At 37.7% G+C, this 225,792-nt stretch overlaps 37 protein-coding genes and 2 long non-coding RNA genes across 45 annotated transcripts; 19 read left to right on the top strand and 20 right to left on the bottom strand.

The window, feature by feature from the left end:
• The first annotated feature begins 10,808 nt into the window (after nt 1-10,808).
• Nucleotides 10,809-13,778, top strand: LOC140797012 (uncharacterized). The gene is made up of 2 exons (XM_073150264.1): nt 10,809-11,148; nt 11,256-13,778. Exon 2 carries the CDS (start codon nt 11,400-11,402, stop codon nt 13,539-13,541), a length of 2,142 nt encoding a protein of 713 aa, XP_073006365.1. The 5' UTR covers nt 10,809-11,148; nt 11,256-11,399; the 3' UTR covers nt 13,542-13,778.
• Nucleotides 13,779-21,067: 7,289 nt separating this feature from the next.
• On the bottom strand, nt 21,068-23,027 carry LOC140796443 (protein WVD2-like 2). Its single transcript, XM_073149479.1, has 6 exons — nt 22,752-23,027; nt 22,569-22,654; nt 22,393-22,486; nt 22,239-22,310; nt 21,701-21,811; nt 21,068-21,304 (listed from the first exon to the last, which is right to left on the bottom strand). The coding sequence occupies exons 1-6, from the start codon at nt 23,025-23,027 to the stop codon at nt 21,068-21,070; spliced, it is 876 nt and encodes a 291-aa protein (XP_073005580.1).
• Nucleotides 23,028-25,243: 2,216 nt separating this feature from the next.
• LOC140795905 (ylmG homolog protein 1-2, chloroplastic-like) lies at nt 25,244-28,532 on the top strand. The gene is made up of 2 exons (XM_073148716.1): nt 25,244-25,846; nt 28,261-28,532. Exon 1 carries the CDS (start codon nt 25,314-25,316, stop codon nt 25,839-25,841), a length of 528 nt encoding a protein of 175 aa, XP_073004817.1. The 5' UTR covers nt 25,244-25,313; the 3' UTR covers nt 25,842-25,846; nt 28,261-28,532.
• A 701-nt stretch (nt 28,533-29,233) lies between these two features.
• On the bottom strand, nt 29,234-30,656 carry LOC140796373 (uncharacterized). The gene is made up of 2 exons (XM_073149376.1): nt 30,328-30,656; nt 29,234-30,237 (listed from the first exon to the last, which is right to left on the bottom strand). Exons 1-2 carry the CDS (start codon nt 30,523-30,525, stop codon nt 29,530-29,532), a joined length of 906 nt encoding a protein of 301 aa, XP_073005477.1. The 5' UTR covers nt 30,526-30,656; the 3' UTR covers nt 29,234-29,529.
• Nucleotides 30,657-35,552: 4,896 nt separating this feature from the next.
• Nucleotides 35,553-37,769, top strand: LOC140796967 (small ribosomal subunit protein uS19-like). The gene is made up of 4 exons (XM_073150192.1): nt 35,553-35,681; nt 35,775-35,920; nt 36,024-36,081; nt 37,288-37,769. The coding sequence occupies exons 1-4, from the start codon at nt 35,679-35,681 to the stop codon at nt 37,534-37,536; spliced, it is 456 nt and encodes a 151-aa protein (XP_073006293.1). The 5' UTR covers nt 35,553-35,678; the 3' UTR covers nt 37,537-37,769.
• Nucleotides 37,770-40,102: 2,333 nt separating this feature from the next.
• Nucleotides 40,103-42,685, bottom strand: LOC140795962 (probable WRKY transcription factor 21). The gene is made up of 4 exons (XM_073148792.1): nt 42,378-42,685; nt 41,223-42,059; nt 41,010-41,135; nt 40,103-40,689 (listed from the first exon to the last, which is right to left on the bottom strand). The coding sequence occupies exons 2-4, from the start codon at nt 41,999-42,001 to the stop codon at nt 40,545-40,547; spliced, it is 1,050 nt and encodes a 349-aa protein (XP_073004893.1). The 5' UTR covers nt 42,002-42,059; nt 42,378-42,685; the 3' UTR covers nt 40,103-40,544.
• Nucleotides 42,686-43,867: 1,182 nt separating this feature from the next.
• On the top strand, nt 43,868-44,985 carry LOC140796061 (PRA1 family protein E-like). Its single transcript, XM_073148907.1, has one exon. It carries the CDS (start codon nt 44,111-44,113, stop codon nt 44,735-44,737), a length of 627 nt encoding a protein of 208 aa, XP_073005008.1. The 5' UTR covers nt 43,868-44,110; the 3' UTR covers nt 44,738-44,985.
• Nucleotides 44,986-45,963: 978 nt separating this feature from the next.
• On the bottom strand, nt 45,964-50,884 carry LOC140796616 (magnesium transporter MRS2-I-like). Its single transcript, XM_073149679.1, has 12 exons — nt 50,517-50,884; nt 50,405-50,434; nt 50,085-50,226; nt 49,412-49,533; nt 49,024-49,098; nt 47,828-48,055; nt 47,705-47,749; nt 47,019-47,063; nt 46,883-46,912; nt 46,587-46,706; nt 46,397-46,492; nt 45,964-46,277 (listed from the first exon to the last, which is right to left on the bottom strand). The coding sequence occupies exons 1-11, from the start codon at nt 50,766-50,768 to the stop codon at nt 46,406-46,408; spliced, it is 1,176 nt and encodes a 391-aa protein (XP_073005780.1). The 5' UTR covers nt 50,769-50,884; the 3' UTR covers nt 45,964-46,277; nt 46,397-46,405.
• A 2,771-nt stretch (nt 50,885-53,655) lies between these two features.
• On the bottom strand, nt 53,656-55,553 carry LOC140796656 (U3 small nucleolar RNA-associated protein 18 homolog). The gene has a single exon (XM_073149728.1). The coding sequence runs from the start codon at nt 55,424-55,426 to the stop codon at nt 53,804-53,806; it is 1,623 nt and encodes a 540-aa protein (XP_073005829.1). The 5' UTR covers nt 55,427-55,553; the 3' UTR covers nt 53,656-53,803.
• Nucleotides 55,554-56,338: 785 nt separating this feature from the next.
• LOC140796147 (auxin-responsive protein IAA16-like) lies at nt 56,339-57,930 on the bottom strand. The gene is made up of 5 exons (XM_073149038.1): nt 57,478-57,930; nt 57,110-57,339; nt 56,872-57,013; nt 56,727-56,788; nt 56,339-56,641 (listed from the first exon to the last, which is right to left on the bottom strand). The coding sequence occupies exons 1-5, from the start codon at nt 57,762-57,764 to the stop codon at nt 56,604-56,606; spliced, it is 759 nt and encodes a 252-aa protein (XP_073005139.1). The 5' UTR covers nt 57,765-57,930; the 3' UTR covers nt 56,339-56,603.
• A 5,390-nt stretch (nt 57,931-63,320) lies between these two features.
• On the bottom strand, nt 63,321-78,888 carry LOC140796619 (uncharacterized). Its single transcript, XR_012110491.1, has 2 exons — nt 78,720-78,888; nt 63,321-63,564 (listed from the first exon to the last, which is right to left on the bottom strand). It is a non-coding gene; the product is annotated as an uncharacterized lncRNA (long non-coding RNA).
• A 2,355-nt stretch (nt 78,889-81,243) lies between these two features.
• Nucleotides 81,244-86,020, top strand: LOC140796324 (transcription factor UNE12). 2 transcript variants are annotated; one of them, XM_073149310.1, is made up of 7 exons: nt 81,244-81,808; nt 81,972-82,061; nt 82,666-82,785; nt 83,787-83,852; nt 84,306-84,365; nt 84,580-84,654; nt 85,280-86,020. In XM_073149310.1, exons 1-7 carry the CDS (start codon nt 81,542-81,544, stop codon nt 85,505-85,507), a joined length of 906 nt encoding a protein of 301 aa, XP_073005411.1. In that variant the 5' UTR covers nt 81,244-81,541; the 3' UTR covers nt 85,508-86,020. The 2 variants fall into 2 exon arrangements, with proteins under 2 accessions (XP_073005411.1, XP_073005410.1); XM_073149309.1 differs by having other exon boundaries at nt 84,306-84,371.
• Nucleotides 86,021-87,173: 1,153 nt separating this feature from the next.
• LOC140795964 (uncharacterized) lies at nt 87,174-90,755 on the top strand. The gene is made up of 3 exons (XM_073148796.1): nt 87,174-87,426; nt 89,746-90,002; nt 90,476-90,755. Exons 2-3 carry the CDS (start codon nt 89,753-89,755, stop codon nt 90,511-90,513), a joined length of 288 nt encoding a protein of 95 aa, XP_073004897.1. The 5' UTR covers nt 87,174-87,426; nt 89,746-89,752; the 3' UTR covers nt 90,514-90,755.
• Nucleotides 90,756-91,645: 890 nt separating this feature from the next.
• Nucleotides 91,646-95,840, top strand: LOC140796288 (uncharacterized). Its single transcript, XM_073149250.1, has 8 exons — nt 91,646-91,973; nt 92,934-93,063; nt 93,165-93,292; nt 93,605-93,743; nt 93,930-94,041; nt 94,821-94,884; nt 94,972-95,208; nt 95,592-95,840. The coding sequence occupies exons 1-8, from the start codon at nt 91,827-91,829 to the stop codon at nt 95,595-95,597; spliced, it is 963 nt and encodes a 320-aa protein (XP_073005351.1). The 5' UTR covers nt 91,646-91,826; the 3' UTR covers nt 95,598-95,840.
• A 662-nt stretch (nt 95,841-96,502) lies between these two features.
• LOC140796562 (auxin-induced protein 22D-like) lies at nt 96,503-97,949 on the bottom strand. Of its 2 annotated transcripts, none has more exons than XM_073149612.1 (3): nt 97,700-97,949; nt 97,315-97,605; nt 96,503-97,039 (listed from the first exon to the last, which is right to left on the bottom strand). In XM_073149612.1, the coding sequence occupies exons 1-3, from the start codon at nt 97,870-97,872 to the stop codon at nt 96,964-96,966; spliced, it is 540 nt and encodes a 179-aa protein (XP_073005713.1). In that variant the 5' UTR covers nt 97,873-97,949; the 3' UTR covers nt 96,503-96,963. The 2 variants fall into 2 exon arrangements, with proteins under 2 accessions (XP_073005713.1, XP_073005712.1); XM_073149611.1 differs by having other exon boundaries at nt 97,315-97,626; nt 97,700-97,934.
• A 4,041-nt stretch (nt 97,950-101,990) lies between these two features.
• Nucleotides 101,991-107,168, top strand: LOC140796364 (bZIP transcription factor RISBZ2-like). Its single transcript, XM_073149365.1, has 7 exons — nt 101,991-102,676; nt 102,953-103,049; nt 104,010-104,178; nt 104,514-104,589; nt 104,676-104,801; nt 105,975-106,391; nt 106,895-107,168. Exons 1-7 carry the CDS (start codon nt 102,152-102,154, stop codon nt 107,069-107,071), a joined length of 1,587 nt encoding a protein of 528 aa, XP_073005466.1. The 5' UTR covers nt 101,991-102,151; the 3' UTR covers nt 107,072-107,168.
• A 132-nt stretch (nt 107,169-107,300) lies between these two features.
• Nucleotides 107,301-108,994, bottom strand: LOC140796365 (CBL-interacting protein kinase 7-like). Its single transcript, XM_073149366.1, has one exon. The coding sequence runs from the start codon at nt 108,847-108,849 to the stop codon at nt 107,542-107,544; it is 1,308 nt and encodes a 435-aa protein (XP_073005467.1). The 5' UTR covers nt 108,850-108,994; the 3' UTR covers nt 107,301-107,541.
• Nucleotides 108,995-113,569: 4,575 nt separating this feature from the next.
• On the top strand, nt 113,570-114,953 carry LOC140796847 (uncharacterized). The gene is made up of 2 exons (XM_073149994.1): nt 113,570-113,771; nt 114,568-114,953. Exons 1-2 carry the CDS (start codon nt 113,574-113,576, stop codon nt 114,667-114,669), a joined length of 300 nt encoding a protein of 99 aa, XP_073006095.1. The 5' UTR covers nt 113,570-113,573; the 3' UTR covers nt 114,670-114,953.
• Nucleotides 114,954-116,267: 1,314 nt separating this feature from the next.
• Nucleotides 116,268-117,617, top strand: LOC140796691 (chitinase 2-like). Its single transcript, XM_073149773.1, has one exon. The coding sequence runs from the start codon at nt 116,498-116,500 to the stop codon at nt 117,413-117,415; it is 918 nt and encodes a 305-aa protein (XP_073005874.1). The 5' UTR covers nt 116,268-116,497; the 3' UTR covers nt 117,416-117,617.
• A 268-nt stretch (nt 117,618-117,885) lies between these two features.
• LOC140796884 (uncharacterized) lies at nt 117,886-125,854 on the bottom strand. Its single transcript, XM_073150047.1, has 17 exons — nt 125,418-125,854; nt 125,070-125,172; nt 124,010-124,079; nt 123,890-123,928; nt 123,625-123,742; nt 123,469-123,526; nt 123,276-123,340; nt 123,161-123,167; nt 123,020-123,080; nt 122,673-122,732; nt 122,554-122,573; nt 122,363-122,428; nt 121,108-121,275; nt 120,718-120,975; nt 120,008-120,220; nt 118,692-118,963; nt 117,886-118,320 (listed from the first exon to the last, which is right to left on the bottom strand). Exons 1-17 carry the CDS (start codon nt 125,513-125,515, stop codon nt 118,176-118,178), a joined length of 1,821 nt encoding a protein of 606 aa, XP_073006148.1. The 5' UTR covers nt 125,516-125,854; the 3' UTR covers nt 117,886-118,175.
• Nucleotides 125,855-130,397: 4,543 nt separating this feature from the next.
• On the bottom strand, nt 130,398-132,184 carry LOC140796171 (uncharacterized). Its single transcript, XM_073149079.1, has 3 exons — nt 131,480-132,184; nt 131,181-131,370; nt 130,398-131,107 (listed from the first exon to the last, which is right to left on the bottom strand). The coding sequence occupies exons 1-3, from the start codon at nt 131,858-131,860 to the stop codon at nt 130,620-130,622; spliced, it is 1,059 nt and encodes a 352-aa protein (XP_073005180.1). The 5' UTR covers nt 131,861-132,184; the 3' UTR covers nt 130,398-130,619.
• Nucleotides 132,185-138,280: 6,096 nt separating this feature from the next.
• On the bottom strand, nt 138,281-143,845 carry LOC140796861 (pyruvate kinase isozyme A, chloroplastic-like). The gene is made up of 6 exons (XM_073150008.1): nt 143,106-143,845; nt 142,044-142,134; nt 141,754-141,947; nt 140,620-140,741; nt 139,296-139,774; nt 138,281-138,714 (listed from the first exon to the last, which is right to left on the bottom strand). The coding sequence occupies exons 1-6, from the start codon at nt 143,616-143,618 to the stop codon at nt 138,413-138,415; spliced, it is 1,701 nt and encodes a 566-aa protein (XP_073006109.1). The 5' UTR covers nt 143,619-143,845; the 3' UTR covers nt 138,281-138,412.
• Nucleotides 143,846-145,665: 1,820 nt separating this feature from the next.
• On the top strand, nt 145,666-149,002 carry LOC140796640 (large ribosomal subunit protein uL4z-like). The gene is made up of 2 exons (XM_073149713.1): nt 145,666-146,831; nt 148,621-149,002. Exons 1-2 carry the CDS (start codon nt 145,725-145,727, stop codon nt 148,732-148,734), a joined length of 1,221 nt encoding a protein of 406 aa, XP_073005814.1. The 5' UTR covers nt 145,666-145,724; the 3' UTR covers nt 148,735-149,002.
• A 1,243-nt stretch (nt 149,003-150,245) lies between these two features.
• On the top strand, nt 150,246-153,925 carry LOC140796031 (uncharacterized). 2 transcript variants are annotated; one of them, XM_073148868.1, is made up of 3 exons: nt 150,246-150,903; nt 151,721-152,163; nt 153,024-153,925. In XM_073148868.1, exons 2-3 carry the CDS (start codon nt 151,765-151,767, stop codon nt 153,705-153,707), a joined length of 1,083 nt encoding a protein of 360 aa, XP_073004969.1. In that variant the 5' UTR covers nt 150,246-150,903; nt 151,721-151,764; the 3' UTR covers nt 153,708-153,925. The 2 variants fall into 2 exon arrangements, with proteins under 2 accessions (XP_073004969.1, XP_073004968.1); XM_073148867.1 differs by having other exon boundaries at nt 150,247-150,903; nt 151,740-152,163.
• Nucleotides 153,926-157,793: 3,868 nt separating this feature from the next.
• On the top strand, nt 157,794-160,191 carry LOC140796367 (guanine nucleotide-binding protein subunit gamma 1-like). 2 transcript variants are annotated; one of them, XM_073149369.1, is made up of 4 exons: nt 157,794-158,180; nt 159,587-159,639; nt 159,768-159,812; nt 159,923-160,191. In XM_073149369.1, exons 1-4 carry the CDS (start codon nt 158,043-158,045, stop codon nt 160,005-160,007), a joined length of 321 nt encoding a protein of 106 aa, XP_073005470.1. In that variant the 5' UTR covers nt 157,794-158,042; the 3' UTR covers nt 160,008-160,191. The 2 variants fall into 2 exon arrangements, with proteins under 2 accessions (XP_073005470.1, XP_073005469.1); XM_073149368.1 differs by having other exon boundaries at nt 157,841-158,180; nt 159,587-159,690.
• Nucleotides 160,192-160,499: 308 nt separating this feature from the next.
• Nucleotides 160,500-163,901, top strand: LOC140796366 (2-methyl-6-phytyl-1,4-hydroquinone methyltransferase 1, chloroplastic-like). The gene is made up of 4 exons (XM_073149367.1): nt 160,500-160,807; nt 160,998-161,593; nt 162,296-162,602; nt 163,430-163,901. The coding sequence occupies exons 2-4, from the start codon at nt 161,034-161,036 to the stop codon at nt 163,583-163,585; spliced, it is 1,023 nt and encodes a 340-aa protein (XP_073005468.1). The 5' UTR covers nt 160,500-160,807; nt 160,998-161,033; the 3' UTR covers nt 163,586-163,901.
• Nucleotides 163,902-166,877: 2,976 nt separating this feature from the next.
• On the top strand, nt 166,878-167,974 carry LOC140796597 (calmodulin-like). Its single transcript, XM_073149660.1, has 4 exons — nt 166,878-167,060; nt 167,155-167,312; nt 167,423-167,503; nt 167,600-167,974. Exons 1-4 carry the CDS (start codon nt 166,988-166,990, stop codon nt 167,738-167,740), a joined length of 453 nt encoding a protein of 150 aa, XP_073005761.1. The 5' UTR covers nt 166,878-166,987; the 3' UTR covers nt 167,741-167,974.
• Nucleotides 167,975-180,723: 12,749 nt separating this feature from the next.
• On the top strand, nt 180,724-183,568 carry LOC140796859 (probable aldo-keto reductase 1). Its single transcript, XM_073150006.1, has 7 exons — nt 180,724-181,054; nt 181,153-181,320; nt 181,418-181,621; nt 181,708-181,880; nt 182,228-182,324; nt 182,443-182,596; nt 183,212-183,568. The coding sequence occupies exons 1-7, from the start codon at nt 180,992-180,994 to the stop codon at nt 183,403-183,405; spliced, it is 1,053 nt and encodes a 350-aa protein (XP_073006107.1). The 5' UTR covers nt 180,724-180,991; the 3' UTR covers nt 183,406-183,568.
• A 1,123-nt stretch (nt 183,569-184,691) lies between these two features.
• On the bottom strand, nt 184,692-186,120 carry LOC140796233 (early light-induced protein 2, chloroplastic-like). 2 transcript variants are annotated; one of them, XM_073149170.1, is made up of 3 exons: nt 185,728-186,120; nt 185,524-185,607; nt 184,692-185,220 (listed from the first exon to the last, which is right to left on the bottom strand). In XM_073149170.1, the coding sequence occupies exons 1-3, from the start codon at nt 185,851-185,853 to the stop codon at nt 184,876-184,878; spliced, it is 555 nt and encodes a 184-aa protein (XP_073005271.1). In that variant the 5' UTR covers nt 185,854-186,120; the 3' UTR covers nt 184,692-184,875. The 2 variants fall into 2 exon arrangements, with proteins under 2 accessions (XP_073005271.1, XP_073005270.1); XM_073149169.1 differs by having other exon boundaries at nt 185,524-185,610; nt 185,728-185,939.
• Nucleotides 186,121-187,564: 1,444 nt separating this feature from the next.
• Nucleotides 187,565-188,990, top strand: LOC140796955 (early light-induced protein 2, chloroplastic-like). Its single transcript, XM_073150179.1, has 3 exons — nt 187,565-188,089; nt 188,198-188,263; nt 188,460-188,990. The coding sequence occupies exons 1-3, from the start codon at nt 187,961-187,963 to the stop codon at nt 188,802-188,804; spliced, it is 540 nt and encodes a 179-aa protein (XP_073006280.1). The 5' UTR covers nt 187,565-187,960; the 3' UTR covers nt 188,805-188,990.
• A 1,565-nt stretch (nt 188,991-190,555) lies between these two features.
• On the top strand, nt 190,556-191,849 carry LOC140796958 (early light-induced protein 2, chloroplastic-like). Its single transcript, XM_073150181.1, has 3 exons — nt 190,556-190,999; nt 191,108-191,173; nt 191,370-191,849. The coding sequence occupies exons 1-3, from the start codon at nt 190,871-190,873 to the stop codon at nt 191,712-191,714; spliced, it is 540 nt and encodes a 179-aa protein (XP_073006282.1). The 5' UTR covers nt 190,556-190,870; the 3' UTR covers nt 191,715-191,849.
• A 1,925-nt stretch (nt 191,850-193,774) lies between these two features.
• LOC140796588 (probable aldo-keto reductase 1) lies at nt 193,775-195,750 on the bottom strand. Its single transcript, XM_073149650.1, has 7 exons — nt 195,567-195,750; nt 195,315-195,482; nt 195,019-195,222; nt 194,760-194,932; nt 194,561-194,657; nt 194,287-194,440; nt 193,775-194,089 (listed from the first exon to the last, which is right to left on the bottom strand). Exons 1-7 carry the CDS (start codon nt 195,627-195,629, stop codon nt 193,896-193,898), a joined length of 1,053 nt encoding a protein of 350 aa, XP_073005751.1. The 5' UTR covers nt 195,630-195,750; the 3' UTR covers nt 193,775-193,895.
• A 1,873-nt stretch (nt 195,751-197,623) lies between these two features.
• LOC140796667 (early light-induced protein 1, chloroplastic-like) lies at nt 197,624-198,709 on the bottom strand. Its single transcript, XM_073149741.1, has 3 exons — nt 198,535-198,709; nt 198,366-198,431; nt 197,624-198,157 (listed from the first exon to the last, which is right to left on the bottom strand). Exons 1-3 carry the CDS (start codon nt 198,658-198,660, stop codon nt 197,813-197,815), a joined length of 537 nt encoding a protein of 178 aa, XP_073005842.1. The 5' UTR covers nt 198,661-198,709; the 3' UTR covers nt 197,624-197,812.
• A 3,527-nt stretch (nt 198,710-202,236) lies between these two features.
• On the top strand, nt 202,237-204,244 carry LOC140796584 (probable aldo-keto reductase 1). Its single transcript, XM_073149644.1, has 7 exons — nt 202,237-202,485; nt 202,571-202,738; nt 202,832-203,035; nt 203,122-203,294; nt 203,397-203,493; nt 203,614-203,767; nt 203,965-204,244. Exons 1-7 carry the CDS (start codon nt 202,423-202,425, stop codon nt 204,156-204,158), a joined length of 1,053 nt encoding a protein of 350 aa, XP_073005745.1. The 5' UTR covers nt 202,237-202,422; the 3' UTR covers nt 204,159-204,244.
• Nucleotides 204,245-206,203: 1,959 nt separating this feature from the next.
• Nucleotides 206,204-207,254, bottom strand: LOC140797028 (early light-induced protein 2, chloroplastic-like). Its single transcript, XM_073150297.1, has 3 exons — nt 207,053-207,254; nt 206,880-206,945; nt 206,204-206,683 (listed from the first exon to the last, which is right to left on the bottom strand). Exons 1-3 carry the CDS (start codon nt 207,179-207,181, stop codon nt 206,339-206,341), a joined length of 540 nt encoding a protein of 179 aa, XP_073006398.1. The 5' UTR covers nt 207,182-207,254; the 3' UTR covers nt 206,204-206,338.
• Nucleotides 207,255-209,071: 1,817 nt separating this feature from the next.
• LOC140796992 (early light-induced protein 2, chloroplastic-like) lies at nt 209,072-210,313 on the bottom strand. 2 transcript variants are annotated; one of them, XM_073150230.1, is made up of 3 exons: nt 210,107-210,313; nt 209,899-209,985; nt 209,072-209,600 (listed from the first exon to the last, which is right to left on the bottom strand). In XM_073150230.1, the coding sequence occupies exons 1-3, from the start codon at nt 210,230-210,232 to the stop codon at nt 209,256-209,258; spliced, it is 558 nt and encodes a 185-aa protein (XP_073006331.1). In that variant the 5' UTR covers nt 210,233-210,313; the 3' UTR covers nt 209,072-209,255. The 2 variants fall into 2 exon arrangements, with proteins under 2 accessions (XP_073006331.1, XP_073006333.1); XM_073150232.1 differs by having other exon boundaries at nt 209,899-209,982; nt 210,107-210,300.
• Nucleotides 210,314-211,973: 1,660 nt separating this feature from the next.
• Nucleotides 211,974-215,667, bottom strand: LOC140796266 (heat stress transcription factor A-2b-like). The gene is given in 4 exon segments (XM_073149217.1): nt 211,974-212,452; nt 212,555-213,201; nt 213,203-213,355; nt 214,935-215,667. Coding segments are annotated over 4 exon segments (1,173 nt in total). The 5' UTR covers nt 215,256-215,667; the 3' UTR covers nt 211,974-212,400.
• A 1,815-nt stretch (nt 215,668-217,482) lies between these two features.
• LOC140796265 (uncharacterized) lies at nt 217,483-222,221 on the bottom strand. Its single transcript, XM_073149216.1, has 5 exons — nt 222,083-222,221; nt 221,710-221,919; nt 220,087-220,212; nt 219,139-219,449; nt 217,483-218,327 (listed from the first exon to the last, which is right to left on the bottom strand). The coding sequence occupies exons 1-5, from the start codon at nt 222,174-222,176 to the stop codon at nt 217,716-217,718; spliced, it is 1,353 nt and encodes a 450-aa protein (XP_073005317.1). The 5' UTR covers nt 222,177-222,221; the 3' UTR covers nt 217,483-217,715.
• A 429-nt stretch (nt 222,222-222,650) lies between these two features.
• LOC140797070 (uncharacterized) lies at nt 222,651-223,585 on the bottom strand. Its single transcript, XR_012110579.1, has 3 exons — nt 223,450-223,585; nt 223,197-223,361; nt 222,651-222,720 (listed from the first exon to the last, which is right to left on the bottom strand). It is a non-coding gene; the product is annotated as an uncharacterized lncRNA (long non-coding RNA).
• Nucleotides 223,586-225,792: the final 2,207 nt, after the last annotated feature.

The following is a 225,792-nucleotide window of genomic DNA, read 5'->3' as shown; positions in this document are numbered from 1 at the left end:
ATTTCCCCTCTCCCCCCTCCCTTAGCCACGGGCTAGGGGCGGGGAGCACTACTTATTCCTTCTTTTCCTTCCTTTCTTTCTTTCTTATATTTTAAGAAGCCTCGTTCACCACTACTCTAACCATTGTTCCAACTTCCCCTCGACGCCGTCGCATGTCGTCTGACGTTGCATCTCCGCTCTTTTCTCACCTTCACGCGCTACCGCTTAACATTGCGTCGCAACCACTAAAGTTGATCTTCCTCGCCACGTCCTTGTCCCATAAACCCTTGCCGATGCCACTCCACTTCGTCGTCCCTCACCACATCCACCATCCTCCTTCTACCCCCTTCTCTCGTTGGACCTGTGCTTGGACACCGTTCTTTCGTTGGATCCAAGCTCGCTACCTCTCCCACTTGCCACTTTCCTCATCGGGCTCGGCCCACTGTCGCTTCTCTCTATTGCCCCTCACCGCATTTGCTATCCTCCTGGGCTTGGACATTGTCCCTTCACCATATCTGAGCTTGCTTGCCTCCTCCTTGCCGTTAGATCTACTACTGCTGTCGCTTCCTATTGCCGCACCTTACTGCCATTGCAGTACCTCTTCTCTTTGCCAAATCCATGCTTGCAAAGTTTGGGTGTGTTTGGTTTTTTTATTTTGTATTTTGTGTCTTAGGTGGGTAGACATGATTATCTGGCGGGCCGGGCCGGGCTTTTCAGGCCAACCGGGCTTAAGTATTTGTTTACGGCCCAACCCACCAATCACTCATGTCGGGCCAGGCTAGAATAGTCTAGCCTGTTACTTGCCCGTCGCCCGTGAGAGATCGGGCTAGTTGGTCAGACCGGGCCGGCCCGACCCACCGGCCTAACCCACATTTTAGCTATTTTTAGAACTTTTTTAACTATTAGCTTATTTAAAAAAAATATTTATGTTCCTCCATTTAAAAATAATAATAATAAATTTAAAAAATTTAAAGGTGTGCTTAAAAAATGCAAAACAGTACAGTACTAAAATTTCCATTGATTTTTACTGTAGCTAAACGGGCAAGTTACTATAGTAGAATAAGGAAATTACTATAGCAGAACGGGGGCTACTGTAGCAGAACGGATGGGCCTAGTTGCGGGCCAAACGGGCAGGCTTTCGGGCCGGATCGGGTGGGCAAAGGGCTGGCCCGTGCCGCCCATGGGTAGTTCGGGCTCGGGCCGGGCCTAAACCGATCCAAACCGAACCGGGCACAAGCGAGCTGGGCCGTTTGATCAAGTCTACAGGTGGGTGATCTTCTAATCATGCCGCCTTTGTAGATTCTCAAAACCGAGTCTTAGATAGTTGAACAAATGGAACCTGTAGTTATTAGGCTAACAATGTTGAACGCAAGACTTATTGCTCTTAAGAAATCTCTTGAGTTGTTCTTCACTTCATTATTGTGTTTGCCATCGATCTTGATTCTTTGGATAAATTGTAGTGATGTTTAGTGTAGACCAAGTGTGAAGCTTGTGTTAAAGAGTCGTCGCTCTATCTCCTCTTCTTTTTGTTTATCAAACTTTTGTAATATTTGAAAGTAAATAAATTATCTCAGCCGAGCTTTTCTTAAAAAAGAAAAGATTAAGAGAGAGATAATTAAATTAGAGGTAACTATTGTATCATTGACACATTGGATAGACATACAAGAGTAATTTTAGAGAAATGCAAGATTCCACGCTCAGAACCTCTAATATAACAAACATGAGACACTATTCTCCAAAAGAGAAATAGAATCAAATAACAAAGATAGATAGAAGTCTTATAGTCTACATGATAAATAGATTAGGGAGGAGGAGGTTTGTTTCTCTTGATGGGGCTAAACAAATCCCAGTCTCAGGATCACAAGTAATTGAATCTTTGGCCGCTGATACAAGTACTTGGGAAGAAGAGAAGAGCCAAATAGAAGCAATGTAGATGAGGAACAAGAGAAGAGTAGTCCTCCTAAATATATATATATATATATGCTTAATTAGGGCAACTAGAGAACTCGATGCGCTTATTTATATAGAGAATAGTTAAACTCAATATTTATTTTATCATGATAATTAACTCATGACCTCTTTTATTTATAAAAGTATAATTATAATGGATCGAATATAATTTGCTATATTAAGTTTACATCTAATTTATTTAAAATTAAAATAATAAATAAATTTAATTAACTAATTTGACTCGATTTGATTAACCAGACTCTTATAGTCTGAACGTAACAACTTATTCAAAGGAGAGTCTAGTTGGATAGAGCCCTAAATTTCTAGTTGGAATTTCAAACTCTTGCTTTAGAGTCCGCGAAGATTTGTTTTCTTTCGTGGAATAATAAAGATTGGGAACATTAATAAAGGGATGGAAATGGTCAAAAGTTTGAGCCAATTTCTGGGATCCAAATGGAATGAATCTCAAAGATGGAGGCCCCAGATAATGAAAAGGGTTGAAATTCCAACTAGATGCTGACCCTCTACAACCGCATGTTAACATACGGTGAGAAAGGAAAGAGTCAACCTCATGCAACACTGACCCTCTACAACCCCATATTAATTATTAGGAACTTCCTACAGTTGTCTACAACCTAATTAATTAAGCTTTTCTTTGTACAAACTTCTCTCGATCTCTTTATTTTCTCTTCTCTTCTCTTCTCTTATCAGAGCCGAGGATTCTAAGTTCAAACCCTGACGTACGCACGTACGTGTCCCTGTTGAAGGATCGATGAAAGAGAAGTATGGCTTCCTTGAAGGTTCCAAGCCTCAACTGGCGTCCAGAGTGCAAGAATTATACTTGTCGTGTAGATGGACCACCAGTCCACCACTCATGTAAGGCTGGCTTCTCCCTCCTCTAGTATGAGAATGTTAGGATAAGCCAATGTTATGGTGAACTGTTGATATATAAATTTGATTTCCTTCATTAATCCTTATTTCAAGCTTTCTTGTATGCCTTAATATAAAGAAATAGTGCAAGTACAGCACTAAAAGTCTAGCATATGTCCTGGAGGGAAGTATGGCTAATTTAGCATATAAGCTAGTTGAAAGAGACAGATGATGGTTTTGGTATACGGGAGAATTTTTAGCATGGGCCGCCTCTGTAAAATCCTGGATCGAATTATTGAAGACAATTTTGATCTTCTTTTAGCTCTAAAAATTCTTTAAATATTGCAGTCGTTCACGTCGGTCTTAATGACTTACATGACTTAATTAAATTTATATTAAAAATTTATTTTATAAATTGATTAAAAAATAAATAAATTTAATCTATTGAGTCTAATATCCCTGTGATTCTATCTGATCAACTCGAATCGTATTAGTTGATTTAAAAGGAATAGATGATCAAGGGCAGAGATGACAACAATAATAAAAACTACGAATAATGAATCGATATATATTAATAAATTGTGAAAACAAGATTCTATTTCCAGATTAATTAAAGGCTTGATTAATTTAGTCCTAAACTTAAGGTGACGAGTTCATTCAATATATTTTTAAATTAGCATATTTTATGGAAAGATAACAAGTCAGCTTACAGAGTAAAAGTAAATCTACTCTTAAAAATTGAAGAGGTGAGATCGACAGGGGCGAAGCCGAATTTCTTAATATAAATCGCTGCTAATATCTCTAATCATATAGAATTGCTTATAAAAATATCATGTGTTAATTAAAATTATTTAGGTATAAAAAGATAATATATCTAAATTAAACTATATAATGGTTGTTCATGGCTCCACCCAACCGGTATTTCTGACCAATTTTATTAAACATTGTACAAATTTCAATCGCTCGATGAAAAGAGAGAAATGATTAAATTAGAAATAATTATTGAATCATTGACACATTGAATAGATATACAAGGGCAATTTTATAGGAATACAAGGTTTCATACTCAGAAACTCTAATATAACAAACATAAAACACTATTCTCTCGAAGAGATCAAATAAAAATGGAATGACTAGTTCTACATGGATAGATAGGTACATATCTCATAGTCTCAACATGATAATTATATTAGGGAGGAGGAGGAGGAGGTTTGTTTCCCATGACGGGGTTAATACAAATCCCTGTGTGAGCGTCACAAGCTGATTTTGCCGCTGAGACAAGTAGTTGAGAAGGGAAGAGGCAAAGAATAGACACAACGAAGATGAGGAACGATAGAAGATTAATACTCCTCCTTTGGTGGTGATGACGCCCCATTCCTTTTTAACTCCTCTTCTACCTTTGTTCTTCTCGCTAATGAGAGGAATTGATATGCTTGCTTGTAGAAGATTTGAAACTATATATAGACTAACGTGATCCCGAAGATTAAAGAGTAGAAAAAGACTAAGTCCATATAAGTTATAAGAAGGATTCATCTTTCCTCTTAGACCACCATATGATGATGTTGATATTTAGCTTCAATTTCGCATTAGAATATTATTTGGCCTTTTTTTGGTTAGTTGGATTCTTAAATTTTATATGTTAGATATTGGACCTTTTGACAGCAAAGTAGTCCAAACAATTTTATCTATTGAATTAGCGATTAGACAAGCAAAGTTGCTCAACCATACAAATATGTTTTTAATAATTTTTCTTTTCTACTTTTTGAGTATTAATTCAACCCTGCATTCCAAATTAGAGTTATCAAGGCGGTTTCGATTAGAAACTAAAAAAATTTCCTTTGGTACCGGTCCTACTTCTGCTGGGGTATAGCACAAATTCTCTTCTTCTCTCATCTCGTTATTGTTGACAAGTATCTCACCCCACCTCCTAGCTCAGGTGGTTAGTGGAAGGGAGAAACTTTTCCTCCCACCTTATCTTTTCTTTTCTCATCCTTTGATTCTCTTCTGTTTTTCCCCTCCTCTCTTTGTTCAAATTCATATGTCTGGCTCCTCTTTTCGTCTTTATTATCATTGTTGTCTCCTCCTTTGTTATCGCCATTCTCCTCCCCACCGTCGTCGCCCCCTCAATATTTGGCAAGTGCAACTCTGTCCTTTATCATTGGCGCTCCCTTCGTACTCGGTAGCCACAACTCCTTGTTAAAAATTGGCTCAAGTTCAGTCTCAGTAAATATCAGCATTTTTTGTGCCGCACGTTCGAACGGGCCCTAGGGCGTTTGAACACAGGCTCCAGACAGAGAGCAGTCTGTGATGTAGGCGTTCGAACGCGAGCCAACCCGAGAGCAGCTGTTTCTGCAGGCGTTCGAACGGGGCTTTGGCGTTCGAACGCCAGTCTATATTTGCACTGGGCGCGTTCGAACGCACCCAGCGGGCGTTCGAACGCCCATTTGGTTTTGCTATTTTGATATTGGGCGCGTTCGAACGGCCCCGAGGGCGTTCGAACACGACGCGAAAAAACCCAATCTGAACCGGGCCTATAAATAGAAATGTTGGGTTTTAAAGTTTTGTATGGGCATTTTGCAAGAGAGAAAAGCTCGTGGGAGAGAGCCACCATTGTTTAGAGAGAGATTAGAGTTGTAAATCTTTTTGTATTTGAAGATTTGCATAGTGGATTGAAGATTGCTCCGCTCGTGGACGTAGACACATCGCCGAACCACGTAAATCGTGTCTCTTCCTCTTTTCTCTTTATGATTTGCATTGATTTGGTGTTCATATTTATAATTACCTTAGGTATTTGAAGTTCTCTACAACTAGCATCTTATATTTGAAGTTCTCTACAACTAGCATCTTATATTTGAAGTTCTCACATTAATATTGATATTAGCTTTGCTAATATTTGGTTTGCCCCAAATTATTGCTATTCTATTTGGATTTGTTTGAGGGTGAAGGGTTTTGCTTCCGCTTCGCTCACCCATTTGAGTATTTACACGACACTCCTTGCTTCACTACTCGTCGTCCTCGTCATCCACCCCTCCTCTTCTTTCTCCACCTTCCACCTCTCTTTGTTGTGTTATTTGTAAGCTGTTGATGCAGATTGCCTGTCATCGTTGTTTGTCACCTTCCTCCTCGACATTCTTTGCTCACTAATGTTTTCCCTCTATTTGCTGCCTCATTGCAGCTTTCTCATCTTAGTCGTCAATTGACGTTGCTCCCCTTCCCCTGCCAACGGCGGTCAACAGCGATTGAAGGTGTGAGGCCTTTTGAGTTCAGTTAGTAGGCTTGTTTGTTTATTTATTTTTCTCGTAGATTTTTGTGTTGTTAACTGGAGATTCTTCTTGATTCATTAAAGATCACAAGTTTGTGTACCTGTAAGTACTGAATTTCAAAGGAGTTGGATGCTAATATTAATTCTTTTGCATCTGTCTATCTACTAGAGTTGTTCATTGTATTTCATTAGCGTCCTAAGGCTTGATGTCTTAAGGCTTGATGTCTTATTTTTCTTTGTCTGTGATGTACATTGTCATAACCAAGTAGATGATTTGTATCAAAGAGCCACTGATCTATCCCCTTTTTTCTGTTTTGCATCAGGCCATATTTTATAGATTGAATGGAATTTGTGCCTTGCACTCAAAAGAAATGATGCTGTAAACGAAAGTCGCCGTATGCTTCCAAAGTAATTAATACTTTTGAATTGGCTCATATGGCATTATAGAGTTTCAGTCCTCCTGCTTGCAAGTCTACAAGCCTCGTCTCGAATTTCATATGGACAGCACATTTTAATGTTTGGGAAATTTATTAAAAGGACAGTTAATTTTGCCTTTATTATCATTTATGCTAAATTTTATTTTTAATATTTGAAAAACGGCTTAAATTAATTTTAACCTAAAAATACGTGGTTGACGGAATAGAAAATATTTAATTAATTTTATAAATAAAAAATTAAATACCTAAATATCCCTCTCGTGCCTTAAAAAAATATACATATGATACCCCATTAATTTATTTTAATCTTAAGAATTTAAGTTCATTTTGTCTCTGCAATAAATATAACTTTTCTATATGATGATGTTTTATTAGGAAAACTAATGTCTCGATAAAGAGAGAGATATATCTGCTCTACGTCGGCCCTAGTTCTGCTAGGGTTTTAGCGCAACGATTTTATTCCCCCTCTCCCCTCCCTTAGCTATGGGCTAGGGGCAGGGAGCAATACTTATTCCTTCTTTTTCTCTCTTACATTGTAAGAAGCCTCCTTCACTGCTACTCTAACTATTGTTCCTCCTTCCCCTCGACGCCGCCTCACGTCATCCGCCGTTGCGTCTCCGCTCCTCTCTCACCTCCACGCCGCTACGCTTAACATTGTGTTGCACACGATGTAGTCGATCTTCCTCACCACGTCTTTGTCCCATAAATCCTTGCTGATGCCACTCCCACTCGTCGTCCCTCACCACGTCCAACAACCTGCTTTTACCCCCTTCCTTCGTTGGATCTGTGCTTGGATATCGTTATTTCGTCAGATCCGAGCTTACTACCTCTCCCATTTGTCGCTTCCCTCGTCAGGCTCGACCCACCGTCACTTCTCTCTGTTGCCCCTCACCGCATTTGACATCCTCCTACTGTCCTCCCTCACTGGATTTGGGCTTTGACATCGTCCCTTCACCATATTCAAGCTTGCTGCCTCCCTCTTTGCCGTTGGATCTGCTGTCGCTATTGCTTCCTATCACTGCACCTCACTGCCATTGCAATACCTCTTCTCTTTGTCGAATCCATGCTTGCAAAGTTTGGGTGTGTTTGGTTTTTTTTTCTTTTTTATTTTGTGTCTAGATGGGTGATCTTCCAATCATTATGCCTCCGTGGATTCTCAAAATCGAGTCTTAAATAGCTGAATAGAAAGAACATGTAGTTATTAGGCTAACAATATTGAATGCGAGGCTTATTGCTCTTGGGAATCTCTTGAGTTGTTCTTCACTTTATTATTGTGTTTGTGCTTTCAGGTTTGATTCTTTGGATTAAATTGTCTTAATTTTTTAGATTAAATTATAGTGATGTCTAGTGTAGGCCAAGTGTGAAGTTTGTGTTAAAAGAGTCGTCGCTCTATCTCCTCTTCTCTTTGTGTATCAAACTTTTGTAATATTTAAAGACTACTAACTTTTCGGAAAAAAAATGATTAAGAGAGATAATTAAATTAGAGGTAACTATTGTATCACTGACAGGATAGACATACAAGAGTAATTTTAGTGAAATGCAAGATTCCACACTGAGAACTTCTAATATAACAAACATGAAACACTATTCCCCAAAAGAGAAATAGAATCAAATAACAAAGATAGATAGAAGTCTTATAGTCTACATGATAATTAGATTAGGGAGGAGGAGGTTTGTTTCTCTTGATGGGGCTAAAACAAATCCCAGTCTCAGGATCACAAGTAATTGAATCTTTGGCCGCTGATACAAGTACTTGGGAAGAAGAGAAGAGCCAAATAGAAGCAATGTAGATGAGGAACAAGAGAAGAGTAGTCCTCCTACTTTGATGATGATGATGCCCCATTCACCTCTCTCTCTCTCTCTCTCTCTCTCTCTCTCTCTCTATATATATATATATATATATATGCTTAATTAGGGCAACTAGAGAACTCGATGCGCTTATTTATATAGAAGATTTCCTCCTAGATCGATCCGACCACCAATGGATGTTAAGTCTTTGCCTTGTGTTTCACGTTAGCAGAGTTTCCTTTTCTTGGGTTGGTCTTCTGTTCTGTTTTGATGTGAGCATGACATCTCCCGTTTATTCTTTATATCTTTTCTCTTTCCATAATATATATAAATATATATATATATATATATATACACACACGCATGTAGTATGCTTCACTTCTCTTCTATGTATTAATGTTTGAGAGCGTATTTGATTGATAAAGAAATAGAGAAAGAAAGTAATAATTTTTAAAAATCTACTATTTTATAGTATTTGGACGAAAGAAAATATGTTACGAAGTAAGTTCTACTCTCCAAAAATTATCTAATTTTTTATTTCACTTTATATTTTAAAAAGAAAGAGTTGCACTTCTCATATTTCTATACTCTGTGCACAGTCTTCATTAATTATTAATAATTACTCATTTTTACTAAATACTTTATTTTTTTTATTAAATACTAATAAATTATAATTATTTATCAGAACTGAGTGTAAACACCTAATTGCATGCAATATGCCCATTCCTTTGCTACTATTAACTTAACACCTCCTCTTCCACGTGGTTCTCAGTAGAAGGGATATGATGCTCTACTACTTGGAGATGGATGAACGCCACTGATTTGGAAACGTGGGAGACAACAAGTGAGTCCACCATTTGGAGAAGACCTAGAAAACCTCTTGATGGTCTACTAACGTACTCCCAATCAACACCCCCACAAACACGCATACTATGATCAAAATTATAATTCATTTAGGGAGTTTTTATAGTTCCTACCTTACTTTAACCTTTGTTTCAAAAAAAAAAAAATTTACATATTTTTTTATAAAATAAAATTTCTAATTAATACCTACTAGGGCTGTCAAAATAATTGAGCCGGCTCGAGCTCGGCTTGATAAGGCTCAATCAAGCTCGGCTCAAAAATAGGCTGAGCCGAGCTTGATCTCGAATTGGCTGGATAAGGCTCAAAAATATATATATTGGTTGGTTGTGATTTTGTAACACAATTATCTGTATTGCTTATAATTTATAATTTTAATAATATTTATATCTTTATAGTTGAATTAGATTTTTATTTCAAGTTTAATTCAAGCCTAAATCAATTCAAATTTAGTCATGCTCGAAAATGACTTGAATTGATAAGGCTTGAAATTGCTAATTGAGCATCTCATTTAAGCTCGAGCTCGACTCGAGTTCAAAATAAGCTTGAAATTGACTCGAATTAAAATTATTTCGATTCAAGCTTGATTACAAAGTCATGCTCGAAATTAATTTCAATCCAAGCTTGATCAGAGCCGGGCTAGATCAAGCTGCGGCTCATTTACACCCTACCTACTAGCTATTAGAGTTTAATAAGGTATTTTGCATGTTTATCTCTGAAAATTCTCTAATTTGCATGCATCCATATATTTGTTTAGATAATTTTAGGTTGCATTTTTTATAATTATAAATTGAAATCGGAACTATTTAATAGATTAAAAAAACTCTATTTAAAGAATTTTTAAGAAGGATTTACATGCAAAAAGGAAATTAAAAATCCAAGAATATAAATAGAAAGTAAACTTGCATAATATCAAGAAAAGGTCTCCAATCAAAAAAGCTTCGCAATCAATGTAGTACTACTACTCCTCCCTTTGTCAAGGGTCACTTTTTTTTTCTTTTTCCTTTTAATAAATGAGGATTTAATTGCATTTTATTAAATACTAACGTCAATTTTAATCTGCAAAACTCTTATTTGATATGAGATGATAAGTTCAAATATTTATTCATTAGATGATAAGTTATTTATTCATGCTTATATAAGCTTTTAGATTATTTATAAACAATATTTTATATTTTATATTAATGCGAACTGAGTCGGATCGGATCACATCAAAGGGAGATTAGGCTCAATGGATTGATTCTAATTATCTTATTTAGTTATTTATTTTAGTTAGAGTTTAAAATTTTATTTAATTAATTAAATCTAACTCTGTGTAATTTTAAAAAAGTATTTTTAAAATATTCTACACATATCCAAATAATTAGTATATTTGAAGCAGTTCGTGTAGTTAATATATACATGACTGCGAGGAACTAGAAGTAAACTTGCATTAATTTGATACCTTCAGTTGGTTGGGAGCTAATTAGCAAGTGGCATGTGGCATCCATCAAAGGGCAGTATAGAAAATTGATGCCAAGATTACACCAATTGACAGGGGTAATAAGGTAATGTCAGAACAAGAGACAAGGAGGTAGCTCTCTATGTTGACCTAAATGCCCTCTTTTTGTCGATCGCCCTACCATTCCTCTTTCCCTTCCCAAACACTCTTCTGCCCTTTTGCCCCTGCAACTCATCCCTAACACTTTCCCTCATCTCCCTTCTCTCTCCCCATTACCCTTCGCCTCTTAATTCTCTCTCTTTCTCTCTCTACCCCTCGTTCAAATCCTTCTTCCCTTCGCGCCCAAGTCGCGCCAAACCTAGGCTTCTCTCGATTCTTTCTTCTCTTAACACTTTCCATTTCGATCTAAGCGAACCCTAGGGATATATTTGCAGATCTCTCTCTTGTTCCTCCTCATCTCGCTAATTCCTTTCTGGTTTTGTTCCTCGGCCTTCGCTCTTCGATTGCCCTCGAGAAAGTTTGCACCTTGATCGGGTTTTCTCTCGTGGGAGGCTGTTACGGTAAATAAGTAAAAAAACGTTCTGCCTTTTATTTTGGATAGTGCATTCTTTTTTGGGATGAATAGTTTATTTCAATTTCAATTTTTTTTTCTCGTTCTCTTTTTTAGTTGCAGATATATATTGTGGAGAAAGAAATAGGATTATGTATTAGATGCGTTGCAATTATTTCAAGGTTCTGAATGTAATTAGAGGAATTGGTTGTTTGAAGAGGTTTTAAGCTGAGCCTTGTGCTTTTGCTGGGCGATAGCAATATGGCCACCCATGATTTTGTTCTTGGGCAGAACTCTGATTTGGCCCTCGGCCAAAACAACAATGATCTGGTTCTCGGGCATCACCATGGCAGCGGACTGGTTCTAGGTCACGGCCATCCCTATGATCAGGACCACCATGGTCACAACAATGAGCTTGCCCTGGGTCAGAACCATGACTCTGATCCGGATGCACTAGGTGATCAAGGCCATGATTTTGGCCTATCAGATAACCATGAATTGGCTCTTTCTGCGAGTCATGACCATGGCATCTATGACCAAAGCCTGGACCATCTCTCAGTTGATCAAGCCCAGGAGCTTTCCCTCCACCCAGCCCATGAGATGCCGCAACCTCTGATGGCAGTCCCTCCGATATTGCAATCACGCAGACTAGTTATTAACCCGGAACATCAACTCACTGTCGGGCAGGAGTTTGCTGATGTCAAGAGTTGCCGGAGGGCTCTACGTGATGCGGCAATTTCTTGCAACTTTGAGATACAAACAGTGAAGTCGGACAAGACACGCTTCACTGCCAAGTGCGCAGCTGATGGGTGTCCATGGCGCATCCATTGCGCAAAGCTTCCGGGTGTCCCCACTTTTACTATCAGAACAATCCATGACAATCATACATGCAATGGAATTAACCATCTTGGTCATCAACAGGCATCTGCCGAGTGGGTTGCTAAGTCTGTTGAGGAACGGCTTCGTGAGAACCCACATTACAAACCCAAGGAAATCTTAGAAGATATCCATCGCACACATGGGATTACTTTATCTTACAAGCAAGCTTGGAGAGGGAAGGAGCGGATCATGGCTGCCGTTCGAGGGTCCTTTGAAGAAGGTTACCGACTTCTTCCCCAGTATTGTGAGCAAGTTAAAAGGACAAACCCAGGAAGCATTGCTTCAGTTTATGGAAATCCTGAGGATAATTGCTTCCGGCAGCTTTTTATTTCATTTTATGCCTCTATTTATGGTTTTGTTAATGCATGCCGTCCACTAATTGGGCTTGATAGGACGCCCCTAAGAAGCAAGTACCTTGGTACTTTGCTTCTTGCCACTGGTTTTGATGGAGATGGTGCTCTGTTTCCTTTAGCATTTGGAGTTGTTGATGAGGAAAGTGATCAGAACTGGGTTTGGTTCTTAACTGAGCTGCATGCGCTGCTAGAAGCCAATACAGAGAATATGCCGAGGCTCACAATCTTGTCAGATAGGCAGAAAGGCATTGTAGAAGGGGTGGACTTTAACTTCCCCACTGCCTTCCATGGGTTCTGCATGCGACACCTTAGTGAAAGTTTCAGGAAAGAGTTCAATGACTCGGCGCTCATCAACCTGCTCTGGGACGCCGCCTGTGCTCTGACAATTATCGAGTTTGAAGCCAAAATTCTGGAGATAGAAGATAGATCACAGGAGGCTGCTTTCTGGATTAGACGCATTCCGCCTCGTCTCTGGGCAACGGCTTATTTTGAGGGAACACGCTATGGGCACTTGACAGCAAATATAGTTGAATCTTTAAACAGTTGGATATTTGAAGCTTCTGGGCTCCCAATTATTCAGATGATGGAATGCATAAGGCGACAGCTGATGACGTGGTTCAATGAACGACGCGAAAACAGCATGCAGTGGACCACAATCCTTGTGCCATCAGCGGAACGTCGTGTGTCAGAAGCCATAAAATGCGCACAGGGCTATCAAGTAAGGCGAGCAAATGAAGCGGAGTTTGAGGTCGTCTCTCCCCATGAAGGAGCAAATATAGTGGATATTCGCAATCGTCGCTGTCTCTGTAGTGGATGGCAGCTTTATGGTCTTCCTTGTGCTCATGGGGTGGCAGCACTCCTTTCCTGCCGGCAGAATGTTCATAGGTATACAGAGAGCTGTTTCACCGTAGCAACCTATAGGAAGACATATTTGCAGACTATACATCCTATCCCTGATAGAAGTCTCTGGAAGGAATCATCAGAACCAAATCAAGATGGAGAGTACAAGATTGAGATAGTTGTAAATCCACCCAAATCCTTGAGGCCTCCGGGAAGGCCAAGAAAGAGAAGAGTTCGGGCAGAAGACCATGGCAGAATTAAGAGGGTTGTGCATTGCAGTCGCTGCAATCAGACAGGCCATTTCAGAACTACTTGTGCTGCTCCCATATGATAGCCACAACTTATTATTGCTCCTCAAGGGGTGGGAATTTTTGGAGAGAAATTTGGTGTCTCTATGATGCGAACTCCTTGCAATAGGGGTCTGAGCTTTAGTGGTATAATCTTGATTTCCTGAAGATTTAATAAGGGTATGTTCCTCGATTTCAAAATTTATTCGTAGGTACCCGAATGTCCAATCTCGCGAATTATAACGCGGTTAAAATTTCTGTTTAATTTATCAGTTTTTGTATAGTGCTCTTGTAAACCCATCATTCTCCGTTTTTCTTTTTTTTCAAATCAGAGCTTTATTTAGCTGACCTAACCCCTCTAGGGAGAGCAAGCCTCGGGCCCAAGCCGGGTACACAGGTATGGGCGGATTGGGCCCTCGGGGCCATCAAAACAGATTTGGATTCACATTTTCTTCGGTTTGATGCCCAGTCGGCATCGAGGTTTTCTTCACTATAGTTTAAGAAAGAGCTAAGTATTCCTCTACACTCAGCTAGCAACTAAACCACGGAGCTTCCACGGGCAGCTCACTTCATTCCTTAAGATTTGGACCAACTCGAGTGAGTTGGACTCTATCTCCACCCGGCTCATCCCTCAGCAATGATCGCCGAGTCGCCTTGCATGGGCTCCCATGCAGCTTTCAGGAGTGTGCCCTCCTCTGTTTTGATAACCGCTCCTGCCCCTCCTTGGTGGTCCCCCTCCTTGAAGGCGCCGTCGACGTTCACTTTAATCCATCCTTGGGCCGGAGGCGCCCAAGTACATCGTCGTCGTGCTCTAGCTGAGCTGTTATCCTTGGTCCCTGTTTTAGTGTATTCCTTAGTAAACTGGGCCGCCCGTCGAACCACCGTTCTCAGCTGGTTCCCTTTGCCGCCAAAGGCCCTCGCGTTTCTTTGCTTCCACACCATCCATAAAGTGGCTGCAATGACGCCTTTGCAGTTTGCATCCTTCTGCTTATTTGGATTTCAAACTGTGCTCGGCCAATTGTCGTCGACTTTGTCCTCCCATCCAGTCTCCTAGCTCTGATACACCGCCATTTGCTCCCATACCTCTTTAGCATACCTACATGTGAAGAATAGGTGATCTATACTTTCTCGATGAATGCCGCATAAGGCATAGTTCTTGTCCGGCCCAATTTTTATCGCGTGAAGGTAGACTCTTGTCAGGAGTCAGCCCCAGCACAACTTCCACACGAACAGCCGGACCCTCGGCACGACCGGGATCTTCCACGGTGTCTTCCATCCCTCCCACAAGTGATGTTCGGCTGGGAGTAAAAAGGCATAAATAGCCTTGGCTCTCGGCTCACCACTTCAGTGCGGCCACCAGATCTAGCTGTCCGAGCTCTCGTTAAGCGTCGTTGTGGCCAAACTAATATCGAGCGCTAGTTCGATCCCGGTCTCTGCAGCCAGTCTTGTCCACGGCCTAGCCGCCAGGTCACTGACCATCAACGTATCCTTCAAGACGTCCGGGTGCATAATGCAAGGTTGGCAATTCCATGGCACTAACGAGGTCCACGGCTCCACCGCCGCTTGCATTGCTCTTCCATTGCCTACAAGCTTGCGATAGCCCCCCCCCCCTAATTGTGACTGTTGTCGCCACTAGTGTTCGCCACCCCCACTAGTGTTCGCCATACCCACAAGGCTTTGGCCGGCACACGAGGCTCCCACGGGTTGAGCTCCCCGTATTTAGCTTAGAGAATGCGCACCCACAGGCTATCCTCTTGATTTAATACTTTGAAGACTAGTTTCCCGAGAAGTGCCCACCTTGCAGTCTTCAGCTTCCTTACTGCTAGGCCTCCTTCCCCTTTTGGACTCGCGACTGTATCCCAGCTAATGAGGTTGAGGCCTCGTCCCCCATCTCTTTGTTCCAGAGGAAGGCACGCGCTTTTTTAGTGATTTTGTCAAGCATGTGTGGGGATGGACATCATGGTTGCACTTATCAAGGTCAGTTTCCCTGCCATCGAGAGAACGCCACGCTTCTAGCCATCAAGTTTCTTTGCCACACGGTCCACCAGGTGTTGGTGGTCTTTTGCTTTGATCCTATGTCCAGATATCAAAACACCAAGGTGGGTGAAAGGCATTCGAGCTACTGCTATTCTTAGCAAGTTGCAAACTATTGCCTCTTCTTCCTGCTTGATCCATTGAGGGAGGAACAGCTCGGACTTTTCAAGGTTTATCTTCCGGTTCGTGAGCCTGGTGTAGACTTCGAGACACTCAAGAACACACATCACGTTGGCGCTTGTTGCTTGTCCCGTGATCAAGAGATTGTCTGCGTAGAGTATGTGGGTGAGCTGCACCTCCCCTACCTTGAAGCCTGATAGTTGGCCCGTGTCCACCTTCTTATTGAGCAGACTAGTCAGGTTCTGTGAGATGAGGATGAATAGATATGGGGACACTGGGTCTCCTTGTCGTGTGATGGTTCTTTGTTGATAAGGAAAGCAAACATTGGCGAGGTAATGCACTCTTTTATCCACCTGCACCACATCTCGGGGAAGCGCATCTTCGCTAGAGTTTGCAGAACCGACTCCTAGCTCACTCTGTCGTAGGCTTTCTCCATGTCGAGCTTCAGCATCATTACTGGCGGCTTGTTCTTGTTGCTCTTCATGGAGTGAGCAACTTCTTGGGTGGCGAGTGTGTTGTCAGTGATGCTCCTCCCGGTGATGAATGTCGCTTGCTTCAGTCCAACCAGCCGTGACAATAAAGGTTTTAGCCTGTCTACCAGAATTTTTGCTATCACCTTATAGCAAACATTGCATATAGATATTGGCCGGAAGTCTGACTCTAGTAGGGTTGTCCTTCTTTGGGATTAGGGTAATGTATGTTTTGCCCCAGTGGTGCGGCAGTGGGGCTCCGGAGAAGAAGTGGTGCATTGCCTCCCTCAGACCGCCACCTATGACCTCCTAGAATTCAGCATAGACTTCCACCTGGATCCCGTTCGGCCCCGGCGCCTTCCCACGGGGGAGACTCCAAAGCGCTCGTTTGATTTCTTCATCTGTCACCTGCCTGGTTAGCTGACCTAACTCCTCTCGCAAGATCGCCGGGAGAGACGGCCATCTTGATTGTTGTTCTTCATCATTACCACCAAAACCCCATAATTTACTATAGAAGTCTTGAAAGACGTCTTCCCTTCCCTGTTTGTCTTCGATCCACCTCCCTCCTTCATGGAATACCCCTGAGATGAGGTTCCTATGTCGCCGGATGGAAGCCGTGAGATGGAAGAATCTGGTATTCCGGTCTCTGTCCTGCACCCATTTTAGCAGCGATCTCTCGAGCCATTTGATATTAATCTATCTAATTAGGGCTGATTTGTGGTTGTATAGTGTCCGGAGGCAGGCTATTCCCGCCGCACCAAGGATTCATGCGGCGTCCCTACGTTCAGCTTCCTCAAGTTCCTGACGCACTTCTACTAGCTTGGCCTCGATATCCCCTACTACAGCGTGGCTCCAGTTTCTCATCTTCACTTGCAGCATGCAGACCTTGTCGGAGAAGTCATGCATAGGATTTCCATGTCCTCTCCTGGCCCAGATTTCCTTGGCGATACGCTCACTTTCCTTGTATTCTAGCCATAGTAGCTCATACCGAAATGGTCGAGCTTTTTAGGGAGATGTCTTTGGCATCGTCAGCAGCAACAGGGCGTGGTTAGAGCCTGAGTGATCTAGGTGTCTGACTTTGATGATGGGGTGTAGACTGAGCCACGCCGAGTTAGCCAGGACTCTATCCAATCGAACCCAAATATGCCGGTCCCCACTTTGGTTGTTACACCAGGTGTATGGCAGCCCTTCAAACCCTAAGAGCATCTCTAACCGTAGCTCTATATTTGGAGCCCAAAGACTCTAAATATGGAGCAATAGTTAGAAAACTCTTATTGAGATCTTTAAAATAAGACTAATATTTAATAGTTTCAGAAGTAATTTTAAATTACTAATTTTTTAATTAAATGCATCGAAATTATATTACACGAAATAAACATCGAAATAAGCATTACATGTTATTAACTAAAAATATTAAAATTATATTACATAAAATAAACAGAAATTAACCAAACATAATAAAAATAATAGATGTTTAATATTCTGGTAAGTCATCTCCGTAGCCACCGGTTCTGATTCTGTAGCCACCAGTTTCGATTCTGGTTTTATTTTTAATGTATTTCATATCTAATGCATTTTAATATTTAATATTTATGTTGATAATAATTTTAAGAAATTATATTTTAGGACACATAATTTATTAGACTTATTTTTATAAATAATAAAAAATTTTAAATTTAAATTAACTCAAAAATAATTTAATATTAGACTCATTTTAAAGGTCTCGATGAGACCTTTACAATGGTATTATTTTTGTTAAAAATTGATTAGTAAGACTAATTATATACTCAGTTTAATTAACTAAATTATTTAATAAATAATACAAATGAAATTAAAATTATTGAATGTAATAATTATTGGGCAATTTTAATATTTCAAAAGATTGAAATGAAAAATAGAGTCGGGCTCCATTTTCATGGTGGTGTTCTAAATTTGGAGCTCCATTATTGCTAGCTCCAAATTTGAAGCTAGTTTTAGAGCCCCATTGGAGCTCGATTGGAGTTGCTCTAAATCACGAATGCCTTTGCCTTCGGGCTGTGGGGCCTGGAGCAGCGCTTGCCGGTTGCATGGTTGGTTCCTCGATGTCCATGCCATTGCATCTTCGGCCTGCGGGGCTTGCCGGACTGCTTGGACAATTGCTTCGTGTTGCCCGGTCACTCCTGGGTTCTCTCCCGTGGCCAGCCTGGACCTTGTCCCTACCAGGCCATCCTGGTAGATCTCTGGCGGGTATGGGAACGTTGTCCTCGCCCTTGCGTCCAGCCGTTTGATCGTTTTCACGTACGCCGATCTTGTAGCCCACTCCTAACCAGACCCCAGGCATATGGCTATCCCATTAATGGTAGCCATGCTTGGGTCCATCGCCGGGCTCTCAGCCATGTAGATTTTCCCCTTGTCTTTCCTTTCAGCATCATTTCTCATTAAATGGTCTTTCGACTTGTCGCCCTCTTGTTGGATGTCTAGAGTTTGCATGTCGCATTGGCTCACGTTCGCCTTCCTGGCAGGCTCTCTTTGGTTATAGGCCGGTTGTAAGTTAATCCGCTTCTGCACACCAGATTGCCTTGAGGTGGATGCTTTATCCCCACATTGGTTTTGCCTCTAGCATCTTCAGACCGTACTCGATCTCCATGAGTTTTGATGATGTCTGCATGACTCCCACTTGCACGTCGATTACTGTTGTCCGTCTTCCTCTTTGCCTCGGCTTCTATCTTCTCACCATCCACCGGACTTTGCTTCATCTTGCTTCCTCCGGGGTATGTCTTGGTTCTGGGTTGGCCCTGTGTTTGTCTATCGCCTAGACTCCCCGGAACTTCCTCCCACTTTGTTCTATTCATTAGGCCTGGCGTCCTCCGTTTTGTTTTACGTTGCATTGTGACCCATGGGCCAAACTCTGAGCAGTGTTCTTCTGTGGTGGCTTCCTTGGTAGCTTGCCTTTCTTCAGTCTTGTCCCCATCTTCCATTCCTGGGATCGGGCCGTTGCTGTTGGCTGAGTTCGTACTGTCCGTTGCATCGGGGCATCGATCCATCTTGTGACCAATCCTGCCACAATGGTAGCACAAGGTCGGGATTCCTTCATATACTGTAGTTTGCTCAACCTCCTCTTCTTTAAGACCAAGGTACACCACCGTCTTCAAGGGTTTAGAGAGGTTACTTCGATGCATACCCGGGCGAACCTGCTCCGGGTGTGATCTAAGGTGGTCTCATCCACCCGTAGAGGTTTCCCAAAGTACGACGCAACCGGAACGAGCGCTTCGAGCTCCCAATACTCCTGTGGGAGATTGTGGAGTTGGATCCATACCGGCGCAGAGTTGAACGCCGCCTCCAATGGCCGGAAGTTGTTTTGCCACGGTATCAGTTTAAGCACCTTTCGTAGGACTGTCCATGGCCGTTCCGTAGGGCGTATTCCATGTCCTCCTCCTTATCGAAACGGAAGGCATAGAAACCTTCCTCGATGTCAGAGACGGAGAACCCGTCAATACCTTGCCATAGTCTGGCCAGTAAGTACTTCAGCCTTTCTAGGGGGATCCCTCTACCCAGGAACCTTCCAAATAAAGTCTTCTTCCATTTCTCTCTGCACCTTTGTAACACTTCAGCATCAATGATAACACAGTCAGTTGTTTGCTTGTTTAGCTTCTCTAGTATCTCCGTCGGAATCTTCCAACTTGCTTCCTTTGGCTTACTTCTGCCCGCTGCTACTGCCGCCCAGGACCTTGCCAGCTTCCCTTCTTCTCCTATTGTAGTCTTGGAAGCAGTGGCTTGCTTTATGCTTGGCATGCATTATCTCGCTAGATGCTCGTGGATGATGTGCATCTGCAGACTCAACGATATACAAACATCTGCTCAGGGAATGCACAGGAGATGCCAATCCTTCTGCGATTATGCACTTAGGCTATGTTTGTTTTAAGTTTAGACACCACTTCTGAATTAGGGATTAAGTTTAGACACCATATTTAATTAAATTTACTCTCTTAAATATCAAGACTAAAAAATAAAACTAACTAATCGAATTTGGGATTTAGTCTCAAACCAAATAAGATCTAACGAACTTGCTTCATCTTTGGATTGTTACTTATTAATGCTTTGCAGGTGGCAAGCTACCAAAATATTTGGTTGTCATATGATAAGTTGGTCAAAGTTTAAAAAGATAGTTAATCTTCATCAGTTAGACAGTTATATGCTGCAGGTGTGAAAGTTACTCCAAATACTTGATGGGTTAAACTAATACCTCATCATTTTCACAGTGATTCTCACTGTCAGGTCTTGCTATTAGTACTGTATTGTTAAGGATGAGCCTAATCACTTGTTGCCTCTTGAGTCTTCTATCCTACCATTGTTTGCACTGTGCTGCCATTGTTTCTTTGTATTAGTATATGCTAGTGACTTGACCTTACTGCTTTCCTCTAACTGGATTATCAATTCTTGCAAGATACCAGAGTCCACCCATCTAGTGAACCATATAATCTGGCTTGGAATTTCAAATCATCTTTTCTGTTATAAGATACCAAGTAGTTCTTGCAGCTTATACACGGGAAAAACAATATGCTATATGTTTACATCTCTTTCCATCATATTTTGAATATATCTTTTTGTTCATAGCAAGAGACAAATCAAGCGGAGCTTGCCTTAACTCATGAGTTGAAAAATAGGAAATAAGTATTTAGAAGATACTTATTATATAACAGGCTGTGGTAAAATAATGTTAAATTGACAGATCTATTGAACATGATGTATACAGGACTACTGCTATTGCAACATGCATACATCAAAAGAAAAGAAAGAGTCATTAATACATCAAAATCAGTTGTTACATGATGCTTTATACAAAACTTACGGAATTTACAACGTCTCACACCACAAGCTCTCAACCACAATTCACACAAAAAATGTATGGAAAATTTTGATGCAATGTGACAAAAAAGAAGATTAAAAGAGCAAGAACAGCCAATGGCTCAGGTTTCCTTAGACACAAGAGCATTGGAACCGGGCTTATCAGATTCAGCTCCTCCTCTGCTCTTAAGAACCGTTGCAGTCTTTGGTCTGCTCTGTAATTTGTTGGTAGCTTCTTTACAGCTGCCCAAACTGTGACGATGCAACCGGCAACATATTCCATCGCCTTGGGACAATGTTGCATCGCTGCAGCTCTTTCTCCGAGTGAGCTTCGGAGATTTGGCACGGGTTGGTGGCACCTTTTTTTCGTAATCATAAAATAGTAAGATAGACCATCAGAATGCAAGCAAAGTTCAGATGGCAAGAAGCAAAGCAGTAAATTGAATCTTAGTTTTCCTAGGTTCCTAACACTGGAATGAAGCAAAGGGCCTGCAATACTGACTGTCTCATGGAGAGTTTTTTATTTATTTATTTATTTTTCCAAGAATTGGCACCATGCAGAATGACCAGAAAATGCTAACTTACATCCTCGAGATCGTTATCGTCTATATGCTCTTTAAAATCCAATGCTTTTAAAAGAATCATGAAATTCATGTGCTCTAGCATTCACAAACTAAATAGTAGCAACACTCATTCACATTAGTTTTGCTTAATTTCATCAAATAAAGCAGAGATATATATATATATATAGGCACCTTCTTAAGTTGAACCTTAGGAGGAGGTCCCTCCTGATAGAAGCTTGGAACTGGATTTGCTCTGAAGATCATGGTCTTCCTTAGTTCTCTTACAGCCGCCTCTTGCTCTTCCTAGAAAGCTGACATGTTAGAAACAAAATACTAGCAGAGCATTGTAGCATTAGCCTGTATATGTGTGCTTTAACATTAATCTGTCATGTTGTAGATCCTTCTTTCTACTAATACCAATCAATAATTATATGGCAGAGCTTCCCTTTGCAGCTCTGATCTACATAGATTCCCACTCAAAGTTCAAACAAGGTAATATTAAGCCCTTTCTGCAAATGTCTACGCATTTTGTCCTCTTTTTCTTCTATATGCCAGATCATAATGGTAACGTACCAAAGGTTTGAAGCAGCTTATATGATGATTCTAGACAGATAAACACTTAATGATTTTTAAGCAGAAAAACTACGAAAATAACCAGAGCAAAACATTGACAGAACTTATGCACCAACCTCATGCCAAAAACTATAAATGGACAGCAAATAGAGCATACCTTTATCTGGGCTTCATACTGGAGCCTCTCTGCCTCCAGAGCTTGGTTTTTCTCTTCTAATTTTGAGTAGAACTGAAGAAGTTATGCCAACTAAGTTAGTCCCTGGATTCACAAAAAAAATCAGAGTGTGCTGTTTGAGATTGATAAAATTTACCTCCCTCCTCTTCTCAGCACGTTCACCGCATCTAAAAACAGGGGCAGTGGGAACTGTTATCCGAGCTTTACCAGCCCTTGTTGGAGCTGCAGCCCTATCTATAGCTCAGGAAATGTATATATATATAGAAGCAGAGAGACATTCCAATAAGAGTCGTTCAAGTAGAAAGAGGATACGAAGAAACAGATAGAGAATCCTCTTCTTCTTGGTGCATCTTGTTATCAGGTTGCAGTGGCTTTCTAGATGTTACAGATGGATTACTCTGTAATCCATATAAAGTGTTTTGATTCCATCAGCCAAATAATCCTTCAATGATAGAAAACTACAATATGAAGCATGTAAAGTAGAAACACCTGAGCTTTGTTCACCGTGTTCATCGTTTGCTTACTGTTGTTTGCCTGTTGTTCTCCGTTGCCAGCAGCATGAGCAACGAAGGCACGATTTCCACCTGAAGATCTCTTTTCAGTTGCAAGAGCAAATGGCTGAGGAACAGTATGGTTCGAACGCAGCAATCCCCCAATAGCAGCCTTTGCTGACGATTTGAGAAGAGAAACCGGCTTCCTCTGATCATGAACCCATTTCTGAGATTCACGTCTTCCATCTTTTTTCCCTTCTTGCCGTGTATCACCATCCATATTCGAGATACTTCTTTCCCTATCAGAGACTTTTCATCTCGGGTGCTGCCGTTTTATAGTTTCATAGTTGTCATAAATCACCTGCAGGAATGCCATTCATCAGTCAATCACACATAGAGTTTTCCCCTTAATACACTTCATTTTCACCAGCCAGAGATGCAATACATAAAAGCTGTAGTTCAAAAACACCATCTAATATGTGCTCCTCCACTAAAGCAGACTAATTGTTTATACTGCATAAAGAAGCATAAAATTATATGAAGACGTGATTGGGAGACTAGGCAAAGGCAAAGACTTCAACCTTACAAGCTAACCACTAAATCTAGAAACACAAGGAATTTAATCTGCACAAACCTATATAAAACTGATAAAATATATATATAAAGTGTATAAAATATTGGTTAGATGTGACGAAAAAGCCCAATACACAGACAAATAGAATTGTAGACCATAATCTATTCAATCTAATACTTCTTTTAAACAAAAATGGCACCCAAGAGTAGTGAAAATTTCAGTTGAGGAGTCCCACACCCTACTCTTTTTAACTAGGCATTATTCTTTACCCGTTTGCTATCACCTATTCATATGATGCTTGAGCACCAATCATCAAAATATCTCATACTTTCTTTAAATTACAACGAGATTATAGTAAGTGCCTATTTATTATGCATCTCGATACTATAAGAAACATATGCAGCAGGATTTAAAAATTAAGATTGTTACCTTATAACTAACTATTATATGACCCGTAGAAATACTCAATTAAATATGCGGTGCACAACTAAGTGTTATGAAGAAGGTGCATTATTTAATTTCCTATTTTAATTATTAGAAGCAACCGTATTCCACTTATGTAAATAAAAATTAACTTTTAATATTAAACCAAAATAAAATGAATAATCAGAAGTAGACTAAAATCCTCGGTTTTGCAACCAAAACCGATAGCCAAAAGAACTTAAAGGCAAAAGACATCATCAAATCTTAAACATTTAAAAGATTTGAGAGAAGAAAGACCAAATCGGTTATGAACAAGCTTAAACCCTTCTCTCCTCCTCAACCACATCCTTTGAATTGTAAAAACGAATTAAACGCTTCCAAAACATAAGAGAAGAACAGGAGGGAATTCTTGACAGATTCATTATATCTCTTTAAAATCTCAATTACGGAAATCTCTCGAGCTCTTCCACATTCGCCTCCGCCTTATTCATTGAGAACATCTACAAATTCTACCTCCATTATTTTAAAACTATTTAACATGGTCTAAGGTGTACATTGGCTTCTTCGGAGGAGTGATAGGAGTACAATTGAGTTAAGTTTAAATAAGTCAGCTTTAGCTCAAGCTCAGCTACACACAAATCCAACCGAGTTCGAACTAAGCTAAACCGAGCCCAAGCTTAAATTAAACTTATTTTTTAACCAAATTGAAATCGAGTTGGACAGAGTCCAATTAACCAAACCTTAAAACTAACCTAGAACTAGTCAAACTGAGATTGACAAATCTATTTAATATATATAATATTAATAAATATTATTTTTAAGTCAGCTCTATTGAGCCAATTGGAGCTTTTGCTTTAGCCGAAGCCGAGCCCAACTACCTCGTTTATTTTGACACCCTCACCCTGCCATGATATGATTCCTAATATTCCACCATATTCCATGAGATAAAACTAACCCCCACTGTTTAACGTATTTTAACGCCCACCATCTCAATACGACTATACTATGCAGAAGTGGCTTTAGCTGCATGTCAGAATTAATCTCAACTGAAGCTGAAGAAAAAGCTAGCTGGAACAAACTCAGTTCAATAAAACTTGACGTATATTTAATTTTATTAAGTGTAGACCGTCTAAAATTCAATTCAAGCTTAATTCATACAAGATTATAGTCAAGCTTGAATTATATTTGATTTGAAATAAAATTAAATTTGTCAATTTTCAAACTTGATATTTTAGATACACTTGAAACTAATATCAATCTAGGCTTAGAACATAGCTCCTTTTCCATCGAAATAACGAAATGTTCCAGTAGCTAATTTGATTGTTAATAAGTGTGAAAAAAAAAATTCGTAAAACACAAATGGCACGTGCGAAAAGACCCTAACTGTGTACTTAAAAAGAGAGAGAGAGCACTGCAAAATTTGTCGGAATAAATATTTTTAAACAGAATTAAAAAATTAAAAAACAATCATCGGACTCGGAATAAATACATCGTTCCTATTCGCCTTCGTTTGTTTTTCCTTTCAGCTGAAGCAAAGCGATTCCTCTTCCTCTCTACCGCAACCAAAGAATGGCGACGGTGGTCTCCTCCTCCGCCGTCCGCATCCTTCTCCCTCGAAACCCTAAACCTAAACCTAGTCCTAAAACTGATCATCTCCGCTTCTTCCCCTCCCGTTCCATTCCCTCTCGAGCCCTAACTCTGAGACCCTTCTCCTCCTCCGCCCTCTCTCCTGTCCAGTACCATCGCACCCACTGCCGGATCCGTTCCTGCGCCGCCGCCTCCTCTCTCTCCTCCGCCGCCCTCGAGAACTCCTTTTCCTACCTCCGACCTCCGATCCTCGCCGCCGTCGCCGGCTTGGCGAAGTATCTCGGGCTCTTCCGCGAGGTTCTCGTGGTGAGGCTTATGCTCACTTGGTTTCCCAACGTCCCTTGGGATCGACAACCCTTCTCGGCTCTCCGGGATATCTGCGATAACTATCTCGCGTTATTCAGAGATGTGCTGCCTCCTTTCATGGGTAAATTCGACTTCAGCTATATTTTTTCTCTTATGGTGCTGGAGGTCATCATCTCGCTCCTGCGCAGCAATCCGGGGATGTAGGGAAGGTTAGGTTTTCTTTTCTTCCTTGCTTCGTTCTAGCAAAGTTGATAGTTTTAATTGTCTATCTTGGTAATAATTATTATATTGGGTCAATTGAAAAATATTTGATATTTCTTTCAGCTATGGTTTCTAGTTCTTCTGCTTTATGCTCAGGTTTTCAGTTTGGACGTGGGCTTGAAATAATTTTGATCAGATAAGTTCTAAATCTGGTTTGGATAAAGTAACGGTAATCGCTGATCATGTGAATGCCAGTTGTTTAAGTTTGTTAAGGTTACTAAATTTTGGTAATATTTGCTGGTCGGAATCCATCATGCAAATGCTAGTAGTTCCTGAAGCATTGAAACAATAAATCCAAAATTGGTTTTTTGTAGGATGTACAATTCTTAGCAAAATTCTCAAGACACAATAGAATAGAAACTGATGAGAAGTTATTATGATGGCAGTAATTGTAATGTTTGATTCAATTCTATAAATCATAGCACAGACAAGAGTATGTTACCACGACTTCATGATCAACCGTTCTTTGTAAAAATCATATTACAGGCATCAAGGTAGAATCCTTCTTAACCCAAAAACTAGCATCAATATTTTCGATGTGCCATTTAGCTTAAAAACCAGTCAGATTTGTAAAGATTCAATTTATCATGTTTAAGAATTCGAATAAATTACAAATTTTTTTGAATGCTGCAAATCTTAGCACACATCTTCGGAAAATGATAATGCGGAAGTACGAGATGGCGGTTTTTCCTCTATTATCCTGACCAAGATCTTGGGTTATGCATACTTGCTAGTTATCAAGTCGATGCCTTTTTATAATTGTGAAGCAAGAATTTTCTGACTTGCAATTTTTATGTTTCATCTCTTATGTCCCTTGATTTTTTGCATTTCTTTTTTTTTAGTTTCATCTTTTTTCCCATGTTGTATAATGCAGTGGTTTTTTGGAGGTCCTCTGCACTTCTTTCTTTGCTATTATAAATTTATTGGATCTCTCAAAAAATAGCTATCCTATTAAACACTCAGGAAAAAATAGTTGTAAAAAGTTGATCAAACTATCCTAGAGATTAAAGGTTACTAGTGGTTAGGATATCCCTTTCTGGTTGGTAATTTGTAATCTGGTGTGGTGTACTGCAGGTTTGGATAACAATAAATAAAGTTATATTCTTGTTGATGCTAAATGCATCTTTTGGTTTGATTCAGTTTTTCATTTCAGCAATTGCCTTGGTGAAACACTTTCTTTTGTGTCCACGTTATTCAAGTAGAAAAATATATCTACTATTTTTTAGATTTGGATTTTGCAAGTAAAAATGGATATAGAGCCTAGTTGGTGTTATGTGTTGAAACATCTATAGAAATAAGCCAGCATTGGGGTGTCACTGTCAAAGCTAAATTTACTTCACAGCTAACCATTGCATTTCACAAGTAGAATTCAAGGTGCGGGCAGAGAATTCTAAGAATTGGCATGGACATGCTGGTGGCTCATTGGCATGGCATGCCATCTCTCACGCCGCAAGGAAGCTATGTGAAACATGATGTTATTCCATATCATACAAAGCAGGCATGGGGCTCACTTGATGGCATTCTTATTATGGCACCCCAACAAGAAACTTTGGTAATAAGAATCTGTAGGGGCAGATTCTGTTCTGAAGTCATCCTGCAAGAAAAATTTTGTGAAGAAACTTGCCTCCTTTGTGACCATCAAAAATGCTATGAGCAATTAGCATTTTCAAGCTACTCAGTGCAAAATCACCAGAAATAAGCTGCTAGTTTTATTCACTTCTGCTAGTTGCAAAACATACTTGAATGTCCTGGAAGGTAGTTTAGGACTGATATCGAAGTTCAATCTCTTTTGTTCTGAAATTAACTTACCTGGTCTATGAGTAATTAACTGGAAAGATTTTGCTGATTTGCTGATTTTTCTTTTCTTCAGCTGAGTTGAGTAGTAATCATAGGCTTGTATCATCAGTAATTCCCTAATTGGTAGATATAGAAAAGAGAAAAAGCTTGAGTCTCAATACTTATGCTTAAGACAATGTTTTGGTATTTTGTCCCGTCTTGCTTGGGCCAGTCTGTGTCTCTCCTATGTAAAATGGGGTTGTACTCATTGTGTTTAGAGTATCATTCTGAGAAAATGTGTTTATTTTGGAGATGCAAATGAACCATCCATGAAATTTGCAAACTCCAAATTGTCAATGCCCCTGTGAACATTGTTAGTTCTTTTTACAGTGGATCATTCCGCTCACTTGTTCATGAAATTTGCATTTTTTAGTTTTCCTCTACAGGAGTAGAGCTGTCCTATGCATATCTGGCATGCTTATAATGCATATAAGTCAGAAAGAAAGCACCAATTTTATGGCAGCGTTAGCTTTACCAATTTTTGCACTATTTATCAGTATATTCAACTTTGAGATTTTCTATGCAGAACAATTGAGGATGCTGGTAAGTGGTAAAGGCTCAAGTTCTTTTGGTCTTCAAGATGAGATACGGAAGCAGATCTGAAGCTGGTTGCGTCACGTTTTAGATTAGATTTTAGAGAAGTATACCTTATTTGGTCTAGCATAAATGCTTATTCCTTTTCTGATCATATATTAAATTTTAGAGAAGTATACCTGTTCTTTTTATTCTCTCTCTTGTTGAAGATTTGTATTTGGAACTTTCAAACAGTTATGCAATTCTGACAGTGATTAAATCTAACGAGTAAGAGATAAGCAAGACTTGTCTATTTTCCCTTCAATCGCATTGCCAAGTGATTATACGGAAGAAAAAAAAAAATAGTATCTCTCCTCCCAGTATTCGTCGACAGTAGAGACGATTCTTTTGGTGTGCTCATTCTTTGGGGGAAGGAAAAGAAGTTATTTTGGAGGCGAAAGGAGGAGGCCGGTCAGAGTGGAAGCTTTATGCATGTATTCAAATTCTACCGCCGTCTTTTCGCTTCTTTCCTCTGTTTTTTTTAAACCTTTTTCCTGTTACTCTAGAATTCAGATCCATATAAAAAAACCCAGACGCTCCAAATCTCCCGCCTACGTTTTGTTTCGAAGTAAGGATCGTTCCTTTAAAGCAGCCCATGAACTCCCCCAACCAAGCCGGGCTCGAATAAAGTAAAGGGTTGCTAACATACGACAATAAAAGGACACTTGTCCTTGCGGAACACCGCTATTATCACCCCCACCCATTTAGAACCTCTTTCCTCTCGCAAGTATTGGCACGTCTGTGAGGTGCAGTTAGGAGCTTGCGGTTTGAACACCCACGTGCACGTGCCACTCTCCCTCGGACGCACCGAAGGCAACCTATATTTACACATTTTACCAAGCCGAATTAAACGTCAATCTTCTCATTTCTCACCCAATTATAAAAGATAAGAGAAACCCCAAGTCACCGAAACCAACAGGGACAGGTAATAAAATATTCTACTCCAGATACATAGAATTTAATAAGATATCCCAAGAGGTGGGCCCATGACAACAAACCCCCAATTACAACTAAAATTTCGCTAATTAAACATTTTAGACGGGTATAAAAATTTCTCTTCTACCCAAAGGTACGCAAATACCTTGCTTACCCCCACCCCCGATATCAAATTTACAACTGAGTACACCTGATAGATAATAATAGAAAATTAAACCAAAAAAAAAAAAAACTAAAAGAACAAAGAGAAAATACAAAATTAAAAAAAAATTAAACGCCTAGATCTCTACTTCTTCGCCTTCCTCGCTGGGACCTTCCTCGACGGGGCCTTCTTCGCCGCCGGCTTCGCGGCCGCCTTTCCCTTCTTGGCAGCCGTAGCCACCGGCTTCTTCGGCGCCGCGGCTGCCTTGGTAGGAGCCGCCGCGGAGTTCTTCGAGGGTGTGTCCTTCGCGGAGGTCTTCGCAACCTTAGCCGGTCGCCCTTTAGATTTCGCCGCAGCTGCGGCCTTCGGCTTCGGGGCTGGCTTTGCCTTAGCCGCAGCGGCCTTCGGCTTCGGGGCAGATTTAGGCTTTGCAGCCGGCTTGGGCTTAGCCGCGGCTGGCTTTGCCTTGGGCTTGGGCTTGGGCTTGGGCTTCGCCGCTGCGGGCTTTGGTTTTGGCTTAGCAACTGCTGCTTTGGGTTTCAGCTTGGCCGCGGCGGTAGCTTTGGCCTTTGGTTTGGGCTTCGCCGGGGAAGCAGCTGGCTTCTTAGCAACGGCCGGCTTCGGCTTCGGCTTTGCTGGAGCGGCGGCAGCAGCAGCGGCGGCGGCGAGCTTGTAGGAATTCTTAACCTTGGTGAGCTTATCGGAGGCGGTGAGCTTCTTGAGCTGGCCGAGAAGAATCTTCTTGAAGTTGGAAGGGAGATGGTCTTTGTGCTTGTCCTCGATGAACTTCCCGATCGCGTACTGGCTCGAGCCACTCCTCTCCTTCAAGGTCGCGATCGCCTCCTTAATCATCTGTTTTTAATCCAACCAACACGAAACCCTAGAGATCAGATCCGATCTCCGAAACCGAATGAGAAGAAGGTATCAGTAGAGACGACTCACATCGGCGTAGGGTGGATGAGTTGGGGCAGCGCGAGGCTTCCTCGGAGCCGCCGGCTTCTTCGCCTTGGGTTCCTTCGGGGCCTTCGCCTTCTTAGACTTCACCGGCTTCGCGGCGGCGTCCTCGGCCGGCGGATCAGCCGGAGCTTGGTCGGCTACGGGCTCCTCCGCCGCGGCCGCCGTGGTCTCTTCTGTCGCCATTGGGTGGTGCTCGAAGGGCTAGGTCTAGGGTCTCGAGAGCTCGAGAAGAAATGGGAGCGGTTGTAGAGAGAGAGAGGTGTGAGAGAGGTCGGAAGGGTGTGGGGGCGTTTAAATATGGACCGGAAGAAAGGAAGGAAGGGAGGAGACGCGCGCTGATTGGTCCAATCACATCTCACTCGGATCACTACCCCTCGTGGCGCCAAACGTGGGCCTTCAGATTATCCGTTATCGACGGCCAGGAATGCCTCATTTTGTGAAGTGAGGATGAAAGAGGGGTAGGAAAGGGGTGTCTTGATATGGAGCTAGGTGTGCTTCTCTCCTGACTTTGGATAAGAATAACTCGAGCCATATTACATGGATTAATATAATTTTTTCACCATTTTGTAGCCATGGAGCATAGCTTTCATTTGAATGTATATTTTCTCAATTTGGTTGAGCATACCAGGAGTAATTAATTTTTCAAGCTTCACTACTCAGGAGTAAGATTTTGTGTGAGTTTGTGAGAGTTTCTAAGCTCTCAAAGAAAATGATGAGCTCTTTAATGAAGTTTTGATATTGTAAATGATAGTGATCCAATAGATGGATCTAACAAACTTCGAATCGCAAAATTCCGACAAGGAATAGGCCAGCTAGGGCATGCATAAACACGATACAACTGACACACTTGCTAGGTAAGTTTAATGAATCTATAAATATGGTTATGTTTGCATTTTGTTGTATCTAATATTTTGTCGTATAAGTTCGTAATTTTCACAACCTATGTTGTTAATCATAGAAGGATATAATGTGGAACAGAACAATTAATAACGCACGTGATACTTACGACGTTATTTACTTAGTATGGATGAACCTGTTTTAGAATGTATTAAAGGTGTATGTGGTGTATGCTAATTCATCAGTTCTATTTGAGATTCAGGATCTTATTGTAAAATATCCTTCTATTTAACAGCTATAATTTGCAAAAATCGACAGAAAGATAATGGAATCATATAGCACAACATTAGGTTATGAAGTGTTAATTGGCTGACCAAAATCCTATTAGATAAAGACCTATCTTGTACAAGTGTTGGAATCCATATGATATACTCCTACTATTTCAGCAGCTTAAAGGTGACATATACTAAAGGCTTAAAGTTTTTCGAAATTTAAGCAATGCCCAAATAGCAATTCTATTTCATTTAGATGATTCTTCTATTGATGATAGGAATAATATTACAAGAAAGGTTAAAATTTTTAGACATCACTGATATCTCATTGGATGCCGAAATAAGTTCGCAGCACTAAGAACAAAAATTCAGCATTCTCATCATCACAGCAGATTTGAAGGTCATATTGATTTCAGAAGTATCTTAGAAGGATGTAATGGTTCTATAATAGATTGTAAACTTTCTGTACTAATTCAAGGAGGGATAAAGAGAAGATGATCCTTACTATTTGCTTGGTTAATCTGAAGTAGCCTGTTACTGTATTCATTGCTTCTGCTGTTTTGTTTTCCAAATTCTTTGTATCGCAGAAATTGCTAGTTGAAAACTTCATCTAGTTCTGATTGCTTGTGCCATTCAGTGTTGGTTCAACTAATTGGATTCCATAGTGCCATAAATTAGAGAATTTGTTCGATAGATTATTGAATGGAGTGAGCTCAATCATCCAATATATAGATAGTATAGCAATGGAACAACTGAGAGGATGAATGACAAACTAGATAAAAACAAGCTTTATAGTATTCTGATAGGTAAGTCAATACTCAAAAGAGTACCAATTAAAAATTTTGTTTGTTTGTTTATAGCTAGCTGATCCTTAATGCCTTAACACAAGCAAGATTGAGTAAAGCTACAGGTATCATAGCAGTTTATATATAGTAAGTCACAAAAGGGTCTTTCCAAAGTGCTTTATCCTGAAAGATTTGTAGGATGTATCCATTTGACATCGAATATAGCGTGGCATAGAAGATTATTCTATCATCCTTTTATGGTTTTCAAATTAGTCCCAAATTATTTTTTCAAGAGGTAATTTATTCATATAACCTATTCTATGCCCTTTTCATATTTTGATTTGTTGAACAAAGGGTCTTAGATATGTTACTTGTTTGATGTTAACAAAGATTGTGAGTAGTACACAGTCAGAAAGGGATCAACTCATTCAGATCATCAAAGTATATATTGAATGGGGCTGCTCATCCTCGCGGGGCAATATAAGATCAATAAAACAACTTCATTAGTGAAATTGATGCACATATTCTCCCAATACTTATTCAAAACCATATGACCAATGAAATCGATGTTCCTGTTATCTTATACTAGGTCATCTATTAGTGCTTGTTCATAAACTAACTCATGGAATTCTAATATATGCAGAAGAGGAAGCTTTAGCTGTTAATTTAAGTTAGCAAGTAGACTATTTCTCAATAGAGCCAAGAAGAAAAAAATACTACAAGTGCTAGGAGTTATCCTTATCACCATCACCATCATCACTAAGGATGAAAAAAAAAAATCCTGAGCATGGATTCATTCAAACACTTTCAATTATATTGCACCCTTTCTTTTCTTAATAGGAAAGAATCAAATGTATTAAATATTTAACCATATTGAAATTCTTCAAGCAATATGTGTGCACAACTTAAGACCAATCAACCACATTGCTACACCGAAGAAAACGTTGATTTCTACTCAAGATTTATTAGTTAAATAAAGTTATGGGCATGAGCATTTCCATTTACCTATTGTGAACAAGATATTACCATGGCCATACCAAATAAAATGCATGATAAATCTGTTTTTATATCCATAATACTAAATGTGCCATAAAGTTGCATATCCCTTTATATGAAAATTTCAGGATCTTGCTTTCTAACCTTGCGAAAATCCTCTGTTTGAACATGCTATTGTTATAGTTAGATCGAAAGACTTGCAATTTGAAATATTTATAAGAAATGTATATCTCTATCTGGTAAAAATTAGTGTAGATTGTAGTTCAACTACATCCATAATCTTGGTGTGAACTTCTCTAATCCTATTCATTCTTTACATTTTGTTTACTCTTAGTTTACCAAAAAAATGTCTTACTTATCGAGTAATCTAACAATAAATTGCTCAATTTGTCGATTTACAAATTATACAAAATGATACAAAGAACTACAATCTGATAGGCAAGACAACTTCAGTTGCTCATCTAAACTCAACTTGCTCACAAGAAAAATCCAATGTAAGACCACAAGTTGCATAGTAAAAGCATTTGCTAATTTTACCCAAAGTCGATGTCGATGCGCGATAGGCAAATGTTGTTTTTTTTAACACTTTTATCCACTTGACTAATGTTATGGGCTAGAGATTCACTAGTTTTTGGCAGAATGCCATGACAAACCATCCAAGTGCACTACTTGCAGTAATGTATACAAGATGTGGTCACCCATGGCCAAGCAAATGTTTGCTTTGCCAACCTTAGTTGATTGTGATAGGATAAATGCCAATGTCGATTATGGTATGTGGTATATATTCTTGAAATGGTTTATTATAGTCATACACCAGCTACAAGCCGAGGAGGTTAGGCTTCAACCTTAAATATCATTCATCCTATTATTCACCCATTTTTCCTAAGTTCGAACTTAGCCAATTGGAGCAAATAATGAAATATCAGGATGTTAGATAACTAATTGGCTCAAATTTTTTTATGTAACAAAGTAATAATATATATCATGATAAAATACAATCGAGGTTTAAAAGGAACAAAGAAAATTTGTTTCTTGGTGGGTATCCTTATGTTTTGAGACGTCTAGGTGATGATGATATCTGTTACAACGAGGCAAATGAGCCAGTCCTATAACAAGAAGAGAAGGTGGATTTAAATAGGATGCCATTTAATTAATTATTAGAGTTAATTACAGATGGACTCCTAAAATCTTTCATAGATTGCTTAAAATTGCCAATAATGAAAAAGGGCATATGAGAGGATTTGTTTGATTGACAGGGTCCATGTGACATGAAAAATAGATTAGCTGTATAAAAAGGTCAATAGACAAACATTTTATTTCAAACATTTCTAATATATAAGTTAGATAATTAGACCAATTTTTTTTTTTTTTAAATGTTATAGTAGATCCACACCAAATATTTATCTCATATATCTACGAGAGTTGCATCAGTCGTTTCTATTATTATGAGTCGGTAAGACCCAATAATTATGGTACCATCTAAATATTAAATATAATTTTGAAAAAAAAATTATAATTTGTTTTGATCACTTTGACTAGGGCTGGTAAAATAATCATGCTGATTCTCTATTCGATGAGGCTCGAAGAAGCTCTGGTTGTATTTGACATGAGTTGCACTTGATCAATTAGATTAGGCTTGAATTTCATTTCAAGTCGAGCTTGAACACAGGCTGCCTAATCAAGCTTGATTGACAATGTTCCATTTAAATATATAAATATTTAGTGTAGATTATATATGTATATATTAATTTGGTTATGTATTTGATTTAATTATATTAGGCTTAGACAATCCAAAATATAATTCAAGCTTGATTCGAGGTAAAATTAGGTCTAACCTGTTTATCACAAGTTCAAAATAAAATATAATCAATTCAATCTTGATATAAGATTAGACTCAAAATTAATTACAATCCGAGCTTGATCAAGCTCAACTAAAACTAATTTCAATCCAAACTTGAATATAGCATAGTTCTATTACACCCCTAATTGATATGATAATCAATCAGTTTATTATTGACATAATTTTTTGATTCAAACAACGGTATAAAAGAAAAGCCCTACGGCTCATAAGCTGGTCAGGTTGTTCGAGCTCGGCTTGTTTACATTCTTGATTCAAGTTATTATAATTTTGAGGGGGCATTTGCAAACAAAAATTCTTGAGTTTTCAAAATGGCAAACATAGGCTTTGTGTTGGTTTCACTTTAGAAATGTTTGTATTTAGAATAAAAAATATATTTTATTTTCACTAAAACCTTATAAAAGTGTTTTTTGTTAACAAATAGTATCAATTTAGAGATAAAACGTTCAGTTTGCTTATTATGACTAATATGAGGGCTTTTATGCGAAAACGCTCTTAATGTTCCTATATAAACCCGACCAAGCCACATAAACCCTAGCCCGCCGTCTTCACCCTCGCGCTCAAGTAGCAACTCCGTATCTCCCAGCCATGGTGAGCTCTCCTTCCTCTACGACTACACCAAATCTTTTTACTAAAGAGTTCAAATTTGATCGATCTCACACATTTTCTTCTTCTGCTTCTCAGGCGGATCCGGAGGTGGATGTTGCCGCAGGGCAGCCGAAGAAGAGGACGTTTAGGAAGTTTAGCTACCGCGGGGTCGACCTCGACGCGCTTCTCGACATGTCAACCGACGAGCTCGTCAAGCTGTTCCCCGCTAGGGCTCGAAGAAGGTAATGATTCCTTTGTTGGTGTACGAGCTTGTCGAATCATGTAATCGTGAGAACGCTGATTAGATTTTGTTACTGTTTTGTTTTGATGAATGTATTTTCTAAGGTTTCAGAGAGGTCTGAAGAGGAAGCCGATGGCTTTGATCAAGAAATTGCGCAAGGCGGTGAGTTCTGCGATTTTCCTCTTTGAAAATATATTTATTTGCTACTTTAATTGCGAATCTGTTGACAAAATTGAGTAGTAATTATTAAGTTGAGCTCAAAATGGGATCTTTGGAAGACCCATCGACGCTCTTTTACTTTAGATCATAAGGAAGTTCTGCAGTGGCAGTAGGCACATATTGCTGCTTTGCTTTTAACATCTTTTAGAAAATTTTACAAAGACAAAGCTACTGTATATCAGTGCCGTTTGATGATATGTCAAACCTAATCGGTATTCTTAGTGATTCATCCAAAAGAGGTTGTTTGATGTGTAGCGACTGGAGTTCGATGCTCTACTTATGGTTAGATTTAGTAAAATTTGGTTTGTTTTGTTACTGAAAGTGTTACAACTTACAAGAGGTATATTCATTACTTTCACTTATTATCACCGAAAGTGTTTTAAGAGGTATATTTGTTATTACTTGAAGATTTATTTGGCAGTTAGTTAATGGATGTTGAGTGCTAAAGAGGATTTGAAAGCTGTCATGAGAGTAAAAACTTGATTTAAGTTCCAAACCTTTTTCTCTATACTTTTTGTTATTTTTCTATGTATTTTCTTTATTCTGCTTCATAACCTTCTTATATACTCCTTAAAGCACTCCGATCCCAGAGTAAGGTCCATGTTCTTATATTTTATCGAATTTGAATTGTTGTGAGATGCCATAATTTACAGGTACGAAGATAAATGAAGATTTGATCTATATTATTCAATTTAAAGATTTCATCCATTCATTAAAACATGTGTTTTATCACCTATCTAAAGGAAGTATATCTTTTACTAAATTATGAGTAAAATTGCATACTTTTTTTTCTAGGAAATTAGTCTTTTATCGATTCCATTTTGCTGAGTTCTAGGTTCTATAAATATACCCACCAATGTGCCCTTTTGCGGTGCTTGTCAGATTGCTTTGACTAGATGTTCTTTTCATCAAATCTTTGTGATAGAAGATCTGCATTTACTTATTACATAACTATGCTAGCAACAATTACTGAGCTGTAAAGGTATTCTTTATGACATTATGGAATGTTGCTGAACAGCTATGTATCTTTGTTAGCTTGTAATAATGTTGAGATGTGTAATGGATTTCAGTTCAAGTAATAGTGTAATGGATTTCAGTTCAAGTAATTTCCTTTAGAAATAATTATCCTTTTGAAATTATTACACGCAGAAAAAGGATGCCCCACCTGGTGAGAAGCCCGAACCCGTAAGGACTCACCTTCGCAACATGATCATTGTGCCTGAGATGATTGGGAGCATTATTGGGGTCTACAATGGGAAGACCTTCAACCAAGTCGAGATTAAACCTGAAATGATTGGCCATTACCTTGCAGAGTTCTCCATCTCGTACAAGCCGGTCAAGCACGGTCGGCCTGGTATTGGTGCCACCCATTCTTCGAGGTTCATTCCGCTCAAATGAGGAGCCTATCATTGTTATGTTTGTATGCCTTCATCTACTTTTCAGACTCCCCCTTTTCAGTCTTATTCTGGTAGAGTTCTTTGTGAAATTTTAAAATTTCGGATATGGCCAAGTTTGATGGGGTACAACTTTAATTTATTAAGATTTTTGTAGAAACTGCGATGTCAATGTGGTAATTGATGGCATTGTTCAACATTTTGGTTAATTTATTTATCAGTATGGTTGCTTTGTTACTTGCATTTGCTAAATTTTTTGGATCTTTTGTTGCCAGAAGTGCTCTTTGGCAAGTTTGTCCTGCTTTATAGCATATACTATGGAGAATGGTTATACGAGTCATCTGATTGCCATTGCATTAAGGCTATTAAGTTATTTGATATTAGGAACTATCAACTATATCAATCTTCTGCGGACTGTATGTTTCATATGGCCTGTCATGCATGTGAAAGCCAAGGAACTATTGAAATTTGTTTGTTCTGAGCCTAATCATCAAATATTTGGCCAACAACAAGGCATGGGTAGATTCTGGACTTATTATTGTAAGCATAGTTTCAAATGTGGACTCGGGCTTTGAGGATTTCGTCATCTAAATGTGGATCTATCACTCAAATGATAGAACAGCTTAATGATGATCAATGAATAGTTAACATATCTTTCTTAATTTTTCTTTTAGGGGTTTTTAGCATAATTTCTAATGAAATCTTTCAAAGTATTATAATTGTCATCATATTCTTAAAATATTATGATTGCCACTGATCTTAAAATTAGTGAACACATTTAAATAATTAAAATATATCTTTTGAAGATTAGAGCATAAAAGAAAGATATTTGTATTATGATATTGGGTAAAATATTGAATAGTTATTTAAGGAATAATTTTTTTAAGAAAAATTATAGATCACACGATATGCCGTCCGTGAATCATAAAATAGATAAAATATAGGGTGTGATTTGTAAAAATCTCTATTTTTTTTAAATAGTACAATAATTTTAGTGGTAATTATAATATTTAAAATCTAGATACAAAGATGGAATGTTTAGGCAATTCTTAAGTCCACGACTACAACTTGCAATTAGAACAAGATATAATACTGTTATCCCTAAGAAATAAATTCTATAATTTCTCATGTTATTTTAATTTCATAGTATTCGCTATTGCTATAATTCATTAATATTCTAGAAGCACAATAGTAGATTAGTAGTTTTTGGCTGTTATAACGTTCGTGGGAACTATTGATCATTTTATATTAACATTATGTGATAAGCCTAAGTTTCCTGTTGCAATTTGCCATATAAGTTGAGCATATATTCTTATGTCGTGTTAAAGTGTCAAGGGGAGTTTAACCATTAGTCATTAAGATTTACTATTTTTTAAGCAATAATAGCTAGGAGTGGACCATTCGATCTCTCTTATCCACGAAATAAAAAATATAAATAGAAATAAAAATTAGTACCCAGCTAATATAAATCAAGCCTACCTCTCAGCTAACTTGTTTACACACTATTATATTCCTTAATTCTCTAAAATCTATTAATGCGGATAGCTTAAAGAAAGATTGCTTAAGAGCTAATTAAACTAATTAGATACTTCTGCAACATCTTAAACTAAAATTTTCCTCAAATTTTTTATGTTATACTGGATTTTTATTTGCTATTGCTCAATGGTAACAATCACAGGCGCAATCCATGGAGCTATGGAGGGTGTAGCACATTATTATATAAGATTAGCTTACCTGTATTTGAAGGCAAAATGCAATCTAGAGTAATATATTGGCTTCTTAGCTGTTTGTAATTAGCTAGATTCCTGGAATGTTAACATAGGTGAGTCAAAAAAGTAATACATTGGCTTCGTCCCCTGTAACCATTCACATGGACAATCTTCTCGGGATCTAATAAGATATGGGGGATTAGATCGAGGCTAGCTTGGTTCTTTTGATAGCTTCAAGTCAATGGCAGTGCATAGAAAAGTTTAGTCACTGTGGTTCTCTTCCATGTTTATGTCATGTAAAATGGTTTAGAATATCAAATTGCAGCAACCTCTCACTGCCATTTCATCACAATTGAGATCTCATGCCATGAGTCAAATGCTCCTATAACTAGGTGTTATTCTCTTTCCGTAAGAGTGAAGAGAAGCAGGAATTTTTTTCAATGGGGACAGAGAGAAAGCGAAAAGGAAGCATCCAATCCTTGAGAGAGGAAAGGTACTACTGGCCCTTTTCAAATGAATCCGCAATGCTTTGCCACTGTTTGGTGTTGATAATCTTCACTCAGTACAGCCAGGAAGTGCCACACTAAACGGAACCAAACCTGCACCAAGACAGTCTACTAAGTACTTCACGAGTTCATGGAGACAGAACTCCACTAAATGGAGGCTTCTTAGGAGTTTCATGGATTCTGAAGCATCTTCATCTCATTTTACTCATTATCTAGAGGCAGAATTGCTGACAAGTGATAAAGTACTAGCATGGCCCCATCTTAAGGTCATCAGAGCTTAAAATGCCAAAATGGCTGGTAATAGTGGAGTTCGAGGCAAAATACTGGAAAATTGCAGTGTTGTAAGAAGTCAGAATTTGAGCAAATTAAATAATTCCATTCCTTTCTAATATTATACAATGTGCATGTCTCTTCAAAAGTTTGCCAAGTATCTTTACTGCAACTGCTGTTGAACATTTGTTCATCATCAGTATGGAACCTGAATGGAACAAATTGAAACCTAGCTGAATGAGAACTGTGCCAGTGGTAATATCAAGGATGAACGACAGAGCAAGTTTATGGATCGATTGCTAGGTTAGCATAGTAATGTGGCTCTAAAGTAAAAGGAACTTGTGTGATTGCCCATAAAATGCCGAAGGCCTTTAAGGGCTCAGCAGAACGACGGCAAACAGAAAGTGCTCCAGAGTCTCCACTCCACCATGCCGTGTACATTAACTGGTGCCGCGGTAACATCCTCTAAAAAGGCTTAGCATACAAAAGGAGCAGCATTTGCATTTCCATGGGTAGCTAAGAGGCTTCTATGTGTTTGCAGACTGGTTTACCAACTTGGCATGGTTGTGCTCACCTTCGTAAGTAAGGATGAGCATTGAGGGGTCCTCTAAGCACCTCTCAACATGCTTCCTTGCAGGGCAGCCCCTCATGCTGCTGCATTTGTAGTATCCCCTGCGTTAATTTAGCAGTAGACATAGTCAGTTAATCTCATGTACAAAGATAATGGAAGAGAAGAAAAGGCTAAAAAGGATAAAGTTTCTGGAAACAGAAAGATTCAGACACCTAATTAGCTTCTGTAGACAACCAAGATATACTACCAAGAAAGCCTAACAAGTTAACATCCCAAAGTTTACAACTGTTTACATCAAGCAATTACTAGTTTCTGGGAATCAAGAGTGCGTTACAAATAAAGGAGATCTCAAGCTTCAACCTATTAATGTAATTTTCAGCAATCTATTTGTAGGTAAAATGTTGTTGCAGGTATATCATACCTAGGATGAGGAGAACCTTTAATTGGCTTCTGCCCATACTTCCTCCATGAGTATTCATCAGGAGGTATATCAGCAAGTTTATTGCTGATAGCAGGCACCTTAATGGATCTTTTCACCCTCAGTTTTCTACAGAAAGCAAGACAACAGTTGATTAGCTTCAGGGCCAACCACTGCAAACCCAACAGCAAATAAATGGAGTTTCAGTCATCTAACCTCCTCTTTGTGCAATGGCATCTGCCACTGGCTGCACATTTGCCATTCCCATCCTCCCCTCTGCCAGTACACCTCCTCTTGGGAGGTTGCCGCGCATTCACCGGATCAGATGACGCCGACCCGTGGATCAAATGGAATGACTTACCATCTAATTTTCCCACACTCCCATCCATACTCAGGGAAGACAAGAATGACCTGGTCGACGACATGTCCTGCGTGCAGCTTGTTTTGCCAAACTTGAGGTTAATCCCAGAGTTGGTCCTCCTAAACATGTCAGCTTGGAGCTTCATATGCTGCTGAAACTGATACCTTTGGTTGCTCTGCTGCTGCTGAAGAAACTTGAAGTGGGTGGATGCAGCCTGTGGGGTTAGTTGAAGATGGCCCCTAGAAGAAGAATCAATTTGAAAAATCGGGTTCTCAAGTAATGATGCCTTTTGGTTGAACTGTGTAGTGCTTTTGGCACTAGAATCCTGAAGTGGTCCTTGGCTATCTAAAAGATTAACAGGAAGGAGTTGAAGAGAACTTGAAGAAGGGTCTTGGTTAGATAATAATGGGTTGTCTAAGAAGCTCTTGTGGCGGAAAGGGGATGGGCTTTTGGTTAAAATTCTCACCCTTGCATGACCTACACCTTTGCTGAGCAAAGAACCAACCTTCTTGAACCTTGAAACAGCCTCCTCTATATCTGTCACAATATGAAGTTGGTCTTGAGACTGGGAGAGGAGGCTCAGAACTCTATGGCAGCTCTCCACAGCTGCTTTATTTGCTTCTTCCACCTCCATTTCAAAACAAAACTCCAGAAGACCCGAAAACTTCCACAACTTTCAGCTACAGGTTCATCTGGAAAAATATCAAAACCTCACTTCCTCAGAAGAATCGCAAAAGGACCATTGGAGGAATTAAAGAAAGCAAAACAGAAGGCAGACCAAGATGGGATTTTGATGGTCTTTCCACTAGTTATTTAGTAATAATAAAACTGACACATATGGTTAGCATTTCCAAGAAGAAACAACAGTACACAAGGAAATCCAAGTAACTCCAGAATCCAAGAAGCAAAGCACCGAACCAACCCCAATCCCAAACGAAAAAACCCATTTGCGAAATCAAGTGAAATGGCAAAGGAAGCAACCAAAATCAGAGCTTGGCGATCAAGTTTACCTAGGAACAAAGCAATGGATTCTGTTTCGGTTTGCTTGCACGAAATCCCGTCAAAGAAGCAACAACCAACTTGTGGGCTTAAACATATCAGCACAAACACACTTGTTAAATAGATTAAGAGAAGAAATAGGAGAGGTGGTATTGGATATGGGTGGAGACTCGAGAGTAGCGGTGGTGGTCTTCCGATGGAGCCAAGTGGGACTGGAAGGTGTAGAAACGGAAGGAAGACTTGACGCAGGAGAAAAAAATCGTCTTTTTGTTTGTATAATAGTCCACCCACTGGAGAGAAAAAAAACAGGGAGGAGTCCAGGGACTCAAGTAGGAGATTCTGGATTTAGAGGAGGGGCGCATTACAAATAAAATGGTAGTACTCCTCGGATGATCTCAGGCGTCTGAGTGACAGACGTTCAAGATGGCTTTCATTATTTTTATCATTGGTCAAAACGCGAGGCCCGTATCTCGAGGGAGCCGCTACGGCTGTGATGGGGGATGAATCGACACGTGGCGGCGGGGATGGAGGCTTTTCGGAGGAAAACGTTTCGGTCTCGAGTGTTTGACTGGCGCAGCCTATGCTCGGAGCGAGGGTGGGAGGAGAGACGGGAGTAGTGTGTAGCACGGGATGCAGGAGTTTGCTACATCGAGGGGCTCAAGGCATGTGTCGCCCTTTTATTGGCTACGAAGGGGGGATTTGTTTTCTTCTTTCGATAATTCTTGAGCCCACCAAGCACAACACGTCGACAACCTAATCATGGGCATAGAAATACCGTGAGCGGAGGAAACGAACTATTTTACCGACAATTCTAGTAAAGTTAGTATGTAATTTTCACATGAACGTGAGGTTATAGGTTAAACATCAATCACAAATAATATTATGGAGAAATTATTTAATGATTGATAGTTTAGTGGCTTGACTCGATTTAGTTGATGGTTCGACAGTGCGGTTAGTTTAGAGGAACAGCTTGGAGTATGTCTCAGCGGTGTTTGGTCCAAAATAATTGTTCGACAACGCATATGATTTGAAGCCTAGACTAGGCAGCTAAAAGCTCGATGAAACCTAAGTGATCTAGAGAGAGTTGGCCATTTGTTCAGTCCATATCTAACCTTCGAGCTCGTGAATAATTAAAAATAAATAAAAACTAGCTATTTTATCGGTAACAAACAAATTTGCACATCACACCCTAAACCGATCATAATAGAATTTTGCGGGTGCCAACCCCGAAGTTTCAGAAATACTTTTAATTTTTTTTTCCTCTTACTATTAGAATGTGAATTTTGAAAGAATAACAGAGATGTCAAGTAAGTTACTAAAAAAGAGAAATTGAAAAATAATATAGAAGGGAGACAGGAGAATCTTTATTTATTCATTTTAATAAAATATTAATAAAGGAGTATATCACTTTAAATAATTTAAAAAGTTTGTTCTTTTGTTTTGTAGAGGGTCAAAATAAATATTGAGATAGCCAAGGGGGTCAATAGCGAATAGTAGGGTGTTAGATAAAAATTTAGGTGAAGAATAATGTCTGCCAAATTGCTTCTTCCTGTATACAGCAGCGCGGTAAAATCCCTGAACGCAGAGGAAGTAAAAGGAGCGATTTTTTTTTTTTAACTTCCCCGTACCTCTTCTCATGGAAGCGATCTACTCGATCTAGGTCAGGGTTTTCTCTCTCCTCCCTCCTCCCTCCTCCGCTGCACCCAGATCTAGGGTTAGGGTTTACCACCACCCTTCACCCAAAATGTCCTCCGCCTCCTGGTCCCGATATGGCACCATCCCCGCCTCTTCTTCTGCGCCGGCAACGGCTCCAACGTCCTCCTCCGGCGGCGGCGCTGCCGCGCTCTTCTCACGGGCCAAGGCAAGCGGCTCCGCCTTCGGCGCCACCCTCCGCCCGTGGCGGGAGCTCGCCGACCTCTCCGCCTTCTCCCGACCTTACAACTACCGCGAGGCCCAAGCCCGAGCTCGCCGTAATCTCTCCCACTTCCGATCGAACTACGCCCTCGTCGCCCTCGTCATCCTTTTCCTCTCCCTCATCTATCATCCGGTCTCCATGCTCATCTTCCTCGCCCTCTTCGTCGTCTGGCTCTTTCTCTATTTCTCCCGCGACGAGCCCCTTGTACTTCTCGGCCGCGAGCTCGACGACCGACTAGTCCTCGCCGCACTCTCCCTCGTCACGGTCCTCGTCCTCGTGTTTACTCACGTCGGCTTGAACGTTCTCGTCTCTTTGATCATTGCCGCCGTGATCGTCGGATTACACGCGGCGTTTAGGGTGACGGATGACCTCTATCTTGACGAGCAGGAGGCGGCGGATCGGGGTCTTCTCTCCGTCGTCGAGAACCGCCATGGTTATAATAATCAAGATGCGTGATTAGTTTGGAACGGGAAAGTTGCAATCTTGGGAGAGACTAACACTGGATGAACTCAAGGTATTCGGCTCGATCGGATTCTGGATTCTTTTTGTTGTACTTCCTTTGGGTGGTAATTGTTTGATGCAGAGGAATCGGTTTTGCTCATGATTGTTTTGATTTTGTTTATTGTATGCTGTTTCGAGTTCTATTTGTGTAATATGATTACTTCTATGGCAAATTTTATGAGTAAATATTGATAGTTATAATTGATGCTCTTGCAATGTGAAATTATCTAGTCAAGATATTAATGCGTGTGTCGATATGTATTTTGGTTTTTCTTCCACCCATTGTTAGATATTTTGTTCCTCTTCTGATCTTTATAACTTCATTTTTAGGATTTGAGAAATGAATTATGCTAACATAGATTTCATATGTTGGTTGTCAATAAATTGTATTGATGTTCAAGCGAAAATATTAACATATTAGCAAACTGACATCCTATTAGTCTCTTCTTATTGAAGCACAACTCTTCCATTAGGAATACTAATGCTACTTGAAATCTTGAGACTAATTGGTGGTCTTAATCATCATGATAAAAAATGGGCTTCAGAACCTTGGGTGAAGAATTGGCAAGAAATCGCCGTTATTGAACACAGGGTTGCTTTTGTCCTGCGGTTAGGTAATGAATTCTAGATAAGGCCTGAATGGGTGAACAGACTATGAATCAGCACACTAGCATATTCACCTAGAGGAGGCAAGGTAATCCTAGTGACACAGGTAAGCTTGTTTAGTCAAACCCTATTTGAGTAGGACATCGAAAAAATTAAAGCAAAGAAAACAATCTTTTCATCAACTAATATTGCTCTGTTAGAGTCCATCTATTTTGCCATTTGCTTGGTTCACCCTAAGTGCGAGACGGAAGACTTCGCTGAGGGTATGCCAGAAGTACTAGTTCAATCTATTGGACGTCTCCAAATTGACTGATTACCAAGTTTGATCACTGCTCTTAACTAGTTTTACTTATATTAAGAGGCTGGCCTTGATATAGAATCAATGCTTGTTTCATTTTATCTGCCTAAAAAACTGCATGCATCTATCTTCCAGCCAACATCCTAAATTTACAACTACCAACTTTTCCTACTCCTGTATGTCCACTTAATCAACACTTTCTGGATTTAAAGATAGAGACAGACAGTTAGGTTTGTAAATTTATTAGCATATCAAAAAGTTATATATACACCTTAGGAAGAAAATAAGAGAAACAACATTATATAATTTTCTCCGTAGAAAAACGTGTATCCACTCAAAAAATTAATAACAAGTTGCTCTAATGGAAAAATGAATTGCCTTCCATATGGTTTCTAAATTTCTGTAGAACTTGACTTGGAAAGTTACCTGGAATAAAATAAGAACAATGTTGCAGAGTATAATGTACATGATCGTTGCTCTAACCTAAATATTGCATGTAAAGTGGTAGGATGACAATGAGCTATTAGAACAGCCGGTGAAGGGTCACCATCCTTGAAATATAGATGTTGGTACTGATACTGTCAAGAGATCCTATCAAAGGTCAGTTAACATTATATTGCTGTCTGTATTAATTAGTTACTGCCAAAGAAGCCTTACAAAACAAGTGAGACAAATGAAAAAGAAAAAAATATAGAATCTTTGATGCCTACCTGTGGATATCAAGAACCAGTAAGACTTTTGTGTTTAGCATAATAAATGATAGAAATGAAAAGCATGAGACTTGAAGCTCCCCCGAAAATTATCACCTGGTTTACAAGCAACAAAAGATGCAGATAAGAGTATCAGCAGGGCTGTGCATCCTTGAACAGGTTGTCTGACCCACTAATACATCAAACTTACCCATTTGTCGATGTAACCGTGTCCATCATTCCATGAGTAGGGAATGTTCATCCCAAAAATTCCAGCAACTAATGAATACAGAGTGAGGCAAACAGTGGCAGAACTCAAGAAAAGCTCTAACTGCCGCAGAATACAAGAGATGAATAAGTTGAAAAGATCAAAGACTACATGCACCCAAACCAAGGCATCACCAAAACGAAAAATAAAGAACAGCAGCTGTCCTAAAGCCTAAAGCTCATTCAAAAGCCTAAATATGTGCGAACAAGATTTAATGGATGCCTATAAAAAAATATCACCTGAATCAACTGATTCCTGTGATTATCAAGCTGCAAAAAGACGTGCATTTTAGAACTTAGAATATGCCAATGTTTTACAATCTATATAATAACCAGACAACGAGTACTTATTAAAATAGAAGAGATGTTCCAGTACCTGAAAATTGATGTAATCCTCTGTGTCATCGATGTATTCGCGAAGCTGGAAGGAAACCATAGTGTAACAATATTTAGAACGTAATTGTGAACTAATTGATAAACTATAATGTTTAACCCCGCAAGCACTAAGAAGAGATTGTCAAATATCACCGGATTCACATTTATTCCTTGTTAATTCTAACTTCAGGATCAGGAAATCTATGGATGACTAAACAGTCAACAGTTCGATCAGTATTGAGTTGTCATGATACATGCCGTACTTTTCTTTTTCTCCTGACATTACGAAGTTAGATCATTCACCAGTAATCACCGGTAACTGGGCGTCTAAAGCATGTTTATAATGTAGTGGATCCTATCAAGAATCAAGTTATCTGTAGCAAGTCATCTTTCAAACACTGCAATAGGTGTTGAATACCTGAAAAAGTTGGACATTTCAATGTGCTGTATCGGAATGCTGACATGATAACCTCTTCCAAGAACTTTAAACATTCTAAAAGACTATCAATTTCTTACAAATAAACACACAAGTACTTTCTCTTGTTTTAGAGCATGTCGAACAGTATGCAAAAACAATATACTTCAGATAATGCAAAAGAAAGCAATTTGAAAGACCATTGAGCGCACAAAAGAAATATCAGAATAATAGCTCTTCTCAGAAACATCCGAGTCTATGGGGATGCATACCGTGATCAATTTGTTCAAGGTGCTATCAATTTGTTTAAAATAGGCCTGCATTCCAGAAAAAAGAAAAAAGGATGATGTTACTAACTACAAAATGAAGGATATATATCTTTGAACTATTATGACCTCAAGTAGCATCTCCAGATCCTCAACATCGTCCTCATTTCCGTGAAATGTTGCCACGCTAGCCTTGCTAGCTCGTGATACTTTTGAACATACTGCTGGTGAGAAATGAAAATAGGCAGCCCCACCAGAGCCGCCGAGAGGTGAGGATGCTCCAGCACTCTTTCTCGATAGGTAAAGATCAGCCATGTCATTGTCATCATCCAATAGTTGTTCAAGTTCATCTCTTACCTGGAGATGACAATAAATTTGGTAAGGAAGAACATAGAGATACCTAATTTGGATAAGTACAGTGCAACTCTGCAATGAAGATGAGCATTAGGCAGCTCCAACGTTTACATAGTAGAATTATGTTACATTCAGGTGATCAAGAATTTTTGTGAATGAGCAAACTTGTACTCGAAAAGACTTGCTATGCATAAGAAAAAACTGCGGGCCTTTAACAACTTCAAAACCAGTATAAAAGAAGAAAAGTCTCATCCGAAATGTGAATGCAGATTACATGGCCTCTTCTTTCAGGTAGGCTGGTGAAGCCAATCAAGGAGCCAATGCTTCCTCATTTGAGAGCGTTCCAACCTATTGAAATTACAAAAGAGAAAGAGGACTTGACAGCTCCCAGAGCTTCAAAATTTTCAAAGAAGAAAGGCTGCCAGAATTTTGAGACTTAAGTCTTTTTAATCTTTGTTTTCTTCTTCTGACAGAACTTTAATATCCAGAGTAGATGTAAGATTTTCATTAGCAGCACAATTCTTTATGGCTTACTGTGATATTGTATTACAAAATCCAAAATTATATGGAATATAGCATAACCGATTCAAGCAATTATAAATTGTAAAACTTCATGATCATTGTTGAAGATTAAGTCTCTCAACCATTCTTGTTTCCTATAATAGTATTTCCAAGTAGCTAGTAGTTAGAGTTATCATTAAATCAATAATTGGATGCTCACGAGGTAAATCGCTAGGATAGAACTAGCAAAAAGCTAGTTGGTCAAGTTGAATAAAACTTGGACACCGTACATTTTCTTGACAAAATTCAAAATTTCCCAAACAAAGCAAGAAATAAACTATACGAATTGCAAGCCAATTTTTCATTTAAAATTTGGAAGTTCCAAAATCAACAAAATTAGTTCACTAGGTTGCATTCTTAACCTAAATGCAACTCGAGCAATACAATCGGATACAAATAGGATGTATTACCTTTTGAACACGAGCTGTCAACCTAGTCATTGCACTTTTAACCTTGCGGACTTTGTCTAAGTTACGGCTGCTAATCTGTACAAATTAGCAACAAATGACTAAACTGCAACACCATGAGAACAATACAAGAAAAGAAGCAGTTCTATTTCATTATTAAAACAAGTAAACGACCATTTCTTTCATTGAAGAGGGGAGTAGTATTGTTTTCGTCTTCCCATATATTTGAAGTACTACTCATAAAACAAGAGTAAATAATGATTGGAAACATAATTTAGCAAAAGAGAAACACAAAATGAAGCTGCAAAATTTTGAGTAATATATTGTCCCTACATGCACACCCACCAGTGTTCAATGTTCAATTGCCAAGAGAGATTAAGTTATCACGCACCTTGGAGGTCAGCTCATCTAATGCTGGGTAAGCAGCAGCTTCCAAATCGGTGGTACGTGCATCAAGAAAGCTACAAGTTGCTTCTAAAGCAACTTCCAGGGCACGAAACTCAAAAGGAAATTCTGCATTCGATTAATGCAGACTGTTAATATTTTCGGCAAGTAACGGCCTATGTAGTAATAGGAAAGGAGAGTTCAATTCGTTATAAGTTCCCCGATATAGAATGAAACGTGAGATCCTCAGTCTACTAATTAGAAAGAAATGCATTAAGAAATAAACCTGTTGTTTAGCTGAATCTAAGGGCATCATAATTCGCTCCTTATTTTAGTACCTTGTGCTTGTTAAAAAGTTAATTTTATCTTCTTAACTTTCTTTTCTCAGAGAAAAACAAATGCAATCTTCAATTTTCCATAATGTGAACAATTCCTTAGAAATATTAATATCTAATTCTTGGAACAATGCGAGAACTTGATATCATGATATTATGAGGCCCTTTTTAGGAGCTCTATCCTTTTTAGGAGCTCTATCCTTGGAATACAGTACCAGCTAGGCCACATAACAGTTTAGGCGTTTTATCAATTAGAAAATAGACATAAGTGTATGATGAGAACTGTGTGGATGTTTTCAATTAAACACACTTAAAAGAAAGGTAGCAACGCGAACTATGACTCACCATCCTCTTCAACACATTCTGCCTCATGCCGTCCGTTCGCTTTATCTTGCAGGTGGCTGACGATGTTTGCTGCCGGTAGACGCCTGCAAAGCTCCTCCACGACAGGAACCACATGCTCGTCAAAAGGATCCCTAAGAAACACCTATTCAAGCAAAATATCATGTCGATCTTGTGACCGTAGAGATCAACCAAAAGGAGCAATTTTGAGCCCTATCCTAACAGCAGCAATCAGAAAATTTTGAAACAAAAATCTACGCCAAAAATATGATCAAGTTTTTACCTTTATATGATAACACAGAAATGAGAGAACACTAATGTACCTCGTCTGCAGTAATTATCGCTTTAATATGCTGCAAAATTAAGGGGGAGAAAAAGAGTAAACATAAAACTGCAAAAAATGCAAAAAAGAAATAACGAATCGAAGAATCCAACCTCAAGATTGAGAACGATAGCCTTCTCGCGGCCCAAGATAGAAGAGGGATATGACAGAAGCGGATCGATAATCCTCAAATCCCGCGCATGTATATCAACCCGGTGCATGATCACGTATTTGTCCACGTCCAGGATCCTCCCCTGCCCCGTGGCGTCGAACAGCATCCAGCTCCTCCCCGCCGCCGCCTCCTTATTCTTCATCCGGCCACCGTAATCCGGCATCGGAACCGGCGTCGGCGCCGTCTCCTCCATCACATTTCCGACCTTAGCGAGCCCTCGATCATCCGAATGCCCGGCCGGAGACGATCTTAGACGAAGAGACAGCCGGGATCACAAGGGCGAAGCGAGCAATGGAGACGAAGACGAGAGTTGGGGTCTCGATGGGAGCTACTAGAGGATAGGATAATAGGATTAAAAGGGAAGGCGTTCACGGCGCGGCGGGAGAGAGGGAGGAGGGAAATATTTGAGCCGCAAGCCCGTAACTGTTCATGATCACTTTTATTTTATTCGAATTTGAAAAGATGGGCTCCACGAGGAGAGCATGAAATCTGAGCCGTTGATTTTAGAGTTAGGCCAAATCAGCGGATGGAGTTGCAAGTTATCCGAGGTTGTGATTTTCGATTTGATTTGATTCGATTCATTATTCAAATTATTTCAAAGTCTTTATAACGGATTGGGAATTATATCTTCTCATTGCTTATCTTAATAAACATATAAATAGAGAAGGATAAAGTTATCAATTTTCTTCTCTGCCCAAATTGACTCCTATTACTGTGAGTCTGTGATTATGCCTCGGTCCCTTTTTTTTTAATTTTAATACAAATTAAAACAGGATTATTTAAGTGATTTTATTATGTATATATATATATATATATTTTAAATTCTCTTTTTCCTAACATCAACCATCCTTTGGGACAAATTATGCATTAAAATACCTCTGCAGTATCATGCATGATGTACATGTACATTACTATTTGATCACCACCAACATGGATTGAAAGGTTCAGATGACATTACTCGATTCTTGAATCATTTAAAGAAAACAGAGCATCAGAATATCTTATAGATATTCCCCTGTGACAAGCAATTGCATCTAGACTAACTCAATCTTGCTCATATGTATGAATCACTACAGTGCATCATATGATTGGTGGATAAAAATTTCCACTTGGAAGATACTGTTTGGCTATAGAAGGATGAGGAATGCAAGGATATATCCATTATCTCTCCATCCATTGGTCCCCAATATCTCCTTTCTGAAGCATGGTTACACTACTATAATAATTTTCTCATCCCTTAAATGAAATAGCTCCTAAAGCCCTTACAACCATCACTGCCACACGACAAACACAAGCTCCTGCACCTCCCCATCCTCCTCTGACTCCTACAATGTAGAGAAAAATGACTACCATCACAACTATCAGACCAGGCTCAACCATAGCGCACACAGCGATGCACAAAGGGTCAAATGGAATATCCTCAATGTGGCCAGCCTTGGGTAAGAAAATGTCCATATGACGTATTAAATGCCAGTCGTTGCTTAGTAAGTGATGGTTTTTCTTAGAGACGAGCTGCCACAGGATTGCGTCAGATTGGATTAAATAGTGGAAGAGTGAAGGGCTCCACACTGAGCAAAAAGGCAGTGGCATCAGTCGCAACAAGCAGGTGCACATAGTTGCTGGCAGCAGTAAGTGTGATGAGCGTGTCGAACCCGGTCCTGGCCCTAGTTGATGAAAGGTTGAGCACAGAGGGGACCGAACTGGGCCTGGGGATAAGCAACAATCTGCTGGGGTGGATCCTATTGGGTATCTTTGGCCTCATTTGGTCCCTCTACTTTGTGTATACCTCAACCCTTGAAGAGGATGATGACTCTGGATTGTCCCTCTAAGCTCGCATTTGTAGACATTGTAGAGGACATGCAACCATGTTGCTGACTGCTTTGTTTGAATGTGTATGCCTCAGCCTCTTTAAGTATAAGATTAACATTCTATGCAATGCGAGAACATATTTCAGAGAAAGCAGCAAGTCCCTTGCGATACATGCCAGATAAGCCGCATAACCAATTAGGCAATTTATCAATCAGAAAATAAATATCAGTCTATGGTGAAAATTTTGCATGGATGTTTTCAACTAAACACATATAAAAAGGAAAGGTAACAATTAGAACTATGACTCACCATCTTCTTCAACACATTCTGCCTCATGCCACCCGTAAGCTTTCTCCTGTGAGTGACCGATGATGCTTGTTGAAGGTAGAGATGCTTGCAAAGCTCCTCCACTACAAGGACCACTTGTTCTTCAAAGGGATCCCTAAGAAACATCTATTTGAGCAAAAAATAATGTCATCTTGTAACAGTAGAAATCAACCAAAAGAAGCAATTCTAAGTCATTCCAACAGCAGCAACCAGAAAATTTTGACATGAAAATCTAAACCAGATGCAATTTTATTTAAAGAGCAAAAAACTACCAAAAACATGTTCAGGTTTCCACCTTTAGAGAGTGTGTAATAATCAGTTTTGAATGAATAGAAAAAGGAACGAACAATTTTGAACTTCAAAGCAGAAAATTAGAAGCTCGCTGAATAATCTTACCTGACTATGCTCCAGAGAGATACACAATGATGACACGCATGATGAAAATTTGTGCAGGATTAGTATTTGGAAACAATTTTGCATGTGGAACCTGTATATCTTGATGTGCAACAAAATGAAGATGGGCTAATAAGTGGCAGAACAATCAGTTTCGAAACAAATGCATACAACATTAGTCTATCTTTATAGAGATTACACCTAAGACTTGTGGATTAGTGCATATTTGTACTACTACAGAAGCATATGGACTCCAGTGAACACTAAGCAAAATAAGGAGTGATGTAAAGCAAGGTCAAACATATTTCAACATACTTAATTGTGCTGCAAGATATCAACTGCCAACGACTTGGTTAACAAAAAAGTGACTCAAACAACAAAACAACCGCAAAAATAACAACTTACATTCACTGGGAATTAGCTAAATTAATGGATACAGGACATTTTGTTAGAACAAAGTAATCTCAACTTCCAGTAAAGATGCTAGCAAAGAAGCTTTCGAGCTTCACTATCAACTTTAGCAACATAATCAAAGAATCTATATCAAAGAGTTCATAAATGAGATATCAGGTTTTATAAATTCTTAAAGGAGAAAACATTGGAAATAAATTCCTGCAGAGACAAATTAAACAGAAAGATAAGACTATTGTTTAAAGATAAGACTACAAGCCAATGAGTTGACTGTTTCCTGGCATCAGTTCAAGCATTTTGGTAGTGATGCAGCTTGTACAATAGAACCTTTCCAGCAGAATTTCCAACGGTCATGAAACCTCCACCAGGACTGAAATCCAAACAACGTGGATATTGCAGACTAAATCTGGGTGCAGGCCAGTTAGAGAAAACATTAAATGATGGAACATGGACCAGCTTTAGACCATTCTTTTTCATTCTTGAGCTGATGGCTAAAATCTGAGCGTCATGATTGAATTTCATCTGATCAACCATAGTCGTGAGACTCTCAATTGTCTTCAATGGCTTTCTTTTCCCACCCAGAAACTCTTCCCTTTTATAGACATTTACTATTCCACTGCTTGAACCTGCAGCGAACAAAGAGCTGTTAGGCGAAGCACAGAGAGATGAACCCATTAAGGAACCTTCATCAATGCCCTTGTGGATGCACTTCCTCGTTCTAAGATCCCAGTGGTAAACCTGGCCATCGCCACCGCTGCTCAACAACTGCTGCCCACCATCAGTAAAAGCCAATGAACGTGCACTTCCGTTCATCTTAAGTGTTCCAATCAGCTCTTTCGTCCTCGATGAAACCAAAAGAATATATCCTTCATTGCCAATGAATGCAATGGTACTCGAATCCGGGGAGACTTCAAATTCTTCCAGACTTTTCTCCTCTCGCCCTGTCAACGGACCAATCTTACTAACAGTAGCTTTCGTCAAATCAAAGCTGTAAAAGAACTTCCTTCTCCCCGAAATGATCACCTCAGAACCATCCGGCAAAAATGAAGCCTTGTGTACTGGACAATCTTCAACAAATATACTCTGTATTTTAGCATTCCTTTTCCCATCAATTTGAAAAAATCTCAGACGCCTATCTAACCCGGCAGTCAGCAGTAACTGCCCGTTCCTATGAAACTGAACCGAATTAATTGGACCATTTGATGGTTCCTCTGCATTCGCATCAACAAGCCTCGAGTATTCCAACAAACCTGGCAAAAGCTTAACACTATCCCTAACAACAAGCTCATCATTGCTCCGAAGGATATCATCCTCCACTCCGCTTTCAAAATCAGATTCCTCATCGGAATCTCCAACGCGCAAAGTATTCCGACGGATATGCGCCCACTCGGTTCCTGGATTCAGCTTGGCATGCTGAGCACGCAATCTTGATACATACTCCGCACCGGAAATCACGCGCTCACCAGCTTCTTTTCTCAGCTTTCTTAATCTATTACGCCTCAAAACATCGACTTCGGCCTTCTCCTCCTCGTCGTCAACCCACGCCGCCTTCCTCTCTTTCTTGGTATCTTCTTCTCCATTAAAATCTTCTTCATAAACAACCATCTCATCGCCAGTAGACTTGTCCACGAAGAACAAAGGCGCCTCCTTTTCATCGGATTCTTTACCGAATTCTAGGGGGTTATAAAGGGAACCAAACAAGAAGGTCTCAAGCCGCTTCATCTCCTTCTCCTGCTCGATTTCCGCCTCACCTCGCTCTTTCCTCTTCAAATTTCTCGGCTTGGCTTCGTCTTCGATCTCTTTGTCTTCTTCGCCGGAGTGATTAATTGGAGACCGGTCGGCTGCTTCCTCTTCGTCGGCGGGCTTCGGTTCGCGACGTTTGCGAAGGGAGTTTTGCGAAATCAAACTCATCTTAAAGAGACTAGAAGCCGCGAGATATGAGAGAGGTGAGAGATTGGAAGCCGGCAATGGCGTCGGCGAGGTGAGGTGGTGTGGTGTGAGAGAGACTTGGGGCAGATCGAAGAAGGCAAGGGCTCGTTATTTAGGGTTTAAGAGTGCGCGGGCTGAATTATTTAGGGAAATTTGCAAATGGCACCCTGCAATTTTATCGAACTTTTGGTTCACACCCCTACATTACCGAGCCCTATCAGCTTGTCAGCCCATGGGCCTATTTTAAAAAAGATCCCTTCTATTGGTCGGAATCTACAAGTGAAGCCCAAGTCGATACTGTCCTACCTTCTCTAACTCTCCTATTATTAGGATTAGGAAGAGAGGGCAGCCCCACGAATGCATCAATAAACCCAGGTATTTTATATTCTTATACTTTCCATCGGATTTGAGACATTTTAATATAACCCAGATATTTTTAATTTTAAATAACAGATTCAGTTAACTCACCAGCGTTAGATAATGGTGTTCTTTTTTAAAAAAGAAAAGAAAAGAAAATATCATTATGTGAATTTTACTTAAATTCTAGTCTTCTCTTAGATAGATTAATCTAAAGTAGTAAAGTTGAGGTTTGGTGGTTGCTATGTTCTCTTCACTTGGTCCAGTAATGCCATATTGATCTACTAATCATTAGTCTTCTCTTTGACAGAACCATCTAAAGTAGTAAAGTTGAGCTTTTGGTGGTTGTTATGTTCTCCTCACTTGGTCCAGTTATGCATATACTGATCACCAGTTGCTGCTTTGGTTTTTAGCCATCTTCTTGCCTTGGGTAGTTGGCAAAACTACAAATAACAAATGGAACAGAGGATGGCCAGATAAGCAATGAAGAATATACAAATAGATGCTCCATAGCTATGCACATGGCTTGCTCCTTAGTTGATTCTGGGATAAAAGCATCATAAAAATGCAATAATAACAACTAGGAAACAAATTATTTTACACACCAATTGATTCACAATATAGACATAGAGAGCAAGTCTTAGGGAACAACATGCATTGCTTCTAGTCCATTGGGAAAGATAAAGGAAACCATCTAAATTATAGACAACCAAATTCTTTGATCCAAAACTAACAATTTTATGCCTCTCGTCGGGCATATTGACTCTGGTACTGATTGAGATTGGCCACGAGTTTGCCTTCCTCACACTCTATTCTTGCACTTCTCTACTGCTCTTGGTGCTGCAATGAAGAGAAGATGATGTAGTTATTACTTGAAACAACTAAGAGTAAGTATGAAGACATCTCTAGCTACTTGTATACTGACCAAGTACAGTGGCTTCTGATCCTTTCATTATTCGAAGGCGCCTGCATGAATCAACAAACATCCTGTAGTAGAACAAGAGTTAGCATTCCAATTTGATTCTAATGATGTAATTGCATGGGTGAGTTGTAGATTAAGAGGAACTCACTCCCATGGAACATCCCCAACCAGCATCCAGTCACCATCTTTGTCTTCATAGGTTGGAACATATTCTGAACCATTTAAGAGATCCATTAGCTTCCTTTCATTCATGAAGTCTCTTCCATTCATACCATCAGAGCTGCAGTTCCCTGAAGTAGAAGTAGATAAATTAAGGTACCAATCAATGCTATTCTACAGCAATACTCTGGCAATCACAAATGACACTTTTTTTCTTTTTTGCTTACCAAAAGTGAAGGAGCTGAACATATTCTCCAAGGCCTTGGAGAGTTCTTGATAGCTCCTGTATATCCTCAGATCCACCTTTCGCAGGTACGGTGCGCCGTCCATGCTGACCTTCACAAATGCCGTCGAGTTGCCGGACTTCTCTCCGTCCTCCTTGCTGCCTTTCTCAGTGTGGGCAGCAAGGATGTTCTTCCTGAATGATCTAACTGGGGGCCAACCGACCACTTGTGCCCTGGTGCCAAAATGATCACAATTAATAATCACCATAGTTCTCAAGAAATTCCTTTGCGATACAATATACATCTACATACATAATAATATCTAAAGGAAACAAATTAAGTTAAGAAAGTTAAGGGAGGATCACACATACTTGGGAGCAGAGGGCTTCTCTGCATCAGTTTTGGAAACAAGGATGGTGTTTTGGCTCAGGGATCTCTTCAACTTCTCTTGTGTCTCGTCTTCTTCTACCTCCTTTGTATCCAACACGGTTTGAAGTTTAAGCTTCAAATCTATCGTCTCCGTGAAGCCCCTCTTACCGGAATTCCTCGCTAGCTTCCCTTCGCCGTTGCTGCCGCCCGGCAGCCCGAGGCGGAGCTCGGTTTCCTCCATTCCTAAGCTATAATCGTCTCTTTCTGCAACTAGTAGCCCACTCGCCATTTCTATGACGAACTAAAACCGAAGCTTTAAATTTTCCTTCCTCTCTTCTGGTTGCCTTCTAAGCTTGTGAGTGGCCAAATAGAGTGCCAGGAAGAGGAAAAAGTGGGTACTTTTGTAAATGACCGGCCTTATTACAGAAAACCTCCTCGGTCTAACATATTTGCAGAATGGCCCTCTACTTTCCGAGGCTATTTGTATATAAAAAATTTCTATTTTTTTTAAATATATTAAAATTGAGTTCATGCATGCACCGGTACTTCGTTAACGTGCATCAAATATAGAAAATAAATACAGCTCAGTTTCTGATAATTTAATCTTGCTTTTACTAAAAAATTAAAAGAGTTTTTTTTTTTTGTTTGTATAAATGCCTCCTACTTTAATGACTGCTCACTATTATTGTGTTTTATATTTTAGCAAATAATTACCTATACGTGAACCTTATTGCAAAACCAACTCCGTCCTTCCCCGTCTTGCAAATAGAACTCTTAACAGATAAATTTTGTTAAGAAAATATAAATTTATATTAAAGAAGGTGTTTTGAATTTAAAAAAGTGTCTAAGGAGGAGGAAATTTTAAACTAAACTACCCATTTTTTTGTCTCCTGTTCACACCGTGACAAAACCACATGGAGGTCATCTTAGTCGTCAATATGCAAAAAAAAAAGGAGGTGTTTTACAAAATATAGTAGAGAAAGGAAAATAGGTGAGTCGCAATAATTTTGCAAATATCCATCCACAAAGGGGGATTAGTGTAGGCGTAGATATGCAGAAAACCTCCAAAAAGAAAGTAAAATTATTGGTAGAGGCTCTTCTTTTGTGAGCTTTCGTGGCCGCAGGGCCCGCTGCACAGCGATAAGGTTGGATGGAGCGTCCGGACCCGGCAGAGAGCTACACGTGTCCCGCCGGTTCAGCGAAGCAGCGCATGATTGGGATAGACAGGTAGGGCCCAGGAAAAGTACAGGGCTTCGCTGGACTGTCCACACGCTTGGACTGCTGACCAAAGAATTGGGTACGGTCTGGTCGAGTCACCGACGACTGAGACGAGCCGCTTAACGATAAGATCGCGATGGTTTTGGGAACAAGAGGGAAAACAACAAAGACAAGGAAAGTGAGAAACCCGCAATGTCCCCACTCTCGCAATGATTAATTAATTAGAGATGGAAGAGAAAATTCAAACCTGGAGAGGTGGCAATTGTATCGAGTTAGCTATGTCAAATTCAGATCGGGTCATAATAATGGAAGCACGAATATAATTTATTTATTAAACAGATTATATGAGTTATAAATAAGTTATCAGTTCAGGCACAAAAAATATTTAATTTTTTATAAATTATTTAAGTTATAACGAGTTTATATAGGTTATAAATAAATAAAAAATTTCATATTATAAATAAGTTAATCCGATCATAAATAGATTAATCAGGTCATAAATGAATTAGTGTGTTATAAATAGATTGACGAATCATAAACAGATTAGTAAGTCAAGCTATAACAAGTTAATCGGAGTTGAGATAATAAACATGAAGACAAACCGTGGAATAATCAAATTAGATGGGTTGATACTATGATCTGAACTCAATTAGACTGAATTCAAACATGTTTAAAAGCTAAGTTACCGTATTAAATTATAAGTCGGATCAACTTTTGTCACTCCTAATTCAACCCAATTCTTATACAACAAAAACCTATTCTCAAAATAATTAGGGCAGCATTTCTCTTTGCTTTATTACTGATTTACTTGTCTTCTCATTTAAGAATAGACTGCTTATTAGAATATTAGTGCATCCATATGAATTATGAATTGAGGAAATGAGCCACAAACGGACAACCTTATACCTACCTTATTGCAGTCACTGAGCTCTGGTGCAATGGCTGGAAAACGAGATTATATTTATGTTTCTTTTTCTCACCTCTTCATACATAGGAAAACATAATCATTAATAATTACACGATATGCCTAAGAGGCCACATTGTATACAAATTGGGGGGTACACGTATCAAAACTGTTGGGGTGGAGCATCCTGGCTCAATATCCAACCCTTCTAGAATGGTTCACTGAAAAATTGCTTAGGAGGCTAAAGAATGCCAGCTTTAAATTTAGGGACGCATAAATTAAACGGACGGTGGAAGGTGGGTCCCTTTGCAGGGTGCATGTGCCTAGATTCCAAGTTTAGGAGGGGGACCAAGGTCCCATGTGACGTGTTGGGATGTCGAGATGGGCATCAGATCCGCCCCCAAGCACCAACTATTACTAATTTCACAATTCTACTAATGTTGTGGCTAAGTGATCCTCTAGTAACAAGCTGTCTTCACTCGTGAAATAATACAATAGACATAACTATTCTAATTTTTAATACCAGAATAAAAAAACGAATGCTAGCTAATATTTAGTTTAATATTAATATAAAAAATAAATAATTATATTTGATGCGACATAAAGTTAATATTAAAGTATTAAAGAATAAAAAAATTTATTAGAAATTAGTGATGTTTTAAATTAAATGTCGAAAATACCCTTAAATATATATATTAAAATAGTATTAGTAAATAGTATCTTTCTTTGTTATAAATAAGAGTTTAAAAGTACTAGTAAATAGTATCTTTCTGTGTTATAAATACTAGCCAATATTTTAAAAAGCGCCCGCGGGTGGCCGACGGTCACCCCACTGCCTGGAAGGCGGGCGACAAGGCGATCTAGCATTTTTAATATAATTAAATAAATAAGTATAGTATATATAGAAATTTTAATAGTGCACTAAATCAAAACACTAAATAACATAATCACATTAGCTAATTGCTTATTAATGATAACTGAATAACTGAGATATCTATTTACTAACTCTAGTTTATTCACATGAATCACATTTCAAAATCCTCTAATTAGAAATTATATACTTAAATAGCAAGCAATTAGTAATTCCCCCAATTAATAATGCATGACAGTGAAAAAAAATTTCTTCTCTATAATCTTAATTCAGTAATTCATAAAGCAATTAGCAATTAAGTCCTCTAAATTGGTTAGTTTTATTAAATCCGGTCCGCTATAAAACCCGACCTGCTCACTAATAACCGCATTTCGACTTGGCGGGCCGAAGCGCTAGCCCGCCGAGTCGGGCCAGGCGGCCCACCTAGCACTATTTAGCGCCTAGGGAGCCCGCCAAGGCGCTTGGCCGCCTTTTGCCGACGCCTTTCAACATGGCGAGGCGCCCGGTGAACCGCCCGGCCATGGCGGGCCCCTTTTCCGCTTTTCAAAACAGTAATACGAGCTTAAAATGCTTAATATATTTGCATTAAGAACAAATGTGAACTTACTAATATATAACAGTGCGTGGCTATGGGTGACAATACATTGACAACATAGTGAGTGGCAATACGCTGTCATGCATGATAATATAATGCGTGATAATGCATAACAAATAGTTGCAATATGTGACAATATAGTGCCTATGTAGTGCCTGATAATGCACCGCAGTGTTTAACAATATAAATATCTAGGTGACATAACTATTTTTCAAAAAAAGAAGAGAGAAAGAGAGGAGAGAGAATAAATTTCAACTGTAGCTGAAATGATATATAATCAAGTAATTTTTTAAAAATTGTATGGAATAAGATGAAAAAGAATGATAAATTATTTTATCAGAATAAAAATTTAATTAATTTACCAGAATAATAATACTTGTTCTATTTTTTTTTATTTCACAAGGGAAATAATTAAGAAGACCCTTCTTTATTCAAGTATTTTGGTGGATTCCATAGGAAATTGTGTTACTAGGGTAGGCTGTACTTTGACCAAGTAAATTTTATTTTTTGTTTTTTGGATTAGAAAAGAAAAACGAAATTAGTTTCCACGAACGATAAAACCGTTGTCAAAAGGAACAATATAATAGGACTGTTGTGAGAGGCTGCATCTACATAGTACATTACTCATGACATCCTTTTCGAGTGCCAAATTGCAGTCCTTCGTTGGAAATATGTTACTAGGCCAGGTTGTACTTTGACCATGTTTTCTGGATTAGGAAAAAAAATCGAAACTAATATCAGCGAATGTCAAAACTATTGTCAAAAGGAACAATAAAAGATGGTTTGAGAAGCTGTCTGTAAATACAGCGGGATATCAAAATCAGTTTATGACTAATCTCATGGCATCCTTTTCGAGTACCAATTTGGGGTCTTGTATGGATAAAACTAGTTTTTAGTTTATGGATCGTATAAAACATCGTTTCTAAAAGCAAAGATGGACGGACTCATATATAACTTCTTGATACGAAGTGAATGTTAAGATTACATGGAAAGAAAAGAAGGAAGATATAAGATTTTTATTTATATTAGTCTTTTTATTTAACACTATTGTATCTTAAAAACACATGAAATTAATTTTTATAAAAGTTAATAGATACTTAATATAACTAAGTTAATAGATAATTAATTTTTATAAAGGTCAACCCTAACATCAAATAATTATTATAAAAAAATTGTTTAGTGATTTAGCTTAATAGTTCAGCTCAACTAATGGCTCACCGATGTAGTGACTTAGAGCAATATTTTAGTGATGTTTTAGTTTGGAGCAAATGCTCGATAATGCATATATTTTAAAGTCTAAACTAGATAGTTTAGTATGTTGGCTAAAACTTAGTGGGATCTAAGAATTTCTATATTTAGAGAGGATTGATCTTTTCTCCCATCCATATCTAATATCTCAGTTCATAAATAATAATAAAAAAACACATGAAGCTAATTGCATGAATCAATTAATTTTTGAACTAACTGATTCATGTATGTTCGATACACCAAACAATCCAATTGCAGATGAATCATGAGTCACCGATCAGTTAACCGCAATAACTTCACAAGGTATTGTCAAACTCTTATTAGACGTTAAAAGAACACACAGATACAAAAGTGAATCTAAAATAGCCACAGATAAATCTAGAAATATAGTTAGTTGAACTGAAGTAATAAAAATAAAGAATAATTACACCTCAACCTCTTAACTATTGCCTATTTTCACATCAACTCCTAATTTATTTTTCATGAGAATTTAATCCCCTTAATTATTAAAAAAAACCTCTGAAATATCTCTTCCGTTATTTATGTTAGATTTTCCCATAGAAAATAACATAAATATCACTCAGATCAATTTTAGAACCACTTTTACTCTTATTTTAGAAGAAAGAAACTAGAAAAAATATTAAGGATAAAATAGTCATTTCCTTTTTTTTTTTTATTAACACTGTTCGAGGGGGGAGTGAGAGGTTTTTCATAATTTAGGAAGTTCATGTGTAAAAAATAACACAAATTCGGTTGCATGTGAAAAATAGACAATATTTAAGTGATCTGAGTGTAATTATTCCTAAAAACAATACGATAGTAAAAGTTACCCAGAGGCTGACAATATCCAAGAAATCGGCAAGGCCATTAGGTTTCTGCAAATATGATATGCAAGGAATTGGAATAACTCTAGAGGTAGCCCATTTTTCATGCAAACGCTTGGCGGAGTTGGGCGTTAGCGAGAGTTACGTTCAAGAAGAAGAAATCTAAATAAGCAAAAGCCGGTAGATGGGAAAACTTGAAATGTGTGGAAATTGAATGATCAAATTCTTTATCCACTTTGCTCAAAACAAATATAAAAAGATATATTTACATTTATACTAAATAAAATGCTATATTTGGCAACTCGATGACACCTAAGGAGGCTAAGAAGTACTTGACCTTGGCATGATGTTTACGTGTCTTATCTTAAGTTAGTGTAGTTGCGTGGAGCTCAACCTTCGACATATACCACTTGTGTTATTCATTTTGTCCTGATCAAAGAGTAAAAAGATCAAAACACGATCTAAATGGCATAGCTTGACCTCAAACTTAGTTAACATGATCATGATACTGAGCTTAGCCAATGTGTTTAATGGGAGAAGGGAGATCTAGAGAACAAAAATTCAGATTGCTTAAGAAAATATGAAAAATAAGATACTGTATAATTAAAGGGTCAACAAAATAAACTAAGAGATGAGAATATGACGAGAGAAAAGAGATGCTAAGGTAGCAAGGGATAAAGAAGCAAAAAACAGAGACAAAGATCTAGAATGCTATGACTAAAGAGGAAGATATTGAACTTGATTTGTGAGGAGAAATCAAATATTATTTTGTGAAGGGTGAAAGACGAAAATGATGCAAAAGTTGAAGAACGGGTTTTCAATATAATTGTAGATTATACGTATGGAAAAGGAAAAAATAATTTATGGGAAGAAGATAGAAATTTAAATTGTTGGAAAAAGGTAACAGTAAAAGGGCCATTTGAGAAAGTGGAAGTTAGAGAAGTAGTTAATTAGATGGAGCAGATAAAACTCCTGTTCTAGAAATTCATCATGCACTCAGTATGAGAAATTATGTAGATAGTGAGAAAAGAGATACAATGAAAAAATTCCAGAAGATGAAAGAACAGAGCATTTAAACCCATCATTCTACTCAATGGCAGTTAACTGAGTTCACAAACAGCTTATGAAAGGTAATAGATAAAATTGATAAACAGATCACAGAGTTCTTAAAATGGACGAATCAAAGGTGTGGTTTCTGCACATGATATATTATTTATTGCAAAAAGAAGAGGAAGAGGTTTATGATAATACCAGATGGGATTATACAGAGGAAAGTTTGGATAATCATGATCATATTTTCTGTTTGTCCTCATAGTAGATGGATTAATAAAACTTTGCCCAAAGCAAGAGTTTAGAAATAAATAACAGGAATATGTCTAGATATGAAAAAATGGGACCAATAAATCTACAACATGCTGACAATACTCTATCAACTTTCTTCAGCAAACCTTAGTTCAAACTCGGAATTAACTATTGCACTTGTTTAATGAATCTCAATTATTATAATTCTACAAACAACAGTCATTTGGTGTGTCCAGGTGATGATTAAATTAAAAATGAAAAGTCATATGCTGAAATTTTCAACTGTTATAGAAAACTTTCCTACAAAACACTTATATCCAGCTTTTTAGAGGTAAGAGAAATGGATCGATATCCTGTGACTAAGAGGATAGAGAAAAAATGTTAGCAGAACAGAGCAGTACATTACTGTTGTTAGGAACCTAGGAGAAGAATGACTTTTATTGATCCAACAATGAGTACAATATTTCCATACTACTTGTCATTCTTCTGCTACCTACATGAGCAAGGAAAAAGATTGATTAGTTCAAAGGAAGGTTCCTACTTAGTGGATGTGAATTGTGGAAAAAACTGGACAGGCTATGCACTTGAGAAGGAGGGATTGGTAGGTAAGAGAAAATAATTTGGAAATAGAAATTTTAGATTTAAGAAAACTGGTGGCCGAGAGACAAGACTAAAGACTGGGCAAATATTGTGATCCCAAAGTATTACATGTTATGACCTAAGCCTAGCTGATCTAGTCTAGCCAAGCAAAATCACTAGATCTATTATTAGACTTACACATTATCTATCTTAAATTTGTTTATTTTCTTTAAGTTGTTCAATTAAGACTTTGTGATCTGTTGCATTTGCTTATTAGACCTAGTTAGTCCAAGTTTGCTTATTAGTATTAGTCAGTCCAAATGAGAGGTAACCAACTCAATTCGGAGTTAGCCACCTATAAATTGTGGTGTGCAGCTCTTTGCTTATTATGAAATGAATCAATTAGTTTTAGCTCTAAGAGTAGCCCTAATCTAAATAGCCTTCTCCAACACCTCTGAAATTTTCCTTTACACCTCCATTGTAGTCGTCCTCCACCACTCCTCCACTAGGTCGTGGCTACCCTCTCTTGATCTCAAACGAGATAATTTCCACACATAGAAGCATTTGCAACTTCTTTAAATTCAGATCTGCTTTTCTAGATTTGGGCCGCTACATTATAGGACACTGAAAGCTGATTTTTCTGGCTTTTGACTTGGAATGTTCAAAGATGATATCATGCTATGTCCATGAATATAAAAATCTGGAAAGGTTTTTGCTATAGGGATTACAAAAGAAATTGTAGATGGTAAAGCTACTTTTCTGAAAGATATTTAGTAGGGACATTGCAATCTGACATTAATGACCCCAAATTAACTTGTGTTAATGACGAAGATTTTAAAGTGGCAATAGGAATATCAATATTTGGAAATTTATATCAAGAAGAAATCTGGATGAAGGTTAAGGAAGAAGTTATCGAATGTGCTAGCTAGAGTAGTAATAACACACAGAATCGATGTTATCCTCCCTTTGTCCTTTTCATATGCAACCTTTCATTTGCTGCATTTTGCCGCCACATGCTAACCAATATCTCAATCTCCTTATTTGCCACATCCATAATCCACCAGTGATCACACCTCAATTGCAGAAGCCCTTATTATTTTCAAACCAGATATGATGAATCTGATTTATTTTTTCATTCATTGTTCTCCAATTTTTGTTAGAGCTGAAACACTCCCAAGAAACTCATTCAACTGTACAAATTCTGATTTCTACTTTTTCTACATGTCATACAGGAAAGTAGGTGTTAAGAATAATTTAGGGGAAAAAGATGGAAAACTAAATGGCTGGGAAAAGGAAGAGTTAACAGACCAATGAGGAAGAGGAAGTCAGAGAATAGTTTATTAAATGGATGCAGGCAAGATAAGGCTCCTGTACTAGATATATTTCATCATGGAGTCCTCCATAAATTATAAAATTCTGTAGATAGTGAGAAAAGGATAATATAAAGATGTTTCAAAAGCTGAAAGAGTGGAAGCATTTAGACCCATAATTCTGCTTAGCAGGAGTTATATAAGTTCACAAACAGCTTAGGAAAGGTCACAGATAAAGTTGATAGACAGATCACGGAGCATTTTCAAAAGGGCATATTTATTTTGGAAAGCATGTTTTCTGCACATGGCATATTATTAAAAAAAAGAAAGAGAATATTAAAATTGGAATTTGGAAGAACTTTATGAAAAGACCAGAAGGAAATATACAGATGAAGAGAGTTTAGGAAAAGGTGCATTTAGTGGATTACGATGGCGATTATTTCAGAAAGACAACAACAAAAATAAAGGAGGGTCTAGAATCATTGAAATACTTAGATATAGAAACAGTTTAAGGCAAGGAGATCAAGGATCACATTTTGTACTTGTTCTTCCTGGAGATGTATAGTGGATTAAATAGAACTTTGTTGTTCAAAGCAAGAGAATTGAAAAAGATAACAGGGATATGTATAGATATGAGAGCATGCTGACAATTCTTTATTTCTTTTTAAAGAAAAAGAAAAGGGGTTCAAACTTCAAACTCAAAAGTAACCATTGCACTTGTTTGAAGAAACCCCAAGTGTGTGTTGTGAACCAGCGCCAAGCTGGTTGGTCTAGTTGAGCCAGGGTTGTTGTGAACTAGCCAGAGATGGTTAGTCTAATCATAATTGGTCTACTCAAGTTGAGTCCAGTGTAGGATTGTTTGGAGAACAAGTAGCCTAAAATGAGTAGTTATTATAAATGAGGTGTGGTAAGCACCTCAAGGAATCAAAGAGAACTACCCTAATTTCTTTACTCTCTCTCACACACACACATTCTCCCAAAACCCCTACACTCAACTGACGGTACCCATACCGAGGCCACCAGCTGAGCTCTCCCATCACCTCACTCCCACTCTCTTCTCCCTCAGATCACTTCAACCCTCGCTTCTCCCTCACATCATCTCACTCCACCTTCACCCACCACCACTTACTCAACCTCAACCATCTTCGTCTATTCTTAGCCTCAACACCATCCTCTATCCTCACCACCAACTCAGCTCAGTGACCCATCCTTCCATCACCGACCACATCAATGGCATCAGAGCGGTCGACTCTTGGCCATGACCACCATGCGAGTGATGGCGAATCGACGAGCTGCTGCCGAGATGACGGCGAACGGCGAACCTGCGACCACCACCAACATCGCCACCCCGATAGAGGCCGAAACCTATTCGAGTGCGTTGAGCACGCTGCCGGTGGGAGGATCGCAACAGGAACCCCTTGCAACCTTCTTCAACGTCTACTCGACCTCCAAGAATGATCGCAAGAGGAGATTAGAGGCTTGAGAGCCGATCTGCGATCCTTGGTGCTATGCAGTCATCTGCACGAGTCGCCTCGGCTGTCGAAACCACCACAGCTACCTGTGTCAGCTTAGGTACTTCCTTCACCGACCAACACCCTCCTCCCACATCCACCTACCACGAAAGGCCCATTCCCTTCAGCCGGCCATGGATAGGTGAAAAGAGAATCCAGTAGGGGAGCCAGTAGGCCACCGGGCCTGCAGCCACCGCTGCCGTCTACCCATAGTTTGTAATTGCCGCAACTACAATCTGCAGCCATCGTTGCTTAGCCCAAAGGGCTTCTCGCCAAAGCCAACGCCAACATAGGCAACTGCTGGCTACAGTGTACCCCTACTGCCACAGCCCCTCGGCTCAAGGTTTCCCTTCATGACCTCCTCGGTCGAGGAAGACATCGAGCTGACCCATAGACTCCCTTACGAGCAACCACACACCAATCTATCACCTCAGGCCTATTTTTCCTGGGCAGCCATCGAGAGGCCGAAGGGGGGCCTACTATCTCCACCGAATCCTAGGGCTCACCCTCAAACGAAGTATGGACCAGATGAAGAAGGACTGGGTTACAAATAGGGATGGAATCAAGAAAAGGAAGACGTCACATTGGCGGGCCCTTGGTTGAATCAAGAGGACTTTGAGCCGCATCACAGTAGAGATGATCGAAGGCGACGTGACCCAAAAGTGTAGATCCTATACCCACCCAACCATGACAACGGTATCCGTGAGCGCATTACACTGCTCGACTTTCCAATGTTTCAAGAAGGTAACCCGTTAAATTAGATTTTTCAAGCTAAGCAATTTTTTGAGTATCAGAGCATAGCAAAGGACGTCAAGGTGTTGTTGGCAAGCTTCCATTTGGCGGCGACAGTCCTACATTGGTACTAGTCAATGAGCGCCTACCAATTGTTTGAGCTGTGAACTGAGTTCATCAAAAGGTTATCGAGACGATTTGGGACTTCTGGCTTCAAGGACTACCACACTACGCTCTCCAAATTGGTTCAGCAAACGTCTGTAGCACGTACAAAGAGGAGTTTGGATGCGTGAGTAGCCGGTGCCGACCCCTATAGCCACAGTAGCTATTGATTAGCACATTCATCTCCGGGCTGCGCGAGGAGGTCAAGACCAACGTCCTTTCCTTATGACCTTGGATCTTGAGCAAGGCCTTTGAGGGCACCACGCGGATGGAGCAGAAGCACTCGCCTTGAGGAGTGCTCTACAAACTTCATGTGCTAGTCGAGGCGGGAGGATTACACCATGTGCACCGGGTGTTGGCAACGGCCCAACAACTGCTTCAAGAACTGCTCTTGGTATGAGGACAACACCGAGATCAGTTGCGGGTCTTGGAAGAGGGGCAAGACTCGTAGTCCGAACTCTCACGCCTACACATATGGAGCATCGGGCTAAGAGGTATTTCCAGTGCGATGAGCGGTTCACTGCAACCACCTTTGCGTAAGAGCCACCGCAAGAAGGTGATGGATAATGACGTGGTCGTCGAGGGGATGGTAGAGGTCGTGGGCGAGGATCTCGAGGAGGATATTTACGCTGAGATCTCCATGCATGTTTACTTAGGGACGAGCGCCCGGAAGACCCTATGGGTGGACGGGGTGGTCAAGAAGCACAGTGTATACATACTCATCGGGAGTATGCATAATTTTTTGGACATGTGGCTAGTGCGAAGGATTAGATTGGAGGTCGAACCCACCATCAGTTTAGGTGCCCGTCAGGGATGGCACGATGCTCCAAATGGAGTGTATGCTGCGGGGTCTACTTACAGGGCCACCATAACTTCATAGTGGATTTGTAGCCTTTAACACTCCCTTGAGCAGACGTGGTCTTGGGCACCCAATGGCTCCATAGTTTTTATTCGGTTATTTTTTACTGCTAACACATGCGGCTCACCTTTCAGAGGGGCGGACAAGTGGTGAAATTAGATGGAGTTTGAATTCAGCCGCACCCCCCACTGCAACCGCTGATTGGTGTGCCGAGTACTAAGAGTTTTCCTATTTTCTACAGCTAGCCCCGACTATACCTGAGCCCGCTCCAAGCTCAGGTAAACATGCTAATCTAGTCCAGTTGCTGACCAACTTTACTAGATTGTTTGAAGCCTCGACTGGGCTACCCTCCCTCCCGCTAGGCATGCCGACCATAGGATTGAGATTGTGCAACGGGCCGAGCCTGTCAACGTTTAGCCCTACCGATACCCACATGTGCAGAAAGAGATCTCGAGGCTACTCATCGAGATGTTAGAGCAAAGCATCATCTAGCCAAGCCGGAGCACATATTCTTTACCCGTCCTACTGATGAGGAATGACGGGAGTTGGCATTATTGCATGGGCTACCGTGCATGAAATGCCACCATAGTCAAGGACCAATACCCCACACCAATTATTGAGGAGCTACTGGACGAGCTAACAGAGGCATCCTACTTCAGCAAGCTCGACCTCTGCGTAGGTTACCATCAAATCTGAGTTCGAGCGAATGATGTGCCTAAGACAACATTTCAGACCCATGATGGGCATTATGAGTTTAGAATCATGCCATTTGGGTTGACGAACGCGTTGGCAACATCCCAAGGCCTGATGAACAACACATTCTGATCACTCCTCCGGCGATACATGTTGAATTTTTTGATGGCATTCTTGTGTACAGCAGGGCTTGGTCAGACCACATAAAGCATTTGCAAGTCATGCTGAACTTGTTAACCGAGCATTCCATGAAGGTGAAACAGAGCAAGTGTCTACGGGGAGACTGCTCAGTGGGGTACCTCGGCGACATCATTTCAGCCGAGAGAGTGGTAGCTAATCCAGGCAAGATTTCTTGCATCGTCGGCTAACCGCGACCAAAGACAATCTGAGAGCTATGGGACTTCCTTGGCCTAACAGCTTATCTCAACAAGGCTTTATCTGGGAGGTCACAACAGCTGTCCACTTATGAGAGCGAGATGCTCACCATTATGCATGCGATGACCAAATAGTGGCCCTATCTGATTGGACAACGGTTCGTGATTCAAATAAATCAATAGAGCCTTTCCTATTTCATGAGTCAACGTACACATACTCCAACATAACAGAGATGAGTCACTAAGCTACTATGGGTATGATTATGAGCTGCAGTACAAGAAAGGGGCGGAGAACAAGGCAATAGATGCACTATCTCGGCAGCCCATACTAGCGGAGTTAGCGATCATACCAATGTTGAGTTTTTCATTCCTCAAGGACCTCTGAAGACCAGGTACAGCTGACCCAGAGATATTAAGATTGATACATGAATTAGTGGACAACCCAGAGAGCCACCTCGAGCTCGAGAAATGTGATGGATTATTGTTGGACAAAGGGAACATCCAGGTGCCCGCGAATGATGGGTTGCGTACACAACTCATGGACCACTTTCATTCCACTCCAGAGGCCGAACATGAGGGCACGCCGAGGATCTACAAACGGCTTTCACAAAGCTGTGCGTGGGTTGGGATGAAGAAGGCGGTGATAGCATATGTGAGGGCATGCGAGGTGTGCCAGCGGGCGAAGGCCGACTCCTTCAAGCCAGCAAGACTATTACAACTCTTATCAATTCTACTGCACGTTTAGGAAGATATCTCCATCGATTTCATCGAGGAGCTACCAGTAGTGTGGGGGTACTCTATCTTTTTTGTACTAGTAGACATGCTAAGCAAATATGCCCACTTCTTAGCCCTAGCACACCCATTTTCAACGAAGGCATAAGGTGTTTGAATGCGACGTCAACAAGCTCTATGGCATGCCAAGTTCCGTGGCCTTAGACAGAGATCGAATCTTCATCAGTGACTTTTAGACGAAGTACTTCACACTGTAGGGGACTCGGTTAGACCTCTGCTTGGCCTACCACCCCTCAAACTGATGACCAAATCGAGGTAGTAAACCGGGGCATCAAATAATATCTTCGTTGCTTTGTGGAAGAGCGTCTTAGAAAATGGCTTAATTATCTGCCTTGGGCAGAATGGTCCTAACAACACTACCTTTTACACTAGTATTTAAATTACCCCCTTTGAGGCAATGTATGGTAGACCACCATCGACTTTGCACACCTATAACACCGTAGCATCTACAACACGGGCAGAGACAAACCTAGAGTTGACTAGGGGTGTCAAGCTGCCGAGCAGCTTGACACCCCTGGGCTCGGCTCGGGCTCGACTCGACTGGAGCTCGAGTCCAGCTCGGCTCGGTCAGAGCTGAGCCGAGCCCAAGCCGCTGAAAGAGGCTCAAAATCAATATCGAGCCGAGCCTGAGCTGAAGCCGGGTCGGCTTGATCGGCTCAGTTTAAAACTAAATTATAAAACCCTAATCCCCAAATCTAAGTCCTCACCTTCCTTCTCCAAGCCGCCGCTGTCGCGTCATCCTCCTCCCACGGCAGTCATCTCCTCTAAGCTCCGTCTCACCTTCCTTCTCCAAGCCGCCGCCGCTGCGTCGTCCTCCTGCAGCAGTGGTCTCCTCTAAGCTCTGCCTCACCTTCCTTCTCTAAGTCGTCATTGCCGCGTCGTCCTCCTCCCGCGGCAGTCGTCTCCTCTAAGCTCCGCCTCACCTTCCTTCTCCAAGCCGCCGCGTCATCCTCCTCCATCGGCCGGGCTCGATCAGGCTCAGCTCGAGCTAAGGCGAGTCGAGCCTAAGCCCAATAAAGAAGCTCAAAATTAATTTCGAGCCAAGCCTGAGCAGCAGCCGGATCGCTCAGGCTCGGCTCATTTACACCCCTAGAGTTGACTGATAGGATGCTACCCTGAGGAGGTTGATGACCCACATGGCGGAGGTGCAAAATCGCATGAAGCAGGCCTACAGTCGCAAGCATCGTGTGCAGGAGTTTGTGATCAGTGATCTGGTGTTCGTGCGCATTCAGCCGTATCGACAGGTGACTCTGAGACTGGTGCACAACTAAAAACTAGCACACCAATATTTTGCGTTGTTCCAAGTGGTCGAGCGACTAGATCCGATAGTGTATAGATTGGCGTTACTAGAGGGATCACGCATCCATGTTTCAGCTTTGAAGACTCGAGTCAAGGCAGATCAAATTGTGGATGTGAACATACCCAACCCCGTGTAAGAGACACACCCAGTGGAGCCGGTGAGGATTCTGACCAGGAGGCAACAATGCAGAAACAAGAGTTTGTAGACAAGAGATTCGGTAGAGTGGTTGGGTCGACACTTCAATGACACTACGTGGGAGCTTGAGTCGGAAGTAGCCAAACACTTTCTTGACTTCACACCTTAAGGACAAGGTAGCAAAAGCGTGGTGGATTCTTGTGAACTAGCCTCAAGCTGGTTGGTCTAATCGAGTTAGGGTTAATCTAGCCGAGTTGTTTTCGATCTAGGGTTGCTTGGAGAACAAGTAGCCTAAAATGAGGTAGCTACTATAAAGGTGTGGTGAGCACCCGAAAGAATCAAGGAGAATTACCCTAATTTCTTTACTGTCTCTATCTCTCTTTCTCTCTCTCTCTCACACACACACACACTCTCTACCAAAACCCCTACCCTCGACTAGCAGGGCCCATACCGAGGCTACCAGCTGAGCTCTCACCTATCACCTCACTCCCACTCTCCTCCCTCAGATCACTTCACCTCACTATCTTCTCTCTCACACCATCACACTCCATCTTCACCCACCACCACTCACTCAACCGCAACCAACTCCCTCCATTGTTGCAACCATCTTCCTCCATTCTCAACCTCGACACCATCCCCACCCCCAACTCAGCTTGGTGACCCATCCTTCCTCCCATCGCCAACAACATCAGTGTGATAGTAGTTTTGAAATAAGAGTAGTTTGGTGAATGAAAAGTCGTATGCTGAAAATAATTGTAGGAATAGAAAACTTGCCTATAAAGTATTTGTCTCTGCCTTTAAATAAAAGTAAGAGAAATGGATAGAGAAAGTGTGATTGAGGATTGAGGTAAGACTAGCAGCATGGAAGAGTAGGTTGGAGTAGTTAGGATTGGCATAGTGTGATTAAGAGGATTGAGGTAAGATTAACATTTAACAGCATGGAAGAGTAGGTTAGTGTCATTAGGATTTAGCAGGAAAATTGAATTTTATTAATCCAATAATGAGTACCATATTTCAATACTACTCGTCATTCTGTTGTTACCTAGATGGGTGAGGAAAATGATTGATTAACTCAAAGGAATATTCTCAATCGGTGATGTGAAGAAAAATGAAGGGCTATGCACTTACAAAGTGCATTTTGGTATGTACAAGAAAAAGAATTTCAATGGTTGGATAGATTTAGAAAAGTGGTGGTGGAAAGAATTAAAATTATAAAGGTTGGGCAAATAATATTGTACAGAAACATCAAAGGGTACTGAAAGGTGAGAATTTTTTGCTTTTGTCATGGAAAACTCAAACATGATATCTCCCAATGTACAGGAATATCGAAATCTAGAAAGGTTTTTACAATAGGGATAAGAAAAGAAATTGAAGATGGTAAAATATGAAAGATGGTATTGTCAACTTGAGCTCGAGATTAAAATAGCAATTGGATTGGTATCCAGAAAAAATTTACTTGAAGGTTAAAGGAAGAAGGAAAGTTAATTTAAAGTAGTAATAACACACGGAATAGGTGTTACCTCCTTTATTCCTCATCTCCAAAATTTTCATTTGCTACATTTGCCGCAACATGATAAGAGGTTTGAGTTCAAATTCCTCCTTTGCAACATCTAATTTTCTCAATAATCTACCATTATAAATCGTGATCACACTTATATTTCTGAAGCTCCAATTATTTTCTCTTAGATATACAAGGAAAGTTTCCAGATAAACCTTTGATGTATTTCGCCTCATATATTAGACTTTATTACTCGTCTCTTTTCCTTTCACTATTTTTTTTTCCTTTACTGTCCTCCACATATCTTGCAGAATTACAATCACTTTCAATCATCCATGATCCAATCAATCTTCATCTCAACTATTCCATTTCTGTACTGAAGTCTTCCTTTTCATCCCATTTATTTGGCCATACATATTACATAGTAGTCAAACCATCCTTTATATACTTTCCAGCTCAACTATTCCTAAATATTACCATCCTCGGTATAGCCCAAGAAAATCTCCCAAATATTGGCAATAGAAACCAATTCTATGTAAAGCATGTCTATAAAAATTAATTAATCAGTGAGGAAGAAATGAAGTACGTGATTCTGCCAAGCTAGATCTCTCCTTTGAAGCTAAAACAATTCTGCCTTCCTCAATTAATTACTCACTGAACATGGATCCTTTTGCTTTGCCAAATTTCTGATACTTTTGCTTGTTAATCGAGCAATACCACATAGCTTCATTCTTCAATAATCACATCTCTCATGCATATCTAACTTAAACTCAAAAACCTAAGAAGAAGTGATTCACCACTATCTCTTCTAGCTAGAGGATCAAAGGATTATGATAAGAAAGATTGTAAGTTTATTGCAGCAGAAACCTGTCTGCACATTGGTAAACTATTAGAGAGATGACCTTTCTCAATCTATTTGTTCAGACAAAGACATTTTTCTGGATAATTAGATCCTTGAGGTCTCCTTTAAAGTAGCAATGGAAATGTATACAATGGGGAAGATGTGAAATGGAGACTGAGATCTAGAATGTTATGGCTAAGGAGGGATACTAAACCTGATTTGTTTGGAGAAATCAAATATCATTTATCGAAAGGTGGAAGGCGAAAATGATGCATATATTGAAAATTGGGTTTTCAATATTATTCTATAATATATATGTTATACAGGAAAGTTGGTGCTAAGGATAATTTATCGGAAGATAGAAACTAAATGGCTTGGAAAAGGAAGAGTACACAGGTCAATGAGGAAGAGGAAGTCAGAGAGATAGCTTATCTAATGGATGCACATAAGATAATGCTCTTGTACTAATTAAATTTCATCGACTCCATAAATTATAGAATTTTGTAGATAGGGAGTAAAAGAATAAAAGGAAGATGTTTCAAAAGCTGAAAGAGTGGAAGCATTTAGACCCATCATTCTACTCAACGGAAATTATATAAGCTCACAAACAGTTTAGGAAAGGTAAAAGATAATTTGATTGACAGGTCACATAGGATTTTCCAAAGGACATCTATTCTTGAAGGCATGTTTTCTGCACATGACATTTATTAAAAAAAAAGAGATATTACTAAAATTAGATTTCAAAGAGATTTATGACAAGACCAGAAGGACTATACAGAGGAAGAGAGTTTGGGAAAAGGTGTTTAGTGGATTACAAAGGCAATAATTTTAGAAAGACAACAACAAAGATAAAGGAGGGTCCAGGAATCAGTGAAACACTTAGATATCAAAAGGGTTTAAAAGGCAAGGAGACTAAGGATTAAATAGAACTTTGTGCAAAGCAAGAGAAATTAAATAGATAACAGGGATATGTATAGATATGAGTACATGACAGAAAGTGAATGAATAAATCCACATAATGGTAAACATCCTCTATTTTTTTTTAAAGAAAAAGAAAAGGAGTTCAAACTTCAGACTCAGAAGTAACCATTGCACTTGTTTAACTAAGAGCAGATTGGTGTCTCTATGTGATGATAAAGAAAAAGGAGAAATATGCTGAAATCAACTGTATACTATAAAGCACTTGTCCTTTAAAATAGGGTAAGAGAAATGGATCGACATAGTGTGATTAGGAGCACTGAGGTGAGATTAGGATCACGGAAGAGCAGATTAGTGTTGTAAGGAGGAAGAGTGAATTCTATTAATCCAATAACGAGTACCATATTTCCATACTACTCATCAATCTATTGTTATCTAGATGGGTGAGGAAAATGATTGATCAACTTAAAGGAAGATTCCCAATCAGTGGATTGGATGTGAAGAAAAACGAAGAGATATGCACCAAAGTGCAGATTGGTATGTAAAAGAACAAGAATTTCGATGATTGGGTAGATTTAAGAAAGTGGTGGTGGGGGAAACTTGAAAATATAAAGGTTAGGCGAGTATTATTGTACAGAAACATCGAAGGATCCTGAAACATGAGGCTTTTTGGCTTTTGTCTTGGAAAACTCCAACATAGTATCCCTATGTGCAGGAATATAGGAATCTGGAAAGGATTTTACTATATGGATAAGAAAAGAAATTAGTAGGGTGTTGCATTCACAGTATTGTCAACTTGAGCTTGAGATTAAAATGGAAAATGGAATAGTAATAGTTGGAAATTGATTCCCAGAAAAAATCTATTTGAAGGTTAAAGGAAGAAGGAAAATTATTGAAAGTAATATCTACAGTACTAATAATACAGGGAATAGGTGTTATCTCATTTCCTCCTAATCCCCAAAATTTTCATTTGCTACATTTGCCACCACATGATAACTGATTCTCAAACTTCTCCTTTGCAACATCTTGCCTTGAAACTTTCTTATTTCCTCCATAATCCGCCATTAAAGATCGTGGTCATACCTATATTTCTGAAGCTCTAATTATTGTCAGTAGGAAATACAAGGAATATATCCAGAAGCCTTTGATGTATTTTGCCTACTTTGTTATTCAGGTCTCTTTTGCTTTCACTGCATTGTTTTTTACTTTATTGTCTTCCACATATCTTGCAGAATTACAATCACTTTCTAGTATCCATGCTTCAATCAATATGCATCTCGACTATTCCATATCTATATTGAAGTCTTTCTTTTCATCCCATTTATTTGGCCATACAGAGTAATCAGCCCCCAACAGAAACCATCCTTTTTACCTTACAAGATCAACTACCAAAATATTTACCATCCTCAGTATAACCAAAGAATATCTCCCAAAAATTGACAATAGAAATCAACTCTGTATAAAGTATGTCTTAAAAAACTAAATAATCAGTGAGGAAGAAGTGAAGTACATGAACCTGTCAATGTCAATCCTCCTTTAAAGCTCAAACTATTCCACCTTCCTCAATTAACTATTGACTGAATATGGATCCTTTTGCTTTGCCAAATTTGTGATACTTTTGCTTGTTAATCGAGCAATACCACATACCTTCATTCTTCAATAATCACATTCCATCATGCATATCTAACTTAAACTCAAAGCCTAGGAAGAAGTGATTAACCACTCTCTTCTAGCTAGAGGATCAGAGGACTATGATAAGATCGTTGTCAGAGAGATGACCTTTCTCAATATATTTGTTCAGAAAAAGGCTTCAGTCTGCAAATACCCTTAATATCTACAGATGGTAGCATTCTTCGGGATACTTGGATCCTGAGATCTCCTTTAAATATCTAGCCTCTAAGATACCCTTAATATCTACAGATGGTAGCATGTTGCTTAGTTAGGAGGACCCAAAAAGCCTGATGATGCAGGTTGAACAAAACATGTCTCCACTAAGAGAGAGAGAGAGAGAGAGAGAGAGAGAGAGAGAGAGAGAGAGAGAACGACTGAGAGAGGAGCGCCTGCCATACGGCTGAGAAGAGAAATATGACGGGAAGTTTGTAAAAACTAGGGCTTCCACAAGCTATATTAAATATTTTAGGGATCTCAGATAAAGAAATTGCTGTGTATTCCTGTTCCGAATGATAGAAGCAAGATTCAAGAAAAAGATGAAGGTCAAGAACTTGTAATCAAGATGAAGGTCAAGACCTTGTAATCAAGATTCAAGAGACCGATGAAGGTCAAGACCTCGTCATCGAGATTGAAGAAGATGGAAGCCGTCATCGTGATTGATATCAAGATTCAAGAAACCGATGTTGGCAAGGCCTCGTAATTAAAATTCAAGAAATCTATCAAAGGTCAAGACCTCGTTATCAATCCTAAGGGAAAGCAAGAAGAAAGATTCAAGAAACCGATGAAGGTCAAGACCTGCCATTACCCACGATGCAACAAGAACTGACCTCACAAGCGTCAATATTCGAGCGTAGATCATACCCAGTCACGTGAATAAGAAAGAACAACGGCAACGAACCAAGATTACCTCATATCCGAGCTCTTCTTGGCGTCTGTCCCGCGACCTCTAGCTCGTCGGAGCACCACCGGAGGCCCTCGTCTTCCTCTCTTCAAGAGAACGAAGAGAGGGAAAGAGGGAAAGAGAGGAGAGAGACGTTACTGGAGGAGGAGAAATTGGCAAAGAAAGCCTCGAATTCGAATGTTTCGGATCACTGTATCGAAGTTATATATACACTTCTCAATCTCCGCGTCATAGCGGCGTGGGCCCACTTACGTGTAACTACCTATGGAACATTCCAGATTACACCCCGTTTTAGTGACATATTATGTATTGAACCCTACTTTTTCAACACTTTAAAATCAACCTTATACTTTTCCAAAATTTGTTAGCCTAATCAACTAAACCACGCATAATGAAGTTTAGCCTAGTTAATTTGGCTGGTCCTGCTAATTTGAAACTAATTTAAAATTAATTAAATGATTACCAAACCATCCTTTATTGTTTGACAAAGAGTGGTTAAATTATTCAATATTTAACACCTCAGCCATTGAGAATTTTATTATCAGACTTTTGATTTTTTTATTTTATAATTTTCATGTGACACCCTACTTTTACTTTAATGAACTATCATTAACCATAGTCCTAACTTTACTTATAAAATTATTAAAATATCCTAGAAATTTTAAGCTTGGCCCACCCTTTTTAAGCTATATATCACTCTTGTTAACTCACAAAATCAAAAAATAAAAATAAATCTAGATTTTAATCACCCTACTATATCCAACTAGACATGATCAAACATTTCGGCTTGCTCATGTCCTGCCCGACTTCGCCAGGTTTGGACTAGGCTAACCTTGGCCAGGACCCGCTTTGGACTTAAGCCCGAACTACTAATGGGTGACATAAACCAACTATTTGTCCACCTGGCCTTGCTCGGAAGCATGCTCGTCAACCAGCATGAAAGCCCGCTCATTTCAATGCTATGTATTATTTAAAATTTTTTAATATATTATTTTTTTTATAAAAAAAATGAGGAACAAATATATCTTAAAAAAAATAAAGGGTAAAAAATAATTCTAAAAATTCATGCCAGCCCACTCTCTCATAGGCTAACAGACGGTAATAGATTAGACTATTCTAGCTCAGCCCGAATTCGACCCGACTCAACTTACTTGCGGGAGGTTGACAAACACAGTCTCCATGTGGCCACATGATGAGAGGGACTATATCCCAACAACAAATAATTCGGATATTTTAAAGTTATTTTATTATTCCAAGAGGTATTTCTTGCTTGATACTCTTTCATTTGAAATGGAAAAATAAAGAAAATGTAATGTGTTATTAAAAATTACCCTTTAAAAGAAATTTATCGGACCTTTTCACTAAAAAGCGAATTCTGTGCGTTAGCCAACGCGTTCAGACTTCAGACCTCCTGGTCGGTCCAACGAATGCGGCGCCAAAAAGATCAAAACACTCGGATGAACGGTCCAGATTAGAGAACAGGTGGGCTCTCATGTACGGCGGTCAATCCAGTTTGTCCGTTCTCGTAGTTCGCCCGGACCAAATCGGATATCTTCATCTGCGCTGAATCCTGACTCAATTGAAGAGAGAATTAAATAGGAGTGGCAAATTGTGTTTGCGTCCAATCGGATTGGATCACTTTTAAACCAATAGTAACACGATGGATCTATTTATTAAATGAGTTAAATGAACTCAGTTTAACTAGGTTGAATAAATTATACGTATTATTTAGCGTTTATAGGAATTATTTAGATTATAAATAGTTAATTCGAATATTAAAATATTCATCTGTTGAACTTAAATGGAATGATTTGGTTAAACGATTTGTTGAACTTAAAATATTCATCAGTTGAAAGAATAAATGCGTTTATGAAACTTTCATTGCGTTAGACAAGTCAACTAGTTTTTAATCCGAGCTCGACTATGCTAAAGCTAAAGTCACTCGAAATCTTTAAATTACACCCCCATTTCTAAGTCCCTAAATATTAGAATTAATAATTTGGACTTCAAGTTTCTCTAAGTTCACTGTTTGAAACTATAAAATTAAAAAATAATTGGTTTTATTGGATTTAGATAAATTTCAGTAAGTGTAATTAGATCCCATGAATTTAGATATAATTTCAACGGAATTTATATACGACCTAAGTTAATATCTGTGGGCAATGAGTAAAACGGACAGCAAAAAATGAAATCAATTAAACTTTTTTAAATGAAATCAAGATGAATTCCAAGAAATAGGTTCAAAAATAGTGTTAAGAATTTAGCATATTCATGACCTGATATGCTAAGCGATTATAATTCAACTATTATCTAAATAATCTGTTTAATAAAAATACGAATAAACTCGTTATAATTTAAATGACCTTAAATAAATTTAAATAATTTATATCGTTCGATATAATCTATTTTATAACTCATATAAGTAGTTAATAAATAAATACATGGCCTACGGTACGGCAACCCGAGGGCCGTAGAATTACCGTATAGATTTAACCCTTTTTATAGTTTTGGATTCCTCACTTTCTTACTTGCTCCATACTGCTTTACTTTTTAAAGCCTCGAGGCTCTCGACCCCATTCCAACGCCTTCCATTTCTCTCCGCACGCATACATACACACTTTCTAGTAGTAGTGATTGAAGCCTTCTTAGTGCTAGGAAAGAAGACAAAGAACAAAGGAAAGCAAAGAAAGAGAGAAAGAAAAAACCTTTCTTCTCGTCTCTTTTCGCCTTTCGATGCCCTTTGCTAACCTCGACGCCCATCGACACCTCTCTCTCCTCCTCCTAGGGTTTGCTTCGCCGGAGAACTCCACTTCCTCGGCGAGATAGCCATGGCGAACCAGCCGACGCCGCCGCCGCCGGATGGCATAGCCGACGACTTCTTCGACCAGATCTTCTCTATGCAGTCCTACGCCGGAGGTGACGGAGGTCTCGCCGGCGGCGAAGGTCACCTCGCCGGGATGGTACTCCCGAGCCGCTCTGGCGACGGCGACGGCGCCGGTGGTGGACCGCCGTTTCCCCTCGCTCTTAGCTTAGAGCATGGGAAGGGGGAGGGGTCAGGGAGCGGTAAGCGGCTCCGTGAGGAATCGGAGGGGAAGGTAGCGGTTGAGCGGATCTCGACTTTTGGTTTCTTCTTTGCTTAGTCTTCCTCGAATGGCGTCGATGCCTCTGTCGAGAAGAGATAGGGGACTTACTGCCATTGGGGAGAGTTTAGGCTTTAGTTTTAGAAAACTGATGTCACTGGTTCATTTTCTTGATCAGGAAAGGGAGCCCGTGCACTTGGCTGGGCTGTTTCCACCGGGATTCGGACAGATGCAGTCGCATCAGATGCGACCTAATCCTCCGCCGCAGGTTCGCTTGCTTCTCCACTGAGCTCGGAGATCATTAATTTTGTTTTCTAAATTTAATTGGCCTCCAAGTAAATATTTATAGTTCCTATTACGAGATTGAAAAGCCACGATCCTCATTTGCTTCCCTTTTTTCTGTGACAAAATTCTGGTATTTGGTTGAAACTGGAGCAATCGTGCAATTTATGCTCTTCTTTTTTGATTTTGGACTGTTTTCTGGATTGGTTGCAATCTGTTGAGGGATTTGTTCTGGATGGTCTTGTCCTTTGGAATGTATGGTAATCTAATATTGAAACTTGTACTTCTCCGGGGAGTTCAATCTTTAATATTTTTTTCTGAGCCAACTCGAGGTAGGAGAATAGTATTTACTTGAAAGCTCAAAGCATTGTCACTGTCGAATATGGGGAAGTATCATTTATCAACAAGTGAGTTTTCAAGGAGGTTCTAAAGAGAGACTAGCTAATTGTGTAACGTAAGATAATCCAGCATATTGATGGCAATTTTTTTTTTTTGCACAAATTTTTTCTTTTTCTTCGGTATCCTCTTATGCTTGCAAATGGATTTTCTATAGCTTTCTTCAATGCTCTTTTCTTTGATTCTATTATCAGGTTTTTCATGTACAACCAAAGCAAGGTGGAGCTGCTGGAGTGCCACAACCACCAGCCCCACGACCAAAAGTGCGGGCAAGACGTGGACAGGCCACCGACCCTCATAGTATCGCTGAACGGGTAATTTGTTGCACTTATGTTAGTGCGCATAACATGTCTTCTACCAGGAGTTATGTCCAAAAGCTCCTCTTTATATGAAACTGTAGTATTCCTATTTTTTGTTGGTGGCTCAAATTTCAAAAATTTTGTAAACATTTATGTATACAACATTATTTTAACAAGTGCATGTCTAAGCATTTGAATTCAGTTAAGCTGCCTAGGTTTTCCGAAGCAATTTACATAAATTTTCCTATTATGCTTAATTATGGTGAATTGTGTTGAAACTTGCCATTAGTATTAAATGTTAACAGTTGATGGTTCATGAATTTTTGAGTTTTAGTGTTCATCTTTTTTTTCTTTTTTTTTCCCGGAGTAATGTTATTAGGTATAATTGCTTTCTCCCCTATGTTCATCCTTTGTTTTGTTTTCTTTGCCCCTTTGGATCACTAACATTTCACACATGTGTAATATGTAAGCACTGGGGATCCCTTTTCCTCTCTCTCCAGTTCTTCCTTTAAGTTTATTTTCAAATGCGCTTATTTATCTACCTTCTCATAAGCTAAATTAGAATCTATACTTGACCAAATTGAAACTTGGACTCGAGGATTTGATGATACCTGTAAATGCTCTTAGCTCATGTGAATTTTTCTGTCATAATTAATAGGCATGCGAGTAGCATATGTTAGAATTTGTAGTTATCTTGTATTTCTTAACATCTAGACTGCACAATGGGTTTGCTCTAATTAGTCCAATTCTACTTTGTCCTAAAGACCTCTCTAGCACTATAATAATATCAGAAATACTGAAGATGAAGATGTGGAATATTGCAATACTTAATTTTCCTTAGACTTGCTACTTTATTGGATTCTGCATTTTTCAAGCAGTTTCAATAGACATCAGGATGGATCAAAACTTCACTAGGGTTTGGTAGTTCAGGAGAAAACGAACCTTTTCTGCACTTCTATCTTGTATACTTTAGCAGATTCTGAAGCACTATTTTCAATCTTCCTTTTGTGGTGCAGCTGCGAAGAGAAAGAATAGCTGAAAGGATGAGAGCATTACAGGAACTGGTACCCAACACCAACAAGGTCATCACAATACGTTTCTATCTTATCATATTTTTGGTATTGCTCTCTTTGTTAACTAGTATACCGAGAAGTTTTAGGTTCTTGATATATTGCAATTGATATAATTGGCATTGGGACCATTTTAATGATTCATGATCTCTCTATCATCACGACCATAATTTTCCATTTTCTGTTTTTATTTTTATTTTAAATGATAAAAACAACTGAAAAAATTTGTTTACTATATCTATGTTCGTAAGTGTATACACAAGAATTATTGTCTCTGGATCCCTTCCAATTTTAAAGTTCCATGGTTCTTATATTACGTGCACATAATTCTTAGGGATGTTCAATAGTGAGTTTAGATTTTAAAAAATCAGATATAGGAAAACTATCTTACCCTGAAAACCTTAGTAGTGATCAGAATGCTGATCTCAGCAGTTGGATACTGATAATTTGCATTTATTAGTGCAGACAGATAGAGCAGCAATGCTTGATGAGATTTTAGATTATGTGAAGTTTTTGAGGCTACAGGTAAAGGTAAATTAATGTTCTTTCAACCTTAATTACGTTACTGTAAGTGCAAATTTAACCTCGAAATTTCAATTACTTTCTGAATGACGGTAGTTTGGCGCTATGCATCATATTTGTTTATACCCTTTTCCAATTTCTGTTGATATTCATCTGTTAATATAATCATGCGTCCGTTGCCTTTTTTAACTTTCATCTTTAATAATTTAAATGTTAGGTTCTGAGTATGAGCAGACTGGGTGGTGCTGGTGCTGTAGCTCAGCTTGTAGCTGATATCCCTCTATCTGTCGAGGTAAACTCATGAGTATGATGTAGTTGCTAATATACTTCTTCTTCATCCAGCAACAACTCTGCAGAATTTTACTGAATAATGAACCAGTTTGAACCATTATCTTCCGGGTGCCTCGATATTCCCCTCTTTCACCTTCTCTAGATCATCTTAAAATTCAATATCCCTAATTCTTCATCATGCTTATTTCACTAAAATAAACCAGATCAAGGTTTAAGTAGCCAAATGGTTATTCTTAAGGAGCAAAAGGTTAGTTATGCATCTTGTTTGATATCGAGAGAGAACTGAACTCCTAGTGTGCTTATCTAGGAACTTAGGTTACTACTGCCCTTGCAGATCGTGTGTTTATATCTAGGACTGAAGTTGCTGCACTTTCAGATTGTGAAAAAGGATGAGATTTTGAGAACCTATACACATTTTCCTCTCTGATCAATCCCCTTGTGAATAGGAGATATAGGAAAACCTAGGGCCCTTATTGGGATACTAGTCTTGTCACCAAGGACCTGACCCTCACTCAATTTGGCATATCATACATATCTTGGATTTTCTGGAGTCCCTAGGATTTTTTCGCCAGATGTAATTTTTGCTAGCTTATTTAATTATTACATCCTTTGCAAAATGTCAACAGGGGGAGGCAAGTGAGAGTGGGAGCAAGCAGCAGGTCTGGGAAAAGTGGTCAACAGACGGCACAGAGAGGCAAGTAGCGAAGCTGATGGAAGAAGATATTGGAGCAGCGATGCAGTTCCTCCAATCCAAAGCCCTATGTATGATGCCAATTTCACTTGCAATGGCAATTTATGACACACAACACCAGCCTGAAGGCCATTCAGTAAAGCCTGAACCAAATACCCCTTAATAGTATAGAACCATGAATCACGCATGCCCATCCACATCTTCTACTAGAAGCTGGCCCCATCCAATTACAAGAATTTGCACAGTTTGATCCTCTAACAGTGAGTCAGAAAAAGACCTCAAAGATCCCCCATGTTGGATGAATGCCATCTGATGTCACCTTCTCAACTTCTTTACCCCTTCTTTTGTCAAAGTCAGTCTGATTGCAAGGACATGGCAAATGAAAGAGTCTACTCATGTTTCCATATCTTTCAATGTTTTTATGAGTGAAGGGGAGAGCTACTATAAGTCTTGCCTGTTATTATTTTGCTTTGCTGGTGCTGTAGTGCACTAACCATACACTTTGTGGTGGGGACTGCTTTTGCTAGTGGGTGTTTGGACTAATCAAAAGGGATGGATGTGTGTGAATCTGCACATATAAATTTGACCATAGTTGAAAGTTAGTTGGAATGGAAAATGATGGTGATGGTGATGTAATCGTTCTCTCTTGAGTCAAGGGAGGCTGTTCCTGCACTCAGATTGCTTGTTAGTGGTGCATGTTTCTTAAGTGGGCTGTGTTTCTTTCAATTTCCTCAAAGTCATCATATTGATTGGGACACTGGCCTAACATTTTGCCTGTGCCTGCGTTATCTTATTGGCTCATTGATCTCATCTTTTCTTTTCTAGATTTGTTTATTGGATCACCTTTCTTAGATGCTTTGCACTTGCATTCTACTTCTCTTTTGATTCATGTGCTGCTGTAGATGATGCAGTATGCTGTGGGGGGGAGGTGTGGCAATTCATCTTGTGATTCATATGTTCCAATTAGAGGTGTATATTGAATCATTCCCGGGACAACTTTGACTTTATAGGTGGTTATATGTCAACTTTAAGAGTAATCATTCTCTTAACTTGGAATATATATCTTTATCTGATTTCAGATACTGCATGGTTATTAGCAGTTGGCCATGATCTACTAGATCTTGCTTTATCTCCGGAGAGATACTATTAGGCCCTGCTTTAAACTTCCACTTTTAGATAGCTTTAAATCTAGCTCTTTTGCGTCCCATATGGATCTGGCGGTGAACTTCTGGATTGTTTTCGAGCAACCAGGGGATTTGATATTGCTTTTGCTCATTGATGGATTATGCTGACTGGTCGAGTTAGTCAGGAATTATCCAACAAAAGCTGAAAAAGATATAAAGAATCGCACTAATAAAAAGCAGCAAAAAATAAATAAATGTAATTTAATGCAACGTGTTTTTTTCTTCTTTGTAAATATACATCATGTTTCAAAATATCGACTTTCACTGTCATTGAGTATTTGTTTAGGGAATTTGCATTTAAGGCCCTAAATTTTAGTGATTTTATGGTTCACAACTTTGTTTTCATTATTTTCAAATCGTACCGCATCTCTGGGGGCATTTGCACTAAAATTTATAATACTAAAATTGAGTTTTTGTGCTCACACTTTATATAAATTATATACAATCTGTTACAAAAAGATCTATATTTAGTATAGAAAATCAGTATAAAAGGTATATATTTAGTATAGAAATGAGTGATTTTAAAGACAACCGTTCAGTAAATCCACTTAGGCAATGCGCAAATGACGAGCAAGTTGCCATTCGTCTTTTAGTGGCCCCCCCCTGATCGCTTGTGTTATAGCGGATCGGGTAACAGGTCGGACTATTGACTACCTGAAAACACCAAAACAAAAAACCAAAACAAAAACCCACTCTGCCCTAACCGGCTAACCCTGTCGAGCTCTCCCTCCGCTTCCTCCTCTCTTGAGCCACAATAGCAAGCGGCAGCGGCAGCGGCAGTGGTGAAGGCAAGCGGCAGTGACTAACTTTAAAAGAAAACCACTCTGCCCTAACCCGATTGAGCTCTCTTCCTCCTCTCGCTCCTCTCTTAAGTGACGGCAGCAAGCGGTAGCGGCAGGTAACTTCTCTTTTCCTCTTCTCTTTCTTCTTTACTTCCTGCCTTTCCTTCTCGGCGCCGGCAAGCGACGGCAAGCGGTAGTTGCCAGCTGCCAGCTGCTAGCTTCTCTTCTTCCCTTTCACTCGGTTGTTTCTTTTTCCCTTCCACTCTCGGCGCCGGCAAGCATGCACTATCTTAAATTCTTAATTAATTGCTAAATGCTAATTAGGTAATTAGAATATTAGATTGTGAAAGGGCAATTACTGAAATGCAGTTTGTAATTACGTGCTTACTGCTTAGTTTTGTGAATTGGCAATTACTGAAAGTCTGAAATGCACTTCTTGGCAGTTACTGTTTTACTCTTTTTAAATCAAACATTAGTTACTGTCTTACTGATTCTGTACAGTCATTAGTTTGTAAAATATGAATTAAAAATATATCATATATATTTCTTTTTTATTTTTTATATATATAAAATACTAAACCTTCTTGTCACCCTTCTTTTGCCTAGGCGCTAGGCGGTGGTAACCACCCACCATCCGCAGCCGCCTTTCAAAATATCGTAGAAAATGAATGCACTTAGTTTCTATTACCAAAATTTAAAAAGACTTCCGGTGCAAATGACTCATATCTTGGTTAGAGTTGATGTCAATCTGCAATAGGAGAATTAATTAACTTTGTTCACTCCATTGTTGTATTGTTATGTTATATTAGTTGGCAATAAATTAAAAATATATTTTTATTAATTTATTTATTGGTGACTTCATGTTGTATCCATATATAATTATTAAAATTTTAAGAATTTATCGTATCCCGGTATCTCGTACCTGTATTTGTGCCTTCACTGCTAGAGTGGTAATGTTTTCAGGAACTAATCTTGTAGGTTAATAAGTTCCAATTGAAATTATTGAAAGCTTGTAGAAAACTGACTCTTGACCATCTAGTCCAGCCAACAACAATATGATACATAAAAGTTGTTGGGCCTAAACATGTTGATGCTGAGGGCTTTGGAGAGAGCCGAGTCAAGCTTGATCTACAAGCTCAAAATTAATCATGAGTTGCTCGATCAAGCTCAGATTGATAAGGCTTAAACATAATAATATAATATTTACTATTATATAAGATATAATACATATGACTAATATGAACCTTTAGATCAAGATCTAAATGCTCATAATATTTTACTATATTAGTTCTTAGATTCTTACTTCCTAGGGTTTGAAGTTAGAAACTTAGAAAACCCAAACCTAAACTCAAACCCAAACCCAAACCCAAAGTTTACTACCTACCTATTAGATAATTTTTCTTCTCTAAAACTTTGGTGTGATATAACCTTCACCATAAAATCAGGTCTTATTTCAAGCCTAAATCAAGTTTGATTCATTCAAACTTGATCAGGCTCGATTTACGCTTGAAATTGCTTGTTGATCAACTCGTTTAGGACTCAAACTCGAAATTGGCTTGAAATTGTCTTGAATAGAACTTATTTCAATTCAAGCTCGATTATATTCTTAGGCTCGAAAATAACTTCGAATCAAGCATGATCAGAGCTTGGCTTGATCAAGCTTGGCTCGGCTACACACCTAGGCTTTACTAATCCCTCTATTCTTTGTTTATGCAAAGTTGCTGCATTTCCAGAGAACTTTACTTGCAGTGTTATTTATAAAGAATAAGTGTGTTTTGTTATTCCAAAATTTTTCAAATGTTTATGCTTTTCTTCCCAAGTTTCAAGTTGTATGGATATGGATTTAGCCATCTCTTATGTACGTCTGATGTAGGCAATACTTTAGTTGTATTAGTTAGTGTAAGTTCTGTCTTTTCACTATATAGTTGTTTAACAGTTAGTAGTTTGTGTTGATTTGGATGTGGATCTTTTTAGTTGAAAATCTGGGTAGCTTATTTGCTTCAAATTGTGGTTGGCACCTATCATTTCAGACACCATCTGTTGTAGACCATTTATCACTTGCCAACTTGTGAATGGTGCCAATACTATGCATAAAATTGGTACAGATAGGGCTTGTTGCATGTGTTGTGTATCTATTGCAACTTTTTTCCAACTCTATGTTTCAAATATTGATTTTCTAAATATTTCTATATTAGCATGAGCATGATTTATCTTGCTGCATGTCTATATGCTGTAGAGAATACCTGTCAGACTTTAATCTATTACTCTTCTGTTTTTACCATCTTTGCAGCTATCTTAATGCGGATAACATGTTAGAAATGACATCTATGTTTCATATCTTGTTGTTTCTAGTGCTTTATGTTGCTGGATTATCTCTTACTAGTGCAAGTTTATTTATGAGCTTTTGACGATTCTTTTTATTTTTGGGTTCAAAGTTTCTCTATGGGAACAGAAGAGACTAAAGATGTGCTGAGAAACATGGATTGGAAGACAGTTGGTCATGCTGTCACTCCTGATTCAAGTGAACCAGTTATCAAAAAGCGGTTGCCAAAGAAACTTAGACAAGTGCCTGACTACTATTTTTTACCCCGACTATCTTTACCTAAAGCTATTGCTATCTATGGTGCTGTCTGCGCTGCTGGAGTTGGTGCTGGAATGCTGCTAGAGGTTTGGATAAACAAAAAGATTCAAGGTGAGTTCTCACTGCACTGAAGGTGCATTTGTATATCGGTTTCTGACTTTCTGTAAATTGTCATATGCTATATCACTTGGATAATCTCAGACTACTGGCCATTTTCCACCGACTAGCAAATCATCGAGAAAGTGATTTGATGTCTAGATTCTTGGTACATTGTTCTCAGTAAATTGAAATCCACCTATGGAATAGTTCAATGCCCATTAGTTTGATTGCTGAAGTCTCAAAAATAACAATTTATTGGTCAGAACTTCTGCTCGATGGTGTTTCATTGGATGCTTTACTGGTAGTTTTGATGGTTAACTACTAATGAAGTTGTCATATTTTTCTTTTTGTATATCCTTGGAAGCTTTATATAAACAGCATATTGGTTGAGCAGTAAGTCATTAAGTACAATTCTGGTGTTGTTTCTGTTGGTTATCTTGGAATCATTGCATCTTCTTTCTAAACCATGCTATCTTCACATGCAGAGGATGGTGGTATCATCTGGGAAATGGACAAATCCTGAATGTCGCTATTCAATTTGTCGTTAATGGGAGACCTTGTAGACATCAGTTTCAAACATACTCAGATCTGAAGAAGGCTTTTCAGATTTAAAGATTCTGCCTGTCTTTTACGATTGTTTCCGTAGGCTTTTGTGCTGTTGTCTCTTATGGCATTCTGTGCTGATTAACTGAATCTTAATTGACACAGCAATAAATATAAGTGTAACATGAGTGGAATAATACGAATTTTCTGTTGAATTTGTCAGGAGTTGCAGGCTTTCTGATGCCTTGTTCTACTTAACCAAGTACACGTTTACTAATCCTTCTACTTTATAACTTGATCGAAATCACAAATATGTTTTTGATTTAATTCAATTGATACTCAACCTACTTCTGCTGAACATACCAACGTTACTTGATGGACAGGAAGGATTTTGTGTGATTCACGAATACATCACAACTATGAAATATATGGCTGAGAATGGATTGAGTGCCGATTAGCACCCGTTTTGTAACAAAAAAAGAAGATAAATATTACATACTGTTACATATTTTCTTTGTTCGGTTTCTGATTGAACGAAATATATTTATATCTGGTTTCTAAAGCCATAAATTATGATACTGCTGAAATTTGTAATATATCCACCTAAATATATAGAATGCATGTTCGAATGAAAATAAATAACAATCGTTTCTTAACTCACATTTTCATAATGATTTAGTGCATTAAGTTCATATTTTCACCCTGCATGCTTCATCTCATAAGAGTATCCAGATATAGAATTTGAGAAGTAAACCCCAATTCTATATAATTTCGTATATTTAAAAAATATATATCCCACACATATAAAATATAATATAAAAAAATTAATTTTTAGTTTATAAATTCCTTAAGATATCTTTTTTCAAAGCTAAATTAGACTCATTATGATATCCACTTTAATTAAATGGTTATCAAAAACACATTTCCTCGACATTTAATAAAAAAAGGACGAAATATATAAAATCTTTATTTACATTTTCCTTTTTGATCATTATAATTTTAATAATGGTACTGCTCTAACCATTTCTCACCCGTACAGATCCTATCCACTTCCTCCACGAATCACAACCGTTCGCTCTTCTTCGAATATTCTTCTACATTCACGTGCGTATAACGTGACCTGGACGCTGCACTACGCGGCCAGAAGCCAGCACGGTTTTGATACGATAGCATAGCAGCGTCTTCCGAGCAAACCAAACCCTAACATTTTGGGGCCGGTCGTCCTTCCGACGCGATATTCGCCTTGCGAAGCATCCGAATCGAGCTCCGGCGAGCAGAGAAGGAGGGATCGGGATGGTTCACGGTGGCCATGCAAAGCGTCGGATCGAGGAGCGGAGGCCGCTCGGCCGCCGGTCCAAGGGGCTAGAGTTTGATAAGAAGAGGAGGAAACCTAAGTCCATCTCTAACCAAATCCGTTCGACTGAGCGCTTTCTCCGTAAGGTACTTTTGCTCACGACTTCGAATTCTGAGGTAGAAAGCAGTTAAATTTCTCTATTTTTGGCGGTAAATTAGGTCTAATGTGTGGTTTGCTTGTTGATGCTCTTCAGAAGAAACGAAGTTGTAGTTTTTAAGTTAGTAGCTTTTTTAGGATATGTTTTTTTTGGGGGGGGTTAAATTTGGTGCTTCTAGTTTCTTTTTATTGGTTTTATAAAAAAGAATTACCTTCAATATTTTGCATTTATATGGAATTAGAGGGTTCGTTCTGAAACAAATGTTGCTTGCAACTGCAAAGTAGGCGATAATGTAAAAAGAATGTGATGGATTCTGTCAGATAAATAAGAATTGTTTTACCTGCCACATCTGTACGTAGAACTTTAGTTTGTTTCGACTTGGGCAGTGGTTTATTCTCCTTGGTTCAATACTTGTCTGTCACAATCTAAGGTAACTTGACTTATAGGATTATAGACTATTAGACTGTTCTAAAATTCATTTTCTCACGTGCTTTGGTAGCTTCTACAAAGTGTCAACAAATCGACATGATATATAATAGGAGATGAATATAACAAGTCATACGTCATAGTTACTACTTTCAATGTGCTTCTGCCCATTTGTTAGTGTACCTCTCTTGATATTTTGATGAAAGATTTGGCTTTCTTTTCTTTGGAGATCTATTTTTGTAGTTTTCTTGATGATCATGTTAGACAACCCTCTCTCTGTCTGAGGCTTGAGTCTACCTGGAAAATCATTGGTTAGGTGTAAACTGATTTAGTATAGGTTATGGACCCTAATAAGGCTTGATTTTTTTTTCTTGTTAGTCTAGTTGGTTTTTTTTCCCCAGTCTTTGGGACACTTGAGCTTTGACATAGTGTGGGGATATTAAAAAATCTAGATGTTGTCTAGTAGGGAATCATGTGTTTCCAGTGCCTCTGCATGGTAATGGCTCTCTCTTTTGGTTTTAAGGATCTACCTCGTGAAGTCAGGGAAGCTCAAGAGAAGAAATTGGAAGAACTGAAGAGGCAACAGGAGATTCAGACTCGTCTGGCTGTAGAACGGGAGATACAGTTGAGGGATAGAAAGATAAAGTTCTTCGGTACGTTCATATCTAATCATTTTGGTTCTTTACCCAGATTGTTGTCTTAATTTAAGTTCTATATGCTGTTCTTTTGCTTGAATTTGCTATTTGCTCAATAGAGAGGCGCAAGATAGAGCGAATGCTAAGGCGCCTTGAAAAACAACAACGTTCATCATCTAATCATCTTTTAGAGGGAAGATTATCTGATCAACTTTCAAAATTACGAGAAGATCTTGAATATGTCAGGGTAAGCTATATTGGCAAAACTTCACCAGTTTATTATTGCAATTACATTTCATCTGTTTAATTGTTGTATTGAATAATTATGTGAAGTTTGAGCTGTAAAGTTCTCATATATCAGCTATATGCTTCCTCAACATAACAAGATGGGATCTTATGAAATTATCTACTCCATGTAGATTAGGCATTTTTTATGTGACGTTTATCAGTTGTATGGTTACATGAGGTCTGCATTGGATGATTATTGTTTGAACAACTTTTTTCCAAGACAGCAGACTTGTGATCACTTTGGTGAGGTATCTGTTTTTTTGTAGTGCAGTTCTATCCAAAGACCGTGAAATATATTTCATTGTTCGCTGGTGGGGATACTCCAGATATTGTTGATAAGAGAAATAGGTTGCGTAGACAAATTAAAGACAATCTTATTGCAGCTGCAGCTTCTGGAAAGGATTTAGAAGGTCATTAACCTATTTACTATATTTCCACTATGCTTCAGATTATCTTTTTGAATTTTTGTGAGCCTTTTAAGTGGCCATTTAGTGCTTTTACCACTCACTACATTTTTTAATCTATATCTTTATATGCTACATTTCATAGTAGTAGCTTTTGATGTGTGAAATAATGTGTTCTTGTTTACTGAACAGAAACAGCAAGTGATGATGATGCTTTAGATATGAGTGATGATGACTTCTTCATGTCCGGGACTTCAAGTGATGAAGCAGAGGCAGATGATGAGTTGACGGACAAAAGTACAAAGTATGAAATTTGTATATAATTAATCTTAATGTTCTTGTCATTTTTCTTTTTCTTGATTTCATGAAGGTAATCCTTGTTTTTTTTCATTTCTTTCCCTTAGTTAATTACTTGTTAAGTATTAATCTTTTTTTAAAAACCTATAAAGAAGGACCCCCATTTCCCATCTCATAGAAGCTTAAGATTTTTAGATGATCCTTTATCTCAGGGGGAAGTACCTCAACCTATGAGGATGTGAAAAAGGTTCTCCTTAGAGCATTTATATTTATTAGGTGTTGCATCTGAAAAAGTGGCAAGTTCCTTTAGAGGTTAAATATAATTTGTTTAGGGATCTTCATTTTTTTAATTCTACTACTTGTGCTCGTGGACAATGACTACTTAATCTGTGAATCTCTAAGGCATATGTGTGCATTGTAAATCATTACTAGATGCAATGGCATACTACACCACATTAATAATTAAGCCTGATTTCACTAAAAATATGCCAGATGAAACTAAATATTACAAGAAGAAGTTTTGAACCTAGATAACCAGATAATAATTTTCTTCTATGGAAAGATCTGAATTGCTTCCTTAAGATATTTCATCCATAAGCTACTATTACTAAGGTACAGATTGTGTTACCTGGATGCAGCATGTTATAGTGTGATATCATAGCATGGGAAGTGGCTGCTTTTGCATATTGCATGCATATTGTATTTACTTGGACTTTTAGGTTTTGATCTGTGAGGGAAGTCCTTAATCTATGCTAGTGTTGCTGTTAACTTGTTACATATTTGTAGAGAACCAGCTTCCAGTGCTTCTGGCAAAGCAGCATCTGGCATGTCAAGTGATGAAAAAAATCAGGTTTCTGTTTCTTTCAAGGATGTTGGAAATCCTTTTTGTGCATTGTGATACTTTTCTTGATGTGAACTTTGCTTATTCTTTCTGCAGCGGCAGTTATCTGATCGAGTGCTCATGCCACCTCCTCGATCGTTACCATCAAGCAGAAGTAGATCAATAGATAAGCATGATTTATCTACATCCAGCAACACATCTAATAGCACAAATGGACCTTCCTCCAAAAGTTGGAGGCTGGCAACTGCTCATGGTGATAATAGCAATCTGAGTTCAAATTCTGATGCTCATAAACCACGTCGGAAGAGAAGACATAGGAAGAAGAAGAAGCAGGTTTGGCATTTGTACCTGTTCATCTACATCATCTTAGTACTGAAAATATCCATATTTTTCAACAGAACTTTGTGGTTTCTAAATAATTGAACAACATCTCATCTTTGAGAAAGTTGGATCTCTTGTTATGTTGGTTATCTTGTTCATTGCTTTCCTAATTAAGACAAAAAAGCATCACGTGCTAGTCCCTTTTTATCTGAACCTTCAAAAGTTACCAGCAACCTCTTTTAATTTCAACATCATAAAGTAGCACTCTAAATGAAAAGGCTGGCACATTTTTCTCACCTAAAAAGGGCACTTGAGAATTGTTGATTAGCTGCTATTCTAGTCTCTAACCATTTACTGGTGCATGAAGGCTGATGAATTTTGTGTTCTCTTAACAGGCATAAATGTGAGGCAATCCAATCGGAATTGGGCCAATGTTCTGTGAGATACAAGAATGAAGAACTTTGAATCCTTAACTGACAGATACTACTATTCAAAGGAAAAGGTTGCACTTTCTTAAGCAATAGAGATCTCTTGTTCTTTATGTATAACGTCACTTTTGCTGGTGACATGCAATTGTCTGCCTGCTTTGCATATTTCCTGTTGATTATAATTGATTTGGAATACAGTCCTCAAACTTTTTCATAGCCTCATCCCATGAAACGAGTTGCATTCTTATTCCACCACCATGGCATTGTAAATCAGCGTCTCTTTTGCGTTCCGATGGTGGATCTGAGCAGTAACACGAGGTATCGTCAATTCTGCGTGATTGTTTTATACCCAATTAAGCTATTTATGATGCACCAGTACAGGGATGTCTCTTGAAATGAGAACTACGCACAAGTTAGCACATGCCACATGTACATGTTCAATATCCACCTCTGTCCCGCTTCAATTCAGAGAATGCTTAGGTGATGAAAATTTTATTTCAGGACATTTTGTTTTTTTTTTTTTTTTAAATCTTAGTTTCAATGTGAAAATTTCAAGTCAATCGCTCATGGGTGGCAAACTGCTAGCAACTGACCTGACCACCATCTCTATATTGTAGCGAATTGGAATTAATCACCTGCATTATGAGGCGCTGAATAAATCTTTTTCTTGGATACTCTCTTTCCTGCAATATTTCTCTCTCCTCGTTATTCTTTATTTTAGACAGAGAAAGTAAGAATTTAATAGAGTCTCGATATTGTTGGAATTCAAATTTCTCTGGTTGTGCATCGCATTAGTATTGTCGGTGGATTTAGAGGCCTATTGTATTCCTGGATACTCTCTTCCTCCAATAATTCTCTCCTTGTTCATATCAAATGAGTATATCTTTGGTGGTTTTAGAAGCATTAATGATGGAAGATTAATTTGAAAGAGATTACATTATCACATCACATAAACATTTTTTCTCTCTTCTCTTTTACAATTTTAAAAATAATAGCCGTACATAAGAAAGACGAAGCATGTTTTCGTATAAATTTTTTCCCCTTTTGTACAGTTGCATGCTGAATTTGGTCAACATATGCGTGAGGTATAATAACAAGAGGGAAAAATATCAAGATGACAAGATCAATAAAAATATTTACATGCGTAAATTTTGCTTCTATTTTTTCTTTTAGGTTTGACGGAGCTGGTATCGATGAACTGGTCGTCTTGAGAGATCGAACTTCTGTGTCCTTTTTAATCCATCACATACTCTATAAACTTGGAGAATCCAAGCAAAAAAAAAGAGGAAGCGATCATCTCTTGGTCTCTTTTGTGCATGAGCGCATACATCTGATCCTTTCATGGTGTTGCTCCTAAGCCTCTTGCTTCAGATCCTCTCATTATCCTTAGCCTCTTGCAAGAGATAGTGAACATTCTGAGAGAGGAAAAAAAAATTACAACGCGGCACTCATGAAATTAGCAAAACAAGCGAAAGAGAGAGAGAAAAAAAAAATACAAACTATATTTTACCTCCTTCTAGTTTGATCCGATTTTAACTTAAAGCACTTATATTCCATAGAGCTTATATCAAAATGTGACCTTATCTAAATTATCTCTACTATTAAAAAACACTTACTCCCACTGGATAGGGTAAACGGTAAATTTAACCCCAACAAAAAAAAAACAAAAATTTAGAGAAGATATACTTACTCCCACGGTACATCTCCGACCATCATCAGATCTCCATCTCTGTCTTCAAATGTAACAGTAAACTGTGAATCATTGGAGGCATCCATCCCTGAGAAGCACTTGAACATGCCATCCAAGGCATCTCTAAGTTCTCTGTAACCCTTGTAGACCTTTAAATCGATCTTTCTCAAGTAAGGAGCTCCATCCATGCTAACTTTCACGTACAATCCCGTGGCATCTGCCCCTGTCTTGCTTGCGTGGAAATTATTCTTCCTATAAGATCTAATTGGTGGCCATCCAACAACTTGTGCCCTGCCATAATAACACACGCATCTATCTTTCTATCAATAACAACCCAAAGTTTAAATACACTTAGTCTCACATTGCTCATCTCTATATGACTTACTTAGCCGCAGGAGCAGTTTCTTGGCCGTTCTCCGATGACGCCGGCGACTCCTCTTCTGCGTCTTGGAGCGAACGTTTGTTGCTTCTCGGCGCATCGCCGCCGGGCAACCCTAGTGTCAGCTCGGTCGCCTTAAGGCTATCGTCGTCGTTCACGCACCTCGCTCTGCCGTCCATTTGGCGCAATAGATTTTCGTCAAAGAAGATCTAGAGATGTAAGCAGGAAATGGTGAGAGACTGAGGGCTTCTTGTGTGAGGTGAGAGTCTTAAGGTGTGTTGCTTTATAAGCTCTATTATGCTGTGATGTTCTTTTTACATAATTGCACCTGAATTGTCTCCAAAATATCATAATTGCCACCGCAATTTTCAAAATATTATAAATCCTTTGAAAAAAATGCCATCTTTTCAGTTAAATCTAACTAATCACTATATTATTTAAAATTGTTATAGTTTCTACAAGGGAAAAAATATTTATCTTTTTAGTCGTTTATATGTTTTTGTTCACTTCAATAACTATTTATTAGGAATATTATGCCAAAAACTAACCACTAATGGCAATTTAAAAAAAGCTAAAAAATTTCAGTGGCAAAAATGGGAAAAGAAAAAAATCATAATAAGAATTTATGATGTGAGGGTACCTGACAACCGGGCCGGTTCGGTGGAGGAGAAGCACCCATGAGAGGCCTGCCGGCTTCGTCCGGGACAGACTGGGCCGGCCGGTTTGGATCGGGCGGTTGAGATTTACCGGAAGGCAGCCCCATTGTATCGATACCGTTGGATCAGGGGGGGAACAGCTCATGTGGGTGGGCCCTAAGGGCCCATGGGCCCACATTGGACATGCAATGGAGGATCCAGCGAAGGTTTGCACCTTGTTAGTATATTAATGGAGTAGAGCACATGTCATGAGAGGAGGATGGTCGGTTGCTCTACCACCATAGAGGTCAATTTCTTGACAGGATTCAGATTTCTTGATTGGAGAATCTTCTTTTGCACTTTATTGACACTAGGGGCTTCAGTAGTTGGATGAGATCATGACAACTGTTTCATTATTATTCTCATGGAAAATCACACGTAATTTATCTAAATTTTCGACTTAAGTATTTAACCCCTTAGTTTGAAATCAAATGCAACTGTTAGCCTATTGTTAAAAAGAAAAGTAAAATAGTAGCTTTATCCCCTAAGTATTAGTCAGTAATTACTATTGTCAAATAAAATGAAAAAAATAACGGTTGATTTTTTTTAAAAAAAATTAGTGTGTGTATCATTTTTGCTTGTTGATCGGGTTTGTGCTTTTCTTTTTAAAATTATTGGGAGCTGTGATCTATTTATATCACCATAGAATTAGGATCGACTACTTTGGATGTTGATGCTGTACTGTAGGTTTAAGGAAGGTCATACTTGATGAGGTTGGTAAAATTTCATTGTCAACAAGAAAACTTGGATTCAAGAGCTGACAAAGTATTGAGGTTTTTTATGGACAAAATCCATTCTTAGAATTAGTGATAGATACCCGGATGAAAGGTAAAGCCCATCTTTTTCTGAAGGTATTGTACATGTGATGGATATTTGTTTCCAACTCGCAACTGTCTAGGTGAAGTTCAAAGTGCCATGTTCTTACTCTGCTCATGCTACCTCATATGTACTGTTTAACCAAATATGTCAGAATAAAGTGTGGACATACGGCAGGTGATAGTAGGTGAAACATTTGCTTGTTGATTGTGAGCAGATGGTAAATAGCATCTAGCAGTGGTGTAACGAGAAGATAGAGATGCCGGTGAAATCTAAAAGATCAAGTGATGTTTGATGTTGCAATAAGAGGATAGGAAGGTATAATAAGGTGATGAAAAATATTTACCAAGCCTGGACTACGGCAGTGACTTAAGAGTTTTATACGGTAGTAAGATAAAAACTTTATCTTCACTTTGAGCTGGACTGCAGGAAGGAGGAGTTCTTGAGACAAACGGAGCAGCTACTGTCTAATGATTAGTAGGTTGGGGAGATCTGGCTGCAGACTATTTTTTGTGCTGGGGTTTGTTTGTATTTGGGTGTAATGTAATGTTGTTGAGTAAGTAAGGCATGCTATGGAGCTGAAATATTTTGCTGTTACGTTGGTTTATTGTTGAGCAACTTGGATGTTGCTATAGACTATAGTTGTGTTTGTCTGTTAAACAGTGACAATTTTGTAACGCTTATCGTGTTGCAAAGTTTGCACAAAATATTTTAGAGAGATCGCGGAAAGTCTAATTTGGTCTCACTCTTACTTTTGTTATATGGTTTAGTTGATTTTTGATCTTCTGCGAATTCTGGTGTTAGTTCTTGAGATTATAAGCGGAATTTTGATAGGTGGACCAAAATGAATTGAAAGTGATGTAAATTGAAGTGGCGAGGGGGACCCCTCGATCTCTTCTCACTCTGTGCTAAATGTAAGAACCAGTTCAAAGGTTGGGGGATAGAGTCCCCTTCCATGACAGATCTTCCGGATACTAAAAATATTGGTGAAAAGTCTTAGATTTATATTATAGTACAACCTCATAAGAAACACATGGTAAATTTTATTTTATTTGTAAGGAAAGCAAACCAAGTAGGAGGATGAATTATTGAACACGAAAGAGAAGATATTTTGAAGAGCATACAAGATTGAATGAGGAAGACCAAACACATTCAAACATAACATATTAGCTAGCTTAAGTTTCTTTTCAATTTCAAATAGATCTTGAAGTAGTATAGCTATGATCTGCAAAATTAAATTATATTAAATTAAATCACCACCTAAGAGACTGTGAGCTAGACAATATGTGACTCTAGCCAGAGAGGAAAGACAAAGGCGGACAACATGTAACTGGCAACGGCAAGAATAATGACAAATTGAGAGGAGTTGGTGGAGCTAACTCCTAGGAGGAGTAAAGTTAATCGGAAGGAGTCACTAGCAAGGTGAACGGCTCCCACCACAGCGATCGCAACCTTGACGATCATGATTGCAGTGGTCCTAACTAGGGCGGCTTTGATTAAGCAAAACAAAAGGAGAATAAGAAAATAAAAAGAAAGAGAGAAAAAGACGAGAGAACGGAGCACACCTAGGACGAAAACCCTGTAGAGCCAGCGTAGGAATTTGCAGATACACAACGGATACTAAACATTTATAATATAGTATAGAGAATTTTCAATTGGCAGTGTCTAATTTGCTGCACTATCCAATTACGTTGACCGCTACCACAATTCAGGGTAATTAGTAATTTATGCTTTCATCGTTGTATTTTTATTCATCCACGCATGATAATATGAATAATAGAGATTTTTTTATATCTTCTCCTCATTGTGAAACTAAATATTATTCTCCTACCAATCCTAACCTGGAATTTTATTTTAATGTTATTAGCCGAATTTCTTATACACTCAAACTTAGACTTTTAACTAAACTTGCAACCAAAGAAACAGGAGATGAGAGAAGGTTCTATATATGGATGTATTTGTTCCTAATTAATTTTTTTTCATTTTTTGGGCTCTGATTAGTTTTTTTTAACCGAGAAAGTTATATTATAATTTTTTTTTCGATTTTTCAGAATAAAAGCTTAATTTGAATTTGAGTCAAGCTTGATTAATTATATCGAGCTCAAAATAAATCTCAAGGCAAACTTGAGTATAAGCCAGGTCGATCAAGCTCCATTATATAAGACTCAATATATATATATTATAAATAAAAATAAAGTTTAATTTAATTATTAAGTTCAGACCAATTAGAGAGGAGAAAGTGAGAGTTAAATAGAAAAGAGGGGTAAATGTTAAAATAGATAATTTAGATTTTATAACACTTTATTGGCAGTTGAGTGTCGCATAAGTATATTAAGTGTACTATTTTTTTTTAAAGAAGGATTACGTCTACTAAATTATTCACACGCTTTTCTCATCGAAATAATAATTTTCTATCAATACGTTGTTCAAACTTAAAAGTTCCCCGCCCCCCACGCGACTAAAGAACATCTAAATAGTTGACGGAAAGATAAATTTACATTTAAACCCTATTTTTATGAGAGTGGGAAGGAATCCCACTTTCCATTGAAGATATATCAACAGAACTTAAAAGTTGATTTAACCGCACTATTTGATGTTACGAAACTGAAGTAATTGAATATTCTATATATTTTTTTTATTAGAATGCACGCAAAAGAGAGGGTAACGAACGGAAAATAAATTTTAGCCAGAAAAGAAAAAGAATAAAAAAAGAACTCATTTGTAAATAGCGACAATACGTGAATCACAATATCGCTTTATTATTGGGCGCTAATTGCAAATGTTCCAAGAAAAAATTGAATAAGGAAAGAAAAATAATGGAGGAGATCAACTATTCGTGTTCCAGGGAGGAGCTTCCTTCTCCGTAGACTATTCTATCACGATTCCGTTCTCCACCTCTTCCCGCAAACCCTTTTCTTGCCCCAATCTAGAGAGAGATGAAAGAGAGATGAAAGAGGAGGGAGGGATGGAGAGGGTCTTCTCGGTCGAAGAGATCTCCGATCCTTTCTGGGTGCCTCCACCAGGCTCGGCGGCGCAGCCCGCGGTCGCCGGCGTAGGCGCTGCCGGATCCGACGAGGCGCATGGATCGATGAACCGGAGCCCATCCGAATGGTACTTCCAGAAGTTTCTCGAGGAGTCGGCGGTGCCCGGCGCTCCTTCGCCGCCGGTGGAACCTGCCAATCCGAACCCTAACCCTAGATGTAATCCGAGTTCTAGCATTAGGCCGGGTGTTGCCGGTGTTCCCGTCTCTGTCGTGACTCCGAATTCTTCTGGTTCTCGAGGTAGATTGGAGGGGAGAATAGGGGGGGATGATGGAGGAGTTGAGATTAAGACGCCCATGCCGGTTGTCGCCGCTGCAGGGCCTCATTCGCAGCCGTTGGATGTGGTGAAGACTGACGTCGACCCTGGGGAGTATGCGGCGCTTCTGAAGCAGAAGCTTGATATGTTCTGCGCGGCTGTTGCCATTTCGAGGGTATATTTTGCAATCCCTGATTTGCTGATTTAGCTCCTAATTCTTACGCATGTTGTTATCGATTAGTACTGCATCCGTGTTTCTAGATATTTCTTTTCTGTGTCGGGGTAGGGTTGGATTTTGTTTGGGGGAAGATGGTACAAAAGTTATTTATTAGGTTTTAATGGTAATATTTCAACTTGTTATTGCGAAAGGAGTACTTTTGTAGTAGCAATAGATTGAAAATGTAGAAATGTTTCGTTGTGGTTTTCTGAAATTATGTGTACTTATATGCAGGGTTCTGGTGTCAAACCCCAAGAAACTTCTTCCTTAGCTGACACCAACTCACAGACTTCAGATGCTTCACAAGTAGTATCCCAAACTTCTGCTAGAGGTATTGATGTTCCATAGTCACATCCTTTGCACTGACTTTGATTCTAGCTGTGCATAGAATTTATGTAGTGTCATCATTTTCTTACCTGGAGCACTGCAGAATCTCGTTGAACCTTGAACTAAGTATCTTTTTCCTCTAGTAGAAAGATGGTAAAAACAGGATTTCTTTTGGCAGTGTCTTTGCATTTTGAGCATATATTTTTCCTCAACTGCTAAATAACTTATTTGAAATGTGGGTCCATGGATGCTACTGATGGCCGACTTTCTGACCTTAATGGTGATGGAATTAAATGCAATATTTTTTATAGATTACTGTGGGTTTACTGGAAAACATGTAATCTAGCAACAAAATAAAGTATACATCATGCGACATTCAATAAGAGGCTAATTAAACTAGGCATTCTAAACCATGGCATTAATGATTTATTGATTTACCATGATTCACATTGAAAACATTCCATTGTCTACATCAGATTTACCAATCTAGGTCTAAATTATTTGTTTTGGTTGCTCAATGATAAAGTATAAACATATTATGGAAATCCCGTAGGAAGCTAATAGTCTATACCAGATAATGTTACACATAAAATTTGAATTTCTCCATGTGTCATCAAATCTTTCTGCTATGCAGTATTTAATTGCATCTTTTACATTTGTCTGTTGTGTCTTTTGCTGAAATTCATGAATAAGAAACTTTTTCTCTTTGCATGAATATAAAAAGAATTTGTTGCTAAATATTTATTTATTCTGTAATTATCTGGGTTGTTGCTCCTAGCCTGCTAGGTGTAACCTATTCAGAAGATACTTTTATGTGTATATCCCTACAGAGTAAATGTGCTCCTTGTATATTATCAACCATTTGTTGGCAATCCCGTCATTTGAGTTGCCATTCAAGTGTTTTTCACATTTGCATCTGTAGAGACATAATGAGAAAATAGTTCTAACCAACAAAATAAGGTAGGTGGTGGACCAATTGGAGGTCTAGATCCACTTATCTTGCAGAATTCAGGTCATCCAGGAAAGCCAGCTACGAGTAGTTCTTCAAGGGATCAGTCAGATGATGATGATCTTGAAGGAGAAACAGAAAACACAGAAAACATGGACCCAGCGGATGCAAAACGAGTGAGAAGGTGAACCCTCTTTGTAGTAGTTTGCTAGGTCTAGAAATACTTCTCTTTGCATATGCATACTTTAGGAGATCTTGCCTTGCTTTATCTTTTAGCATAAATTAATATATACTGGTACCAAGCACAGTGTATCAGAAACAAATGATTAGTTAGCTAGCTTAAATTTTATTTCTTCCTATCAGCCTTTTGGGTTTAAGATAAATTCAGCATTTTATTATATGCTTTAGCGTTTTAAAGTTTTCTGAGATCCGCTCTAGCAATTCATTTTTTAAGCTTATTCAAAATAACCAAGGCCAATTTGATTTGTCTGTCAATTTATTCCTCTCCTTTTCCCCAAGGATGCTCTCAAATCGAGAATCAGCAAGACGCTCACGAAGAAGAAAGCAAGCTCATCTAAGTGAGCTTGAGGCACAGGTATAAGCTCATTAATCTTTGTTTATACATCTGATTTGAATATTATAGCTTCAATTTCCAGGCCTCAACTACATATTCCTTTGTAGGTTTCACAATTAAGAGTTGAAAACTCATCCCTACTAAAGCGTCTCACTGACATAAATCAGAAGTACAATGATGCTGCTGTTGACAACAGAGTACTAAAAGCAGATGTTGAGACCATGAGAGCCAAGGTATGCTGCTGCCCAAGCTAGACCACTTCACTCCACCTTGGAACCTCCAGATAAAGTTTTGGAAAGATGCTTTATTTTTTTTTACATCATTTGATTATGCTTTCCTGTATGCATGAATAAGATCCCTTGAAACTGAGCTCTGCATATGCAAACATCTAGTGTTATAGAAAATCAAAATTGACATTTATATTAACTTCAGTTTTGATGATAATCACAGTCAACTAGTCAAATTGTCTAGACGGGGCAAGATGGATCTCTCTGTGATCTTTTTCCTTCACTATTTTGACTGTAAACATGTTTTTATTAGGAAGCATATGTACATACAAATTTTAATCAGTTTAAACCTGATAACTTTTAGAGCTTTTATAAAACTAGTTGAAAGCATCTCATACAGAGAAATATATTTGACTTGGTTTTCCTAAATTTTCCTACTTTCTGCTGTTGTCTCATTTTATAGTATTTTGGACCAACACAAAAGGGTGTTATAACCACCAGAGATGGCAAAGGAAAATTGGAGCCTGACTGAAGCTGAAAAACAGACAGTTTATCTGATCATGAATGAGAAAACTTAGTAGCTGGTATGGAAGTACTAGGCAGCTCACAATAATGTTCCACATGGATGCATGTTTGCCTCTTTTTGTGACCTTAATAATGTGGTTCTTTGATTTCTAATCACAAATGTGTTGATATGAAGTTGCAAAACTTATTAAGAGTTATCCAAGGTATCAATGGTAACACAACAGCCTTGTAAATCTTGCAGTCTATAAAGACTCTGTCGATGATGGTTGGGTTGTTACATATGCTCAGGAGATTGAATGCAACTGAACATTGATGTGGCCTAAAAATTAGAAGATCGTATTACTTTTGATGTTGCTTTGCTTGGAACAGTATACTGTGATCTGGAAGCACACGAAATGTAATATATTTAATTACTTGCTTATGTCAGTTACTGCAGGGTATGAAGAATCAGTCTGTCAGTTATGTTCAATCAATATTTTGTGACCTGCTGCTCACTAAATTTTGAACAATCAAGATGTCATTAAATTTCAAAGTGGATGCTCAAATCTATTCTTAATATACACTGTTTTTTATTTGTGAAAGACTTTTTAGCATGTGTAAAGAGAGTACAGATGACAACTGAATACCTTGGCAAACTAATATCTGGATGTTCAGGTAAAGATGGCGGAGGAGACCGTAAAGAGAGTAACCGGTGCTAGTTCATTGTTCCCGGCAATACCGGATATGTCGACCATCAGCATGCCCTCCTTCTCTGTTAGCCCCAGTGCTGCAACTCCTGATGCTGCTGGCCCTATCCAAGATGATCCAAACCATTTCTTCCAGGTTGCACCCCATGACCAGAGAATAAATATTTGCATTGCAGAAATAGCTTCATCTGCACCAGTTGAGGATGCCGTCCATGATACTGTGTCTGGTGGGAAGATGGCGAGAACTGCTTCAATGCAAAGAGTTGCCAGCTTGGAACACCTTCAGAAAAGGATCTGTGGAGGCCCTGGAGGACCAACAGCCTCTATGCCACGGAGTTCTGCTGTCTGGGATCCCAAAGATCCTGAAGACCAGAAGCAAAACCAGGTATGAAGAGACTCTGGAACTGCCTTAACATTGATTTTTGTGAGCTCAACCTGCATTGCAAGAAATCTTTCTTATTATGGATGCTGAATGTTGTATTCTTTCTGCTCTCACCTCTTTAATTATGACTCTTAGTCTATTAATATCATCTATTCTGATTGGCCATTGCTATATTAGCTGCAGCTTGTGTAAGTTTATTCTCTTTTCTCATTTCTCAAAAAAAAAAAAAAAGGTTTACTTTCTTTTCTTGATGTACTTGGAAGGAATTTGATTTGAGACAAACAATGTGTTGAGATTGTGATGACCACTTTGGTATGTGTTGGACAAGACATAAGGCAACTATGCTTCAAAATTAGTAATGGTTTTTAAAGTGATTTCACTTAACTAACCTGCCACTCTAGCAGGAACATTCACTGGATATTCATACAATTTTAGTTGCGGTAATGATGAAGTCTAAGAATTTTTACGATTGCTGATTGCTCCCCATTTATTCTATTTATTCATAGGAAGGACAAACACGGTTGAGCCCACCTAAGTACAGGATGAGTGATGGGGGCAAAATTATAAGACTTCTTGCTTTGTTGGAAGAAAAGATACACTCCGTGCGAGCGAGAGGGGGAACGACTGGTCGGACTGTGATTGGCCCGACACTACTCTCTTTTCGTTATAAATGCACAACTTAAATGATAATTAAGAATAACTTCATATATAGCCACTGGTATCATAGGGATCTTTTTGAATCATAGGTAAGTTAAAAAGCATATAGCAACTGGTATGTTAGCCCACCGGTTATCCTTCCGCAGTTTTGGTTCGCGGATTCTTTCTGGTTCATGGTATCTATCTATCTATCTATTAACGACAATCATGCTTCTTGCCAGCGAGAAATCACTGGGTTCTTAACAACACTCAACGGAAAATAATGCAGAGGAGGCTACATTAATTCTATTAACAAAAATTAGTGCCCAAAACATTTTTACATCTGCACACACTAAAATAAGACAAATCTCTTACTGGAAACTCCGGTTAGCTAATTACTCTACCTAAAAGAACTATGTTAGCACTCACTACTCAAAAAAAACATACAACTCCACCTTACAATCGATCGACTAGCTTACAGCATGGCGGATGGAAACAAAGAACCAATCGAACCACCTCATAATTCTCCGCTTCCATCCCAAGCTAAAACAATGTCCCCCAGCTCCGACTTCAACTCTTCCCAGCCGAATTCGTCGCCGTCATCTCCTTCCCCACCCTCCACCCTCAATTCCACCAGCAGCAGCGGCAGCGCCACCTCCGACACCTCGACGGTCAGCGCCGTCCCCCATCTGTTCAACCCAAAAGAAACGCTCTTCTTTCTCTGTACAAAATAACCCAACCTTGCTCCGATCTCCTCCACTCTCGTCATGATTCTCTCAACCGACTCCTTGGACGTGAATCTTTGCTCCCTTCTCTTTGCTCCATCGAAAAGCCCTGATAGATCCAACCCTGATGAAAGTGATATGATATGGAAAGCGTTACAAGTGGTTGTCTCGAACTGCGCATCTCGCGGAGGTGGTAAGTCCATTAGACTCAGCTGAGAGTCCAAGCTAAGCGACCTCTTGAACCACGGGTGTTCGGCTAAGCCTTCTATGGTGAGTCTACTATCTGGGTTTGGATCGAGAAGCCGAGAAATTAATCTCCTCGCGGTGTTTGTGATCCATGGCGGGAACTCGTACTCCCTCTTGTGGATTTTCCTATACATGACAGCTATGTTCGCGTCGTCGAAGGGGAGAAATCCGGCGAGGAGCACAAAGAGGATGACGCCGCACGACCACGCGTCGGCCTTCGACCCGTCGTAACCCTTCCTCCGCACGACCTCCGGCGCCGTGTACGCCGGCGTGCCGCACGCCGTGTGCAGCCGGCCGTCGTCGCGGAGCTGGTCGGGAGCGCGGCGAAGCCCGAAGTCGGAGATCTTGAGATTCCCCTCGCGGTCGAGGAGGAGGTTCTGCGGCTTCACGTCGCGGTGGGCGACGCCGCGGACGTGGCAGTACCGGAGGGCGGAAATGAGCTGGAGGAAGTACCGGCGCGCGGCCGGCTCAGGGAGGCGGCCCCGACGGGCGACCCGGGAGAGCAAGTCGCCCCCGGGGGCCAGCTCCATGATCAAGTAGATCTTGGACTTTGTAGCCATGACCTCCATAAGGTGGAGGACGTTGGGGTGGGAGAGGCGGCGCATGGCGGAGACCTCGCGGAGGACGCGGGGGCCCATGTCGGTGCCGACCACCTCCGGCTTATCGAGAACCTTTACGGCGACGGCGGTGCCGTCGGAGACGGCACGCGCGTGGTAGACCTTGGCGAATGTGCCGCGCCCCAAGAGCCGGCCCATCTCATACTTCCCGAGGAGGACCTGCCCCTTGGGCGAGGAGGAAGTGAAAGTGGTCGTGGCGGCGGCGGTGATAGTGGAGCCATTGGGCTTGGAGTCCATGGCAAATAGACTCCTATAGCTTCTTGTGTCTATGAATCTATTTGACCCTCTGGGTTTTAGTGGTGGGGAGTGAGAGAGGGAGGAGTGGTTATAAGGTCTCTTGTTGGTTGTCTACGTGATATTAATTTAATTTAAATAATTGTTTCTCTCGCATCACCGGATCGTCTACAATAATGGCTTCAGGAAGTTGTACTTGTAGGATACCTTTCGTTTTTTGATTGGTTATTGAATTCATAGCTTTGATTGGTTTTATGGTCCCAAAGACTGCAGAGAATCTACTTCGGCTATCAAATCAATAAAAGCTTCTTTAATTTTGAGTGTTTGTATAATTTGACAGCGATGAGTAGAGGAGCAAAGGGATATAGAGGATCCACTCCCCCACTTTGGCTTGTCTTCACTTGCTTTCAATGCTTCTTCTAATAGGAGTCTGAGGAGAGATAGCAAGGGGCGTGCTAGATTTTTCTGCAATTAAGTAGAATAGTGCTAGTTGTCTGCATCTCGAACTTTGCATTGTGGTTCTTTTGGTTGCTGTCCACCTTTTGGATGATGATTGTTTCTTATTCTTTCTTTTAGAAAACTGGCTGGTAAAAGTTGAGAAGGGGGGAGAGAGTCATAGCAGATGATAACATTTCTTATTGAGTAGTCTGGAATTGACGATGGTTTACAGTCTTACAGAGCATGTGCTGTCTCATAGTTGGAGTTTGTCAGTTAAACTATTATCTGATAATATCACTTGGTGCAGCGGTAAGCCCTTCCTAGATCCTTCGTAATTGGGAGTTCTTATAGACTAAAGGCATTCTTTCTTTCTTTATGTCTCTTTAAAGGAACCCAATAGAAAGAATTGAGTCTGATCTAAGAAAACTTTGATAAAGACTGTTCCAACTTTTGACATTTCGTCTGCTGGGCTGCTCGTTATTCCACGCAAGTTTAGGGTGTGTGAAGTAACAAAGAAAGCGTGATAGCAGTTAATTTGGTTAGGCAGGCGAGAAAGTCTACCATACTCTCTATGGTTTGGTTGCTTCTGTCGTAACGGCAGTGGCCGAACTCATGGCCGGCCGGACCACTGTATTTGGTCACGTGGCTTTTTTCTGTTTTATTCTCAATAGATAGCAGAGTATATCTGACTCTAAAAACAAGATCCGATCTTGGCATTGTTACTGTGCCTCCTCATGCCATCCGTGCATTCGCATATTTGCATTCCCCATATAGTAAGAGAACATAATAGGAGTTACCAAAAGTGAGGCACTTGTTGTTAGATTTTGCTCTAGATTGCATAGACCTAGATAGCAAAGAGAATATAGGTAAGTTTTGTCTTGTTTCACCGATAGATATTTTTCTTTTCTACTTATAATAAGGGGAAAAACAATAACAACTTGAAACAGTTGGTTGGTCATGATGCAGTAGTATATTCACTGGTTGCAATTATCAAATTCAGTTTCTTAATAGCTCATTTGAGAAGATTTTAAATTACATGATGATAGATGACCCACTTGTTTCATCACATCGCTTGTGTCACAGGCATTTAATATTTAGGAGACATTTATCTTTTTACACTTTAGAATGCAGCATATCTACAATGATTTAAGAACCAATCCATGATTAAAAATCTAAATGTGTGAGCTAAGCAATCTAAGGCAGCATCGAATGCAATAGGAAATTGAGTTGTTTAAATAGCACAAAATTTGCATTAGATTTATGTAGGCCGAGCATAAGAAATAAATTCCTCTGTCAAGTCTATTTATCTATGTAAACATCAATTCTCTTCTGCTTCTTTTTTGCCTTTAAATTTGGCCAAATTTAGACTTCCAAGAAAATGGATCAGATTAGCATCTTCCCATTGATCATGTGAGCAAGTTTTTTTTTGACAATATAATGGACTGGTGCCTAAAATTTGCATGGCCCACCCATGAAATTTCAAAGCTCGAGAACAATGAAGGCATTGGCAGCATTCATTTAACCTTTACTTTCCAGCAATGTAGGGCCTTCTTCAACTGCTTAAGTTGTCACGTAGTAAAATTACGTCCAGGTGATCTGTAATGGACCACAAAGATGATAGTAGTGGAGTTAAATACTCAAGGAGCCACTACCGAGAGGTAAATAGATCTTCGTCAAGTAACATCATGTTTATCTCTATCAGAGCACACTTTAACATACCTATCATTGACCTTAATGTGTTGCTCATCAGTTTCTTACTGCAATATTAAGGTGGCTCTGGCAATGGTGATCTTATTCTTCGATGACCAAGTAAAAGCCTTTCAAAGAGTAAGAGTATAAAATTCCTAGTACTTTACTCTTCCTTTTGGATGATGACTAGTAGAACTACTAAAACTTATCCTTCTTGACTGTGGAGTTTTGCTGACATTTCATAGACCATTCTCTGATCCACTGATTGGGATGTTAGATTTATTCTCAAGGTAAAAAGTTTATTGTCAGTTATATGTTAGGAATTCTAACCTATGGAATAGTGAAGGTCATAACCTGAAACCAAGCCTAGACCTATCTCGATTGCTTTGATTGTGCAATTTATGATATCATCTCTTTATTTGGGTGACAATAGCATGCATGCTTGAAGATATTATCAGCTAACAGCTACTAAGTGACAAGGATGAGCAGCATGCTTTAATTTGGCATTTTTGATAATGATTAGTTATCTTTATCGGTTGATGATGGAGTAGATGTTTGATAGAGCACCTGATATTATAGAAAATATAAAAGTAGAATAAAGTTTTCATGAATGATTTGTCTTTATTCTCTGTACAGATTAAACTACTTTTTAGGCCTCCTGTCCTGCCTCAGGAAAGATAAATAACTGTGCAAATAGCACTTGCTTTCAAGGAGAACCGAGGATTAGATCTTCCTTTCATTGTCAATTTGATTACTTCTTGGTGATTAGGATGATTTAGCTGCAATAATTAAACATCAGACATGACCTAGACCAAACGATTTTTCTGAAAGAGTTAAACTTCAGAGTTCTAAATGATTGTTGTTGTTTTATAACATGTAGGTAGCTTGTGATAAGACAACCTATTTAGCAAAATTTAGAGTACGATTTCATGACTTGCAATCTTTAAATATTGTTAACTAACTACGCTAAACTTGGTTGTTAGCTCCATTCTAATTTTTCTCTCACAGTTAAATATCGACCATATTCTTCGTAGCGGTATCGCTTGTCCTTTGCATCTAGAAGGCCATAGATTCAAGTCTTGGAATCAATCTCCTCACAAGTGGAGATAAAAATAAGAAAGAAGTCTATACTAAAGAAAGGATCATCTGAGATTAAGGTTAGCTCAAAACTATGAGCTGGATGGATAGGAAACAAGTCCAGTTAGAAGCCTATTTTGTTTTCATGTGAAAACAGCAACATGTTAAGTATCCATAGCTCTAGGATTTTCTATTTTTAGGAAGAAAAGGATAGAGAACATACTATGGGACTAATCTCTTCTTCTGAGATTAAAAACAAAGAATGCACCAACCAGACGAGATGCTACCTAAATATAGTATAAACTAGTGGATCTGAATTAATTTTTCTTGTCCCTATTGGTGGGGACTACATCATTTTTTAAGTAAGGACCAAGAAAAAAATCTAGCCATTAATTTATGGAGATAGCTACAAAAATCTCACATAATTTCCCTGTGTCTTCATGCAGCCTCAGCCGCACATTGAGATGCCTTGACCCATGCATTTATTCAGACAAGGAAGTCTTTCTTCTTATTTATTTGTTCTTTTTCTTTCTTTTTTGCGGTTAATATTAATCCTTGTGGAGCCCATGAAGATTGGTAGAGCATTTGGAGATGCACCTGTCTGTAGAGTTGTAGAGTTGTGCAAATGCCAAGAAGAGAATAATGATTTCTCTTCTTACTTGTGGTTGCTAGCCTGCGAATATATACATAGATTGGATATCTGAATCAACTCTTTTAAGAACCATCTAAGAAAGAAAATTAAGGTAATATGCTCCACCACTATTTTGCAACCATTAAGCATATGTCTGAAAGGGTGTTAAAAGTAATTCTTGTCCCTCTTTGTTCTTATAATTGTTTCTAAATAAATTATTCTTTTATAAGAAGAATATGATAAGGACAAAGTTGGAACTATGTTTATCCGTTTATTGTACGATTCATAGTTCTACGAAATGAACAAAACTCTTTATCCTTCTATTTATTCTACACTTTGACCAACCAAAGAGAAGCAACTTCCGCAAAACAAAACCCAATGAAATAGGATTTGTATTTGTTGAGAAGAGTTCAACAACACTTAAAATATAAATAGATTAGTTTAATGACATATTTATAGATTATCTTTCAAAAAGAAATTTTGAAAGATAATCTATAAATAATATATTATCTTGCATCGAACGGCCCAGGAAAGGCTTTCTCTCCAAGTGCATAGAGTCCGCATCTACCAGAGACTGTCAACGAATCAGACAGTGAAATTGGTAGGTCAAATGGCTATCGTTTGTCGTTCGTATCCCGAGGTTGTTGGGCCAGGTTTAAACCTTTATATTAGCCCAGCCCATAAAGTAATCGATCCATAAGGCCGGGTCGGGTGGTTGATATGGGCCTAATTAGGCCCATTAGGAGCCCTATTTAATGCACTTTCCCGGTTTTGGCCCCATTATTTTCAGTATTCGCAGGTGAAAACCATTTAATATTTCGTAAAGTATAGGGTTCAATTTGAAAATAATGCGGATATAGGACTGCAAATTCACTTTCATTTAGGGTGTAATATGAAAAGTTCCAAAAATAAAAATCCGGTTGAGCCCCAAGGCGGTGAGCGGAACGTAGGGGGAGAGGAGATGTCGTCGTTTGGGACGTCGAAGGTGCTGCTGGAGGTTGGGAAATTTGCGGTGTACGTGACCGTCCCTGTCGTCCTCACCTACGCCGTCGCCACCGAATCCAAGACCCTTCAAAAGCTCATGGGCTTCGTAAGTCGAATTCCTCAATCAATTAGAACTTGTATTCTATTCCACTCCTTTTAGGGTTTTGGTAACTTTGGGCGAGCAATAGATTTGGTGGAAATAGACTTGATTCGATTCAATAACTTGTTCTCACAGGAACTATTGTTTTGAGTATGATAGAATGGATAAAGTTTATGCTGCAAAAGATCTTTAAAATTAGATCTTTAGGGCATTTAAGAGCTGACAAGAAAGGAGTTGTGTTGGAAATCTCACATTTTCTAAATAGAAATCCTTGTACATCGGACGGAAAATTGCATGAAAATTATGTAGTCAAGATGACGTTTTGCTTTTCTCTTTCTCGTTAATTGTTTACTTGGACTTATCTTATTATACTTGCTTCTCCACTGGTTTCTTTTTTGCTCTGAATAACAGTAACGATGCATATCCTATCTGTTGTATACGTGCATTTAGCCCGTTGTTGATATTTCTGTAATGCTGAAGAACAAAATTTCTACTAATATACTCTCTTCCAATTAAATAATTGACGTTTTTGGCTGTGAAATTCTTTTGTTGAATCGTAAGATCTATTTACAGGAGCTGTTATTTTTTTTCGAGTTTTTTTTGACTGATGAACAAATGATTGTGGAAACTAAAAATCCTAGAGTTTTATAGAGTTGGGACTCTACTTTTATGTGCTTTGTACGGCGACTATAGGCTTTGTATTCACTAATCCAATATTGTTGTTTTGGTTGATAACTTCGATTTCTAACTCATGCTATTTATGTTCTTATATCTGGATCTGCACATCATTGTTTCCTTGCAGCGTTCTTATGTGGTATATCCTCCTGAGGGCCCCCTGCCTCCATCGCCAGAGGAACTGCGTGAAATGGCTCGAGAGATAGCTCGCAAGAACAATAACCAGTAGCTCAAGCTTCACCTCAACCATGGTGTATCAATAAATTACAGGCTATTGCTCCATTTGAATGCCCCAGGTCGAGGAGCTCATCAAGTCAAAATGAAATGATCATTTGGTGTTTATACAAGAAACTATGGTCATCTGTCACTTGGTTTACTGTTGAACATATAATTTCCTTGAAGAACAATAGGAGTGATTGCTATTTTCTTTTCTGGAGCTGCTTGTATTTCCTCCTTGTTTCATGTACTGACATTTGAATAAGCTACTGTTTATGAAAGATGTGTTTCAGTTAAGTTTCAGAACATCACTAAAAGGGAGTCTATTTCTTCCACATTGTTGATCTGATGGTAATGTCTACAATTCATCTTGGGTTATGCATGTCACTGAGCCCAACTGCATCTTGTTTGCTCTCTCAAGGAGCTCTGAGCCTCTGATATGAAGTTGTGCACATCTGCAGAATTGGTCTTTCAAAATTGATGGTTGTTGAGTTGCAAGTATATGCTAATTTTTCATAATGTTGGCTTAAATTAGACTGATACCAGCAAAACCCTGGATTATGATGCTCATTTCTGAAGTCAAGTATACATCATTCTGGGCTCTAACTTGCAAGCTCAGGAGATGCAAAGCATCCATTCTAAGTGTCAGATTGCTCTTTGCAACCTCTGGATTTTGTAAGGCTTTTTGTTATTGTTGTTGTTCTTATTTTTTTAAGACAAATTTGGGACAAGGCCCCGATTAAAGATTTGTTGATAAAAGTTCAGAATTACAAAGAGAAGTAGAAGGTGAGAAATTAAATTTTGTTTTGTATTTTTGGATAATAAATATTTCAGATGCAGTAGGTTCGTTTGATGTCAATAATTAATCCTCCATTTGTTTTGGCCTCTTAATGAAGGCTATTAATCCCTTTCCTTCCAAATTTTCCATCATACGATAGCAAATAAGAAGTCAGTCTTTTTTCTTATTCTCGCACTGACATGATCTTTTCGCCTGTGCACCTCAATCTTCCTAAAAGAAGAAGAAATAGCAAGAGAAATGTTCAGCTTTGAGCAGAACAAATGAATGATGTGTGACAAAAACTGACATTGAGAGAAGATATATAAAGAGATTTCTTCAATAACATTGTGTATCAAGATCCATGCCCAATCGCTTAAGATTGTCCTTGGTGTGAAGTTTCCTGATGGCCCAAAGTAAAATGATTAGTCCCCAATGGAATCTAAACAAATAATTGACTAATTCTTCAACATTCAATAAACCAATCACCAGTTCTACAGAGACATACCAATTTCATCTCAAAAGAAAAACCTTCTAGATGCAATTGTGCAACTCGCGATCTCCCCAAATCCCACGGAAAAGGAAACCAGAGACCTCCTCTACTGCCGTCTACCAGAACCAATAAATAAAGAAGCCAAGCATCTCAACTGATGACAAGACTCCAAGCATTTAGACATCAGTCAGGACAAAACTATCTCCAGGAATCCTTACATTAATGCCAAAACAAGACTTCCTAAGTCATCCATCTGCAGTTAGTTATCTTCTACACAGGCCCATCCTGTGTAGGACCATCCCAAATTTATGGGTCGAGGATTGAAAGATTTGCCCTACTTCTCTGCTACCAAGAAAAGAACAAGGCAAAGTGCCGTCCAAGTTCATTCACAAATCTTTCAACAACCCTATGACTTAGTTCAAAGTTTAATCCCTTCTACACACGGATGCTTACACTCCACTTCCTTACACTCTCAAGACAGTCATTTTATCTTCCACTCAAGAGTCTATAAATAGAGACATCACAGTGCACATTCTCAAAGCAAAAGAAACTTATATATCCTTCTTCTACTCCATGGCTTCTTCAAACTTAGTCTCCTCTTTCTTTCTCCTTCACACCCTCTTATCCATTCTCTTGCCATCACCCTCTGCCGCCATTGACTCCAAGCTTTTCCGGGAGTACATCGGGGCAGAGTTCAATAACGTCCGGTTTACGGACGTGCCGGTTAATCCCGGTGTCGAGTTCCACTTCATCCTCTCCTTTGCTATCGACTACACAAACTCTGCTAGTCCTACCAATGGTAACTTTGAAATCTTCTGGGACAGTAGTAACCTCTCCCCCTCACAAGTAGCCTCTATAAAGCGAAGAAATGGTAATGTCAAGGTTGCACTTAGCCTAGGAGGAGATACTGTAAACGGTCAGTTTGCATATTTCAACCCTTCTTCCATAGATTCTTGGGTCAATAACGCAGCATCCTCGCTAACAAAAATCATCAAACAATATAACCTTGACGGCATCGACATCGACTACGAGCATTTCCAAGCTGATCCTAATACTTTCGCAGAGTGCATTGGACAATTAGTAATGAAACTAAAGAACAACGGAGTGGTGTCATTTGCTTCCATTGCTCCTTTTGATGATGACCAAGTCCAGAAACATTACTTAGCATTGTGGAAGAAATATGGAAACCTTATAGACTATGTCAACTTCCAATTCTATGCCTATGATGCAAGCACGACGGTTTCGCAGTTTCTAAGCTACTTTGCACAGCAAAGCTCTAACTACAAGGGAGGGAAGGTGCTGGTGAGTTTTTCTACTGATGGAAGTGGAGGTTTATCCCCAGATAACGGCTTTTTTCGTGCTTGTAATACTCTCAAGATGCAAGGAAAGCTTCACGGCATCTTCATTTGGTCGGCGGATAACTCCATGGCGAATGGCTTTCGATTTGAGAAGCAGTCACAGAACTTGTTGGCCAGTGCTAACAGATTCTAGCCATGGTGTGGGAATATGTTATGAAGCTGCGAGAAAAGACTTCAGGGTCTCCCTCTCTTTGCTTGTAAAAGATGTCAAGCATGCTTGTATTAGATTGGTATAGGCTGGCTATGTATCATGATTGTAACTTTAAGCTTTGTTCCTTATGTTAAGATAATGGAGCTAGTCCTGTTAAGATTATAAATGTCTTGTTTTGGAGAAATTGGTTTGAGATCCACATGTTCTTCCTGTCAATTTACAGCCAGTTTCACAAATTTAACCAATGGGTATCAGTACCCTTGAGCCAGGCACAGCCCAGCGGATAGGGATTCAGGTTAGTTCAGACTATCGGATGTGCACAATTGATGCATCAATGCACTCGAGGGAATTATAATAGAGGTAACAAGGACCAGAGTAAACAAGCAAACAATAGAAACTGATAGGCACAAACAGATAAATCTGGACTTTCCACATAAACAAGATAATCCCCATGTTGAACATTTGTAAATTTTATAGGCTGAGATTAGTTGAAGATCAACAAAGAATATGAAGTATTAAGAAGATAAATATTTCTGATTAACAACCACAACATATTCTTACATTTCAGATGCCCAATGATATGAACATTTCATTTCTTGCCTCCAGAAAGGACGCCTAGAAAGAATCTGAAAACCGTGGCAGGACACTGTTGAATAAGGCCCTCTGTTCAGATGGATAATCAACAGATATATCATAGCTATTATCGTGAAAAGGAGAATAATGGAGACTTCAGTTCTTATCATCAGTCTGATCTTGGGCGATTGGAGCCAACCCTATGTGAACTATTGTACAAAGGTAATAAGGAATGAGAACCGTGTTTTCTCCTCCCATAACACCGCCAATATAGAAGTAAAATCAATAGCAACATGCTGATTTGGATTGCCCATCTGCATCAAGTTCAATATGTGCGTTAGAATTTAAAAAAAAAAAAAACTGTTCTTTAACAAATTTGAGAATTAACATGGTATCAAGGTAAAGTCCTAAGTTTAATTCCTGCCACTCATCTGTTATTTAAAAATATAAAACCTCTAATTGTTTAGTTCAAATTTACTTCTTAGCCTTCTCGGAATGTTTCAACACCATAAATAAAAGAGTATTAGAATATAAAATATTAAAATTGCTGTTTTATAATGGGTTAAGCTTTTAGAGTTTTGATGAGTTAAATCTATATGAAGGAAGAACAGTTGCCAAACAAGTCAAGATTCCTGGACCATAAGAGGATCGACCATAAGAGTGAAAAGAAAAAGGGATGACTTGCCTGTCCAGATCAAGGAAAGGGCTGTACACTATAGTTTCCCAAGTAGACACTATGATATGCCAAGCTGGATTGTAGTACAATGACTCTGCTGACCAGAACATTCTTGTGTATGTCTCCAAGAAGATAAACATCACCCATGCACAAATTTCGAGCAAAAAGAACTTGATGACAAAGCGACCCATCACAACCATTACGAGTGAAAAGGTCACCAGCCAATTGAAGAGCCGGTTGTTGTAGTCCTTGATGAAAAGACCACGAGACCTCCCAAGCATCTGAAGCCACAGATAAATTTCACAATTAGATGGAAAGTCACAGTAAAGAATTCCGAGATCAGAAGATGATCACAGATATTTGGTATCAAGCACAACTATTAAGGGCAAAAGACCTGACTAAAGCATTTACATCAAGAACTTGACCTCTTAAGTTGTTGTCAATGCATATAAAGGTTAAAAGCTACAAAAACAAAATAGAGTTATTTCTTAAACATGCCCAAGCTTATGATTCAATATATAATGCCAAGAGTTGGACTAAATCAATAGCAAACCACATTTTCTTCCTACTTGGATAGGCATTAAATATCTTGATATATTGTTTCTGATAATCATGAATGAGCCCTTGAAGTAACATGAAAGAGGTGGCACTGAAAGCCACTACTGATTGTAAAACCCTATATTGAATCAAATGGGCCGAGGAAATGGTTCTTGAAAGTTTTGATAGATAGAGAAATATGCTAGCCTTTGTAACTAAAGTACATGACTGATTAGAAACAAATGCCTACGCTGTATCAACAAATACTACTCATAAACTTGCTAAACGCTTCATCTTATAACTTAATGTTCTTTATGTTTGTCACATTTGTGTTCAACCATTATATGTTGTAACAAGAAACTGAAGTGATGGTACATAGGAACTACTTTTATTGTTTGTAATATTTTCAGTTCACCTTAGAATGTTACACGTGGAAATTAACATGACACACTACATTAGGGATGCTCACAATAGCAAAAAATGGCGCAAGACAAAGTTGGTGGGACAGGAATATGATTTTACTACTTAATTTAGGTAAACTCAGCACATTAAATATTGGCAGGCTTGTACAATTGAAAAAATGTAACTAATTATCATCTACAAAATTGGAACACATATACTCGCCACATGTAGATTGTTACTTAAGATGCTCCAGTATCCTTAGTCAATATTATGCTATTATTTCTGACAATCCGGAGTTATGCAATCTAACCCTAATTTAATGGAATCTCACTAGGCTTTCCCATGTTCATGTAGAATAAAATATAGATACGCTTAGAAAGTCCAACCTTCATCATCCTGTTCTCATAAGTTCCTTTTGCAGGCCCAACACACTCTTTTTCGAAACTTCGGTTGCATTCAAGAAAGCCAGCATTAAACTTTGCCATGGAGGGAAGTCTCAAGACTTGAAGCTGATCCATTTTATCCTCACATTGTGTGTACCGTGCTTCACATAATTTTGATGACTGATACTCGTTTGCAAGAAGGAAATTTCTGTAAACCTACACAGGAGATCACATTAGCATAGTACAACCACAAAAAGTTAATCTACTGACACATGACCACAGTCAATCAAGAGAAGAAGCGCACAACATAAAACCATAAGTTATAATCTTCAGCAAATGCATGACATGACAATCAACATTGTCACTCCTGATTTGTCAACAATGAAGTACTTGCAAAAATGTGATGTTCTACAACAATTTCAGGTAATATTAAATTGACAGACAATAGGTAATGTAAAGGAAACTTTCCAAAAACTGAAGCTTTAATATATTATGTTGTATTGGAATCTCCATAATTGGTCTTCATCTTAAGGAAAAAATTACAAAACTCGAGCTTTAATATGTTAAGCTGTCTTGGAATCTCAATGAATTAGCTAATGTGCCTTCCCAGGCTTATTCAAAAGCAAGACCAATAATAAGTACAATTATCTAGACGTAAACACCCTCGGTTATAATTTTATATTTCATTCTTTGCACTGTGTTCTCCAACGCACCTTTTGTATCCCATCATCAAGTTTGAGGCTAGATTGTGCAGCATGATGGCGACCAAAATGCTGTTGGTCAAATAGATTTTTTGCCTCAATTTGTGCCTCGTCGTGGAAGTGCTGCAATTTACTCACTGGTACTGGTAGACCCAAATTGTCCATATGCTGATTATACACCTTTAAGCAACGTTCAAGAATAACCTTATTGAAAACCTCAACTAGGGAGCCTGTTGACGGAATTTCTCCTTTGTTCAAAGCCTCAAGTATCTGAAAGAACATAAACGATATAATGTGGAATCTGCTTTGGTTGGGTGCTTTTTATTATACACCAGTAGACATAGATAAGTTCAAAGAACGATTATACCAGTGAGTAAATTACAATTGTTCTTCAGAACCAACCTGCTCTAGAAACAATACGAACTCCTTTCCATTTAGATGTTTACCCTGCACAATTTTTGGTTTTGTGATGGATGCAACAAGTTGTTTCAATTGATCTCTCTTTTTTATGTAGGCTTGGTCGAGCTCACTGTCCTTCATATCACAAAGCTTTGTTCTTTGAAGATGAGGCTGCCAAAAATTTCACCAATTGTCTAAACATCCAAAAGAAAAATATATATAGACATGACAAGAATCAAGAACTTCTTGACAAGCATCATAACACAATGTTAGCATTGACAGGTTCAGTTGTCCATTGTTATTTTAAATGTCAATACATGCTTTGAGGAATGAGTAGATAAGTAGATAACATAGCTTTATTTGTGCAAATCAGATTTACTTTGGAAAGTTGAAATACAAACACGCAAGACCTACACTGTTTGGTTTTAGGAGTCCCTCCACCAATTACCTTGTCAATAAGGAGTCAAGCAAGCATTTTCAGAATCAATCTTAATCTAGGATTCTCAAATGTCCACTTACCTGAACCCTTCAAGAGAAAGTCCAGGACTTTTCTTTACCTCAGGTGATCTCATTCTATCTTTTCACTTGTTAACTCCAACCCCTTTGCTAATAATGTGGTCTTCAGTTGATTATTTGGCATGCCCTAAACCTGGCAACCCTTCCCAATTGTATCATAAGGGACAAAATATTTAGCAACCCTTCTCTTATAATTCTTCTTTCCAAACCCCTCCTTTTAAACTATTAGCTTCTTAACGCAATCATCTTGCTATAGTGAACCTCCACTAACACTTCATGTGAAAGAGAGATTTTCTAAACCAAAATTTAACACCAAAGAATATAAGCAGTTCCACTTAGGCATGAGATATGTCTATGTAAAGGAAAATCATTTTAAAAGGTTTAGAGTACAATGACTGAAATTCCTTTTAATTTAGTATAACAAGCATTTCATATGATTAAACATGTAATCCACCTAGCCTCCCCGCATCTAATAACATTAATAAACACTGACTTGTCTCAGAAGAATAACGAAATCCAAGAAACTATCCATAGGAAAAATTCAGAGGGGATAAGACATGGCACTTTTGTATGTATAATTGCTATATAATATAGAGAACCAACTATGATTAACATGGTCCCTGAATTTAAAACAGCCTAGAAACAGCCTTTAACTTATTTTTAAACAATAGTAACTCTAGTCTAGAAATTCAAAGATTTAATGCACAAACTGTGGTAAGCAATAAGAGGTACAAAAGCACACCTGTGGTAAGCTAAAGGCCGTACTATTATCCCCCATAATTGCCAAAGAGTCTCTGATTTGGTTTATCTAATTTCACAAGATAAAGTAATGTGATATTTCGTGAAGAAAGGGAAAAAGCACATAAATTTTGACAGAAGAAAATACAATCCCTTGATACTTCCATACAACAACTAAAATTTTATGTAAAGTACCTGATCGAGATATCTGTCTCCTGCGATAACAAATATAATAGAAAATTGAATACTTAAGATGGCTTCACAAACACATAAGAATCGTATAAAACTGCGAGATGGACAGAACCAAAACTAACCGCCAGTATTAGGTACCCGCTTGAGAGCTTCATTCACCATTTCTTGAACGGATTTCCCTTCTGTATCATCAAAGTTAGCATTTCGAAAGTGAACATGTAACTTAACGGCACAAAGCATTATATATATATGGTAAAAGAAGACATGAAAGATTGTCAAATATATGATATATGAGAAAGAAATAACATGTAAACCAGCAAGTTGCTCATTATTCATAAATTAGAGGGACTTAAATCCCATGTCTAGACCATCCAAGGACTCAAATGCCGACAAGCATAGTGTGTGATGTACATTTCTAGGGCCATATTATCACGATATCACATCTAGGAAAGAGAATGAACAAACTTACGAAGGAAATCTCGCTGGATAAGCCACAGGAGCTTAGCAGGCTCAAATGCAACATCCTGCCCCTGCAGTAATATTCAATAGTTTCATATGTACATTAAGTAATTTCAATTAACATGATATAAAACTTAGTTTAGTGAGTTACCTTCACTCTATTAACCACACGGAAACAGAAGAAATTAAGAAAAGGATGTTAGAACAGAACAATCAATAAATATAGTATGGAAGCATTTTTAAATGGAACTAACATATGGAGATACCTTCCATAGAATTCTTCTGCAATTTCAACAGCAAATGACAATCGAGATATATCAGCCTCACGAATCTACAAGATAAACAAATGACAAAAATGATCCTGACATGTAAATGAATGCCAACTTCCAGATCTAGCATCATAATTGGAGATCTTATTCAGTTGCAAATTACAGGCACAAAGCCAGATAAAGAACAAACCGTCTCAGGAAGATTGTAGATAAGCACAGAACTCAATACAGTTGCCAGAGCAAAGATCCTGTCATGCATAGGATTAAAAAGGCATGTCTGTAACTTGCACGCATAACAGAAAAATCTAAAGAATCAGCACATGTAAGGTTGATTTTGAATAATTACCTATCATCATAAACATTTGATTTCCCAATACTTTCAAAGCCTTCAGTATCTAGGTATAGGACAGACACTTTTGAACCATCAATAACCAATTCCACTGGAGTACCCCAAACCCATATTCCTGCATCAAAAACATATTTAGTAGTCCCTAGTAAATTTCCACAGCATGAGAAATATTTGGCAAATAGCATACTCATGATTGCTGCAGAGAACAGATCAAAGAACACGGAAATAAAACATTCTGAAAATTCATTAAGTGTTATTTAACCTTTTGTTTTTGTATCACGCATATGTCCGACACCAAAGCCTGCATATATCCGACCAATCTGATCATTTTCTAACTTACATAAAGAAAGCACAAAAGCCACAATGAACTGATGAAGTATACCTTTATCACATGACAGGGTGAGAAGTTGATTGAGAAGAAAAGATTTTCCTGATCGATATGGACCAATAACCTGAGTTCAATATAAAATGAGGCATGAACAAAAATGTTTCAGCCATGATAACATAGTGTAAATCCCAAAATTTTTGTAACCCAGGAAAAGATTATGTACAGAAAAATGTCATTCTATATGGCCAGGACACCATTGGAGAACAACTGGGCGTAACCTATAATCTACAAGGAGATGGTTCTGCAATTTGTTTCCAAAGATGAGCTAAGCAGTAGATTGAGCTAATATATAAGGATGGGTTTGCAGAGAAAATGGTGAAGAGTACTAAAGAAATTACCGATAGTGTGATCCACGACAATTGATACCTAACACATTCTTAGCAACAAGTGGCATATTTTAATTCACACTTAAGAAAAAAAAAACCATTCATTTCAAGAAGTACCCGTAATAAGTGCATTACTATGATAAGCACATTAAAAACACATCTTTTAGACATGATCCTAGCCAATATGTGAGGGGGAAAAAAAGAGAAGTTAAAATGACCCCATATAGCACTTATTATCGACTACAAGCTTTCTAAAGTTGTAAGAAGTTTAGATATATGTACTTTAAGTAATAGTTGCAAATACAAGTTATGAACCAAAATGGAAGCAGCAAACAGCACTTGTAATCTAGAATAAGTAATTTCATGATCTTGATTTGTTGGTCATGCATCATATTTATTTGTTTCTCATAATCATAGAAGATTTGCATCAATTCCCTGTTGGCATATGTCATCCTTGCACAAGGCCATGCTAATGATCGCAACTTTGCCCAAATTATTTTGGATGTGTCCAGAGGGGCAACTTTTATATGAATAGAAGTGCTGACATGATATTATAAGAAGTTGAAGCTCGTCTGAATAAGGATCAAATAGAAACTGCATAGAAATCTCTACAATCAAAGGTGGTGTTTGAACTTTGCCTGCAATGAAATTGCTTAAAATAATTCCTCACGAAATAGCCAGTTTTATGATTGACTAATTAGCTTTCAAGAAATAAAGTTACGACTTACGGCAACAGCCGCTATAGGGGTTGTAATTCTTTGAATCGCTTCCAGACCTTCCCTTGAAAGACGAAGTTTAGTATGACCATCATCCGGCTCCACAATGGGGAATCTATAAAATTGTCACAGTTAATACATGCGGCAAGGCCCTGAGAACCTAATCACAGTTCTAATGAGTAACTAAGAAATTTCCACGAAATCAAATTTCATTAGCAAACAGATGTGCATCAACGTCCCCGCCAAATATTTAAGCAAACTATTTTTTCTAATAGGAGGATTCAGTTTTTCAACACCAGTGTGAACAAGAAGAAGAAATTTAACATTTTTTTCATTAAAATACGTCACATCCCTACTTACGCTCGCTCAAACTCCTCTGGATCAGGTTCTCCAGACGCCAAGATAGCCCAAACCAGGATCAATCCCCAAATCACGGGACCGCAGCACTTGAATCCCATTACTTTCTCCTTTTCCAAACCTCAGAACCAAAGATACGAAGCACACGAATCTCTTAGTAGATGAAGGGAGAATGAGATCAGGAAGAGGCCAGAGGAGACGTTTCTTTGTGGAAACATAGGGAGAAAGATCTCCCGTGGATGGAGGCAAAGGCCAATGCAAGCTAAGTATCGAGGAGAGGAAATCTAGGGTTAGGGTTAAGATTAGGATTGGAGGAGAAGGGATCTTTCGGGGGAATGGGTTTCTTGAGGTGAAAGGGAGGAGACGGGGGAAGTGAGGACTATGTCATTTAGGAGAGAGAGCGAGAGGAGAGGGGAGACGGGGACGAGGGACAGAGTTTTTGATTATTTTAAGTCGGCCCTTACATTTCTTACGGGTTTAATTTATTTTAAAATTTAAATATAAGTCATTTTTTATTTAATAATTTTTAATTATAAGTGGTCTATTTTTAGACTTGAGTGATTTAAGATAAGCTCTGAACTCAATTAGTTAATCTTATTTTTTAGTGTTGATTTTTTTAAGTGTGAATTTGATTGGATATAAAAATTATAAAAAAATATATTTAGTTACAATTTCCTGAACTAATTCATAAAGAGTCCCCTAAACTCTAAGCAACTTATATATAAAGTGTGAGATTTCTACACAAATTGATGATTCAGTTATTGATATATATTTAAAAATAATTGATTGGGTCAGTGATTTTTAAATACAGTTAGTCTTATATTTAAGTTTTGAACTATACTCTGTAATTAGACACGTAAAATAAGTATTTGGGAGGGCTACTTTGGCTAAAAACTTACTAGACATGTTGTGATATAGACTAGTTTCTTAGTAACATGCATTTCGCTGTAATAATTTTATTTTTACAAGGCATGTGATCCACAAAATTGAATAATTATAATTTTTTTTTCTTTAAGAAAGTCTAAAGATTGATAATTCATTTAGCTTATTGCATTGTGATATACCACAAAGAAAATGAAAGGTTAATGTAGCCCTATAAACAAGTCTAATAATTGGCTAAACACATACTGAACAACAGTGAAGCAAAGTACTAAATAAATAACAATATATATAAGTATTCATGCAAATAAATGAGTGGATGAGAGAGGATGATAGTCTTGAAAATAAGCCTCCATCTTTATTATTATCGTCAACCCTACATAAAAGTGCAACTCGAGATTTGAAAAAAAAAACATAGGAGGAAGAGAGTCAATATCATGTAGCTCCGTTAAAATTATAGAAGACTTGACATTACCTACAACCTACAATACCGAAAATGTAAAATACAGAAGAAAGAAATATAAGGGATTTGATCAAAGATCTATGGCGAAGTCAAGTACAACGCCGAAACAAGATAACTACATCCAGTAGAAAAATTAAACCACCAAGAGATGAGTAAGACACTACAACTATCACTTCAACAACTAAAGAATAAATGCTTAATTAAAAAACACCTTTGAAATAGGCACACAACTTCTAACCAAGGCAGAATCAGCAAAAAGAAAACGAGATGGACAACGAGGGAGGTGATGACGGCCCCAAAAAAAATCACGTGCAAAAATCATGTCGTTGCCCCTCCAAAAACCCCTATTAGAATGGAAAACCCAAGGGAAAGCAAAAGATAGTGTAAGGGCAACAAAGCAATCAAGATAGTGGCAAAAAAGCAAAGAGAAGAGGCAAAGATAAGAGCCATCATAAGGGAGCTAAGCGGAAGATAGCAAGGAAGAGAAGAGAGCGATGAGAAAAACCCTCTAAAAAAGGGAAGGGGAAGAAAGGCAATCAAATCGTAGTAAAAGTGGTAAAAAAGAGAGTAAATATTAGGTTTAGATTATGATGAAATTATATCTTCTCTTCATCGTATGGATAATTATTCCTATACCTAGACCCTTAATCGATTGCTTATTTTAAATAGACCTCTATTATTTTACGTAAAATATCTTCAATTCCCCTATTTAATTGTTTGCTGACTATTTTTGTTAAAAAAATATTAGTAATTATTTGTTTAATTTTAGATACTCTTGGGATTATATTACTTTTATTTTAAAGAAAAAAAGCAAAGTTAAGAGTAAAATGGTTATTTAATTTAATTTATTATATATATAAATTGTAATGGGATCAGAGAGAGTAAATGGTCAAGGGAGTCAATAATTATTTGGGTTTTGGTGGAAATGAGCAATAGCTTTAAGGATCTAGATGTGTGTATATATATGTGTACGATGGTGATCTGTTTTGGGATGGTGTGTTTGACCCCCTTCATGGTCCTTGATTTCTTCTGATGCATTAAACTTGCATTGGAGTAAGTTTTTTTTTTCTTCTTTTTAAATATGTTGTCAGACAAGTCAAAGAACAAATTCTTTATTACTAATTACTATTATCATTGGTTACAATTTAAAATATCTCCCTAAAATTGTCAAGCATTTAGTTTTATAGTGTTTGCCATTAGGTAAGTTTTTCTTTTGCCTTGGCAAACTGAAGTTGCCGAGGAAGAAACCGATAATATTCGTTTAATATCATGCTAAATTATATCTGTAGATAGCAAATGGCATTATGATATGGACACTATAATAAAATCTAGGCTCTAAAGTTGTATGTTATTATTCTCACTACTTCCTTTGAAGTTAACCCAAAGACATTTCACAGCAAGCATGACCCATTCTTTGGGTTGATTGGCCCAAGTTGTGGTATCCATATATATTTACTTATTATGATTCTCAAATTGTGAGATTGGGCTGATTTGGATATCTATTGATGGTGATTGTATTTTCCATATCATATCATTCCCATAATGGGCTAAGGCTCACTAGACGTTTAAAAGATCTCACAAAGCCTTGTATACTTTTACTTTGCCACAAGATTCTCAATGTGGAATAGGCCCAATTGAGGTTTTCAGGCATCTCCTGACATTTAGGGCCAGGCTCAGCCGGACCTAAAGAAATACTAACCCAAGGTTAGAGATATGGGTGGATCCATGCAAGGAGTCAAATGACTCTAGTTGCGCTCAAAAGAAGACCCAGAATGCAGTAGAAATTGAGTAAGAATTTATGATAAGAACCGTTGATAAATGTGCTGGCACTTGACATGCATCTGAATCAACCTGGCATTGATTGATCCGCATCGAATCTCTATTAGTTTTGTTCCAATTTGAGGTCATATAACTTGAAGTTAGATGAAGAGTGATATGAGATTTACCTTCCTTACATTTTTGCAGCTGTTGGTATATAATTGGCGTGTCTTTGGCGGTCGGTACGGTGGAGAGCTACTCATAAGTCATAATAGGGACAAGTTACCAGACTGCATGAAGTGGTGGCCTTAATTCTTTCCAGTATGTCAAAATGTAAACGTAAACGTAAACGTGTATCTCATTTTCCCATTTCCTAGTTGACAAGTCTAAATGCAAGCAAACTAATCAAAACTTCCGGGGAGATTAGGCTGTAAAATTTCTCAAAATTGGGCGAAATTAGATTCGAAGCTTCCAGCACAATCTCAAAAATAATCCAAATCTCTTATATCACAGCTAAATTAAGCTCGATCACTCCCTTGCTTGCAGCTACGTCCAGAAGTATTCCTCAATCTTAATCTTAGAAAGGGAGGACCACAGTGCAGTCACTGTCCAAGCAAGTGGAGATTCCAGGAAACCCAGGGATGGATTTAAAAAAAGAAGAAGAAAAAAAGGGAGTTTCCCAGCCAATCAAATTGGGACAAGTTAGGGAAAAAAAACAAGGAAATGGAGAGAGTAAAGTAAATAAAGCCAAGTGTGGCCCTTTCGCTCCCCTTCACACTCTTCTTTCTCTTTTCTCTTTCCTCTCTTGAGATTTTTTTTTTCCTCTCAACTTTTCTTCGCCTCTCGCATAAAAGCTTCCACTGCAATGATGCCTCAACGGTTAATTTGCTCGCAGGATTCGGTGGGAAGTAGCTTTCCTGAAAGCAAGAGGTGTCATTATTATAAAAAAAATATTATCAGTTGTAATCCATATTTTTAAAACTAATGTGATGAATTTTGAATATTTTAAATTTTTAATTTTCAGCTGTTATTAATTATTAGGTTAAGATTAGCTCAAAAAGTATTCTTTGAAAATATTAAAAATAAAAAAGATATGATTGAATAATTAAGTCATTCACGCAGTAAGGTGCGACTCCATAATAATCAAAGCAAAACGTACGTTTTCAATAAATATATTTATGATTATTTGTGGCGTTACACACTTACGACACTAGTAGTCTACTATTATGATTAATAGCAGGGGCCAGGGGGCTAATTGCAAAGGGTTTGCAGAGGTAATCATCCCTCCCCACTGCTGCAGAAAGTGGTGGCCAAAACAAAGGTGGGGGAGTACGCCAAAGGAAAGGAATACTGTAGTAAAGGACAGGGGCGCAGGGATCAAGGCAGCGGGAATAGGGTTTCGAATAAGAGCATCACTTATCCGAGTTTAGAAGTCCTAAACAGAAACTTTATCATGTACTTCGGTAGGAGATAGTCAGCACCGCCAAGGGCTTTATTCTGCGATTCCCGAGACCAAAATCTTCGATAAGCAGGACGAGTAACTAGGATGTAGGAGATAATCAGATAACCACGAATTTTGAAGCTCTATCCCGGTCGAATAAAAAGAAAGGAAGGAGCACACGCCATTCTCGTGGGCTTCTTTCTTTCTTTTTCATCCGAGCACGGAGTTCGAGACGGCACGAGCTGCCGTGCCCAGGGCTGAACAGTGAACACTTGAATTCTCTGCATTCTGGTAGTTTTAAACATTAAACCTTTTTGTGAATAAAGAAGCGGATAAGAGTAGATATAATGGATAGATGGGGGGTTTATCTAAGCACATTCCTCCTCTGTTACACACACACACACACACAAAAGAAAAAAAAAAATCCCCCTAAAATTAAAGATATTTGAAATCTCGTTCTTATATTTCATATTTAGGTCCCTTCTGCAAAGGGTTACAAAAAAAAGAGAAAAAAAAAACAGACAGGTCCTCAGTAATCTCATCAAAACCGACAATAAAACAAAAATATTTTTCGTTTCTCTTTTCCAAAAAAAGAAGAGAAAACAAAGCAAAAAGGAAAAAGAAAAAAAAAACCCAGAAAACTCTCGGAGACCGCGTTAGCCTCTCAGAGAACGGCGGGGAAGCCTGTGACGACTTTAGATGGCGGTTTCGACTTCTGTTGCAGTTCCGGCCGCTTCCATGGTGACACCACCACCGTGATGCGCTCCTCTGCCGCGGCGGAGGACGGGACCGCGGGGTCGTCGAACAGTAGCTCGAACTCGCCGAAGAAGTTGACGGCCGAGATCTTCTCCTTTGGGGGCACCGGAACGGCCTCTCGCTGGTGTGGGGAGAGCCATTTGGCTAGCATGTACTCGGGCTTCCGCCATGGCGGAAAGGAGAGTCCTTTCTTCTTCAGGCTCTGCCGAGCAGCCTCAGAAACCACGGAAACAATCTGATTGAGCCGATCGGCCGTTCCGACGTAGATGGACGGCAGTGATTGAAGCGCGGCGCGGTAGCTCTTGGTGGATCGGGCGACTTCGAACTCCGAGCGGAAGTCGAGTTCCACGAGGAGGCGGTCGCCGGAAACGATGACGTCCACGTACTCGTGCTCACCTGCCATCCGTTCACGGGTTAGCGGCCCTGATTTCCTAGAAGGATTTTAAGGGGAGAAGGAAAAGTGGAGTACCAGCGGGAAACGAAGAGGCTTTCTCCCACCGGGACTTGCAGATGGCGGCGTCGTAGCCGAGGGATTTGAGACCATCGGCGACGATTCGTCGGAAATCGCCTTTGGCCTTCGAGCTCTTGCTCTTCTCCAAGATCTTCGAAGCGTCCGCTAAGAGATTCCTCTCCGCTAGGGTCGCGCAGGGCACCAAACCCTATCAAAATCACGATTTTTTAGCACTAATTACAGCGCAAAGAGACTTAAAAGTAGATTATTTTTTAAAAAAAAAAACCCTGATAAAGGGAAATCGTCAAATCGACTACCTTGAGAGTTTCCAAGACGTCGACGGAGGAGGCGACGGAAGACAGTGCGTCAAAGTCGAGTTCGTCGCTGGAGCTGTCATCGTAGTTCCCATTAAAGCAGTTGCATCGGCTTCGAAGAGGCTTCTCGTTGCTCTCCTCGATGTAGCTGAGGATCATGCGATCAAGGCACACCGTGCTTGGCTCCACTTCAACTTTCCCCTCATCCTTCTCCTTCTCGCCGCCACCGGCGATTCTCTCGGCCGAAGAGATCCGTAACACGCTCGGGAAGGGCCGCTCGAAGAGTCGCTTCAGCCGAGATCGCCCGGCATGTCTCGCGGGGTCTCCCCTGGCCGTCGATTTCGACTCCATCGGCTGGATCTTTACCTGGAACGGGATCACCATCACAAACCAAGTCCCAAGCCACTACTCCATTTCTAACTACTCCGATGTCAAAACCACTAATTCTCGATAGCAAGACCAATCTCCGATAGCGGCGACCATGAAAAAAGAAGTCAAAATCAAAGAATTAAGGCAGTGATTTCCAATTCCTCCATGGATCGCGTCGAAAGAGGAGGAGAAGCAAGCGAACTCCAACTCGAGGAAGAAGAGTAATTTAGGGGGCGGATTTAAAAAGAGATCAAACGAAGTGACGAACGGGCGACGCTGACGTGGCGAGGACAAATGGACTCGCTACGTGGCGCAGTTCATGGATCAGTTTTCCATCCTACCTGCGATCCTCACACGCGTCCTCCTTCGCGAACCGGAGAACCGCGGGCGACCCGATTTCCACAAATGCCCCTCCTCTTTGTACGGAATTCGACAGCGTAACCTCCCGTGTCTGGGACTGTACGTTAACTGCTCCCTCGCGCACTGAGGGGCACATCGGGAATCGCGAAATGAACGCAAATGCCCCTGGACTTACCCAAATTTATGCGCAAGAAAAAGGGAGCAGCATTGGTATTTCGGTCGATAGGCAGAGAATCAAGGTCAAGTTGGCGTACGAGCAAATGGGCCCGAGTTTTAAAGCGGACCCACCTTGGTTCTTGAGTTGGGCTTGTCGTTTAGCGAACTATGAACGGCCCACGACTGGAGAGGCGTGCGTGTGGGTACGTAACCGGGTTTATTATTATTATTATTATAGAGACGGACGACCGCGATCTTTGACGATGATAGGTTTGACGAATCAGGACCGTCCGATCTCCGTTAAAGACGTAAAATGAAAGGTTCGGCAGGGACTTTTTGGTGAAGAACACGGAACCGTAAAAAAGAATTATGCCTTCCATTTACTGTTAGGGAATTTGTAGGAAAAAAACAAACAGATAGAGATGGTTTTAGGGAATTTATTTGTAAAAAAATAAAATAATTTTATAAATCACATACTTTATTTTATATATGTCGGTGATTCGCATCCCATTTTTTTTATGATTTTATAAATTGATATTTTTTTCTCTATAATTCTTATTTAAAAATATATATTATTTTTTACGATATTAATAAAGAAATATTTTACTATAATATATTGAAATTCATATCTAGTTCTGTTAGTTGGGGAAAGATAAAGAGAGATGGTATATGAGTATTTTAATAATTTAGCTAAGGTCAGTTAATCAAAATAACGTTAATATGTAAATTAAAATTATATAGAAAAATAAGGGGTCGGATTATAAAATTCTTAAATACAGAGTGTGAATCACAAAATAAATAAAATTTACGATATGAGTTCGAAAAAATATAATAAAAATATTAGTATGTTATTTAATAGATAATTATTTTTATGTCAATTAGTTATCTAATATGATATCTGATAAGGATTTTCATCCATGAAGCCAATTTTGAACGTCTGTCTGATGAGTAGAGGATTAGTATATAAGATTATTTACTAGCAGAATGGACCCTATACATTATTGATATGCTGTCAACGATTAGTTTAACTTTTTAGATTAATAGATTATCTAGTAGAACTCTTAAATTCGTGTGTCTCTATCTATTTGACAAAATTAACTAAAGAAGATAGAGGATAATTCATTCTTAGATAACATGAAAATAAATCTAAAAGAACCAGGTAGATTTGTTAAAATAACTCGAAGAAACTATGCACAAAGAATAGGATAATTTATAATAATCTAAAACCAAGTTGATTGATGATGCGTTTCTTGATGGATAGAGTTTCATTAGATTATGTCAACTGATTGATTTGGACAGGAATAATTATGAAGATTTAATGGTGTTTTAGGGCCAGGGTGGAGTTGGTCTACTTGTGACTTAAATTATGAGAATAGGATTGGTGGAATTTAATAAAGGAAGAACCTGTACTGAAAGAGACAATTTGGACTTTAAGAAAAAATTAAATAGCAGTTGGGATTTCCCGTGAAACCGAAATAATTAATTGGAGTGACAAAAAGATGAGTCTTAGTTGTTTTAATTAAAATTTAATTGCATATTTATACACTAAATGATACTCTTTGTTTAATTTGAATAACGAATTATTTGTTTAATTTACCAGAATCAAAACTAATATTTTATCAAAAGCATCATACATTTTGTCTTTATTAATATTTAATACTACTATATATATATATATATATATACATTATTTCATCAATGAATTTTGATTTACTGCCTCTTAAATTTTTTCGCAAAAGCTAATTAACCCTCATTCATCTATGCAATTTTGTTTTTAATATCTTAAAAATATTTTTCAAATATTAATCTACTAATGAATTCTCATTCATTGTGCATTTTAATTTTAATGCCTCAAAATTATTTTACTAATATACTCTTTAAACTATTTAAATATATTGCTAAGCCTCCACCGTGAGTATTTCATCTGATAAAAATATTTTTTAAAATTTCACCAACTTAATAGATAGATAAAATGCTCATGTTTTACTTTCATAGACACTTGACAAATTTTCAAATATTAACTCTAAACTAATCTTCTCTAGTTTGTTTAAAATCCACTAATCAGAGCTGAAAAGGAAAGCAAGGCCATATTTATCTATCTAATTATTAAGTTAACCTTTTCTTAGAATTTTTCTAACAAAATTTGTACACAAGGTAGCAAGGCAACTCAACTAATTAATGATTAAGCTAACTAAGAAAGTCATTAGTCTTTGAAGCAAAAATAAACTGAATAATAATGTAAGCTTTATCGAGTTAGGTTATTTTCTAAATTGATTTTGGTTGGTGATCAAATAATTTGGCAAATAATATCCAAAAAATCCATTGGTGCAAATAAATCCATTTTGGTCACACAAAAAAAGGTCGAATTAATTATTAGTGGGTCCCTTTGATAGCTTTGATATTCTTATAATTAAACCAATAAGTTTTGTTTCACAAAATAATCCCTATCCCATACTTTATGGCAAAGTGAGGAGACAATTGATCAAATAGTCTACAAAAACTTATCAATGCTAAGAGAGCAATTTCTATAAAGACATTTGAGCATTAATGTAGGTAATTTTCACTTTATAAGACTTACCATTAATTATTATTTTTCTATAAATTTATAAAAACACCTTATATTTTGGTTTTTTTTTTTTATTATCATTAAATTAGCTATAAAACATAGTAACCATAATACTCATTATCCAGGTTAACTAAATTTAACTCAATGTATTTTAAGATGATAAAAATAAAATACAAGGGTTGAATGATAAAATACCTATAAATTTAATAATAAATATAGAAGGTAGAGTGCTATTTTTCAAGAATTTCCCTATAATTTATATAATCTTTTAATTAGCGAACCTGAGACAATCAAACCCAAACCCAAACCCGATAACCCGCTAACTCGAAACATGACAAATTCAGGAGAACATAACTTTGTCAACAGTTTGTTGATAAACCTACCAAAAAAATTTCATGTTTCATTGTTAGATAGATCCAATAATTGAGACAGCTTAGTTAAGCTTTTAGCTCATAATTTTAAGGTATTAATCATTAGATAGAGTAGGTAAGAATTCCCTCTCCCATAATAAAGGTTTTAGGTTGTAACTAACCAGGTTGGAATGCTATGTTTTCATTACATATGCCTTAAAATGTATCAAAATTATAAATTAATATCGAAGAATTTGAGGTCATAAAATAGTGGATAGAAAAGTATCTAGAACCTTATTATTCATTCATGTTGAAAGAGTTTTAGACGTAACGCTATGATGTGAAATACGGCAGAATTAGAAAGATAGAGAGATACCCAAAAGACAAAGTAAAGAAGAAATTAATCATCAACCAACAAGTAGGGCCCTGGAAAGGCCAACTCGATGCTACCATGATTTTGAACACTCATTAATGGTATAATTAGACCTCTATGTTGGGTGACTCTTCCACACTAATATCTAACCACTAATATCTAACCTTTCTAACTTGTTCAAAGAGATTCGTACTATATGAGTATTTTAGCATTAAAATACTAGTGACACCTGTTTAGCTTCTGCGTAATTAAATTTCCACTTCTCTAAGGGACAAACGGGAGAATCTAATCTTAATTAGAAACAAAACAAAATTAAAAGGGCTATTTTTTTATAACAATTATACGACTCTGAGGTATATTCGTCTTTATACCATAAACCGCGACAAAATACATAAGAGATAACTGTTTCTTATACCCTATAATCATTACAATTTATTCATATAAATTTTTAACTTAATACTAAAATAATTAAAGAAGAGGACCACCTCTTGAATCAATTTAAAAATGTAGCTACTGAGCTACACCTTCAAATGAGCATGGCCCATGGAGGAAAAAATTGACATACCGAGTCCTCCAATGTTGATGGTAGCTAAGCTAGTATGTCTCCTTTCCCATGGGCTTATATGATCTACTTTTATTTGATTAGATTAAAAGGATATGACTCCATGACCCACCCACTACAACTCCCTTCTTTTATTTCCTTGCAAGAAAGCTATCCCTTTGTATGTTTCGATTGCAACAAAGTTGGTGTTACATCTATTGGAGTTAGCATTGATAAGGAGAGATATGATGGATAAGAGAGTGACTTAAGATGGAGTATATGTATACTTTACCTAATCTAGAACTTTGGGATAAAGCAAGGATTAATAAGTCGCAATTTGAATTCTTAATCATGATTATGGAACATAAGGATGATGGGCATCATACTGAAGAAGTTCTTAGCTTCCCTGTGCTAGATGATGAATGAGTTCTCAGAGTAAAAGCTTATAGGAGAAAGAGGAGATTAGCAATATAAGATAGTTAGATTTTATTTACTGAAAAATTATTTAATCAATCTAACTAGTAGTAACTACTACCCTATTTTAATCCTGTATTCCTTGAATAGTTTTATTTATTTTCTAGTCCGTGTCAAAAGTTGTAATCATTCAGACAAGACTTTTGGTAAGTTGCTACATTTTTTAAAACACCCCCCCCCAAAAGAATATAATCTTTGGTTTCTTTTAAAAGAAAATTGGTACTGTTGGTGTTCTTCTAGACATCCATGATTGAAGCAATTTTTCCCTTTTTATGAAAGCTTGAACTGATTTTCTTTTACTCTTTTGAGGGGACATCATTTTTCACTTTTGTTTTTCACTTTAATTTATTTATTTATTTATTTATTCCTTCGGCTTTTCTCCTCCTTTTTAAGTGCCTTTTTAACGAAGCTTTTCCTAGTTATCTTTCGTGATTCGCGCTTTAATATTTGCCTAGTTTCCCTCTAAGTCTACGTACCGATGTGGCAGCACCTGATTGGAATCTCTTTTTTTTTTTTTAACCTCATTATTATGGTCCTCTACTGTCATATAATTATATTTAGCGTCACTTTAGGAGTATACACTTGAAAGTTGAAATTCACATGCCTATCTCTTAATCTAACGATATTATAAGATTTCTTTGATGCGCAAGGATTCCATGTCATTTTGGTTTATATTTCACTAGTCAATGCATTTACGTGTGCTCGCAAACTTGATAGGAAATCCAAGTATGGATATATTCAATAGGTACACCCCAAGCCAATGTGTCAAATTCCAAGCTCTGACTATGTAGTCTGGAGACGTACAAATATCTGTTTGAAAAAATGCCGATGAGAACAGTACAACTTGTCCAGTTGGGACGAAGTCGATTTCCAAATTCTTGCTTCTGTCATCAAGAATTTCTGGTAAGACCCACTAATAAAATATGGTTCAACGACAAAACCAAGGCAAAAGTATAACCCACATAATTAAAGGAAATATGCAGACCTACTCAAATCCATGGGCTTAGGCTAATAGTTGACAACGAGAGCCCAACTCTGGAAATTGTCGTATGGCAAAACACTACATAGTAAAAGGCTGGCTAATCGCAGAAGCACAGCACTTAATAGGTTATAAGTTTTGGGAAACCCCAAGGTCTATATTAGCAAGCAATATAGAATATGTTATCGTTAATTAAAATTACTAATGTCGTACAAGTTCGAATCCTTTAATTGGGGCACAGTTAAAGTTCTCAACTTCTCGTTTATCTCAAAAAAATGGAAAATATTATTGCATTAAATTCCTACCAAAAGAACTAAAGAAAATTAAGAACAGCAAGATTATAATTCGAAATGGCATAAACTGCGAATCAGACTTCAACAAGAGACCAAAAGCAAGAGGAGCATAAAGACATGAGTGCAACATGAAAACCAGAATTATTACTTGTACGAGCGAATTATTAATAGCTGTTAGCAAAGATATGGTGCATCTAATTCTAGCTTTCATTTTCGCTTTTGAGTCTCTACATCATTATTGAAAATTACAATCTTACTATGCTTAACCATATTTCTTTGGACTCGACAATATATAGAAACTCGGAAAAGCATAAGAAACATTTAACAGAAGAGTCAAACATGATAAGGAAATGTGGCAGATCTCTGATTTCAGTTGATCTGAATAAGTAAATAAAACTAAACTCATAGCTAAAAGTTGTAATTAGGCAGAGAACCTTAAAAGAAAATGGACACAATAAATAATAGATCACTCACCCTACGGAACATTCATCACTTGTATTGACTGCAACATGTCCGAGAGCGCTATCACCAAGTCACCAGACTGAATCATTCCCCTAGCCTTGAGCAAGGAAAAGGTGCGGTTAAGGTTACTTTCCATGTCATCAGAGAAACCAAGGCGGAAGGGTATGAGACCCCATTGAAGGTTCAGCCGTCTCCTAACAGATGTTGACAGTGTGAATGCAAAAATTGGACAGTCTGGACGGCATCGGGAAAGGAGAGAGGCCATGTGGCCTGTCTTTGTGTAGACAAATACTGCATCTACTCCCAAATTGTTTGCTGCAAAGAAGAATAAACCCAATCAAGAATGATTTAAGCATGAGATCCTATGAACAGCATTTAAGCAAATAAATGTAGCAGAAACCCACGAAGTAGGACTTAGCTGAACCATAAGAAATGTCACCAGACATACTGGAAATTCGCTGAGCAGCCCATGATAGTAAAAGTGTAAAATGTCACAAGCCATACTGGTGTAGGTTCACAAGCCATACTGGTGTAGGTCATACCTTACTGAAGTCTGGATAATTTGTAATTCTGTTTTCTCTACAAACTTAAGGTTCATGTAAGTACTCCTATGCTGGTACTTCTCAAATCAATTGTTTCTAATCACAGTAAAAATTTGAAGTCATCTAGACACTTTTACTAGTTCTCCACAAAGAGCAGACTCCTGCGTAGTGAAGGAAGTTTCTCAATTTTGCAGTGAAAGTTGACAGAGATTTTGAGTGAACAAATTAGAATAAGGAAAGTGTGGATAACATGCTTGCTCAAATTCAAGTTTATTAGTTTAACGGTAGTGCTTACTATTACAACAGGAAGAAATGCGCAGTTAGATTTCAAGATGTTATAATGACTGTCCATACCCATTTTAGCAGCTGAATTGCAAATTTCTTCTGAAATTTTGTCAGAGAAGGTAGATGCAACATCTGGAAGTTCCATTGCCTCACCACGCTTCTCCTCTCTCCACCACCTCTCAATTCTTAGGCTTACACTTCTGAGGACACTAAGTGCCTTCTCTGGATATCGGCCCATAGCCGATTCACCAGAAAGCATTAGAGCATCTGCCCGTTGGCGAACCGCCTCAGAAACATCAGCAACTTCTGCTCTAGTTGGTGTCGGATACTCGATCATAGATTCAAGGAGCTGCGAAGCAACAATTACTGGCTTGTTTAGCTGCCTACATAATTTAACTATCTTTTGTTGCGCTGAAGGAACTTGTTCAAGTGGAATTTGAGCACCCATATCTCCTCTAGCAACCATCGCTCCATCAGATGCTCGGATGATTTCATCCAGATTTTTCAAAGAATCAATGCTCTCAATCTTTGCAACCACCGCGATTTCACTGATCATGTATTACATGTCAATGAATTAGGAATTTAGACAGTCAGAAAGAAATAATGTCTTAAAAGGGGAAAACACACTTGGTGACTAGTTTTGCAATCAGAATGCTGCATTAAAAATTAGAGAGAAAAGACCAACAAAGTATTAGTATTTCTCTGACCCTTTGGAGTTTGGAAAATAATGCACAAGTCATCCTGGAAACAATAATCAAAACCTAAATGGCAAGTGCTTTAGTTCATAAGGCCACAACAGTGGGTTAACAACATTTCCTATTTATGAGATGCTTTGAAATCATATGGCATGCTTCCCCAAGTGTTTAGATGGTTAATTCCTGCACAAATTCTATGAAATAGTTTATGGTGCCCCAAGATGTTAATCAAAGGTAGGCAAGTATCCAACAATTGAAGAAAAATAGGCTGATGTGGAAATTGTCAACTTGAAACTTTTTGACATTGCTAACAAAATAAAAGTAAAGCCATTAAATTCAAACTTGGAGGATGGCCAATTGACCATATATCCAGAAAGTCAAAAGTTTTCAAAATTTCCATAATCAATTTCATGACAAAAGATATGGTTAACTGTCCCATTCCAGGGACCATGACAAATCATTTGAGCATTATTCTCTTCTCTATGTTGGTCTTCAATCTCCATAAAGTGCTTCAACTAAGCAGGGACTAATTTGTTGAATTGTCAACCAGTGGACCAACTTTTAACCTATTGCTTAGAAAATATTGAGTCTATTTTTGCCACCTCAGTACCAGGAAACAGTACACATCCCTTTCTAATTTGTTAAATTGACAAAATAAAAATAAAATAACATAAAAATAAAGGGAAATTCCCAATTACCTGCCACGACATCTTGCATCTATGTAGCTTTTGAGATGATTAATGACTTCTGCGGACTTCACAAACGAAACGGCAATAAAATCTACACCTTCAGAAATTCCAAAGTCTATGTCAAGCCAATCCTGCATTATTAGCAACTTGAGGTGTGAGATAAAGAGAATATGAAATTTCTACTGTGTAGATTAACTCATTCCAAAGTCTATGTCAAGCCAATCCTGCATTACTAGCAGCTTGAGGGGTGAGATAAAGAGAATATGAAATTTCTACTATGTAGATTAACTCATTTTCCTATCTTCAGACTTTAGTGCTAGATTTCCTGTCAGCTTTCTAATTGTTCATTTGCCAGCTTTTCAAAGCGTAATTACTTTTAGATATAGACAACTCTATAGACAAAATAACAGGCAAGATAATTCCTTGTCACGGTATTCCAATTTTTATTGTTTGCAAGGATATCATAACAGGAAAAGGAACATGCTTCAGGATAAAGGTTAGTTTATGCTTATTCCAAATGGCAATCCTTGAATGACAAGCTCCACTATTTGCGAGCTTCTCTTTGGAGAAAACTCTCAGTATCCCCTTTGAATGCACTAAACAAGTAAGTGATACATAATGAATGAAGTTGAATGGCCCTACAATATGTTATACATAAAAAACAGGCAATGTCATATAAGAAAGCAGCCTGAAGAAACAGAGCGTGGCTTGAAGAACCAGATGCTACAATCAGTGATCAAACAAGAGAAACCTTGATTTAATTAACAAAGGGGCAAAATTATATATAGAATGGCAATGTTGATGAGGGCCTTAAATTGATCAATACATGACAAGGAAATAGATAAAAGTCTACACCTATATTATGGAAGTTCCATGAAAACCCCAAATTTGTGTTCAATGCACCAATAAAGGTTGTTAGCACATGCCTTTCTATACCTATACTGTGAGGCATTAATGTTTCTAAACGGATAGGTGAAGTATTTGTAATTTTGTGGCATTTCTTGAGCAAGCATTCTGAACATTACAGGAGAGGAAATTCAACAACCTTTTATAAGGTAGTGTTGAAAAAAGGATGCTATATCATGCTAGTAGAACCAGATTTTTACAAGATCCAATACTCAATTGGCATAAGAAGACACTCACCTTAGAAGATATTGTAGGAAGCATAGCATTACGTTCCCGCACAAGGCTACCATCTCGCCAAAAGGTAAGATTAGCCCGTGGCAACAGCAGACCAGGATCAGTACAGAGACACTTCACATCTGGCCCAAATTTCTCAATCACCTCAAATCTAGCCATTCCACCATCTACAAGAAGTTCATCACCCACCTTCACATCTGTGTTGGGTACAAAGAATCACAAACTAGTTCATTATTAGGCAGAAAGAAAAGCATGCCTGCTCAGGAAAAAAGATGACCTCATCAGACAACAACCTTCAGCAAAACCATCATAGTTCACATGAATGGTGTGATCTGGAAGATTGGAGTTAAAAGATCTGACACTAAATGTCCAAATCTCACCATCCTGAGAAAATTAAGTATTAGAGAACTCAAACCTGATTGTACTGAATCTACAGCTTGTTATGCTTGCATGAAGGAAATGCCTGGGCTGCAGTTACCAGTCCAAAAGGCAGGAAGCATGAAGCATTTAAAAAAATAAAGTTCCTCCGTGGAAACAGAAAAAATCAAGATAGCATCATAATAAACAAAAAAATAAGGTGCATCCTATGAGAAACTTCCATTAAAAATAATCCAATCATAAAGTTTCAGTAGTAAAACTACATTGGCACAGATTTTAAGCACCTTCCTGAAGCACGGAAAAATAGGTATTGCCACTCTACCAATCCATCTTGTTATACACAAGTTCATGTACATTGTGCATATCTATGATATACACATCACACGCTTTTACAAATATGGTAATACCAGTATATTTTTTCATAAATTTGTAAAAGATCTTAATAGAGTTCCCATACTAAACTGAGATCTTGAAGAGATTGACAAGACATGGACCCTTTGTAATCTATGGATTTTAAGCTGTATCATGAAGTGCTCATGGAATTCTCTCTAAAAGGGAACCACATCACTGCTGTTATAACTCGTCAGATTCCAGTACTTCAGACTCCAATCCTCAAGAAATGAATGGTAATGTATTGTTTTGTTTCGCCTAATCATATATCCAAATACTGCTATTTAGATTGGATTGCCAGGACATAAGCGTTCATTTTAATCAGAGTTTACTTAATTAAGGTTTCTCTGTGACTTCTAAAGAAAGTTAATCTGCATATGACGAAAGCTCAATGGCGTTTTTCACGAAATCAGCTTCCACAAAAACTAATACAACAAAATCAAGGTAAAACCGATAAGATGTGACCACTTTGACAAAACTATACCCAAATTATCTAAATTTTCTAGCACCATATCTGGATCAACTATGTAAAAGAAGAAGAATGGAGAAACGAAGCAACTTTGCTATCTTTTAGGCCGGTAATCTACCTCAGCTTTAGCAGCCGGCGTGCCGCCGAGGTCACCCATGTGGATCTCACTCCCTTCGGTATCCATCATAATGGCGACGGCGTATCCCTTCTCCTCGTTAAGCCGCCGGACTTGGCGGATCACTTCCCGGTGCCACTCGTGCGTGCCGTGGCACATGTTGAGCCTTGCCACGTTCATCCCGCCGACTGCGAGCGCCTCGAGCTGCTCCGCCCCGCACGTGGCGGGGCCGATGGTGCACACCAGTTTCGTCCGCCGTGTGCTCCGGAACCCGTTCTCCTTCAGCTCCGCCTCCGTCACCGAGTCCACGTCGATCGCAACGCCGTTCTCGGAGGCGAGCAGCGGGGATCCGAGATCCGGAAGCGGCATCGAGGCGGATGCGGACACCCTAGGGATCCGGCGGTGGCGCAAGCGGAGGGCTTGAATCTGGGGGAGAGGAAGAGAGGAAGGCGAGGGGATGTGGGAGATGGAGCGGTAGGAGGAGAGGTGGGAGAAGAGGTGGAGGGATTGGGCCATCTCGTAAACCCTAGCGGAGATGTTGGAGAAGAAGAAGGGGGAGGGAGGTGGACGAGATTTTTATATATTGAGGACTGAGGAGGTGGGGTTTTTAGCAGAAGTGGTGACGGAGATTACGAGGGGAGATATGGCTTGGCTTTGTTCCTTTGCTCGACGACGTCGCCCGCAGAGAGACGGGTTGACAACTGGCGGGTACGGATTTGGATGTCTCTTAGCGGGTAGACATTAAGATCCATGTTCGTTCTCCTTAATATAAATATTAAAATAACCTAGGCTTCACCAACCTTTTTATCATAGCTATCCAATCTAAGCCTATTCAATCCAAGCTCTAAATTATTGTGTCCCGAGCCATTATTCGTATTTGCCACATTCTGAACTGAATCGAACCACCAAACTAAACTAGTAACACTTAAATAATTTGTCCATAATAAATTTATTTGAAGGTGAACTTAAACTTGTGGTTACCTCCCAAGTTTCTAAACTTGAGTGATATGTTCATTCTTTTATCTTGTAAGGTCTTGTTTACTTTGAGTTTAGAGATACCCTGAATTGGTTCAATGACTCATAACCTGATTTAATAATTAAATATTTTTTTTATTTTTTATATCTAGTCAAATTTATTATTTAAAATATATGAACTAAAAAATAAAATTAACTAATCGAGTTCGGAACTTAACTTCAAACCAAACAAGGCCTTAGTAGCAGGGCACCAATGGATTGATTACTTATTTGTATTGTAAGCTACTAGTAAACCTCACATGCCCTCATCTAGATTAAAGGATTGCTTCTAAATAATTCATAATGTAGTTAGATAATTTAAGAGCTTAATGAATATGATAGAGATTTGGTGCACATTAATTTTCATTTGGGTTAGTCCTTTTTTTTTCAAAATTGGAAGCTATTTAGCTTAGATTGGAACACTCCACCTAGTTTTACTAGGTGAAGTGTCAAAAATTAGGAGATTCAACAGCTTTTGGGGGAGCTCCCCAGCAGACTCCAATTTACATCGCCGCGTGACCACTTACCCTGGGACGTAGCCACAGCCACTCTATTTATCTCTCTAAAAATGCGAGAGACCTTAATAACCCTAAAAAGCTTCGTTAAGCCATGGTATTCCTTTACGACTTGCTTAATACGGTAAGGACAAGTTGTTTCATAGCACAAGCATTGAACAAGCTCTGTGCTTCCAAATGCCCCAAGCAGTGGATGCGATCACAGCTTTAATCTATAGGTTTTTCTACCTGTCTGCATGCCAACTGGCATCTAACCCGCCCCAACCAAATTTTGCGGCCAACTGCATAATGTTGAGGGACTCCAGGTCGACTTGCGTCCAAACCTGTCGACTGTATCAGCAAGCATATGCATGTAAGACTAACCCATCCGAGTCAGTCCGAGCATACCTCTAGAGCGCAGGTATGGATGCAACATTTTTGATCATATATATAAAGGAATACATTGTGACATAAGATTTAAAGCAAATACGATAAAACCATGAACTCCTAAATTGTAATAAGGGCCGTAGTTGCTGTGAGATAGGGAATCACTGCTGCTTTTGATGGAACCCGTGCTAGTATATTTACATCTTTGTTAAACTGGGAAATGGAAAAATCCTTCTATTGATCAATGAAGTATTAAAAGGACTTGAAGTCGATGGCTGAGGTTTTGCTGATAGATATGATTAAGTTTTTAAGGAAATGCGAGGGAGGCCAAATGGTGGACAAAAATAGCCTTCTCCAAATCATAATAAATTAGATGTAACGCTAAACTAACTCTCGCGTATCGATTCATATATGTCAATAAGTAGGCCTTAACAATTAACATGCGTAGCCCGGCCCTCTCGAATTCGACCCTCTTATTTTGTTAGTGGGCTAAACTTTTTCTTTTTAGTTTATGGGCTGACCGGGCTGAGATTTTGAACCCAATCGGATCAAAACCCGTTAGCTACGTGGCGCATCTCATTCGAACGGACGGTCGTGATCAAAACCCTAGGTCCTACCCCGACTACCCTCTCTGTATATATATATATATAGATATTCTCTCTACCGCGCCTCCTCCCATCCGTTATCGAACTCAAGCTATCGCTTCTTCTCCTCCTCCAAAACCCTAATGGCCGCCGCCGCCCGTCCCCTCGTCTCCGTCCAATCGCTCGACGGGGACATGGCCACAGACGGCGCCGCTGCGGGCGTCCCCCTCCCTGACGTACTCAAGGCTCCGATCCGCCCTGACGTCGTCCGCTTTGTCCACGCCTCTCTGTCCCGGAACAAGCGGCAACCGTACGCGGTGTCTCGCCGCGCTGGACACCAGACTTCGGCGGAGTCGTGGGGAACCGGCCGCGCCGTCTCCCGTATCCCCCGCGTTCCCGGAGGTGGTACCCACCGCGCCGGCCAGGGAGCCTTTGGCAACATGTGCCGCGGCGGACGCATGTTCGCCCCCACCAAGATCTGGCGCCGCTGGCACCGGCGCGTCAACATCCACCTCCGCCGCGTCGCCGTGACCTCCGCCCTAGCCGCCTCCGCCGTCCCTTCCCTCGTCGTCGCCCGCGGCCACAAGATCGACTCCGTTCCCGAGCTCCCCCTCGTCCTGTCCGATTCCGCTGAATCCGTGGAGAAGACCGCCTCTGCCATCAAGATCCTCACCCAAGTTGGTGCCTTTCCCGACGCTCAGAAGGCCAAAGACTCGACCGCCATTCGCCCCGGGAAAGGAAAGATGCGCAACCGTCGATACATCTCCCGCAAAGGTCCACTCATTGTCTACGGCACCGAGGGTTCCAAGATCGTGAAGGCCTTCCGCAACATCCCCGGCGTCGACGTTGCCAATGTCGAGCGTCTCAACCTCCTCAAGCTCGCCCCGGGTGGCCACCTCGGGCGATTCATCATCTGGACCAAGTCGGCGTTTGAGAAGCTGGACTCAGTGTTTGGGACCTTCGACAAGCCATCGGAGAAGAAGAAGGGATTCGTGCTGCCAAGGCCTAAGATGACAAACCCAGATCTATCCAGGATCATCAACTCTGATGAAGTGCAATCTGTTGTTAGGCCGATCAACAAGGAGGTTAAGCGTCGCTCTCTGAAGAAGAACCCGCTGAAGAACCTGAACACCCTGCTGAAGCTGAATCCGTATGCGAAGACTGCTAGGAGGATGGCTCTCCTTGCCGAGGCTGAGCGTGTCAAAGCCAAGAAGGAGAAGCTGGAGAAAAAGAGAAGCCCACTCACCAAGGTATTGTTCTCATTTACCTAGTACTAATATTTCTTCAATCTGAATATCTAGATATTATAACTATTTGTAGGTTTTTAGTTCGTTGAACATTTCATTGCTCTATGTTAGGATTGTGGTTACTAGCGTTCCGTTTTATTTCTTACATAGTGTTTCACTGTTATGTCTTCATACTTTTAGTATTGTTATAGTTGATATTTAATATTTCCGTTACCTTGCTAAAATCTATATTAGATAATATCCAATCGGTCTGTTACTTATCTTAATACTAAGTACAGCTGACATTTATCTGACTGTGATACATGGACTTTGCTATTGTGGATTGATTTTTTATTTGGTTGATGCTTTTGTTATTCCTTACTAATATTCTGTTTTATAATCATTTTGCATGGTATGTATTAGTGTCAGTGCCATTGTTGATTTTCTGGTTTTTCTGATTGATAATTTTTTGTTTCTTTTCATGTCATTGTTCGAATCTGATGAAAAATGTAGATATGTATGCAAACCATTCTTATCATTTTCATATAAACTATCGGATGAATTACCTAGTAAGCATTATTTGTTTATTTGCGATATTTTCTGTTAAATGCTCTTGTTGCTTGTTTTTTCGTCTTACTGAATCTTCCTTCATTCTTTTGGGCGATATGGTTTGTTTCTTCTTTTTCCTTTCTGCTAAATGATGACATCTTGCATTAACTTTCAGATTTTGATGGTTGTTGCTTGATAATATGATAATGCTACTGTTGCTTTGTCATTGGTGTAATATAAATTCTTATTGTATTGACATGCATCTACTAGGAGTAGATAGCAGCAATTGTTGGACTTATGCCTTAGTCCATGGTGCCTAATATTGTGATCACTGCCTGAGTGATTCCGAAGAGACCCAAATTAGAACTTGTAGGTGTAATTTTTATGGTTTAGTTTATGATAACCTTGTATTGCTTGGTATTGGTAATACAAAATATGGAACCACTGCAGCTGGAATTGTAGGACGACCGGTGAACTGTTTCTGTAAAATAGGCAAAGCTATGTCAAGTAAGTAGATAAGAAAGTTATTGTTCTGATTTTGTTGGTTTAGATAATCTTTATTATTGACCCAAATTGGAAGTTAATTGAGGGCTTTTGGCTGGTCTATTCAGTGCAGTACATTATTGAAATTATGTAGGTAGGAATTTATATTTAAGAACAAAATGTTAAGGTGTGAGCTGATTTGTCTTCTGACTTACTGTCTATTATAGTTGTTTTCTTTTGCTTCCAAATGTGTACATATCTTGGTCCCCCCCGCCCCCTCTTCTTTTCTTCTTTATACATAGATAGTTTAAATGCTTGGATCTTATTATTAAAATACCTTTCTCCTGATATCTACTCTGGGCTGCTATCGACAGGCCTGTTAAATTTCCATTTCCTACTTGTTCATTATGTTATGGTATATGAGCTTAAATATTTTTAAGCATGGTGTCCATACGCCCCATAAGATTTTCTTAGGCCCCTGAGTATTTGAGTTTGATTTAGAAAATTTGAATGAAGTGACTTATCATTTGGCTACTGCTCTTTCGCATGAGTGTAAAATAAATCAAATCAACTGGTACTTATTTTTTTCTTTTTGTTTAGAGCTGTTGGATAGATGATTCTGTAAAATAAATCAAATCAACTTGGAAGGAACACCAATCTTGCTTTTTATACTTAAATCTGCCTTTGTTCCGTCAACTAGTTGGCACCTTATTTATTCCTTGTGGCTTTTTAGTCTCCCAAACTTGTTTCACTTGTTATTTGACATGTTAATCTTTTGTAGGAGGAAGCTTCTAAAATCAAGGCTGCAGGGAAGTCGTGGTACAAGACTATGATTTCGGATAGCGACTACACTGAATTTGAGAACTTCACAAAGTGGCTTGGAGTCACTCAGTAAGGATTTAGTCTTCACAGCTTCACTCTTCGGTTCTAGTTCATGGATTTTTGTTCCAGTATGTGTTTGTTTTGGTGGAAATGTTATTTGATAAGAATACCTTTAAGACTTGGTGGGGTTCGTTGCAACCTCGCTTCTCTACCTTCTTTGCAGAGGCCTAGAGTAGTGCTCATGGAACTTAATTAATTCTGACTTTTTTTTTTGGTATCATTGTTATTGCTATCTTGGTAATCTCTACATTTACATACTAAATGGTATTGATATTTCTATCTGGTCTCTACGTCACAGTATTCGTTCATTCTTTTTTGGTTTCTAAGCTTGACAGTCTTGATTGGAGGTCCTGTATACGAAAGCATTAGCCCATTAGTTGATTTGGAAATCCAATATATGAGGGGTTTATATATAACTTGTCCCCACTCTTGTCCTTAAAGCAATCTATCAAGTGCTCTTTACAACCTACCCTACTCTTAACCTATACTTACGATGTCGACCAACAACTTTAAAATAAACAATGGTTTGGTAACTGGTCAAATAGTCAACAAGTTGCTTGTATGCAGTGAAAATTATAAATGTCAAAATACACTTTTCTGTGTTTAACTAAAGAGTTTGGTATGGTTATACGTTAAGTAGTTCTTTTATCACTATATTTTTTCCATCTGGAGCGCGTCTGTAAGTCGGCTCTCTTTTATTAACCAATAATAGATTTTAACATAATTACACCATGACCTCCTATACTATAGCCTATTTTTATATGTACTTATTTTTTTTCTTTTTGTTAACTTAACTCTCGATATGTTAACAAAAAAAAAAAAAATCAAATGATTATTTTAATTTTTAAATAAAAGTGTAATAATATGTAGATGGAACATTGATACACTCATGCGTAACACTGTCGATAACATTGTAGAAAGAAAGAGCTGACGAACCCTATTTCACCCTCCTCTCTTGTCATATTAGTATAACCCCATCATTTTGGTCAATGCTAATTCTGTCGGTAATGTGGTAGACTGGTAGGGGCTTAGGTATCGGTGATGGCTGTTTAACTTTGAGATCATTATGGGCTTCTCCTACTTTTGATATCTTCTTAAATCCATTGTATGGGAAAACACTTGCTCTACTGGAAGGTCTTAGAAAAGTAGTGGAATTTATCGAAGCAGTTAATACCTGGTTCTTCAATCACTCCCTTATCTTGGTATAATTCTCTTTCAACTATTTTATCTATAGTTGACTCTATACGCTTGGTGGGCCCACCTCTCGAAGTTTTGAGAAATTATGTAAATTCGATCTGTGGACTTTCCCTTTAAAAAAAAGAAAAATCTCATGAGCCTCAAATTCAAATATCTTCAAAGTTGAGATCTAATATATGTCCTATTAATCCATGCCTCAAATCCCTCATAATTGTGATGGTTTTCCATCTCTTTCCGTTAAATTCATCTGTCGTAGATTCCGTGCCATTCCACAGACCACAATGCGTTACTGCTTTGTTTCAAGAGCTCTCTCTCTCTCTCTCTCTTTCTCTCTCTCTCTCTCTCTCTCTCTCTCTCTCTCTCTCTCTCTCTCTCTCTCTCTCCATCAGACCCGCACCTAAGTTTGATCTCATCCACTCAACCTATCTCATTCGACTTCATTAAATTTATCCCTATCGAAGAATCCTTCGCTAGCCAACAACTACCCAATAACTCCCCCACTCTTATCAGGAGCAGGAAACTTATCGATGCTCAACTTGGTCGAATGTCTTGTTTCCTATCTCCTCTATGTTTGGGGGGAGCTTCTCGAGTTTCCTTGGATAGCTTAGCGGGGAATGTAAAATATCGTTTTTTTTTTCACTTTAGTCCGCTACAAAACAAAACTGATGAGGATATGTTACTTCTGTTAAATATTTTGTGATTAGCGTATAATTACGAGTTAAAAAAGGAAAAAAAAAGAAAAAAAAAGGAAGGAAAACCTTTTGAGTTGTGATCTACAAGGCTGAGGAGGTAATCATGAGATGATGGAAATTTGAAGGGAAAAAGCGTTTATCTAATTTTGATTTTCCTTTTGGAGTTCTTCGCAAAACAGCCTTACGGGGGGCAACCCAGCACGCCGTTTTCGAAGAATATGCGGTCGCTGCTCTAAAAATTAAGCGTCGGGATCGGTCCCTAACCGCCGGATTAATCTAGCAATCCTCCGCAGGTGAGTCTCGGATTGGTCTCTTTGATGCTGCTGCATTTGGTTTCTGATTTGGGCAATGGAAGATGGCGTAAAAATTGAATCTTTTTCTCCTTTCCTTAGTTTCGAATTGCGTCGTTCTTGGTTTTTAGTCAAAAATCTCAGATGGGTAACTCACCGTTTGGTAGCAAATATTAGTTTTTAGATGATTTTTGAGGTCGTTCGATCGAGAACGTTGATGGGTTTATTTCGTAACTGGCTAAAAATCGTAAGATGCTTGTTTCTGATGTGCGAAAAATTGCTTAGTTTTTATCTTTTTCTCTTCCTTTTCCTTTAGTTTTGGATTGGTTTGTGTACTCATTTGTAGTAGTTCAATTATATGCTAAGATATTGATTAGTGGACTGCCTCTTCTCTTTAGCTTTTAGTTTATGTTTTTGATGAATGGTCGTCGGTTTCTTGTGGAAATAGCGGTCGATGTATAAATTTGACCAGTTCTAATTCCCACCGTGCATGTATTCAGCTCTTTTTGATGCTATTTTACTTCTGTACTTTGTTCTTCTAAAATTAATCTCCTTTTGTTATCAAGTTGGGAATTATTTAAATGTTTACTTTAGAAAAGTAATCTTAGAGATTGTATTTCTTGCTGTTATGGTTGAATTTATAGATGTTCTTGGAAGAAAAGGAAATAAATGGATTGATTACTGAAACATATTGAACCCTTTCTTCTTAATGGAATTTGTCTTCTTTTCTAAAGCAGTAATTCAGTTACTCAAAATTATTATTTGTTCAGAAACGGCTATTTCAAAATATATAGTTATTATATCTTTACCCATTTGACAGGCCATTTTGGATCTAACAGGTAAAGATTATAGTGTACTGTAGCTATGAAGTTCAAGGACGGGGACAAGGTGGAGATATGCAGAAAGAATGATGAGCCATTCAGCTCTTGGTTCCCTGCAACGATATTATCGCTAAATAAGTATAGATATACTGTTAGATATGAGCTATTTTTGACTACCGAAGGAGAGCCTATGGTAGAGAAGGTGTACAAGGAGGATGTCAGGCCTCATCCACCACCTGATAACAAGAAACGATGGATTCTTGGGGAGGTGGCCGAGGTGTTTGATCTTCATTCATGGAGGATTGGGAAGATTGCAAAGATCCTAAAGAACAGCTATTTTGTTGTCAGACTCTTTGGTTCCATTCAACTTAGAGAATTTCATATATCAAGGTTGAGGGTTCGACAAGCTTGGCATAACAACAGATGGGTTGCAATTGAAAAGGTAGAAGACGATTCTTTGAATAAGTTCTTTTATTATCATCTATTAGGTGGTTGTTAACTAACTACAGCCTATTTTCATGATTCTCTTTTTTATTACTTTCTAGCATGGTATGATTCATATGAAGTACCTAAGAAGTTGCTTATAGACTGGGAGAGAAATTCTTTTCCTTGTGAAATCCCCAATATCTTAGTTTTTCTCTGAGATGTAACAAAGGTTACATTTGGTTAGGGAAAATTAAAAGAAAAGTTGGGAGGCAGAAAACATTCTCTATTACAAAGTGCAAATTTTGAAATTCTAAGTGAAACTGTCTCATAAGCGGTTCCAGTGTTAATTCAATGTTGCTGAACCAGAAAAAGAACATTGGCTATTGATAATAATCTTTGAAGGGACCATAACATAAAACATTCTGTGATGGCCATACAAGAGTGTCTATCAAGACGCAGTTTGTTTAACTCTTGATATTCAACCGAGTAACGAGTTTACTTGTATGCTGCTGCTTGCTGGTAGGTTTGTCTAGAGAAGTCTCATGTACCAACATGTAATGAACTGCAGCATTGGTGCATTTGTTTTGGTTACTTCTAATAGAGATCTAGAGTAACTCATTTCTTTGTTTGAGTTATAATTTTCTTTCCCCTCCGTCACTGGTTTTAGTATGCAACTACTATTTCTGTAAGTTTTAAGTATGAATTTTCTTCTCTTTCGGTTCTCATATATATTTAGCGGTGGATGAAAAATTGCTTGAAGTTTAGTCTAGAAGTATGAGATGGAAGCAGAGCCTCTCATTTATTGAATGTGGTTGCAGATCTCTCATGTTCATACTCTGTCTGTGGGCATTTTGCTAACTGTATTCTTCCTTTCAGGTAAGTGAGCAGAAGAAACCTGAGATCGAAGAGAGATGTGAAAAGAATCATCCTGTCCTTTCCACTCGTGTAAAAGATAATTCAAAGAATCTGAAGTCCTCTCATAGCTTGTCACCTGATGACGTGGATAGATCAGCACTCAAGAAAAGGAAAACAACCTCCAATGCAGACATATTTCATGAGCTAAGCAAGAGAGCACTGCTTGCAAAGGGAGATGCTGTTTCTTTTTCAAAAAATATATTCTCTGAGAACTACTTGCACAGATCCAATGAAGACAGAATATATAAACTTTCTGAAATCCATGTCGATAAGAGGAACACGAATAATAAACTTGTTATGGAAGAGAATGAATGCTCTGTTGCTAGTTGCAGTGGAAATGACTTGGAAGAATACACGCATCAAGATAGAAGAAAATGTGTGGTATTTCCAGATTGTTTCCCTGATGATGCCATGTCTTCATGTCCATTTAAGTCTGAGAAGAAGTACCAAGGCCTTTCTAAAGATGAGTTAGCTGCAAATGTTCATCAATTAGAGCTACAAGCGTATCAATCTACTGTGCAAGCTTTTTTCGCCTCAGGTCCTTTAACTTGGGAGCAGGAGTCACTTCTAACGAATCTTCGGCTCTCTCTTAATATTACAAATGAAGAGCACTTACATCAGCTAAGGCACCTGTTATCTGCTTAATTTATTTCTCGCACCTAGTTATCTTAGTTTTCAGTAAGATCTCAGGTAACTTGAGGTACTGGTCTTAGGAATCATTTCCTGATCTTTTCTGTAAAGTTGTTCAAATCTGTAGATGAGGAATCTTTGCTTTATTTATGGTCTTTAAGGTATTGACATCTGCAATTTGACTGTCTTGTTAGTCTTTTTGATATAATATATGTAAATGTTTTCCCAGTTAATTACTTGTAGCATTTCTTTTTTAACATGAATAAGTTTATGATTTAGCAAGCATCATCATTGTCCATTGTTTAAAATGTGTTCAACTTAGGCTACAAGTTGCTTGGCAAACAAGGTGCCTTCCATTTATATGCATTAGAAAACCCCACCAGGTTGCTGAAAGCAATTATATAGACAAGATTTATGTTGCTTGGAAGAAACAAAGAGGATCTTGTCGAAGATCCACTCTTGCATTTGCCATGGTTTAGGAGTAAAATATCTAATATTTTGGAAGTGCTTATAGTTTCACTTCTATAACTATTGATGTTAATTTGTGAAAAAGAAAAAGAAAAAAGAACATCTTCATACTAACCACTAAACACAATAGTTAATTCACTATAGAAGTTCCTTCTTAGCACTTATGATATCTATATATTCTTACTTAATAGTATTTTGCTGCTTCCACAAGTAAAAGACTCCTCTCCAACTTGGAAGTTGAAGAACAATTCATAGGCAAAGCAACCATGAGAAGCTAAAAATGTCTTATATAAGGAATTCTGCTACAAACAATAATTCTGTTTGCTTTAACCTGACATTCTCGGATTATAAAAGTAGAGTTTATTGCTCCTGCTGATGCTTTAGACAACTCTTTTATTTACTTGCTGCTAACTTTAGACACATATTAGCTATCTGATATCACTTTTAGACATTTCTAACGGAGAACAGAGAAGGTTGATAAATAGCCAGTAGAGTAAATTTTTTTGTAAATTTGGAAGCTTGAAGCAAAGTTTAGAAATCAAAGGCCATGGTGGTCTCTGGCATAGAATAGTTGGAGAAGTTATTGTGCCATAAACTAATCTTGCAGTAGGACATAGCCCCAGTTAATGTTGTCCTAGTTTGAGACTTACCCAGTTTATTGAAACTTAATTGGTAAGTCCTCTCTGACATAGCCCCACTTGTTTCACAATGTTGTCTTAGTTTGTGCTTAATCTCACAAGTTTATGCTTCTTCTCGAGATTGTACGAAGGATTATTAGTTGTTTTTTTTATCATATAGCTGTTTAAGAGCTAGCATCTCTACGCTTTGTACTTAATTATTCCAATAATAAGTTTTCTTATCCAATAGGCATCAACTATATTAAGTCTAATGATCAAAGTAGTGGACATCACTAGTAAATGATCTTATTCTTCTTCTTTTTCCAAACTGCTGGCATATTCTTTGAAGTCTTCGATCGACTTTTAACTTTCTCTGCTTTCATTATTGCCTTCAAGAACTAGTCATTGCACCAAAAGGAGAAAAAAGTCCCTTACACGACACGAGTGTGATACTCTACCAGAACCCAATCACAGATTGCCAAATATCGATTGCACGATATTCATGCACCACGGCAGCAAAGGATCCGCCGCATCATACAACCGGCGGCGGGACAACTTCCGGCGGCGGCGGAGGCGCCACCTCCGGTGGTCTCGGCGGATCAACCTCCGGCGGTGGGGGGCGAGGCGGCACGTGCGGTAGCGACGGCACGGTAATATCCGGGTCCGGCAACGTTGGGATTTCCGGCTTAGGCGGCGAGGGTATTGGTGGCCGAGGGTAATCCGGCCCGGGCTGCGGGACGACTCCGGGCGGGGTTTCGAACTCCGGCGGCCGGTCGAACTCTGGTAGATCGTTCGGGGGGTACGGCCGGTCAGGATGCGGCGGATGCGGTAGCTCCGGCGGCGTTTCGCCGCCTTGAACTGAGTAGCGACAGTGGAGTGTGATATTTGCCGGGAGTAGGTACTTTTGGGATTTTGTAATTCTAGGATGGAGTAGTAGTGGTGTAAATAGACGTGAACTACGTGTGGATAATGGGATGTAGCATAAGGGAATGGAAGTTCTGACGATGTTAGTAGCCATCGTTTCTACTTGAGATTTGAGAATAGATGTTAGGAATTGAGAGAAGTGATTAGAAGCTTTGGTGATGGAGAAGATTTGGAGGTGAACCAATCCATATACGTACGTAGGAGGATGGATTGACACGTTTCTATTCGTTTGCATGGGGTGTTAACATGGAACGACACGTATGTTGATGAGTATGGAAGTGCACTATTGGTCGAGTGCATCTGACGGTTAAAGATTATATTTAGGAGAAATGATATTTTTATGCCTAATTTTGCTTCATTTTGTTATTTGATCCAATCCATAACGATTCTAAGCAAATTTAAGAATATAATTTTCAAAGGGAATTTTGGAGGATCTAGCTGTTGGATCTTACTGAAATTTGGATAAGTTGTCGCCCTTGAAGAGAGCTTTCTGATGAATGTAAGATCTCAGGATTTGGATGACTAGATCTTGAGATATTGACCGAACAGTAGCGGAAAGTTGGATGAACCTTAGCTTGTTAACCCTTCAATAGCTATATAGATGTTTTAAAGTGAAGTGGGGGGAAGTTACTCTAGAAGAGGGAGATTAGGAGTTAGAGGAGGCCAACCAAGAACTTGGGCAGTGAAAAAAAGAAGGTGGAAGAGGGCGCCAATGGCTAGAGCAAAAAGGAGGGAGATAAGGACAACAATGCTAATGCAATTCTCAGATAAATTTAAATTAGAATTTTATCCACATATTTATACACTCTTTTGACCCAACCAACCAGATTAAAAATCTAAAAATTAAAGGTTCTCGCTGCGGCACGTTTGAACACGCCCAATCGTGTTCGAACACACAAATTTCGTTCTTTATATTTGCGAACACGTGCCGGCGTTCGAACGGGCATGTTCGAATAGGCTGGTTGGAGTTTGCTAAAGTCTTTCTCGTCGTTGCCAGATCCTCCTTCTCCTCTATTTCCTCGCCGGTCCAAGCTTAGTAGCTACTCTTCCTCCCCTTGCCCCATCTCCGTCGATTTCTCGCTCCGCCCTTTCTATGCCATCACTCCATCGGAACTACTTTCCCTGCAATGGCACGCGTAGCCTCCAGCCCACATGTCCCACTCTCGATCAAGTAGTGGCTTGGCCCTTAATGTCTGCCTTTCCAACGGTTGTCTCTTCAGCCATGCGTTTCATCGTCGCGTTGCCACAACTCTAGTCTGTGACCCTGTCACTGTCATTTCCCCTACCCACCCGTCCCCATGTCGGGCATTATTAGCTGCGACTGCCGACCAATGGGGAATTTGCCATAGCTATAGGTGGTTGGTTGCTCACTGCCTTACGGTGGTTCCATTCCCAAGATTGGTCATTGACATGTAGGTGCAGCATTGAGAAGCTTATCGAATTATGTTCGTTGGATTTGTTTGGTTGGTATAGTTGGGTTGACTAGTCTCTATGTATGTTAGGCCTATTTTGGTCGAAGAGTTATAGGACGCTAACTTTTTAATATGATGCGCTTTAAATCCAAGTGTCTCGTAATTGTCTATTTTTTGAGACAGACTAAGAGGGAGTCATATTCTAAGGCAGATGATCTATTCATCTTTCTTTACATGAGCATAGGTTTTAGTTACAATTTGATACTTTGGATTTATTATAGGTCAATTCGTTAACACAGTCAAGAATGGGGCTTGTCATAGGATTTTATCATATTTCACCCTTGTGTAACCGCTATTGGAAGCTTTAATAAATTATCTGTCTTGCCCAACGCACTATTGTGCTATTATGACCATCCTGGTTACCTATAAGCAGAGGTATGAATATATTAAATATTATCTGAGAAAGGTAATAGGTATTAAGTTTACAATTTTAATCTTATCGTATGGGGGATTGCTTAATCAGAACGAATATTATAGAAATAATTGAGCTCTAAATTAATAGAAATAATATATGTCAGGTTTAAGCACACTCAAAAAAGATGATACCTTTCACCTTTGCTAAATTCTTTTTGTCCCCTTCCTCCTTTCTAAAAGACGAGGAAGAAAAAGAAATGATCTTTGTCCAGTCACGATGGAGATTTATTGTTATCCCTCTCTAGTTTAATCCAAGTTCGGGCTTTCCACTTGCGTGCTCTAATGGCGGCAGTCTCCGAGCTCAACGGAGTACTAGAAGAAGACGTGTCTACCTGAGGTGGGGCTCCCCGCCCCCTCTGCCGCTGTCTCCGCCGTACCATTTTCGATTCGATTTCCAGCTCTTGATTAGAGGACGATAAATTTAAAGGAGGTCAGACGGATCCAACGGTCGAGGGATGCAGGTTAATGGGGTGGGAGCTGCCATCACGTCCGTCGATCACATCACTGCGATGTCCCCACCAACGGACACCAGGGGCAAGCACCGGATCTTGGCCGAGCGCAAGCGTTTGGAGCAAGAATCGAGATTTCTAGAGGTGGATTCTCTTTTACTTAGTTCGAATATTTTGCTCCGAAAATTTTGAAAGAATTTGCGATTTAGATTTTTTTAGATGTTATTTGAGGGAAAAGTCTGATCTTGGCGTCTTAGGAGTGATTGAGATCGTTGGATCTTATGCTTTTGTTAGTTGAGTGCTAACTTGGTGGAACTGAGAGTTCTTTGGAGGATCAAACGTGGTAAATCAATAGATGGCCAATGGTGATAGATGATTTGCCATTGAAATGGGTCTTAAAGAGTATTTTGTTAGTATTAGATGGTTCTCTCTCAAAAGTGGATTGTTGTCAGTATTGTATTATGATTTTTGAAGAGAAGGTTTGATCTTGGAGTAACAGGTAAGACCATGAAATGGTGGTTTAAGGTAGTACAAATCTCGCAGGAGTGATTCAGTCTGTTGGGCACCTATGCTTCTATTAAGTGAAATTGAGAATTTTTTATAGGATCAAACTTCATAAACTAATAGCTGAGGGATGAACATAAGGCTGAGGAAGAGGAGCAGAACTCATCTTTAGTGTTCTTTCTCTTCATCCACCTGATCCACCTTTGGATACGGTTTTGTAAGTTGATTGTTCTATAAATGAAGTGTCGAAGGACTTTTCCTCAGATAATCTACGAAGATAATAGATTTGCATATCTGAGAAGTTCCATTGGCAAAGTCTAGATTTCGACCTTTTCCTTTTGGCACGATAAGATAAAAAAAAAGACTTGCAATAGCAAAGGATAGCATGCCATCCTCCACAATGAGGACCATAAGTGCCACTCAAGCTAGTGTTTGTGATGCCGAAATAACATAAGATGAGGGTTTTTTTTAAATATCAAAAGCAATTAATTAACGTCACAAAATCATATAGCCTTCTCTACTGTTGGAAAACTGACAGTTCAAAAAAAAAACCTCGTTCCATATCTAGTATATACATGATGATTACTCATGCATGTAATGGTATAGAGCTTGCTATATGCCATCATGATTATCATAGAGTGAGCTTATAGTTTTCTACATATGCTTACTTCACATTAGTACTAAGATAACAAGGATGACGGTAGGGAGAAAAGTTTATCTTGAATATGGTGTCAGAGATCAGATTTGAGATGCCTGGTTTTTTGTTCTTCAGTGAGATCTGAGTTGCATAGACTCCAAATATTTCTCATGAATGCCATCTCCTTCGGTGGTGTGCAATGCAGCTTGTTTCTTCTAACTTATACAATTTCATTGCTTTTGCATCAGCACTGCGAGTGATGAGTATGCACCTAGACTGTGACTTCTCAGGATGTTGATTTACTCTAACTAGCTTGTTTGGTGGGAGAGTCGCTGTATGATTGTATATTTAGATATTTTACAAACTCCCTCGTTAATTGCTCAACTTTTTTTGAATATACAATGTACAGGAAGAGCTAGAGGAGCTTAAGAAAACAGAGAAGGTTTCAGCAGTACTACAAGAGTATGTATATGAAATTAACTCGTGTCATAAAACTAAACCACTTTTTATAAGGTAGTTGCTTACATTGCATACAAAAATCCACATGAGTATACTGTTCGAAATTGACTGAATTATTGCTGTTCAACCAGATTGCTACTCAAAGTAGATAGCAGGCCAGATCCTCTTCTCCCAGTGTAATGAATGAAAACTCTTCTATCTTATTTCCACTCATTCATTGAATGAATGTTTCGCCTCTCACTTCCTTACCTCAGGCTTTTCTTTTTTCTTTTTTCTGTTATGGCAGAACTAGTGGACCTGCGAATGCATCTTGGGATAGGTGGTTTGAAGGACCTCAAGATCTGCATGGATGCAGATGCTGGATAATGTGATTCTTATTGGCAGAAGTTGGCAGTGTAGTTAATTTTTTTGGAGTATTTTTGGCCATTGTGTTAAACAAATTCTGCGCTACGAGAACATTTTTATTCTATTCGAGAATACAATCTCTTTTTTAGTTGATCACTTGATCAGTTACTTTGAAACAAGTAGCGAGATAGTAAAGTTGGAGTTCTGAACTGTTCTTTGGATGGAATTAGGCAGGCATAAGATGGTCCCTCCCTCTTTCTCTCTCTTTGTGAGAAATTTCCTTTGCTCATACTTCTTAGTATTTTTATCTGATCACTGGATCGGTGTGCATCCAGAGAAGACAAAAATAGACAAAGGAATTAATAAGAGTCACTCAGAAGAGTAATGCCAAGGGAATGAGTAAAAGATAGCCACAAACTAATTTGAACGGTGGCTATGGCTTCAAGCAAATCAATATTGGAAATGATATTTATCATGATTTAAATACTTATAGTTACTTACAGGACCAGTTAAAAGATGAAATCATACTCGAAGATAGTTGGTGATCGAATTTATTTTGTCTAAATCGAAACATTATCTTTAATTCAGAAATTACTGGCTTCCATATTAACAGAAATCAAGAAAAAGAAAAGAAAAGGAAAGAGAGAAAGATCTACTGGCTACCTCTGGTCACACGAAGACACATGCTCCTATCTCAATAAAGTTTTTGTGGTAGGAGATCGCTCTTGGTTTGGGAATTGCGAAGGCTGTGCCTCTTTCCCTTCTCCCTCTCTCTCTCTGCTCTGCCACGCTCTCCTCTTCCCTTCCTCAAACTAATAGCAAATTGGTAAGCAAACTCCTCCTTATAAAGCTTTCTTTTTGTTCAAAGTAAGAGGAAGAGTTGAAAAAAGTGTCTCCTTTTTGCCGCATAAGAAATATCGATGTCTTCTCTTAGTTTCAGTTAACTACTATTTTCCCAAGTGGGTTTTTGATTGTGATCTGGTTAGAGCCCTGTAACTGTTTGGAAATTTGTGTAGGTTTTGCTTTGTGGGTATTTCTTCTTTGTCCAATCCATGGCTTCCCACTTGCTCAATGGTGCTGATAACCTCACACTCGCCAGAGGAAGAACCCCAAATGGCTTGGGGTTCTTGCGTTCTTCTCTTCATGGGAAATACCTTTCCAAGATGGGCTTAGTTCCCATTAATGGGAGCAGAAGGGCTAAAATAGGAGCACCAAGTTGCAGCCTCTCCTCTTCAAGGCCAGCCTCCCAGCCCAGGTTCATTCAGCACAAGCAGGAGGCCTTTTGGTTCTATAGGTTCCTCTCCATAGTCTATGATCATGTCATAAACCCTGGGCATTGGACTGAGGACATGAGGGATGAGGCCTTGCAGCCCGCAGAGCTCTACAGCTCCAAGCTGAAGGTTGTGGATGTAGGTGGTGGGACTGGGTTTACCACTTTGGGAATTATTAAGCATGTAGACCCCAAGAACGTTACGATTCTCGACCAGTCGCCGCACCAGCTCGAAAAGGCTAGACAGAAGGAGGCATTGAAGGAGTGCACCATTATCGAAGGAGATGCTGAGGACCTTCCTTTCCCGACCGATTACTGCGATCGATATATCTCTGCCGGAAGGTAAGGGTTGATTTACAGATTAAATCATATTTTCTGAATTGAAGATCTTTTCATAGACCCTGTATATTTCTGTTCCTTTTGTAACTAGTTGTTAATTTTCTGATATTGGTAAATGAGTTGTAAGTGTTTCAATGATTAATCACAACTTGTGAATCTTTGGAGTTGAGAGCTGACAGATAAAGAGCAGCATTGCTCATGTTTTTCTGGATGCTATTGAATACTATTATGTTTTTCAGTTTACATAAAAAATACATTATGCTGGCAAAACTCAGTGTTGTAATGATCAATATTCAACAAGCAGGACAGGGAATGAAATCATATTGGCAAGAAGGAAGAAGGGATTCATGACAGATGAGTTGGTTTTGGAAAATGTGCTTCTTATCTCATTTCTATTCTTCAAGACATTTTAGAAGCTTCTAACTTCTTTTTTTCTTTTATTCCCTAGGATATACAATTAGAAGCACCTGAATAAAAGTGTAAAATGATAATTCTTTGGTGCCAAATTTTATGTTTGTAGGCCTCAAGAGGGTATCCACATTAGAAACCCTGTGTGTAGGTTTTGATTCATAATGGATCTGATTTCTGTTACTTATTGAATTGTGTATATGTGGTATTATTTTGAGTTCATAATGAATAGCATAGAACTGTTGTTGATGCAGATTCTTCTTTTCTACTACTGATGATGTTAATTTTGTTCTCCAGTATTGAGTATTGGCCTGATCCACAACGTGGAATCAGGGAAGCATACAGGGTCCTGAAGCTTGGAGGAGTAGCCTGCGTTATTGGCCCTGTGTACCCGACCTTTTGGCTCTCTCGCTTTTTCGCTGACATGTGGATGCTCTTTCCTAAGGAAGAAGAGTACATTGAATGGTTCAAGAAGGCAGGATTCAATGATGTCAAATTGAAAAGGATTGGACCAAAATGGTATCGTGGTGTTCGCCGACATGGATTAATTATGGGATGCTCCGTGACAGGCGTGAAGAGAAACTCTGGAGATTCTCCTTTGCAGGTAAATCTTCTAAGAGTTCATCTTTCTTCCAATTATGAGTGATAGTGAAATTTCAGAACTGTTCTCAGCTGTCTTGAGTTAATACTCTCCTATGTTCAGTTTGCTTGTCCTTCGCATTCTCTTTATGATAAATGGCCAAACATAAATTAGGAAGTCTTGAATAACAGGCAGAAAAATCCTTCTTTTTTTACTTACTCAAATATAAAGAATATGAAAACTCTTTACATTGGTGGAATATCTAATCTTCTTCTGCTTTCCATTATTGGAGTATACTTAATATGAAGTATCAAGTATCTGATTTGATGATCTAACATGATAGTGCACCACTTCTTGGTTCCTCATTTCTTCAGTCATAATTACTGTTGCGACAGTACAAGCCCTTGTTATTCATTAACATTAGGAAAAAAATGTAGATAGCATTTCAGAGACTATCATTAGCTGGTTATCTTTCTCATACTACGTTGTGTTATTCTCTGAGTCTCCTAAGCTTTACTACCAGACTGTAGGTATCAAGTATCAACAAGTGGAAAGTTGTGTACATAAAGAACAGAAAATTAGAAGAAAAAACATTGAAATTTGGAACAGAGGGAATCATTTAAATAAGTCTCCAACAAGGAGTCGTACATATCTAATATAAGAGACGATTGAAGTATGTACTATGTACAGTGTGTTGAGCACCAAAACGCTAACTGAACATTCTTCAATTTGTTTCCAATGGACAAAAGTGTTCTTCTTTACGGTGCTTAATTATTTATTTTGCTGTTTTTTTCTTCTAAATATGAGTACTTGTTAGAACTTAGAGAGATTGCTTTCTCATATTTGTGCAGCTCGGGCCAAAGGCTGAAGACGTTCGGAAGCCTGTGAATCCATTTGCTTTCCTCCTCCGCTTTCTCCTGGGCACCATTGCAGCTACATACTACGTGCTGGTGCCGATCTATATGTGGATAAAAGATCAGATATTCCCTAAAGGCATGCCTATATGAGAGAAGGACAAAGTGAGAACCAAACTCGCCTTCCACTCAATTTTAGGCCTTGTTTAATTCTATCACCATCTCTACACCGTTCTTTTAGTAACCGTGAACGCATATTTGTTTTGCTGGACTATTCAGTTCGAGTCTTTCGGGTGTCTTATTAATGTGCTATAATGTTTCAAGACAGCTTATGAGTATTAGGTGATATAAGATGTTTCTGTAATCCTGTAAAAGTTTAGTTGGATGTGGGATCTGTATGGTGTATCATTAACACCTTCGTATTCCTCTCTTTATTTCAGCTTCATGTGAATTAATTCTGCAAAGCTAATTGATCCTCTCTTTGTTATATAACAAGGTTCAGTTACACGTTTTTTTTTAGTGTCGTGGTAATTATATAGATCAGTAGTGACAAATTGATCCAAGCATCTGAGATCTGCCAACTCTGGTAAAAGGAATTGCTCATTTTACATTATTTTTATTTGCAATCTTGTGCTTAGAATTCTCTTCTTGTTTTGTTGCATAATTCCCTCAAAACAAGAATTTGAAGAGTAAAAAATTTTGGAAAGCCATTGGCACTCCATCTCTGTCATCCTAAGAGGGTTTTCCTTTGCTCTCTCTCCATCTCTGTCATCTTCGTCTGCTCTCGACTGTCTCCACACATCTTTCGTTGGTCCTCGAGATCACAACAACCGTAAAGCTTAATATCTTATTTCCTTTGAGTTTCCGGTATGTTATATCTCCCCTTTCAATTTATATTCGAGTTTCTAAAAATAAAATTGAAAAAAAAAAGGAATTGGCAGTCACGCATCTATTGGATTTGCGGTGATTAAAAAATGGATTAATTCTGCATCAGATCTAAATACTTAATAATAATATGCCGAATCCACACGCTTGGGAGAAGAGTAGTCGTCACACGTGCACAGTATATTCAACGACACGCAAGCGGAGAAAACCGCGTAGCACGTGCGACCAAATGTCAACACTCGCCGGTCACCAGCACGGGCGCATTGAAAACCCGCATTGCCTCCTCCCCCGTTCCGATTATAAACCAACGAGGCATAATTACGTTTTACGCCCTTCATTTTCACAAATTTATGATCACTCCCTATCTATATTTAGAGCTTAAAATATTCTATTTTTTAAAAGTCTAGAAGAAAATTAGTCATAGTTAACCGAGGATGAATGGTTGAAGAAAACAGGATAATTATATTTAGGCACTCTGAATTATGCCTATTTTCACATAAATCCCATCTGAATGAATCTCCTGATGAAAAAAAAAGACCTAATGATGAAATAGTGATTTGTTATTTTCATTTATCTACACCAGAGTGGGATGTATCAGTTTATAATAGTTTAGGGGTTTAAATGTAATTAACTAAAGAAAAAGAAAAACAGCTCATAACATAAGGTGTGAACTATAGGGGCTCAACTGCAAATACCGAAAAGATAGGGTTTTTAACTTTAGATTTGCGAGAATAGATGGTGTGAAATATAATTTTCCCAAACAAATTACTACGCCTACGGAAACGAGTTCGACCGGATCAAACGAGACGAGGTCGCGAGCCACGTCTGCGTCAACTGGGTTGACTCAAATTGTCGACGATTTCCTGACCGTCTCCCAGGCGGAGGAGAAACACTCGCCACGACCGGATCCAACTCGTACGGAAGGACTGAGAGAGCTGACCGTCTGATCGTTGAATGGTCGGGCTTGTGACGTGATCCGACGGATGTCGTGTTCTCGGGTCCGATCGAAAGCACGGAAAGAGACCGAACCGAGTCGCGAGATATCTTGCGAAAGAGGGCGGTGAATAGAACAGCAGCGAACAGCTACAATACAACTATTATACTAAATTGGCTTTTGTGCCCTTTCCTCTATTGACAGCTAAATGACAAGATTACCCTCAGTAATCTTGGGTGCAGGCTAATTTGTTCCTATAAATCTTCTTTTAGGTGTTAACTCATCAACTATTTTTAAAATTTGAATTATTACAAAATAATAACTTTTATATTATCATATTTAATATTCATTATCACTTTGGAGGGATGAGAGATTTTAAATGGTCCAAAAAGTGGGCTTAAATTAAAAATATGACATTTTATATTTTAAATAATAAATATATGTTATTAGATTCAAATTTAAAACTTATTTTATTTTTTAACCATATTTAATTTTTATTTTTTATAATCTATTCTCATGTAGTATGGAGAGCTATGCATTTAATCTGTTCACGTGTGATATATAACAATCACGCATAAAAAATATGTTAAAGATATAATATACATTATTAATTCATTATTTAATAATTTAAGTTGTAGCTTTTGGTTAACTAAATTATTTAACGTGGTATCCAAACAAAAGTCCTAGATTTAAATCTTATCGAACACATTTATTGTTTAAAATATAAAAAAGTATATATTTAATTTAAGTTTTATTATTAAGTTTATTAAAATATCTCAGCTCAAAAGTGAGAAAGATGGTTAAATATTAAAAATATATAAATTGTTATTCTTTAGTGATTTAAATTTTTAAAAAATTCTAGTGACAATTACGTAAAAATCACTTTAAAAAATAAACCCTAAAGCAAGCAATGTTTTTTTTTTCTTCTTTCTGCTCTGCAATGCTTCAATAGTGAGTCAACATCGGGATGGGCAAATTAGTCATTTAACCATGACATGCAAGGAAGTCACCGACAGCTCAATAGTGGCAATGTGGTAATAAAATAAATTTAATGCCTGCGATTGATGACAACAACCCACTCCTTCTGGAAGTCCATCCTCCAGCTGTTCACAGTAAGACTTGGTAGCAACTAATTTAATAAAAAAAAGATAATTTTTTTATACAAAAAAAAAGTAACAGAAGATAAACAAAAAATTGGAATTAAAAATAAATATAGGAATAAAAAAGGTTAGTACGAGTCACGGTCAGACTGATCCAGTCGAACTCATTACTAGTCACTAAAACTAATCTACAAGAAAAGGTTATTGAGAATTATTATTATGCTACATTAAAAATTCATTATGGGGTCAAAAGCAATTCAACTTATGCATTATGGAGGGCTAGCATATATATATATATATATATATATATATATATATATAAAATCTTTACAGGGACATTTTTGCCATTTTATAAAATTCTCCTACTGATAGATTAATTCTCTGTTTTGAATATCGGGAAGTTTTTGGTACGCTAAAAACGTCAATTTTCACATTTTATTTTCAGGCTATTTGACTATAAGTTTAATTTACAAAAAGTCAAGGGGCTAAAAGTACAAAAAGGCCAACCATCATCCCCCCCTGCTCTGCTCAGCGTCCAACCCTTTAAAGAAGGCCTCGGCTTGCGTCGAATACTCTCTCATCTCTGCCTCCTGAACCCTCTCCTTCCCTTCATCTCTTCCACTCGCTTAGCTCTCCATGGATTTCTTGAACAAGGAGGAGATCTCCGAGTTCCAAGAAGCCTTCTCCCTCTTCGACAAGGATGGAGACGGTACGCTAGCTCTTGATCAAGAACTAAGACCCATCTTTTTCCTCCCCCACTCTGTAAAAATGCTGATACTTTTTCTAATCACTTGGAATCATAGGATGCATCACATCGGAAGAACTCGACACCGTGATCAGATCACTTGGGCAGAGCCCAAAGGAGGAGGAGTTGCATCAAATGATCCACGAAGTAGACGCAGATCGCAATGGGACGATCGAGTTCGGAGAGTTCTTGAACCTAATGGCGAGAAAAATGAAGGTAAAAAAATATTTATATATGCAAAACTTTGGATCACATATATATATATATATATATATATATATATACACACAAATGATAGAAAGTTGGTACTTTTACCTACCTTGCAGGAGAATGATGGAGAAGATGAACTAAAAGAAGCTTTCAAAGTGTTCGACAAGGATCAAAATGGATATATCTCAGCGAGTGAGGTAATCTTTCTCTGAGTTAATAAAAATAGCTATTCATATATATCTCTATATCTATATATTTAGAAATCTGTCTAATTTTATATTAATGCTGTGTAGCTGAGACATGTGATGATTAATCTCGGGGAGAAGTTAACAGATGAAGAGGTGGAGCAAATGATCGCCGCCGCTGACCTCGACGGCGACGGGCAAGTCAACTACGATGAATTCGCCAAGATGATGATGCTGTCTGACCAATAGCGGCATCATTTAAAAGTTCGGAAACTACAAGTTATCAGAATTTTTTTTCCCTCTCCCTCTGGAGATATCAGAATCAGCAAAAGATGCTCTAAATTGACATTTTGATTATATGTCTGATGATTTAGATGTGTGTTTACATCACCTTGTAATGCATACATGACAAGTCGACATTGTCATGAATTTCTAATAAGAGATCATCATCATGTTAAGTTTTTATCTTTTTTGATATAAAAATTGTTCTTATACTTTAGTCAAAGTAATTATTACCTAAACAATATTGTTGTCTTGAACTAAATTTGATAAACATTAATAAGCCCCACAAAGAATAAAAAATATGGTATTAATCAACTTTAGAAAAGTTGTTCCGATATGAAAAAGATTGATGTTATTTAGCTCGATAGAGACGATTTAGTATGTTGACTAATAATTAATGGAACCTAAAATAAAATACAAGTATCCGAGTCTTATGGTATTTAAAATTTTGAAAGGGAATCTGCATTTAAGCCCAAACTATTGAATGATGTGCTTATGACATTTAGTTTCTCTTATTCTAATCCACATAGGAAGGAGTTCTTGGTGGAAAATATATAGCAGGTGTGACTAATTGGTTGAAAAAAAAAAATCCAACATTCAATCTTCTTCTATCCTCCAGAGCTTATTCTAGGATTAATAAATTATAGATGGAAGAAATTAAGAAAGAAAGAAAGAAAAGAAAGTCAAGTAGCTGATTTATCTTTGGCTGCTTTGAATGTTTCAGAGACTTTTTACAAGAGAAGATAAAAAAAAGAAGGAATGTTTCAAAGGCTACTACATAGGGAATCTGACTCATTCAAGTTTCGATTGGGTACTTAAATTTTCTACAAGAAAGCTAATGTTGGAGTGCATATTATAGAGCTCTATTACTTGAACATAAATTATGGATCACTTCAATCTTTGTTTAGATAAAATAAAAAAAATACCCTTGCACAAACATCTCAACCTTTTCAGCTAATTCCCTTTTTTTTTTTTTTTAATCTTGTTCTTTCAACTTAACCTTATAAACTTCAAATTTAAGCATTGCAACTATTAATGAGGCTGTGAAAAAAACATAATTACACCCACATAAATTTGAGGACAAATATTTTAGTAATTTTGTAATTTGCTTATGCCAAAAAATATTGGCGCGAATTAACTACATTGATTCCATAATTTGCATCATTATTTTTAGATGAAAAAGTTAACAGTTGCATCTTAAGTGTGAATTATAAGAGAGTTAAGTCCTTAATGTTAAATTATGATATTATGCGAATATAAATGTTGGGCCATTAGTTATTGACAATGCCTAGGTCCAACAAGGCCCATTAAGCCCAGACTAACTTGATCTTTTGATCAAAGTAACATAACACTATCATATGAGGTGATATTGTAACCTAAAAATATTTAAGTGATCTCCGTAAAAACCGGATATAATTGAGGAGGTGTAGACTAATTAACCCTTATAATTGGCTCTTGTCCAATAGCAAAACATTATACGAGAGAACTATTGGAGAATTTAAAGAGATAACAATGCCTATAGTTGCTATGTACTCAAGGCTATGGCAGAGTACCCTATAGGAGAGAGTGGTCCATCATCTAAATCTTCCAACCGACAAGATCAATGGCTCTGTATCAGCATCATGGCTCTGCAATTATAATCCACTTACTCTTTCTCTCTATCCTTGAGCTTATTACCTGTTTATTAACATTGTTATGCAATATAGCATACCATTATAAATACCATCACAAATAAACATTTCATATACAAATATTTTCACTCCAAACAAATTATATTATAATCACATATAGTTCAATAATTTAAAAAGCTGGGATAAATGAGTGAGACATTTCAATTTCTCTATCCCAGTTTTTTGCACATATAAAGATTTTTTTTATCTAATTTTTTAAATTTCCTACTTGATAAGAATTTTTAGGATAAATGAGAGTCCCAGCATGCCAAAAAGAGATCATAATAATCTTCATGTACTATCTACATAAGATATAAGGCGAAGATTTATCAATGGGGTGATTTAGCCTTAAATTTTTTAATAAAATCGGTTAAAAAAAATTAATGGCCTGTAGCTCTACCTGCACAGACTGTGTGTTCTTTGGTGATGGAGAAATTATTGTGAGAGAGGTGAGGAAAAGGACCACATGACCATAAGGAGAGTACTAGTAATAGGTTAAAAGGGAATTCTATCCATGGACCACTTATTGGCCTTCTGATTCTAGGGCTTCTCTAGGTTTTTCTCAGAGTTGCCTTTCAGAGTGGCTTCAGATAAAATGGTTATCTAAAAACTTCTTCTTTTAGGATGAAAATTATAACATGAGCTATTATTCTTTGGAGTTCATAACTAATCTGTCTAAGAAAATAGATTATGCATATTGCTGGTTTTTGTCGAGAAGTCTAGCTTATTTATCACCCAATAAGGTTCCAAATATATATATATATATATATATATATGTAAAACTTTTCATATAAATTCATAGTATAAGGTTCTACATGGTACCTTTATTCCTTTTAGAAAGGAAATCTATAAATGTTAGATGCAAGTACAATAAAGTGACATTTTTTTTTTGTCAAAGCAATGCTAAACGAGCCAAGTGCAAAAGATATCAAATATCAAAGTTCCTTGAGAAGCAAAAGAGCTACAGATGCATGCATATATATATATATATATATATATATATACACAGAGAGAGAGAGAGAGAGAGAGAGAGAGAGAGAGAGCTAAATTCTTTTGAGAGTAGCCATTTCAGAATGGACAGCAAGTATTGGATGCCATATTGGCATATTGCAGTTTCCAATGAGCCATAACTTTTCACTAAAGAGAATTGTTTGGACTTTTTGGACCACAGAAAAGAGAGACGCTGAGAGAATCGGATGTCACTAATTCTAATTTTTACTAAGTTTAATTATTTTTTTGTTGATATTAAAGTTAATATTTAGTACATTTTCATTAGTACTTTTAGTTGTAAACTTATATACGGAGAGATCTATGTTTAGCCTATGATTATCTTAAAAGCTCATAATATATTAACATGATATATAAGTAAATGGAGCTCTTAGAGGTCATTCTTTAATTTTTTTTCTCTAATTTATAAACAGGGTCCTTTATATATATATATATATACTCATCCAAAATTTCTTATAAGTTAAAATTTTAGTAATATAATAGACGAAGTAACATAAATACCTTTAATTCAATAAACATAACAAACAAGTATAGAAATATTTTGTCTTTTTATAGTTAAATTAATAGAGTTTTAACTGTTAATTAAGTTTGAGGGGGTATCAGTGAGGGGAAAAAAAAACCTTATAAGAAGAAAAACTACGCCGTAAAAAATTAAATTCCAACGGTTTGTTTGATTGAGAGGTACCATAGAAGCATATACAATTGATCCATATGAACTTCTCATCCAACTTTTGGAGATAAATCGATAAAAAAAAAGAAGTATTTATCTTTTATAAAAGCTCAGCACGCTCCTTTGGTTAGAAAAAGACAAGATCTTAAAAGGTTCAATCTACCACCCTTGGAAGACATAAACATGAATATATTCTTGTCCTGTTACAGATCTCCAACGGTTAAATATTATTTGCAATGCGTTTTTCCATTTTACACCCTGTAATATATTTATTACAGTTGATACCTTGCCTTTCAGCTATCTAATTAAATTCAAAGGGTTTTCTACAAAAAAGAAACCGATTAACTCCTTGAATTATCAAATCTCATTTTGTAGGTAGGAGCTGTAATATTTGAACCGACCTAGTAAACTAATACAGATTAAAAAAATATAAATGAGTTTAGATTTAACATAATCTTATTTGGTGTATAATATTTAAAAAAATACTTGTTTTTATGCAAAAAGAATAAACTATAAGATAGGGTGTGAAATGAAACTTTCCCTAATTTTCAATTATATGGACCGCTTTCCTCCTCGATAATGTAAACGAGGTAGCGCATGAGGTAGGGTACGGCAGCCCCCTCTATGTCTTGCTCGTCCGCATTATGCCGCCCTACTACCTGCAAACCTAAACTGTCTACATACTTTTAACCCCATATATTTCTATTAATATTATTTTAGCCAACCTTAATAAGCTCTACCTACTACTACTACGACCCAAAGTAAAGCTTGTCTTCTTCTCTGGGAGACATCTCCCTCTCTCTTTCTCTCTCTCTCTACTTTATGGCTCACCCACCATGTATGGGGATGTCTACCACCTCTCTTCCTTCTATAAAATCTAACCACAGCCCAGATGAGATATTGTGATACTCCCCCTCTCACTTGTGTTATAAAACTTGCCATGTTACCCTTTTCTTGCTTTACTTTTCTTATTGCATTACACTCTCCCTACCAGCTTCTCTTTGTGATGCCTCTTTTTCTTCCTCTTTTGCACTCCATCTGTCATATTTGAAGTGCCAAGGGGAATAGGTGAAGCTGCCAGCATGATCTAGCTTTGAGTGACCAAAGACTCATAGACTATGTGTATGTATTTATATATATATACACACACAAGTAGTCATGTAATTTATTTGAGGTCAGTCCTTGCTGGGTCATGCTGTGACAGCCTCACTTTTTCCCATTATTGGGCATAGCAGGCTTCAATCCATAGAGAAAGAGATGTAAGAGAAGGGACACGAAAGAGGTAAGTATGTTGCTTCTCTTATGTTGCTTCATTCTCACATCAACATAGGTAGGCCCTCTCTTATTTGATTGTTTCATCTGGTTAGACTTCTACTACAAGGAGAAGCTAACTTTTTTCTTCTTTTTTTAATTTTTATTTCTAGATAGAAAACAATTATGTGTATTGTGGAGATAGTGTATAAGAAAATTAATCTTATATATAGTGAATTTCTGATATTGTCAGCATCCTAATTTATAACTGTTTTACTGAGTTTTGTGGTGTTCTTGTGGATTGGTTCATGGAATGTACTCTTGTCTTGTGTAAACAATTAGAACACAAGGGGAAGCCAAAACTGGTAGGGTAGACAAATGAGTCAAACAAGGAAATAATTTAGGCCACATATTGTAAATAAGTTTTGAGAATTTTCAGGTTCAGGACATCTCAATCAGTTCCAGGACATAATGGTATTATCTCCACTGCATTGTGGCTGGTAGTATTATGAATGAGAAGAGTTTATTGGAATCCTCCAAGAGAAATGCTGAACACTAGCTGATAATATAGCAGGCCTCGTCCATTGGAGTACAAAAGACAATCACTTTATTCAACGTGAGTTAGTTGTCTTCAACTCTTAGATCTCATGAGTCAGTAGGTTTGCAAAGGAGTCAAATCTTAAATTTTATTACAATTGATTATATGATTTATTGCATCACAATTGGGCATTGGAATGTGCTTGCAGTAGCCATCAGAGAGCTTAAGGCTACCACGTTATCTTTGTGATGAGCACCATTTTTCATTCGTTATAGATTGATTGGCATGAGTATAGTTCAAAAGCATAATCTTGTAACTTTTGTCTACTATGACAGTCATATATTTCAGGAATTATAAAGGAGCCTACAAGCCGATTTAAGGAAAATTCATGGCCGAGAAAACAAGAAAAGAAACTTGCAGTAAGTATAGATTTTTCATTTGGATGTTATCTTATTACATACAAACTTTTGTCAATTGAAACTGCCCAAACATCACAAATTCAAATTATACTGTAATCTAAAAGACTGGATATATAAAGTTGCTTACAGAATCATTCTTGTTGTATCCATGGTGAGCTTTTCCTTTATGAAAGCTTTCTAATTTTCTTTGTTCTAGTTTACGGTTTTGTGAACACAAGAAGCTAAAGTTGAGTTTGCTTGTTTGATAATTTGGACTCAAATCTATAGTTCGAAGTTTTGGTATCCGTTTGGTTAAAAAAGAAAAGGTCTGTTACGGTTAGTTTAGGTAGGTCTCAATTATAGTTTCGTCGGATCAGTTTTGGACTTTTTTTGATAAATAGTCCTTTTAATCTTGTTTTTTATGGAACTAATAGCATTTAATCAATGAGTTTGATATTGAATAAGGTATATAGCTTGGATTCAAGTCAAATCCAACTTTGAATTGAAAATTATTAAAAAAATTACTATGATTGTTGTATTGGTTGGATGCTAGCTAGTTTTGGGGGCCAGTTTCGGATAGGATCAAAACTCAAAATACTTTTGCAAAACATTTTGGGTTTTTTTGGCGAAACTTAAAATCACGAATTATATCAGAAGGATCCACAAGGGCTCCTTTTCCAGAGTTTCTAGTTTTTTCTTTGTATCTCTTTCAAAGAATATTTCAATCAGAAAATACTGGAAGTTTGCCATCCTGATTTGGTTGCATTTGTTCCTTTCAGATGCATTCAATTTCTTGTAGTCATTGCATCCAGTGGAAAGATCTAGACATGATTATAGATCACTGTTCATAAACAATATCTAAAACAGTCAGACATTTCAAGATGGCTCTTTGCAGGGATCCTATGAACATTTCATAAGTTCCATCACATGAAACAAATTCTGTAGTGTCCTCTCCTATATTCTGATTACTTCTGAATCAAAGCATGGGTTCTGATGGTCCCCATAGGAATTAACATAACGACAAGTAAGTACTTGTTCCAGCATCTCATTATATATGCAGAACTTGAAACAATTAGCTCAATAGTATTACATTCTTTGGTTAACATAAGATTCTTCTCTTCTCTTTCCTCATAAAGCTGTTCATTATAAGGTTTGCAGGTTGAAGTACTCAAGTTAAGAAATCTGATTCTATTACTTCATTCAAATTAAAGAAGCTCAGATTCTGAAAGTGAAATGTGCTCAATGAGTCTATGTAATAAACTTTATTACATTAGTGCTCTTTCACAATATGAACAGAAATGTTGAAATAAGGTATAAATCCAGCTTAAGAGAAGCCCATCAGTTGTGGGCAAACCACTTCAATGGAAAAGAAAAATTAAAGGAGGTCTACAATAGTGCACAGTTGTGTTTGATTGGCTCTCATCACTTATGGGGGATCCAAAAAGTGCCAACATATTAATAGTTCTCTTTGCCAATTATCTTCAGAGATCTTGACACTATTGGCCTTCTACATCATCCTGAAATATTTTACTGCAAGCACTTAAGAAATCCACAGTTGCATAATATAGATTTCTTGTGCAAAAATATGCCTAATTACAAAAGCAGACATCATTTTCTTGGTTGCTGGAGTTAGGTTGCAAGTGATACAGTTTGATCTTAAAATGTTTGCTCCATAAAAGCCACGGTCCGAATCCACCAACTGACACCATTCACAGATATCAGATGCATATACACTTTCATGGCCATGATAGTGAACTAGTGCTTATAGTAAACATTAGATCAGATTGCAGTAGATTGCTATTAGAGATAAAAAATTTAATGCCATTAAAACATCCTTTTAGAGAGAGAAAGAAATAGAAAGGTGGTCCCCTTGAGGTCGAGTCTTCTTATAACAACCAATTTGGCTGTGCTTATATTATAATAATAATAATATTATTATTATTATTATTATTACTATTATTAAGAGAATCTGGGTTAGTATGAAAGGCTGCTCCAAAAGCCTTAAAAAGCTTGTAGTAAATTTGGAAACCCTAACTGCATGGTGGTATCCTGGGCGTGACATTATTTAATATATTCTTTTGTATTTGGGACCACTCAACTCCTAATTGAACTTAGTCTTCTTTTTAACATTGGCGTTACAACTATAACCAATGACTAATAATCAAAGTTATACAACCCACCCACCCCTCCCTTCCTTTTTCTATATATATCCTCTTCCTCTTCCTCTTTGTTCTCCTATTCCATAGAGCTCTCTCTCTCTCTCTCTCTCTCTCTCTCTCTCTCTCTCTCTTGATGGAGTGGAGTGATGTGGTGTACCATAAGAAGCTGAAGCTGCCAGCATGATCTGATCTCTTTCTCCCCACGCTCTTAAAAATCTTGCAAGGGAGCAAATCAGATCATGTTGCAGTTTCATCTGCTGATGGGAGCACATGAAAACCCTAATCCAAAGTTCCTTCATAGTTTTCTCCTTAATTCTAACCACTGTAGGTTATACTGAATGATGTTGCTATAGTTTCCCTTTTTTTCTTTCTTATTAATTCTTCGTTCTTCTGATTTTCTTTGTTTTTGTTTTATCATACTTGGGATCATGGATTAGAGGGCGACAACTGGGTGAGTTCTTGTTCGATTTAATCTATATCTTTCTTAGGATTAATTAATCCATGAAAAGTTAGTCTACGTTCTCTATTAATTTATGAATATTTTTCGGTACATGTAATTAATTTGGTGCATATATACGGACATGAGCTATTTCGTTCTTGACCTATCATATAAAGGTCCTTATCCTATCACACATTTGCATCTCTTTATACAATTACAGCGTCTTACACACTTGCATTAACATCAAATTATAATGAAATATTAGCTGATGAAAGTTATATATCTATCTATATCTTTGTGGTTATAGATTTTGACATTGTGCCTACGTTGGGGCATTTAATTTTATTTCTTTCATTTTCAAGTATTTGCAACTTGCAATGTTAGGTAGCCATAAGAAAGAAGCGTGAGGGGTTGTGTCACATTTGCTGTGAACTTCTTTCTTTCTTTCTCATTTAGACTTCTTAATTATTATTTAACAAATAATAATCTGGACTTTAGTATATTCATTCACCTTTTATCTTTTTGCTATGTGCTGAAAAGTTCAAATATCCTTCAGTGATTTGTTTGTACCCACAAAAGCCTTAACATGCATCCACTTACATGGTGGGTGAGCCATCTCTCCTTGGTATCCAGATGGAGGAGGAGGAAACCTTGGTATCCAGATGAGAATCTCTCCTAGTCAATTAGGTGTTTGTCTTGCATCAGTTTATTCCCATGAAGTCCACAATCCATGCCATCATGCTTGACCATGGAAAAAAAATGGGAGTATCTTTATTTGTATGGTTACAAAACTTACCTCTTATATAATCTGTTAATGTTTTACTAAAGCCCCTATGTTTGTGAGTGGGGCATCTTGAAGAAAAGGGAGAGGTTGAGAAAAGGATATTGGAGAAGAGTGAGAAAAGAAATTTGTCTCAATTGTGGAAAAGGAATCACCTTTATAACACAAGTCCTAATGGAAGGAGGAAAAAAAGGTATTTTAAATGTCAACTTTGAAAGCATGTTGATGTCTTAACTTGATGGCATCTGATGACTAGTTATGAAAATAATAAAAGTCATGCATGACAAGTTGTAGGACCCTCTACATACAAACTCTCTTCCCTGTCACACAAAACCTGATACATCTTTAAACAAAGATCCAAGGATAGAGTATTTCAATCCAATTACAATATTTCTTAAGACTCATAATCCAAACATCTTTCTGTTGTAGAGTGAGAACAATCAAACAATTGCAATGTTGTTATTCTTGTTCTGAGCTGACATAATTTATCCTAGGATAAGTGAAATATAGTTCTACTTAGAGGAATGAGACAAGACCTCACCCTTTGGGCAAGGATGTCTGGTTGTGAGATGTATGGCGAGCATGGACCATTTCCTCAAGGATGGCAGCTCTATCTTAGTTGGATGATAGCTACACTGCAACAAACAAAATCTAAAAGAAGCTAAAGTGATACACAAGAAGATAAATAGCACCGTGCCTTATCTTAAGAATATCTAATTCACTATAGGTCCAGTGTTGAACAGTTCATGGACAATGACAGGGGTAAAAGAAGACTCCGAAAGAAACATTTTGGCACTTGCTTTCATGCCATAATGGCGAACGGAGTTGTTCAATTGATAGGAAAACGATACCATTAATCTTCTCCTTTGGCAAAACAAAAGAAAGAGAGTTGCAAGTTGACTGTAATCAATATGCACAAGGAAGTAAAGCTGAACGTTTACACATTAAGAAGGACCTCATTTGAGCCTAAACTTGAAGGTCCCAAGAGCCAAAACATTATATCTCTGTTATGAGATTCTTCTCAGACCTTATATAATAGGATAGCTAGAAGACGCTTCTCCTTTGCTGTTTACTCTTGGCATAGTCTCAGCTCATTCATAGGATGCTCGTAACTCTGCAATCCCCCCTGAATCAAATAGTTCTTTCCAACCTTTAATAAAATAGATCCTAATAGAGAGGTACATGGTTAACCACGTAATAAGAAAGCCATCAGCTGTTTTTTCGTCATAGTAAAGAGAGTAGTTGAAGAGTCAGAATTGCGATGCTCCAAATAGATCGACCAACTTCTTTAGAACTACCAGCACGGCAAGGGAACAAACTACAGTCTCTACAAATGATTCGGTGTGAATGCGAGTGAAAATCCAATGGGCAATGGCGAAACCCTGAATGGTCTTAGACGGTGCAATATGCATAGCAAATGCCCTCCAATAATAAGAAACCAAAGGAGTAGATGTCAGATACTAATATTTCTCATTAAATCCTTCAAAGAAAAGTAAGTGCCGAAAGTCATTAGTATGCAATTTATAGAACAATTACATAAGAAATATTGTAAAACAGAGATATTAATGAGCTTAAAAGTAATGAGGATACCAGTAACAGAGGGAACTGTTAAAGCTCCACTAGTTGTATACAAAGTAGAGGATAGCAGATATTAGAGATGGGAGTATGATTGCACATTTGCACTTTGATGGAAACTAAAGAGGAATGGATGATAAAAAGCTATTACTATGGAATAAGTTCTAGCAAAAATGAAATATTTTTTTAACAATAATGTAATACCTTTTATTTGGAGGAATTATATAGTATGATGCATGATTCTTTTTTGTTGTTGTAATATGATGCAAAAGAAATAAAATTATCTTCCAATGAGTATTTATCCGATATATTCCACGGTCAAAGTGTATTTTTTGTAATACGTTACAAAAAAAAAAAGATGAATACATCACATATTTTCTGTAAAATGTGAATGTAGATAGTTTGAAGTAGAACAACTGACTTAATTTTACAAACTAAAAGTTAAACTCTCCTGAAAGTGCAAGAAAAATTTATATTTAACATCGTATCTTTTCACGTATTTGTAGTTAATATTTTATGTTTTTAAATTTGTAAACTACTCCTTATTAGGTTTTAGTAGTAGCAAGATTGGACTTTTGAAACTGAATGCATTTAATTTTGTATACTGGATGCACTTAAAGCTGAATACATTCAATTTCAAGTGACATAGGCATAAGAATTTGGGCCGAGAGTCCAACACTGGACTGGCTTAGGTGGGCTAATATTGGGCCAGGCCCATCTCAGCCTACATCCATGCGAATTAAAGCGAGATCAAAAGGTGACATCTTTCTATAAACACCCCTCCAATAGTATCAAAACTTTTGCAAAGTAGTCCAAACCTCGTTCGCTAAGCAAAGCCCAAACACCAACGAGACTTCCTCTACAAAATCATCTCTATAAAATAGATCCTTATTATCGGAACAATTTGGACAACAAGTCTGGGAATCGAATTAATGGAGCCAATGGTTCCTAGAGTGAAACTGGGATTGGAGGTAGATTTCTTCTTACAATCGAACAAAGATCATAAACAAGCAGCAAGAGAGCTACACTAGAATTCATCAGGAAAATTGCAAATGAAATAATGTGCATGAAGAGATAAAATTATATGCCACAACGGTAGCGGAAAGATAAAATCATGTTCTCATATTTTTTTTTTTGTAACTTATTATATTACAGAAATTTTTTTTTTCACAGATCATATTATCTAAGTTCACATATTACGTTTAATTTTACTATAAAGTATATCTAATATATATATATATATATACGTGTATTAAAACATATTTTACAATTATTTTATGTATCATATGGTTTCTTTCTTTCACGTAATTTCTCTAGGCTTTTAATTAGCTCTTTTATGATCCACAATTATACACACACATGTAAGTACTTCATAGTTTCTCTTCTTTAGTTTTTTCCTGGTCAGCAGTTGCATGTAACATAGGATTTTTTTACTTCTTTCTAGATATATGGTTATATGTGCATACTATATGGTTCCCATTTAATTCATTCTCTGATCTGCGGTTATATTTACATAATACATAATTTTTCTCTTTTAATTTTACAAAAATCTTACTTTTTTCAAAAAATTTGTAAATTACTCCTTAATATTTTCGAAAATATTTGTAGAGGACACTCCCAACCTGTCTTGTGATTGGCATTTGGGCTAAGAGTTTAGCGCTTTGTTTGGATGGAGAGAATAGGCAAGAAAAAAAAGTTAATAAGAGAAGAGAACAAAAAAAAAAAAGTTTACTCTGTTTAATTTAATCATAGAAAAAAAAGATAAAAATAACATGTTTACCATTATACCCTTCATCTAATATTTAATCATTAAAATAAATCACCACAAACTATAAAATCCATAAGAATATACTCTTTAATAAATGAAGTTTTGATAAAATAAAAATAAAAATAAAAATAAAAGTAACATATATGAGTTATATTATCTACAAGCTATAAATATCCAACACAAGCTATAATATTTAGGTGGCGTTTAGTTAAGATATTCTTATTCATGAATTAAGATTCTCTTAAATATATTTTATAATAAAATACTCAGTTATATATATTTTGATTAAATTTTATTTAAGATAAATCACATGATAAGCAATGCATAAAAATCTTAAATCTTATCACAGGTAGAATCTAAAATATTTAAGTAAATAGTATAATAGAATATAGATATATTCGAAATATTAAAATATAAATAGAGTCTATTTTTTCTTTTCTTTTTTCTTTCTCTCCCATTCTCTCATTTTTGCGGACAACTATATTTTTCTCCACTCTTCTTCTAATTAATTAATTAGTATCGAATCATGCCCTTAATTTAAATAAGAAATAATTATTTTCTCCTGTCTCCAATTCTCTTTCATCCAATTTGGATGTCGTCTCCGATTCTCTTTCATCAAATTTGGGTCCATCTCAGCCTACGTCCGTACGAATTAAAGCGAGATAAAAAAAAAAACATCGTTAACTGAGCACTGAGGTCTGAGCTCCTTCAGCAGTGTCAAAAAGGTGACATTCTATTCGTTTCAACTCGATCCTCCTTGAATTCCCAAACGGGTCAATCCAAACCTCTGGGCCTCTTTCGCAGCCCTCGCTTAGCAAAGCCATGAGCTCATCAAAGGACGATTCTTCCACTCCCTCGCTTAGCAAAGCCGTGCTCACCAAGGATACTTTCTCAATAGGATCATCTCTATAAATAGGCCCTTGTCCAAACAATTTGAACGACAACTCTGGGGATCGAATCAATGGAGCAAGCAATAGTGGCCCAAATGGTTCCCAGGGTGAAACTGGGATCACAGGGATTGAAGGTATATTTCTTCTTCAAATCTAACAAAGTTCTTAAAATTTTCTTAATTAAAGCTTCTTTCTTTTCTTTTCTTTTTGTTGGGGATTTTGTAACCTGGAGGTATCCAAGTTGGGATTTGGGTGCATGGGCCTCACCGGAGTATACAATTCTCCGGTCTCCGACGAAGCCGGCGTCGCCATCATCAAGCACGCTTTCCGAGAAGGTATCACCTTCTTCGACACCTCGGATTTCTACGGACCACACACTAATGAAATCTTAGTCGGCAAGGTTCACTTCCTCTCTCTCGTCTCTCATCCTCTTCGAGGAATGAACGGAAATTTACAGTTTATACCCCTATATTTTTTTTGGTATTTGTATCCTTTAGGCCTTGAAGCAGTTACCCAGGGAGAAGATCCAATTGGCTACAAAGTTTGGAATTTTCCTATATGATTCCACAAGGCATGCGATTAATGGCAAGCCGGAGTACGTGCGCGCTTGCTGTGAGGCGAGTCTCGAGCGACTCGGAGTCGATTACATTGATCTTTACTACCAGCATAGAATTGATAAGACTGTGCCAATAGAGGAAACAGTGAGTAGTACTCTAATTAGTGTAGATAGTTTGGCTAAGTTCATTGTTGCTAGGATGGTTGGTGATTGAAGTTGGGGATTTTGTAGATGGGAGAGCTCAAGAAGTTGGTGGAAGAGGGGAAAATTAAGTACATTGGGTTGTCGGAGGCTAGCCCGGAGACCATTAGGCGTGCGCACGCCGTGCACCCGATCTCGGCATTGCAGATGGAGTGGTCTCTTTGGACAAGGGATATCGAGTCCGAGATTGTACCGGTGTGCAGGTAAGTTGTTTGTTGAATTGTCAGTAGTTGTTTTGATAGGGGATGATATAAATGTGAACTTGGTTTGTCTTTGCTATCTAAATAAGTTCTTCAAGAAGTTTTGACATAAAAGTTGTTCTATGCCAATCTCAATATAAACTAACTGTTATATAATAGATCATATTTTAGGGGATCTTAGGGAAATTAACATGCTCACTAAAATTTAACTGATCTGATCGGCTTAGACAACCAAACATCTTGCAAGAAAGTAAACAGAACACCTAAAGATGCTTCAAGTGAGATAGTTATTCTATGCATCTCTGACCAAAGTAATCCTACTTGTGCTTATGGTGTCATTTGGAATGCAGAGAACTGGGTATTGGAATAGTTCCATACAGCCCTCTTGGCCGTGGTTTTTTTGGTGGGAAAGGAGTCGTAGAAGAATTGCCACCTAATACGGCCTTGGTAATAAAGTTTAGATTTCTTGACGTTTGAGAAAATTTGAGATCTCTTCTGATTAATATGCTTGTGTAATTGGTTATTCAAAATTTCTTTCTCATGATTAAACTTCCGAATCTATCAGAATTCACACCCAAGGTTTACTGGAGAAAACTTACAAAGGAACAAACCTCTGTATTTGCGACTGGAAAGTCTAGCGACGAAGCATCATTGTACCCCTGCTCAGCTAGCTTTAGCTTGGATTCTTCATCAAGGGGATGATGTTGCTCCTATCCCAGGTAACCTTGGCTGTAAATTTGCAATAATAATACTGCCGGCCTCATCAAGTATCATTTATAATATGCCCCCTTGTATCCACGAGAAGTTTATTCTTATCCTAATAAGAAAAATGCAGAAGGTTATGGAAGAGCCTGAATCTTATAATGATTAAAAAGGACGGCAGACTAGGAACTATTGCCATAACTTATGAATTTATGTCAGCTTGACAGTATATTTAGTTTCTTATCTTGTTCTGAACAATACACTTTGGAGACTTCGAACTGTTTATTAGTCTCAATTATTAGGAGTTTGGTTATATAGATCTTTTCCTCTTCTTAGTGGCTGCTTAAGAAAAAGTGTGGCGCTTAGAGTGGTTAACTAACTGTTTACCTAGCAGGTAAAGCTGAAAGAAAATGGAAGTTTGGAACTTTTATCTCCTATTGTCTTATTTTTCAAATAGTGAAGGTCTGAAGATTTATAGTCCTTCATGTGTGGGATGAATTAGATCGATGGAAAATTCAGAAACATAAGAAAAGCCAAACTGAGAAATATTTATACCTATGACACAAAGAACATTCATCTGGTGCTTTATATATAGCCTATTCTTCACTTTCTCCCTATTTCCGATGTTTCAGGAACAACCAAGATCAGGAACCTGGATGACAACATTGGCTCTTTAAAAGTGAAGCTCACAGAAGATGACCTGAAAGAAATATCTGATGCAATCCATGAAGAAGAGGTAACAGGTTCCAGAAACTTCAGTACCTACGAACATTTGAACTGGAAGTATGCAAATACGCCAAAGAAACAGAACAATTCCTCTGCATAAGGCCCTGTTATCCCTTCTTTGCCTTGTTAGCACTTGGCATCCTATTATTTTTCCCGTCTTTTTAAGAAGCTCTGTAATGATGGATGGTGAGATCCTTTGTCTTTCCACCTTGGCTGGAAGTTTTCGAGCTATCCTTATAGTATTTAAGAAAAATGTTGGATGAGGTGGATATGTTTTCTAAGATATATGTTTTCGCATAATGTTAAAATAACCAAATAATCGAAAAGTCAAACTATTGAGAATTTTTAAATAACACCATTTCTTTTCACCAGTTTTTGATTAACTTCTCATTTTTAAGAAATCTGTAATCTGACCCCTTACTTTTTCTTTTTGTAATTATTTTTTTCTGTAATTTTTATGTGACATTATGAGTTAACTAAAGCCAATCATTTTCAAATAAAAATACATCAACCAAAGAATTTTTTTTAACATTAAAATAATTATAAAATACTTTATTCATTAGTGGAATAGGTAGAATGATTAAATCTAGAAAAATATTTTTGATTAATTTGGTGAGTTACACCGAGATATGGTTTAAAAAGATAAGGTTAAAAAAATTTCAAAATATTTTTTATAATTTAATTAGTAGAGTTACATAAATCATATATTAAAATTAATTTTATTTAGTTAGCTAGCTAATATTTTTAAACAATAAAAACCAAATGTAAAAGTCAAGTAATAAATATTTCATAACAAAAATAGATAGACTTGATCAAATGGTCCAGCTAGACCGTACCCGATTCGGCCTGGATCCGGTTAAGGCTCGACCCGGCCTAAGCCCTAACTACCCATGGGTAGCACAGGCCAACCCTTTGCTTGCTCGACCCGGCCCGAAAGCTCGCCCCTTTGGCCAACAACAAAACTCGCTCGTTCTGCTACAGTAATTTACCGTTTTGCTACAGTAACAACCAACAGAAATTTTAGTATTGTACCGTTTTGTATTATTTTAAGCACACCTTTAAAATTTTTAATTTATTTTAATTATTTTTTAAATGGAGGAACATAATTAGTTTTTTTAAAAATAAGTTAATAGTAAAAAAAATTTAAAAATAGCTAAAATATGGGTTGGGCCAAGTGATTGATGGGTCGGGCCGACCCGGCCCAACCAGATAGCCCGATCTCTCATGGACCGACAGGCAATAACGGGTTAGACTATTCTAGCTCGGCCCAAATGATTAGTGAGTCGGACCATGAACAAATACTTAAGCCCGATTGGCCCAAAAAGCCCGACTCAAAACCGACCCGACTCAAAACCGACCCGGTCCGCCCGATAATCATGCTAAATATAGGCAAAATATAGAATGTTTTTAATAAATTTCCCTATTTCATATTCTAAATCTGCCTGACTCGTGACAATTCATAACAGAAAAAATCAACTTCCATATACATAATTGCCTGACAAGCTATAGCTAGCATTCTAACTCTCATCCTTTGTCTTCAAAAGTTAAGATGAGTACATGATCACTAACTTTACACAAGAGGCCCTCCCTTTAAGTACTCGGTGAAAGCTAATGCAACCAACCCCATCATTGCAAACCGTCCATTCCACAACTCGGCGTTGGCATTCATAAAGCCATCGGTTTTAGACTGCACGTTCTGGCCCTTGAACAAAGGAATCAAGGAGGCAACGGAGAAGACGGCGGCGGTGCCAACGAACCACGGTAAACCGCCGTTCATGAGCTGAGCAAACAAATCATCGCCTCTCGCCACCTCGACCGCCATCGCCGACACGAAGCCGAGCATCGCCAGACGCCCGTTGATCCTCTCCGGCGCCGGCCCGCTGAATGCTAGCACGTCGGAGAACTTGGTGCTCACCTGACATTAGGTTGAACTGGTGGTGAGGAAATATTTTTGCATCTTAAAGAGATTTCTTTTTGAGTCTTTTTTTCATTTCACAACCTACTAATATGTGTTCAATCCTATTTTCAATTCGATCCTTACGTTGTTAAAATAAAAAAAAAAGTATCCCAAGTAGACATAGTGTGACTGGAATAGGTACATAATATAGGGTTGTGAATGAATAAATCCGTTACTTTTAGGTAGGTATCATTGCGTAATAACCTGAACTTTTAAAAAGATTAGATAGAGAAGAAATGGAGGAGGATAAAAATGTCCAACCTTAGCTGCAGGCTTTGGTGCAGGGCTCGGAGTAGGCTGCGGAGGCGGAGTTACCGGCGCCGATTTATCCAATGGCTGCTTTTCCTGCTACCAAAAGAAAAAAAAAGGCACAAAAAATAAGTACTCGTGCTAAAAACCGGCGAAGACTTCATCTACTTGGTAAACCCCACCGTCGATCGACTACCACGTAAACGGTAAACCCACCTCGCTTTGGCATCGGACGCGCAGCACGCGCCCACGTTGCAGAGGGAGACCCGATGAACGGCTCTTCTGGACGACGCGTGGAGCGGCAGACCCCACGTAGGAGCTCAGTGTAGCTGAAGCGGCCATCTTCGATATGAAGCAGAGTTCTTCTCTCCTCTTCTCACTTCCTCACTTCTTCTCAAGTTTGCTTTCCATTTGATGGAACGGAGGATGAAATTTATAGAGGTGGGTGCGGTTGGTCATATTAAAGAGGTGCGTGGTGGCTGCCGTGACGCCACGACAGCTCGGTGGTATGTGGACCTCGCTAGCTTCGCATGGGCTTGGGTGGTGAGTGGTGACGTGGACGGCTTACCATAAGGTGAGAGAAAGTTCGACAAGTTCGGGGAAATGGGTGAGTGCTTGTGGTGCTATATAATATTTATATACGTTTCTCAGGAGGGTGGAGACGTGTACGCTCTTGGCACGTGAAGTGGGTCGGGTATTTTAACCTTTTAAGCTTTTCTAGATATCTAATATTGAAAATATAAATATATAACCTGTGAAAATCTACGTGACATCCTCCCCAACGTTATTAGTCCAATTCTTGAATCAAGGGATTTTGCGAAATCTAGATATCATCTTTCTCTACAGAGCCTTTGTCCCTTACCACCTCCACATATTAATTGCCAATAATACACTGATTTAACTGTGAAATATATTTGATAAGTACTCATTGGATGATAACTTTATCTTTTCGGCATCATATTATAATATTCCTTTATATATTATGATATCTAACTCGCTCAATTAAAAAGTATTATATATGTTATTGTTAGAAGATATTATAGTTTTATTAGAACGTCTTCTAGTTGAGAATGTATTTCTTAAGTTATTTTACGTATTATGTAATTTCAATTTGTAGTTCGTTTGTGATCTATGTCATATAAATAGTTTCTCTTTTTAGCTCTTTTATGTTCCACAGTTATATTATATGATATATATATATATATATATATATTAGGTTTTTTTTATTTAACCGTTTCTCAGTCGAATGTGATACAATAGTTTCTCTTTTAGTTTTTTTTTTCTCAAATCCACAGTTACATGTACATACCATGTAGTTTCTTTTTAAATTTCTTTTACGAACTATAGTTATATTTACATAATACGTAGGTTTTTTATTTTTATTTTATAAGATACGTTTAAGTAGCCAATATGTATAATATTATAAGGGTAAGTTTCCTGTAAAATTAGCAGACAACACAATTTGGACAACAATTGAAAATAAATTGGAAGTAAAAGGTTTCCTATAACATGCCCCTCATATAAAATTAAAAATAAATTATAATTTTGAGAATATACTTAATGGAGAAAAGATGCCAATTCAAAGTAATTATTATAAATAAAATTATTTAATAATTTGACATAGTAATTTGACTTGATGATTTAGCTCGATCTGAATGATTAATAATATATTAAATTAGAGAATTAGTTCGAGAGCATAACGATGAGATACTTAATGACAATTAACTTAATAATGTGACAGCTTAAAACATAAATTAAATAATTTATATATTAATAAAAATTTAGTGTCACTTAAATATATCAAGAGAGTATCGACACCCCTTACAGCTCATGACTAGACTTTGGGTTGAATGATATTAAAACATGACTAGGCAGAATTAGTCAGTTTTTTTTAAAAATTAACTTTGAATTAACTAAATACTCTCGGGGTCGGGTAGCTCTGCAACGTGAAAAGGATAATAGGAAAATAGGTGACCGTGTCAAATAGAAAATAAATTACGATATTTATTTATAAACCATGTTCCAAGTGTAGGAAAATATTCCGATATTTTTTTCACAGATTATATATATATATTTTTCAATAATAGATATCTAGAAAAGCTAAAAAGGTTAAAATACCCGCCCCACTTCACGTGCCCCAAAAGCGTACACGTCTCCAAATCCCTGGGCAACGTAGCACCACAAGCACTCACCCATTTCCCCAAACTTCTCGAACCTTCTCCCACCTTCTGGTAACCCGGTCGACCACATCACCACTCACCACCCGAGCCCATGCGGAGCTAGCGGGGTCCACGTACCTCTGAGCTGACGTGGCTTCCCGGCAGCCACCGTGCCCCTCTTTGTTACGACCAAACCGCACTGCACCCTTCTCTATAAATTATACTCTCCCTTCCATCAAATGGAGAGCAAAAGTGAGAAGAAGTGACGAGAACTTTGCTTCATATTTAACATGGCCGCTTCAGCTACACTGAGTTCTTCCTACGTGGGATCGACGGCGCCGCGCGTCGTCCACAAGAGCCGCTCATCGGGTCTCCCTTCGCAACGTGGGGGCGTCCTGCGCGTCCGATGCCAAAGCGAGGTGGGTTTACTGTTTACGTGGTAGTCGATCGACGGTGGTGGTTTTACCAAGTAGATGAAGTCTTCGCCGGTTTTTTGCACGAGAACTTATTTTTTGTTTTGGTAGCAGGGAAAGCAGCCACTGGGGAGATCGTCGCCGGGGACTCCGAGCCCTGCACCAAAGCCTGCAGCTAAGGTTGGACATTTTTATCGTCAATGATATGTACCTTAAGAAAATGGATTTATTAGGAATAGTTTCTTTTTCAACAACATAAGATCGAATTGAAAATACGAATAAACACATATTATAGATTGTGAAATGAAAAAAGACTCAAAAGGAAATCTATCAAGATGCAAAATGAGTTCTCACCACCAGTTCAACATAATTTCAGGTGAGCACCAAGTTCTCCGACGTGCTAGCGTTCAGCGGGCCGGCGCCGGAGAGGATCAACGGGCGTCTGGCGATGCTCGGCTTCGTGTCGGCGATGGCAGTCGAGGTGGCGAGAGGCGATGACTTGTTTGCTCAGCTCATGAACGGCGGTTTACCGTGGTTCGTCGGCACCGCCGCAGTCTTCTCTGTTGCCTCCTTGATTCCTTTGTTCAAGGGCCAGAACGTGCAGTCTAAAACCGATGGCTTTATGAATGCCAACGCCGAGTTGTGGAATGGAAGGTTTGCAATGATGGGGTTGGTCGCATTAGCTTTCACCGAGTACTTAAAGGGAGGGCCTCTTGTGTAAAGTTAGTGATCATGTACTCATCTTAACTTTTGAAGACAAAAAGGATGAGAGTTAGAATGCTAGCCGTAGCTTGTCAGGCAATTATGTATATGGGAAGTTGATTTTTTCTGTTATGAATTGCCGCGAGTTGGCAGATTCAGAATATGAATTAGGGAAATTTATTGAAAGCATCCTTTATTTTGCCAATATTACTTGTGAATATTTTTCATTACTCTTACAATTTACAGGTTAATTATGCTTGCCGACTAAGGTTTCATTAGCGTGAGGTCACAATAATCTTAGGTATAGAAGAAGATCATGCACTCTCAGAAATTAAGCGTGCTCGATGATGGCGAAGCCGGCTTCATCAGTGACTGGAGAGGCTTGGATATCTCCAGGTTACAAAATCCGAAAAGATTAAGCGTTAATTAAGAAAAATTTATGATATTTGTTAGATATGAAGAAGAAATCTACCTCCAATCCCTGTGATCCAAGTTTCACTCTCGGAACCATTTGAGTCACGCACTGTCTGCTGTATTATTCTTTTCTCTTCTTATATATCATTCACACTATCTATCTAGTTAATTATCGTCGAGTCAAATTAATATATCAAATTATTAAATAATATTTTTATAATTATTATTTTAAATTAGAGTCGGGAATATGATTTCCTTGATCATAAGAGAGGTATGTGCCAATTTTTCTATAAACCCGGTGGCCGTTATTCTCTATTAGTTCGATTCTCAATTAAAAGCCTATGCGAGAGAAAAAGAGCCTTATAATATTATACATATTAGCTGCATTAAATGTATCTTATAAAATTAAAAATAAAAACCTACGTATTACATAAATATAACTATAGTTCATAAATAAGTAGTACTTACATGTGACTGCAAATCAGTGAAAAAACTAAAAGGGAGACATATATATATATATATATATAACTGTGGAACATTAAAGAGTTAAAAGAGAGAAACTAGCGTATAGTACATACATACATACATATATATATATATATATATATATATATATATATATCAAATATATCATCGAGTACATATCAAATATATTTGGCAGTTAAATGCCAATATTATGTGGACGTGGTAAGGAGACAAAGGCTCTCTAGAGTTTTTAACTGTGATGCAAAATCTCTTGATTCAAGAATTGCACTAATAACGTTAGGAAGGATGTCATGTATATTATTGACTATGGTGAGTCAGTCCACGTATTAGTGATTAATTTATTCATGCCTTTTTTTTTGGGCTTTGTGATTTTCATTTCTTCAATTGGTTCTCCAAATAATAAACGTTCTTTATATAGTGCGAATCTCCTCCATTAAGTATTTGACAGGTCAACGCACTGTTCATACTCTTTTGAGTCATTTTGCTTGCGAAATAAAAATGGTTTCCATTGCACAGGATTAGTCAAATTTTTTTTTTTACATCAAATTAAACCAAATAAATCTCCGGCTGGTTAAATAATGATATTTGTTTGTATTTTAAGTAATTATTATTATTTCTACGAGCCAATATATTTATCGTGTTCATCCAACTATTAGAATTGTATTAGAATTAATAGAATATACACGTAAGCTGAAAGCGAATACATAAACCATATTATAATTCTTTCATTTCTTCATTAGATATTATTTTAAAATAAAATAAAATATTATAGGAAAACATTCGGAATCTATTTTCGCAGATATTTATTTATGTTTTCAATAATAGATATCTAGAAGAGCTTAAAAGGTTAAAATACCCGCCCCACTTCACGTGCCAGGAGCGTACACGTCTCCAAATCCCTGAGCAACGTAGCACCACAAGCACTCACCCATTTCCCCAAACTTCTCGAACCTTCTCCCACCTTCTGGTAACCCGGTCGACCACATCACCACTCACCACCCGAGCCCATGCGGAGCTAGCGGGGTCCACGTACCTCTGAGCTGACGTGGCTTCCCGGCAGCCACCGTGCCCCTCTTTGTTACGACCAAACCGCACTGCACCCTTCTCTATAAATTATACTCTCCCTTCCATCAAATGGAGAGCAAAAGTGAGAAGAAGTGACGAGAACTTTGCTTCATATCTAACATGGCCGCTTCAGCTACACTGAGTTCTTCCTACGTGGGATCGACGGCGCCGCGCGTCGTCCACAAGAGCCGCTCATCGGGTCTCCCTTCGCAACGTGGGGGCGTCCTGCGCGTCCGATGCCAAAGCGAGGTGGGTTTACTGTTTACGTGGTAGTCGATCGACGGTGGTGGTTTTACCAAGTAGATGAAGTCTTCGCCGGTTTTTTGCACGAGAACTTATTTTTTGTTTTGGTAGCAGGGAAAGCAGCCACTGGGGAGATCGTCGCCGGGGACTCCGAGCCCTGCACCAAAGCCTGCAGCTAAGGTTGGACATTTTTATCGTCAATGATATGTACCTTAAGAAAATGGATTTATTAGGAATAGTTTCTTTTTCAACAACATAAGATCGAATTGAAAATACGAATAAACACATATTATAGATTGTGAAATGAAAAAAGACTCAAAAGGAAATCTATCAAGATGCAAAATGAGTTCTCACCACCAGTTCAACATAATTTCAGGTGAGCACCAAGTTCTCCGACGTGCTAGCGTTCAGCGGGCCGGCACCGGAGAGGATCAACGGGCGTCTGGCGATGCTCGGCTTCGTGTCGGCGATGGCGGTCGAGGTGGCGAGAGGGGATGATTTGTTTGTTCAGCTCATGAACGGCGGTTTACCGTGGTTCGTTGGCACCGCCGCCGTCTTCTCCGTTGCCTCCCTGATTCCTTTGTTCAAGGGCCAGAACGTGCAGTCTAAAACCGATGGCTTCATGAATGCCAACGCCGAACTGTGGAATGGAAGGTTTGCAATGATGGGGTTGGTTGCATTAGCTTTCACCGAGTACTTCAAGGGAGGGCCTCTTGTGTAAAGTTAGTGATCATGTACTCATCTTAACTTATGAGGACAAAAGGATGAGAGTTAGACTTCAAGCTTTAAGTTATAGCTTTCTGTAACTACGTTTTTTTGCTCTACTAATGAATATGGAAATTGATTGTTTCTGTTATGAATTGTCACCAGTTGGAATATGTTAGAATATGAAAATAGGGAAATTTAAAATACATCTTATTTGACTTTATAATTTTGTTCGCTTTTGATCAAACATTAGGAAGATTTTTATACATCAAAAGGAAAATGTAGGAGTTGAATAATATAACTTTCAGATAATAGGATTCGACTGACGAAAATTAAAAATATAGTGTGTTTTAATAATTTTCTCTAAAGAGTGGTCTTTGGCACAGAATGCAATAAATTGACTCTTGGTAAGATTAGAGCTAGACTTTACTTTTGGAGAGTAATTATTTCTTCGTTATCTAACAGTTTAGGGAAATATTTAAATAATACTCTATATTTTTATTGTTAACCGGTTAAAACGTTATCTTTGAAGATTTGTAATTTGATCTCTCTTTTCTCTAATAAAAAATTTTATATAACATCATTGTGTTACTTTAACTAACGGTCTTTAATTTTAATATATATTTTAATAACTCTAATGATTAAATATTTTTTAACCTTATCTTTTTAAACCATATCCCATCGTAACTCATTGACCAAATAAAAGAAATCGTAAAGCTAATTACTCTATAAAGTCTGTTGTTTAACCTTATGAGAAAACATATAATTAAGAAACTCCACCTCGATCCAACATTTTTTTTCTAGCAATTTCATGAATCAAAAACTTCATATGTTCATAAAGATAGTTCGCAAACTTCCGGTCAACGTGAAATGGCAAAGGATCTCACCATCCATCATTAGTTTATTACATAGCATCCCAAGGAGACAGGAAAATATATAACAAAAGTTCTTAGTCCATAATATGATCTCTTTTTTTAGAATAATAACTAAACATCAAAATAATTATATTGTAGAATATAAATATTATTTATTAATATTATATCTTATACTACATTCTAATCTAATTATTAATTTATCCTTAATTTGACTTCAAATTCTTTTAAATATCTTATTGTAAATTATCTCTTATTACTTTTCTCTTTCAAACATTTTATCATAATTTATTATTTCTCACTCTCTATAAAACATTTTATTAACATCTTACCATAATTTATCACACATCTTTTATCATATTTTTTATATTTTAAAATAAATAAATAAAATTCAATTTAAACAGCATATATATCAATAATTTAATATTTCATAAAAATAAACACATTTTAAAAAGTATTATTATTAATAATTTTTTGTAATATATATTATAAAATTATTACTAATATGGTATTGAATTTGTAAAATAATTTTTATATATGTAAAAATAACACCAAAAATATAATACAAATAAGAGAATTTTACAAATCATACCATACATTTTACCTACTTTGTTATTTACATTCCATCTTTGAGGATTTTATAATTCAATCCCTCACTTTTATCTATGATTCTCATATAATACCCTGGCGTTATTTTGATTAACTGGTATGTCCAAATTATTAAAATACTTTTATCTCTTTTTTTCCTTCTAGTAATTTAGGTATTTCTATATTATTTTATATATTATAATGTAATATTAATATAGCTAAAATAAAATATATGAAAGTGTAAATATTTTAATATTATTACTAATATCATTTTGCAAAGATTTATTAAAAAACATATGTTCTATGTAAAATAAAATTGTATTATTTTCGACCAACATTGTATTTCAAATTTATGTCTCTAGCATTGCATTGCATAATTATTTCTCTATATTATATACATTGCATATGTAATACCATAGCCTATAATTGCACAATAAATGCTAAACTATTATATACATAAAATATATTAATCTTTTTACTATCTATTTCATCAATATACTTTAAATTAAATCGGAGGTATTTTAGTAATATTTTATTTTTTATCTTTATTTTATATCATATTAAATATAATTATTACATCTTTATTTCATAATACAAATAAACATAGGAATAATTATTCCTAAAAAAAATCTTTTATTTCGATAATAATAATTTCTTTTTGTTATTTCTAATTCATCTCTATTTTTAAGGTGAACAGGCCCTTAGTGCTAACAAGGCATGTTAGGGATAGAACGGTCTTATGCAGAGGATTTGTTCTGTTTCTTTGGTGTATCTGCATACTTCCAGCAAAATTGTTCGGAGACACTGAAGGTTCTGGAACCTGCTACGTCTTCTTCACGGACTGCATCAGATATTTCTTTCAGGTCATCTTCAGTGAGCTTCACTTTTAAAGAGCCAATGTTGTCATCCAGGTTCTTGATCTTGGTTGTTCCTGAAATATTGGAAATAGGAAGAAAGTGAAGAATAGGCTATATATTTAAAGCACCAGATGAATAGTTCTTAGTCTGCCGTCCTTTTTAATCATTATGAGATTCAGGCTCTCCCATAACCTACTGCATTTTTTTCTTATTAGGATGATAATTGATGATGCCGGCAATGTTATTATTGCAAATTTACAGCCAAGCTTACCTGGGATAGGAGCAACATCATCCCCTTGATGAAGAACCCAAGCTAAAGCTAGTTGAGCAGGGGTAAGATGATGCTTCGTGGCTAGACTTTCGAGTCGCAAATATAGAGGTTTGTTCTTTTGTAAGTTTCCTCCGGTAAACCTTGGATGTGAACTCTGATAAATTCATAAGCTTAACCATGAGTAAGAAAATTTTGATTAATCAATTATATGAGCATATCAATCAGAAGAGATCTCAAAATTTTCTCAAACTTTAAGAAATTTAAACTTTATTACCAGGTACATATCAGGTGGCAGTTCTTCTACGATTCCTTTCCCACCGAAAAAACCACGGCCAAGAGGGCTGTATGGAACTATCCCAATGCCCAATTCTCTGTATTCCAGATGATACCATAAGCACAAGTAGGATATACTTTGGACAGAGATGCATAGAATATCAACTACCTTCTTCTCCAAAATTTCACAAACAACATACCTGCACAACGGTACAATCTCGGACTCGATGTCCCTTGTCCAAAGAGACCACTCCATCTGCAATGCGGAGATCGGATGAACGGCATGCGCACGCCTAATGGTGTCAGGGCTCGCCTCGGACAACCCAATGTACTTAATTTTCCCCTCTTCCACCAACTTCTTGAGCTCTCCCATCTACAAAATACCCAAATTCAATCACCAACCATCCTAGCAACAATGGACTTAGCCAAACTATCTACACTGATTAGAGTACTACTCACCGTTTCCTCTATTGGCACAGTCTTATCAATTCTATGCTGGTAGTAAAGATCAATGTAATCGAGTCCGAGTCGCTCCAGACTCGCCACACAGCAAGCGCGCACATACTCCGGCTTACCACTAATCTCGTTCCTTCCGGAATTAAATTCCACAACTCCAAACTTTGTAGCCAATTGGATCTTCTCCCTGGGTAGCTGCTTCAATGCCTAAAGATACATACACCAGACATATATCGTGAACTGTAAATTTCCATTCATTCCTCTAAGATGATGAGAGACGAGAGAGAGGAAGTGAAAACCTTGCCGACTAAGATTTCATTAGTGTAAGGTCCGTATATATCCGAGGTGTCGAAGAAGGTGATACCTTCTCGGAAAGCGTGCTTGATGATGGCGATGCCGGCTTCGTCGGTGAGGGGAGAATTGTATTCTCCGGTGAGGCCCAAGCACCCAAATCCCAACTTGGACACCTCCAGGTTACAAAATTCCAAATAAGAAAAAAGTGTTAATTAAGAAAAATTATGATCTTTGATAGATTTGAAGAAGAAATATACCTCCAATCCCTGCGATCCCAGTTTCACTCTAGGAACCATTTGGGCCAGTACCGTTTGCTCCATTGATTCGATTCACGGAGTTGTTGTTCATATTGTTTGGACAAGGACATATTTATAGAGATGATCCTATGAAGGAAGCATTCTTGGTGAGCGCATGGCTTTGCTATGCGAGGGAGAGGAAGTATCAGCCGTGACGAGCTCATGTGTTTGCTAAGCAAGACTATGAGAGAGGATGTAATTGACCCGTTTGGGAATTCCAGGAGGATCGAGTTGAAAGTTAAATAAACGAAAAGTAGTCGCTGCCTACGAGAGAACTGATGTTACGTGAAACTCTAGAAATAGTAAGATACAAATTGAAAAAAAATATTTAAGAAACACTCTAGAAGATAAAGATATATTACATACTATTAATAATAATATATATATAATAAAATATAAAAAAGAGGATCGTAAATATAAAAAAATTTACATAAAAAAATTTTAAATAAGTAAAAAATTATAAATCTAAACTCGAATTGAAACTAATTGCTAAAACCTATAGTAGTTAATAAGAAGCATATAGATCACCAACTAATTTCTACGACTTAATCTGTACCAATCTTATTCATTAGACCCCGTGACTCACTATTTCTATGATAGATTTTGAAATCTCAGTGACCCCCCAATGTTGATCGTTTGTGACACGATCCACCTTTTAGGGTTCTATTAAAACTATTTATATATCTTTTAAGAATAAGATAAATATCTTTTAGAAATAAAAATCAAATCTAAGTCAAATGAGATCTTATGTAACTCTAAAAGTTGAAAATGATCTCATTGTATTCACGATGACTTAAAGTATGAACAACTAAATATAAATGTGACGCCTATAGGGTGCGAATAGCCAAAACAAACACTCTATATGTGCGAACGTAGAGTGAACAACCACCGGTGCGTTTGAACGACCCCAAAATATGTTCAAATGTGTTGAACGGTAGATTAGACGGTTGAATGCAAAGTAGTTGTTCGTAAAATTTGATATTCAACCATCATGACACCGTTTAAACACCTAAATAACGATTCTAAAATTTTTGATTTCCATCAAAACCCTGATTGATACACTATTATCAATCTCCTGAGTTTATTTCAATCTGGTTGAGTAGGTCATGCTTAACTTAAGCTTCGTATTTCCAATATTTCAAGAACAATCAAGATCAAGAACCTAGATAACAACACTGGCCCTTTCACGAAAGATGACCTAAAAGAAATATCCGATACAATCGGTGAAGAAGAGGTAGCAAGTTCCAGAACCTAGAGTATCTTTCGAATCGAATAACTGGAAGTATGCAAATACACCAAAGAAACAGAACAATTACTCTGCATAAGATCATTTGATCCCTTCTTTGCCTTGTTATCCTTTAGCATCCTATTGTTTTTCTGTCTTTGAACAGTTTTGTAAGTAATAATGGATTCTTAGACCTTTGCCAGTTCACCTTGGCCGGAATTTTCGGACTATCCTTATATATATATTTGTATATATGAAGTTTTTGGTTCATGAAATTGCTAGAATGGCATCATCCAGGATGACTACAGAGACAAATTTTCATTCAGACTTGTAGCTCTTGGTGATCAAATGTTGGAGATGGAATCTCTAACATTTGACTATAAAGCTTAAATTATTAAATAATGAAGAAATAATCTATTTATTTATTTTGAGGGCCTGATTACTCTCCCGAAGAGTAAATTCTACCTGAAATCTTGGTAATGTTAGAGCCACTTTATTTCACTCTAATGCCCAAGACCACTCTTTGTGCCCCATTTTAAACAAAAAAAATTTATTAAAAACACACTACGTTTGTCTTACATATTTTATTATGTGGATATTTATCTTCGATTGATAAAATAAAAGGAGAACAGTCTCTCAAGATCAAAGGAGGAGTATTTTAAAAAATTTATATTTAAAATAATGTAATACTTTTAATTCTGTTAGTTGCTCAAAATTTTTGGTCAAAATTAATTCTGGAAATTTTTAAGAAATAAAAAGAAATTGTAAGGCTAAAAATTATTCATAAAAAATATAGGCAAAATATATGGTTTTTCTTAATAATTTCCCTATTTCATATTCTGACATCTGCCAACTCCTGACAATTAAATAACAAAATAAATCAACTTCCATATACATAAGTCGAGCAAAAAATGGTTGCATGAGAAGCTATAGCTAGCATTCTAACTCTCATCCTTTCATCTTGTGTACATGATCACTTGTTTCACACAAGAGGCCCTCCCTTGAAGTACTCAGTGAAAGCTAATGCAACCAACCCCATCATTGCAAACCTTCCATTCCACAACTCGGCATTGGCATTCATTAAGCCTTCCGTTTTAGACTGCACGTTCTGGCCCTTGAACAAAGGAATCAAGGAGGCGATGGAGAAGACAGCGGCGGTGCCGACGAACCACGGTATGCCGCCGTTCATGAGCTGAGCAAGCAAATCATCGCCTCTCGCCACCTCGACCGCCATCGCCGATACGAATCCGAGCATCGCCAGACGCCCGTTGATCCTCTCCGGCGCCGGCCCGCTGAATGCTAGCACGTCGGAGAACTTGGTGCTCACCTGACATTATGTTGAACTGGTGGTGAGGAAATATTTTGCATCTTGAGAGATTTCTTCTTGAATCCTTTTTTTTTTGGTTAAAATTTTGAAAAATATCCAATTCCAGAACAACCCCAAATAGACATGATGCAAATGGAGTAGGTACATAATTAACCTGAACTTTTGAAACGATTGATTAGAGAACAAATGGAGAATCAAAATGTCTAACCTTAGCCGCAGGCTTTGGTGCAGGGCTCGGAGTTGCTGGCGCCGATTTCTCCAGTGGCTGCTTTTCCTGCTACCAAAAACAAGGAATAAGTACTCAGGCAAAATGCCGGCGAAAACTTCATCTACTCAGCAAACTCCACGCCCGACTACCACGTAAACTGTGAACCCACCTCGTTTTGGCATCGGACGCGCAGGACAAGCCCACGTTGCAAAGGGAGACCCGATGAACGGTTCTTCTGGGCGACGCGTGGCGCAGTCGATCCCACGTACGAGCTCAGTGTAGCTGAAGCGGCCATCTTCGATATGAAGCAGAGTTCTTCTCACTTCTTCTACTTCCTCACTTCTTCTCAGTTTGCTTTCCATTTGATGGAGCTGAGGGTTGGAATTTATATAGGTGGTCGCGGTTGGTCGTAACAAAGAGGTGCGTGGTGGCCTCCGTGAACCCACGTCAGCTCGGTGGTACGTGGACCCCGTTAGCTTCGCATGGGCTTGGGTGCTGCGTGGTGACGTGGACGGCCGGGTTGCCGGAAGGCGGATGGAGAAATGGTTGAGCGAGCACTTGTGGTGCTAGTTTGCTTATTGTAGTGGAGACGTGTACGTTTTTGGGGCACGTGAAGTGGGGCGGGTATTTTAACCTTTTAAGCTTTTCTAGATATCTATTATTGGAAAATATATATATATAATCTGTGAAAAAAGATCCGAAGGGTGCCCTGACTCTAGACATTCGGACACATGCCGTTTGATATAGCATATATGGCGAGTTATCGTCACGGGATTTCTATCAGCTAGAATTGTGCCCGGGTCGGATGGATGTTGGTACCCTTAGCGGATGGCAGGGTATAGTTATAATTGAGATACTCCTTGCGGATAATAGAGTATGCTCTTAGTCTTTGGGCATGATGTTGAGACCGGGTACCGAGTGTTAACTGTGCATAGTGGTCTAGTATGATGATGACATTGATGACTGAGATGTTGAAAAATGCATATGATTTGATTATCATCTGATTACCTAATTATCGAGTAGTTAATATATATCATATATGGTTACATTTGATATCATAGCATGGTCATGATCGACATGCATCATGTGTTATATGTGAGAGAGAGAGTTATGATGATATTATGACATGAAGACTTGTTTACTCATATTTGAGACCGCCAGCCTCGGGTGTGCCATATTTAGGACAGACTCGGCCAAATCCAAGCAGGCCAGCCCCACCTCGAACCAGGCCAGATCCTAAGGACCAGCCGAGGTTGAGAGGACGACGCCTCCTACCAGCGGACATTGAAGATCGGCATTCTAAGGGCCTATGCTTCTATTGCGACGAGCGCTTCATATCGGGCCATAAATGCGCCAAACAGCCTATTGCCATTATGCTCATGGAGAAGATGATCAAACGTGATTCAGAGGACGACATAAATGTCCAATAGTCGGAAGAGCATGGACAAACCAAAAAGGATGCACACTTGACAAATCAACCACATAAGGTTTGTGAACTACCATAGACACTTTGAGGACAAGGTGGTCGAAAGCGTGGTGGATTGATACGAACCGGATTAGATCAGATCACATCAAAGGGAGAATAGGCTTAATAGATTGAGTCTAATTATCTTATTTAGTTATTTGATTTAATTAAAATCTTAGTAGATTATGATTTTAATTTGGGGAAATGGGTGAGTGCTTGCGGTGCTATGTTGCTCAGGGATTTGGAGACGTGTACGCTCCCGGCGACTACTTTTCGTTTTTTAACTTTCAACTCGATCCTCGTGGAATTTCCAAACGGGTCAATTACATCCTCTCTCCTAGTCTTCCAATGATGGGGTTGGTTGCATTAGCTTTCACTGAGTACTTCAAGGGAGGGCCTCTTGTGTGAAGCAAGTGATCATGTACTCAAGATGAAAGGATGAGAGTTAGAATGCTAGCTATAGCTTCTCATGCAACCATTTTTTGCTCGACTTATGTATATTGAAGTTGATTTATTTTGTTATTTAATTGTCAGGAGTTGGCAGATGTCAGAATATGAAATAGGGAAATTATTAAGAAAAACCATATATTTTGCCTATATTTTTTATGAATAATTTTTAGCCTTACAATTTCTTTTTATTTCTTAAAAATATCCAGAATTAATTTTGACCAAAAATTTTGAGCAACTAACAGAATTAAAAGTATTACATTATTTTAAATATAAAATTTTTAAAATACTCCTTCTTTGATCTTGAGAGACTGTTCTCCTTTTATTTTATCAATCGAAGATAAATATCCACATAATAAAATATGTAAGACAAACGTAGTGTGTTTTTAATAAACTTTTTTTGTTTAAAATGGGACACAAAGAGTGGTCTTGGGCATTAGAGTGAAATAAAGTGGCTCTAACATTACCAAGATTTCAGGTAGAATTTATTCTTCGGGAGAGTAATCAGGCCCTCAAAATAAATAAATAGATTATTTCTTCATTATTTAATAATTTAAGCTTTATAGTCAAATGTTAGAGATTCCATCTCCAACATTTGATCACCAAGAGCTACAAGTCTGAATGAAAATTTGTCTCTGTAGTCATCCTGGATGATGCCATTCTAGCAATTTCATGAACCAAAAACTTCATATATACAAATATATATATAAGGATAGTCCGAAAATTCCGGCCAAGGTGAACTGGCAAAGGTCTAAGAATCCATTATTACTTACAAAACTGTTCAAAGACAGAAAAACAATAGGATGCTAAAGGATAACAAGGCAAAGAAGGGATCAAATGATCTTATGCAGAGTAATTGTTCTGTTTCTTTGGTGTATTTGCATACTTCCAGTTATTCGATTCGAAAGATACTCTAGGTTCTGGAACTTGCTACCTCTTCTTCACCGATTGTATCGGATATTTCTTTTAGGTCATCTTTCGTGAAAGGGCCAGTGTTGTTATCTAGGTTCTTGATCTTGATTGTTCTTGAAATATTGGAAATACGAAGCTTAAGTTAAGCATGACCTACTCAACCAGATTGAAATAAACTCAGGAGATTGATAATAGTGTATCAATCAGGGTTTTGATGGAAATCAAAAATTTTAGAATCGTTATTTAGGTGTTTAAACGGTGTCATGATGGTTGAATATCAAATTTTACGAACAACTACTTTGCATTCAACCGTCTAATCTACCGTTCAACACATTTGAACATATTTTGGGGTCGTTCAAACGCACCAGGTGGTTGTTCACTCTACGTTCGCACATATAGAGTGTTTGTTTTGGCTATTCGCACCCTATAGGCGTCACATTTATATTTAGTTGTTCATACTTTAAGTCATCGTGAATACAATGAGATCATTTTCAACTTTTAGAGTTACATAAGATCTCATTTGACTTAGATTTGATTTTTATTTCTAAAAGATATTTATCTTATTCTTAAAAGATATATAAATAGTTTTAATAGAACCCTAAAAGGTGGATCGTGTCACAAACGATCAACATTGGGGGGTCACTGAGATTTCAAAATCTATCATAGAAATAGTGAGTCACGGGGTCTAATGAATAAGATTGGTACAGATTAAGTCGTAGAAATTAGTTGGTGATCTATATGCTTCTTATTAACTACTATAGGTTTTAGCAATTAGTTTCAATTCGAGTTTAGATTTATAATTTTTTACTTATTTAAAATTTTTTTATGTAAATTTTTTTATATTTACGATCCTCTTTTTTATATTTTATTATATATATATTATTATTAATAGTATGTAATATATCTTTATCTTCTAGAGTGTTTCTTAAATATTTTTTTTCAATTTGTATCTTACTATTTCTAGAGTTTCACGTAACATCAGTTCTCTCGTAGGCAGCGACTACTTTTCGTTTATTTAACTTTCAACTCGATCCTCCTGGAATTCCCAAACGGGTCAATTACATCCTCTCTCATAGTCTTGCTTAGCAAACACATGAGCTCGTCACGGCTGATACTTCCTCTCCCTCGCATAGCAAAGCCATGCGCTCACCAAGAATGCTTCCTTCATAGGATCATCTCTATAAATATGTCCTTGTCCAAACAATATGAACAACAACTCCGTGAATCGAATCAATGGAGCAAACGGTACTGGCCCAAATGGTTCCTAGAGTGAAACTGGGATCGCAGGGATTGGAGGTATATTTCTTCTTCAAATCTATCAAAGATCATAATTTTTTCTTAATTAACACTTTTTTCTTATTTGGAATTTTGTAACCTGGAGGTGTCCAAGTTGGGATTTGGGTGCTTGGGCCTCACCGGAGAATACAATTCTCCCCTCACCGACGAAGCCGGCATCGCCATCATCAAGCACGCTTTCCGAGAAGGTATCACCTTCTTCGACACCTCGGATATATACGGACCTTACACTAATGAAATCTTAGTCGGCAAGGTTTTTCACTTCCTCTCTCTCGTCTCTCATCATCTTAGAGGAATGAATGGAAATTTACAGTTCACGATATATGTCTGGTGTATGTATCTTTAGGCATTGAAGCAGCTACCCAGGGAGAAGATCCAATTGGCTACAAAGTTTGGAGTTGTGGAATTTAATTCCGGAAGGAACGAGATTAGTGGTAAGCCGGAGTATGTGCGCGCTTGCTGTGTGGCGAGTCTGGAGCGACTCGGACTCGATTACATTGATCTTTACTACCAGCATAGAATTGATAAGACTGTGCCAATAGAGGAAACGGTGAGTAGTACTCTAATCAGTGTAGATAGTTTGGCTAAGTCCATTGTTGCTAGGATGGTTGGTGATTGAATTTGGGTATTTTGTAGATGGGAGAGCTCAAGAAGTTGGTGGAAGAGGGGAAAATTAAGTACATTGGGTTGTCCGAGGCGAGCCCTGACACCATTAGGCGTGCGCATGCCGTTCATCCGATCTCCGCATTGCAGATGGAGTGGTCTCTTTGGACAAGGGACATCGAGTCCGAGATTGTACCGTTGTGCAGGTATGTTGTTTGTGAAATTTTGGAGAAGAAGGTAGTTGATATTCTATGCATCTCTGTCCAAAGTATATCCTACTTGTGCTTATGGTATCATCTGGAATACAGAGAATTGGGCATTGGGATAGTTCCATACAGCCCTCTTGGCCGTGGTTTTTTCGGTGGGAAAGGAATCGTAGAAGAACTGCCACCTGATATGTACCTGGTAATAAAGTTTAAATTTCTTAAAGTTTGAGAAAATTTTGAGATCTCTTCTGATTGATATGCTCATATAATTGATTAATCAAAATTTTCTTACTCATGGTTAAGCTTATGAATTTATCAGAGTTCACATCCAAGGTTTACCGGAGGAAACTTACAAAAGAACAAACCTCTATATTTGCGACTCGAAAGTCTAGCCACGAAGCATCATCTTACCCCTGCTCAACTAGCTTTAGCTTGGGTTCTTCATCAAGGGGATGATGTTGCTCCTATCCCAGGTAAGCTTGGCTGTAAATTTGCAATAATAACATTGCCGGCATCATCAATTATCATCCTAATAAGAAAAAAATGCAGTAGGTTATGGGAGAGCCTGAATCTCATAATGATTAAAAAGGACGGCAGACTAAGAACTATTCATCTGGTGCTTTAAATATATAGCCTATTCTTCACTTTCTTCCTATTTCCAATATTTCAGGAACAACCAAGATCAAGAACCTGGATGACAACATTGGCTCTTTAAAAGTGAAGCTCACTGAAGATGACCTGAAAGAAATATCTGATGCAGTCCGTGAAGAAGACGTAGCAGGTTCCAGAACCTTCAGTGTCTCCGAACAATTTTGCTGGAAGTATGCAGATACACCAAAGAAACAGAACAAATCCTCTGCATAAGACCGTTCTATCCCTAACATGCCTTGTTAGCACTAAGGGCCTGTTCACCTTAAAAATAGAGATGAATTAGAAATAACAAAAAGAAATTATTATTATCGAAATAAAAGATTTTTTTAGGAATAATTATTCCTATGTTTATTTGTATTATGAAATAAAGATGTAATAATTATATTTAATATGATATAAAATAAAGATAAAAAATAAAATATTACTAAAATACCTCCGATTTAATTTAAAGTATATTGATGAAATAGATAGTAAAAAGATTAATATATTTTATGTATATAATAGTTTAGCATTTATTGTGCAATTATAGGCTATGGTATTACATATGCAATGTATATAATATAGAGAAATAATTATGCAATGCAATGCTAGAGACATAAATTTGAAATACAATGTTGGTCGAAAATAATACAATTTTATTTTACATAGAACATATGTTTTTTAATAAATCTTTGCAAAATGATATTAGTAATAATATTAAAATATTTACACTTTCATATATTTTATTTTAGCTATATTAATATTACATTATAATATATAAAATAATATAGAAATACCTAAATTACTAGAAGGAAAAAAGAGATAAAAGTATTTTAATAATTTGGACATACCAGTTAATCAAAATAACGCCAGGGTATTATATGAGAATCATAGATAAAAGTGAGGGATTGAATTATAAAATCCTCAAAGATGGAATGTAAATAACAAAGTAGGTAAAATGTATGGTATGATTTGTAAAATTCTCTTATTTGTATTATATTTTTGGTGTTATTTTTACATATATAAAAATTATTTTACAAATTCAATACCATATTAGTAATAATTTTATAATATATATTACAAAAAATTATTAATAATAATACTTTTTAAAATGTGTTTATTTTTATGAAATATTAAATTATTGATATATATGCTGTTTAAATTGAATTTTATTTATTTATTTTAAAATATAAAAAATATGATAAAAGATGTGTGATAAATTATGGTAAGATGTTAATAAAATGTTTTATAGAGAGTGAGAAATAATAAATTATGATAAAATGTTTGAAAGAGAAAAGTAATAAGAGATAATTTACAATAAGATATTTAAAAGAATTTGAAGTCAAATTAAGGATAAATTAATAATTAGATTAGAATGTAGTATAAGATATAATATTAATAAATAATATTTATATTCTACAATATAATTATTTTGATGTTTAGTTATTATTCTAAAAAAAGAGATCATATTATGGACTAAGAACTTTTGTTATATATTTTCCTGTCTCCTTGGGATGCTATGTAATAAACTAATGATGGATGGTGAGATCCTTTGCCATTTCACGTTGACCGGAAGTTTGCGAACTATCTTTATGAACATATGAAGTTTTTGATTCATGAAATTGCTAGAAAAAAATGTTGGATCGAGGTGGAGTTTCTTAATTATATGTTTTCTCATAAGGTTAAACAACAGACTTTATAGAGTAATTAGCTTTACGATTTCTTTTATTTGGTCAATGAGTTACGATGGGATATGGTTTAAAAAGATAAGGTTAAAAAATATTTAATCATTAGAGTTATTAAAATATATATTAAAATTAAAGACCGTTAGTTAAAGTAACACAATGATGTTATATAAAATTTTTTATTAGAGAAAAGAGAGATCAAATTACAAATCTTCAAAGATAACGTTTTAACCGGTTAACAATAAAAATATAGAGTATTATTTAAAAATATTTCCCTAAACTGTTAGATAACGAAGAAATAATTACTCTCCAAAAGTAAAGTCTAGCTCTAATCTTACCAAGAGTCAATTTATTGCATTCTGTGCCAAAGACCACTCTTTAGAGAAAATTATTAAAACACACTATATTTTTAATTTTCGTCAGTCGAATCCTATTATCTGAAAGTTATATTATTCAACTCCTACATTTTCCTTTTGATGTATAAAAATCTTCCTAATGTTTGATCAAAAGCGAACAAAATTATAAAGTCAAATAAGATGTATTTTAAATTTCCCTATTTTCATATTCTAACATATTCCAACTGGTGACAATTCATAACAGAAACAATCAATTTCCATATTCATTAGTAGAGCAAAAAAACGTAGTTACAGAAAGCTATAACTTAAAGCTTGAAGTCTAACTCTCATCCTTTTGTCCTCATAAGTTAAGATGAGTACATGATCACTAACTTTACACAAGAGGCCCTCCCTTGAAGTACTCGGTGAAAGCTAATGCAACCAACCCCATCATTGCAAACCTTCCATTCCACAGTTCGGCGTTGGCATTCATGAAGCCATCGGTTTTAGACTGCACGTTCTGGCCCTTGAACAAAGGAATCAGGGAGGCAACGGAGAAGACGGCGGCGGTGCCAACGAACCACGGTAAACCGCCGTTCATGAGCTGAACAAACAAATCATCCCCTCTCGCCACCTCGACCGCCATCGCCGACACGAAGCCGAGCATCGCCAGACGCCCGTTGATCCTCTCCGGTGCCGGCCCGCTGAACGCTAGCACGTCGGAGAACTTGGTGCTCACCTGAAATTATGTTGAACTGGTGGTGAGAACTCATTTTGCATCTTGATAGATTTCCTTTTGAGTCTTTTTTCATTTCACAATCTATAATATGTGTTTATTCGTATTTTCAATTCGATCTTATGTTGTTGAAAAAGAAACTATTCCTAATAAATCCATTTTCTTAAGGTACATATCATTGACGATAAAAATGTCCAACCTTAGCTGCAGGCTTTGGTGCAGGGCTCGGAGTCCCCGGCGACGATCTCCCCAGTGGCTGCTTTCCCTGCTACCAAAACAAAAAATAAGTTCTCGTGCAAAAACCGGCGAAGACTTCATCTACTTGGTAAAACCACCACCGTCGATCGACTACCACGTAAACAGTAAACCCACCTCGCTTTGGCATCGGACGCGCAGGACGCCCCCACGTTGCGAAGGGAGACCCGATGAGCGGCTCTTGTGGACGACGCGCGGCGCCGTCGATCCCACGTAGGAAGAACTCAGTGTAGCTGAAGCGGCCATGTTAGATATGAAGCAAAGTTCTCGTCACTTCTTCTCACTTTTGCTCTCCATTTGATGGAAGGGAGAGTATAATTTATAGAGAAGGGTGCAGTGCGGTTTGGTCGTAACAAAGAGGGGCACGGTGGCTGCCGGGAAGCCACGTCAGCTCAGAGGTACGTGGACCCCGCCAGCTCCGCATGGGCTCGGGTGGTGAGTGGTGATGTGGTCGACCGGGTTACCAGAAGGTGGGAGAAGGTTCGAGAAGTTTGGGGAAATGGGTGAGTGCTTGTGGTGCTACGTTGCTCAGGGATTTGGAGACGTGTACGCTCCTGGCACGTGAAGTGGGGCGGGTATTTTAACCTTTTAAGCTCTTCTAGATATCTATTATTGAAAACATAAATAAATATCTGCGAAAATAGATTCCGAATGTTTTCCTATAATATTTTATTTTATTTTAAAATAATATCTAATGAAGAAATGAAAGAATTATAATATGGTTTATGTATTCGCTTTCAGCTTACGTGTATATTCTATTAATTCTAATACAATTCTAATAGTTGGATGAACACGATAAATATATTGGCTCGTAGAAATAATAATAATTACTTAAAATACAAACAAATATCATTATTTAACCAGCCGGAGATTTATTTGGTTTAATTTGATGTAAAAAAGAAAATTTGACTAATCCTGTGCAATGGAAACCATTTTTATTTCGCAAGCAAAATGACTCAAAAGAGTATGAACAGTGCGTTGACCTGTCAAATACTTAATGGAGGAGATTCGCACTATATAAAGAACGTTTATTATTTGGAGAACCAATTGAAGAAATGAAAATCACAAAGCCCAAAAAAAAAGGCATGAATAAATTAATCACTAATACGTGGACTGACTCACCATAGTCAATAATATACATGACATCCTTCCTAACGTTATTAGTGCAATTCTTGAATCAAGAGATTTTGCATCACAGTTAAAAACTCTAGAGAGCCTTTGTCTCCTTACCACGTCCACATAATATTGGCATTTAACTGCCAAATATATTTGATATGTACTCGATGATATATTTGATATATATATATATATATATATATATATATATATATATATATATATGTATGTATGTATGTACTATACGCTAGTTTCTCTCTTTTAACTCTTTAATGTTCCACAGTTATATATATATATATATATATGTCTCCCTTTTAGTTTTTTCACTGATTTGCAGTCACATGTAAGTACTACTTATTTATGAACTATAGTTATATTTATGTAATACGTAGGTTTTTATTTTTAATTTTATAAGATACATTTAATGCAGCTAATATGTATAATATTATAAGGCTCTTTTTCTCTCGCATAGGCTTTTAATTGAGAATCGAACTAATAGAGAATAACGGCCACCGGGTTTATAGAAAAATTGGCACATACCTCTCTTATGATCAAGGAAATCATATTCCCGACTCTAATTTAAAATAATAATTATAAAAATATTATTTAATAATTTGATATATTAATTTGACTCGACGATAATTAACTAGATAGATAGTGTGAATGATATATAAGAAGAGAAAAGAATAATACAGCAGACAGTGCGTGACTCAAATGGTTCCGAGAGTGAAACTTGGATCACAGGGATTGGAGGTAGATTTCTTCTTCATATCTAACAAATATCATAAATTTTTCTTAATTAACGCTTAATCTTTTCGGATTTTGTAACCTGGAGATATCCAAGCCTCTCCAGTCACTGATGAAGCCGGCTTCGCCATCATCGAGCACGCTTAATTTCTGAGAGTGCATGATCTTCTTCTATACCTAAGATTATTGTGACCTCACGCTAATGAAACCTTAGTCGGCAAGCATAATTAACCTGTAAATTGTAAGAGTAATGAAAAATATTCACAAGTAATATTGGCAAAATAAAGGATGCTTTCAATAAATTTCCTAATTCATATTCTGAATCTGCCAACTCGCGGCAATTCATAACAGAAAAATCAACTTCCCATATACATAATTGCCTGACAAGCTACGGCTAGCATTCTAACTCTCATCCTTTTTGTCTTCAAAAGTTAAGATGAGTACATGATCACTAACTTTACACAAGAGGTCCTCCCTTTAAGTACTCGGTGAAAGCTAATGCGACCAACCCCATCATTGCAAACCTTCCATTCCACAACTCGGCGTTGGCATTCATAAAGCCTTCCGTTTTAGACTGCACGTTCTGGCCCTTGAACAAAGGAATCAAGGAGGCAACAGAGAAGACTGCGGCGGTGCCGACGAACCACGGTAAACCGCCGTTCATGAGCTGAGCAAACAAGTCATCGCCTCTCGCCACCTCGACTGCCATCGCCGACACGAAGCCGAGCATCGCCAGACGCCCGTTGATCCTCTCCGGCGCCGGCCCGCTGAATGCTAGCACGTCGGAGAACTTGGTGCTCACCTGAAGTTAAGTTGAACTAGTGGTGAGAATTCATTTTGCATCTTGATAGATTTCTTTTTGAGTCTTTTTATTTCACAATCTATAATATGTGTTCAATCCTATTTTCAATTCGATCCTTATGTTGTTAAAAGAAAAAGAAAAAACTATTCCAAATAGACATGGTGTAACTGGAATAGGTACATAATATACGGTTGTGAACGAATAAATCCGTTACTTTTAGGTACGTATCATTGCGTAATAACCTGAACTTTTGAAAAGATTAGATAGAGAAGAAATGGAGGAGGAAAAAATGTCCAACCTTAGCTGCAGGCTTTGGTGCAGGGCTCGGAGTAGGCTGCGGAGGCGGAGTTACCGTCGCCGATTTATCCAATGGCTGCTTTTCCTGCTACCAAAACAAACAAACAAAAAAGGCACAAAAAATAAGTACTCGTGGGAAAAACCGGCGAAGACTTCATCTACTTGGTAAACCCCACTGTCGATCGACTACCACGTAAGGGTAAACCCACCTCGCTTTGGCATCGGACGCGCAGGACGCGCCCACGTTGCAGAGGGAGACCCGATGAACGGCTCTTCTGGACGATGCGTGGAGCGGTAGACCCCACGTAGGAGCTCAGTGTAGCTGAAGCGGCCATCTTTAATGTGAAGCAAAGATTTTCTCTCTTCTTCTCGGTTTGCTCTTCTCAGTTTGCTTTCTATTGGATGGAATGGAGGGTGGAATTTATAGAGATGGGTGGGATTGGTCGTAACAAAGAGGTCCGCCGTGGCTGCCATGAATCCACGTCAGCTTGATAGTCTCGGTGTGACGTGGACCCCGTCGGCTTCACATAGCTTTGGTGGCGACGTGGACGGTTGGATTACCAAAAGGTGGGAGAAGGTTCAAGAAGTTTGGGGAAGTGAACGGGCATTTGTGGTGCTAAGTGCGTTAGGGCCATAGGAGAGTGGAGACGTGTAAGCTTTTGGCACGTGAAGTGGGGCAGGTAATTTAACCTTTTAATTTTAAGATAATATTATGAAATAAATATCTGCGAAATTATTTTCCACGAGAGTTAAATTTTCCTTAAAATAACAACATCTAACGAAAAATGGAAATACTGGTAGTACGGTTTGTACATTACATTACCTTGCATAAATAATAATTCTTATTTATTTGCTTTCTCAGACAAATATCATAATTTTTGGATAAATAAATTTATTCTATGTTTTATGCAGCAACCTATTTTCAAGAGCTTACCCAATCCCGTGAATTAATTTCGATGTTAAGAAAACTAACCTATCCTGTAAAATGAAAACTATTTTGAGTTTTCGTACAAATGATCCATAATGCTTGAACAATTGACCTGTCAAATATATAATGGAGGAACTATACATAAAACTACCATTAGTTAAAGAGCCAATAGAAGAAATGAGAAGGCATGACATTAAGACTGTTCTTGATGAAACTCTATACTATAACAGATGAACAATATATATGATAGGATTAATTAAGTTGACACTTCCTAAACTATATCTAAGTTTTATGAAAACTCCGTAAATTTTTTTAGGTTATAATGTCAACCTTAAACTTTAGGATAAAGTAAAACAGTTAACAACATTGACGAAAAACACATAATGACTAACTATACCCCTAATTAATATATCACAATATTATTAATTTTAAAAAATAAATTAAAATATTAAATATCTTATATCTTCTCTCTCCTTACTCTCATTCGCCGACTCCCCTCCTAAGTGGTGCGGTAGCAAGCTCGCCGCGGCCTCACTCGCTGCCGTTATAGAGGTTGCTCGACTTTTCGCTGGCACACATGCACAAGCAGCTGAACAAGAAGTTGGCGAAGAAGCCGAAGCCGAACCCGAACGACTCAACTATCTCAGCCCTTATCCTCGCAATCATGATAGACAAAAGCACTACGATTGGATCCACCAGTGTTGCCCGTAGCCAATGCTGCTGCCGATGGTGAGATGAGGGAAGGGAGAGGAGGGCAAGCCGATAACAGGGAGGCAATATCGATGGCCAGCGATAGTGAAGGAGGAAGGATGATGAATAGAGAAGAAGACTGTAATTTTTTATAATAAACTAAATTTAATTATAATAATATATATTATTTTATCTTAATTTAATTAAAAGGCTCACCCAAATTTTCTTCCGACACTAATAGAAAAGTGATATTAAAATTTCTCTAATATTTAAGAATGACATCGTAACCTTAAATTAAAAACCAATTACAGTACAAAAGATGTCAGCACAATTAACCTACATTATATTATATATGTTCACATAAATGAAAAAATTAAACTAATTTTACCTAATAGTATTTTATTTTTGAATTGTTTGCTTTTTAAATTTTTTACTAATATAAGCCTTCAGCCCAATGGTTTAAATAAAAACATCAAGCTGAATTCTAACTCCAGATCACTCGAGCTCTGCTCGTCTACACACCTACATGGCATGGTTAATGTACATGGAAGCACAAAGCCCCAGAAAGGGGCATGAACAAACTAATCACTGTTGTTTCGAACATCCCATGGACTAAGTACCAAGAATAATATACATGACATGACAGCCTTCCCGACGTTAGTAATCCGACTCTTGAATCGAAGGACTTTGCGTCATAGTAGGAACACTAGATATCATTTTCCTCCAAGGAGACAAAAGAGCCTTTCTCTCCTTTACCACAGCCACATAAATTGGCAAGATCGCAGAGATCAAGTCTGCTGCTACAAACAAGCAGCAGGAGAACTCCACCAGAATTCATCAAGAAAATTGCAACTGGCACAGAATGCATGAAGAGATGTGATCACTTCAAAGGAATAGCTTGGAGTCATATCTGAAATTAGCAGTTATCTCAGACATCCTGCCAGATATAAATATTATATGCCACTTCGGTAGCGAAAAAATACCACCAAGAATTGAAGCATAATATACAACTAAATCTACTGTCAGCTGATTCCATTACCTTGGGCTAGTAGAACTAAGGTAGCCCATCCTCTCAGCCAACACATTCACATCGTCATCAGTTCTCGCACCACTTCCATCTTTCTCCTCGCCAAGTCCTTCGTTGAGCAATTCCTCCCAAAATTCATTGTTTAGCTCCCCATCTTGCCTGTCATCCAGTTGTTCTGAAGGATCTAGGTTGTCATCCCTTCCCTCTCCATATCCTTGCATTGCTAGAGCAATCTCCAGTTCTGAGTTCTCATCGACAAAGAGATTCTCTGATATTGCTTGGGCTTCAATTTTGATTGGTGCCTCGAGTTCTGCACTGCCATTAGTTGCCATGTCGTCATTCTCAGGTGCCTGATCAATTTGTCGCCTTCTTTTCTTTGAAATGGCTTCTTCTATTTCCTTTTTTTTCTCATTCTGAGAGACCAATTCATACAAGAAGCCCGGGTTCCGCATGATTCGAGCCAAGAATGCCATCATCTGTTGCTGCTTTCGCTCTGTCCCTTGTAGCCTTTCTTCCATGACTCTTAGATGGCCTCTAGTGTTCTGCTGCTCCTGCCTTAGCTTTACCAGTTCTGTCATTAGTAACTGTTTGTCCCTCTTTAGCCGGTCAATTTCTTCTTCATATCCGAACAGCGTCAATTTCTTCTTCATATCCGAACAGCCCAACCTCAAGGTATGGCCCAAAAGATTGCTGCTCAGGGGTTCCCTGGGAAGGAGGTTTTCTTCTTTTTATTGTCTTAAGGAGATGCCTCTGGCCCCTGAGAAATCCCTCGTTAGCAAACTCCCACCTATCAGGATCTACCTTTTTGAAGCCCTGCAGAAACCGTGATCCATGGTTCAATAATGCAGTATATCAAAAAGAGGATACCGTGGCCAAAGAGATGATCAAAGAGAGTCATGAGTCCTAATTTCCTACTGAAAGTACTAAGATAAGAATCTGATTCCCTGTTGAGGAAATTACCCATAAAGATATGAACAGCACAAATAGCTAAGACAAACCATTAGCTAAAACACCAGCAAAAGACAATGGAGCTCCAGAAATACGTTACCAGAGACCAAAATGAGTAAGCAGGTACAGGTTGTGGGTTCTTACAGCAAGTCATTTCGGTTGCAAAGGTTGTAACTTTCTTCTCTTCATCTTTCTTCATCTTTCTTCATCTTCTTCTACTTTTTTGATAACAAAAATAACAAGTTTATCATTCCCTTGTTTTCCATTTTTTATGAAAGAAGATTTTATAGACAAAAAGATAATATTATACAACCTATTCAACCACAAAGAATTCAATATCTAGGCATAGTTTCTACCAAAGATTCTTGTAAAACTATTAACAACGCATCATTAAAGGGAACATTCAAACAACTGGCAATCATAATCCTTATGTAAGTTGGAGAAAACATAAAGATCAGTGGGTCGACTACAAAAAATAAAATTAAAAGTAAGAAAGTTAAGACAGGACAAAAATTGGAGAAGATGAATTCACCAGGAGAAAGAGAATAAGCAAAGCAGCACACAAGCTTCCTCACTAAAGTTCTCATAGATAAAAGTAAATCATACACTTTTTATCTTCTCTTCTCTCTCCTGACTTCTATTTCTAACTGCCTCACTACATTTTACCAATATATATAGTCAGCAATCCAGCACAAAACCATATTCTAAGTTTAAAAATCAAGCATTCCACTCATACAAATCAATGTCGATCATCCATATATTCCATAGAAACTGTTAGTCCGATAAAACTCCAATTGCCATAGAAAAAGTCAACAAATTTACAACTCATACTTGCATTCCCTTCTATTTGGTGGTGCAAGTTGACAACCGAACAGCACTACTAGTTAAGAAAGACTTGGCACCAGAACAACTTTAAACCCAACAGTGAAGCACCAACTTCAAGCAACTCAACATTATATTCTGAATCATTGTTTCAGATGAAGCACTAGAAGAGAATGCGGCATGTTCAAATATGAAGGTTGTCACACTACAAACTAAAAATAAAAACTATTTAGCAACATACCATTCATTTAGAAATACTGAATACTTCTCTTTAAGGACAATTCATAGAGCAAACGATAAGAATTGGCCACAAAGAAGTATAGACTAGGTAACCCATATAAGGAAGCTAATCTCCATTCTTTTGATTCACTATTCCAGTATTCCCTTCCATCGTGCAATTCCTATCAATTCTAAATGACAAGGAGAGCATAATGAACAACAATTTGGCAAATAAGGGAACCGAATCATCTGCCTCTTCTTAATACAAATGATCCAAAAAAGAGTGCAGAGAAACTATTAATCTTCAAACAATGGAGAAAATACATGAAAACATCAATCCAATTTATGAAACTAGTTCAAGAGGATATTAAGGACGAGAATGAGCAGCATTTCGGAGACTTACATAAGTATTGAGCTGCCTGACAAAGCTAGAGAAGTTATTGTGCTTGAAGTACCTAGGCAGCAAAGTCATTGCAAAGGAGTGGGGATCCCACACCACAAAACTATTATTTGTTCTGCTCCAAGACACCACCTGGTCAGTGCTCGGGTCATCGACCATTTCATAGGTCTTCGTCAGAAATGGTGGTGGCCCCGTGTCATGCAATCCTTCCATTGGCCTAGGAGGAACAAGGGAGCCATCGTCGGAAACCGATGACGCCACTCCAGTGTACTCTTCTTTCACCGGATTCAGCGTAGGATTCATCCGTTCAAGACCAACAATCATACCAAGATGACAATTTGACGAGGGAAACGGAGACAATCGATGAGAGAGAGATGGGTTTTAGTGGAATCTTAGAACTCGTACAGAATAGAGCAGATCACAATTAATACGAAAGAAAGGAACAAGAAACGCAGGATTTTCACACCAAATTGGCGTTAGGGCAACCAAAACAGAGATGGATTTTCATCCAATTGATATAAAACGAAGAATAAAGGTCTCAAATTTGGGATATTTTGAAGAATGAGTAAAGAAATAGGAGATAAGGCAGAACGATATGGAACCTTACGAGTAGAATCGAAGAGATACGCGGAGGAAGGAGATGGCAAATTGAATCGATGATATTAGGGATTTGAGCGTGAGAAGCGGACGGAAAGGAAGAACTCTCAAATGGAGGCGAGGTTGGAAGATTCTAGAGACTGGGGTAACCGGTGCACTTTTATTGTCGGATTCGTGAGAAAGGCGAAAAAAAAAAGAAGAAATAAAAGAAAATAGTGGAAGGTTCTGGAAGAGAAGTAAGTTTGGGCTTCGGAAATAGGAAGTAGAACCCAAAAAGGCTTATAGAGCCATCATCCATCGAGTCCAATTGTGGCCTCATTGAACAGCAACAATTACACTTAAACCCCTGTAATATTGCTTATTTCCACCGCACTCTGTCATTTTTTTTAAAACATTAACCTTCTTTCCTCCGTAATACGGATAAAATAATCTCTAAAGAGCCTAAAATTAAATCTAATGGATAACAGAGTTAAGAGAGTCAAGTCAATACATAACAAAAACAAGGGTATCAATTATCACTGAATAATATAATCCAGGAAATTTCTATTTCGACAATTCAACCCCTACTTATTTTAGCTTTATCCAAATCACCCCCTCCCTTTCCCAATAATCATCTGAAAGACCTCCCTCTAGTTTTCCTCGCAGAGAAAGCCACATCAAATTGGCTCTCAGCTTCAGTACTGTACTCCTTTCTCAAAAGCCTAATACATCCCAGTTGATGAAAGGCTGGTTGTTTCTGTCTAGTGTTTGTTGCCGACTTCTAAGATTAATATTCCTGGCAACTTCGCTCAGGAAACAAGTATAATGAAAATGAGGCACGACCAACCAAGATCAACTGCATCTGCTTATCAGCATTTGAGAAGATTTTGACTAGCTACTTGTTAATCAGTTATACTCTTGGGAAGTTCATGCAAGAGCACTTGCAAACAAGAAGCAGCGCAAGCTGGAGCCCTTTGCCAAACTTAGAGGAAATGTTCCTTTCGATCAAGACTCAACCGATTAGTATATCCTCCTCTTAGGATCCGACCAAGATCTTTTACAAAGGAAACCAATCAAAACCCAACTCAGATTTCGATCAAAACTCTCGGGTTAGATATAGCACGAAAGCAAAGGGCAAAGGAGGACAACCTCGCTGGGTTCCAAATTAAGAGCTCTGAAACAGAAACCTACAACACTTGGTATCCGGAATCAAAGGAACGCGAGGATGAACCGAAGCATATATACCCCCACTTCATCATATTCGCCGATCGTCTTGCGCTCTGTTAGCTCGAAAGGAAGGAATGAGATTTCAAAGGGAGAACGAAGAAATATAAGAAGTGACGACGCCATGACCGCGTCGGAGAAAAATGAAAATGGAAAGGTATTCTTCCATTTTGCACCCTGCCTTACGTGTGTATTGCGGCGTGCACCTTACTCTTTTACTATTTTGAATTCATCCCTTGTATTACGGCGTGCATTTCTCATATATGAAAATTAGAGAAAACAAAGACGGTTTGGTTACAAAATCTTTTTTAAAAATACATGCATTAATAATGAAAATATTGAGTGTTATTTGAAAATTTCACTAAAACTTTCTCCTTTTCTATTCAAACTTAATAGAGAAAACATAAATTATTGTAATATCCTTATGATATTAATAATTTCAATATCAAGTAAATATGAATCTTCTGCCATAGTTCTTTTAAGATGATTTTTTTTTATTTTATAGTTATATATTTAAAACGAAGTATATTATGATGGTTTATAATTTTAGATAGGAGAAAATAAAAGAGGTTAGAGGTGTATTTTGCTTTAAATTTGAAAAATAGAATATGATGAGTAAATTTAATGGAAAACTAAGGACAATTCTAATATTGTTATGCTTTCTAGTACGGATGAAAAATTAATTGTTTAATATCAATCTAAATTATAAATAAAAAAAGTGATACAAATGAAAGTTTTAGAGAGAGTTTAAATTTACCCATTAAGTTAATACGTTCTCAGGTAGCGTACTATTATTCATACAACTTAATCACATCTAACCAGTCTTAAGAGCATATGGCAAACGACAACGACGACCACGACCACGACCACGACCACGACAACAACGTAATTAATTATTTGGTGACACTCAATTAAGTCTAAGAAATTAACTTAAAAGCATATCAAATAAATGTAAGCACAAACACGCCGCCCACCATATGTTCGTCAAAATGTCTGCATCTTTTGAGTCCTCTCTGGCAGGATGGCGATGGTAGCAGTAACGAGATCAACATAGAGTGGGAACTGCGCAATTGCAAAGAAGGACACTGGCAAGCACATCACCCCGTAGATTGCGAACGCCGCGTATTTGAGCTTCTTCTCCACAATGAAGAAGTCCCCGGCGCAAAAGGAGACGAGCATGGCGGCAATGGAGGTGAAGAGGGACGTGAGCCCAAATATCAGCTTTGCAGGGAGGCTCCTGTCGAAGTCTTGTTCTTGGTAGCGTGACGTGAGGATGGTGAGGAACATGATGAGGGAGGTCACGGAGAAGCAGAGGGCGACGAGGGCGGAGAAGGCGAAGACTTGGAAGGGGATATGGCCGGAGAGAATAGGGTCGCCAGAGTTCTGATTGAGACCGCCGGGAACGGTGGCGGCGGAGGCGAAGGAGACGCCGGCGATCAGAGCAGCGACGACGGAGCACGACTCCGACGTCTTGAGCAGCCACTCGCCGGCCTCCTTGACAAGGTTCTTGTGCGTCGTGGTGAAAAGCTCTTGCGCCGTTTCGCCCTTATTGTTGTAGGTGGCGAAGAATTCGAGGTCCATGGATTGCATCACATACTGCGGGGTTTCAAAATAGGCAAATGATTACCAGTCATATCTAACGGGAATATCGGTCACTCTTTTAAATTATTTTAAATTATAAGGATAAATATTTTAAATTATTTTATTTCTCCTTTTTATTATCTAATTTTTTTTATAAAAAATAAAAATAATAATAAATTGGTAAAAATTGATACTCATATTATTAAGAAAATAATTATAAAAATAAGTAATAAGAAAATATTTAAATTCTAATTTATTGATTAATCTAGTTATATATATATAATATCTTATATACCTTTTAATTTATTAATAAATAAAAATTATTTTTAATAACTAATTAGTTAGTATCGAATTATTCCTCGTCAAAATATCATAATGTTTTACTTTCACACCCCAATATATATGTTTATTACAGTTGAACTCTAAAGTTTTCAATTTAACCCCATGTGTTCCTAATAACACATATTCTTAAGAGTTTAGACGACCTTATATTTGTGTTAAGTTACTCCGAGACTCCAAAATTATTGCTAATTTTTATATAAATCTTCTTATGTATTCTTTTATGTTGTTTAACAAATAAAATTAATTAAAAGGTAGTCACATAATAATAGTCAAACAAACAACTAATAAAAAGGTTATTTTGCTTTGCAAAAGTAAGATAATCTATGTAAAAATAATTAATAAATAATATTTTATCTCTTAATTTAATAAAAGAAAGAAAAGAAATCCAATTAGTTTGATACAGTGAAAAGAAAAATGTAAGCAAGAGAGAGAGAGAGAGAGAGAGAGAGAGAGAGAGAGAGAGAGAGAGTCAGCATGCATGTACCTTATACCATTTAATTTCCCATTGCATTTGGAGAGCTTTTCCTGAGATATTCCAAGGAAACTTTTCATTGAAACTAGCAGCAAGATGTAGAGCGCTATTCCCCTTTCTATCTACCTTCCCAAATATACTATCCTTCATTATCTTCCTCTCATGCATAAGTTTATATATGTGACTTTGCCGATATTCTACCGCAAGTAATATAATATTTTTCTCATTCTCATCTTCATCCAAAACTGCCACGGAAAAGTTTTCAAGAATCTTCTCCACCATCTCTGTTATTCCATTTTTTGCCGCTACTAAGCACGATGTGGCTGCTCATGTTGAGTATCACGAGTAATTAAGTAAATAATATTACACATTAAAAGGCAAAGTGAAAGTGAAAATAATTTATCAATAAATGGAAACTTATTATTTAAAGCATACTTTCTTAATAATAATAATAGTAATATTTTTAAAATAACTGCCATGGAGAAACATTTCAAATATAATAATTATGATTAAAACTGACTAATTATGATTAAAAGTAAACTCGGATTAAAAGGTACCACTTTGGCTTTGCAGAATTTGTTTAAAATTGTCTAAGAACTGTCTAATAGGATAATACAATGTTTTTTCATGTAAGAGAAAGTATGAATGATACTTTTACACCCTAAACTTCAACAAAGAAAGGTACTTTCATTATTTAAATATATTTATTAACTTTAACAGTCATTCTCTAGATATTTTTTAAAATTAATAATAATAATAATAATAATAATAATAATTCTAAAAGAGTTAAAAGATTTGAAGAATAATTATAATGTCCTTAATAATTATTATTATGATGTGGTAATTTATTAACTTTTTTTTTTTTTTTTTTACACAAAATGACACCACATTTACACTTTCTTGCAGAACGTTTGTAAAAAAATAATTCTGGTAGTAAGCTATTTTTGTTAGCTAAGATACCTTTGTTTGGTTTTTTTGGTTGCTCTGCCTCTGCCTCTGCCTCTGCCTCTTTGTTTCCCTTCGGCTTTTGCTCATCCTTGTCTTCGCTACTCTGAGTGCCCTTATTGCTCATTCCACCCGAGCTCTCTGTTTTCAAATTATTTTAATAATTAAATTCGAATGAGTTAGCTAATCAGAAGTCAATAGTCGGCATAATCTTATGATAACTAATTTAGATTACACTTTCATCTATCTCTTATACTATAATCCAATATCATATTGCATGCCCAAGAATAAAATTATCCGTAGAATTTGCTCTTGTACTGTTAAAAATATAATATTTGTTAGTTTTTAGAAAAATTTATATTACGCCCGATATTTTTATTATTTATAAACTGAGTCTTATAATTTAGCGAATATGTGCAGAAAATACCTTCCCATTAATTTAGTTAATCAAATTTAACTAAATTTTTTAGTTAAGTTAACTATACTAAGAAAATTATGAAAATACCCCAATTAAATCATACTAAGAGTATTTTAGTTATTTTAGAAATAAATATCTTTTTACTTAGAATATTCTCACGATTGTACTTAAAATCTAATTTAGAGTGTTTTCTACACATATTCGCTAAATAATAAGGCTCAATTTATAAATAGTAAAATTATAGTGTGTGAATCATAATTACGTTATAAAATATGTTATATACAAATTTTCATACGTTTTATTATGCGAATTTAGCATCCAATATTTATGTAACAACGTAAACCTAGTTTTATATTTAAATAATTAAAAATAAAATCTTATTCGATATAAACAAAATAAAAGTTTAAAAAATTCGGCATGTAAGATTACTTGCTTATTTTTTTTGCATCTTAAAATTTAAAACTTCTTTCTGATATTGCCGATTTGCACAATCATTCTACTTTTTTGTTTTTTTTAGTGAGAATCACACTCTTTCAATCCGACCATAATAATATATAATATATAGAGAGTAAAAGAAAAACTAGGGAAGAGAAAGAAAAGCTTTTATATTATTATTGTTGTTGTTATTTTACCATAAATAAATGGAATATATATTAGTGTTTCATAGGCTTTTAAATTTCCCTAGACATTTGTGGCCCTCTAAATTTATTCAGCCCATCAACCATTAAAAATACCATATAAATTTGTTAAAATTATTGTAACATTTGAGTTCTAATTTCTTTAATTATTAACTTCCAATTAATTTGAATTATAAAATTAATATAATATTAAACATAGTTGAGTGAGAAGAATATGTATTTTTATTTTATAAACAATGTATGCGATATCGAGCCACACTACAGTGGGCAAAAATATAATAAATAATTAAATATGTATTTATTTGTGACATTTAGCCTCCTTTCAACTATATAAAATATTTTGTCATTTAAGGCAAAAAAGAGAACGAAGCCATGGCACACAAAATAGTTATTTTTATTTTATTTTTGTCTACGGTCGTTGATCTGTCAGAAGATATTAAATAATTGAGAGAATCAAAATATCCCCAAAATTATTTAAAGAGATATGTGTGAATATGAGCTATAGTTTATAATTAACTCTATAATTTAAGCATAACCTTTATAAATAAATAAATAAATAAATAAGGAGGTCTGTGGCAATACCAGATTTGGTGAAGGAGTCAACGTTTGGCAGTGTACTTGGATCAACCTCTGGTGACGAATCAGTGCCAGGTCTCGTAGATTCAGGATCCATCCCACCTCTCTCTTTCACGTACTCCCATTCTTTACTACTTCTAACCAATTTATCCATTAGTTGACATGCATATTTGTTCTTTCGCTTCTTCTTCCAAAGTGCATTCGTCCTCCATAATCCTACGACACAAAATTAGAAACAAATAATATTTGATTGAATATATTGAGTCATTCTGTTCCAAGAATATATCAAAAACAGAGTAACTGATTAATTATGCTTCATTAGTGACAACTAAATATATAAATGCATGAAACGAATTCACATTGTAGATTATCTACTTACCTATTCCCATGACAATTAATAGGAACTTCATCACCACCTTGAATAAGTCAATACCCACATCATAGATTTCTGGAAATTTTCGATATCGGAACATCTCTGTTTCTTCATTTTCTTTCTCATTTCACGCACACAATTCAAACATGAAACAGTGATCAGCATGAAGTAATAGTATATGTAATTATTTACTTGCTAGAAGTTTAAAGATAGAAAGAAAGACATCTAAGCTTATACTTCACTCGAATTTACATATATATATATATATATATATATATATAGAGAGAGAGAGAGAGAGAGAGAGAGAGAGAGAGAGAGAAGTAGCTCTTAATCTTAATTTCAGAAGGTATTATGTGTCACAACTACTGAAATACCAATTAAGATACTAAAATAGCTCAATATAAAATTAACAATATAATAGATCTAACTTACCTTGAGAGGATTTTTGATCACCTTCACAAAGAGTATAAGTTAAATTATTTAAAGATGCTTCTCCTGAAATAAAAAAGAAAAGGAGTGACAAAAGAACTCTTATAAGATGTTCCACAACAAACAATTTATTTCATATAATATACCAGCGGGATCTTCTACATCATCCTTAGTACATTTTCCTCGGATCCACTTAGAAATGCTCATAATGATACCTAAACAATAGAAAAAAAAAAGTTTTTTTTCCTTGTGTGTGAGAGAGATATTTAAACTATAATATAAAAAATAGAACTTAATGAAGTATTTTGAATTCTTGATCACTTGCACGAGGAGTATAAGTTAAATTATTTAGAGTTGCTTCTGTTGAAATAAAAAAGAAAAGGAGTGACAAAAAAAAAACTCCCATAAGATGTTCACATAACAAACATTTTATTTCGAATAATATACTAGCGGAATCTTCTACATCATTCTTAGCGCATATTCCTCCTATCCAGTTAGAAATGCTAATAAATTTCCTCTTAATAGTGATACTTAAACAAAAGAAAATAAAAGGTTTTTATCATTTTGTGAGAGAGATATTAAAACTACAATTTCAAAAATGGAACTTAAGGAAGTTTTTTGAATTAAGGATAATTTGAATATAAGTGAAAAATCATTAAAAGCAGTTAATATAATATGGAATGCTGATTACCAATTTTATGAAAAGACTCTTTTAGCAAAGTAAAGACGTGGTAGCAGGTATCAAAAGTTTTAGGCAATATGGGATCATCCGGTGTGATTTTGATAAATTGTGGTTTATCAAATTCATACTTCTTATAATCAGCAAATTCACTCTTAAGTGGTCCAATGATGATACCTGCACAATCGGAGAGAAAGTAATTAATTATAAGGGAGGGGATATATAATGTAATTGCGTGATTAATTAATTAGAAGAGAGACTTAACATGAATAGATAACTTGGTCAAAAAAGCCAAAGCGAGTCCCGCTTTTGAAACATAAAGGTTTGCTGGCTAAAAAGTGAAGAGCTGTCAGTCCATCTCCATTCATATAATTAATCAATTCGGGATACAGGTCAACGATCTCATTAGCCAAGTCTGCAAACAAATATATTATTATTAACCATCACTAAAATACACTTTATTTTAAAGTTAGACTGATAAATTATTTAGCATGAAAAAATTGTTATGTTGTTCACCATGCTATTCGTAATGTTAGATCACTTTCAGACCATTTTAAACAATTTATATAATGACAAAAAATAGTTCTTTTGTTAATCTAAGTTCAATTCTAATCATGATTAGATTAATAAATATAAATAATCATTGGATTTCTTTTAAATAAGTACTCTGATTAGTAATGCAAAGTAAAAAGAAAATAAGAAATGTACCAAAGTATTCTCCTAAGATAGCATAATGGAGGATGTTATTGCCATCCTTCTCTCTCCTACAATGTGTGAGGATCCTCTTCTTCATGTCTTGCGACGGACTCTGACCCTGCACCAAGCACTCTAGCGCAAAGAACGTTTTTTTCTTCCCATGTCGCACAGCCGTGAAGAGTGGCGTCTCTCCGTTCTTGTTGCGAGCTGTCATCACCAGGTTCGGTAGCAGTCGTGCCATCTCCACGCATGCTAGGTCCATGTCGAGCGCCGCCGCCAAGTGCAGCGGCGTCGAGCCGCTTTTATTTTTCATGCTCAAGATCGATTCCTTCTTCCCGTTTCTCATCGCATTCAATAACTTTAGCACCGTGCTCTCCTTGCCGGCCGAGATGGCGACGTGCAGCGTCGTGTCCTCGGCATGTGTCAGTATCTTGCTTTGTACCTCGGGATAACTTCCGTATAATTGGATGACCTCCTTCCATTGGCCACGCATGGCTAATTCGAACAACTTCTTTCTTATCTCCTCCGTGAAGAATTTGATGACTTCCTTCAAGTCGTCATGCATGATGTATTCAAAATACTTCATATCCTCGATGAAGATGATGGCTTCGTCCCATTTCTCTTGCGCGATCAATCTGAGCAACTTCTTCCTCGTTCCCTCCATTAAGGGTTTGGTGACGTCCTCCAATTTGCTTTGCGTTGCTAATAATACGAACAACTGCTTGTTCGTTCCAGCGATGGTTAGTAGGTCGGCCGCCAGCTCTATACGCTTCATGTGTAATTTGAAAAAATGTTGGTTATGGATGGATAGTTGGATGACTTCCTCCCATTTGCCGTGCATGGCTAAATTAAGCAATTGTTTATTCGTTTCCTCGGTAAAGAATTGGGCAACTTTCTCCAATCCGTCCTGCATGTCGTCGGGTAACTCCTCCATCATTTCCCCTGTGAGGACTTGAATAACTTCCTCCCGTGTGCCTTGCTTAACTAATCTGAATAATTTCTGCCTTGTTGTTTCCTTCGTGGAGAGTTGGATAACATCCTCCCATTTGCCTTGGATGGTTAATTTGAATAACTGCTGCTTCCTTTCCTCGATGAATGTTTTGATAATTTTGTCCCATTTGCCTTGCATGGCTAATGTGGATAACTCCTGTTTCTTTTCCTCTGTGATGAATTTGGTGACTTCCTCCCATTTGCCATTCTCGGCTAATCTAGATAACTGCTTCTTTATTTCATCCGTCGAATATCGGATCCAATTGTCCACCTCGCTCTGCATGACTAATATGAGTAATTGCGTCATCATTTTCTTGGTGAAGAGTTGAAGGACATCCTCCCATTTGCCCTCCTCCACTAAATTGGATAATTGCTGCTTTATTTCCTTCATGAAGACTCGGGCGACATCCTCCCATTTGCTTTCAGTGACTAGTATGGACAATTGTTTCTTTATTCCCTCGGTGAAGAGTTGGATGACTTCTTCCCATTTTCCCTCTATGGCTAAATCCAACAATTGCTGCTTCATTTTCTCGGTGAAAAGTAGAATGACTACATTCCAATTGCCCTGCTTGGTTACTTTGAATAATTGCTCCTTCATTTCCTCCTCCGAGAGCTTGGCGAATTCATTCCATTTGCCTTGCTCGATTAATTTAGATAATCGCTGTTGTATTTCTTCCGTAAAGAATTGGATGACTACCTCCCATTTGCCTTGCATGACTAATACGAATGACATTTCTTTGGTGAAGACTTGGAAAACTTCCTCCCATTTGCTCTGCTCAGCTAATTTGCATAATTCATGCTTCGTTTCCTCCGTGAAGGTGACTTGGGTGTGGACTTCCTCCCATTTGCACTGCTTTGCGAAGTTGGATAATTGTTGCCTCATCTTCTCAGTGAAGAGTTGGATAGCTTCCTCCCATTTGTA

The sequence above is a fragment of the Typha latifolia genome, chromosome 10, assembly GCF_019914945.1.
Source record: "Typha latifolia isolate L0001 chromosome 10, TyphaL0001v2, whole genome shotgun sequence".
Lineage (NCBI taxonomy): Eukaryota > Viridiplantae > Streptophyta > Magnoliopsida > Poales > Typhaceae > Typha > Typha latifolia.
This window is presented reverse-complemented; position numbering and strand designations above follow the sequence as displayed.

What these genes read in the sequence shown, in the direction of transcription:
- LOC140797012 (XM_073150264.1), top strand. Translation starts at nt 11,400, where the DNA reads ATGGCCACCCATGATTTTGTTCTTGGGCAGAACTCTGATTTGGCCCTC.
- LOC140796443 (XM_073149479.1), bottom strand. Translation starts at nt 23,027, where the DNA reads ATGGATGGTGATACACGGCAAGAAGGGAAAAAAGATGGAAGACGTGAA. An exon ending in CGATGAACACGGTGAACAAA is followed by an intron (nt 22,655 to 22,751) that starts GCTCAGGTGTTT and finishes TATGGATTACAG; the next exon opens with AGTAATCCATCTGTAACATC. An exon ending in AGTATGAAGCCCAGATAAAG is followed by an intron (nt 21,812 to 22,238) that starts GTATGCTCTATT and finishes TCAGCTTTCTAG; the next exon opens with GAAGAGCAAGAGGCGGCTGT.
- LOC140795905 (XM_073148716.1), top strand. Translation starts at nt 25,314, where the DNA reads ATGGCGACGGTGGTCTCCTCCTCCGCCGTCCGCATCCTTCTCCCTCGA.
- LOC140796373 (XM_073149376.1), bottom strand. Translation starts at nt 30,525, where the DNA reads ATGGCGACAGAAGAGACCACGGCGGCCGCGGCGGAGGAGCCCGTAGCC. An exon ending in CTCATCCACCCTACGCCGAT is followed by an intron (nt 30,238 to 30,327) that starts GTGAGTCGTCTC and finishes GATTAAAAACAG; the next exon opens with ATGATTAAGGAGGCGATCGC.
- LOC140796967 (XM_073150192.1), top strand. An exon ending in CCCGCTAGGGCTCGAAGAAG is followed by an intron (nt 35,921 to 36,023) that starts GTAATGATTCCT and finishes GTATTTTCTAAG; the next exon opens with GTTTCAGAGAGGTCTGAAGA. An exon ending in TCAAGAAATTGCGCAAGGCG is followed by an intron (nt 36,082 to 37,287) that starts GTGAGTTCTGCG and finishes TATTACACGCAG; the next exon opens with AAAAAGGATGCCCCACCTGG.
- LOC140795962 (XM_073148792.1), bottom strand. Translation starts at nt 42,001, where the DNA reads ATGGAGGTGGAAGAAGCAAATAAAGCAGCTGTGGAGAGCTGCCATAGA. An exon ending in TGCCATTGCACAAAGAGGAG is followed by an intron (nt 41,136 to 41,222) that starts GTTAGATGACTG and finishes TGCTTTCTGTAG; the next exon opens with AAAACTGAGGGTGAAAAGAT. An exon ending in AAAGGTTCTCCTCATCCTAG is followed by an intron (nt 40,690 to 41,009) that starts GTATGATATACC and finishes AAATTAACGCAG; the next exon opens with GGGATACTACAAATGCAGCA.
- LOC140796061 (XM_073148907.1), top strand. Translation starts at nt 44,111, where the DNA reads ATGTCCTCCGCCTCCTGGTCCCGATATGGCACCATCCCCGCCTCTTCT.
- LOC140796616 (XM_073149679.1), bottom strand. Translation starts at nt 50,768, where the DNA reads ATGGAGGAGACGGCGCCGACGCCGGTTCCGATGCCGGATTACGGTGGC. An exon ending in TAGATGAGCTGACCTCCAAG is followed by an intron (nt 49,099 to 49,411) that starts GTGCGTGATAAC and finishes TAATTTGTACAG; the next exon opens with ATTAGCAGCCGTAACTTAGA. An exon ending in TGACAGCTCGTGTTCAAAAG is followed by an intron (nt 48,056 to 49,023) that starts GTAATACATCCT and finishes TGTCATCTCCAG; the next exon opens with GTAAGAGATGAACTTGAACA.
- LOC140796656 (XM_073149728.1), bottom strand. Translation starts at nt 55,426, where the DNA reads ATGAGTTTGATTTCGCAAAACTCCCTTCGCAAACGTCGCGAACCGAAG.
- LOC140796147 (XM_073149038.1), bottom strand. Translation starts at nt 57,764, where the DNA reads ATGGCGAGTGGGCTACTAGTTGCAGAAAGAGACGATTATAGCTTAGGA. An exon ending in GAGAAGCCCTCTGCTCCCAA is followed by an intron (nt 57,340 to 57,477) that starts GTATGTGTGATC and finishes TTTTGGCACCAG; the next exon opens with GGCACAAGTGGTCGGTTGGC. An exon ending in GTTCAGCTCCTTCACTTTTG is followed by an intron (nt 57,014 to 57,109) that starts GTAAGCAAAAAA and finishes CTTCTACTTCAG; the next exon opens with GGAACTGCAGCTCTGATGGT.
- LOC140796324 (XM_073149309.1), top strand. Translation starts at nt 81,542, where the DNA reads ATGGCGAACCAGCCGACGCCGCCGCCGCCGGATGGCATAGCCGACGAC. An exon ending in CTCATAGTATCGCTGAACGG is followed by an intron (nt 82,786 to 83,786) that starts GTAATTTGTTGC and finishes TTTGTGGTGCAG; the next exon opens with CTGCGAAGAGAAAGAATAGC. An exon ending in TTTTGAGGCTACAGGTAAAG is followed by an intron (nt 84,372 to 84,579) that starts GTAAATTAATGT and finishes TTTAAATGTTAG; the next exon opens with GTTCTGAGTATGAGCAGACT.
- LOC140795964 (XM_073148796.1), top strand. Translation starts at nt 89,753, where the DNA reads ATGGGAACAGAAGAGACTAAAGATGTGCTGAGAAACATGGATTGGAAG. An exon ending in GATAAACAAAAAGATTCAAG is followed by an intron (nt 90,003 to 90,475) that starts GTGAGTTCTCAC and finishes CTTCACATGCAG; the next exon opens with AGGATGGTGGTATCATCTGG.
- LOC140796288 (XM_073149250.1), top strand. Translation starts at nt 91,827, where the DNA reads ATGGTTCACGGTGGCCATGCAAAGCGTCGGATCGAGGAGCGGAGGCCG. An exon ending in TAGAAAGATAAAGTTCTTCG is followed by an intron (nt 93,064 to 93,164) that starts GTACGTTCATAT and finishes TTTGCTCAATAG; the next exon opens with AGAGGCGCAAGATAGAGCGA. An exon ending in CAAGTGATGAAAAAAATCAG is followed by an intron (nt 94,885 to 94,971) that starts GTTTCTGTTTCT and finishes TTCTTTCTGCAG; the next exon opens with CGGCAGTTATCTGATCGAGT.
- LOC140796562 (XM_073149611.1), bottom strand. Translation starts at nt 97,872, where the DNA reads ATGGACGGCAGAGCGAGGTGCGTGAACGACGACGATAGCCTTAAGGCG. An exon ending in GAAACTGCTCCTGCGGCTAA is followed by an intron (nt 97,627 to 97,699) that starts GTAAGTCATATA and finishes ATAGAAAGATAG; the next exon opens with ATGCGTGTGTTATTATGGCA. An exon ending in GTCGGAGATGTACCGTGGGA is followed by an intron (nt 97,040 to 97,314) that starts GTAAGTATATCT and finishes TTCCTCTCTCAG; the next exon opens with AATGTTCACTATCTCTTGCA.
- LOC140796364 (XM_073149365.1), top strand. Translation starts at nt 102,152, where the DNA reads ATGAAAGAGGAGGGAGGGATGGAGAGGGTCTTCTCGGTCGAAGAGATC. An exon ending in TAAGTGAGCTTGAGGCACAG is followed by an intron (nt 104,590 to 104,675) that starts GTATAAGCTCAT and finishes ATTCCTTTGTAG; the next exon opens with GTTTCACAATTAAGAGTTGA. An exon ending in AAGACCAGAAGCAAAACCAG is followed by an intron (nt 106,392 to 106,894) that starts GTATGAAGAGAC and finishes ATTTATTCATAG; the next exon opens with GAAGGACAAACACGGTTGAG.
- LOC140796365 (XM_073149366.1), bottom strand. Translation starts at nt 108,849, where the DNA reads ATGGACTCCAAGCCCAATGGCTCCACTATCACCGCCGCCGCCACGACC.
- LOC140796847 (XM_073149994.1), top strand. Translation starts at nt 113,574, where the DNA reads ATGAAAAGTTCCAAAAATAAAAATCCGGTTGAGCCCCAAGGCGGTGAG. An exon ending in TTCAAAAGCTCATGGGCTTC is followed by an intron (nt 113,772 to 114,567) that starts GTAAGTCGAATT and finishes GTTTCCTTGCAG; the next exon opens with CGTTCTTATGTGGTATATCC.
- LOC140796691 (XM_073149773.1), top strand. Translation starts at nt 116,498, where the DNA reads ATGGCTTCTTCAAACTTAGTCTCCTCTTTCTTTCTCCTTCACACCCTC.
- LOC140796884 (XM_073150047.1), bottom strand. Translation starts at nt 125,515, where the DNA reads ATGGGATTCAAGTGCTGCGGTCCCGTGATTTGGGGATTGATCCTGGTT. An exon ending in ATGAGAACAGGATGATGAAG is followed by an intron (nt 118,964 to 120,007) that starts GTTGGACTTTCT and finishes CTGTGGCTTCAG; the next exon opens with ATGCTTGGGAGGTCTCGTGG. An exon ending in CCTTTCCTTGATCTGGACAG is followed by an intron (nt 118,321 to 118,691) that starts GCAAGTCATCCC and finishes AACTTGATGCAG; the next exon opens with ATGGGCAATCCAAATCAGCA.
- LOC140796171 (XM_073149079.1), bottom strand. Translation starts at nt 131,860, where the DNA reads ATGGTGATCCCGTTCCAGGTAAAGATCCAGCCGATGGAGTCGAAATCG. An exon ending in ACGTCTTGGAAACTCTCAAG is followed by an intron (nt 131,371 to 131,479) that starts GTAGTCGATTTG and finishes TGATTTTGATAG; the next exon opens with GGTTTGGTGCCCTGCGCGAC. An exon ending in AGCCTCTTCGTTTCCCGCTG is followed by an intron (nt 131,108 to 131,180) that starts GTACTCCACTTT and finishes AACGGATGGCAG; the next exon opens with GTGAGCACGAGTACGTGGAC.
- LOC140796861 (XM_073150008.1), bottom strand. Translation starts at nt 143,618, where the DNA reads ATGGCCCAATCCCTCCACCTCTTCTCCCACCTCTCCTCCTACCGCTCC. An exon ending in CGCCGGCTGCTAAAGCTGAG is followed by an intron (nt 142,135 to 143,105) that starts GTAGATTACCGG and finishes TAATTTTCTCAG; the next exon opens with GATGGTGAGATTTGGACATT. An exon ending in CTATGATGGTTTTGCTGAAG is followed by an intron (nt 141,948 to 142,043) that starts GTTGTTGTCTGA and finishes TACCCAACACAG; the next exon opens with ATGTGAAGGTGGGTGATGAA.
- LOC140796640 (XM_073149713.1), top strand. Translation starts at nt 145,725, where the DNA reads ATGGCCGCCGCCGCCCGTCCCCTCGTCTCCGTCCAATCGCTCGACGGG. An exon ending in AGAGAAGCCCACTCACCAAG is followed by an intron (nt 146,832 to 148,620) that starts GTATTGTTCTCA and finishes AATCTTTTGTAG; the next exon opens with GAGGAAGCTTCTAAAATCAA.
- LOC140796031 (XM_073148868.1), top strand. Translation starts at nt 151,765, where the DNA reads ATGAAGTTCAAGGACGGGGACAAGGTGGAGATATGCAGAAAGAATGAT. An exon ending in GATGGGTTGCAATTGAAAAG is followed by an intron (nt 152,164 to 153,023) that starts GTAGAAGACGAT and finishes TCTTCCTTTCAG; the next exon opens with GTAAGTGAGCAGAAGAAACC.
- LOC140796367 (XM_073149368.1), top strand. Translation starts at nt 158,043, where the DNA reads ATGCAGGTTAATGGGGTGGGAGCTGCCATCACGTCCGTCGATCACATC. An exon ending in ACTAAACCACTTTTTATAAG is followed by an intron (nt 159,691 to 159,767) that starts GTAGTTGCTTAC and finishes CTGTTCAACCAG; the next exon opens with ATTGCTACTCAAAGTAGATA. An exon ending in CCAGATCCTCTTCTCCCAGT is followed by an intron (nt 159,813 to 159,922) that starts GTAATGAATGAA and finishes CTGTTATGGCAG; the next exon opens with AACTAGTGGACCTGCGAATG.
- LOC140796366 (XM_073149367.1), top strand. Translation starts at nt 161,034, where the DNA reads ATGGCTTCCCACTTGCTCAATGGTGCTGATAACCTCACACTCGCCAGA. An exon ending in CGATATATCTCTGCCGGAAG is followed by an intron (nt 161,594 to 162,295) that starts GTAAGGGTTGAT and finishes TTTGTTCTCCAG; the next exon opens with TATTGAGTATTGGCCTGATC. An exon ending in CTGGAGATTCTCCTTTGCAG is followed by an intron (nt 162,603 to 163,429) that starts GTAAATCTTCTA and finishes ATATTTGTGCAG; the next exon opens with CTCGGGCCAAAGGCTGAAGA.
- LOC140796597 (XM_073149660.1), top strand. Translation starts at nt 166,988, where the DNA reads ATGGATTTCTTGAACAAGGAGGAGATCTCCGAGTTCCAAGAAGCCTTC. An exon ending in CTTCGACAAGGATGGAGACG is followed by an intron (nt 167,061 to 167,154) that starts GTACGCTAGCTC and finishes TTGGAATCATAG; the next exon opens with GATGCATCACATCGGAAGAA. An exon ending in TAATGGCGAGAAAAATGAAG is followed by an intron (nt 167,313 to 167,422) that starts GTAAAAAAATAT and finishes CCTACCTTGCAG; the next exon opens with GAGAATGATGGAGAAGATGA.
- LOC140796859 (XM_073150006.1), top strand. Translation starts at nt 180,992, where the DNA reads ATGGAGCAAGCAATAGTGGCCCAAATGGTTCCCAGGGTGAAACTGGGA. An exon ending in TGGGATCACAGGGATTGAAG is followed by an intron (nt 181,055 to 181,152) that starts GTATATTTCTTC and finishes TGTAACCTGGAG; the next exon opens with GTATCCAAGTTGGGATTTGG. An exon ending in GAGATTGTACCGGTGTGCAG is followed by an intron (nt 181,881 to 182,227) that starts GTAAGTTGTTTG and finishes TTTGGAATGCAG; the next exon opens with AGAACTGGGTATTGGAATAG.
- LOC140796233 (XM_073149169.1), bottom strand. Translation starts at nt 185,853, where the DNA reads ATGGCCGCTTCAGCTACACTGAGCTCCTACGTGGGGTCTGCCGCTCCA. An exon ending in GCGTCCGATGCCAAAGCGAG is followed by an intron (nt 185,611 to 185,727) that starts GTGGGTTTACCG and finishes TTCTTTTGGTAG; the next exon opens with CAGGAAAAGCAGCCATTGGA. An exon ending in CACCAAAGCCTGCAGCTAAG is followed by an intron (nt 185,221 to 185,523) that starts GTTGGACATTTT and finishes ACCTAATGTCAG; the next exon opens with GTGAGCACCAAGTTCTCCGA.
- LOC140796955 (XM_073150179.1), top strand. Translation starts at nt 187,961, where the DNA reads ATGGCCGCTTCAGCTACACTGAGTTCTTCCTACGTGGGATCGACGGCG. An exon ending in GCGTCCGATGCCAAAGCGAG is followed by an intron (nt 188,090 to 188,197) that starts GTGGGTTTACTG and finishes TTTTGGTAGCAG; the next exon opens with GGAAAGCAGCCACTGGGGAG. An exon ending in CACCAAAGCCTGCAGCTAAG is followed by an intron (nt 188,264 to 188,459) that starts GTTGGACATTTT and finishes ACATAATTTCAG; the next exon opens with GTGAGCACCAAGTTCTCCGA.
- LOC140796958 (XM_073150181.1), top strand. Translation starts at nt 190,871, where the DNA reads ATGGCCGCTTCAGCTACACTGAGTTCTTCCTACGTGGGATCGACGGCG. An exon ending in GCGTCCGATGCCAAAGCGAG is followed by an intron (nt 191,000 to 191,107) that starts GTGGGTTTACTG and finishes TTTTGGTAGCAG; the next exon opens with GGAAAGCAGCCACTGGGGAG. An exon ending in CACCAAAGCCTGCAGCTAAG is followed by an intron (nt 191,174 to 191,369) that starts GTTGGACATTTT and finishes ACATAATTTCAG; the next exon opens with GTGAGCACCAAGTTCTCCGA.
- LOC140796588 (XM_073149650.1), bottom strand. Translation starts at nt 195,629, where the DNA reads ATGGAGCAAACGGTACTGGCCCAAATGGTTCCTAGAGTGAAACTGGGA. An exon ending in ATGAAATCTTAGTCGGCAAG is followed by an intron (nt 195,223 to 195,314) that starts GTTTTCACTTCC and finishes ATGTATCTTTAG; the next exon opens with GCATTGAAGCAGCTACCCAG. An exon ending in GAGATTGTACCGTTGTGCAG is followed by an intron (nt 194,658 to 194,759) that starts GTATGTTGTTTG and finishes TCTGGAATACAG; the next exon opens with AGAATTGGGCATTGGGATAG.
- LOC140796667 (XM_073149741.1), bottom strand. Translation starts at nt 198,660, where the DNA reads ATGGCCGCTTCAGCTACACTGAGCTCGTACGTGGGATCGACTGCGCCA. An exon ending in GCGTCCGATGCCAAAACGAG is followed by an intron (nt 198,432 to 198,534) that starts GTGGGTTCACAG and finishes TTTTGGTAGCAG; the next exon opens with GAAAAGCAGCCACTGGAGAA. An exon ending in CACCAAAGCCTGCGGCTAAG is followed by an intron (nt 198,158 to 198,365) that starts GTTAGACATTTT and finishes ACATAATGTCAG; the next exon opens with GTGAGCACCAAGTTCTCCGA.
- LOC140796584 (XM_073149644.1), top strand. Translation starts at nt 202,423, where the DNA reads ATGGAGCAAACGGTACTGGCCCAAATGGTTCCTAGAGTGAAACTGGGA. An exon ending in ATGAAATCTTAGTCGGCAAG is followed by an intron (nt 202,739 to 202,831) that starts GTTTTTCACTTC and finishes ATGTATCTTTAG; the next exon opens with GCATTGAAGCAGCTACCCAG. An exon ending in GAGATTGTACCGTTGTGCAG is followed by an intron (nt 203,295 to 203,396) that starts GTATGTTGTTTG and finishes TCTGGAATACAG; the next exon opens with AGAATTGGGCATTGGGATAG.
- LOC140797028 (XM_073150297.1), bottom strand. Translation starts at nt 207,181, where the DNA reads ATGGCCGCTTCAGCTACACTGAGTTCTTCCTACGTGGGATCGACGGCG. An exon ending in GCGTCCGATGCCAAAGCGAG is followed by an intron (nt 206,946 to 207,052) that starts GTGGGTTTACTG and finishes TTTTGGTAGCAG; the next exon opens with GGAAAGCAGCCACTGGGGAG. An exon ending in CACCAAAGCCTGCAGCTAAG is followed by an intron (nt 206,684 to 206,879) that starts GTTGGACATTTT and finishes ACATAATTTCAG; the next exon opens with GTGAGCACCAAGTTCTCCGA.
- LOC140796992 (XM_073150230.1), bottom strand. Translation starts at nt 210,232, where the DNA reads ATGGCCGCTTCAGCTACACTGAGCTCCTACGTGGGGTCTACCGCTCCA. An exon ending in GCGTCCGATGCCAAAGCGAG is followed by an intron (nt 209,986 to 210,106) that starts GTGGGTTTACCC and finishes TTGTTTTGGTAG; the next exon opens with CAGGAAAAGCAGCCATTGGA. An exon ending in CACCAAAGCCTGCAGCTAAG is followed by an intron (nt 209,601 to 209,898) that starts GTTGGACATTTT and finishes ACTTAACTTCAG; the next exon opens with GTGAGCACCAAGTTCTCCGA.
- LOC140796265 (XM_073149216.1), bottom strand. Translation starts at nt 222,176, where the DNA reads ATGTTCCGATATCGAAAATTTCCAGAAATCTATGATGTGGGTATTGAC. An exon ending in TGACTCCTTCACCAAATCTG is followed by an intron (nt 220,213 to 221,709) that starts GTATTGCCACAG and finishes ATTTGAAAACAG; the next exon opens with AGAGCTCGGGTGGAATGAGC. An exon ending in GGGAAATTAAATGGTATAAG is followed by an intron (nt 218,328 to 219,138) that starts GTACATGCATGC and finishes GAAACCCCGCAG; the next exon opens with TATGTGATGCAATCCATGGA.